At 62.6% G+C, this 222,962-nt stretch overlaps 2 protein-coding genes across 9 annotated transcripts; one reads left to right on the top strand and one right to left on the bottom strand.

Moving 5' to 3' along the window:
• The first annotated feature begins 53,377 nt into the window (after positions 1-53,377).
• On the top strand, positions 53,378-210,506 carry INPP5A (inositol polyphosphate-5-phosphatase A). 8 transcript variants are annotated; one of them, XM_070057048.1, is made up of 16 exons: positions 53,378-53,739; positions 110,025-110,066; positions 128,956-129,056; positions 132,083-132,170; positions 158,619-158,682; positions 166,777-166,880; positions 172,656-172,708; positions 174,138-174,257; positions 186,570-186,654; positions 196,349-196,444; positions 196,553-196,627; positions 202,436-202,509; positions 206,527-206,638; positions 208,918-208,986; positions 209,461-209,545; positions 209,629-210,506. In XM_070057048.1, the coding sequence occupies exons 1-15, from the start codon at positions 53,665-53,667 to the stop codon at positions 209,539-209,541; spliced, it is 1,239 nt and encodes a 412-aa protein (XP_069913149.1). In that variant the 5' UTR covers positions 53,378-53,664; the 3' UTR covers positions 209,542-209,545; positions 209,629-210,506. The 8 variants fall into 8 exon arrangements, with proteins under 8 accessions (XP_069913149.1, XP_069913147.1, XP_069913146.1 ...); XM_070057046.1 differs by having other exon boundaries at positions 53,379-53,739; positions 209,461-209,497; XM_070057051.1 differs by lacking the exon at positions 53,378-53,739 and adding an exon at positions 102,889-102,962.
• Positions 210,153-212,435, bottom strand: NKX6-2 (NK6 homeobox 2). The gene is made up of 4 exons (XM_051830607.2): positions 211,915-212,435; positions 211,672-211,844; positions 210,868-211,539; positions 210,153-210,477 (listed from the first exon to the last, which is right to left on the bottom strand). The coding sequence occupies exons 1-3, from the start codon at positions 212,318-212,320 to the stop codon at positions 211,285-211,287; spliced, it is 834 nt and encodes a 277-aa protein (XP_051686567.1). The 5' UTR covers positions 212,321-212,435; the 3' UTR covers positions 210,153-210,477; positions 210,868-211,284.
• Between the last annotated feature and the right edge of the window lie 10,527 nt (positions 212,436-222,962).

Genomic DNA, 222,962 nt, shown 5'->3' with positions numbered 1-222,962 from the left:
TCACCACCATCACCACCAGCAGTACCGTCAATATCATCTTCACCATCACCATCACCACCATCACCATCCTCATCACCATCACCATCCTCATCACCATCATCTTCTCAAACCCATCCTTGTGGTCATCCCCACTGCTATCTTTATCATCATCACCACCATTGGCACAGTCATTGCCATCACCGCCGTCACCATCGCAGCCAGCAGACTCCTGGTGTGAAGGCCTGGGGCGAGCAAGGCTGCTCCTGGCGAGGGGCCCCGAGGGACACCCAGTGGGCAGGCATGCTGAGCAGGTGTGGCTGGGCTCTGTGGACACAGGGGCTCTCAGGGTGGGGCGTGCCCTCTGGAGAGCAAGGGGTGGCTCCAGAGCAGGCCCTGAGGGGCGGGCAGCCGGTGGTGTGGCCCTGAGCCCTGCGCCAGCACTCGGAGGCAGTGCCTCCGTGGGGACGTCCAAGCAGGCGGGAGCCCCGGCTCCACCCCTGCTGTTCCGGTGCACGTGTCCCATTTTCTGCCCCGGTTGCTCCGACCTCCTGTCTCCAAGGACCACAGATGTCCCCTCCGCACTGCCTCCGTCGCTGGGGTCCAGCACACGGTAGACACCCTGTCCACCTGCCCCTGGAGCTGGGGGTCTTACGGGAAGCTGGACAGCCTGTTCAGGTCCTGGGGGAGAAGCCCGACTCAGAGAAGCAGGGACTTGAGTGTCAGCCTGGGTCCCCGGGCTCGGCTCCTTCGTGTCCCTGTCCTCCCCCACAGTGCAGCCTGGCTCCGGGCCACAGGCTGCTGGCCATGGGCATGTTGGACGTGGGCGTGCTGGCCACGGCCCTGGTGGGAGGGTCGGCTCCGCTGCCCCACCCCCACCCAGTCTCCTGAGATCACGGCTCAGGGTCCGTCCACCCCCCGTCGTGTCCAGACTTTCCTGGTGCTGCCCCTGCATCCCCTCACAGCCTGGTGGAAGAGCACGGGCCCTCCCCTCCGTGTGCTCAGGGCTTGTCCGGCTCCTCTCTGGCTCTCCTGGCCCTATCTGGCCTCTGTGGACATCTGGTCCACGCGCAGGTGCAGGGCCTTGGAAAGTGGTCCTCGGCTGGAAGCAACAGAGACTGCCCTGGACCAGGGCCCCTCCCCGCCCCGTGTGCTCCAGGACCCCTCCACGCCTCCCCTGTGCTCCAGGGCCCCTCCCTGCCCCGTGTGCTCCAGGGCCCCTCCCCGCCCCGTGTGCTCCAGGGTCCCTCCCCGCCCCGTGTGCTCCAGGGCCCCTCCCCGCCCCGTGTGCTCCAGGGCCCCTCCCCGCCCCGTGTGCTCCAGGGTCCCTCCCCGCCCCGTGTGCTCCAGGGCCCCTCCCCGCCCCGTGTGCTCCAGGGTCCCTCCCCGCCCCGTGTGCTCCAGGGTCCCCGGCCCCGTGTGCTCCAGGGCCCCTCCCCGCCCCGTGTGCTCCAGGGCCCCTCCCCGCCCCGTGTGCTCCAGGGCCCCCCCCGCCCCGTGTGCTCCAGGGCCCCTCCCTGCCCCGTGTGCTCCAGGGCCCCTCCCCGCCCCGTGTGCTCCAGGGTCCCTCCCTGCCCCGTGTGCTCCAGGGCCCCTCCCTGCCCCGTGTGCTCCAGGGCCCCTCCACGCCTCCCCTGTGCTCCAGGGCCCCTCCCCGCCCCGTGTGCTCCAGGACCCCTCCCCACCCTGTGTGCTCCAGGGCCCCTCCCTGCCCCGTGTGCTCCAGGGCCCCTCCCTGCCCCGTGTGCTCCAGGGCCCCTCCACGCCTCCCCTGTGCTCCAGGGCCCCTCCCCGCCCCGTGTGCTCCAGGACCCCTCCCTGCCCCGTGTGCTCCAGGGCCCCTCCCTGCCCCGCCCCATGTGCTCCAGGGCCCTGCCCCGTGTGCTCCAGGGTCCCCGGCCCCGTGTGCTCCAGGGCCCCCCCCACCCCGTGTGCTCCAGGGCCCCTCCCTGCCCCGTGTGCTCCAGGGCCCCTCCCTGCCCCGTGTGCTCCAGGCCCCCCCCCCCCCCCCGCAATGTGCTCCAGGCCCCGCTTTCGTCCTGGGCCCTCCCTTCCTCCAGCAGCTGCTGCCTCCTGGAAAGCACAGTCCCGGGACCAGGGCCCACGCTGGGGCCCCGCTGACCGAGTGACCGCCCGGCCCAGCTGGAGAGGGGCAGGAAGCACAGGGCCCGTCTCCTCCCCTTGTGCTGGGGGCCGCAGACTCACGGGCGCTCTGGGGGTCTGGGCTGCACCTGCCCCGTCCCGTGTCCCGGGCCCGTCCTCACCCGCGTGGGCCTCTCCGCGGGCACTGTGCTGCGTCACACCTGGGCCCACCCGCGGCCTGAGCCCAGGGTGGGCTCCAGGGGCCCATGCTGCCTGACGCCGCCGCTGTTTCCTGGGAAACCAGAGCTGCCGCCGGCCCTGTCTCCTCTTCCCCAGGGGCTGCGGCGGTGCAGCCGGGAAGGCGTGTGCGACCGCGTGGTTGGGGGGGCTGTGCGGGGCATGACTTGGGTGGGGTGGGAGGGTTCATATGGGGGTGCAGGGTCATCTGTGTGTGACTGTGAGGTCTATAGGGCTGCTGTGTCTGCGGGGGGCTGGGTGCACCTGCTCTCGCTGCCTCTGCAGCCTCCCCGCCGGCCCAGTTTCAAGGTTGCTGCGTCCTCCAACAGCACAGGGCCCCCTCCACCCACACCTGCTCCCTGCCCGTCCCCCCACGAGTCCCCACTCTGCAGGGCGGGGCGTACCCTCTTTCCTGTCCCAGCCCTTGCAGGCTCTGGGAGGGGCTCTGTGGTGTGGTCCAGGCAGACTGTGGGGAGGAGCAGCACAAGTGGGTCATGGAGGGGCCTCTGGCTGAGCTGTGGGCACATCAGGGCAGGGGGCAAGGGCCGAGCCAAGTCTCTAGGCGCATAGGGACCCCCAACCCCGCTACAGGAGCAAGACGAAGACAAAGGCCCCTCCCAGCCCCCCTCAGGCCAGTCACAGCAAGGAGGAAAGGGGGCGGCGGGAGCTGGGATGTCCCTGGGGGCTGCACCCTGCTCTGGGCTTTGGGTGGCGGCCTTGTGTCTGGTGAGGCCACAGGCTCAGACCAGCGGGAGCAGGGCCTGGGGTTCGCTCTGAGGCCCAGGACACGGCCTGCGTGGGCACCAGGGACAGGAGCTTCCACTGTCCCCGCAGCCCTTTCAGCCCCATGGCTGTCCTCAAATGCTTGGCCACCCCCGGACTGCCCACCTCAGAGGCCCCAGTGGAGGGACAGGGCTCTGCAGTCCCCCACGTCTGTGTCTCCCTCAGCGGCCTGTGGAGCCCTGGGTACGTGCCAGGTTCCAGGGACCCCCGGTCACTGCAGACCCCGTTTCTGTGTTGGATGAGCAATGCTCACACGGCACCCCAAGAACCTGCTCCCCTTTACAGTAATGCCCGATGAGACGAGCGGCCTCTGAGCTCCTGCCTGCCCAGGGCAGCCCAGCCCTGGCCCCTCACCCCGGGCAGGCCCGCGTGGGCCGTGTGGGCCCAGAGCACCCCAGGAGCCGCAGCTGCCTCTGTCGCCTGCTGGCCCCTCCCCCGAGCCTCTTGGGCAGGCAGGTGGCTCGTCGTCCAAAGTGTCCTCTGGTGCCTGGTGGCCTTGTCCAGGGCAGATGGGGATCCCCCTTCCCAGGGTGGGGTGGGGGCTGCAGCATTCAGCCTGAGTCCCCGTGCAGGGGCAGACGTGGCCCTGGCCTCTCCTGCCTGCATGCTGGGGCGTCCACCTCTGCCCCGCCTGAGTGAGTTCCTGCGCTCACGGCAGGACGCCTCAGACCACACAGGCAGACAGCACCCACGTGTGGCCCACAGTCCTGGGGCTCGGGGCCACCACGTATGGAATCCGGGGCTCTGCTCCCAAGGTGGCGCCTGCTTGCCACGCCCTCCCTGTGGCGGAAGGAGGAGGAAGGCGGGGGGGGGGGCCCAAGCTCTTCTCCCAGGACGCTGGTCCTCAGGCCAAGCCCCGCAATCTCACCCCTGCTGGGGCCCACGTCCTGACCCCAGCACACTGCGGGGGCGAGGCCGCACCGGGTGACCTGGGGCCGCCGGTGTTGGGACCAGAGCAGGGCCAGCCCTGGCCACGTCCTCGGCCATGCGGGCAGCCTGGACTCTTAGCTCTTAGCTGAGGTGACAGGTGAGTCCTTGGACTCTCAAGAGAGGAGACCGTGCTCCCTCAGGAGGGGGCGGCCAGAGAGAGGAAGCAGAGCGCCTGGGAGGTGGGGACGTGTCTCCCAGCAGCCTTTGGGCTTGAGACACACGGCCGGCTGGCCCTGGCCCGAGCTGCCCGCAGGTGCCCGCACAGCTCAGACGTGCAGCCTCCACCACCAGAGAGCCGATTCCTCAAAACGACGCTGCTACACGTGTGTTCTCCGTGCATGTATGCTACATGTGCTGTGAAGAGCTGCTGGCCGTGTGCGGGCACGGAACGCTGCGGCACGTGAGCTGCGCTTCATCCGTGACTCCGTGAGGTTCCAGAAGCGCCTCATGCAAACCAGACGTGCGTCTGTGAGTGCGCGCACCGCACACACGCTGACACACACCCAGTGCGCGTGCACACACTTCTCCACACTACACACGCACACACATATATATACTGTTTCTATGTATACACACTGTGTATCTGTACATATGTATATACATATATGTGTACATATATAGACACTGTTTCTACATGCTACACACACACACACACACACACACACTCTGTATAAAGAGAACCTTGAGTTTGTGGAAAATTCACATCACCTTTATTTCTGCTTTTTCACAAAGTTTGGAGGTCCCTCAGAAGTTTCTGCACACATACCGTCTCTGTACACACTGCGAATACACATACACACATCCTCCATATACACACGTTATACACACGTACATGGAAACTGTGTCCACCCTGCAATGTACACACATGTACACGCATGCACTCTGCACACACGGTACACACACGCATGTCCACTGTCACTATGCACACTCCCTCTACACCTACCTACACACACATGTGTCCTGTACTCACATGTATGTGCCCTAGACACTGGAGCAGACACATATGGGCTCTGGTTGCACAGACACAGGTGTGCTCTCTGTGACCGTATGGACACGCATGTGGTCTGTGTTCACACGGACAAGCGTGTGCTCGTACACTTGTGCAGACACTCCGTGCCAGGGGACCTGTGTTCCCGCTACACCAGCGCTCAGTCGGGTGTGAGTTCGGGTTGGCGAATGTCCATGATGACATTTGCCCTCATCATTGCCTGGGACTGACAGAATGAAAAATTGGTGTTGATCTGAAATTCAAATCTCACTTTCTTATCTTTGACCTTTTGTGTGCGCTGGCCCGGGCCACTCCCGGGGAACACCCAGATGGGCTGAGGGGCAGGGGCAGACTGGGGAAGCTGCCCAGCCCGGCCCCTCCTTGCCTCCTGGGACCTCCCAGGTCACCTGCGCTGGGGCGAGGGCAAGGAGATGGGGTTAGACCTCTCTGGGCATGACATGCAGCCCGACTTCAAGCCGCACCCTCAGCTCACCCCAAATTCCTTTCGGGTACAATCACACTCAGGGCATTTGGCCTGGAGTTCATGGCTGGGGCCCTGCTCTGCGCCTGACCCCTGGCCCAGGTCGGCATTGCTCCCTCCTGGTTCACACTGAGGTGCGTGGCGCCTCCTCCTGGAAGCAGGAGCACCCAGCCCACGCCCGGGGCCGCAGCCACGGGGAGCCAGCCCTCCTGCTGTCCTCGGCTCCCCTCTTCCCACGTGGAAACCGTGGCTGTGCATCGTGGGTTATTCAGGAAATGTGGGGCAAAGGGGCCTTGCCGCTGCCACCAAGGAAAGCGACACACAGGCACGCGTCTGCACGTGTGTGGGGCGCTGTCTGCACGTCTCGGCCACTTGCACTGGGACACTCACTGTACACACACGGTCACGTGTCTGCACGTGTGCGGGGCGCTGTCTGCACGTCTCGGCCGTTTGCACTGGGACATGCAGTGTACACGCACGGGCACGCGTCTGCACGTGTGCGGGGCGCTGTCTGCATGTCTCGGCCGTTTGCACTGGGACACTCACTGTACACACACGGTCACGTGTCTGCATGTGTGCGGGGCGCTGTCTGCACGTCTCGGCCACTTGCACTGGGACACTCACTGTACACACACGGTCACGTGTCTGCACGTGTGCGGGGCGCTGTCTGCACGTCTCGGCCGTTTGCACTGGGACATGCAGTGTACACGCACGGGCACGCGTCTGCACGTGTGCGGGGCGCTGTCTGCATGTCTCGGCCGTTTGCACTGGGACACTCACTGTACACACACGGTCACGTGTCTGCATGTGTGCGGGGCGCTGTCTGCACGTCTCGGCCACTTGACTGGGACATGCACTGTACACACACGGTCACGTGTCTGCACGTGTGCGGGGCGCTGTCTGCACGTCTCGGCCGTTTGCACTGGGACACTCACTGTACACACACGGTCACGTGTCTGCATGTGTGCGGGGCGCTGTCTGCACGTCTCGGCCACTTGACTGGGACATGCACTGTACACACACGGTCACGTGTCTGCACGTGTGCGGGGCGCTGTCTGCACGTCTCGGCCACTTGCACTGGGACACTCACTGTACACGCACAGTCACATGTCTGCACATGTGCGGGGCGCTGTCTGCACGTCTCGGCCACTTCTCATGCTCTGCAGGTGTTCAGAAACCACAGGGTCTGCGAGCCTGGCCGTGCCCTGGGGCGGCTGCTCATACCCAGGGCAGAGTTAGAGAGACAGAGAGATCTTCCATCTGCTGGTTCTCTCCCCACGCGGTCACCATGGCCAGGGCTGGGCTAGGAGCCAGGAGTTTCTTCCAGGCCATTAGCAGGGATCTGGATGGGAACACGAACGCCGCTGTGCCCGGCTTCCCGGGGACCCGGAGCAGCCCCAGGACGGGGTCCGGCGTGGCGGGGCCCGGCGGCCCTGAGCCTGTGGCAGAGGACACAGCAGTCAGGGAGCCGTCCTGGGGGCAGGGCCGGCCCTGGCTTGAGACGGGGGTCACAGGGCTGTGGGAGGGCCAGGCCGGAAGGGGCTGCCTGGGGAGGGGGCTCTCTCGCACACTCCTTCCTCCAGGACGCTGAGTTCTGACCCCTGTGGAGGACCTGGGTGGCCCAGGCCAGCTGGAGTCCAGGCCACCCGTGCTGGTGCTCTCCCAGCAGCGTCAGGGCCCGGGCACCCCCGGGTGAAGCCCCCTGGCCTCTGTGTGATGGATCCAGGGACCCGGCTGCCCAGGCCCCTCGGAGCTGGCCCTGGACGTGGGCCCCTCGAAGCAGAAGAGAGATTTTCTAAGAAAAATATTCACGCGGCAAGAACTCAGGTAGCACTGGAAGGCTAAGGGGAGCAGGACGGCCCCCATGCCCCGCCCCTCGTGGGGGGGGGGCTGGTGGGCGGGGCTGGAGTGGGGTGGAGAGGGAACCGGGTACACGCGCTCCTCCAGCCGGATTTCTCTCTTAGCTCACTTCCTGTCACCAAAGTGACACACGGAACCTCAGCGTGTGAGCCAGCACCCCACACCCTGGCACGCCCGGGCGTTCCCGAGGCCTGGCCGGCATGCGTGTGCGTGTGCATTCTTCACCCGGGCGAGTCCTGGCAGGGCGTGGGAAGAGGGACCCCAGCGCAGGCGGTGCGCATCGCACACCCGGGCGCGGGCAGGGCTCCGTCCGTCCTGGGCGGGGCTGGGCACGTCCACATGAAGCAGGGTTCCGGAACCTCTGAGAGGGCTCCGTGGCTTCCGGGGGCAGCCCGAGCGGAGGCTGCTACTGGGTCAGCCGCGTGTGTGTGGCAAAGCCAGGCCCTGAGCTGGGCAACCCGCCACTGCCCCTCCGTCTGCCTGGCTCGGTGCTGGGCCTGCTGGAGGCCCCCTCAGGGCGGGGGAGACCTGGGGCGAGGCCCAAACAAGAGGGTGAGGTGGGCGGGGCGGGAGGTGGGCGCTGGCATTGTCCTGCCAGGACAGGATGCTGGGGCGGGCGGCCTGGGGAGAGCCCTGGACCGGCCGTGGAGGCCTCTCAGCTCCTGCTGACCCCTGGAGCATGGGGAAGAAGTGGTCAGAGCCCAGCAGGGGCAGGGTGGGGGCAGAAGGGGAGGGGGAGGCTGGTGCCAAGGTCTCCTGGGAGCAGGGCTCTGCCGTCCATGGTGGCTCCGGGGCCCCGGGCACTGGCAGACACAGGAGACAGGGCGGAAACAAGCAGATCCACGGGTGGGGTCCCTGGGAAAGTCACCAGGGGGAGGGGCCCCACTAGAGGCTGGGGGGCTCCCTGCGGGTGCCCCTCTGAAAGGCCCGACAGATCCCAGCTCAGGGGCAAGGCTGGGGACTTGACTGACAGTGGCCCGGGAACTAGGTGGAGGCTTCTCGCCCTCACCCTGCAGAGTGGCCCCATCCGGGGGCAGGGGAGCGGCTCAGGGCGCCATCGAAGCAGGGGTCTCCCGAGGGGCATCCAGAGTGGAGCTGGCAGAGGGAGGGCTGGGCACGTGCTGACTCAGCAACCGAGAGAGAGAGAGAGAGAGAGAGAGAGAGAGAGAGAGCACGCGCGCCAGGATGTGCACGTGACCCCCGGCTGGCCAGCCGGCAGAGGAAGCCACTGGGAAGTTTGGGGGAGGAGCGCAGTGCAGAGGTGCGGGCCCCTCGCCCCGCAGCACAGCCAGGAGGGCACAGGGCTGCTCCATGGGGAGCCAGGGAGAGCTGGGTGTGGTCCTCGGAGTGGCCACTGTGGCAGCCTGGGCCCTGTAGGTGGCATGGGAGCTGTCATCAGAGCTCAGAGGTGAAAGTCCCTGTGTCCACCTCACAGGCGCCTGGGGGAGGCCGGCGGCTGCCCAGTGACCAGGCCCTGTGGCTTCTGGGTGGTCTGCAGAGCCCCGGGGCACACGCGCCCTCTGCTGGCCACTGTGCAGAAAGACAAAGCTTCTGCCTGGCTCAGGGCCCCTCCCCTGCCCCCAACGCTGCACCCGCACCCCACCCCCCCACCCCCCCGCACACACCTGTTCCGCAACACCTGCAGGGAGTCAGGTACCCACGGCCTCGGCCTCCCCAGGCTGCTCTGGACAGCGGCTCCCTCTTTGGCCTGGGAGGTGGGACTGGTGGTTTGGCAGTGCGAGGAGCTATTCCCCGCCCTGGCCCTGTCCTGGAGCCTGGACCAGACCTTGCTGGGCCTCTGCTCTGGGGGTTTGGCCACTGTCTGGGACTTTTGATAACCAGTACCCCCAGCCTGACCGCCCGCCCCAGCTGGGCAGGTGCACCCAGGACTGGTGCCCCAGGCTCATGGGACCATTGTGGTCTGGTCCGCGTGGGGCTCAGTGACCAGAGGGGTCCCAGGAAGGGCAGGAAGGCCAGGCTTCTCTAAAGCCAGGTTCAGGCCAGGCAAGAACAAACCTCTTGTGCCTCAGTTTCCCCATCTTTCCCCATGACTGGGCGGGGCATAAACTGCAGGCCCCCAAACCCTTCACAGACCTCTGAGAACTTCCCCGGGGTGCAGGGAGGGGTGAAAGCAGTGCGGTGGCGCCACCTGCTGGTGAGTATCAACATTGCACCCGGCTGGCCGCCAGGCTGGGATCCTGCACGGGAAGTGGACCTGGGCTTGGCTCCTGCTTCTTTGACAAACACAGTCACAACGCCGAGCAAGGAGCCATAAAGCCAGGTGGCACTGAGCTGCTCCACAGCATTCGCTGAGTCACGGCCAGGGAGCAAGCTCCGGGGGAGATGTCCTCCAGGCACTGTGGGCAGCCAGGGTGTGACCAGTGCAGCTCCGGTGACGGGCTGAGCTAGGCTGGCAGGGGAGGCAGCCAGCCCTGCTGCCCCGCCCGCTGCAGCTCTGTCCTGCTCTGCACTCAGAAGTGACCGCTCAGGGGCCCTTTTGTCGCCTTCATGCTGCAGACATCGGAGCCGTCACCAGCCAGAGTAGCAGACTTCAGTGTAAAGATGGCCGCTGGGCCCGGGTGCACTGGACCACAGCTGGGGCCGTGACTGCTGTGAGGCTGCTTCCTGGGTGCATCTGCCCGGCTGGGACACCAGGACTGGGGGTGCCGGATATGCAGAGGCCCCAGGGTGGTCTGGTCTAGTCCCCTGGAGCATGGGGGTCACACGTGGACCCTGGAGGCCAGGGCAGGCTGTGGCCACTCCCAGCAGCCTGGCACTACACCCTCAGACTCCCAGAGGCCCCCAGGCAGGGAGCCGCCCGGGGTCTCCTCAGTGGGGAGTGTCCTCCGAGAGCAGAGCCCGGGGCTGGGCTGGGAGGCAGGAAGGGGCAGCCATCGGAAGGAGCTGGGCGGTGCGTGGCAGCTTCTCTCCCGGGGTAGACAGAGGGGACACTGGCCCAGCAGGCGGCCGCTGCTTCAGGCCCGCTTCCCCGCTCGGCGGCACGGGGCGCACTGGGCAGAGTCTGCAGCAATGTCCCCCGCGAGTGAGGTCAGCAAGGGCCGGGGCCTAGGCAGCGCTGCAGTGTGAGGGAGGTCGAGGCTGGGGAGCCCAGGAGGCCCGCACGGCCCCGTCCGAAGCCGCGCACCTGCTGGCGCCCTGGGCCCGTGCACTTGCACCCCACCTTCTGTGGAGACCCACGCTGGACGGACAAGGCCTGTGGCCTCCATGGGAGCTCCCTCCACGCTGAGCCATGCATTCCACAGGAGCTCAGGCCAGGTGCTGCGAGGACGGAGCCACGGCGGCCACAGCAGCCTGCCCAGTGGGCACGAGGCTCCTGTGGGCAGGGAGTGGGGCACGCGCCTCTCCCATGGCCCCCACGCTGGCCTCTGGGGACCCGGCGGATGGGTGACCCAGCACAGCTGGGCAGCGCCCCCTCCCTACACCCCATAATCAGAGCCATGGCTGTGCCTGAGGAATACTCCCGCCTCCCCAAGGCCAGATGGGAGGCCTGGCTTTCCGGGGGGGCACAGCTCGGGCACCGGGACTCACGGGCTCCTTCTGGGTCCTGCTTCCTCAGCCGTGGGACCCCAGAGGGACACATCTTACCCTGCCCAGGGGACAGTTTGCCCGGCACACATCTTACCCTGGCCAAGGGGACAGTTTGCCCGGGACACATCTTACCCTGGGGTCCCAAGGGGACAGTTTGCCCGGGACCCTGCCATAAGCAGGCACCCTCGAGGATGGGACACTGGGGACGCCGGGGGCCGAGGAGGGGCCGGGGCCCTGCATTCTCCCCCCGCCCACTGACGGGGCTCCCGGGCAGCGGGGAAGGGGGCGTCCACCATGGGCAGTGGGCAGCGGGCAGCCGGGAAGGGGGCAGCCAGGGTCTCTCCTGGAGCTGCAGCCCTGCCCACGAGGCCTGACCACGGCCCCCCGGCCTCTGGGGCTCTCCTCGCCAGCTCTGGGAGCAGGTTGGTGGGCCCAGCCGTCTGCTCTCCTGTGGGCAGGGAGTGTAACCAGGCCCCTTGGGCCATCTTTCCACACCCTCGGGAAGCCCTCGAGCCGGCTGGGCAGCAGCTGCGTGGGCAGGCCGGACAGCGGCCCAGGATACGAGGGTGAGGGCCATGGGAGCACAGCGGGAGCCGTCCTGTTTCCCAGCGAGAGATGTGGGCAGTGCCCACTGTGGGGGAGCAGCTGCTGGCGGCACCCTGAGGGGCTCCCTGGGCAGTGTTGCCCCGGGGTTCGGGTGGGGCTGCCACCCTCCCATTACCACCACAGCAGCCAGTGTCCGCCTTCTCCCAGGTGCTCCGTGGTGACAGTGGCTAGACTGGAGGAGCCCTGGCCTCGGCAGGCAGGGTGGGAGCTGGTGGCCGCTGAGCACCGAGGACGACCCTGCAGGCTGCACTCTCGGGCCTGGGCACCAGAGGCTCAGGGTCCCAGGAGGCCAGGGCCGGGGCGGAAACGGGGGTGGTGACTTTCAAACCTGGCGTGAAGCCCACAGGGGTCCAGGAGGGTGCGCAGTCATGATGTCCACTGGAAACAGCGTCGGCAGTCAGGTGGGCACCTGGGGTCCCAGAGGGGCCTTCTCCAGCCCAGGGTGTGGGAGCCAGAGCCCAGCCTGCCCTGGGACCCCTGCCGCTGGGGGTGACACCTCCTGGACTCTCGCAGCATAGACAGACCCGGGCCCCTGGTGTGCGGCAGGTGCCCCCGGGGGTCTGACGGGCCCAGGGCACCCGACAACCTCAGACTCTGAGCTCTCATCCTGTCCTCTGGCTGCCGAGAGCCGCTGACCCATCAGTCATGCCTGGAGACCATCACTCAGCGAAAAGACCGCAGCGCCCCGGCTGCATTTACCCTGCCAGCCGGGCCCTGGGCCACGCCCCCAACCCCCAAAGACAGCAGCAGGTGGGGACGCTCCCAAGACCAGAGGGAGAGGGCCTGGCGCTGCCGGGCTGGCCTCTTCCATCTCAGCCACCACACCCACTTCTGCCAGCAGAGGGCGCCCCGACACGGGGGAGCAGGAGCCCCGCCCACCGGCTCCAGGCTTCCCGGGAGAGACCCTTGGCGAAGGAGACCCCGCCAGCCAGAGACGCCCTGCTGCCGCTGTGGCGCCCGAGCAGCCCTGGCCCTGCCCGAGCCACGAGCCTGCTCGTCACCATCCCCGCAGAGCCTGGGCCAGAGCCGGGTCAGGCGGCTCACAGGGGCCGTCCTCCAGTTTCTAAACCAGTTGGGTGACCGAGGGGCAACTGGTCACAGGGGGGGCCTTCCCTGGGGTCTCAGGGCCTCCTGCAGCTGTCACTGGTCCTGGTGGGCGGGGCGGGCCAGGAGGAGGCTGCAGCTTCCGCAGCCCCTAAGCAGGGGGTCCTTGTGCGGGGGAGGGGGGGCGTGGGAAACACACACGAGTGCCTCTGGGACTGCCTGGGGCCTGGCTGTTGGCCTGCTGTGGTGCGCAGCTGTGGCCGTGGTGTGGCCATGGCTATGGTGCGTCACTGTGGCCATGGCAGTGCTGTTTGCCTTCGTCTCACGGCGGGGAAGGGGGCGTGCATCTCCTCTGGCCACCCCAGCTGATGACCACAAACGTAGTTGCTTAAACATGCAAGGGCGGAAGTCCCGCTGTCAGGTAGGAAGTTAGAAACCAGCCTGTATGTGTGTATGCATCTGTGTGTGTGCACGCATGTGTGTTGTGTGTGCACGGATGTGTACATGCATGTGCGCATGTGTATCTGCATGTATGCATGTGTCCATGCATGTGTGGTTGTGTGTGTTGTTATGTGTACACATGTGTGTGCACGCATGTGTCTGTGCATGCATGTCTCTGTGTGTGCAGGCATGTGTCCGTGCACACGTGTGTGCGTGTGATATGTGTGTGCAGGCATGTGTCCGTGCATTGTGCATGCGTGTGTGCGTGTGTGTGTGACGGGAGCCCTAGGAAACCAGAGTATCTGAAGGAGCTGGGAGCTCCCCTTGGAAGCAGCCCAGGATTCTGCACTGCAAAGTCCCGCCCAGACCCTGACTGACAGGAGGTGACAGGAGGTCCCAGCCTCCCCCAGTGACAGCTCCCAGGAGCACCGCCCAGGTGACCCAGCCTGGCAACACTGGGCAGAGTCCTCACAGCCCCCCTCACGCGGTGACCGCCCCGCCGCGTGTTCCCCCCGCGACCTCACTCGCCCTCACTCCCGGGCCTGGGTGGCCGGGCGCTCAGTTCTGTCTGCAGAGGCGTCGCTGCGATGGACGCCCGCCCCGTTGAACCTTGCTACCCTGCTGGCCACTCCTCCAGGTCCCCTGAATTCTGTCCTGCTGGGAGACAAGAACCCGTCCCAGCCATCGCCGCCAACACCTGGGGCCTCACCAGAGCCTGCGGGCTGCACGGGTGTCCTCGGGCCCCTCCCTGCAGGCTGGGCTGGGGGCAGGCGTGTCCAGCTCCGGTCACCAACAGAACGACCGGCACGGGGGGGCCTTCAGCAGTGGCTGGGAGCACAGCTCTGGGCGGGGCCGGGGAGGCAGGCTCCTCCCCCCGCCTGCCCCCGCCCTGGTAACCTGGGACCACGCGGTTGCAGGCTCTCAGCCCCGCGCCCGTCAGCCCCCGCCCCGCCCAGGCCCTGCTCTGCAGAGGCTTCCCGAGGGGCAGGGAGGAGCGGCCACCCTTCATTAAGTGGTCCGGGATGCTCATCATTCCTCAGGTTTGCCCGACTGTGGAGCGGCCACAGGCTGTGGCAGGACGCACGTGGAGAGGTGTCCATCCTGGCTAGCCTGGCTCGGCCGAGCCAGCACGGAGCTGGACGGAGCAGTCTCGACTCCAGCCACACACCTCGTCCCCACCCAGCTTGTGTGGAGGTGGCCGTGGCACCAGCTGCCTGTCCCGCCGGGCTGCTTTCCCCAGGGTTGGCTCCCAAGTGGGGCTGTGGCTGTCAGGGCCCAGCAGGGCCTGTCCGCCTCCATGGAGGCTGGGGGCGCCCATGCCGGAGCGGACCCCGGTGGGAAGAGTGGTGGCTATCAGAGCCCGCCCACCAGCCCTAAGACCACTGAGACCCTCTGTAGCTGCCAGCAGCTCCAGCGACACCTGGGTCCTGGGCCCGGGCCTCATGATGGCCCAGCTCTGGCTCTGCCCACCCCAGCTAGCAGTGCCAGCCCCCTCCCAGTGCCCCCACTGCTCTCCCTCCTCCCTGGGCAGGAGCCCAGACCCAGGGTCTGTGGCTGGGGGCCCAGGGACGCAGCAGGCGCGGGCAGAGCTGTCCAGAGAGCCAGCCGGGGCCCCGCACTGGTCGCCCCGCCCGGCTCTTTCTCCAGGGGAGAAAAAATCAGGTCAGTGAGCTCTTCCCTGAGGGGAGGGAGGCAGCCTCGGAAACCGGGATGCCTCTCGGGGGCGAGGGTGGCCCCCAGGTCCGCTCTAAACTAGACAGAAGGCGGCCGGAGCCCAGGGGCGGGAGCACGTGCAGTCCCGGCGTCCCCGGCGTGAGCGGAAGGGCCGATGCGCAGGCCACACGGCCCCCACGCAAGAAATGATGGGATGGTGGGAGGAGGAGGAATGGAGGGCGAGGTAGGGTCTGGGCTCCTGCCCAGGTGAGGGGCTGGGCACCAGCGGGGGTGAGGAGACCGCGCCTGGATAGGTGAGGGGCTGGGCACCAGTAAGAGTGGTAGGCACCTGTGTAGCTGAAGGGGCACCTGCACCCTGACCCCAGCCCAAGTAGGGGAGGAACTCTGAGGACAGGACGTGGCCCCTCTCTGGCCTGTAGCCCCCCTGCCTGCCAAGGGGTCAGCACCCCTCCCCCCCCCCCCCCGCCTCATTTGTCTGGGAGAGGTTGGGCTCTGCGACCCACAAAGGCCCTGGGCTGTGGTATGTGATCACCCTTGCTGGCTGGGAATGGTGCCCCAGCCCCGGAAGCCTCCCCAGGGCCTGCTGCGCTGTGGCCCAGGTAGGGCCAGCTCCTCCCCCCGGAAGCCTCGTGTGGGCTGAGGGCGGCCTGAGTCACATCCACGCTTGGTCCAGGCACGGCTGCTCTCCAGCATCCTCCAGACACCCTCACCTGTCTGTGCACCCCGGGGTCTGCGGGGGCCGGGCAAAGCAGGCCTGAGTGGTACCGGCAGCTCTAGGGGTGCCCCACGGCCCAGTATGGGGGTGTCTGTGAATGACGCCAGACCCCAACTGGCATGGTAGTCTGGGCAGGAAGCAGAGAGACAGAGGCCCGGAGGGTGGGGTCCCCGATCCTAGAGGCCGAGCTGGACCCTGGGCCCCCGGCCCCCTACCCCTAGGCCCTCTGTGCTGGTGTTGTAGCTAGGGTCCCGGCCGGGAGGCTGCCTCCCACACCGCGCAGGCCGCGCCATCCCCAGCACCAGGCCTCCTGGAGGCAGGACGGCTGCTGAGGCCCCGGCGGTGGGAAAGGAAGTGGCTGGGCTGCGTGGAGGGCGCCCATCGGGTTTGCTTCACGGCCCGGATTCCAGCCGAGCCTGCCCCAACCCGGAAGCTTCCAGGATGTGCTGCGGCCGAGCCGGCTCCACCCCCGCAGGCCCAGCACTTGGAACTCACCCCTGCTGGCTGGGAGCGCTGAGCTCTGAGCTGAAACACCTCCCCGCCCCCAGCCACGCCGTCCCAGCCCAGGGCAGTGCGCGCAGGGGCTCAGCAGGGTCGTCCGCTGCTGTCCAGGGCTCTAGGCCTGGGCACCAGGCCTGGCCCTGGGAGGGATCTCGTGTGGATGCTGGGGAGGCGTCCACACAGATGCAGGGCTGTGGCCAAGGGCAGGGAGCTGGGCAGGTCCTGAAGGGCCCGGCTTCGACCCCTGAGGGCACCACACAGAACTGCCGGGGTGGGGGCTATTCCCCTGCCCGTGGCCTCTGTGGCCCAAGTCCCCAGGCCCCTGAAGGCCACCTGTCTCCCCTGCCTGTGAGCGAGGAGCTCACTTGCCATCCTGCATCGCTGGGGCAGACACCCACAGGAAGCGCCCCCCGCCCCACAGCCCCCCTCAGCAGCCTCCGGTCACTCAGGCAAGAGGCCCTGGGAACCAGAACGCCAGCCTCGCTTCTGCCTGGCCTGCAGAGGGAGGGAGCGGGCCCAGGCCACGCCGCCTGCTCACGAGGCTGGGCAGAGCCAGCTCGGCTCCCAGCATGCCCTGGCTATTGGACGCTGCGGTCCCAGGTGGTGACAGCAGCTGGGATGCGTCCGGCTGTCTCCACCACGTTGGTAGAGGCCGGCAGTCCTGGGAGTTCTCATGCAAAGAGGCTACTGTCCATGCCCCCCGGCGTCCTGACAGGCAGCCGGACATCCCGTGAGCCTCACCAAAGCGGCACGAGGCCAGGGCCACCATCCCCATTTTACACACGGGGAAGCTGAGGCACAAGGGACACACAGGAAGCAAGTGGCAGGGCTGGGCCACCCAGCGATCACGTGAGGGGCAGTGGCCGGCCACCCCCTCCCCAGGAGGCCCTGTCCCCGGCTGGGAGTGAGGGGGTTCAGGCCCATGCTGTGCCCTACGAAAGAACCCACTGTGCCGAAGACCCCACCCTCGCTGGGCTGTCCTGCCTGCCTGCTCCAGACGGTGGCCAAGGGTGAGCCAGACCCATGGAGCTGGGCTCAGGGGCCAGGGGCCCGGGGCAGAGCGCGTGCGCCACACTTGGCCCTGCCAGGCTCTTGGGGTCCCTCCTGGGCCCCTGTGTGCTCAGCTAAGGAGGTCAAGGTCAGCCCTTTCTCACATCCATGACCTGGACACCCCCTTTGAAATAACACATCCTGCAGGCACTCAAGAAGGTGCCCAGCCCAGCGCAGCCCGTGCAGCCGGCCGGGAGCGCAGTCCCAGGGGCGGGCAGGGCACCGGGGGCCCTGGGAAAGAGGCGGTTTCTCTAAGGGCGGGGACCAGAGGCAGCAGCAGCAGTTCACCCCCCCAGCGGCCTGCGGCGAGGCCACGTGTCCAGCTGGACGCAGAGGACAGGCAGGCTCCACCACCTGTGCCCCGCGTGGCAGGCTCAGTCCCTGATCCTCGGAGCCCACCTGAGCAGGTGGGGCGGGGCTCAGGCGGCTCCCGGCCTCTCCAGATTGAGGCCAGAAGGGGCTGTCCTATGAGACTGTGCCGGCAGATAGCTCCTCTTCCAGCCCCGCCAGGCAGCCCTGGCCCACCCCACCTGGCCAAGGCTGTGGGACCACCACTCAGCTGGGGGCTCCTTTAGGCAGAGGCAGGGCGGGGCCCATGGCAGGTGACACGCTCGGAGACGCTCGTACCCAGCACTCACCATTGCCCAAGGAACACACGGACCCTCCACCCTTGCGGAGAGGGCTGTTTGGGGGGGGGGGGAGGAGCTGCAGGTTTCTGCCACCTGAGCCCCCAGGGTGAGGGGCCGGTGCAGCTTAAAGTGGGGGCGGTCGTCAAGTGGGGGCGGTCCTCGGCAGGGAGTGGTCCTCAGCAGAGGGGCATTGGAGGTGAGCAAGGGGCTGCCCCGTGCTGGGGCTGGGCATCCCCGTCCTGGGTGCTGGGGTTTGGAGAAGCTGGGAATCGGGAGACACCTGGGGGCCTTGCCCCTCCCCCAGCCCACCCCCTCGGGCCTCACTCACTGCAGTGCCCCAGATTCCGCTTCTGGAAATAGCCTGCCATTACCAGCAAAGCCCGGAGGGCCGCCTGAACCAGGCAGACGGGGACATTGCGGTTCCCAGGCTCCCAGGGCTGCTGGGCAGATGGCAGGAATGTGAGCTCCCAGGGCTGGCCGTGGGGGCACTGGCACAGGTGACCAGGGAGGGGCCCCTGCTGGGTGCCTTGCTAAGGAACACTTTCCGTTGGCAAACAGCTGCTCTGCCCAGGGGCTGCCCAAGGAGCAAATTCCCAGGATGTGAAAGAGGGGCTGACCGCCCCTGGTGGGTGCTGGGACCCTGGCGGGGAACCCACAGACAGGGCTGAGGTACAGCGGGGGACGAGGCCCTGGGCAGCCAGCAGGGGCACAGGTGCACACCCCCTCCAGGCTGCAGAATACAGAGGTTCTCTTCAGCCCCTCGGCGACAGGAGGGATGGGAGGAGAGGGTGGGGGGAGAGGAGATGGAGGGGAGGAGGAGGAGGGGGGAGAGGAGATGGACGGGAGGAGAGGGTGGGGGGGAGGGGAGGCTGTGGTGGCCAGCATGCAGCCTCCAGGCCGAGCTCTGCACGCACATGTGTGCACATGCATGTACACACACGTACGCGTACCCTTCCTCTGCCTCTACCTCACGCCCAGCCCTGGCCCCTTCCTTTCTGAGCTCAATGGGCTCCCTCACTGTTTGTTTTCCTTTAAACTAAACATTTATCAGTGCTGTCGGAAACCGGTAAGACAGAGGAGAGCGGCAGCACCCAGCTCCAGGGCGTCAAGGCAGCCTCTCTGCTGTTTCTGGTTCCTGTGGCTGGGCGGGGCCTGGCCAAGGCGGCAGACAGGGACTTGAATCGGCGCCCCCATGGGCTGAACCCCAGCGCTCTGAGCACGCGGCTGAGCCGGGCGCCGGCCCAAGCCATGGGCGGTGTGTGAGCCGTGCATCCTCACTCAGACAAATGCGGCGATGCGGCGTTTCTCCCTTAGCAAAGCGGCCGAGTTACTTCTGCTGGGCTCACACTCCTCTGTGCTCTCACCTGGGACCGTCTAGAGAGTCTCGGAACCAGGTTAGCACTGGATGCGTAAAGGTAGCTGGGAAGTGTCCCCGCCTGCCATCAGTTCTCAATCTAGTGACTTCACAAGCATCTGTCCCTGGAAGTCTGGAACGCTCCGCCACGGACTTGTCTCCATCTGCTGCCGTCGGCCAGGACTCCTCGGACTCCTCAGGCCATTCGGTTCATCCCGTGGTTGTTCGAGTTTCAATTTGCCTTTGAGAGGATTTCTGGAAAGCACATTTTCCTAGGAGATCGCCCCTCACTGTTCGGAGGTTCAAATTCAGCGTTGTGCTTGAGTCACTGACAATTTTTTTTTTTTTTTTGACAGGCAGAGTGGACAGTGAGAGAGCGACAGAGAGAAAGGTCTTCCTTTGCCATTGGTTCACCTCCAATGGCCGCCGCGGCCGGCACATGGCGCTGATCCGAAGCCAGGAGCCAGGTGCTTCTCCTGGTCTCCCATGGGGTGCAGGGCCCGAGCACTTGGGCCATCCTCCACTGCACTCCCTGGCCACAGCAGAGAGCTGGCCTGGAAGAGGAGCAACCGGGACAGAATCCGGCGCCCCGACCGGGACTAGAACCCGGTGTGCCGGCGCCGCAGGCGGAGGATTAGCCTAGTGAGCTGCGGCGCCGGCTGAGTCACTGACAATTTTAAACCACTATGGTACTCTATAAGAATTGCTTTTGGGGGCTGGCGCTGTGGCGTAGCGGGCTAAGCCTCTGCCCGCGGTGCCAGAACCCCATGTGAGCACCAGTTCTAGTCCCGGCTGCTCCTCTTCCGATCCAGCTCTCCGCTGTGGCCTGGGAAAGCAGGTGCTTGGGCCCCTGCACCCGGAGGAAGTTCCCAGCTCCTGGCTTTGGATCGGCGCAGCTCCGGCCACTGCAGCCATCTGGGAGGTGAACGAGAGGATGGAAGGCCGCTCTGTCTGTCTCTCCCTCTCTGTCTGCAACTCTGCCTCTCGAATAAATGAATAAATAAAATATTTTAAAAGAATTGGTTTCGGCGTGTTCGGTAATTGGCAGCTGACTAGTTCCTGAGACCAGTCCCGTGTTTAGCTCCCTGCCAGTTCCCGCGACGTTTCAGAGGTCCCGACACTCCCCCCGGCCGTGTCCTCACCTGGGCCAGGCGTCCAGGCGCCCTTTGCCCCTCGCTGCGTGCGTCAGCTCTGTGGTTCCGTCCGACGTCCAGCAGCTCCTCTCTCGTCCCAAAGCTCACCCTACTCCAGCAAGCCCTCTCGCTGCCCCCTGCTCCCCGAGTCCTTTACCTTAATGTTCAATGGCAGCAGAAGGCCAGCACCTTAAAAACACTTTGTCTGCTAGGGAACCTTCTAGAAATGTGTTTCGTCTTCATCTTTATTTCTATGGTCACTTCACTGAGCCTGGCCTCTCCCGCTGGAGCTGTGTGACCCCTGTGGGCCGGACCCACCTCTGTGCCGCTGCACAGGTGGGTAAACTGAAGCAGGGCCCCACTACAGCCAGGGGTCTGCCAAGCATGGCGGAGCTCCGGGCAGGGGATCCCCACTGCTGTCTGGGCTGGCGCCCCTTCTCCCCACACCTCGGGGAGGCAGCACCGGGGGTGGGGGGGGAGGTCTCTGCACCACACGGCCCAGACACAGAGTGCAGGCACCAGCTGCCAGGCCTCAGAGAGCTAGCAGAAGGGAGCAGAGAGCTTCCTGGGGAGGTGTGCCTGGGAGCCCAGGTACGGGGGGAGCAGACTCCAGGTAACGGGGTGGGGGGGCAGAGATGAAGCCAGGCAGGCGGCGCCCTTAGACTAGGGGCCCCCAGGGCCTGAGGCTGCCGGAGCTGGAATCTTCCAGAAGGCGGTGCACTGGGGGCCACGTGGTGAGATGCTGCCTTCACCTGGAGGGAGGGTTCTCTGGGAGGCTGGAGGAGAGGCCACCAGGTAGGGAAGAATGCAGAGGCGGGGTGTGGTCGGGGTCCCGGGCTGGAGGAGGGGGCACGTGGACAGAGGATGGAAGGGAGGGGCCGGCCAGGGCCACGGGAGGGAGGCTCCGCCCACAGGGGCCCAGCAGCAGCTCTTACTCGCGAGCGCCGAGCCGGGCGAAGGTGCGCTGATGCACACTTCTGCCACCCGTAGGTCGGAGCTGGACGTGCCCGTAGGCCGGGCGGGACTGCATCTCAAGAACAGGGTGCACTCCCGGGGGCTGTGGGGGCGGGCCCCCGAGGGCTGAGAAGCCCCGGCCCTCGTCCACCCCCCACCCCAGGCCTGGGTTCCGGGACACAGCCCTGGGAGGCAGCTGTGGCGGGAAGGGACTGCTGTCTGTCTCCCGCAGCGTGGAACAGGAGCGCGAGCTCCTCCCTGCACCCCGCTCTCGGCTGCGCCACCTGCCTCGAGGGGGAGGAGCCCAGCAGTGTCCACACAAGGCGCAGGCGGCAGACGTGGGGGTGGCGGGAGCTGGCTCTGCTGCCGGCTGCCTCAGCGCACGGGCAGGAGCCGATCCAGACCCGTGGACGGACAGGTGTCAGCCTCAGCAGGTGGGCGGGGCCTTGCTCCTGCTCAGGATGGACAGGTGTCAGCCTCACCAGGTGGGCGGGGCCTCGCTCCTCCTCAGGATGGACAGGTGTCAGCCTCACCAGGTGGGCGGGGCCTCGCTCCTCCTCAGGATGGACAGGTGTCAGCCTCACCAGGTGGGCGGGGCCTCTCTCCTGCTCAGGATGGACAGGTGTCAGCCTCAGCAGGTGGGCGGGGCCTCGCTCCTCCTCAGGACAGACAGGTGTCAGCCTCACCAGGTAGGCGGGGCCTCTCTCCTCCTCAGGATAGACAGGTGTCAGCCTCACCAGGTGGGCGGGGCCTCTCTCCTCATCAGGACAGACAGGTGTCAGCCTCATCAGGTGGGCGGGGCCTCGCTCCTCCTCAGGACAGACAGGTGTCAGCCTCACCAGGTAGGCGGGGCCTCTCTCAGGATAGACAGGTGTCAGCCTCACCAGGTGGGCGGGGCCTCTCTCCTCATCAGGACAGACAGGTGTCAGCCTCATCAGGTGGGCGGGGCCTCGCTCCTCCTCAGGATGGACAGGTGTCAGCCTCACCAGGTGGGCAGGGCCTCTCTCCTCATCAGGACAGACAGGTGTCAGCCTCAGCAGGTGGGCGGGGCCTCGCTCCTCCTCAGGACGGACAGGTGTCAGCCTCACCAGGTGGGCGGGGCCTCTCTCAGGATAGACAGGTGTCAGTTTCACCAGGTGGGTAGCAAACGAGATAAAGGGACAGAAACAGAGAGGGGGGTGTGTGGACACTATTAACGTTATAACCACACTGGATTCCCCTCCTGGGAGAGAAAGCATTTATCACCATCATCGTCATCAATATTCTCACAGGCAGAAAGGGCTGGTGGGGCCCAAATCCACCTCCCCACTCAGCAGGGGCCTGGGCGTGCACAGAGCTGGGGGTGGTGGCAGGCGTGGGGGTGGGCAAGTCTGGAGCACACCCCTTTCCTGGCTCCGCCTTCACATGCGCGGCTCGTCACAGCCGGTGTCATGTCACATTCTAATGCACGTGACACCGTCAAGCTCACTCTGCGGGCTCGACTACGAGGTTGGTGGCAGCCAGTTCTGTCCAGTTTTATCAGGGACCCCAGAAGACAGCTCATCAATTTTTTTTTTTTAGCAAAATCAGCTATTATGGGATTCCAAGTTTCCATGCAACAGGCCAGCAAGTGACTATTATGGGCTGTTAGTATGTCAGGTGAGCCCTTTGCTGTCCATGGCCTCAGAGGGAGCCCCCGTCCACCGGTTCACTGCCAGGCAATCAGCCAGGACTAGGCCAGGCTGAGGCTGGGAGCCAGGAGCCTGCTCCACATGGGGGTGGAGCCCCACGACCACAGCCATCCCCCTGTCTCCCAGGGCCCACATCAGCAGGAAGCTGGCATCAGGAGCTGAGCCGGGACCTGAACCCAGGAGTTCGGGTACAGAAAGTGGCAGCCCCAGTGGTGCCTTAGCTGCTGTGCCAGACGCCGGCCATGTCCCAGCCCTCGAGGTGATGAAGTGGCTCCCATCAGCATACCAAGATGGCTTGGCTCTTTATATCCCCCTCCATCTCTACATCACTGTCACCTGTCACCTATCGTCCATCATCCATCACCCATCTATCATCTGTCTGTCGCCCATCTTCTATCCATCACCTGGTATCTATCTGGTATCCGTTATCTTTCTACCACCTGTCACCCACTACCTGTCACCTATCCATCACCTATCATCCATCATCCATCAATCATCTACCCATCATCCATCACCTATCCAACACCTATCATCTCTCATCGGTCTATAGTCTACAACCTATCATCTATGATCTATCAGTCTTCTATCTGTTTTCTGTCTCCTTCCATCACTTGTCTGTCCGTCCAGCCATCCATCACTATAATATACTCATTACTTGGTGGGGTCTGTCCACTGCAGTGATGTCCGAGTGTCCGTTTGCCCTCTCCGCCTCTGGTCAGTGAGTTCTTCATCAAGTCACCCCGACTCCATCTGTATGATCCTGGACTCCTCGCCAGCGTCCTGGGCGTCTGGGGCTCCCCTGTGTGCATCTCCTCTCCCACACCTCGTTCAGCCACTCAGGGAGCCCGGGCCTCCCTGCAGAGGGTGCATCCAGGTGACAGGGACCCCGAGGATGCTGTGTGCGTGCGTGCGGTGCTTCTGTGCCCATCTGCTTCCTGCCTTCCCCACTGAAAACCTTGGTTCTTAAGAACACGGAGGATACGGAGGCTGGAACGCCACAGGCGCTCGTCAGCTGGTTTCCGAGTCAGAGAAGCAAAAGCAACGCCGTAGTCGCCAGGATGCTCCTGCAGAGAGTTCCAGGAATTTTGCTCAAGTGTCCTTCCTGGGTCAGGGTCTGTGACCCCAGCACTGCACTGCCTGGGTCAGGGTCTGTGACCCCAGCACTGCACTGCCTGGGTCAGGGTCTCTGTGACCCCAGCACTGCCCTCCCCCCGGGTCAGGGTCTCTGTGACCCCAGCACCGCCCTCCCCCCGGGTCAGGGTCTCTGTGACCCCAGCACCGCCCTCCCCTGGGTCAGGGTCTGTGACCCAGAACCACACAACTCCTGCTGTCTTGACTGGCCGTGACTGTACATTTAAATCCTGCCCCAGTGCTCGTGGGTACCCTCCAGTTATCTGGGTCTCTGAAGCCTCAGCTCCTGGCCCATCTCCTTGTTCGCTGATTTCCCCACAACTCTAATCTTTTCTTTATTCCTTCCTGATTGTAGTGTCGCGGCTCTCCTGCCTTGTTCTTCCTGGCAGTGTCTGTGCGTGAATCCCCAGTCTGCTTGGTCTGCTCACGCTGGCATCTCTCACGCTCCGTTCCTGCCCTACGCCTGCAGCAGGTGCCCCTCCACGTCCCTGCAGGCTGTGGGGGAGGGCTGGCCTCTGGTCCACCACGGGAAGTGCTGAGCAAGCCTCATGTCTCCGAGGCTGGGGGCAGGGCATGGGGCTCATCGCCCTCCAGATCAGCCCTCAAAGTCCCTCCTCAGGGCTGGCACTGTGGCTGAGTGGGTAAAGCATCTCACTGCAGCACCATATGGGCGCTGGTTCAAGTCTGGCTGCTCTACTTCTGATCCAGCTCCCTGCTAACGCGCCTGGGAAGGCGGCAGGGCCCCTGCACCTGCATGGGAGACCCGGATGAAACTCCTGACTTCTGGCTTTGTCCTAGCCAAGTCCTGGCTGCTGTGGCTCTCTGGGGAGTGAACCAGCAAATGGAAGATCTCTCTCTCTCTCTCTCACTCTCTCTCTCTTTCTATAACTCTGACTTTCAAAATAAATAAATCTTCTTTTTAAAAAAAAAAAAGTCCCATTCGCGTGCAGGGGTGCGGGGTGGGGAGTGGGGCAGGGAAAGAAAAAAAAAAAGTCTTTTTTCCTATGCACTATCAGTATTTAAAAAAATATACATCAGTTCTCCAGAAAGGCCCCGGCTCCCAGACCAGGCCGTGTCACCCCAGGGAGAGTTCTCGCCGCTCTTTCCTCCATTGTGGTGGCCTGCCCCATCCACAGCTCTGCCTTCGTCAGGCGATGCTTGGAGCAGGTGGGGCCGGGGTGGGGCAGGGCTCCGTGCACTTCCTGTTCCCACTGGATCACGGAGAACAACCCGGAAACCCCTGGAGTCTGTGGGGGACAGAACAGGAAGCAAGTCCCAGACACCGTCCTGGCCCGGCCACAGAGGCCGCTGTGCAGCAGGGCTGGCCTAGCGGGCACCCGTGTGGCCTCAGCACCCAGGGTCCCCGAGGCCCTGAAGGGGGAGCAGATGCTGGGCCCTCGGGGGAGCTCTGCGAGCTGGTGGTGAGAGGCACCTGCCTGCTGCAGCTGCCTGCTGCAGCTGCGGGGGGCCACGGGGGCCGGGGCCGGTGGGCACCTCGCCTGGGCACCTGCTCCCTCCTCTGACCAACTCCTGGGTCACAGCTCACTGCGGCCCCCGGACACCCTCGGAATGTCCCACCGGAAAGACCTGGAGCGCTGGCACACGGGCCAGACAGGAGACAGCGGGGACAGGGCAGCTGCGGGGGAGTGACATCCTCTGCTTTCAACCCAGCTGCGTGGGACAGCTGACCTGAACCCAGCCCTGGTCGCCCAAGGCACCACACAAGCCCGGGGCTTGGACCAGCCCCAAGGGCAGGGTCACCAGCAGGCAGCGCTGGGACACAGACGGCGCCGGCTGGCTGGGAGTAGACACACCTGCCTTGGAGACTGGGGGGACAGGGACACCCTGCTGAGGGACACGCCCACCTTGGGGACAGGGCACAACTGCTGTGGGGACATTCTCATCCACAGGGGTCCTGTCGGGCTGGTCTGGCTTCTCCCAGGACTTGGATGACGCAAAGCTCACAGCCCTGGGAAGCTGTGTCTGAGACAGCACCATACACAGGCCCTGGGCCACGAAACCTGTCCCATCTGTGCCCATCTCCTCCGGGATGCAAGGCCCAGGGGCTCGGGGCATGGACAACAAGTTACCTCACTGAGGTGTGGGAGGGGGGCCAGGGCCGGGGGCTCACCACCTGTCCCCGGTTGGCACTGCTTCCCACAGGTCACCCCCGTGCACAGGGCAGGCCGAGCCTGTCACCAGATGGCTGGAGCTGCCGCAGACCCAGCCCAGCCGGCAGCTGGGATCAGGAAGCCCGCTGCAGACCTCCCGCTGCCCGTGTGAGCCCGGCCCCCCAACCAGTCCCCTGCACACACCCAGGGCCAGCACGGGACAGGCGGCCAGCCAGAGCCTGAGCATGGAGGCAACAGTGAGGGGTGGAGAGGATGGTGGGGCGTGCCCTCACCCACCACAGCCGGATCCGAGGTTTCTCCTCCCAGCCTGGGCTCTCTCAGACATCAAGGTCTGCAAGTGGCGTGGGGTGTCTGATGCCGGGGAACTGCAGGGTGCCCGTGTCCAGGGCTGTCCACCCAAAGAATGTGTGTTGGGGGGAGCAAAGGCAGGGATCGGAGGGGCCCCATAGGGGTCTCTGGGCAGAGGCAGTGTCCCCCACGCCACCACCTGGGGCTGCAGGGGAGCAGGCAGAGGTGGGGAGCCCTGGGGAGCTGTGGGAACATTTTTAAATTCGTTCCAAGGCAGGGAGGAGGTGGCGCTATTAATACAACAGCCTGTGATTATCTCATCAAACGGCTCTCAGGTGCCGGGGTCCAACATGGGGCGACCCAGTTCCCTCAATCAAAAGCTGCCCCGGATGAGCCTGGCTTTTCCTGGGCTGCCTGTCCCTTCCTGGGCCCGGGCTAAGCCTGGGTCTGTTGTGGTTGGGCCTGGGTCTTCCTGGACCACCAGGCATTAGAAAAATGTGAATTCAAACCACAAGAAGAAGCCACTGTGCATCCAGGAAGATGGCTACCAGCAAGAAGCAGAAAACGCCCAGTGCTGGGAGCAGGCAGAGAGCTGGAGCCCACTGCCCGACTCTGCCCCCCGGGGACGCGGCTCGGGCCGCCTCCGACACCCCAGGGCAGCGCAAGCCCATCCCGAATGGGCATTTGAGTACCCGTGGTCACCGTGGCCCTGTTCACAAGTGTCACCAGTGGGGGATGGGTGGACACACCGTGGATGACCCACAGGAAGTCCCCGCCCTGAATGGTCCAGCACAGGCAGCAGCACCAAGCCAGACGCAGTGGTCACCGGAAGTCCCACACCCATTGAGTCCACTTCTGTGGGGCAGAGAGAGGTCAGGGTCTGAGCACAGAAGCTCTCAGGCCAGGGGCTGGGAGGGCTGAGGTCCGAGGTGGGCGGAGCTGACGGGTGGCTGGGTGGCTGGGGGTGTGTTTCAGCCCACGTGGATTTCACCACAGATTGAGGAAAACCCTGAATGTACAGCTCATCAAAATGGAACACACAAGCCTGGTTCTTCCTTAGACTTCAAGCTCAACTTATATTCCAGGATATTCTTTTTTTTTATTAAAAAAAAGATTTATTTATTTATTTATTTGAAATAGTTACAGAGAGGCAGAGGCGGAGAGAGAGAAAGAGAGAGGTCTTCCATCGCTGGTTCACTCCCCAGGTGGCCACAACGGCTGGAGCTGTGCCGATCCGGAGTCAGGAACCAGGAGCCTCCTCCTGGTCTCCCACATGGGTGCAGGGGCCCAAGGACTTGTCCACCTTCTACTGCTTTCCCAGGCCGCAGCAGAGAGCTGGATCGGAAGTGGAACAGCTGGGACTAGAACCGGTATTGGATGCTGGCACTGCAGGCGGAGGCTTTACACGTGCACACTGCCTGCCCCATTCTCTCTCTCTCTCTCTCTCTCTCTCTCTCTCTCTCTTTTAAGAATTATTTACTTGAAAGGCACAGCGACACAGAGAAGGGACAGAGAGAGGAGATCTTCCATGTGCTGGTTCATGTCCTCCGATGGCGGCGGCGGCGGCAGCAGCAGCCGGGGCAGGGCCCATCTCTGGCCGTCGAGATATTTAAATCCCTGCCTTCGGACTCCACAGACTTCAAACACCTTTCTCCATGCAGACCGCACCGCTCATAGTCAACAGCATGCGCCCAGGCCCAGATGCGCCCCGACGCTTCGTGGGTGCGCGCTCCAGGCTCCGGAAGTGAAGAGGGAGGCCGGTGGCGCGCGGGTTCGGGGCTCAGCAGCGGACCCCGCCCAGGGACGCGAGCCTCTGGGACAAGTGCGCTGCGCGGACTCGGCCCGACCCCAGCAGGCAGCCCTGAGCGGCCTCCCCAGGGCCCGGATGGGGGCCCAGCGGGCAGGCGCGCCCCACACAGGCTTCTTGGATGTGAATCTCCACCTTGGGCCCACACAGCGCCAGGAGGAGGAGTCATCCCCGGGACGGGGCAAGCCGGAGATGGCCGGGCGGTGCCGACCGCAGGGCCCAGGATCCGGATGCGTCCTGGAAGCGGCCCCGACGTCCTCTGATCTGTGCCGGGCCGGCCCTCGCCCTGAGCCTGCGGCTTTGCGCGGTCCTAACGGCCTTTCACGCCTAGAGGGCCCGCTCTGCGCATCCCCGCCTCCAGCCCCGCACCGCCCCCAACCCCTGCACCGCCCACGCCCCGCCGCAGGGTAGGCCCCCTAGCCCCTCTGCACACGCCCCCGCCCCTCCCCTTCTCTGGCCACCCCAGGGAGCCGCGGCCCCGCCCCTGCTCCTGCGCACCCCCTCCCCCGTCCCCGCCTCCAACCCCCCACGCACGCCCCCCCCCCGCGCAGCTCCCGCGCGTGACGCCGGCCCTGTGTGCCGCTCGTGTTAGTGCCGGGGACGTGCGCGTCGGGTCCAAGCAGCCATGGAAATTTCCCACGCTATTTAGGCCAGGATGAGTCAGTGGCTAAGGAAATCTTTTTTTAGCTGCCGCTCAGAGGTCGATTCCGAGGCCCGGCCTGGATGTTTTTACAACCGAAGCGCGCGGCCCTGCGGAGATGCGCACTTGCGGCGCTGCCCCGGTCTCCCACCGCGGAAGGTTCCAGAATGCAGCCACACAGCTGGCACGTCTGGGTGCCGGGGCTGGGCCCCTGGACTCCAGGGCAGAGAGCAGAGCCGGGCCCGCAGGCCTGCTGGGGCTCCCGCCCCTGCCCCGCTCCTGCCCTCGAAGGCCTGGCCCCCGCGGTGCTGAGCCAAGCGCAGGAAGCCCAGGGCGCTGGCCGCCCAGGTGCTGGGGTAGAAAAAGGCCGGTCCTGGGCCTGTGGCTCCGCCTCAAACCGCTCAGGAAGCCCGGGCAGCCCAGGGCCCTGGGACCCTCGGGTACTGCACTCGGGGCTGCACTCCTCGGGGGTCTGCTGGGGCCTCCGAGGACTGCGCCCCACCCCCACTGCGCCTCTCTCCCCTCAGGTTACCTGGAGGCCAGGCTGCAGATTCAGATTCTGTCGCTGCCCCCCCCCTCCCGCCAGGGACTCCCAGACCCAGGAGTCTCCAGTGCCCATGGCCTCCTTCGGAGTGACCCTGACAGTGGAGGCCAGGCTGGTGGGAAAACGATGGTCTGATTGTCACCAGACTTGGGCTCCCAAGGTCAGCTGTGGTGTCAGATGGGAGACTCAGGGCTGGGGCAGCAGGTGCGTGGCAGCTTCCCCAGGGAGTGTGTGTTTGGGGAGGGAGCCCAGTGGGGCACGAGTTGAGTGCCAGTGCAGAAGGGAACCACAGGGACCAGTGGGCATCCCGGGGCCAGGACAGGGCCCGACCTCAGCCGGGAGCTTTTGCCTGGTGGAGCCAGCTGGAACCCCTGCCTGTGATGAGGGCATAGGGAGAGCAGGGGTCCCTCAGGGCTGCCTCGGAGACACCCTGCCCTCCCCCTGGGGTCCTTGGGACACTTTCTGTGGGCAGGGGAGGGCTGTTCCTGGAGGACCTGTGCTGACTGTGGCCCTGGACACCATCGAGTCCCACAGGCAGCCTGGGGCCTGCAGGTCAGCTTTCTGGTGCAGCTGTCTGGTTCCACGGACAGCTGCCACGTGGTGAGGGGCCAGCGAGCCAGCCCGCAGAGCTGCGCAGCCGTGCAGCACCTGGGTCGGCTCCCTTCTCTGCCGTGCCCTCGTCTTTCCAGAAGCAGGGAGGATGTAGGCCACGGGGACGCGTCCTTGCGTAGATTGGGGGCGCTCGTCTGAGGGCAGGGTGTTCTGAGTGTAATGAGGTCGCCCACGTCTCAATTTGGCAATGACATTAAAAAGCATCCCGGAGGAGCCCCCGCGGAGACCCTGGAGAGAGGACACTTGGCAAGGCGGGCTGCCTCGGTCCCTTTCTTCAGGCTGGGCAGGGCTCTAGCAGGTGCAGGGCTCCCGGCTGTGAGGCCAGGTTGCAGCAGGGCCCTGAGAGGGAACAGGGGGGCCTGCTCCCCGCCGAGGGTGGGGCAGACCCTGTGAGTCCTCTCGGTCACACCCCTCTCCCAGGACACACCTGCCCAGGTCATGGCCCTCGTCCACCATGCACCTGCCTAGGGAAATGTTCCCTCCTAGAAGCTCGCGGTCCACTCATCACGGACGATAGCAGCACCTGCCTCCTGGTGACACACGTGGACCTCCAGGGACCCCTCAGACTCACACCTGTTCCCAAGCCAGGCCCCAGGACCCCTTGAAACTGAGGGTGCCAGACTCCTGCTTGCCACACCTGCTCACAACTCGTGACTGCTGGGCCACACTGAGATCTGAAGCAAGGAAGCCTGGGAGGCTTTGGTGAGGTGGGGGCAGGTGCTGCCTGGGGCCCTGGACAAGCTCGGCTGCTCCCATCCGTGAACTTGGCCGGTCACGAAGACTCGGTTTCCTTGCCCGTCGCGGGGGCGTGAGTGGGACCCAGGATTCCTCCTGCCCAGTCCGTGCCTCTCTGTCAGCCTGCCTTTCCTTCCGAGCAGCCTGAGGCCTCCGGGCGGGACTTCGCAGGTGCACAGGCCCGGCCCGGCCCGGCCAGAGGCCCAGTGGAGCTCCTGAGAGGCGGCTCGGAGGCACGACAGGTCTCCTGGTGACGCTCAGCGCCAGGCTCTGAGGTCCACCTGCCAGGAACTGTCAGTGCGGGGCAGCTGGCTGCACACCACTCAGCCTGGGCGTTGTCCCAGGGGAGGCAGGCGCTGGGCGCGGTGGTCAGTACCAGCTGGGCCCAGCATTCCCCCAGCTGGTCCTGGGTCTATTTGAGTTTAGAGTTTGCTATGCAAATGAAGGGAAATCCTCCCCAGTTGACAGGAACACCAGTGATGTCCCAAGTCAGCCTGCACTGAAGCCAGGCCCCATGGTGGCTGCCAGGACAGCGGCCGCCTGGACACAGTGCTCCCCCTGGCAGAGGAAGCGGCCACGTCCTGGGTGGGCCTTTCTTCACGGAAGTGTGCACCAGACAAAAGCATGCTGGGAAGTGCTTCACATACCCACTCCCCACTGCCAGGAGCAGAGGGACCGCCGCGGGTGGCCATCTCTGCCCATCTAGGTGCTCTAGGGAGGCCGAGCACCATTCCCAGGAACAGGAGGGGCGTGCTGGGGACACTGGGGGCAGCTCACGTGAGCTCAGATCACACAGGCCAAGAGCACCAGCCACCCTGGCCCCAGGAACAAAGATGGGCAGGGGGAGGAGGCTCCAGGGGTCCACAGCCTCTCCTGGGGCTGCAGCCACACCCGGCTGGGGTGCCCCCAACTCCTCACCAGCAAAAGCTTCAGCCGCACCGAGCACCAAGAGGGTCTGGGTCCCTGTCCACTTCATCCCATGGGCAGCCAGACCGGGCTGCACACAGAACAGAAGCCACTCTGGGTCTCACACACATGGGATGGCTCTGCCCTGAGGCCAGCCACGCCCACCTTGAGGGCCCAGTTCCCGGCACCTGGTCCGGGCAGGGAGGCCCTGGGGTGGACTAGAGCTGGGAGCACAGGGGACCCGCAGTGGCCAGAGCCCGGACAAAGACGGCTGGTCCCAGCAGACTGTGCGTGTACAAGCTGTCTCTGCAACCTGGAGGCGAACCCCCTGCACCCCATCCCCCTGCCCCAGGAGCCTCTGTGTGTCTGCTCTGAGTGGGACTCTGGCCCAGGTCCGGAGTAACCCACGAAGGCTGATCCCTCTGCCTGCCCTCCTCCGAGGACCGAGGACCGGCTGTTAGCAGTGATTCCTAGATAGCATCTTAAAAAAATAGCTTCCAGGGTTGCTGGCCTGTTGACTTTTCCTCAAGCTTCTAGAAGCCACTGTGTTAATTTACATTCAGAATTTTGTATTTATTTGTTTTTATTTGAAAGACAAGCAGAGATCTTGCATCTGCTGGTTCTCTCCCAAAACGCCTGCAACATCTGGGGCTGGGTCAGGCTGAAGCCAAGACCTTGGAGCTACCTCTGGGGTCTCCCACGTGAGTGTCAGGGACCCAGGTACCTGACCACCACTGCCTCCCCGCGGGCTGCTCATCAGCAGGAAGCTGGACGGGAAGTGGAGGCGGGACTGGGACGGCGTCCCCTGTGCGGAACACCTGCCGTGTTAGTTCACATCTGTGTGAGGCAGCACTGTAGGAGCCCAGGTTAACCCCGCTCTTGTGGTAGCTATAATTTTGCTGGTTCGCATTTTCTTCCCTTTTTTTGGATTCTATTCGCTGTGGGTTTCTTTCTGCCTTCCTGTCCGCCCCCCCACCCCCAGCCCAGCAGTGGGATGGTCGATTGTTTTTCTACTTTTTCAGTTTCTGAGTTCTGAACGCTTAGTTCTGCCTTCGGGTTTGTTTTGTGGCCTGCTTCGCTACTGCTTTATTTTATTTTATTTTATTTTTTAAAAGACTTATTTTATTTATTTGAAGGGCAAAGTTACAGAGAGGCAGAGGCAGAGAGAGAGAGGTCTTCCATCTGCTGGTTCACTCCCCAGATGGCCACAATAGCTGGAGCTGTGCCAATGCAAAGCCAGGAGCCAGGAGCCTCTGCTGGGTCTCCCACGTGGGTGCAGGGGCCCAAGGACTCGAGCCATCTTCCACTGCTTTCCAGGCTAGCACAGAGAGGTGGATCGGAAGTGGAGCAGCCAGGACTCAAACCGGTGCCCATGTGGGATGCCAGCACTGCAGGCGGCAGCGGCTTCACCCAGATGCCACTGCTTTGGTCAGATGCTTCATGGGCCTTGGCGGCTGTTCAGCAATGGCGTGCAGTCTACCAGGCTGCCTCTGGGGAGAGTTGACGCCTTGCAACTTGGACAGGTGCTGTTTCCTGACCTCTGGGCTGGCAGCTTTGCCTCTTTGACAGGCATTGTGTCTGCGGGGTCTCTAAGCCACAGGGGGCCCAGTCCAGCCTAGGAGGGGGCTTGGCCTTGCCCCGGGAAGCAGTGGGTGGACACACCGCCCAGTGGGCACCGTCCAGGCACTGGCTTCCGCTGTACTTCATGGAGGTAGGAAGATGCGGTCTCCGCAGAAGCCGCTCAGTGGAACGGACAGGATTTGTGGCCTGCTGGCTGCACACTTCCTGTGACATCTGCCTGGGGCTAACCATGGCCACCCTCCTGCGCGTCTCCCACACCCAAGTCTCAGTTCTGCTGGCCGAGGTTCTGAAGACCACCCCCCTGCTCCCATCCCCCGCTTACTGCTCATCCCTCCTGCGCGGCTCCTGCTGTGCTGTCAGCCGAGCCCACGTGTGCATGGGCCCCAGAGTCCCCAGCACGCCGTCCCCACGGTCACCTGGATCTAACCAGAGGGACGATGGCACACCACTCCCCTAGGCGGGGCCACTGTGCGAGCTCCGTGCTGTGCATGGGGGTGGGGACTCACAGGGCATGCGTGGTGTGTGTGATGTGTGTGCAGTGTGTGGTGTGTGGGGAGTGTGCGGTGCATGTGTGAGGCCTGTGTGCTGTGTGTGGGTGTGCTCTGTGGTGTGTGTGGTATGAGTGCAATGTGTGTGACGTGTGTGCAGTGTGTGTGGTGCGTGTGTGGTGCGTGTGATGTGTGTGTAAGACCAGCAACTCTGTTGGGCAAGGGCAAGACATATGGGTCTGTTCTCTGTCTCTGGGTCCAGTTGGCACTGGCTCATGTCCCAGCATAGTGACAGCCATGCCTGGCACACACACACGTCTTATTCAGACACACACCTGCCCTGTGTGGCCCTTCTGTCCCCTGGGGACCTCTGTCCCAGTCCCTGTCCCAGAGGCCATGGTGTCCACACTCATGGCTGCTGGATACTCGCCCTAGCCTGGCCTGCCTGCCGATGGGTGCTGGGCCCAGCCCCCGTCTGTGCCACAGTGTCCACGGTGTGGCTGGCGTGGCACAGGGCGGCCCCTCCCATTTCACAGATTTCTGCCAGTGTCACAGAGGTCACCGTTCCTGCCGGGGCCTCACAGCCGACTGCAGGTCCCACTGGGCACAGGCGTCCAGGGCGTCAGCCAGAAGGGCGAAGGCGGAGCCTGGCCGGGCACAGATGCCGTGCAGCAAAACCGGGTCCGAGTGATTCTGAAGTCAAGGAAAACGGTGATGCTTTTGTGCCAGGAAATGGCTTCCCCTAAACCCTTTATTTCCCCTCACTTCCTTAAGGCCAGACTGAGGAGAGAGAGAGAGAGGAAGGAAGGAGCCAGATCAGCAGGCTGGTTCACGGATTCGCCGTCACCACCTCGACGGGAGCCGTGGCTCCGGGCACGGGGGCGCCACAGCGCTTGAGACAGAGAAAACAAACCGGGGCATCCCAGATGCTCTGCAGCCACCGGCCACGCCACACCACGGGCCAGGCGGGCGGACGCCAGGGTGGGGTGCAGGTGGGCCTTGTGGAGCCCTGAGCAGGGGTGGGGGCAGGCACAGCCCCTGCCCTGTGCCTGTGTCCAGAGCCCTACGGGGCTCCCAAGAAGGGGTCCCTGACGTCTTTCAAGCCGCCGCCACCAGTCCCACTGGCCGGGTCAGTTCAGACTCTGCCCGGGGCAATGCTCCCTTGCTGCTGGGGCGGGTCCCTGCTCCAGCGGAGCCCCAGCCTCTCCCCTCTGTCCTGGGCTGGCCCTGGCTGTGCGTCTCCCTCCTCCTCTCTCAACCACACAGGGCCACGGGGCTCAGGACGCTGGTCTGGGCGGTCCACACCCCTGGCTGGGGCAGGAAGGCGGCTGGCAGTGTCAGGGGACATCACTCAGAGCAGGCTGAGGAAGTTGGGTCTGTGACTGAGGCTCCCACACACGCGTGTAGACAGGCACACATCGTTCATGCACACATACACACGTGTATGTAGTGCACACACATGAAACAGCATACTCGCACATACATGCATCAATCGCGGAACCCATGTGAGCACACATGGAATGTATGTGAGTACATAGTTACATGACGGTGTCCACACACGCACAGGTGAGCACACACATGGTTCTGCCACCCCCATCCCAAAGACTCTTCCTGGGAGAGGAAGATATCCTGGGCTCAGCACAGGGGTATGCCCCTCGGCTCCTGGTTCCCGGGCCGGCTCCAGAACCAACGGTCCAGCTAGGGCACTGGGTGGTGGGGAGGGCGCGGTGAGGCCAGCTGGGGTGGGAGCCGGGAGGAGGAGAGGGCGGCTCCCAGGGTGCCTGAGGGACCCTAGCGCCCCCTTGGGCCTCAGGCAAGGCCGCTCCCTGGGAGGTGAAGGTCAGACCACATTCCTCGCCTTCACTGGAATTCTGACATCAGATTTTCCATGCTTGCATTTGTGGGAGGAGCCGGCTGGGAGCCAGGAGGGAGCTGTGTGGGGCGGGTGGGAGGAGGAGCCGCCCAGGCCGGCCCAGGCCCCCAGGGCTCCACCCCCTCCCAGGCCCTGCTGCCCAGCTTGGCTGCTGGGAGCCCCTGAGCAGCCTCGACTTTCTCACCCTGGCTCGGGCCTCAGAGTCACGGGGCTGGCTTGGAGGGTGCTAAAAATAGCCAGCAGCTCTGAGGGGCCTGCACAGGGAGTGGCGAGGCTGGCTGTGGCCCTGCTCCTGGCGACCCCAGTTTCTCAGCCCCTGGACCCCTGAGTGGACCACAACCACATGGTGGTTACACACTGTTAAAACTTGCAGAATTCGGGGCCCGTGTCGTAGTGCAGTGGGTTGAGCAGCTGCCTATAGCCCAGGGAGGCAGAGGAAGATGGCCCAAGTGCTTAGGCCCTGCCACCCATGTGGGAGACCCAGATGGAGTTCCAGGCTCCTGGCTTCTGCCAAGCCCAGCCCCAGCCATTGCAGCCATTTGGGGGGCGTGTACCAGTGGACAAAAGATCCTCCCCTATCTCCATGCTTAACTCTGCCTTTCAAATAAATCAATCATTTTTTTTTTTAAACAGCCGGCACATCCCGCTGATCCGAAGGCAGGAGCCAGGTGCTTCTCCTGGTCTCCCATGGGGTGCAGGGCTCAAGCACCTGGGCCATCCTCCACTGCACTCCCTGGCCACAGCAGAGAGCTGGCCTGGAAGAGGGGTAACCGGGACAGAATCCGGCGCCCCGACCGGGACTAGAACCTGGGGTGCTGGCGCCGCAGGCGGAGGATTAGCCTAGTGAGCTGTGGTGCCGGCCTCAATCAATATTTTTTAAAAAAGAGAGAGGCCGGCACCGCAGCTCACTAAGCTAATCCTCCGCCTAGCGGCGCCGGCACACTGGGTTCTAGTCCCGGTCGGGGTACCGGATTCTGTCCCAGTTGCCCCTCTTCCAGGCCAGCTCTCTGCTGTGGCCAGGGAGTGCAGTGGAGGATGGCCCAGGTGCTTGGGCCCTGCACCCCATGGGAGACCAGGAAAAGCACCTGGCTCCTGGCTCCTGCCATCGGATCAGCGCGGTGCGCCGGCCGCAGCGCGCCGGCCGCGGCGGCCATTGGAGGGTGAACCAACGGCAAAGGAAGACCTTTCTCTCTGTCTCTCTCTCTCACTGTCCACTCTGCCTGTCAAAAAAAAAAAAAAAAGAGAGAGAGAGAGAGAGAGAAACAAAGGTGAGGCTGGAGCCCCGAGCTGGGGCTCCTGGGGCCCTGAGAAGCAGAACCGGTGCCAGGAGGCCCCTTCCCAGGAAGTTCGTCTGTCCGGGAGGTCCCAAGGGACGCGGGACCTCGGACCCAAGCACTCTGCTTGTCCTGGGCCACCTGGGACCAGGGAGGCCTTGCTGAGCCTGATACTGACCTGGACCCTGGATGTCCCCACAAGTGGGGTTGGCAGAAGGCGGCTGTGGAGGACCGCTTGTCCCAGGGCACCACAGCCACCCCACGTCACCTGGCTGAGGGGCAGGAGCTGGGGTTGGGGTGGGCGCTGCCCTGCTCAGCCCTGACACACTGAGTGCGTCTGTGAGGACCTGGCCCTGTGGGAGCCACAGAGGAAAGAGCTGGGCAGGGCCCAGGGCGCATCCTGCTGCCCCCACCCCGGCACTTCCAGGCGCCCCTCCCGGATCCTTCCCCACTGGAAGAGGAAACCCCCCCCCCAGCCTGTTTCCTTCTGCGGAGTGATTTGTGACTGCAGGGGCTGCACGCCCGACCTGGCTGCCTCGGTTCACCGCTGCCGTGGTCTGGGGTGGGGGTGGGGGCGGGCACTCACCCTGCTGAGAACTTCCCGCCGCTGGGAGCCCTGTGCCCAGAGTGCAGCTCCTGCAGCCTGTCTTGTCCAGTGCTTGGCCCGTCCCCAGGAGGAGCCCCCATGGATGGCAGCTGGTCAAGGAGACCTGAGCCACGGACACGGTGCCTGGCAGACCCTCGGCTCACAGCCCAGGGCAGGCTGCCCGCCTGGGGATGAGTCCGGCCAAGGGCCTGAGATGCCATTACCTGAGTGGGGCAACCGCGTGCCAACGTCTGCTGACCCTCCACTGTGTGTCCAAATCTACTACGCCCGTGTTTGACTTTCCAGGAGGCTGAGGGGAGTGGAGGAGGTGACCGCTGTGCGTCCCTGCGGTGGCTGCCACAGTCCTGGCTCTGGGGAGCAGCCCCACAGCTGGCTCTGGACTCGCAGCTGCTGAGCCAAGGTGTCTCAGAGCTGCCCTCCGGATGAAGCTGGGCCCAGGACTAGTGAAGTCTCGAAGGGAGGTGGCCTCAGCTGAGCTCCTGCCTGGGCCTCAGTGCCCGGCCCCACTGGAGCGAGACATGGCCAGGCCCAATGCGTGGCCCTGCAGACAGAGGTGGGAGCAGACCGAGGAGAAGGAGGCTGGTGGCAGCAGCTCCTCTCCCAGCAGCTGGGGGCACTGCCCCGGGACCACCCTGGACACTGCTGCATGGCGGCGCTGCCTGCCCCTCTCCAGCCTGCCCCAAGCCACTCATCCCATGGCAGCAGTGGCCCAAGAAGGGGACAGGGCAGGCCCTGCATCCCCGCAGGGGACTGAGGGACCCAGCCCTGCTCTGGATCCTGTGGACAGGTGCCCAGGAGTGCCAGAGCTCTCCCCTCCCCCACTCTGGCCCCTGGGCAGGAGCTGTTGGCTTTGGTGGCTTGGGTGGGGCCACAGGGATGGGTGGTTCTGCCTAGAGATGGGACAGCGCCCCTGCCGCTCCCCACAGCCTGCTCCTGGGACATGGCCAGAGGCCAGCTGGGCAGGCCCCTCGGGAGGGGCGGGACAGCAGTGCCCGAGGGCACCTGTGTGTCTCCAGGGGAGGGAGAATGGTGGGGGCACAGCCCGGACTGGGTCTGGGAGGGGCCCAGGGATGAGCTCGTGCTGGACGGGCCCGCTGAGCCTCTGCCCACCCCCTGGGCGCGGGAACTGCGGCGGCGCGGGCCTGACGGGGCCAGGGCTCGCGTGCGCCAGGCCGAGCTGGCAGAGGCTGCACAGCCCCGCTGTGTGCAAGCAGCTGACCTGCCCGCCCAGCCCGCTGGCCAGCGCTCGGTTCCCTCCCTCCAGGAAATGGAAATGTTCCTGGAATTCTTCATGTCACAGCTGCTTTTACTTTATAAGTCTGTTCCTAAAATAGCCCAGCGGGGCCTCTGGCTTCCCTTCTCCGGGGTTAGCAACAGTCGGCGCCCTGCGCTGCCGGGAGTCGGCTGGGAAACACGGCCGGAAGCATCCCTCCCTTTTATGTAACATCGGCTTGTGGCACTTCTCGTCTGGGAGTTAAGCAAACACTGGCTTCTTCCACAAGCGTGTTCTCTTCCACAGGGACGACAAGGGTTGCTCACCAGTGAAACACGGCAAAGCACACGCTGGGGGCTCCCCGCCCTGCGCACCTGGTCTCACGACCTGCTTTGCCGCTGCTGCTGAATTCAGAGCAGGGACCGTCCCCGACAGATGGGAGCCCATCCCAGGCCCGGCACTGCCTCCCTCCCTCCAGCAGTCCCGGGAGTGTCCCCAGCCAGTGCGCATCACTGCACAGCATCTGTCCACCCGCAGTCATGCCGCTGGTGGGGGCTGGGGCTGGGGGCAACACCTGGAGCCAATCCTGCTGGCCTGAGCTGTAGTGGGGACAGCCAGAGGTGGCCCTGACCGCCAGGGGGTTGTGAGCTCCAGGCCTCCTGGGAAGGGAAGAGTGGCCAGGACCCCCTCCGACCGGCATGGTCCAGCTGTCCTGGGGAGCCCAAGTCTCCCCACCCCTGCCCCCAGATACTTCCCTGAGGACAGTGTCCTGGGAGCATCCGGTTTCTTGTCCAGAGACCAGTGGGTGGGATGGCATCTGAGGCTAGGAGGGACATCCAAGGCCTCTCTGGTGCCCCCACACCCTGGTCTCCCCAGGAGAGGAGCCCTCAGCTCCGCAGGCCCAGGTGACATGAGCTGGCCCCACCACACAGTGAGGCGCTGACCACAAGCAGCTGCTGGGTGCCAAGGCCCCTGTGTCCGCTGTGCTGGGCTGAGCAGAGCTGCCTGCCCTGGCCTCTCAGGGCTGGGCATCAGCAGAATGGTGCTTGTGGGGCTCTGCCCTCTTGGGACAGCCCAGGGCCATGTCTTGTCCCACTCCTGGGGGTGCCTCTCCACAGCTCCTAGGCCCCAGTAATGTCCCCCACCCACCAGACTCACAGGGGGCTCTTGTACTCCTGGTCCGAGGGCTCATGGGAGAGGAGAGAGCCCTTGGCCACGCTGCCCTGGGGTCGTCACCCTGCCTGCCATAGCCACCACCAGGCCACGCGTGCTGGAATGTGACTGGCAGTTCATGAAGCCTTGGGACCCAGCAGCACGAGAGGCCTGGCTGGTCCCTGACCCTGTCCTTGCCAGGCCTCCTGGTCCCTGACCCTGTCCTTGCTAGGCCTCCTGGTCCCTGACCCTGTCCTTGCCAGGCCTCCTGGTCCCTGACCCTGTCCTTGCCAGGCCTCCTGGTCCCTGACCCTGTCCTTGCCAGGCCTCCTGGTCCCTGACCCTGTCCTGCTGGGGCAGTGGGCAGCAGTGCTCTGTCTGTTCCAGGAGGCTCCTCCACTTCCGCCTCCTCCCCATCGCCTATTGGCCGAGGGCTGACCACACAGAGGTCCTCCCAGACCGTCCCAAGCCATATTTGCCTGAGCTAAACTGTGTGGCCATCTATGCTGGGTGTGGCAGAGCCCACGAGACTCCACTTCTCTGTCCCTCCCTGACCTGCTTGTCCACAGCAGCCAGGGTGACCTGGTGCCCCTGCAGGAGGGCACTGAGCCTGGCCGGCCCGAAGCAGGGACAGGCCACATGGCCCTGCTTCCTCTCCACGGCCACAACTGGCCGCAACTCCCGTCCCGCCCCTCAGCTGTGGGCAGCTGATGCTGCTGGCCAGAGCCAAGGCGGCGGTGACGGGGCAGCCGGAGGCGAAAGTGCGTAGGTGAGGCCAGCACGCCCCCTGGGTTTATTTTCACTTGCAGGGAGGTGCGTGGTTTAGGACCCGGGCACAGCGGCTGAACACCACGCAGGACGCGTTGCCGGGCAGAGGTGTTGCTTGACTCACATTTCAGAAATAAACAGCTGAATTGAGTCCATTTGTGGTTGGAAACATCCGTCACGGCTTTCCCATTCTCCGGCGCATCTTAATTCAGCTCTAAGTAGCAGGAAAATCTCCGTCTGAAGCGGTTAGCAGGAGGCCTGCCTGAGACAGGCAAGCGAACATCTAGGAAACCATTACGGGGAACAAGCCGTGAGGGAGAGGCGCACGCTGTTTGTCAATCAAACAACAGTTTGTGCGGTGGAAGACAATCTCATTCCTGGAGAAGAAGACAATCTCATTCCTGGAGAAACACAGACGGTTAAAATACACAGTGATGCATTTTCTCCCCTTTCCTTTGAAGCAGAGAGGCGAGAAGGAGAGGGAGAGAGAGATGGGGGGGAGAGGGAGAGAGAGACGGGGCGGGGGGGGAATTCCCCTGTGCTGGTTCACTCCCCAAGCGGATCAGACCAGGCTGAAGCCAGGGGCCAGGAGCTCCGTCCAGGTCTCCCACGTGGGCAGCAGGGACCCAACTACTGAGCCATCACGGCTGCCTCCCAGGGTTTACGTGGACAGGAAGCTGGAACTGGGAGCAGGGGGACCACGCCCTTGCACCCCAGTATGGGATGGGCACCCCACCCGGCGAGGCCTCGCTGAAGGGCTAAAGGTCCACCTGTAGGAATTAATTTAAGGAGAATGCATGATGGGAAACAAAAAGGAGCTGACACTGAGGGGGACAGGAACTCCCTTACGTTGGTAGAAAGCCTGCTTTTGCTATTAACATACTTCAGTTTTATAATTGAATATGCATGAGAACAGTGACCGACTGAAGAAACACACGGCGCCTTGGACGTCGTGAAGCCCTGGACGTCACCGCGCCCTGGACATCACCGTGCCCTGGACATCACTGCGCCCTGGACATCACTGTGCCCTGGACATCACCGTGCCCTGGATGTCACTGCGCCCTGGACATCACCGTGCCCTGGACATCACCGTGCCCTGGACATCACTGCGCCCTGGACATCACCGTGCCCTGGACATCACCGCGCCCTGGACATCACCGTGCCCTGGACATCACCGTGCCCTGGATGTCAAGGAGCCCTGGACGTCGCCAAGCGGTTTCTGCTTACTTGAGGAGGCGCCCGAACCACAGATTCAGGCCAGAAAGTGGAGTATTGCCTGTTCACCGCCTTCGAGATGTGAATTATCCGGGGGTTGACTAGGTGGGGGGGGGCGTCTTCCTGTCCTAGCTGCAGTTACCTTCAGAACAGCCCCGTCTCGGGGGTGAACCTGTTCCTGCCACTCACACTTGCTCAAATGAAGGCGTCAGAGCTGAGGAACAAGTCAGCGGCGAGGCAGAAGGAATCCGGGGGCGTTTCTCTTCCCGTGAACAAGACAGGTGCGGCTGGTCCCGCAGGTGCTGCCAGGGCACAGGGGTCAGGGCCCGCTCCGAGCACCTGGGGCAAAACTGGGACATCATCGTCCTCCAGTGCAGGAAAAATCATTTCTGGGATCCTAAGGAACAGCTAAGGGCTTTTCTTCCTTGTTTTTTAAACTCTGAAGAGTTAACTGTAGCATGGCAGCTTTTAAAAAAAGATTTATATATTTGAAAGGCAGAGTGGGGGCCGGCGCCGTGGCTCACTTTGTTAGCCCTCTGCCTGCGGCGCCGGCATCCCATATGGGCACCGGGTTCTGTCCCAGTTGCTCCTCTTCCAGTCCAGCTCTCGCTGTGGCCTGGGATAGCAGTGGAGAATGGTCCAAGTGCTTGGGCCCTGCACCTGCATGGGAGGCCAGGAGAAGCATCTGGATCCTGGCTTCTGATCAGCACAGTGCCAGCCATAGCAGCCATTTGGGGAGTGAACCAACAGAAGGAAGACCTTTCTCTCTGTCTCTCACTGTCCGTAACTCTACCTGTCAAATTAAAATCAAAAAGGCAGAGTGATAAAAGGAGAGAGAGAGAGAGATCTTACATGCACTGATTCAAATGGTTGCAAGATTCAGATTCAGGCCAAGCTGAGGCCAGAAGCTAGGAGCTTCTTCTGGGTCTCCCATGTGGGTGGCAGAGGCCCAAGCACTTGGGCCACCCTCCACTGCACTCCCGGGCCACAGCAGAGAGCTGGCCTGGAAGAGGGGCAACCGGGACAGATCCGGCACCCTAGAACCTGGGGTGCCGACGCCGCAGGTGGAGGATTAGCCTAGTGAGCCACGGCACTGGCGCAGCTGCTCCACTTTCAATCCAGCTCCCTGCTATGGCCTGGGAAAGCAGTGGAAGATGGTCCAATTGCTTGGGACCCTGAACCACGTGGGAGACCTGGAAGAAGCTCCTGGCTCCTGGCTTTGGATTGGCCCAGCTCCAGCCATTGAGGTTAATGGGGGACTGAACCAGCGGATGGAAGACCTTTTTGTCTATAATCCTGACTCTCAAATAAATAAATAAATAAATATTTTAAAGAGAGAGAGAGAGAGAGAGAGAGAGAGAGTCTCACATGCACTGATTCAAATGGTTGCAAGATTTGGGTTCAGGCCAAGCTAAAGCCAGAAGCTAGGAGCTTCTTCTGGGTCTCCCATGTGGGTGGCAGGGTCCCAAGCACTTGGGCCATCTTCTACTGCTTTCCCAGGCCACAGAGGGAGCTGGATTGGAAGTGGAGCAGCTGGCAGATGAACCGGCGCCCATAGGGGATGCCAGTGTGGCAGCAGCAGCTTTACCTACAATGCCAATGCTGGCTCCCTGGCAGCTGCTTTCAAAAATACATTAATTTATTTGAAAGACAGAGAGAGAGAGACATCTGCCATCCACTGTCCACTCCTAAACGCCCACAGTAGCTGGGGCTGGGCCAGGCGGAAGCCAGGAGCCTGGAACCCTTTCCAGGTCTCCTACATCGAGTGGCAGGGCCCCAGGCCCTTGGCCATCATCTGTGGACTCCCAGGCTCACCAGCAGGGAGCTGGCCCGGCAGTGGAGCTGGGGCCCCGATCGGCTCTGCTGTGGGATGTGGCTCACCCTGCGGGGCCACAGTGCCCGACCAGCAAACTGTCACTGGCTCTTGATCACCACGTTGTCATTTCTTCTGCTCTCCGTAAGGACAAAGAAAAGCGTAAGGCGGACGGCAGATTATGCGTGGGGGTCCCACCAAAGCAACACTGTGCCCGACTGACAGCAGAGAAGTCAGACTGACGTCGAATAAGCTGCCAATCAATAATCTGAAGCAGCCGAGGGAGTCTCCCCGCATGGTTTCCTTGCTCACTCATCTGCCTCTCACTGCCAGCTGGGGCTGAATCTCCATATGTGGGGTCTTCAAAAGTTCACGGATGCGGGGCCACGTGGTTTAGTGGGTTAAGCCGCTTCTGTGTCAACAGCATCTCCTGTGGGCACCAGTTCAAGCCTCGGCTGCTCCACTTCCAGCTCTCTGCTATGGCCTGAGGAAAGCAGTAGAAGATGGCCCAGTGCTCGGGCCCCTGCACCCGTGTGGGAGACCCTGATGGTGCGCCTGGCTCCTGGCTTCAGCCTGGCCCAGCTCTGGCCATTACAGCCGACACCTTCTGCCTTCGTAATCTTATGTAAGTAATCCGGCTGCCCCACGCTGTGCACCCGCTGACACGGAAGGCGTGGCCACCCAGTGAGCCTCCAGTGCTCACGTGTGTTAGTGCAGGGAGCGCCAGGCTCCTCCTCGGCAGCAAGTGCGTGTCCAGTTCACACATGGGCGTGCAGGAGAGGCCGAGCTGCAAGGCAGCACTGGGCAGGGTCAGCCTCCCCAGCAAAGTGAATGGGGGCCTGCTGCGGGCCCTACAAGAACTCCTTGGCCTGCAGGACCCCTGTCACCTGAGGATGTGGGCAGGGGAGGACCTCCCAGGTTGGTGACTGCCACCCCGGAGGCTGGGTCTCCTCTGGCCCCTACCACTAGCGAGCAGGGCACTGCTCCGGGGGCCCAGGGCCACCTCTCCTCATTCCCTGGCCCCATCGCGGGAGGTGACACAGAGGGCGGGCTGCCGGGTGTGTGCTGTGTGCCCCCTCCTCAAGGTGCCCCAGCTGAGCAGGCTTTGGGACACTCGTGTGTCTTCTCTGCGGGGCGCGGGGCCAGCATGTAGCTGCAGCACACGGGAGCATATTCTAGAACGAAGCGTGTGGCTCTGAGCACAGTCGGTTTGCCGAGGCTTTGCTGCAATTGCACTCCATGATCAGGGCTGTCGCTGTGACGTAGCAGGTTCAGCCACCACTTCATCCGAATCCCGGCTCCAGCTCCTTGGGAAAGCGCCTGGGAAGGCAGTGGGAAGTGGTTCGAGCACTCAGACCCCCGCCAGCCGCTGCCTCTGAGGACACAGCGGCCTGGTTTGGGGCGTCCCAGAGGAGGCGCACGGTCTCACCCTGCCGCGGTGGCCACGCGGTCCAGCACAATGGTCTCGAGGTTGCCCTTCCGCTCTGCCCTGGCCTCCGGGGAGCAGCCCCTGGCGCTGGCGTGGTGCTCGGGGCGTTTTCCCAGGCCTGCAGCCACGCTGGTGTGCCCTTGCCCTGGAAGGGCAGAGCCCTGTGCCCAGGTCTCAGCAGTGCTCTCAGCTGTTTCTAGAAGCTTCCCAGTGGCGGCGTGAGTGTTTGCAGCTAGTTTTGGTGTGGTGAGGCCCAGCTGACCCCAGCACCGCTTGCTGGGCGGAGAAGCCCCATTCCCACTGAATTGGCACCTTCACACGGCTCCTCCGTCCTGCCCCAGGGGTCAGTGGGCCTGCCGCACCCCAGTGTGGTCCTGTTCTGCAGCCCTAGAGTGACTTTTGGATTCCTTGTTCTTTCTCAAAACTCTTGACTAATCTAGGGCATTTGCATTTCACATATATTTTATTGATTTATTTTAAAGATTATTTATTTGAAACCCAGAATTACAGAGAAAGGAAGGGACAGAGAGATTCTTCCATCTGCTGGTTCATTCCCCAGATGGCAGCAATAGCCAGTGCTGGGCCAGGCTGAAGCCAGGAGTTTCATCCGGGTCTCCCACGTGGCTGCAGGGGCCAAGCACTTGGGCCGTCTTCTGCTGCTGTCCCAGGCCATTAGCAGGAAGCTGGATTGGGAGTGGAGCAGCCAGGACTCAAATCAACCCCTATATTGGATGCCGGCCCTGCAGGTGGCGGCTTGACCTGCTACCCCACAATGCCAGTCCCTCCACTTACATTTTATACCCCCACAAAAAAAAAAAGGAAGGGGGGGTAGGAGGAGGAGGCTGCCGGGGTTACCCCGGGCCAGGTCAGAGGTGAGCGCACAGTCTTCGACCTGGCTCTCCCCCGCCCCGACGCTTGCTCCCATCCTGCCAGCTCCGCAGCTTCCCCTGGGGCCCCCGGCTCGTCCGTCCCGAGCTGGTTTCCAGCGTCCACTTCCAGGCTGATTTGTCGGCGACCTTGTTAAATCCGCTTAGCAGACGGCGAGTCACCGCTCCCAAAGGCAGTCTCTGTTTCAGATGGATGGCTGCCTGCGTCTCTTCCGTGTCTGAGTGCACAGCCCAGGGCTGGTGCGGTGCCGGCTGGGGGCCTCGGTGCCGGCTGGGGGCCTCGGTGCCGCCCTTGCCTGGCTTCTAGGGCTTCCGCGCTGGGCTCGCTGCCGCCTCGCGCTCTCCCAGACGCTTCTTGGCCAGATTCCGGAAGCCCCTTTACTTGGTGCTTGTTGAGGTTTGTCAAGTGCCTTTTCTGCATTTATCGATCTGATCTTACTGTCTTTCTGCTTCACCTATGAAAACGAACGACCCTGGTGTTAATGAAGGTGATTTATTAACCCAGTCCTACATTTCTTGACTGAAATCCATTTGGGCTCCAGGTAGTACTCTGTTTATGTGTCCAGCAGATTTACTAATACCTCTGCAAGGGCTTTTGCTTCTGTGTTCTTAAGGGATATCGGGCTATAAATTTACTTTATGGTGTGGTCAAGATGTAGTGCTGGTAGCAGGGAACTGCAGCCTCGTGCAACGGTCGGGAAATTCACTTCCGCTCCGTGGGAGAGTCTGCACGAAGCGGCTTGCCGGTTGCCTCCTCCTGCCCGGCATGTCCCGGCTGCGCGGCCGCAGCTTCCCCTGCAGATGCGCTGACCTGCGCGGGCAGCAGCCGCGGTGCCGCCGCCCGCTTTCTTCGTGACGGAGCCGTGGCAGTTTGCGTCTTTCAGGAATGCATCCGTCTGCCTCACACGCTGGTCTCCCTGGCGGGAGCTGCCCCCAGCTCGGCACCCCTGCTCCCTGACAGGGTGTGGGGGGTCTTGCGGGCCATGTGCGCCGCTGTCCCCTGGCGCACACGCTCTTCCAGAGCTGGTGTGTCAGTCTTCCCGCTTTTCTGAGAGCTGCTTTCGTGTCTGTTCTTTCCTGTGCTGCTTGGTTTCCACCGTATGGATCTCACGCTTGGTCGGTTTGTCTCCTGTGCCAACTTCGGGCCGCGTCACCTTCTGCTGGCTTCGTGGTTTGGAGCTGCAGGGCACGGACGTCAGACTTTCTTCCTTTCGAAGATGAGCCTTGGAGCTGTGCGCTTCCAAGAACTGACCTACTCGAGCTTCGTAAATTTGATGTTTTCCTGCCCTTTATTTATATCCTTTTAAAACTATTTATTTAAAAACAGAGTTACAGAAATGCAGAGGCAGAGAGAGGGAGGTCTTCCATCCACTGGTTCACTCCCCAAATGACCACAATGGCTGAAGCTGGCCAATCTGAAGCTAGGGGCCAGGAGCTTCTTCTGGGTCTCCCACCTGGGTGCAGGGGCTCAAGCACTTGGGCCATCTCCTGCTGCTTCCCCAGGCCAGAGCAGGGAGCTGGATTGGAAGTGGAGCAGCTGGGACTCGAACCGGCACCCATGTAGGATGCTGGCACTGCAGGCGGCGGCTTTACCCGCTACGCCACAGGGCCAGCCCTTATTTATATCCTTTAACATCTGAAGTGTTGGCATCTACCCTAAGAAACATCTCCTGGGAACTGAAGACGCTTCCCGTGCAGCCGCTTCTCAGGGTGCTTCTGTAATCAGCACTGTGGAAACAGCCTGACTTGCCGGCGAGGGTGGCACCAGCTAGGTGCATCACAGTGGAGCCACCCGATGGCTGCTACCCGCAGTCAAAGCCTGGAGTCTTTGTATCCGACGCCACTCAGTCATGCTGGAGCTAACACAGAGTCAGAAGTGGGCGTGTGGCGGGATCAGATGCAGCAGGACGAAGTGCCCACAGGAAACACTGGGGCAGTGACAGCGCTTGGTCTCTTGGCGTTAAATTAGGAGGGGACGTTGCTCCTCGTCACAGCCCCGCTCCCCAGTTCTCAAAGGCACAGCAGGTTAAGCTGCTGCTGGTGATGCCAGCGCCCCGTATTTGAGTGCCGGTTCAGGTCCCGGCTGCTCCACTTCCGACCCAGCTCCCTGCTAATGCGCCTGGACACGCCCTGTGACATGCTCAGCTGGCGCCATGATGTCCCTGGAGCCGAGCAGCCCACACGGGTTGCCTGGCCGGCCCCGCTGCAGCAGGGCGGGGTCCTCCGTGCAGTCTCGCCTCGCCCTGGTGTCCGGAGTGGCACGGAGTGCAGGGGAGGCGCATAGGAAGGGGAGGCCCATAGGAGTGATGCACGGATGCACTGAACAGAGCATGGCCCCTGTGCCGCTGTGGGCTTGGAGTCCTGGCTCTGTACCCACTCCTCAGTCTCCTTCCTCCCTGCCTCCCTTCTTAAAGAGTCGTTGATTTGAAAGAGTAACAGACAGACAGACACACACACACACACACACACACATGACTTTGAATCTGCTCTTTCACTCCCCAGATGGGCACGGTAGCCCAGGCAGGGCCAGGCAGCCCAGGCCAGGGCCAGGCTGAAGATCCATCCGGGTCTCCCACGTGGGTGCAGGGGGCCAAGCCCTGGGGCCACCCTAGGCCTGTCTTCCCGGGTCAGTAGCAGGGAGCTGGGCCAGAAGCGGAGCATCCGGGACGCCCTGGCCTCTGGTGTGGGCTGCTGGCGCCATCGCAGGCAGCCGCGCCAGACTGGGCCACAGCGCTGGCTCGCCTCGGTCTTCTCAGCTGTGAGCCAGAGACCCCCGGTGTGACTGTGGTGAGGGCTACGGACGAGAGTGGGAACCCCTCCCTCGGGCTCCTGGTCCTGTGAAATGAACGAGGCAGTCCCCATGAGGGGCGGGGAGGACCCTTGCCTTCCCGACCAGCTCCAGGCAAAGCAGGGCGCAGCCATCGCATCAGTGCTGGGCGACCCCGGTCTCACTGGTCACAGGCGGCCGTGCTGAGCCAGCCCTGCAGGCCGGGGTTTTAACAGTGCGATGGGCTGACCCCAGGCGAGAGTAGGAAGCTTGGTCACTCATGCTGGACACGCCCATGGCCACGTGAGCCCAGCTGTGAGCGCTTGGCATCCGACACACGTCAGTCCACTCACTCACCGCAGGGCTGCTGCTCGGACCCAGTGCCGCCGCGGCCTTGCGGGGTGTGCACGGCCCTGCTTGTGAGCCTTCTGTTGGACAAAAATCTGGACCCAGGCTCCCTCCTGGGAGCCCGAGACCCCCGCCTCCAAGGAGGAGAGTCCGGGCCTCTGCTGCCACGCCTCCCCCTCAGACCACCCGGACTGGGTTCACCTGCCACAGGTGAGCAGGGCCTCCCCACACACCACTGTCAGTGTTTAGCAGAGGCGAGAGGGACCTGGGCCAACGCCAGCAGGAATGACACACCAGAGAGAGACCACCCTCCCCGGTGGGCTCAGTACAGTGGGGGGAGGCGAGTGCTGGGCCAGACCTGCCAGTGCCACGGTGTGGGCATGCTGGGCGAGCTCTGTGTGGGGCAGGCCATGAGGGAGACCACTGACCACGAGAGGGGACCCACGGGGTGGGCTGAGCGGCAGGAGCCTCCCTGGGCAGCTGGCCAAGCAAAGGGAGAGACACATGGACCTGAGGCCGTGGTGGACACAGGCCGGTCCCTGAGCAGGAGATGGGGATGTGCTGGGGGCAGCATAGGAGAAAGGGCTGACGGAGGATGTGTGTCCATGTTGGGGGGGTTGTGCTGTGAGACCCAAGCCGGGGACAGCACACGTGCAGAAAGGAGGGACCCAGGACCCCAGGACTCTGGGAGCACAGTGGGGGCAGGGCCAAGCAGGAGCGGCGCAGACGCCACACCGGACACGGGCTGAGACCCGGCCTGGTGACCAGGCGCCGATTCCAGGCCAGCGATCTGGAAGGCCACGACATCGCTGTGAGCAGACTTTTAGGTTTGCCGGAGGAGCAGAGGGATGGGAGGACCACGGAGCAGGGGTGCCGGGCCAAGGGGCCGGGTGCTGGCGGCAGGCCTGGGAGCCCATGTCACTCCCCGGGGCGGCAGGAGGGTGGGAGGATCCGACAGCACATCCAGGGAGCGTGGCCTCTGACAGTGGGGGCTGTGCTCAGGCAGGCACCCTGGGACCCGCGGGAGGCCAGGCCGTGACTGTGGGTGCTCTCCTCACGTTTGCTTTCCTCTGAGTGAGGTGCAGTCTCAGAGCAAGAGAGGAGCTCGGCTCACCTGCCCTGGGGCAGCTGGGCGAGTGCAGGTGCTGGGACCGGGGGTGGGGTGGGGGAAGGGCTCATGGGGGCGACGCCACCTCAGGGTGCACAGTGGGGGGCCCACTCTGCCTCCCGGTGCGCAGGAGACCATCTCCAGGGGAAACAGGGCAGTGAGTTGTGTGCGTGTTTGTGAGTGCACACACAGATTTGTGCATGTGCACACGCGTGTTTTGTGTAGGTGCATGTGTATTTGTGTATGTGCACATGTGTATTTGTATACATGCATGTGTATTCATATATGCATGTTTGTGTATGAGCACACGTGTGTATTTGTGCGTGCATGTATTTATGTGCACATGTGTATTTATGTGCACACTTATTCGTGTATGCTCACGTGTATTTGTGTACGTGCACAAGTGTGTATTTGTGTGTGCACACATGGGTTTGTACATGTGCACACGCGTGTTTTGTGTAGGTGCACGTGTGTATTTGTGTGTGCCCACGAAGGACATACATGGGATGCTGACGGAGTGTGTGTACGCGTGTGTGTGTGTGTGTGTGTGGCGTGTGCGTGGAGGGGGCGGGAGCATGGGTGGGAGGCTGTCCAGAGGCCCCGCAGATGTGAACTCTCACAGGGTGTTCTCACTGCATGCTCTCACAGCGTGTTCTCACTGCATGTTCTCACTGCGTGCTCTCACGGCGTGTTCTCACTGCGTGCTCTCACTGCATGTTCTCACTGCGTGCTCTCACGGCGTGTTCTCACTGCATGTTCTCACTGCGTGCTCTCACTGCGTGCTCTCACAGCGTGTTCTCACTGCGTGTTCTCACTGCGTGCTCTCACTGCATGTTCTCACTGCGTGCTCTCACAGCGTGTTCTCACGGCGTGTTCTCACTGCATGTTCTCACTGCGTGCTCTCACAGCGTGTTCTGTGTGTTCTCACGGCTTACTCTCACTGCATGTTCTCACTGCGTGCTCTCACGGCGTGTTCTCACTGCGTGTTCTCACTGCATGTTCTCACTGCGTGTTCTCACAGCGTGTTCTCACTGCATGTTCTCACTGCATGTTCTCACTGCGTGCTCTCACGGCGTGTTCTCACTGCGTGTTCTCACTGCGTGCTCTCACGGCGTGTTCTCACTGCGTGTTCTCACTGCGTGTTCTCACAGCGTGTTCTCACTGCGTGTTCTCACAGCGTGTTCTCACTGCATGTTCTCACTGCATGTTCTCACTGCGTGTTCTCACTGCATGTTCTCACTGCGTGCTCTCACTGCGTGTTCTCACTGCGTGTTCTCACTGCGTGTTCTCACGGCGTGTTCTCACAGCGTGCTCTCACAGCGTGTTCTCACGGCGTGCTCTCACGGCGTGCTCTCACAGCGTGCTCTCACTGCGTGTTCTCACTGCATGCTCTCACTGCGTGTTCTCACTGCGTGCTCTCACTGCGTGTTCTCACTGCGTGTTCTCACGGCGTGCTCTCACGGCGTGCTCTCACGGCGTGCTCTCACTGCGTGTTCTCACTGCGTGCTCTCACGGCGTGTTCTCACTGCGTGTTCTCACTGCGTGCTCTCACTGCGTGTTCTCACTGCGTGCTCTCACGGCGTGTTCTCACTGCGTGCTCTCACGGCGTGCTCTCACTGCGTGCTCTCACGGCGTGCTCTCACGGCGTGCTCTCACTGCATGTTCTCACTGCGTGCTCTCACGGCGTGTTCTCACTGCGTGTTCTCACTGCGTGCTCTCACTGCGTGTTCTCACAGCGTGCTCTCACGGCGTGTTCTCACTGCATGCTCTCACAGCGTGCTCTCACTGCGTGCTCTCACGGCGTGTTCTCACTGCGTGCTCTCACTGCGTGTTCTCACTGCATGCTCTCACTGCGTGTTCTCACTGCGTGTTCTCACTGCGTGTTCTCACTGCGTGCTCTCACTGCATGTTCTCACTGTGTGTTCTCACTGCATGTTCTCACTGTGTGTTCTCACTGCGTGCTCTCACAGCGTGTTCTGTGTGTTCTCACGGCTTACTCTCACTGCATGTTCTCACTGCGTGTTCTCACGGCGTGCTCTCACGGCAGTTGGTGGTGACTGGTCTCTTCTCAGCAGGATGCTGACCCGTCTGGGTCCTGTGCCCCATTAGGGCCGCGTCTGGATAAACAGTGGCGCTGGGGGAGGGCTCCAGCCTGTGTGTTTTCAGAGGGGGCACCACTCACTCCACAGCAGACACCTGCTCTCTGGGGGCCCAGCTGCCCACGGAGCCCCCACGGTCCCTCCCCACCACCCCCGGGAGGCATCACACATCTACAGAGCCCACAGGCAGACGAGGGCTGGTGGGACCCTGCACAGCTGCCCCTGCAGAACTCCCTGGTGCGGTCTGGTCCAGCCCGGTGGCCACGGGCTCTACGTGGCTCGGGCTCATTGACGTGGGTTAAAGGCCTCGAGGTGAAAAAACCTCATCAGCGCTCTTACCTACAGGTTACCTGCTAGGTGCTTTTTGTATCCATCAAGTGGAATAGACTTAGTAACTTTGTGATTGTCACTTTTTAAAAACGCAGCTCCTAGCAAATGTGGCATTTTGCAGCCTGGCTCCCAGGATCCGCCCAGTGCCCAGCAGCCACCCTGGTGGCCCGCAGACCCCCTGGAGGGCCATTCCTGCAGGTGCTGCCCGGCGGCCCCTGCCTGGCGGCCCCCTGGCTGGCTGTGCAGGGGCTCAAGGTCCCTGGCCTGGCTGGCAAAGCAGCCCTCAGCTGTGCGTGTGTGTTTCAAGTTTGTTCGTTTTCATTTTATCTGAAAGGCAGGGAGGCAGAGCTCCCAGCCCTGGCTCACTCCCCATCCGCCTGCGCCAGCTGGGGCTGGGCCGGGCTGCAGCCAGGAGCCGGGACTCCATCAGGGTCTCAGGTGTGGGTGCAGGGTCCGGGTCAGCAGGGAGCGGGGCCCGGAGCTGAGCCGGGACCCCCCCCCCCCCGCCCGCCCCGAGGACGCCTGGCGCCGCCGACCCTCGATGGCGGCAGCCTCTGCCTGGGCGAGTCCTGCTGCGCGGGGCTGAGAAATCCCACAGAAATATCTCCCGGGGAAGGCAGACGCGCACCACCCCGGGGCCGGGATGCAGGGTCCCTAGCCCCCGCAGTTGAGTCTGCCGTGTCGTCGGGCAAGCCTCCGACGGTTGACACCTGCGGGACGCGGCCCCTTTAAGAGGCGCGGTCGGAGCCGGGCCGTGACGTCACACGAGCGCGGGGGTGGAGTCTGCGCAGCGGCGGCGCGGGGGCGGAGCGCACGGGGGCCCGGCTCCTTGACTGACAGGAGGCCAACGAAGGAGCGGCCCAGGCCAGGGCCCGTCGCGCCGCGGGCCCGCCCCGCCGGCGGGCTCCGCCCCGCCCCCGCCCCGCCCCGGCCCCGCCCCCGCCAGGCCCCGCCCCGCCCGCGGCTCCGGGGCGGGCCAGGCCTCGGCCGAGTCGGCGCTGCGGGAACTTTCCCGGCGGCTCTAATGGCCGCGCGCGGGCTGCTCTGAGGCGCGGCGGCGACAGGCGGGCGCGGGGCCGCGGAGCAGCGAGCGAGGAGCGAGCGCGGGGCCGGAGCCCCGGCCAGGCCCGGCCCGAGCCGCCGCGCCCGCGATGCGCCCCGGGGCCGCCCCTCGGCGCCGCTGACGCCCGCGGCCCCGTCGAGACCCCGGCGGCCCCGAGCCCGCGGCGCCGCGCCCAGCCCAGCGCCCGCGCCGGCACCATGGCGGGGAAGGCGGCCGCGCCGGGCGCCGCGGTGCTGCTGGTCACAGCCAACGTGGGCTCGCTCTTCGACGACGTAAGTGCCGCGCCGGCCGCGACCCCCGCCCGGCGCCCCTCAGCGCGGCCGGGCCGCCCTCGCTCCCGCAGCCCGCGGGCTCGCAGCCTTGGGACCGCTGCTGCCCGGCCCGGCCCCCGGCGCCGAGCCTGGGAGCCACGCCGCAAAGCCCGAGTCCTGGCCCCGAGCCCCTGTCCCGGGCCCGCCCCTGTTCTTGGCGCTGGCCCTTTGCTCCCTGGATCCTGGACCTTCGTCGCCACACCCCAGCCTTGGCGCCTGGCCCCCGCCCCCGGCCCCCGGCCCCTGTCCTCCGGGCGCCCTCGCCTTCCCTCCTAACTTGGTGTCTCTGAGTTCCCGGCCAGGGCTCCGGGAAGCCCTGGAGCGTCTGATTTCCCAAGCGAGGGATGCTGACGGCCCGGGGCCCAGCCAGGGACCCCAGCGGTCAGAAGCGTGGGGGCCGCGGCCGGGCGCCCGCTGGAGGCTGACCTAGTTCGGGTTTCGGCTGCGGTGCCACCCTGCTGTTGGCGCTTAAACTGCCAACCCAAATAAAGCAGAATGCGGCTCCAAGTGGTCAGCTCGTTGGAGGCAAGGGGCTGATGTCACGGGTGGGCCGTGGAGCCCTGTCCGCCCCTGTCCCCCAGGTGAGCCCCGGACAGCACGCGTGGGAGGCCGCACGGGTCCTGGGAGAGTTGGTGTGGCCGCTGTCACCCGGAGGCGGGTACTGTGTCTGTGTCTTCTCGGGACTGGCTGGCGCCGGCGTGTCCAGCGCACCTGCTGCCCCTCTCAGACCTTGTGGCCGACCGTGGTTCCCACGGGGCAGCTGCTCCCGGTGCGTCTGCAGACTTGCCCTTCTATTCCAGGTCTCCCAGAACACGTCACTCAAACGCGGCCTTGTTTGGAGACCCAGACCCGAAGCTGCGGCTTCACAGCCTCAGAGATGTTGGAATTGAGCCTGGTGGGCGTCTTTGCCTCGGGGAGAGGCGTGTCGCCACGCGTGGACTCTGGGTTCTGGCGTTTCTCTGGTGTCTCAGCTGTGTGTGCACTTCCACACTTTCCCGGGTTCCCTCTGCTTTCCCGGGGCTGCCCCGTGGTCCCGCGTTCCCTCTGCTTTCCTGGGGCTGCCCCGTGGTCCCGCGTTCCCTCTGCTTTCCCGGGGCTGCCCCGTGGTCCTGCGTTCCCTCTGCTTTCCCGGGGCTGCCCCGTGGTCCCGCGTTCCCTCTGCTTTCCTGTTCTACTGCAAGGTGGCGAGGGCTCTGGTGTCCTTTTTGTGTTCTAAAGGCACATGTGTCGTGGTGACAGAACATGGGTGATTCTGCGGGGTGACCCGTCTGCCCATGTGGCACTGGGGCTGGGCCGGGGACTCCCCCTCTGGGGCCTCCTCCCTTGGTGGACGTCTGGGCTGGGGTGCCTGTGGGAGCTGGAACATGAGTGACCATGAACGCGAGTGCCTGTACTTGGCCTCGGAGGGGGTGTGGCTCTGCCTGTCAGTGCACGACCTGTGACAGACGCGGGCTGCTCCCGGCCGTGCTCGGACCTGCGAGGGAGGCTCCCTCGGCTGCTGTCACCTCCCAGGACAGAAGCCCTGCCAGTAACCGGTGCCTTTGCCAGTTCCAGGAGTCTGGTCCCAGGAGGGCGGTGTCTGACCTTGGAGCTGCGGGTGGCGGGGGATCCGAGTGTCTGCGACCTGGAGTCTCCCCAGGAGCTCCTGCTTCCCGTGAGATGTGGCCTCACTGCGCATGCGCACCCGTCCCCACTTAGTCCTCACCCTTGGGAGCCCCGGCCTGTGGTGTCCATGCCCACGCTCCGCTCCTCAGCCCCGTGGCCTTGGTCAGGGCCCTGGGCGGCCGGGCTGCATTTCTGAGCGTCCCCCTGAGGGCCTTCAGGGCTCCTCGGCCCTGTGGCCTTGCAGTGTTGCCGTGGATGTGTCCCAGCGTCCCGGTGCTCGGAGTGCTGTCCCTTACCTTCTAAAGAGGCCGGAGCCGCTACAGGAGCTGCCGGCAGTGCAGCTGGTAACACAGGCACGCACACGGTGCCGACCAGTGTGCACGAGCACACGCGTCCCGCCCTGGGCGTGAGGACGGGAGAGAACTCATTTTTCGGCAGTGTGGACGTAGTTTCGGCCTGGGTCATCTCTGGAGAGGCAGCCTCTCCCACCCTTGGAGGACTCTGTCCTGGCTGTTGACCCTCCTAAGCCTCCATGAGTGTCCCCCTGAGCAGTCGCGAGGGCCTAGGCATGGCTGGGAGCGCCTGTGGCTTTTCCAGGTGTAGCAGGCCCAGTGCCCTAGGGCCAGCTGGCTGGTCTTCATCCCCCACTCCTGCTGTCACTCACCAGGCACACACCCAAGCATCTGGCTTTTTGATGAGCTGGCTTTTTTTTTTTTTTTTTTAAGGTTTATTTATTCGAAAGGCAGTGACAGAAAGGGAGAGACTTAGAGCAATCTTCCACCTGCTGGTTCACGCCCCAAATGGCCACAATGTTTGGGGCAGGGCCAGGAATTGGATTCAGGTCTCCCTCACAGGTGTCAGGGGCCCAAGGCCGACCTCCGCTGCTCTCCCAGGCACAGTTGCAGGGAGCTGGATCAGAAGTGGAGCAGCCGGGACTATAACTGGTGCTCTGATGCAGGCTGCCGGTGTCGCGGGTGGTAGCTTAGCCCGTGGTCCCACGACGCCAGACCCGATGAGCCGGCATTGTGATGAGCAGGGCGTCTGGGTTTTGGTTCCTAGCATCTCACCAGGAGTGCACAGAGAGGGTGAAGTCCTGCACACACTGCAGAACCAGCTGCCAGCTTCCCACAGCCAAACTGCAGGGTCCTGAGGGTGCCGCCGTGCCTCTGCGTGCCCGGGGCCGGCGTCCGTCTTACTCAGCTCTTGAGCAGCCCTTCCTGCCCCCAGACCTGCGGGGGAGGGGCTGGCTGTGGACAATGCAGGTGGGCGCTGGGTGGCCTCCTCCCTCCTGCACTCCCCTCTGTCAGGGGCTGCAGTTCTCCCTGCCTGAGAACCTTCCTGTGGCTCTGGGTGTCCTGGGGCCCCTCCCTTCAGTGCTCTGTGGAGGGTGGTGTCCTCGCATCAGCCCCTGCCCGGCTTTCCGCCAGACCTCTCTCACAGGGCCCTTGTGCTGTCAGAGCCTGTTGGTTCCCAGCAGTGGTCCCCTGCGATCCCCTGTGATTCCCTGTGATCCCCTGTGGTCCCTGTGATCCCTGTGACCCCTGTGATCCCCTGTGGTCCCTGCGATCCCCTGTGGTCCCTGTGATCCCTGTGATCCCCTGCGATCCCCGTGATCCCCTGTGGTCCCTGTTATCCCTGTGATCCCCTGTGACCCCTGTGATCCCCTGTGATCCCCTGTGGTCCTTGCGATCCCTGTGATCCCCTGTGATCCCCTATGGTCCCTGTGATCCCCTGTGACCCCTGTGACCCCTGTGGTCCCTGTGATCCCTGTGATCCCCTGTGATCCCCTGTGGTCCCTATGACCCCTGTGGTCCATGCGATCCCTGTGATCCCCTGTGGTCCCTGTGGTCCCTGCGATCCCTGTGACACCTGTGATCCCCTGTGATCCCTGTGATCCCCTGTGGTCCCTGCGATCCCCTGTGGTCCCTGTGGTCCCTGTGATCCCCTGAGATCCCCGTGATCCCCTGTGGTCCCTGTTATCCCTGTGATCCCCTGTGGTCCCTGTGATCCCCTGTGGTCCTTGCGATCCCTGTGATCCCCTGTGATCCCCTGTGATCCCTGTGATCCCCTGTGATCCCCTGTGGTCCCTGTGACCCCTGTGGTCCCTGCGATCCCTGTGACCCCTGTGGTCCTTGCGATCCCTGTGACCCCTGTGACCCCTGTGGTCCCTGTGATCCCTGTGACCCCTGTGGTCCCTGCGACCCCTGTGACCCCTGTGACCCCTGTGGTCCCTGTGACCCCTGTGACCCCTGCGATCCCTGTGACCCCTGTGACCCCTGTGGTCCTTGTGACCCCTGTGACCCCTGTGATCCCTGTGACCCCTGTGATCCCTGTGACCCCTGTGACCCCTGTGGTCCCTGTGATCCCTGTGACCCCTGCGATCCCTGTGACCCCTGTGATCCCCTGTAGTCCCTGCGATCCCTGTGATCCCTGTGATCCCCTGTGGTCCCTGTGGTCCCTGTGGTCCCTGTGACCCCTGTGACCCCTGTGACCCCTGTGGTCCCTGCGATCCCTGTGACCCCTGTGGTCCCTGCAACCCCTGTGACCCCTGCGATCCCTGTGACCCCTGTGGTCCCTGTGATCCCTGCGATCCCTGTGACCCCTGTGACCCCTGTAATCCCCTGTGGTCCCTGTGATCCCCTGTGACCCCTGTGATCCCCTGTGGTCCCTGCAATCCCTGTGACCCCTGTAATCCCTGTGACCGCTGTGACCCCTGTGATCCCTGTGGTCCCCGTAATCCCCTGTGATCCCTGTGACCCCTGTGGTTCCCTGTGACCCCTGTGGGCCCCTGCAGTCCTCCCTGCTGTAGCCCCCAGGCTGTGGGTCTCTGGTTTGTGGATGTTTTACCTGGCATTCACTACTGGGATGGGATTCGCACGCCAGTCTTCACCCTAGGAGACATATGGCTCCGTGGACGTGAATTCACAGTGGGTCTGATTATCTGCACAGTCAGTTCTAGAACAGTTTATCACCTCAGAAACAAACTGTACCTGCGAGGTTAGCCCCCTCTCTGAAGCCCCTGCCCCTGGCAGCCCCTGCTGCCTTCCGTTGCTGGGGCCGGCTGCTGTGGGCTGTGTGGCCTGTTCTGTCCGGCTTCCCTCACTGACTGTGAGGCCCTCAGGTTCCTTACGTCGTCACCTGTGTCTGCCTGAGGAGGCGCCGCACTCGGTCTACCCATCAGGCGACAGCTTTGGGGACTGTCTCCATTTCTGGCTGCTGCAAGCATCCGTGTACCAGCCCTTGGGTGTGTGCCCAGCAGGGCACAACTGGTCATGGGCCAGCTGGAGCCCCTGCCGCGCTAGGCCCAGGACTCTTCGCCTCGGCCTCCTGGCTGGCAGCCTCACGGCCCTGAGCAGGTGTGCCCCCAGCTCGGGTCATGGACCCACTTCTGGCCTCGCCCAGGCGCTCGCCTGCTCTGTGTTAGGGCACCGGGGGTCTGCCTCAGGCTTGGCCTCAGTTGCAGGGTCCCGGGCTGGCTGGAGAATTGTGGTCTGCGTGTGGAGTCTGTGAGGTGGGCAGGGTTCTCTGTGGGCCTCACAGGCAGTGGCTGCAAGTCCTGGTTCCCGGGTCAGGTGCCCCTTCCTAACCCTGACAGGCGCTGTTCCTGGCTGCCTTTGGTGGTGGAATGTTGAAGCTGAGCTGGCGGCCAGCTGTGCCCACGCTGTCCGTGTCTTTCCCCTGCTGCTGTGAGGTCCCAGAGCTCGGCAGCCTTGTGAGTGGGGAGGGCACTCCTGGGTCAGGATGAATCGTGTCTCAGGTTCTGGGGAAGCACCAGAGGCCGGTCAGTGGGCATGGGAGACTATTTGCATGCGGGAGAACTCAGCCCAGTCCACCTGGGGAGTCCCGGGCTGGTAGGGTCTCATCACAAAGCTGTCCCGTGGAGGGTGGGGCTGTGTGTCCTCATCTCTGTGTGCCAGCAGCAGGTGGATCTCGGGAAGGGGGCTGGTTCAGAGGAAGAGGCCATGTGTGAACGCCGTGGGCCTGGCTGGGAAGTGGCAGGTCCAGACCCAGGCTGGCCCTAGCACAGCGCCCTTTGAGAGCCGGGTCCTCGGACCTTGACTGGGTGGGGGAAGGAGGGGGAGGGAGGTGAGGGCAGCTGCGTAGGGACCATGCCCGGTTTGCTGGAGTACAGGGCTTTCCACGGGCTGACTGAGGTGGCAGGGTTTCCTGGGAGTGGGCCTGTTCTGAACGGACTGCACCCCACGTGGTGTGACCGCCCCACCCCCGTGCCTCCTCTTCTTGGCCCTGCTAGCCACCTGCCTCCCAAGGCAGCTTGTGCACAGTTGGTGTTTTCCAAGGAGAATAATTGTGGGGGCCTCAGGGGAGGAGGGGCCAGAGAAGACAGGTGTATTCCAGAGGCACAGGCGGAAGTGACTTTGGGTTCCACCTTCTGTTGTTGCCTTCAATTAATTGGGACACTTGGGAATCACTTGTAGCGGCAGCTTGTCCCCAAGCTGTGGGACCAGGACTGAAGCCACACCCCTAGGACCACAGCCCAGGTGGTGCTGCTGTGTGGCTGGTCAGGCTCCTGTGGACCCAGCTGGCCTGCCCAGTGTCCCCTCCTGACTGGAGAGCAGATTGTACTGGAGGTGCCTGGAAACCAAGATGTGGGCAGAGTGACTCCCTAGAGAGGGCAGTACTGCCCTGGCCTCCGAGCCTCCCCTGAGCTCCCTGGAGGGCCCAGGGTCCCCAGCCTTGCTGTGTGTGCCTGGGACCCCCGTGGGCTCTGGGGGTGGCTGTGGCCCCCGTGGGCTCTGTGGTTGGCTGGGCTGTGGCTGGGCCCCTGTGGGCTCTGGGGGTGGCTGTGGCCCCCATGGGCTCTGTGGTTGGCTGGGCTGTGGCTGGGCCCCCGTGGGCTCTGGGGGTGGCTGTGGCCCCCGTGGGCTCTGTGGTTGGCTGGGCTGTGGCTGGGGCCCCTGTGGGCTCTGGGGGTGGCTGGGCTGTGGCTGGGCTCCTGTGGGCTCTGTGGTTGGCTGGGCTGTGGCTGGGCCCCCGTGGGCTCTGGGGGTGGCTGGGCTGTGGCTGGGGCTCAGTTGCACTCTTTAGAGCCTCCCTTGGGCTGTGCCACTTTCTGTGACTTTTGAGACTCTTGCCACGGTTGCTGCCTCTTCTTGGCCATAGGGGATGAGAGCCTAGGTGCTGCCCGGTTCCTCCATGTCAGTTTTAAAGGTTTGTTCTGAGGGATGGCGTGCAGGTGGGGATCCATGGGGAGAGCAGGGTGCCAGGGAGCAGACTGGGGCTCCTTGCCTGTAGGGCCTTTGGAGGTGTGGCTGTACCGTGTGTGACCTCTGGTGGTGGGCTCGCCGGCCCAGCACCCTGAGGCAGGAGTCTGGATGGCACCTGTGCTGGTCTTGGTGGACACTCACAGAGGGACGTCCCTGTGAGTGATGGGCGTGTGTGTTGGGAACACAGCAGTGTCCCTCCAGGCCCGGGAGCTGCTGGGCCTGGTTCTGTTGCTCTCTGGTGAGTAAGCTGAGAGTGTGCCCTTGGGGGCGGTGTGGGTGCAGGAGTCAGCGCCTGCTGTGTGTGTGGCCTCAGGCCGAGTCCAGTCTCCCTCATGTGTTTGTGTGTCAGTGAGGGAGGTGCACGAGGCGACGGTGGCCCGGGGCTGGCATAGCACAGACACAGGCCTCCCCTGTCCCCAGGGCCTGAGCTGCATTCAGACTGCCTGGTTGGCCGATCAGTTGGTCAGTGGGCCTGAGCTCTCGTGCCTGTGGCCAGCGGTCACTGGCCTTGTCCAGCACCGGTGTAGCTGTGGGGGGAGTCTGGTCCCTCTGCAGCTGGCCACCCTGCTGCTTCCGTGTGCTCTGCCTGCCCGCTTCCCCCTACCCCCAACCTTTGTCCACACCTGGGCTCCCCTCCCCTCCTCCCCTCCCCTCCCTGAGCACCTGCTGCCTGAGTAGGCCTTGGTTTTTCCTGATTTGGGCCCCACTGAAGCAGTCCTTGTCACCAGGAGGTGGAATTTTACTTGTCCTTGGAGGAACAGCCCAGCGCCCAGCTCAGTGTGGCACCCCCAAGGCCCACCCCCGCCCCCTGCCGACTGAGTTAGTGCCTGGCTGCAAGCTCTGGCCACGGCGTGTCTCACTGCGTCACCATGCAGTCCCCTCTGCTGCCTCCCGCTGGCTGCTCTGGGGTGGTGGTCACAGTGTCTTTCACGGGCGTGGCACAGCTGGGGAGGCCTCGAGTGACTGGGGGCTCCTGAACCCTGGTTTCCGGCCATAGATGCCTCTGTCAGGATGGAGGTGGAGGCCAGGCAGGTGTGATTAAGCCTGACGCGCAGGCAAGGCCAGCCCACGCCTCACACGGCCCCGCATGCTGACGTGGGTGCTGGCTCTGCTTGCGTCTCCAGGGTGCCCCAGGGACAAGCATGGTGAGAGCCGCCCTCGGTGGACGTGGGCAGGCCTGTGCTGCTCCTGGTGGACATGGGCAGGCCTGTGCTGCTCTCAGTGGATGTGGGCAGGCCTGTGAGCCACCCTTGGTGGACGTGGGGAGGCCTGTGCCTGCTCTTGGTGGACGTGGGCAGGCCTGTGAGCTGCCCTCGGTGGACATGGGCAGGCCTGTGCCACTCCTGGTGGATGTGGGCAGGCCTGTGCTGCTCTTGGTAGACGTGGGTAGGCCTGTGTGCCACCCTCGGTGGACGTGGGCAGGCCTGTGTGCCGCCCTCAGTGGACGTGGGCAGGCCTGTGTGCCGCCCTCGGTGGACGTGGGCAGGCCTGTGTGCCACCCTCAGTGGACGTGGACAGGCCTGTGTGCTGCTTCTGGTGGACCTGAGCAGGCCTGTGCACTGCTCTCAGTGGACATGGGCAGGCCTGTGCTGCTTCTGGTGGACGTGGGCAGGCCTGTACACTGCTCCTGGTGGACATGGGCAGGCCTGTGTGCTGCCCTCGGTGGACGTGGGCAGGCCTGTGTGCCACCCTCATTGGACCTGAGCAGGCCTGTACACTGCTCTCAGTGGACGTGGGCAGGCCTGTGCTGCTTCTGGTGGACGTGGGCAGGCCTGTGCACTGCTCCTGGTGGATGTGGGCAGGCCTGTGTGCCACCCTCAGTGGATGTGGACAGGCCTGTGTGCTGCTTCTGGTGGACCTGAGCAGGCCTGTGTGCTGCTCTCAGTGGATGTGGGCAGGCCTGTACGCTGCTCTCAGTGGACGTGGGCAGGCCTGTGCTGCTCCTGGTGGATGTGGGCAGGCCTATGGGTTTTCTCTTCATTCTGAACAGTTTTATGAGGCAGAGTTGGACTCTGTCACCCTGTGTAGAAAACACGATACTGTGCAGCTGTCGTCATGCTAAGCTTTGAGACGGCTCCCACCTGGGCCTTGGCGGCCTCAGCCCCTGGCCCTGGCCTCTCCTTGTCACTTTCTGTTCCAGAATTTTCCCTTTGCCAGTGATCCCGTAGCACAGGACCACAGAGCGTGCAGTTGCTGTGTGTCTGGCTTGTTTCACCCTCTGGGATACAATATTTCCAAGGCGTGTCAGTGTGTGCTGCCTGGGGGCCGTGTGCTGTCCACTGCGTGTGCACTGTTACTTCTCGTCGGTGTGTGCTGGGAGCTGTGTGCTGTCCACTGGTGTGTGTGTACCATTGCTTCTCATCGGTGTGTGCTGGGGGCCGTGTGTTGTCCACTGGTGTGTGTGCACTGTTGCTTCTCGTTGGTGTGTGCTGGGGGCCGTGTGCTGTCCACTGGTGTGTGTGTACCATTGCTTCTCGTTGGTGTGTGCTGGGGGCCGTGTGCTGTCCACTGGTGTGTGTGTGCACTGTTACTTCTCATCGGTGTGTGCTGGGGGCCACGTCCACTGGTGCGTGTGCACTGTTGCTTCTTGTTGGCGTGTTCTGGGGGGGCTGCGTGCTGTCCACTGGTGCGTGTGCACTGTTGGTTCTGCCATTGCTACTTGGTGTGATTTGGGGCTGCTTTGAGTGGTGGGATCCACGTGTGCGTGGAGGTGGTGTCCACTTCTGATGGGTGGTGTGTGGTTGTTTTTCCTGTCAGCTGCCCAGGGCACCCCTCAGTGGCCACTCTGTGTCACGTCGCATAGGCCCTCAGCTCTGCAGTGCGTCAGCCCGCGTGAGCAGCGAGGCACTAGCGTCCTCAGGCTCAGCCTGGGGCTCGTGACCATGTGTTTGAGTCCCCGGTCAGCAACGACTGCTGGCGTGCACCTGAAGCCAGCTTTGCACCTGCGTTTTCACAGTGGGGTCCAGAGAGGACTTAGGAGCCCGAGGTTTGCTTTTGCCTTCCAGGCCGTGGAGGAGCCACCCCTGTTTGGGAGCGGAGAGCGTCTGCCTCCCTGGGGTAGAGGCTGAGTCCAGGAGACTGGCCGTCCCCGGCTGAGCGTGGGCCCTGTGCTTGGAAGGTCCCTCCCCAAGCCTGGAAGGGCTGAGCTGGGGCCCGTTACCCGTGGCTGCATTTGCCACATGCCATGGGTTCCTGACCTGCCTGAGGCCGGAGTCCTGAGAACGAGCCTGGTGGCCGTTGCCCCAACTCAGCCCCTGCCCTGGCTACTCCCCCCACCCCCACCCCCACCCCCACCCCCGGCTGTCCGTTGGATTCCTGAGCTGCTGTCAGTGATGCCTGCCCGTGAGCCTTCATGGCTGCGGCTAGCAGCCCGCTACAGAGTGTCCCTTGGGAGGGCCTTGGTGCCATCACCCTGGGAGCCCCAGGGGTCTCTTGGTGGATGGCCTCATCCTTTTTGGGTCAGAGCCCCTGGGTGGGCTGGGAGGCTGGCACTGGTTCCAGGTTGTGGGCGTGTGGGCAGCACTGGCTGTGTCCAGTTCCCGTGGGTGTGTGTGTCACGTGGGTTCATTTGGGGTCCCTTTCAGAGGGGTCCTGCCTGTTTACCGCTACCCCCTCCACACAGCAGTAGGGACGAGTTTTGCTTTCTCTCCTGCAGCACCGTCACCGATTCTCAGATCTGTTGTAACTTCCTGTTTTGACACAACACCTTCACTGCACTGTTGCAGTCAGGCAGTGCGTGTGTGTGTGCCGTCTAGGCCGGAGGTGGAGGCCACATGGGGGGCCCGCAGTGAGCAACAGGAATGACCAGCAAGGGAACAGGAGGAGCACCCAGGGAGACAGGCTCGAGGGCCTGGGCTGTCCCCAGGGCCACATGGCGCCTCGTCCAGATATGTGGCCTTTGGGGGAACGCGCGGTGCTGTTGGGAGTTCCTGAGGGCAGGGCATGGGCCTGGGGCACCCTGTGGAACGGCTCCAGGTTTTGTTGACCAAGTGCAGGTGCAGAGGCTTCAGAGCGTCAGACCAGAGCAGCAACGAAGGGCTGGCCACTGGGGTCCGCGACGCGGCAGCGGGAGTGAGCCTGCGCGGAGGCCGTGCGGCTGCTGGTGGTGAGCAGCAGGTGGCTGTGGCCTGGAGACGGCTGCCCTGAGTGTGCCCGGGCCTGTTCCCCTGCTGTGTGGGCCGTCAGTCCCCAGGACGGCCCCAAGTCCAGTCAGCCTGATCTGCAGGCTGCCGAGCCGACCGAGCGAGCTGCTTGTGGCCTGTGTGTTTCTGTAGCTGCTGATAAGCGCTGTCCCGGAAGGGCGGAAGGGGGTTTGGGCTGGGCTGTGGGGCTGAGGAGCAGGGCTCTGGACAGCAGGGTGGGTGCTCCGAGCACCCTGGGGACGCTGAGTGCGGCCCTCCCATTTCATCGTTTTAGCACAGGAACGCTCCTGCCAGGGAGAGAGTTCAAATTTGCCGACCCTGAGAACACTGACGGTAGTGAGCGAGGCAAAAGGCACGGTGTTGAAATTCTCATCCATGCCCGCGTGGGGCCTGCGTGGTGCCCACGTGGTGCTCGCGTCGTGGCCAGCACAGGTGGGAGGGGTCAGGCTTCCGTGGCTCCGGTCACATCAGGAGTCTGTTATGGGTGAAAACAGTTTGCAGCGTTTTTGTAGAATGGACGCCCACTTCCCTGCCAAGGTTTGCTGTGACTCTGGTGGACTGGCGCTGTTCCTGGAGGCCTCGCCCCACGTCAGGGGGAACCTGGCCTGGGTGTTCCCTGCCCTGGCGTCTGCTGGGGCTGCCAGGCCCCTGACATGGAGCCTGGGCACAGGGCATGGCGGGGCGGACCTCGAGGGCTAGTCTCAGGAGGGGGCTCTGATGTCTCACTGCCTGCACCCTCCCGGAGGCGCCATGAGCCTGCACAGCATTTTGACATTCATTGCACCAAATGCACACAGCAGAGCTCGCAGACCCCCCCGCCCCCACCCCATCACAGCGTCTCCTGGTTCCAGCTGTCACAGGTCAAGTGCGGTGCTGGTTCAGGGTGCCCAGGTGCCTGTTGGGGCTGTGAGCTGGGTCCAGCGTGCCCGGACAGCTTCCGTGTGCACAGCACATACTCCCACCTCTGACAGCGCCTGCTATGTAAAGTGTGTCTGGTCAGTGTAAAGTGGTATGTGAGAATTTAATTTGCATTTATTTTCCTGGTTATTTGTAGCATTATTTTGAGGTTTAAAAAAATTTTTTTTAGGACTTTAACTTTAGAATTAGGTAGCCCTTGCAAATCTTGTGTTTCAAATCCTGGTAAGTTGTTTTGGCCATGGTGTGTGTGGAGTGGGCACTACTCGTGGCTCTCTGACTCAGGGCGGTGGGCTGAGGTCTGTGTGTGGGACTCTCATTGCCCTGTCGGGGGCACCTGGTCGTTTTTTTTCCTGCACTGGGACGCGCGTTTGGAAGTCACTGCACAGACACGTGGCCAGCCCCCTCGGGCAGAGGGAGAGTTGGGGTTCCGGGGTGGTTGTCTTCTCTAGCCCCTCCTGTCCTGGCATCACAGGTCCTCGGTGCACCTGCTGTGCCGAGACCGCCCTTTTCGCCTGCGGTGTCTGCCTGGCCAAGCAGCCTGACGGCCACGTGTGGACGAGGCATGTTTCTGGTTAGGGGCAGGGGGGCCAGGGGAGACAAGGCGCTCCTAGAGTTCACCCTGTCTGCCAGTGGGGAGAGTTCTAAAAACACTCCTCTGTGGACACCAGAGCCTGGCCCTGTCGGGTGGGGCCGTTTCTGAGTGCACGTGACTGCCCAGAACACAGGGGCACACCCACCAGCTCGGGACCCCAGTATCTCAGACTGGGTTTGTGAGGTCGTTTTGAGGGTCAGCACGCACAGGGAGAAAGGGAGACCAGAGTGTGGCTGAGGACTTCCCTGGGCTGTCAGGCATGGGTGGCGAGTGACGTGCTCTCTGCCCAAAGTGTGGGAGGGGCGGAGCTCAGGGCCACTGGGGGTCTCCTGTGTGCCCCTGCCTGCCACTTGCTTGCTGTAGATCATGAACTTCATAGCTTCTAGGAAAGGCAGCCTGGCCACAGGGAGTGGGTTTGCAAGGCCAGGAGGAGACTGGAGGGGCCTGGTGGGACGGAGCCCGCCCCCCCCCCCCCCCCCAGCTCTCTGCGGCCCTGGAGCATTCCGGGCTCCTCGTGCTGTCCCGAGGCTGCTCGCCACAGGCTCCCCCCCAGGCCCGAGCACCCCGGCCCTCACCTCGGCATTCTGCCCCCCACAGCCGCATACTCTCCTGGCTCCTTTGTAGCAGACTGGGGTCCCCGCTGGGCAGGGGGCTGCGTGTGGCTGGAGCCCTCTCGTTCCCTGGCAAGGATGGACGCGCTCCAGGAAGCCCTCTGTGAGGCTGGAACCGAGCACCGTGCGCCGAGCCTGGTGCTCTCTCAGTCTCAGTGAGACTGATGCTTCCCTTGTAGTCAGCGTGGGGCCTGGGGGCTGGAGGTCACCTCATGGGGCTGATCCCCTGACAGCTCTCGGGCGCCCGTCGGGGTCTGGCTCCTGGGCTCCCTGGAGGTCCCAGGGCCCTCAGAGATGTCGTTTGTGGGAGCTGCAGTTCCTGCACCAGCCTTGGCTGCACCTGCTACCCTTGCCTCGCCAGCTCTGACCGGGGCCAGCCAGGCCATCTCCTCGGCCCGTCCTGAGCCCAGCCCTCGCCCACGTGCTGTCCACCTCTCGCTGACCGGCTGCTCACGAGTCACTGAGCTCGCTGAGCTGGACAGGCGAGCGTCTCGCGGTCCTGAGCTGTGGCCGGGAGGCTGTGGCTGGTGTCTGCCTGGAAGGTGAGACTCCACAGCCGATGTTAATTTCTGTGCTGCCCTGTGAAAGTTTCTTTTTATTTCTATTGTGTGTGTGATGTTCACTTTCTTGATAGTGTCCTTTGAAGAACAAACTTTTTTTTTTTTAAGATATATTTATTCTATTTGAAAGGCAGAGTTACAGAGAGAGAGAAAGGTCTTCCATCCTCTGGTTCAATCCCTAAATGGCCGCAATGACTGGGCTGAGCCAGGCTAAAGCCAGGAGCCAGGAGCTTCCTTTGGGTCTCCCATGTGGGTGCAGGGCCCAAGCACTTGAGCCGTCCCTCACTGCCTTCCCAGGTGCGTTAAGCGGGAGCTGGATCAGAAGTGAACAGCCGGGAATTGAACTGGTGCCCACGTGGGATGCCAGTGGTGCGGGCGGCGATTTTCCCCGCTGTGCCACACTGTGCCCAGGAAGCACGAATGTTTTTAATTTTGATGAAGTGCGATTTTTCTTTGATTGCTTGTGCTTCAGGTATCACAGCTAAGAAATCACGGCTAATCTCGGTCACAAAGATGCACCCCTGTTCGTCCTTTTAACACATTTGTAGTTTTAGCTCCTCCCTGTGGGTCTTTGATGCGTTGCGGATTGAGTCTGCTGTGGGTGGGGCTTCCCCTCCTTTGCATGGGGAGCTGTGTTGTTCCCCCACTAAACTGTCTTTGCCCTCTTGTTGGAAGTTAATTGACCGTAAATATCGAGGCTCAAGTCTGGACTCCTGTTCCACATCGTTGATGAGCCCCCGTGCGCTCAGGCCCGTCCCGTGCAGTCTACGTCACTGGGAGGGGTCTTCTCCCGAGTCCTGGGGTGTCTGTTGGGGCTCCTCCCACTTCTGTGGGCATTTTAGGGCTGGCTTTTCACTGTCCGTCGGTGGGAGGGTTGAGTCTGACCGCCTCTGCCCTGCACGTGGTGTCTCGGAAATCGTGAGCCTCCTCTCTGATTTCTCCAGTGCTGTTTTGCAGTTTTTAGTACCAGTCTTGACCTTCTTAAATTTATCCCTAGTCTTTTTAAAAAAAAGGTTTATTTATTTTATTTGAAAGGCAGAGAGAGGTGGGGGGGGGGGATCTTCCATCCTCTGGTTCACTCCCCAAATGGCTGCAACAGCCTGAGCTGAGCCGATCCAAAGCCAGGAGCCAGGGGCTTCTTCCAGGTCTCCCACGCGGGTGCAGGGGCTCAAGGACTTGGGACATCTTCCACTGCTTTCCCAGGCCACAGCAGAGGGTTGAATCGAAAGTGGAGCAGCTGGGACTCGAACTGGCGCCCATGTGATGCGGCGCTGCAGGCGGCTTTACCCGCTGCGCCGCAGTGCTGGCCTCTCCCTAATCTTTCACGTCACGGTCTATGCAGGTTTCCCAGCTCTGTCTGCTGGGACTTCAGCTGTTACCCAGCTGCTGCCGTTGTCCCCTGGGGACCCTGTTCATTTCTGTCAGTTTGGTGGTGGTGGCGTCTCTTGCATGGCTGACTTAGTAACTGCTTCCCCTCCCTTTGTCCGTCCAGCTGCAGGTCTGTGGGTGTCTCAGAGCAGCAGCTTTTGGCTTTACTGATGTGCGCTGTTGACTTGGTGCTGAGCCGGCTGCGTCTAGAATGAAGCCAGCAGCTCCCTGAGAGCAAGGTGCTCCTGGGCCTTCACCTCATCCTGCCCGGTGTCTGGTGACCCCGCGTGGCTGGCCCTCTTCCTGAGCGCGGGCTCTGCTTTCCCGCCGCAGGCCATCGTGTGCCTGGGGCCTTGGCCTGGGGCCCTGGGGGCCTGGGGCCTGGGTCCCAGGGGCTGTGGCTTTTTGAGGCCTTTCCCCTGCATGAGCCACCCTGAGACAGCTTTCCTGGAACCCTGGGACCTGCCAAGGTGGGGCTTGACGTCCAGGTTGCTGCTGGGACAAAGGCGGGGGGATGGGGCGCTGAGCAGTCTCCACAGACACCTTCCTGCGGCACTGTGCTGGCTGCGCCCTGGAGCCTGTGCTGCCTGGTATTGGCTTCCACGCCTGGGGCAACCTCTCCCTGCAGCCAGGACTTGAAAGCATCTTCCAAAGGGCGGTGAGGAGATGCCTGTCATGAACTCGGTGCTGAGCTGCTGTGTGGAGCAGCCGCCCTCCCTGTGGGCTCAGAGAGGTGGGCCCTGGGCTAACTCGAGCTAACCAGCTTGGGGTCAGTTTACCAAAAGCCCTGTCAGGATCCAGGGTGACCGTGAGGCCTGGCTTCCTCCCACACAGGTCTGCACCTGTTCCCCTTGCCCATCCCGGCCTGCGCCCACTGCCGGGTAGACCTGCTTCCGGCCACACATGAGTCTTGCAAGTGCTTTTCTTTTCTTTTCAAGATTTATTTCTTTTACTTGAAAGTCAGAGTTACACAGAGAGAGGAGAGGCAGAGAAAGAGAGAGAGAGGTCTTCCATCCGATGGTTCACTCCCCAAATGGCCGCAATGGCTGGAGCTGTGTCGATCCAAAGCCAGGAGCCAGGAGCTTCTTCCAGGTCTCCCACATGGGTGCAGGGGCCCAAGCACTTGGGGCATCTTCTACTGCTTTCCTAGGCCACAGCAGAGAGCTGGATCGGAAGTGGAGCAGCCGGGACTTGAACTGGCGCCCACGTGGGATGCCAGCCTTCAGGCCAGGACACTAACCTGCTGCGCCACAGCGCCGGCCCTGCAGGTGCTTTTCTTGACCAGATATGCGCATGAGTGGCCTTGAGCTGAGGACGGCGCTGTGGGAGCCCTGGCCCGGGGGTTCCTGACGTGCCAGTGGCCCTGTGGGCAGCTCCCCTTTGTTGCTCATGCTGTCACCCAGAGTCTCTGCAGGTTGGGGTTGTGGTGCGGGGTCCCTTTCTGGGGGACCTGAGGCAGCACATCCCTGGGTCCAGAGCGATGTCAGATGCAGCCGTGCAGGCCTGCGGTGTGGGGCCCTCCCTGCTGTTCACCTTGAAGAGTGTCAGGAGAGGCATGGCCGCTCTCAGGGTGAGTGGGTGGCCTTGTCCAGGATGCTGGTGTGGTCACTGGCTCCTCCCAGAAGGCCATGGCCTGTCCTGTGCCCCCAAGCACGCTGGCTCTGTCTGGAGGCTTGAGCTGCAGTGCCGTAGGAAGTGAGAGTGACGTCAGTGCTCTGACTTTGTCAGGCTTCTGGGCTGGGGTGGCAGGGCCTGCCTTGCCCTCGGGTGTGGTCAGCTGAAAGACAGCTTCTGGGCTACACGTACAGTGGACAGTTCTCGTGGTGCGGCTCATGCAGAACTAAAACCCATAACAGGGTTTCCCCCAGGAGGGTCCTGGAGCCAGGCAGGTGCCCGTGAGGAAGGGCCGTGTCCGTCCCCTCCACTGCCCTGGGCCCTTGGTGCCGAGAGCCACTGATGGTGCAGCCTGCGTGCGGCCCTGGTGTCCAGGGCTCCACTCTGTGGGCAGGTGGAGGGCTGAAGGCCAGGGAGCTTGGAGAATGCCCACCCAGGGGCACCTGCCTGCAGGCTGACACGTGGGCCGCAGCTGTGCGCTCAGAGCGGGCAGCAGCCCAGTGTGTTGCCATCTGCAGGCTTGTCGGCTGCTGGCCCGTGTCCTCTGCAGGAAGGAGCGGCTGCTCCATCAGGGGCCCACCTTTCTGTCTCTGAGCTTGTCCTGGAGGCTGTCCATGGGCCTGGCTCCTGGCTGACCACACAACCCACCCACCATCTCCAGCAGTTCCGTGTGTAGACTCGGCCTTGGGGAACCTGAGGGGAAGTGTTGGCCTGGAGCTGGGTGTGAAAGGAGCTATGAGAAGGACTCCTGGGTGACCCTGGCCCAGTCTGGTCAGCTCCTGTGGTCTTGGACCTGCCCTTGTGTGTGTGGTTGGTTGCCCCTGCCCTGGGCTTCTGTCTCTCACAGTCCTTGCCTTGTGCCTGTGGCCCCGCAGGGCCAGCTGATAGTGCATCTACAGGGGCGTCTACAGGGGCTGTCCATGGCCCCCTGGCAGGCTGGCGGCTCACAGGCCCTTGTTCTTAGGCACCGCCTCCCTCACAGCACGCCCAGGCCTCATCCTTTTGGTGGTCCTCAGCCCCCTTCCACCAGGCCCGCCTGTGCTCACCGCCTCTGCTCGCTGCTCTGCCGGCCTGAGAGGTCTTCATGAGGGGCAGCTGTCAGGGCTGCTGGACTCAAGTGCTTTAGGCTATTTGCAGGGTGGGGTGCCGGCCAGCAGGGTCACAGCAGCCCCTGGCTCTCGACTGGGGGTCGTGGTCGTCTCTCACCTCCCAGCTGATGTTTTGGTGGTCACGTGAGTTCCCCAGCCTGCCAGCTGGTGTTTGTGGACTCACAGCTGCGGCAGGGCTGCTGCGGGGAGCGAGAGCCAGTGTGGTGAGGAAGAGGAAGTACCACGTGCCTGCCTGGGTGGGAGGAGGGCAGGGGTCAGGTCGGGGCAGGGGGCTGGCCTTGGCCCCTTCCGGGTGCAGGGAAGCTTGGTGTTTATGTATTGTTTGAGGGGACCCCAAGGAAGGGTGGTTGGGGCAGAGGGCCAGGTCCATGTTGGCAGCAGACTGTGGGCCTGCCGGCTCCTGTGTGTTCGCCTTGAGCAGCAGGGGCCTGGTGCCTGCACCAAGGACCTGTCCCCATGGCCAGAGGGAGGAGCACAGGCCAGCTCCCTCTCCTCTCTCTCGCCCCCTTGAGTGGCACCTGTGGCCACACCCCCTTTTTGTTAGCCACCTGCCAGGTCTGCTCTGCCTTGCTGTGGAGTGGGGGTTTCCTCCTGCGGGCCTCCAGGTGGGGGCCTTACCAGTGACAGAGATGGCAACACTTTGCGTTTTGTTAAGTAAATGCAGAGCTTCTGCAGGGAGGGAAAAGTAGCACAGCCCTGTCTTTGAAAAGATCTGGCCGGCGCTGCGGCTCACGAGGCTAATCCTCCGCCTGCGGCGCCGGCACACTGGGTTCTAGTCCCGGTCGAGGCGCCAGATTCTGTCCCGGTTGCCCCTCTTCCAGGCCAGCTCTCTGCTGTGGCCCGGGAAGGCAGTGGAAGATGGCCCAAGTGCTTGGGCCCTGCACCCCATGGGAGACCAGGAGGAAGCATCTGGCTCCTGGCTTCAGATCGGCACAGCGTGCTGGCCACAACACACCGGCTGTAGCGGCCACTTGGGGGGTGAGCCAACGGAAAAAGGAAGACCTTTCTGTCTCTCTCTCACTGTCTAACTCTGCCTGTCAAAAAAAAAGAGAAAAGATCTTAGTCACTCTGCTGAATAGCTTGAAATCAAGGAACTTTTTATCCACGCTGCTTTTGAAAAAGGACGTGAGAAGGTGTCCCTACGACACTCCGGGTCCGCCCGTCCTGTGGCTGGCTGTGGTCTCTGTGGGGACAGCTGGCCAGACACGCCCTGGGGTTTTGGAGGTGAGGACGCTGCGGCCCAGCGTCTGCAGTTCCCCATGTCCTCAGCGACCTTATTTGCTCCTGGGGGGGCTCCAGGCCCACTCCACACTGACCCCCACTGCCGGTGGCTACAGTCAGCAGAGGGAGAGTCTCCGTGGTTCACGACTGAGCCAGGAGGTGGTCTGTGGCTTCGGGCTGTGCTGCCTCTTGGACCTGGACTCAGTGATGCCGTGGTCAGTCTGGACTTCTCAGCCGGTGATGAGTGGTGCAGGTGTGGGCAGACCGTTCTCTGTGCTAGGTTAGGTGCTTCTCTGCTGGGGCTGTTGCTGTGTCCTCTCTTGGCTTTTAAAAAAGATTTATTTTATTTATTTGAAAGAGCGATAGAGGGAGAGACAGGGAGAGATCTTCCATCCACTGGGTCACTCTCCAAATGGCTGGAAAGGCCAGGTCTGGTCCAGGTGGAAACCCGGAGCCAGGATCTCCACCTGGGCTCGCACGTGGGCGGCAGGCGTCCAAGCACTTGGGCCGTCTTCTGCTGCTTTCTCAGGCCATCAGCAGGGCCCGGGTGGGACGTGGTGGCCTGACCTGCTGTGACCTGCTGTGCCACAATGCTGGCTCCCTCTCTGGCATCCCCGTGACTTTTCTTCACTGTGTCACTGTCATGGGGAAGCATGGAGGCTCCCGCATTGTCAGTGGGTTCCCGCCTTTAGTGAGGAGAGCGCAGGTGGTCCTGGGGTGGTTTGTCCTGGGTCTTTGCTGATCCTAGGCAAACAGGACTTCTGTGCCATCCTGCTTCCTGTGCGGTGTGTCTTGAAGTGAGGTGCCCCCCCCCCTTATTATTTACTTTCATCTTCGTGAAAGAACAACAGAGAGAGAGCAAGCTACTCCCTCTGCTGGTTCACTCCCCAGACGCCCTCCATAGCCAGGGCTCGGCCAGGCCAAAGCCAGGAACCAGGAACTCCATCTGGGTCTCCCACATGGGTGAGCCGTGCCCTTGAACCGTCCTCTGCTGCCTTCCCAGGTGCATCGCAGGGAGCTGGATCAGAAGAGGAGTAGCTGGGACTCTGATATGGTATACAGTGTGTCAAGTCGCAGCCTCACCAACTTACCTTTTGCCCACCGCAGAACATTCTGAATGTGTGTCCAGTAGGCTTCCAGCCCCATGGGCGCATGACCGGTGGTTCCCACGGTTGTGTGTCCACCCCAGGGTCTCTCTGGTGTGTCCGTGCGCTGTGTGCTTTGCCCAGGCTGTGGATATGGTGCTCGAATAGTTGGAAATAGTTTCTAACGATTCTCGTGGTATTTGGAACAGAAGTGTGTGTCAAGTGGATTTTAAGGGATTGAAAACTTAGGATTAAAACAGACAGCCCCCAAGTGGGGGAGGGGGTAGGGAGAAGAAGGAGGCTGTGGGGTGACCGCCAGCCCCACGGGCCTGTTGGGAGCTCCCAGGATGAGGGGGCAGTGTGTCCTGCTCTGTGTCTTGCACCCCCAAGCACAGTCAGCCAGCAAGGCTGGAACTGCTCTGCCTGTGTTCTGGAGCCAGGTGCACATGTTGCAAGAGTGATTTTAATTCCAAACCTGAAAAGACTGCCCCGAAGCTCTTCTGCGGCTGCGTTCCCCGCGCGGCCTGTGGGAGCGCTTGCTGTGCCGGGGGCATGTGCAGGGGTGGAGCTCACCAGCGGCCAGGTAGCCGGGGCTGTGTGTCCCAGACGCAGCGTTGCATCCCAGCCCAGCCTGGCGGCTGGCAGCTGTCCGGAGTTTCTGACCTGGAGCCTGTGTGTGGCTGTGACGTCAGTGTGGCTTCTGCGAAGGATCTGCTTCATTTCCTTATCAGGAGAGGAGTCGCCGGGAGCGAGTCCTGAGCCGCAGCAAGGCAGCGGGAGCGGGAGCGGCTGAGCAGAGCCAGCTGCTGGGTCTCTGGCTGGCTCACCAGCCCCGCGTTGCTGTCCTGCGCCCTCCAAGTTAATACAGTTTTTAAGACAGTAGTCTGCTCGAGTATGCTCAGATACTTCTGAACACTGTGAAATGGATTCTTTGTGGCAGAGAACTCGTGATCTGGTGGACCTCAAAGGCCCTCAAGCGCTGCCCCCCAACCCCAGGCCTAGGTGCTGTCAGGAGTGGCCACACCCACGGCCCTCTTCCAGCCTCCGCTCAGCCACAAGCACCGAGGCCAGGCAGAGGGACACGGGACGGCGGCTCAGTGGCCTGGGTTTGTGTCAGTGAAGCTGTCCCACACAGGGTTGCTGTGTGAGAATCTAAGGATGGGTCACGTTTGGGGAGCTTGGGTAACATAATTCTGTTTTCAAAAGTTGATCGTTTATCAGGACAAAAAAACCCTTATTTGGTTGTCTCCTCAGATGCTGTAAATATATCTGATAAAATTCAGCATGTTCTCTAACAAACTGAAGCAGGTAGATGCTTCTGCAATGTGTTTTAAAACTTGGGGACCAAACCGAGGTCCTGGGCCAACCTGGCTGTTCTGTGCCCCCAGGAGCCTGGCCCAGTGCAGGTGGTGGCCGGGCGAGGAGCTGGGGCACTGGGTGGGGGTGGGGGGGTTCCTTGCTGGTGGTGTCTACTGGGAGCTGTGTACACAGTGAAAGAATTTGGTAATTGAGTTTTTAAGCTTAAATGATGAGGTTTAGTGCTTCGCTCCCCTGTGTGTCCTAACAGGAAGCTGCAGACCCTGGTATGTGGCACTGTCTTGGGAGCCGTGGCACTCTGAGGGGAGAGGCGCGCTGGGCGGGGGTGTGTGGCTGGCGGGGCCGGTCACTCCTGCAGTCTGTGAACCCAGCTCCGAAGAAGCCCTGGGCATTCCTGGTGCTCAGTGGTCACTGTTCCTTCATGGTGTGGCGGGGGGGCTGGCTGTGGTCGGCAGACCCCCTTCTCCCACCGCACTCAGTCAGTGCAGGAAGGAATTTGGGGATTTGGGGACCCCAAAACCCACACAGAAACAAAAGAACCTTTCAGTTTGGAGCGGTTTCACACATGGCCCGTGTCTCCCTGTGTGGATGCTCGCGTGGCCGTGCTGCCTTTGTCCAGCTCGTAGGCTGGCGCCGACGCACCCATGCTGGGGCCAGAGCTGGGCTTTCTGGGTTGTGCTGGGTTTGCACGGCAGCCCCTTGGCTGCCCAGGGTCCCGTCCCAGGCACCTGCACACCCAGGTGCCCGCTCTCTCGGTCTCTGCTCTGGGCAGCCTCTCCCGTCCTTGGCGCCACAGGGGACTGGCCAGGGGTTCTCGGGTTGCTCCTCGTCGTAGCCCTCAGTGTTTGGGAAAGGGAGCCCAGCGGTGAGGTGCTGCCCCGGCCCACCAGGGCTCCTGATCTCCACAGGGCTCAGCGTGGGTGCCTGGAGGGGTACTTGCCAGTCTCCATTGTCCAGGGACAGCTCCTGCCCCGCCCCTCAGCCCTCTCGCCTGCTGGGAGGGGATGGGCACGTTACTGGGGATGCTTCCGTGGGGATTTCGCTCCACCCTGCGTGTTTATTTACTCGTTGTTTGCAGCAGTGGACTCGGGGAGGCTGATTTCACGCCACACTGGGTTCCAGCCCAGCGAGGTGGCTTTTTCTTGCTCGGATGTCTCTGTCATTGCTTGCCAGGACCATCCAGTGGGCTGCCTGGGCACCACACCCTGTGCAGCTGGGGCCAGGCAGTATGGTGCTGCCGCAGCCCCGTCCTGGAGGCAGCTCTGGTTCTGTGTTGCTGACGGGATGGCGTTAGACACCAGGACCTGGGTGTGGCTGTGCCCACTGCTCCTGGGGCCGTGTGCAGCCTCTTGTCAGGACCTCTTCCCAGGATGCACAGCGCGTGTCCACACTTGTACACAGGTTGGGCCCTGGCTCAGGTCACAGGAGGGTCACCCCCTGGCCCAGGTGTGTTTGCACCGGCAGGCCTCTGGGCTCTTTCTCTGAGTGCTGGCAGGTGGACTGCTCTGGAATCTGACAGGCGGATTCTGAAGTTTGCACGTGAGCAGGAGCCAGGGGAATTCTGAGAAAGAAGGAGAATGAGGAGGGCCTGCTTTCGTGGGTACTGAGACGCACCAGAAGCCGTAGGAGTTGGAATGGGCGCACAGAGTGGGTGCATGGGCTGGGCCCTGGCGTAGGGGCTGCCAGTGTGCAGCAAGGACGTGGGCCAGTGCCTCTGGACGGCGTCCGGTAGCTTCCTCGTATGACACACTGTTGTGTCCACGTCTCAGGAAGGAAAAGTGAAACTACTACCGAAGTGTAGCTGAGAGGGCCTCTTTGGTTAGAATTTGGGGATTTGGGGACCCCAAGAACCCCAAGAAATGGTGCAAATTTACAGCTGAAAATAGGTAAGAGGTAATAAGTATAAAAAAAAGGTACAAAAGAATTAAATGTGCACACACATGCTAACACATGTACACAGCACACTCATGCAAGCGTATACATGTGCAGTCTCACACATACACACGTGCTTACACATGTTCACAGTGCACATATGCACACATGCATGCTCACATGTATGTGCACACCAGGTACACCCATACAAGTACATGCACATGCACGCACACATGCACACCCACACATGTACACACAGATACTCCCACACATGCACACAGGTATGCTCACACATGCACACGTGCACACAAGGTACACTCATACATGTATATGCACATGTGCACACACAGGCACACCCACACATGTACACACAGGTACACCTATGCATGCACACAGGTATGCTCACACATGTACACACACACAGGTCCACCCATACATGCACATGCACACAGGTATGCTCACACATGTACATGCACACATGTACACAGATACACCCATGCATGCACACGTGCACACAGGTATGCTCACACATGCACACATGTACACAGGTACAGCATACATGCACACAGGTATGCTCACACGTGCACATGCACACATGTGCACACAGGTACAACATGCATGTACATGCACACATGCACGCTCACACATGCACACATGTACACAAGGTACAGCATACATGCACATGCACACAGGTATGCTCACACGTGCACATGCACACATGTGCACACAGGTACAACATGCATGTACATGCACACATGCACACTCACACATGCACACATGTACACAAGGTACAGCATACATGCACATGCACACAGGTATGCTCACACATGCACATGCACTCAGGTACACACAGGTACAGCATACATGTACATGCACACAGGTACACCCATACATGTACACGCACACGTGCACACACAGTTACACTCACACATGCACATGCACACAGGTACACCCATACACACACACGTGCACACACAGTTACACTCACATGTGCACATGCACACATGTACACACAGGTACAGCATACATGCACATGCACACAGGTATGCTCACACGTGCACATGCACACATGTGCACACAGGTACAACATACATGTACATGCACACATGCACGCTCACACATGCACACATGTACACACAGGTACAGCATACATGCACATGCACACAGGTATGCTCACACATGCACATGCACTCAGGTACACACAGGTACAGCATACATGTACATGCACACATGTATGCTCACACATGTACACGCACACAGGTACACCCATACATGTACACGCACACGTGCACACACAGTTACACTCACACATGCACATGCACACAGGTACACCCATACACACACACGTGCACACACAGTTACACTCACATGTGCACATGCACACATGTACACACAGGTACAGCATACATGCACATGCACACAGGTATGCTCACACGTGCACATGCACACATGTACACAAGGTACAGCATACATGTACATGCACACATGCATGCTCACACATGCACATGCACACAGGTCCACCCATGCATGCACATGCACACAGGTATGTTCACACGTGCACATGCACACATGTACACACAGGTACAACATACATGTACATGCACACATGTATGCTCACACATGCACATGCACACAGGTCCACCCATGCATGCACATGCACACAGGTATGTTCACACGTGCACATGCACACATGTACACACAAGTACAACATACATGTACGTGCACACATGTATGCTCACACATGCACATGCACACAGGTATGCTCACATGTGCACATGTACCTGAGTGCACAGCTTCCGAAGGAGTATCACAAAGGCTGATAATTCGTTGTTTGGTAGTTTGCCTGTTTGCCTTATCCCGCACCCTGCTCTGCACGGTGGGAGCTGCTGGACTGGACAGGCCGGGTCTCTGATCCGTGTCGGTTCGGGGATGCTCCAGGCTCTCCCACTGAGCAGAGTCCGTGTGGAAGATGCAGCCTTTACATCCATGACTTGAGGTCTCACTGACTCTGGCTTCAGTGTTTCAATACTCAATGCTTCTAATGCTTTCATTAAATTTATTATTTAATCCTCTGTAAATCTTTATCCAGAAAAGACTGCACATGAATTATCTGGCCCCACCCCCACCCCCGCCCCCGAAGGCCTGTGTGATGACGTCGTCCTCAGTGGTCACATCCTGCAGGATGGAACCACCTGCGCTGAAACGGCAGCTGTGGTTCCTGGTGCGCAGCCGGGCCCGTCTGCCCAGCCCCAGGCGCCGCCGCGACGCCGTGCGGGTTTCTGTGGGAGCTGACGGTCACGTCTGTAGTGTTTCAGAAGCTGCTCCTTGCTGCCCTGTCAGACCAGCACAGGATTAAGCTGCGGCCTTTGATGAGAACTTCTGTGGGGAGCAACTGGGAGCAACCCGGACTAGACTAAGTTACTGGAATTAAGACTTATTCTATGCATCTGCTCTCCCACAATATGGCGCTGAGAAGGGAGAAACAGCTTCTACACAGCTGCCTCCAGTTCAACCAATAAACTGTAGGACCTGCTCCTGATTGGAGGAGAGCAGCGTACTCGGCGTGTGGGTAGCAGAGTTGGGATTGGTGGAAGAGGACTATAAAGGAGGAGAGAGACAACATGCACCAGGAACATCTAAGGGGAACATCCGAATAACATCTGAGCAGCCCCCGAGAGAGCCGGCTGGCGGTGTGCCGCTCCCCCGCGGAAGTGGGGAAAGTGGCAGGGGGAACCGCCCTTCCACGGAGGTGGAAGGGACGGTAGCCAACCCGGGAAGAACCAGCAGCAAACCCGGGGAGGGCCGAGCAGACGAAAGAACAGCGCAGGGTCCTGTGTCGTTCCTCCGCGAAGAGGGGGAGCGACAAACTTCTGATTTTCCATTTTGAGTGAATTAAGAATTTTCGTGAGATACTTGAAGCTTGGTTCATGAGAACTGGATCTTAGTGCCGGAACCGCGTGAGTTTATGCATTCGTAAGGAGCGAGGTGCTAAATACACGTGGCAGAGAGAAGTGCTCCTTGGTGTATTTTTTTGAGTTATATATTTTCATCTTGTTTGAAAGGCAGAGGGACAGACAGAGGTGGTTCACTTCCCAGCTCTCTGCAACAATTGGGGCTGGACCAGAACGAAACCAGGAGCTAGGAGAGGCGCTCCATCCATGTCTCCCACGAGGGTGGCAGGGCCCAAGCAGTTGAGCCCTCGCTGCTGCCTCCCGGGGGTGTGCGCGAGCAGGACGCTGGACTGGAAGCAGAGGAGCTGGAGCTTGAGCCCAGGCCCTCTGTACGAAGTGCAGACGCCCGTGTCGGCCAGACGCCCGCTCATTGTTTTCTGCGTTCCGTTTAAATAGTGAGTGTCTGAGAAGGCTTGTGCTTAATCCTGACCATATGGTTGAATTCCTGTACTTCGCTCTTGTTTCCTCGGGTCGCCGGTTCTTGTGGTTAAGATAAGAAGGCAATTGGGGGGGGGGTGTTGGTGTTGTGGCACAGAGGGCCAAGACTCCACCTGTGACACCGGCGTCCTGTGTGGGAGTGCTGGCTGGCGCCCTGGGCACCCTGCGTCCAGTCCTGCCCGTGCGCTTGGGAAAGCACTGGAACTCAGCCAGGGCCCCGCACCCATGTGGAGATCAGGGTGGGGGGCCTGGCTGGGACCTGGCTGTTGTGGCCACTTGAGGAGTGAATCAGTGGATGGAGGATCGATCAATCTCTCCCACTCTACCTTTTTACTATTAATAATAACAATAATAATAGACGGAGACCTGGCACAGGACTCTTGCGTTGTCCTCTGTTTCCTCGTGGCGGCTGCACGTGTGCTTTGTCTGGACTGTGAGCTCCCTCGGCACCGGGTGGCCACTGGGGCTCATCTGTACTGAGCCTCCTGACCAGCCCCTTTCAGCATGGCCCTGGGAGTGGCTGGAGGGGACAGTGGAGGAGAGGCAGATGTGTGGGGGGTGCCCTGGGCCCCAGCCCTAAGTGGATGGAGGCGGATGTGTGGGGGGTGCCCTGGGCCTCAGCCCTAAGTGGATGGAGGCGGATGTGTGGGGGGTGCCCTGGGCCTCAGCCCTCAGTGGACGGAGGTGGATATGGGGGGGGGTGCCCTGGGCCTCAGCCCTCAGTGGACGGAGGTGGATGTGGGGGTGTCCTGGGCCTCAGCCCTCAGTGGATGGAGGTGGATGTGGGGGTGCCCTGGGCCTTAGCCCTTAGTGGACGGAGGTGGATATGGGGGGGTGCCCTGGGCCTCAGCCCTCAGTGGACGGAGGTGGATATGGGGGGGTATGCCCTGGGCCTCAGCCCTCAGTGGATGGAGGCGGATGTGTAGGGGGGGTGCGCCCTGGGCCTCAGCCCTCAGTGGATGAGGTGGATGTGTGTGTGTGGGGGGGTGTCCTGGGCCTCAGCCCTCAGTGGACGGAGGTGGATGTGGGGGTGCCCTGGGCCTCAGCCCTCAGTGGACGGAGGTGGATGTGGGGGTGCCCTGGGCCTCAGCCCTCAATGGACGGAGGTGGATATGGGGGGGTGCCCTGGGCCTCAGCCCTCAGTGGACGGAGGTGGATGTGGGGGTGCCCTGGGCCTCAGCCCTCAGTGGACGGAGGTGGATATGGGGGGGTACGCCCTGGGCCTCAGCCCTCAGTGGATGGAGGCGGATGTGTGTGGGGGGTGCGCCCTGGGCCTCAGCCCTCAGTGGATGAGGTGGATGTGTGTGTGGGGGGGGGTGTCCTGGGCCTCAGCCCTCAGTGGACGGAGGTGGATATGGGGGGGTGCCCTGGGCCTCTGCCCTCAGTGGACGGAGGTGGATATGGGGGAGGGGTGCCCTGGGCCTCAGCCCTCAGTGGACGGAGGTGGATGTGGGGGGGGGGGGCCCTGGGCCTCTGCCCTCAGTGGACGGCTGCTGGCCAATCGTGGTGCTGTCTCCTGCAAACTCAGAAACTGCCTTCTGCACCTGGGCTGCTGCCTCTTTATTTATTTGAAAGGGAGAGAGAGAGGAGGGAGGCAGGGTGGGAGCAGAGAGAGAATGGAGAGAGAGGTAGGAGTTTGCATGGCAAAGCAGAGGCTGGAGGCTCCATGGGAAAGGGCCTGCTCGGACCTGCCACTCTTCCTGCTGGTGTTGGGCTCAGCCCTGAGGGTCTGCCGGGGCCTGCTGTCCATTTGGTTGCAGTAGGACATCTCTGGGTTCCATCCTCAGAACCCTGAGACCCAGCCCCTGGACAGTACTCATGACCCTGCCTCTCCGCGTGGCTGCTGTGTGTGGCTCCGAGTGGACCATGGGTGATCGGAACTGCCCGCTGTGAACTCCGCAGAGTCTGCCGCTGTCACTGGACACGTCTCCTGCCAACTCTTGTCTTGTGGCCCTGGGACACGTGCTGTGCTGTCCCAAGGTGTGGATGGAAACATTGGGGCCTGGACCGCTGAGCTGCCCCAGGACAGTGCGGGGAGTACCAGGATCGACCCCACCCCAGCCCAGGGCCTTGTTAATACTGACAGGGCTGGGATCAGAGAGGGGCGGCAGGCTGACTGCTGCCCTCCGTCCCTGTCTGTGCTGCGGTCCCTGGGGAGCTGGGTTTGCAGGTCCTTTGGCTGCCATTTCCACAGCCCCCGATTGGAAGAGTCCCCAGGACTGGGGAGCATCAAGAGGCCCCAGGCCACGGTCCTCTGATCTTGCTGCTCTTGACGGCTCCATTCGGCGCTATGGATTTAGCCGAGGAAAGTTGGGACTTGGCCTGGGGGCCAGGGCTGGGGACAGCAGTACCTTGGCCCAGGCGCTCCTGGAGGCCACGTGCTCGCAGGCCAAGGGCAGCTCTGACGGAAGTTGCTGGTGGGTTTGGAGGCTGTGGCTGGGGGTCTGCTTTCTGTCTGGACTGAAGTCTTCCTCAAGACTGCGATGGAGGGGTGGTCGCTGCATCTCCTAGGGGAATCAGGGTATGTAGGGTGCTGAGGGCCAGGCCGCAGCTTGTGGTGTCCCTTGGGCACCAGTGGGAAAGGGAAGATGCAGGACACATGGGACTGCAGGGTTGAGAGGCCAGAGCCCTTGCGGGTGTGTCTGGCTCATGTGAAGTGACTTTAGTGGCGCTTGCTGCTGTTCTGGGATTTATCTGTAGCTTTCATGGTCTAGGACAAAACAAAGCAGCTTTGGCTGAGGGGAGGCACAGCCCCTGTGTGTTACCTGTATGACCCAGGTGTGTCACACAGTACCCCGCCTGTCACAGGAAGCACACAGGTGTGTCACACGGTACCCCACCTGTCAGCAGGAAGGTCACGGTGTGTGCTCAGGTATGTCACAGTCACCCCGCCTGTCAGCAGGAAGCTCACAGGTGTGTCACATGGGTCACCCTGCCTGTCAGCAGGAAGCACACAGGTGTGTCACATGGGTCACCCTGCCTGTCAGCAGGAAGCTCACAGGTGTGTCACATGGGTCACCCTGCCTGTCAGCAGGAAGCACACAGGTGTGTCACATGGGTCACCCCACCTGTCACAGGAAGCACACAGGTGTGTCACATGGGTCACCCCACCTGTCATAGGAAGCACACAGATGTGTCACATGGGTCACCCCACCTGTCAGCAGGAAGCACACAGATGTGTCACATGGGTCACCCTGCCTGTCAGCAGGAAGCACACAGGTGTGTCAGTCACCCCGCCTGTCAGCAGGAAGCACACAGGTGTGTCAGTCACCCTGCCTGTCAGCAGGAAGCACACAGGTATGTCACAGTCACCCGCCTGTCAGCAGGAAGCTCATAGATGTGTCAGTCACCCTGCCTGTCAGCAGGAAGCACACAGGTGTGTCACATGGGTCACCCCGCCTGTCAGCAGGAAGCACACAGGTGTGTCACATGGGTCACCCTGCCTGTCAGCAGGAAGCTCACAGGTGTGTCACATGGGTCACCCTCCCTGTCAGCAGGAAGCTCACAGGTGTGTCACATGGGTCACCCTGCCTGTCAGCAGGAAGCTCACAGGTGTGTCACATGGGTCACCCTGCCTGTCAGCAGGAAGCTCACAGGTGTGTCACATGGGTCACCCTGCCTGTCAGCAGGAAGCACACAGATGTGTCAGTCACCCTCCCTGTCAGCAGGAAGCTCACAGATGTGTCAGTCACCCTCCCTGTCAGCAGGAAGCACACAGGTGTGTCAGTCACCCTCCCTGTCAGCAGGAAGCTCACAGATGTGTCAGTCACCCCGCCTATCAGCAGGAAGTACACAGGTGTGTCACATGGGTCACCCCGCCTGTCAGCAGGAAGCTCACAGATGTGTCAGTCACCCTCCCTGTCAGCAGGAAGCTCACAGATGTGTCAGTCACCCTCCCTGTCAGCAGGAAGCACACAGGTGTGTCACATGGGTCACCCCGCCTGTCAGCAGCAAGCACATCGGGTCTCCTGGGCTCCGCAGGTAATTAACTGCTCCTTGCGGACCCGAGGGGCTCCGGGGCTGGAGTGAGACGTGGCTGAATTTGTTTCTCTGGTGAGGTTTTGTGGAAGCACCCTGGCGCACATGCTGCAGGAGAGCCATGGGGTGCGTTAGGCTCCGTGCACTGTGGGCTCCTGCATGGGAGGGTGTCGGGCATCTGGACTGGCATCTCTGGGATGTCCTCCTTGGCCCAGTGGCTGTCCTGGGGGCTGGGCTGTCCTGGGGAGGCTGTGGTCTGCACGGGTGACGGATTCCCAGAGGGCTGTGCTGCACGACCTCCAGGATCCCTGCCGAGTGGCTCAGGTGTGCACAGACCTGACCGTGACAGGTGGCATCTCTGGCGCCTGGAGCTGGGAGCTGTGGACACACAGTCGGAGTCTCCCAGGCCGATCTCCGTGCAGGCTCACTTCTGCGGCGTGGGTGTGTCCGGTGCTGCCTTTCTGCCGAGCAGGACTGCTGAATGTGTGTCCCGAGAGACTCTTGCACCTGCTGTCCAGGGCACCTGTTTTCCACCTGACACGTGGTCCACCTGAAACAACCGGGCGTGTGTTGCCCAGGAGCTGCAGGGCTGGCACCCCCAGCCCCAGAGCCCCGCCCCCCCCATGAGGCCAGGCACCTGCAGAGCCTGTAGGCGCCCTCATTCTGATTAAAAGTCATAGAATCAGTAACCACACCAATGTAACCACACTCACAATCAACTGGAAACTGGTGAGAGGGAAGCGGCCGCCTCCCGCCGCCACAGTGTGGGCTGTTTACTTCTGGGCTTTCCCCTGCAGTCTGTTTATTTGAAGTTCTGTAAGCAGTGTTTATGCTGCTGGGGAGGAGCCAGCGCGCTCCTGTCAGGGCCCTGAGCAGCCTCTGGCCAGCCGTGCACGAGCTGCCACGGGCAGGCCCTGGCTGTGGTGCTGGCTGAGTCCCGGGCCCTGTCCTCCCTCCGGGCCACAGCTGCTTTCTGGGAACCTGACTCCCTGCTGCCCTGTGCACCCGCCCTGCTGCCGCTGTGGAACTCTGCACGGTCCTTGTCCTGCCAGCACCCCACAGTAGGTGGGTGGTGGGAGGGGCTGTGCCCGGAGGCCAAGGGCAGTGCCCCTCCTGGATCCCAGCACAGCTCCCAGCCCTCGGCGCATCTGCCGGGGGATGGGCGGTGCAGGTGAGGCTGTGCAGGAGGTGTGGGTCCTAATGGGCGTGGCCTGGTGGGCTGGCAGGCGAGGCAGCCCTGGCCGACAGCGAGGGGGAGGAGGCTCACCTTGGCCCAGGCTGGGGCAGCTCCCGAGCCCCCTGGGTCCGCCTCGCATCTGACTCCATGCCCTGCCTGGGGCCTGAAGTGCCTGTGACACCGTCACATCCTTTCCATTCTGTCAGCTAAGGGAGCACGTGAGAACATTCTAGTTCTCGTGGGCACACGCTGGGACAGGTTCCGTACCTGGTGTTTCTCCAGCAGATGGGGCTGTCTCATCCTGCTTCTGAATTGAGCTGCCCCACGGTGGTTTCACAGCCGGACCCGGATACCCACGGGCGAGCCGGCTTCCCTTGCACAGCCAGGTGTGAATTCCCTGTGAGAGCTTGTGTTACTGCAGTGTGCGCCTGGGGTTCCAGGGGAGGGAGGGGTGTGGTGTCTCTTCAGGTTGGCCGTTTTTGCTCATCTCGGTATCCCCGGCACGGAGCTGGAGGAGGGAATGTGGCTCGGAGCAGGTCCGGAGCCCGCCCTTGTGATGAGGGCCTAGGGAGAGCACACTTTTGATGGCTTTGGAAGTGACTTTTCTGGGAAGGGATTCTGAGCTGAGACCCGGAAGATCTCTAGAGAAGGCCAGAGGTGGCCACGGCGGCCAGCGTGTGTGGGAGCTGCAGCAGGTGTCATTCTGGCTGACAGGTGGGCAGAGCCGGCTGCAGGATGCTGGACAGCGGTGTGTCCCCTTGACCCCCTCGGAGTGGTGCCTCATCCAGGAGGTCTGGTCAGGGTTTGTGTCCTTGGGGTGAACCTGCTGCCCTTGGGGCGTCCTGCAGCCAAGACCCAGAGTTCTCTTGGGTGTTTTAGTTGTGGACGTAGTTGCTAAGTGTTGACGATTTGGCCTCACTCAGAATCTGTTTTGGGAGCAGGCTCAGTTTTGAACTTGCCCTGAAAGAAGAGAAGCAGAAGTCTGGATTAAAATGTGAGACGCCGGTGCTGCCCCTTGCAGACTGCTACGGCCCCAGCAGACGGTGTCACCAGACCTTGGTGCAGCCCCGGGGACAGGTGGCTCTGGTAGCACACAGGGACGCCTTGGAGCAGGTCCTCGCTGTGAAGCCTCCTGCTGGGCCGTGGAGCCCTGAGGAGGGCAGGAGGCTTCTGGGAGTGAGGGGTGTGTTCTCCTGTGGACCCCTGAGGGCAGCCTTGGGTGTGGGGCTGCCGTGTCTTCAGACGTGGAGATCCGATTCTGTGCCCGGGAGGGCGGCCACTCTTGGACAACACAGAACCCTGCTCGGTTGTCTGGGCTGGGCTGTTCTGCCCAGGAGCTGGACATAGAGCTGTGGTGGGTGCTGCCGGCTGGACACCCGGGCACCTGCAGAGGGGGAGGGGAGAGACTGGGGTCTGTCGTTCCATCACCCACGTAGCCACTGCCCCAAGAGCTGTTCTCATCAATCCCCTGCTGCGGAGGCCCCACCAGCCCCTCAGAACGTGGCCCTGAGGTCTGGACACCAGGGCAGGCGTGTCCAGTCCATGGGGCTTGTGTCCTGGCGGTCCTGTGTGGACGCTGGGGAAGTGTCTCAGCCGGCTGCAGGATGCTGGACAGCGGTGTGTCCCCTTGACCCCCTCGGAGTGGTGCCTCATCCAGGAGGTCTGGTCAGGGTTTGTGTCCTTGGGGTGGAAACCCTCTTGCTCCTGTCCTAGCTCTCGTCTGTTCAGGTGCCCATTAGTGGGCACTTTGAGATGAACGTAGCGACCACCACGCTGGGATGCCGGGCCAGCTTAGGCTCGAGAGGACAGGGCAAGGGTCCAGGTGGAGGCAGGGCTCAGACCGGAGAGACGGTGGCTCAGACCGGAGAGATGGTGAGGGTGGGGGTTCAGATGGAGTGGGGGTTCAGATGGTGAGGGTGGGGGTTCAGATGGGGGTGGGGTTCAGATGGGGGTAGGGGTTCAGATGGTGGGGGTGAGGGTTCAATGGGGGGCAGGGGTTCAATGGGGGGTGGGGTTCAGATGAGGGGGAAATGGTTGTTCAGATGGGGGGTGGTGGTTCAGATGAGGGGGAGATGTTGGTTCAGGTTGGGGGGGATGGTTGTTCAGATGGGGGTGATGGCTTAGGTGGTAGGGGATGGTGGGTGATGGTGGTTCAGATGGTGGGGGGTGGGGGTTCAGATGAGGGGGTGGGGGTTCAGTTGGGAGGTAGGGGGTCAGATGGGGGGATGGGGGTTCAGATGGGGGTGATGGTTGTTCAGATGGGGGGGTAGGGGTTCAGGTGGGGGGTGGGGGTTCAGGTGGTGGGGGAGATGTTGGTTCAGATGTTGGTGGGGGGATGGTTGTTCAGATGGGGGGTGGTGGGGGATGGTGGGTGACGGTGGTTCAGATGGTGGGGGGTGGTGGCTCAGGTGAGGGGGAGGGTGGCCACTCAGATGGGGGACTTGGTGTGCTCCGACAGGTGGTGGGCTGGAGCCGGGGTTGGAAGCTTCTCAGCGGGGAGTGTTAGGGAGTGAAGTACCAGCCCTGACTGTGAAAATCCGCACAGACTGTGGCTCCAACCACAGACACTTTACTTCAAGCTCTGCATCTAGGAGTTGAGGTCAAGGTGCCAACATCATTGGCTTCTCCTGAGCGGCCCCCCCTTCTGCTACCCCATCCCCAGCTTGGTGGCTGCGTTCTCGCCCTGCTCACAGGGCCTCCTGGGGTGCACCTGTGTGGAGACAGTGCCCGGCCCCTTTCCCTCTGGTGAGGACAGCGATCCTCCAGTGTGTAGGCCATGTAGGACCCCACCTGACCCCACTTCCCTGCTGGTGCAGCACACAGGGGTGGGCCCTAGCATGAACCTAGGGCCCACGGTTCAGTCCATGCAGGAGGGGGCAGCCCAGGCTCGGGCCAGAGCACAGAACCCAGGGGCTGTGCTTGGACGGGACAAGGGGCAGAAGCAGTGTGGCTCAGCCCTGCCCGCTGACTCTGGCCTGTGTGTGGGGCCTCTCGGGGTCACCTGGTTGGGTAGGGCCCTGGGCTCTGTCGCTTCTCGCAGCCCCACTGGAGCCGTGGTCATTCTTGCCACATACAAACATGTCGGTAGCAGTGTCAGGACCCCTTACAATAGTGTTCATTTTCTAAGCGTTGGTGCTTTGTGGTTTACCCTGGGTCACCTGTGAGACTTAGGCTGTTTTTAAAGAGGCGCATCCTGGCTCCCCAGCGCCTTGTTTGTGGGTCGGGGCCTGGCCAGCTGCCGAGGACGGTGCTGCAGCCACAGCTCCCACTGCCACACACAGGGCCCCACAGGGCCCGCACCAGGCTCCTGGGCCAGGCCGCTGAAGAGAAGGGGACATGTCACTTCTCCAAGGTGACAGGCACAGGGCTGTGGTCATGTGGTCTGGGGGAGTCCACGAGGAGCCTGACTGCTTGGAGTCTGGATGTCCACCAGGGATTGCTCATGGCAGCGGGAACACGATTGTCCTTGCTGTCACACGCACGTGTCTGAACAGCATTGACCTGCTTGTCCTGGGGCAGGAGCCCGACTTGAGTGGGTGCCGACGGCGGTCAGGGTGGCGATGGCCAGAGCCCGCCTGAGCGCACGTCTGAGGCGCTGGGGTCGCTGCTGCTCGCGCTTCCTGCTGGCTTTGTCTGCGGGCGACGGTGATGGTCAGTTCCTGCCAGTTCGCCTCTCTGTGAAGGCACACACACACACACATGCACATACAGACACATGCAACATGCTCACACCCACACAAGCGTGTGCACACACACGTGTGCACACATAGGCACGCATATGCACACACGTGCACATGGGCTCATGCCCATGCACACATGCACACACAGGCACGCATGTGCACATGCTCACAACCCACACACGTGTACATACAGGCACACACGCACAGTGCATGCACACATGTGCACACATACTCATACTCCCATATGCGCATGCAAGGGATGCATCCACACACACGTGCACATACAGGCCCACAAACACACATGCATGCTCAGATGCTCACACTCACACATGCACACACATGTGCACACACAGCCACAATGCCCCCACATGCACACAGATGCTCGCACACACAGAATGCATATGCACACATGTGTGCACACATGTGCTCATCCATACACGTGCATACACGGGCACACATACACCAGTGCACATGTAGATGCTCACACCCACACACATGTGCACACATAGGCACCATTCCGGGCTCATGGGGGTGTGGCAGCTCTGCCCAGCTGGTGTCCCCTGATGGTGTCACTTCCATGGAGGCGTGTCACACCATCACACCGTGGTCTGCACCAAGCCCGGGAGTTGACGTCTGCATCCTGAGTGTGTGCTCCTCCAAGGACCAGCAGCCTCCAGCACTCTGTGCCATGGTCCATGGTGAGGGACCTCGGGCAAAGCTGCATGTCCCACCCTCTACACCCCACCTGCATGGGACCGTCTCGGTGGTGGCGTGTAGATGCCCCTGGTTGACTGGCTAGGCAGGTGATGGCCGTGTGACCCCAGGTTCTCCAGACACACATGCACCCAGCCCTCTCCACGTCCCTGCAGCCCCGAGCCTGAGCCTTGCCTCGTGGTCCTCCCCCACCCTCTCCATCCCTGTTCTGAGTCTCCGTCACACTCTGCCCTGGTCAGGGAGCTTTGCGTGAGGTGGCCCTGACTCAGGCCAGGTTGGGTGTGATTTGCTGGTTCGTGAAGCTGCACTGGGTGTGCTGGACCTCAGCCTGAGTTTCCTCGTGGCTGGGAGGTGGCTGGCGCCTCAGATGTGTGATGCTTCTCTTGGTATCACCGGGGTGTGGAGGGGAGGTGGCGCCAGTTTTGCGGCAGAGGTGCTGAGTGCCGTGCTGATGTGTGTCCTGCCAGCCTGTGGCGTACTGCGTGGGGTCCCTGTGGGAGTGGGCTCTGGGTGTCCCCACTCACCACCAGGGCCGAGGGGTGGGGGCTGGTGCTTGCTGGGAAGGGAGAACTCTGTGTTCCGAGTGCTGCTGGGTCTGGTCCTGCCTTGGCCCTGTGTCCCCAGCCCGCTTGCTCTGTCCTCCTGTGCCTGGGGACACCGCAAGGCTTGGAGAGGCCCTGCTGAGGGCTGCAGGATGACAGGGCGTGAGGAGGAGGAGCCGGGAGGATTTAGCAAGAGTTTATTTTACAGGGGCCTATTTTTAGACACTGGTTATTTTGGACTTGAATTTTGAGGCCTTCTGAGACTGAAGCTGCCTCAGTCACCAAGAGGCCACTCCCTCCGTCCCCATCTCCCTCTCGAGCTGTCCCCACATGGCTGAGGGCGGGGCCCTCCTCCTGAGCCCTGGGCTCCGGGGCTGTGGCAGCCGGTCCGACTGGCATTCTGTGGCTCCTCGCGGTGGGTCCTGTTTAGAAGGACGCCTGTCGTTTCCCGGGCCCTGGCCGTGCCTCGCAGAGTCTTGGGAGGTGTCTTTGAGACCTTCAACCTCATTTTATTTTTCATTCTGTTTTAAAGAGTTGTTTATTCAAAAGACAGAGCAACCAGGGGAGGTGGGAAGAGGCAGAGGGGGAGGGAGGGAGAATGAATATTTTCCATCTGATGGCTCACTCCCCAAATGGCTGTGATGGCTGGGCCGGGCCAGGCTGACACCAGGAGCCAGGAGCGTCTTCCGGGTCTCCCACGTGGGTGCAGGGCCCAAGCACTTGGACCATCTTCTACTGCTTTCCCAGGTGCATTAGCAGGGAGCTGTATTGGACGTGGAGCAGCCTGGACTCGAACCAGCCTTTCTGATAGAGGATGCCTATTCTCTGTTCTTAAAATCTTTTCCAACATTTCTTGTAAAAACTTGGGCACACTGTGGTTGAATGGGTGTTTGAGTCAACACCTGTGTGTCTGCCTGGGCTCTCCATGGATCGTTTCCACACAGCAGGGGGCTCAGAAGGGGGGGTGTGTTGGCCGGTGCCGCGGCTCACTAGGCTAATCCTCCGCCTTGCGGCGCCGGCACACCGGGTTCTAGTCCCGGTCGGGGCGCCGGATTCTGTCCCGGTTGCCCCTCTTCCAGGCCAGCCCTCTGCTGTGGCCAGGGAGTGCAGTGGAGGATGGCCCAGGTACTTGGGCCCTGCACCCCATGGGAGACCAGGAAAAGCACCTGGCTCCTGGCTCCTGCCATCGGATCAGCGCGGTGTGCCAGCCGCAGCGCGCCGGCCGCGGCGGCCATTGGAGGGTGAACCAACAGCAAAGGAAGACCTTTCTCCCTGTCTCTCTCTCTCACTGTCCACTCTGCCTGTCAAAAAAAAAAAAAAAGGAAGAAGGGGGGGGTGTGTGGAGAACAGAGCTGGGGGCCAGTCTGCTTTGGTGCAGAAGAACCGCAGACTCCACGCATGGTTTCTCGTGGGGCGTGTTTATCTGTCCCTCTTGTCTGACACGTTTCAGAGTAAATAAGAACTTAATCAGCTCCAGTAAAGTTTCTGTTTAGTTTTTTCTTTTGATACAAAATTTACGTACAGTGAAATGTACACACTGCTTAATCTTTTTTTTCCCCAAAGATTTTATTTATTTATTTGAGAGGTGGAGTAATAGACAGTGAGGGGGGAGACAGAGAGAAAGGTCTTCCTTCCGTTGGTTCTCTCCCCAGATGGCCGCTATGGCTGTAGCTGTGCCGATCCGGAGCCAGGAGCTTCTCCCAGGTCTCCCATGCGGGTGCAGGGGCCCATCTTCTACTGCTTTCCCAGGCCACTGCAGAGAGCTGGATCAGAAGAGGAGCAGCTGGGACTAGAACTGGTGCCCACATGGGATGCCGTGCCGCAGGTGGAGGATTAACCCACTGTGCCACGGAGCTGGCCCCTCACACTGCTGAATCTTTATAATGGGACTGGCGGTTTAACTGAACCTGACCCTGACCATGCCCGCGATGACCGTGCCCAAGGAATGCCACTCCCTTGCAGCCATGTGCCCATGTCCCTCAGTGTTGCAGGCCAGTCCCTGTGTGCCGGTGTTCCTGGCAAGGCTGCAGGCTCCTGGCACCTTCTGCGGGCAGCTGTGTGCCCGTGTCCCCTGGCATTGCGGGCCGGTGGGGGGGCGTCCCTGTGCGCTGGGGTTCCCCTGCAGGGCTGCAGGCTCATGGTGCATGCTTTGTGATTGTGTTGCTGACACTCGTCCCGTGTGCTGCCCTGCAGGGTGTGTGGCCGCAGTGCAAGGCCCTGGGCTCTGTGTGTCTTGGCTGTTGCGGACACAGATGATGTGAACACACATGTGACTGTGGGGACACGTGTTTGTTTTTCCAGGCAGTTCCACTGAGGCGTGGGGCTGCTGTGCCCTGTCAGGTACAGAGTGCCCTCTGCCGCTCCACCAGGGGTGTGGGAGGGTGTGGTGTCTCCGCATCGCAGATGCCAGCGTTTGGCACGTGAGGCTTTGTCCTTGGTGCCATTGCCAGGGCTAGGAGTGGCATCTTGTGGTTGTGTCTAGGCTCCCTGATGAGTGGGGATGCCACATCTGTGCAGGTGTTCATGTGTGTGCATATATGTGCATGTGCATGTATGAGTGTGCATGTTTTCATGTATGTGTGTATGCACATGTGTGCACACATCATGTGTATCTGTGTGTATGTGTGTACACGCTTGTGAATGTGTGTGCTTGTGTGCCTGTATGTGTGTGTATGCGTGTGTAGATATGTGTGTGTGTGATGTTTGGAGCTTTGGCTCACTCTGTCAGGGTGTTCCTTTGTGTCACTGTAGGAATATTCTGGTGCGTGAGGGGCACGGGCTCTGTCAGACGAGCGCTGTGCTCACGTCCAGCCTCTGACCGGCCTCTTCCTTTCCGTGGTGGTGATGTCGGCAATTCGCAGTGTTTGCTGATGCTTCTTCCAGGGTCACTTCCTGTGGCCAAAAAGTCCGCGGCTGCCGTCACAGCCACTTCCTCTGGCTCCCGCGTGCTGCTCCTCCATATTCTGCGTCTGACGTGAGCCAGCATCGGCCCAGCCATGGTGGCTGTGTTAGGCAGAGTCGGGCTGTGTCACTGTCTGTTGGTGTCACCTTTGTCGAGCGTCCGAGCGTGCACGGCTATTCCTTCCGGGTCACTGCCTCTGCCTCCTGGGCCATCGTTGTGCGGACTGTGGCCTGAGGTCACTGAGGTCTCTCTCCCTTAGTCCTGTGGGAGGCCGCCCTGGGTAGTCAGTGCCACGTGTGTGGCAGAGCCATTTGCGTTTCCACGAGAAGCTGCTGCTGCCGACAGGTGCAGCGAGGACCAGCGACGGACGCGAGGGAAAGCCGGCAGAGTGTGCGTGCTCGCGCCTGACTGTCACGTGTGTTCTCAGTAATGCTTTCTAAAGAGACGCCCTGCCCGCTGCCCTGGGTGCCCCCTCCCTGCCCACTGCCCTGGGTGCCCCCTCCCTGCCCACTGCCCTGGGTGCCCTCCCGCCCACTGCCCTGGGTGCCCCCCCTTGCCTGCTGCCCTGGGTGCCCCCCTCTCTCCCTGCCCGCCGCCCTGGGTGCCCCCTCACTCTCTCCTTGCCCACCACCCTGGGTGTCTCCCTCACTCCCTGCCTGCTGCCCTGGGTGCCCCCTCACTCTCTCCCTGCCTGCTGCCCTGGGTGTCCCCCTCACTCTCTCCCTGCCCGCTGCCCTGGGTGCCCCCCTCTCCTTGCTGGCTGCCCTGGGTGCCCCCTCACTCTCTCCTTGCCCACCACCCTGGGTGTCCCCCTCTCTCCCTGCCCGCCGCCCTGGGTGTCCCCCTCACTCTCTCCCTGCCCGCTGCCCTGGGTGCCCCCCTCTCCTTGCTGGCTGCCCTGGGTGTCCCCCTCTCTCCCTGCCCGCTGCCCTGGGTGCCCCCCTCACTCTCTCCCTGCCTGCTGCCCTGGGCAGCTGCTTGGACACAGGTGCATCAGAGTGGCTCTCACTTCACAGCGAGCTCTCTGGGAGCTGGTTTCCTTTCCTCTCTGTCTCTCTCTGAAGTGCCCTTCATCAGGCAGGGATGTCTCCTGTTTCTGTGTAGCTGGCGACTTTCACCGCGGAGGAGCGGTGAATGTTGCCAAATGCCTGTTCTGTGCCTTGAAGCCCCCGTGGCTTTCCTCTCTGACTGTTGATTGGTGAGTGATGCTGTTTCTTTGTGTTAACCAAACTGGCGTCCGTCCGTGGATGGACCCTGCCTGGCTACGCTGTTTCCTTTTCTCTTTTCTGTGTGTTTCCTCTGGGGGGAGGGGCGTAGCGCAGAGCCTTGTGGTCCATGCTGCTGCGTCCAAGCCTGCCGTGTGGCAACTTTGAGTTTTGATTCTAACCCAATGCGCTGAAGAGAGACGTTTTCTTTCATAGTGAGCAGAGGCTTGCTTTGAGGGACAACAAGATTGAAGGAACGATGATTGTTTTAGAAGCTGTATTTAAGGATAATGTGCCCCGTCTCCCGAGTGGCGGGTTCGTGGGTGTGGCTCGTGTGTGGTCCCTCTGTGGCTGTGTCCTTTTCTCCACGGGCTGGCCCTGGTAAGTGGCCCTGCGGGGAGGTGCTGCTCACTTGGGCCTGGCACGGGGGCGATAAGCTCTGCCTCTGTGCAGCCATGTCTATTTCCATCGTAAAGTTCTGCTTGTTTTAAGAATGAAGTCACTCGAGCCAAGGCCCGTGGCCGGGTGCCCTCTCTGTCTGCCCTGTCCATCATCTCTTTGTGCCCTTGGCCTGAGCGGACACCCCTGCACTCTTGGCTCAATCCTTCCAGTGCCTGGCTTTGTCTTGTCAGGGTACACGCCCTGCTGTGGTCACTCTTCCACGCCGATGGCCTGTTCTCTGTGGGGGTTGGGGGGGTTCCCATCGGTTGTAGAGGAGCAGGCTCACCTCCTGGAGCTCTGGAGTGACCGCAGAGACCCTGCTGGTCTGGAGGAGTGTCCCACCCCGTGAGGCATGCGTGGGTGGGCTTGCTGGCCAGCACGGCCACTCCCTGGTCTTTCACGGGAAGCGGCAGGGTCTCTGGGTCTCCGCTGCCTCTGGCATTGTACCCATAGCCAGGGTTTGTCAGCAGCAGATCGGGGCGGCTGCCCCAAGGGGAGACGGGCGCAGTCCTTGAGGCCACTGGCGTGGAGCAAGAGCAGGCGCCCCGCGTGCTGCCTCCCAGAAATCGGCCCAGCTTCCTCCTTGTGCCTGACTTTGTGGGACGCTTGGTGGTGTCACTTGTCACCAAGGATTGGAGGCCACCACAGACAGCCTGCCGGGAGGGTGGCCAGCAGGGACATCGCTTTCTTCCATGCTTGTCAATTTTCCGAAAATCTCGGGAGAGAGTGAGATTGACTTGTGCGTTGGACAGAGCAGAGTGCAGGCACCCTGCAAGGCAGCAGCGCCCCCGTGGGAGAAGCAGCCGGGCCCCTGCCCAGGCCCTGGCACGCTTGTGCGTTTCTATTGCACGCCCGTCTGTCTTCTAGACACCAAGCCTGAAGCTTGAATTTCGAGGTGACTCTGTCATCCGTCGGCTTCACAGAGCGTCACGATCTCACCGTCCTCTGCCCCCTGGGCTCGCGCGTCGTCCTCACCCAGTCACACCAAGTCCTGTAGCACGGTGATCGCGCGTTTTATTCAGAGTGGTGGAGCCTCGGGTGTGCTGTGACTTTGTTTCTTTGTACTTTCTTTTTTGTATAAACACATTTTAACAGTGAAACAGGACTAGGATGAAGACAACAGCGAGTACATGACGTCAGCAAAGCTGGAGGAAGGAAGGAGATGAGCCCAGGGCAGCTCGGGGCCCGAGGAGCGGACGGGAGCAGAGGCCCAGGGACGGCGGGCCTGGTGGGTGGCAGAGGAGGGTCGCGGGTGCAGCACACACCCGGCTGGCACAGCGGTCACGGCTGCCACCAGCATGGCTGAGGAGCTCCTGGAACAGCCACAAACGTGGCCTGGCAGGGAATCCGTTGTCCAGGGGCCGGGGACAAGGTCCATACCCACGCCCCGCGGTCAGCCCTTGTTCTCTGTGGTCGTGCACCTGGGCAGGCGCCTGGAGGAAGTGCAGCCCTGTGCAGCCGATCCTGTGATGCGAATGCAGAGGCCTCTCGGGTGGGAACGTGCCGTGTCCAGGGCACCGTGGGGGCCGCGTTCTAGAAGAGGCTTTCCTGTAGGCCCCTCCCCCCCCCAGCCGAGGTGTGTGGCTTTCACAGAGGTTTGTTGCGGTGTGCGGTGACTGAGCTCCTTCCTCTCCTTGTTGAATTGGAGAGGAGGGGTCTCTGAGTCCCTCGGAGGAGGCTCCGCCACCTGCCTCCCACTTCCTGTCTGGCCGGGTCCTCGCAGCTCCTTCCTGGCACAGAGCCATGGAGGTGCGCCGCGCTCGCGACTCCTCAGATGCCAGTTTTCTGCAGGGGAAGCTTCCGGCCTTGCCGCCTGGTTTCGGTCGCATCCCAGAGCCCTCATTGCTGGCTCTGTTTAGAGTGACTGGCACCTGGCAGGTTGAGGTTTGTGCCTGGGTTTATTCCTGGCATTGTCATTGGCGATGGCTCCCCCGGGGTTGCCCCATCACCCCAGCTGACCCGCGTCCCCTTCTCATATGTGGGACACTGCCTCAGGACGCTCAGGGCTCCAGTGACATCAACCAAGGTCTGCACTAAGCCCAGGTTTCCAGCCCTACTCCTGCTCAAGTCCAGCTGTGCTGACCAGGAGAACTGGACTTACCTGATGCGTGAACCTGACCATGCTCTGGGAGCTGCAGAGAACCAGGTGTGGGGGTTCAGAAAGTGGGGCTCCTGGCCCCACCCCAGAGTCTCAGGAGGATGTGAAGCCACAGGGCCCCACGTGGTGTGGCCGAGGCAGGGGCCGTGGGGTGGGCGCTCCTGCCCTGCTGCAGGGGGACCAGTGGGCTCACCCCACCATCCCTGGGGGCCCTCGCGTCCCACGGCTGCCAAGCCCCCTCCCCATCTCTGCCAGGTGCCTGGACGGCATCGGCCCCTTCTGCCTCAGGGGTCTCAGGGGGTTTGTTCCTTTTTTCACTCTGGGTTTCTGGGGGGTGTCGCTCTGGTCCTGTTGTCACCAGTGCTCCTGCCTGTGAGACACTGTGGGCAGGAACCACTGACTGGAGCCTGGCTTCCCAGGCTGCCGTGGCCAGCGCTTGGCTCCCCTCTTGGGGCCAGCGCTTCCCTCGGAGAGCTTTCCTGACTCTCTCTCTCAGTCTTTTTGCTCTTTTTTCCTATCAAGTATGTTTTATATTTTCCTTGGCTTTTTAGTTTCTTAAGATACTTGGAAGATGAACTGTTTATCTGTGATTTGTGTCAAATATTTTCAACCACTTGACGTTTATCTTTGGATTTTGCCATGTTTTTCTTGCCTTGAAGCATTTTTCTTAATCGTGTCTGTCTCCTTGCCGTCCACACAAGCGTGATAAGTGAATGGGCGTGGGGTGGGCTGTCGTCACGCCGCACTGCCTGGACGCCTGACTTGGAGCCTTGGCTCTTGCTCCTGCCTCCGGCTTCCTGCTGGGAGGCGACAGGTGGTGACTGCAGTGCCTGGGTCCCTGCACCTGTGTGGGAGACCTGGATGGTGCTCCAGGCTCCTGGCTTCAGCCTGGCCGCCACGGGTGTTTGGGGGGTGACCCAGCAGGTGGCAGATCTCTCTGTCTCTCTTGACTTTTGCATAAATACAACACATAAAAATTCACTGTGGTTGAGCTTAATTCTTTTAAGAAATGCCTGGATTTGAGCCTGAGGATCGGCGGCCGTCTCGCTGCTGACAGCCACGCCGTGGGCTCGCCTCCTCAGGTCCAGTTTGTGTCTGTCCAGGAGCGACTTGGATGCCTTCTCTGATGAAGTCTGCACCCCGAAGAGTCGATCAGGGAGTTCCTCTCGGCCGCCTCGTGTGCTCGCACGCGCCTGTTCACATGCCCCGGCACTGCCTCCCTTCCGGCCGTTTCCCTCCCCCACTCCCTGCCGCGGCGCAGGCCATGCTGGAAGCAGTGGTCATCGCTGCCATGACCCCGGCCGTGGCAGGAGAGCTGGTGCTTCCCAGGAGGAAGGGCCGGGCTCCCGGGCAAGACCTGGACAGGCGGCCTGATGCTTCCGGGGGCGCTGCAGGCGAGACGTAGTGACAGTAGATTGCCAGTCACTGCAGCCGTGCCGTCAGCACAAGCCTGTAGGAGGGTTCCTGTATTTTGAATGCAAATCAAAAGAACGTTGTGTAAACCGTCAATTAAAATGTCAGCCGTTTGCTTGAAAACATCAGTGACGCTGTATTTGGTGAGGGGAGGGACAGACCGACCAGGTGCCACACAGCAGACCAGGGATGGCGAGGCCCTGTTGGGATGAAGGGGCCCTTGCTTGGGTCCTGCTGCAGGCAGGGTGGTGGGGGCTGCGTCCTCACGTGAGGCCCAAGGAGGCAGGGTCTGAGCCTGGCTGGCAGTACGGGTTCTCATGGCTGCAGGTGTCCAGGCTGCTGCCGACGGCCAGTGAGGCAGAGCCCTGTGTGTGGCATCGCTCTCTTCCCGCGCTCTGGAGAGCTCTCAGCAGGCCTGGCCTGCCTGCCGCCCTCCCGCTCGATTCACGGAGGTCCTGGGAGAAGGTGGGCCGACGGCTGTTCACGGAGGTCGTGGGTGCAGGTGGGCCGACGGCTGTTCGCGGAGGTCGTGGGTGCAGGTGGGCCGACGGCTGTTCGCGGAGGTCGTGGGTGCAGGTGGGCCGACGGCTGTTCACGGAGGTTGTGGGTGCAGGTGGGCCGCGATGCGTTCTGAGAGCCGCGGTTCATCTCTCACTTGTGCGTGCACTGCTAGGCTGGTCCCCTTACCAGGCGTTTCCCCACGTCAAAGTGTTCTCTCCACCCTGTGCTTGCTTGTTGAGAAGTTGTTGTGTTGCATGTCCATGTCCCGGTATTGTGTGTCCGTGTCCTGGTGTGGTTGTGTTGTGTGTCCGTGTCCTGATGTGGTGGTTGTGTTGTGTGTCCATGTGCTTGTGTGATGGTTGTGTTCTGTGTCCGTGTGCTGGTGTGGTGGTTGTGTTGCATGTCCGTGTGCTGGTGTGGTTGTGTTGCGTGTCCGTGTCCTGGTGTGGTGGTTGTGTTGGGTGTCCATGTCCCGGTGTGGTAGTTGTGTTGCGTGTCTGTGTGCTGGTGTGGAGGTTGTGTTGCATGTCCATGTGCTGGTGTGGTTGTGTTGCATGTCCGTGTCCTGGTGTGGTGGTTGTGTTGCATGTCCGTGTCCTGGTGTGGTGGTTGTGTTGCATGTCCGTGTCCTGGTGTGGTGGTTGTGTTGCGTGTCCGTGTGCTGGTGTGGTAGTTGTGTTGCGTGTCCGTGTCCTGGTGTGGTGGTTGTGTTGCATGTCCGTGTCCTGGTGTGGTGGTTGTGTTGTGTGTCCATGTGCTTGTGTGATGGTTGTGTTCTGTGTCCGTGTGCTGGTGTGGTGGTTGTGTTGCATGTCCGTGTGCTGGTGTGGTTGTGTTGCGTGTCCATGTCCTGGTGTGGTGGTTGTGTTGGGTGTCCATGTCCCGGTGTGGTAGTTGTGTTGCGTGTCCGTGTGCTGGTGTGGAGGTTGTGTTACATGTCCATGTGCTGGTGTGGTTGTGTAGCATGTCCGTGTCCTGGTGTGGTGGTTGTGTTGCGTGTCCGTGTGCTGGTGTGGTAGTTGTGTTGCGTGTCCGTGTGCTGGTGTGGTTGTGTTGCATGTCTGTTTCCTGGTGTGGTGGTTGTGTTGCGTGTCCGTGTCCTGGTGTGGTGGTTGTGTTGCATGTCCGTGTCCTGGTGTGGTGGTTGTGTTGCGTGTCCGTGTGCTGGTGTGGTAGTTGTGTTGCGTGTCCGTGTGCTGGTGTGGTTGTGTTGCATGTCTGTTTCCTGGTGTGGTGGTTGTGTTGCGTGTCCGTGTGCTGGTGTGGTAGTTGTGTTGCGTGTCCGTGTGCTGGTGTGGTGGTTGTGTTGCGTGTCCGTGTCCTGGTGTGGTGGTTGTGTTGCGTGTCCGTGTCCTGGTGTGGTGGTTGTGTTGCGTGTCCGTGTGCTGGTGTGGATGTGTTGCGTGTCCGTGTGCTGGTGTGGAGGTTGTGTTGCGTGTCCATGTGCTAGTGTAGCTGACCTCACTCATTTTGTCTGGCTTCTTTCTAGGTTCCCCCCGTCTGCGTTCTCTGGCTTCTGTAGTTCGAATGGGCTGTGCCTCTGTGGGTTTTTCGCGTTTACCCCGTGTGGTCTTCTCTGGGCTTCTGCGTCAGTGGCTGAGGTCATCCATTCCGGAAGTTTCTCAGGCGTTACTCAGCTGTCTCTGCCGCTCTCGGCTGCTCCTCCTCCTGGCCCCCACTGTGCCCGTGTGTGACGTCTTTGCAGATCCTCCTTGGAGGGCCTGTCCCGTGGGTTCTCTGCGTGCTGCTGCTCTCTGCGCCCACTCTGGGGGCTTCTGAGGCCGTCTCCGTGCTGCCCCCCCCAGCCATCAAGGGCAGCCGCAGCGCCACTGCTCGCTCCCTCCTGTTCTGTCTCGGGTCCCCGTCGCTCCGCCCCGTGGTGCTGCCTTGTGGCCGCGGCCCCCTCCGGCTCGGGGCGCAGGTGACCCCGCCCCCAGGTGACAGCTGCTCGCTCTGTGCCGCACGCGGGTCTCACGGCACCACGTGCTCTCCGTCCGCCCACCGTTCCTCCTCCCTCTTGCTGGGCCTCCTGACTTCTGTTGTGAGCTGTGTGGGCGGGCCTGGGCCTCTGTGCTGCGTCCACTGTCGCCGAGGGCGTGGAGGCTCTGCGTCCCTCCGGCGCCTTCGTTTCTGCCCCCTCAGCCCCCTTGGCCACGCCCTCACCTATGCTGGGCCCTGCTGGGCTGGAGGTGGGGTGCTGGGATCTGCAGACTCCTGGAGGCTGTGTCCTCCCCAGTGCCCCTCTCTTGGCTGAGATTGAGTGGGGGGCCATGTGAGTGGGGAGCCACGTGCGCGGGGAGCCACGTGCACGGGGAGCCACGTGAGCAGGGAGCGTCTCCCCGAGAGCAGCCAAGCCATGGCCCACTCACAGTGGCTTCCTGGTTGTCTCGCTGCTGGAGGCCAGAGAACCACACGTGCCTGTGAGGTGCCAGTGGTGAGGCCCCCAGAGTGCAGGGGCCCCATAAAATTGCAGCCCAGGACCTCATTCTCCCACCGGTCTGCACCCAGACTGCGCCTTGCTCCCGTGACCTCCGTGGCCCCCGTGGCCCTGCTGTGGTTGAGCAGAACCTGGGGGCTCCCCTGGGTGGGCTAGGGTAGGATTGCTTGGCCTTGACCATCCTCTGACAGGCCACTGGCTTCCAGTTGTTGGCTGCTTTCCTGTTAAGAGGCTAGAGGTCTGTGTGGGCTGTGTGTGTCCTGGCTTCCTTGGTGCAGTGTGGTTTTGTGGGCTGGTCAGCACGGGTTGTCGCGTGTCTTTGCTAATGCTGAGCTGTCCACGTGTTCGTGGAGTAGCGTGTGTGGTTGTGTGTGGTGTGCGGACTACCAGGTGTATATGCCAACATTATGTTTGTTTAGTAACAGGAACTTTATTTTCTGTGACTGAGAGCTGTGTTGTCTAATAACGCAGCCACTAACCACATGTGCCTGCAAATCAAATAAGACTTCCCGTGATCGAGTACAAACTCGGCCAGCGCGGCCTGGCGTGTGTGCATCACCTGCCACTCACAGCAGACGATTCCTGTGCAGGTGGAAGGTCTGCCCTAGGCACTGGCTGGGCAGTGACCACTGCATGTATGCACCCCCTTGTGTGCATGTGTGTGCCTTTACATGTATGAGCATGTGTGTCTCTATGAGTGTGCACGTCTACGTGTGTGTGAATGTGCATGTCTTTGCATGTGTATGTGAATATGTGTGTATGGGTGTGTCTTTACATATGTATGAATGTGCGTGTCTTTGCATGTGCATGAGTGTGTCTTTACTGTGTGAGTGTGTGCATGTTCATGTGAGGAGTGGAACGTGAGTGCCACACGCGGTGATTGCAGGCGTGCTCCAGGTCGGGAAGGAGGAGGCGGAAGCGTGGCCTCAGACCCTGCCGTGCTAGAGTCCGCTGTCTCTCTCCCTTCTCTGCTGAGAACCCTGGGGGCAGCTTGGCAGGACACTGGGAGTCGTCACGCTCTTCCTGGGGGTCCCCCGGGCCCCCGCAGGGTCGGTGGGAGAAACCCGGGCTGGCAGGCGTGCAGATTCCAAGGTTGTTGCCCGTGAGGACTGTGCTGTCCGTTTCATTCAGGCTTTGGACTCTGCGTGTCGGTGCGTGCCCGTGCTCAGTGGTGTTCTTACGGTCTGGCAAAGCATGCCTGATGCCCCTGTCGCCACGACGGCTGTTGGAGTTCCAGGCCTCTCCGCAGGGATGGTGCCGCGGTCTCATCACCCCTGCGCCGCGGCAGCAGCTGTTCCGACCTCCCGTCTGGAGCAGCCTGACGGAAATTTGAGACGCGGTGTCGCGGTGCAGAGCTGTTTCGAGTGGGTGCCGTCAGGACTGACTCCTGGAGACAGACTGGACATTTGGGAGGAGCAAGCGTTTCCCACGTCTCGCCAGTCACAGCGTGATCGTTTTACTCTGCAAGGTCAGGAGAAGGCTCTCGGCGTCACGGGGAAGTTGGCAGGGCATCCCGGCTGCCGTGGGCCAGGCTTGTCGCAGCACAGCCAGGCCAGATGACTGTCCTCCGTGGCTGGGGAGGCCCTGGCCGGAGCTGCTCTGGGAAAAGCTCACTCACGCGTTTTCGTCCTCGCAGGGGCAGCGTGGCCTGGCAGGCTTGTTTGGACAGGATGGGTGGCTCTCAGCCGAGGGTCCTGTTTTATAAGTGCTCTGGCATGTGTGTCCTTAAACCTTCATCTCTGCATGTGGTCTTGGCAGGAGGGCATGTCTGTGTGGGCACTTGCCATGTGCATATTGCGTGCACACATGTGTTCATGTATATGTGTGTTTGCACATGCGTACACATGTGCATATTGCATTCACTGCAATGTGCATCTATACACAAGCTGCAATGTGGATCTTCGTGTGTGTGTTGCATGTACGTGTGTGCACGTGTGTTGCATGCATGTGTGTGTGTGTGTGTGTGTGTAGATGTGCATTTGCTTGCATTTGGATGTTTGAATGTGTTTTATTTTGTGGATATTTAGGACCATGAGTGCAAACCTTTCTTTTTAATATACTATGTTTTTAAAAAATACTTAAAAAATTTTATTTGAAAGGCAGAGTTAGAAAGAGAGAGTGATTATCTTCCATCTGCTGAATCACTCCCCAAGTGGGCACAACAGCCAGGGCTGGGCCAGGCCAAATCCAGGAGCCAGGAGCTTCCTCTGTGTCTCCCACATTGGAGCAGGGCCCCAAGGACTTGGGCCATCTTCTACTGCTTTCCCAGGTGCATTAGCAGGAAGCAGGATCAGAAGTGGAGCAGGTGGGATTTGAACCTGGGCCCACGTGGAACGCTAGCACCACAGGCAGCAGCCCAACCCACCACGCCCAAAGCCAAGACAAAGCCTCTCCAGCATCTCATTGTCCTGCTGTTGCGCGCCCCTTTGCCCAGCAGGTCCTGGGAGGGTGCGTTTAGGTGTGCACAGGCATTGTCTGGACTTTCCACAGGGACTGACGGCGATCTGCTGCAGGGTGGCTGGCAATGTTTTGCATTTAGTTCATTGAAGAACTGTGGTTTGCTGTTAAAGTCTTAACATTCCACAATAGTAGAATATCAGTTTAATTTCAAGAAATTCTGTGTTTTCCCATACATCTTCAGGAATGTGTTAGGTTCTGTTGGGGTGGGGATAAATTTATATGCACAGTTTTGTTTTTTCTTAAGGCTTGTGTGCCCTTGGTGGCTGGCGTGTGGCGTGTGTGACATTGGTGGCTGGCGTGTGGCGTGTGTGCCCTTGGTGGCTGGCGTGTGGCGTGTGTGCCCTTGGTGGCTGGCGTGTGGCATGTGTGACATTGGTGGCTGGCGTGTGGCGTGTGTGCCCTTGCTGTGTTCTGCAGGGAACTGGGATTTTGTTCCATCCTTGTCAGACTGGGCTTATACTGGGCTTGACACTTTTTTTTTTAAAAGATTTATTTATTTATTTGAAACACAGAGTTACAGAGAGACAGAGGCAGAGAGAGAGAGAGGTCTTCCATTTGATGCTTCACTGCCCAGATGGCTGCAACAGCCGGAGCTGCACCGATCTGAAGCCAGGAGCTCCTTCCAGGTCTCCCACACGGGTGCAGGGGCCCAAGCACTTGGGCCATCTTCCACTGCTTTCCCAGGCCACAACAGAGAGCTGGATCAGAAATGGAGCAGCCGGGACTCAAACTGGCACCCATATGGGATACTGGCACTGCAGGCGGCGACTTTACCCACTGAGCCACAGTGCCGGCCCCTAAACTTTGATTCTTAACACATTGACAGTGAAGTGTGAGGCACGGCACATAGCTGGTTGGGTGGAGCTGCCAGCAGGTTTAGAAGTGCCCTTCCCTGGCGGAGTGTGGCAACACGCACACAGTGGGCAACTGGTCTCGCACACCTGAGGTGTGTGGCTCACACGTGTAGCACTCACCACTGTCCCTCCCCAGAGTGCCTCACCTCCCGGCACTGACATCTGTCCCCACGCCCCCGCCAGCCCCTCCACCCCATTCTGCCTGTGCGTTTGGTGGCCCTGGGAGCCTCAGGCACCGTGTGGCTGGGCTGGTTCTGCTCCTGGTTTTTGAGAGCTGCTCTCTGTTCCATAGCGGCCTCCCTGCCGACGGGCACCAGACCCGGTCTCTCCTGACACTGGCAGATTTGGTTTTGTTGGTTTTGTGTGAAAGCCGCAGTCGTGGGGTGGTTTCTCGGGCTTGCACCTGCATTGGTAGTGGTGGTGATCGTCTCTCGGGTGCTGACCGGCCGTTGTGGTGCTCGCGGACAGAACGTCTGTCGGGCCTGCTTCCTGGTCAGGTTGTCGTCTGCGTTACTGAGTCGTAGGAATTTGTAGGTTGGCTACCGCTGCCTCACCACGCCATCTGCGCCCATGAGCACGCCGGTCACCGGCTGCCCTCCGTGTTCTCAGTGAGGGGCTGTACCAGACACGCCGAGAACTCAGCCTGAGTTCCTTCGCGCCTTACTGAAGAGGAGCCACTGCGTGAAGGCCTGGCTCCCCTCTCCTGGGTACCAAACATTGTCGGGAAGCATGCGTCACACCGGTGTCCCCAGGTGACGGCTGTGGTCGCCAAGGGCAGTGCTGGGGACTCCCCCGGAGAGCCGCAGTGGTCAGCGCCGCCTTCCTGCCCCGAACGGCTGAACTGCTGAGCTGGCACGGCGGGAACTTGTGACCCTGAGGTCGGTGCTCATTGGTGCCAGCGGCAGGACGGACGGGCTGTGCGGGCGGAGAGCACAGCGTCTCAGCAGTTTGATGCAGGCTTGCTCTCTGCCACGTCCTTGCACCCCTGCTGCCAGCGCTGGTCCTGACTTCCTGGGCAGGGCGCCGCCCACCGTGGGCTGTGGGTGTCCGGGCTCGCAGCCAGCCTTGTGTGTTGCTTTTGTAGGGACTGCCATCGCCTCTGCAGGCTGAGTCCTTTTGCTTCTGGTGGGTTTGTGTCCGGATCCGCCTGTCCGGTCCCTGCTCCCGCCCTGCCTTTCCCAGGAAGCACTTTGTGTTCCTCCGTGCTGCTGTTCGCGCAGGGCGGAGAAAGCGTGGCCCCTTTGTCGTGTTGCTGCCGGAGAGCCCCCGTCTGTGTTCCTCCGTGCTGCTCTGTTGGGGTTGGGAGAGCAGTGTCGTGATTTGTTCTGTCCACGTCTCCGTGCCAGATGTCTGAAGTGGCCGAGAAGTTTCATCGTCCTCTTGAGAGTCTCCTGCCAGGGCCTGGGACGCTGGGGCTGAGATGATCCTGGGGGCAGGGAGAGCCCAGGATGTCGCTTATATGGGGGTGGACTGTCCCAGAAATGCTCGGTGACCCCAGGAAACCAGACAGTGGAGCTGAGAGCAGAGGAGGTGGGGGCCCGTGTGTGGCTGTTGAGGAGCTGGAAAGAGGGTACAGAGGCCCTGGGGTCAGAGGGCAGAGGTTGTCAGCAACCCCTAGGTCTCCTGAGGATCGCTGTGCGGCAGGTCTGCGCGTGGATGGGGGTGGAGCTGGGAGCTGGGAGCTGGAGGCCGGGGTGTGGGCACCCTGATGGGAGAGGCGGCTGAGCGATGGGGACAGTGGTGGGAGGAGCTGGCTGCCGCGCTGTGGGCTCTGAGGGGCTGTGTGACGTCCAGCTGGCTCTGGCGGCAGGGTGCCATCTTCGCTGGACAGCAGCTAGAGGCCCTCAGCTGGGCACCTGGATTGCAGGGGATGAGGGCGCGGCAGTGAGGCCTGGCAGCCAGGCATAAGGCAGCCAGAGCAGCCTAGGACACGCGTCAGCAGGAGCCACGGTTGGCTGGAGAGGCCAACCGGAAACGGCCCCTGAGCTGGGCCTCCCGCTGGCCCCCTGGCGAGCAAGGCCTGTGTTCTGAACTCACGGCTTCTTGGTCAGGACTTGCGGTTCTTGCTTTACGGCCGGAGTGTGCAGGAGGATGCAGCTTTGTTTAAACTCTTCCCAGCACTGTCTGGATTTATAATTCAGCCACTCCATGGCCAGCCCCAGCAAGGGTGGTGGTGCTGACCGCCATGAGGGGCACGGAGCTGGACTTGGGGAGCACGGAACTGAGGCTGTGTCTCTGGGGTCCCTCCTTGGCAGGGGCCGCCCTCTGGGGCTAGGAGAGGCCCTGCTCTGGAGCGTGCACTGTCCCATTTCTGACCCATTCCCTCGACGGGGTGGGAGTTGAATATGAGGCCAGCTAATAAGCAGGTGGATTTTCTGGGACAAGCCAGAGCTGTGGGGGTCCCAGTCAGTGTGTGCTGCCGCTGGACGTGCATGGATCACCTTCCTCCTTCTTGGGGCTCTGTGGGTCAAGGGAGAGGCCCTGGAAACGTGTGGGCTGGGTGGGCAGAACGGGAGCTGGGGCTGCCAGGCTGCCTGGCGCACTGGGCTGAAGAGCAAGGCAGTGGCCTGTGTGCGTGCGTACGAGCACGTGTGGGCTGGGGGCCGTGCGTCGGCAAGGACCAGATTCTGAGCTCCGCGCTGGCTGTGCTGCTCAGTCAGGGCTGAGCCGGGCATGTGGCCGAGGACGCCGGCGCCTGGCAGGGCCCTGGCTGAGCAGGTGCAGCCCGCGGGCCTCTTGCTCGTCTGGTGCCTTGGGTCCCACGTCTGCTGAGTAGCGTGGCCCGTCCCCTCTCCTCATGTCCACACGCTGCAGAGGGCTGGTGTCGGCTGAGTCCTGCCGCAAGTGTGAAGCGCGGCTTGGCCGGCCCAGCTTAGCTCCCGCTCAGGGTCCTGCAGGCCTGCTGTTTCCTGCATCTGTTTCAAGGGGAGGCAGAACTCGGGTTCCTGACACCTGATTGTCCGTGTGCAGTCGGGTACGGCCTGCTCCTGCCTGCTGGCTCCAGGGCCCTATGCTGAGTCACGGGGTCTCCTGTGACCCGGGGTTGTTCCTGCAAGGTGGCAGTGTAGCCAGCAGGGACAGCCAGCTGGTGCGAGCTCGGGCGCTCCTGGGACGAGGGCTCCGAGCCAGTGCCCTGTGGAGGCTTGCTCCTGGGGGCAGCTGCAGCTCAGGTGTGAGAGGCAGAGGCAGAGGGAGAGGGAGAAAACTCTTGTCTGCTGGTTCACTCCTCAGATGCCCACAATGACCAGGGCCTGAAGCCAGGAGTGGGGAACTCAGCCCTGTGGGTGGCAGGGCCCCGAATACTCGCACCATCACTGCTGCGTCCCGGGGGTGTGTCCACAGGAGGCAGAGTCAGGAGCTGGAGCCAGGGGTCGCATCCAGGCACCCTGGTGTGGGAAGCGCGTGTCTCTCAGCACCAGGGCAGAACCACCCCGCAGCTCAGCCTGGCTCCAGCAGCCTGAGAAGGGGAGGTGCGTGGGGTTTGCCGTGGACCTCCGAGCCCTTGCCAGCTGGGCCGCACCAGCCCCAGTGAGGCTGTAGCTGCAGCACTCTCGGCGGCGGGGGGGTGTTGGCTGACGTCGGAGAGGCCTCAGGTTGGGCCGACAGGAAGCTCCGACAGGTGGAGCCCAGCTTCTCTGGAGCAGGGGCTTCCTCAACCTGGCCGCTGTCGCTGACGGTCGAGCGTTGACTCAGGGAGCCCCCTGCTGCAAGGTCACAGCGGCCTTCACGTCCCCCTGTCTGCCCGCCTGTCCTTGGCTTCCACGGTGGTCCAGCCCGGCTCGGTGGGGAAGGGGTGGCTCCTCTCACTGGCCGGGCTCCTGACTGCAGTCCATGGGCTGTTCTCTGTCTTTCCGTGATCGTGGGGTGCGAGAGGTCCTCCCTGCCCCAGCGCGGGTGTGGACAGCAGCAGTTGGGGCACAGGCAGCCTGGGCCCGGGGCAGGGAGGCCGAGCCCCCGACACAGACGTGCCTGTCTGTGGGTGCTGGGGCAGCTCCTGTGTTTGGTTCTTGTGAGTGTCTATGTGCAGCAGGTGCTGTTGGCTGTCCTGGGCAAGGGCTGCTGGGTCTGAGGAAACCCCAGGCTGGCATTTTAAGGAGGCCACAGTGGGTACCCGCTTCACATCCCCCGGGATAGTAGGGACATCTCGTCTCTGGCCCTGTGTGGCCTTGCGCTGTGGGTCTCCCGAGTTGCTGGTGGCATTGAGCATCCTGTGTGTGCTTGCAGCCTGTCCTTGGTGCTGTCCCCCGCTGCCCAGTGACCATCTCAGTGACCTGATCCGCGTGTCCATGCCATGTGCACTGCCTTCTGTGAGTCACTCAATGACCACATCAGCGGCTGTGCTCTGGCCGTCTGCTCTAGGGATAAGGGCACCGCCGTCCACGCCCACAAGTTAGCGTCCTGCCTGTCACTGTCCACCCCTACTGTGGGCCTGTCCTGCCTGCCATTGTCCACCCCTACCGTGGGCCTGTCCTGCCTGCCACTGTCCACCCCTGCTGTGGGGGCCTGTCCTGCCTGCCACTGTCCACCTCTCCGTGTGGCTGTCCCCTCCACGGTGTCCACGCTGTGTGCTTTCTTGCTCCCTGGCTCCTCTCAGGCTCCTCACACTTGGTCTCATTGGGCTGTGGTGCCCTTGTGGGAGCTGGGGGGCAGCCAGGGAGGGCAGCGGGACCTCGGCCTGTGCCCCCTCCATGATAAGCAGGGCGTTGTCAGGGCTGAGCTTTGCTCACCGGGGTCCTGACTGGGAGCTTCCTGGGGGGCATGTGTGCAGCAGCGTGGGAGTGTCTGGGTAGGACTGCCTCTGTGGCCAGCCCCTCTGCCGCCGCCCCCCTCAGTAGGACCTGCCCACACTGGAAAGCATGGCTCTGGGTCCCTTGAGGTGGCCGTGGCCCAGGAGTGGCCTCTCGCTGGGCAGGTGGTTACTTTGTGTGCTCTCTGGACCCTGGGAGACATCCAGAGTAGAGCGCAGTGGGGAAGGGGGCTGCGGGTGGGGAGGGGGCTGCGGGTGGGATCCAGTGTGCTGCCTGCCCTGGGCCAGCAGAGGTTCCCCTTGCTCCACCTCCTGTCACAGGATGAGCTGCAATGTGCCGCCCAGGGGGAGGGTCCCTCGGGGGAGTGGGGGCCCGTCCAGTCGGGGTGTCCCCTGGGGCTCCCAGGGAGGCCTCTGAGTTCTGGGGCCCTGCAGTGGTCTGACTGCCTTTTCTCTTCTTGATTTACAGCCAGAAAACCTGCAGAAGAACTGGCTTCGGGAGTTCTACCAGGTAAGCGCTGTGGGAGCCCCTTCCCAGCACTCCCTGCGGGGTCTCCCGTGCTGTTCCTCGTGACTGTGACGTCGGGTCCGGGCGTCGTCACGCGTGGCTGTGCTGAGGGGCCCCCACCCCACCCCACCCCCGCTGATCCAGGTTCAGGTGGGGTGGGGCAGCGATGGCGCTTGTCCATGTGCATTTCTGAGGGCCTGGAGGGGCCCCTGGGGGAGCGTGGCTCTGGGCAGGGACAGTGCCTGGGGGAGCCGTGGCTCTGGGCAGGGACAGTGCCTGGGGGAGCCGTGGCTCTGGGCAGGGACAGTGCCTGGGGGAGCCGTGGCTCTGGGCAGGGACAGTGCCTGGGGGAGCCGTGGCTCTGGGCAGGGACAGTGCCTGGGGGAGCCGTGGCTCTGGGCAGGGACAGTGCCTGGGGGAGCCGTGGCTCTGGGCAGGGACAGTGCCTGGGGGAGCCGTGGCTCTGGGCAGGGACAGTGCCAGGCGGGGCCTGAGGCTTCCAGGCAGTGGCCACTGCCTCCCAGGCCCTGCTGGCTGAGTGTCTCGGGTGCCGGGGACGTCACTGGGGCTGGGAAGGCGACTCCCTGCCTTCCCGCGTGTCCCGTCAGGAGGTGATGGGTGTCACGTGGTCCTGTGGCTGAGTCTGTGAGGGCCGGGGTGATGTGGTGATGGCACGAGAGGCCACCCTGCAGAGCTGCCATGCAGCAGGCCTGGTGGCTGAGCAGCCCGGCGTGCGCGGGTCCGAGGGGCCCTGTGACTGCAGGGAGGGTGGAGAGGGGAGAGTCCACCCTGCGTCTCGGTGTTTTCCTTCTGGTCCTCCTGAAAGCCAGCTGCTGCCTCTTCCCTGCTTTCATTCTGTAACCCTTCTGTCTGTGGAGGCAGGCGAGCCTCGGCGAAGCCCAGGCAGGCCGGCCGGGAGAAGCCCCAGCTGCCCTGTGACCTGCCCCTTCACGCTTCCCTCCCTGCGTCCTCACCCCACTGCACACGCATGCTCACGCACACATGCCCATCCCCTCACACCCCCACTCCCCCACACGTGCACACACATGTGTACACGCCCACTCCCCCACACATGCACACACATGCCCACACACACATGCACACACATGCCCAGCCCCACACATGCACACACACACCCCTTACACATGTGCACACACACCCCCACACATGTGCACACACACGCACACCCCATACATGCACACACATGCCCACCCCCACACATGTGCACATACACCCCCACACATGTGCACACACACACACACCCATGCACATACCCACCCCCACACATGTGCACACATACCCACCCCCTTACACATGTGTACACACACACCCCACACGTGCACACATACCCACCCCCCCACACGTGCACACATACCCACCCCTTACACATGTGCACACATACCCACCCCCTTACACATGTGCACACACACACCCCTTACACATGTGCACACACACACACACCCCACACACGTGCACGCACACGCCCACCCCCCACACCCCCCACATGTGCACACATACCCACCCCCACACATGTGCACACATACCCACCCCCCCACACGTGCACACACACACCCTCTTACACATGTGAACATCCACACACCCACCTACCCCTACACATGTGCACACACACACCCCTTACACATGTGCACACACCCACCTACCCCTACACATGTGCACACATACCCACCCCCTACACGTGCACACACACCCTCTTACACATGTGCACACACACACACCTATTCACACACACACACCCCACACACGTGCACACACATGCCCCCCCACATGCCCGCTCCCCCACACGTGCACACACACATGCCCCCCACATGCGTGTACACACATGTACACACACACAAATGCCTAGCCGCCTGCTGTGTGGGCCTGCTAGCGGTATTGGCGTTGGATGAGTAGGAAATGGGCTGTCCAGGGGTTTCCCTCTCCCAGTGCTGAGACCTGAGCGAGTGCTGCTGGCCATGTCTGCGGGTGAGGTGCACGGAGGCCAGCATCCAGTCCACCTGGGTGGTCTGGACGTGGCCTCCGTGGGACCTGTGTGCCAGAGCCGCCCATACATGGGGTGCTCTTTGGTGTCTCTGAGGGCGGCTGCACAGGGGTGGAGAGGGGTCCCTCAGTCTCTGTCCCATGTTCATGAAAGTCATGTCTGCTGGGCACTGGGCTTGATGTGGGGTGGGAGGAAGCAGGTCCCAGGGGTGTCCTTAGTGAGGTGGGGCTGGCAGGTGGCTGCTGTGAGTCTGGTGTTAGCGGACAGTCTCAGGTGAGACTTGGGTCTTACTTCCACGTCTGTTCCTGCCTAGTCTCTGGCCCACTCGGGTGGAAGCTGAGAGGAGATGCAGTGTTCCTGAGCTCTGCAGGACCAACCTTGGCTGGGGCTTGGCTTCCCAGCCGGGGCATCGCTGTGTCCCTGGCCTGAGTTACTTCCAGGGATTGGAGAGGCTTGTGCCCTTCTCCCCCACCTGCCTGGCCTTATGAGGGACCCTTGGTTGGGAGGCTCTGGGTGAGTGGCAGGTGCAGGTAGGTCTCCCAGCTGCCTCAGTTTATTTTAATTTTGGCAATAATGTCTGCAGCTTAAGGTATAGCTTTGTTTGTTGTGGTTTTGTTTTGGTTTGGTTTTTTGACAAGCAGAGTGGACAGTGAGAGAGAGAGAGACAGAGAGAAAGGTCTTCCTTTTGCCGTTGGTTCACCCTCCAATGGCCACCGCGGCCGGCGCACCGCACTGATCTGATGGCAGGAGCCAGGTGCTTCTCCTGGTCTCCCATGGGGTGCAGGGCTCAAGCACCTGGGCCATCCTCCACTGCACTCCCTGGCCACAGCAGAGAGCTGGCCTGGAAGAGGGGCAACCGGGACAGAATCCGGCGCCCCGACCGGGACTAGAACCTGGTGTGCTGGCGCCGCAAGGTGGAGGATTAGCCTAGTGAGCCACAGCGCCGGCCGGTTTTGCTTTGTTTTAAAAATTTGTTTTATTTATTTGAAAGGCAGAGTTACAGAGAGGGAGAGACAGAACTTCTGTCTGCTGGTTCACTTCTCAGGTGGCCACAGTAGTCAGGGTTGGGCCAGGCAGAAGCCAGGAGCCAGGAGCAAAGAGCTTTATCCGGGTCTCCCATGTGGGTGCAAAGGCCCAAGCACTTGGGCCATCTTCCATCTTCCAGGTGCATTGGCAGGGAGCTGGATTGGAAGTGGAGCAGCCGGGCCCTGCCTGGAGCATGGCACCGCAAGCCTCAGCAACCGGAGCTTGTGTGCCCGGTGCCTTGGTGGCCGCAGCCCACGTGCCTGGTGGCAGGGGCCAGGGACGGAAGAGAAACCAGAGCTTGCAGCCTGGGGTTCAGCTGGGGGTAGCAGAGGTGCACGGCTGCTAGGTCTGCTCTTGGTGTCCTTGGAATCCTAGCGTCCCCATCACACACTTCCTTTGTTTTCCAAAATGGCCTTGAGCACAGCCTTGGTGGGGAAGGGAGCCAGGTCCGCCCTTCCTGCTTTTCTGTGCCCTGGAGCCCATCACAGACCACTGTCTGTCCATCGGGAGAGCCGAGGAACCTCTGGGGCTCTGGACGTGGCTGTGTGCTAGGGAGTGTGGCCCAGGTGCACTGCCTGGCTCTGGCCCTGGCTTGTGCCCGTCCTGCCTGCCCCCCAACCCCAGCTCCTCACGTCAGACTCAGGGACACGTGGCCGGTGAGCCCAGAGCTCTCCCATGCTGGGAGGACTTGGGCCTGAACGAAGGAGCTGTGGTTGGAGTGCTTGTGTCCCCCATGTCCTGCCCCCAAGGGCCGGTGTTGGAGGTGACGAGGTCGACTAGAGGAGAGGCGGGAGCTGAGGTGCCCTCCCTGCACGGGGAGGGTGCAGCAGGCCTGGATCTGTGCCTGCCCCTGGGCCAGGAGTGCAGGTCTGCAGCCTGAGCCCCAAGGTGGGGATGTGTTAGGGCAGCCCAGGCTAACAACACACCAGGGACTTGGCCAGACTCACAGGGGTGGGCCGTGGCCTTCCACAGATGGGGGCAGGGATGCACGCATGTAGCCTGAGCCCCAAATCCAGGCCTGGAGCAATCCTGCCTGCCTGGAGGGCATCCCTGTCTTCCCTCTCGAGTGTGGCCACGTCACACCCTCCCCAGCAGCCCTGGACACTGGCTGTGAGCAGATGTGGCTCTGGGTGCTGGGGGCGTGGCTGCCAGGTACCGACTCCTGATGCTGCCTGTGAGGGCTGTGCCCACAGGGGCCACTGTGGGAGGTGGAGGTGCTGGGGCAGCAGGAAGCAGCACCCCTGGGCTCCCATGCTTGCTTCTTCCTGGCCCACTGAGCAAATCTCCTCTGGAACTCCTTGGTGCCTGAGGAGGCGGCCCAGGTCAGCTTGTGGTCAGAGGAGGGTGACCTGTTGTGTGGCTTCAGACACCTGGAACCTGGAGTGCACTGAGCTCTTCTCACCGAAGCACTGGGGCCTCTCGTGCGTGATGCCTGCCTTTGTGGCCACGCGGTGCTGTGGAGCTGGCCCCTTTCCCAGGCCAAAGCCCTTGCTCCAAGGGGACCTGGGATTCCAGAGGGTACAGTGGCTCAGGCCAAGCAGCTGTGAGACCGATAGGACTGGATGCACGAGGTGGGCCACTAAGTGCTGCACTTGGGCATCTGCCCTGGTGCACCGCCATCCAGCTGGGCCTGGCCTTCAGCCAGGAGGTGCACCTGGCAAGTCCTGGCTGCCCAGGGCCTCCTGGGGGCTGTGTGTGTGTGTCTTGTGAGCTTACTTGTGTGCCCATTGGCCCCAGGAGGGCAGTGGACGCCCCTTTTCTCTGTCCCTGCATCACTGGAGATGGGTCGCAGCCTTCGCTGAGATCAGGAGGCTGCCTGGCCTTGGGAGTCATGGGTGGCGTGGACGTGGCCGCCAGGGGATACAGCAGCGCCTTGTCAGTAGTGAACCAGCATCTCAGGGCCGCACAGGCGTGGTCCCTTGTCCAGGATGTGAGACAAGGGAGAGGACAGTGAGAGGAGGGGGCAGCAGTGAGCAGAACTGAACGGCTGTGGGGAGGGCTGGGGTGGCAGGGGCCGCAGTGCTGCTGTGTGGGAGCGGAGACGTGGGGCCGTGGGCCCTCCGGCGCTGGGTCGCCTCCCACTGCACACACGGTTGCCTTGGGGGAGGCGCAGCTGTTGTGCAGCTTCCAGGGGTTTGGCCGGGCCGGGCAGGCACGGCGTCTCTGGTTCAGGGATCTTGTGCTGCGGCGTGGAACAGGTCCGTGGCCCAGGGCTCCTGTCCCTGGCTCATGTCCCAGCTGGTCCCTGCCTGACCCTCCAAGTCTTGGCCGAGTTACAGAGAGGGAGATGCAGAGGCAGAGAAAGAGAGAATCTTCCATCTGCTAGTTCACTCTCCACATATCCCCAACAGCTGGGATTGGGCTGAGCTGGAGCTGGAAGCCAGGAACATAATCCAGGTCTCCACGTGGATATCAGGGACTTGAGTACTTGGGCCATCCCCACTGCCTCCCAGGGTCTGCATGAGCAGGGAGCTGGAACCTGGAGCCAGGTCTCAAACCCGGGCACTCTGCTGGGGGATCTGTGTGGTAGGATAACTGGTGCCTTAACCCCTGTGCCGAACACTTGCCCGTGGGAAAAGGGCTCAGTGGTTTACCAGAAAGGATAGCAGCAGCAAGTAACGGAAGGAAAAGTGCGCCAGGGCGCCAGCAGCACGTTTCTGCTAGAGGGGCTGAAACCCAAAGCCCCACCCCCACCCAGTGTGGACGCTGTCCACCCACCTGACCACCCCTCTGTGGTACCTGAGAACCCCGCTGCTGTCCGTGTAGCCAGCCAGCAAGCGAGTACGCAAGCACAGGGAACCTGCAGCATTTGGTGTCCCTGCCTTTGAGAAAAGCCAGGCTCGGAAATGCCTGCCTGGTGGCCCTGCGGCCCGGCCGGGCAGCGGTGGCCGGAGCGGCACAGCCCCGTGTGGGGGAGGGGCTGGGCTTTCCAGGCACCCAGGTGCCTTGGTGTTGGGAGGTGTGTGCTTCCTCCTGCAGCCTGGCTGCCTGCACCCCTCGCTCCAGGGCACTGCTCCAGTCTTGAGCCCGCCTTTTTCATTCAGCCTAGGCCTCCATAATCCTTCTAGACTCAGCCCCAGGAGCTGCATGGCTTGGGTGTCCCTGGGCCTTGGAGCCGGGGCCTCCCTGCCATCTGCCCACACCTGATGCAGCACCATGGTGCCCACGCCCAGGCCCAGTAGAGTCAGCCGTGTCAGAGTGGCTGTCAGAGTGGCTCTGGAATCTGACTGTGTCATTGCCACCACCCACCCTCCCTGGCCTTGGCAGTGACCCCCTCCTGGCCTCCTGCATCTGCTGCTGTTTCCCTACAGACTTCTTCACAGAGCAGCCTCACAGGAGCTGGGTCCTCAAGGTGACCTGGAAGGCCCTGCAGAGCCGCACCCTGCAAGTCAGCTCCTGGCTAGTGGCCTTGGCCCATGCTGGTCCCCATGATGCTGGGTCTCCCCCGGGTCCTGGCCTGGGAGACCCCCGACCTCCTCCTGGGATCCCGCCCATCGTTCTTTCTTTGATGCCTGTCCGTGTCATTTGCAGCCCCTGTTCTGTCGACCCCAGTCTCTTCCTGGCGTTCTCTGTCGCTCCGTGTCTTTCTGACCTTGGCTTCCTAACCTTATTCCACAGAGGCAAGGATTCATCCCAGCTGGCAGTCTAGACCCTGGGCTAGAGTAGGAAGCAGTCAGGAAGTAGTCACATCTTATTATTCCCAAAGTGTACCCCAAGACAAGAATGCTCGTGGCAGGAGTTCACCTGGGAGGCCAGGGGAAGACTAGCAGGGGCGTGGGCAGGCGAGACTGGGAGCAGGGATTTGTGGCCGAGGTACTAGGAAAGAGTCTGGGGTGGGTGGGCTCTGCTGCAGGGCAGGAACAGGACCCCTGGCTAGTTTGAGGCTTTGTGACCAAGGGCCAGGCCCTACTACTCTCAATTCTTTGCTTTGGCTGAGGTCAAGGGACCGCCCTGATCCAGGGCTTACACCGAGGTGCCCACTCAGCCGAGACCAGACCCAGAACAGAGTGACAGGTGCACAGTATGGGGAGTGGTGAGCTATCCACGTGGTTTTCACTTGAGGGCTAATTTATGCAGGGTGACACCTCTGTGACCTTGAAGTGCCTGTCCCAAGGTGGTACCACCTCCTCCGTTCTGCCTGTTCAGGACCCCCAGGGACTGGATTCCAGCAGGACAGGCCCTCAGCTGCCACCATGTCCCAGCTCCTGCTGCGTCATCCTTGCTACTGGGCAGCAGCTTGGTGGTCACTTGCAGATGTGGACGTCCACAAGCTGGGCTCTAAGGACCCTGGGTTTTGTTCCCTTCAAGTCCTTTCCCAGGAGAGAGCTGGCTGTTGGCCGTGTGGTGTACGTTGGGGTTATTTTTGGTTTTAGGTTGATTGATTTATATGAGAGGCAGAGTTGCAGAGAAAGGAGAGTGAGTGCTGACCCATTGGCTCACTTCGCCAGTGCAGGCTGAGGCCAGCAGCCCCAAGCCCCGTCCGGGTCCCCACCTGGGTGACAGGGGTCCAGGGACTTGGGCCGTCATCCAGTTCTTTCCCAGGTACATTAGCAGGGAGCTGGATTGAAAACAGAGCAGCAGGACTCAACCAGTGCCCCTGTGTGGGATGCTTGTGTCGTAGGTGACGGCTCCACCTGCTGCCCCACAGGATGCCGCCCACACAAAGGCTGTCCTGCCTGGTGGTTCAGGCAGGTGCGTCCAGGCCGCAGTCCCGGCCACTCATCCCTACGACCCCCCCCATCCTGTGGTCACTTAATGTCCACTCACGGAATTTAGTTGTTTAGTGCCTCTCAGCAGCGGGCAGTGGAGAAGCAGGTGTGTTAGAAATGGTTGGGCCCACGTGGGACCCCTTTCCTCCCTGTTCTTATTGTGTCCATTTTAAGATAAATTTATTGTGGCCGACATCGTGGCATAGCGGGTAAAGCTGCCACCTGCAGTGCTGGCATCCCATATGGGTGCCGGTTCTAGTCCCGGCTGCTCCACTTCCTATCCAACTCTCTGCCATGGCCTGGCAAAGCAGAAGATGGCCCAAGCCCTTGGGCTCCTGCACCCACATGGGAGACCCGGAAGAAGCTCCTGGCTCCTGGCTTCGGATTGGCACAGCTCTGGCTGTTGTGGCCAATTAGGGAGTGAACCAGCGGATGGAAGACCTCTCTCTCTCTGTCTCTGCCTCTCCTTCTCTCTCTCTGTAACTCTGACTTCCAAGTAATATGAATAAATCTCTTTAAAAAAAGATAAATTTATTGATTTGAAAGGGAGAGAGAGAGAGTGAGAGAGGTCTTCCATCTTCTGGTTTATTTCCTAAAGGTGGCACCAGCCAGGGCTGTGCCAGGAAGAAGGCAGGAGCCAGCAGCTCCATCCTGCTCTCCCACATGGGGGACAGGGACTCCAGCTCTTGGCCACCATCCATTGCCTTCCCAAACCATGAGCAGGAAGCATAGAAGCAGAGCAGTTGGGACTTGACTCTGTGCTCTGATTTGGGATGTCGGCTTAATCCTCTGCACCACAATGCTGGCCCCTAAATGAGTGTTTATTTGGGCCGGCATTTCAGGTGCTTTGTAAAGAGTTGTCACAGCTTGCCACGGGATGTTGCCAGCCCGCAAGCACCACTGCGGTGACTCCCATGGAGCGACCGTCTGCCTGCTTGAAGGCCCCTTCCTCCTGCTGGCGTCTGCCTGGTGGCATTTGGCTGGTGCTGTGTGTGGCCTGGGGCGGGAACAGTGGGAATAGAGTTGTGTCTCCCGCAGTGATGGCTTTGGGAGGTGTCCTGGTGTGGTCAGGATAGATGAGATGGTCACAGCCCCCAGCGGTCAAAGGTCTGTGGCAGAAGAGGCCATGTGCAAGCCGGGGGCACGGCCCCACCAAGGCCTGGTCTTCCAGAACTGGGAAAAATAAATGTTTGTGTTTAAGCTGCTGAACCTCTGTGAATAGCAGCCGGTGCCGACTGAGGTAGGGGAGGGCAGTTAGCCTGTGTCTTCCCAGGAGACCTGAAGGGGAGACCGAGGCTGGGAGTTAGTGCTGTCCCCCCACCTGTCTTGAAAGGGCCGGCCTCAGGTGCAGGGTGAGTGGCCGTGGAGGCCCCTGGGCACAGCACCCTGCAGAGGTGGGCACCCCAGGCCAGTGTCTCACTGTCCCCCTGCGTTCCCAGCTGCAGCCGGCCGCCCACCCAGTTCTTTACATCATGGTGGGCGAATGGATGAGGAGGAATAGCAGTAGTGAAAGCAGTGAGTCCAGTGTGGTTCTGGAGCCAGGGGTGCGGGTGGTCAGGGTGGTGGTAGGAGGGGTTGGCAGGCACGGCAAGGGCACGCCCTGCCGCCTTCCACTTCCTGCAGGAGCCGTGGCTGTCATCCCCAGCCGTGGAGGTGAAGCTGCGGTCTGGGGGACACCAGTGGGCATGGAAGGGGGCTGGGGCTGTGATGCGGGCACAGCCGTTGCGGAGGTGCCCCCGCGTGGAGGACTCCTGGAGGTCGCGGGTGTGCTCGCCCTGTCGGGAGCCTTGGTTCTTGTTTAATTCAGCAGCTGCTGGGCCGAGGTGTCTGTGTTGCTGTGTTCTGACACGCATCTTCACGCGTGCCGGTGGAGGGAAGCAGGCGCCTCCAGTGGGGACGAGGCCTTTGCTGGCTGAGTCGTCTTCCGAGAGATCCCGTGATCCCGTGTGCCCCAGGGCGCCTAGGGACACAGGCTGAGGGCTGGGGGTCAGGGGTCTCTCCTCCTCCTCCCGCTCCCTTGCTGTGCGACTCGAGGCAGCTGCCCAGCTGCTCTGGGCCTTAGCTGCCTTCTGTTAAAGTGAAGGTGCCTACGCCTGGCTCGACGGCCAAGAGCCACAGGCTTGTTGCCGCCAAGAGCGAGTGGCTTCTCTCGGGCCCAGGGTGCTGCCCCTGCCAGCAGCCACCTCTCCAGTGCTCCTGCTCCGCGCTGCCCGGCAGGTGTGCGGGAGCTCCCGGGAGGAAGCGTGGCTGACTCTATTCTCCTTCTGGATGGATGGAGGAGACTTCTGAGCTCCAGGTGATTGAAGGGACTGGAGAGGAAGAGCCCGCCACGTGTCCTGGGCGGTCAGGGTTCTTCAGGCCCCCGACGTTTCCGTGTTGTTAGATGGTGTGTTCCGTTCCCAAGAGCTCTTGCAGTTGGGAGGGGTGCTCAGGACTCCACTGGGGGTGGGTGGGTGGGGGTAGTGGGGGTGTGGGTGGGGGTAAGGGGGGTGAAGGGATGGTGGGGGATGGTGGGGTGGGGGTGGTGGTGGTGGTGAGGGGAGTGGTGGGGTGGGGGTGGGGTGGTGGTGGTGAGGGGGTGGTGGGGATGGTGAGGGTGGTGGGGGTGGTGGTGGGGATGGGGGGATGGTGGGGTGGGGGATGGTGGTGGGGATGGGGGTGGTGGTGAGGGGGTGGTGGTGGGGATGTTGGGGTGAGGGGTTGGGGGTGGTGGGGAGGGGGTGGTGGTGGGGAGGGGGTGGTGGGAGGGGGTGGGAGTGGGGGTGGTGGTGAGGGGGTGGTGGGGATGGGGGTGGTGGGGGTGGTGGGGGGTGTATTTTTGGGCTGCCCTTGGAATCAGTGTGTGGTCTACACACAGGGCACGGTGCTGCTGTGGACAGGCAGGTGTGAGGGCAGGTCTCCACTAAGGGCATGTCCAGCTCCCTCTCACCTGCAGCTGCAGCACAGCTGAGCCCCCCGCCCCGCCCCTTTCAGGGGGAGCTGAGTTGACTTGGGCTTGGTGCCCAGGGACGTGGTGACATGGGTGTGTGCAGTGCCGAGGACGGGTGACGCCTTCCAGAAGGTGTCGCAGTTACACACTGAGGCCTCCCACTTGCTGGTGGCCCTGACCCCAGCTCCCTGTTCCCGGGGGTCCCAGAGACACAGCCCCTCACTGACGGCACAGCAGCCAGAGCCCTGACGTGGTGAGCCTTTGGTGACACCGGTGTGCAAGCAGCCGTGTCATAGTCCCATCCCCCAGGAGGGCGGGACCTGCGCCACGTCCTGTGTGTGCCCTGCTGCCCGCCTGGGTCTGCTGTGCGTTCCCAGGGGCGGCGCCCGGCCCTGCACTCTGTGGTGTGGCCATGTTCCATGCTCCGTCTCACAGAGGAGAAAGCGAGACCCCAGAAGGCTGAGATGTGTTTGAGGTGGAGTCGTCGCCACAGGATGGGTCCTCTCTCATTGCGGTGCCACAGCAAGGCCTCGGTTGGTGGAGGGGAGGAGGCAGTGAGGCAGGTGCTGTGGTGGCCGGGCTGGTGGAAGCCCCTCCCTGTCCCGAGGCAGGCCCTGGAAGGACAAGGGAGACACAGAGGGACTTGGAGGTAGAGGCTGGGGTGCTGTCTGGGCTGGGCAGCCCGTCGGCTGTGGGCAGAGGAACAGGGCAGCTTGGGGTCCTTGAGAAAAGACGAGGGTGCGTGGCTGGGCCACCGGGACTCCCAGCAGCATAACTGAGAATCTGGTGTAAGTCTCAGGGGCCCTGCAGGGAGACAGGCCCAGCCGTGTCTGCTCAGGCCTGGCTGGGCCCGGGCCTGGCTTCTGGGAGGTGCTGACTTGGAGTCAGGGGTCAGGGGTCAGGGGTCGGGACTGGCCCCGTGGACGGGGCTGGTGGAGGTGGTGGGGTTGCAGCTGCTGTGATGGGGGGCAGACCAGAGCGGGGAGGGCAGCTGAGACGGGGGCTCTGTGGGAAGCCTTTGGCTAGACGCACGGGCACTGCTCCCAGGTGGGATTGCACCCCACGAGCTCTCTGTGGCTCTGTGAGAGGTTTCCAGAAGGTTCCCAAGATGTGTTGGGAGCAGCTTGAGGCTGTGGCCCTTAGCCCTGCCCCTTGGGGCGGGGAAGCGCTCTGTGAGGCCGACCGGTTTGCGTGGAGCTCCGGGGTCTAGGGAGGTTGGACCCAACCCTTATTTCTGCCTCTCCCACCATTTCTCACAAGTGGTGGCCATCCTGCTGGCTGTCTAGTGTGATTCAGACCAGTCTCCCTGGCTGTGGGCCTGGGCTGTCTCTGGCCAGCAGCTGGGTCAGTGCTGTCCAGGCCACACTGATCGGTGTGGCCTCCTTGCCTCCTGCAGGGCCCGGGGCAGCTGCGGACAGTTGCACTCACACAGCGGCCATGGCGCTGCCAGGGAGCTCGTGGCAGCCGAGGCGTCCCACGTGCCCATTGCCCGCACAGCCGGCTCGGCAGAGACTGGCACACAGGCCGTCTGTTGGGTGGCGAGGCCCCTGCAGCCCTGCAGCTGCTGCACGTGGGCCCTGTCCTGGCCGCCAGGCTGCCGCTGGCTGGGTCCGCATCCTCGTTCCTTTTTAGGTCACTCAGATGCGGCTCTCCACAGGAAGCCTAACAAGGCCTGGCCGCTGCTATTTTTAACACCGCTCTTGGCCAAGTGCGGCCAGGGCGTGCAGGGCTGGGCGCTGGCTTCCCGGAGCCCCACGCGGCAGCATGGTGGGGGTGGGGAGCTTGTCCTCGCAGCTCTGAGTGCCGGCTGGGTGCTCTTCCTGCCAAAGTACAGTTCAGGCCTCTTGGACGTGCTTTTCTGGATCCTTCTGTGGGGAGCACAGTGCAAGGAAAGAGCCCGGAGAGCCTTCTCGCCAGGTGTGGTTTTTTTTTTTTAACCTTTGGGTAGAAGCAGCCCCTTTCTTCTGCAGAATTTTGGCCAAAGAAGCGTTTGCTCTGGGCAGTGACTTTCCCCGTTGTCCCAACAGGGCGGGTGGGCGCAGCTGTCACTTGGCTGTGGAGTGCGGAACAGGAGGCTGGTGGACAGGCAGCCCCTGGCCCTGTGTCCACGGGGGTGCATTTCCCCAGGCCCACGAGGGCCGCGTCCTGTCCTGCAGAATGGCCTTTTCCTCCCAGCCTCAGCCGCCCTGGCCAGTGGCCAGCTTGTGTTGCTGCAGAGCCCGTGTCCAGGTTCCTGGGCTCCAGCGCTCCTTCCTGTGGCCAGGAAAGGCCAGTCCCAGAGCTGTGAGCCTGTCCTGCGCCTGCCCGAGAGCACTGAGCGTCACCTGGTTCCAGCGGAGGAACGGGTGCCAGGGCCTGGTGTCCACCGCAGCTGTGTCTCCTTGGCACCTGCTGCACCCAGCCTTTGCCAGAGGAGGTGACATAGAACTGGTGCTGCCTGTCTCGGCCTGGCCGTGTGCAGCCTGAGCCAGTGCCGGGCGTCTGTCGTCAGCCCTCTGGGGAGGCATGGATGCCAGCAGAGCCGGAAATGGCACAGCAAGTCAGAGCCACAGAGCATCCTGGGAAGCCGCTCTGGCACCGCCGCTGTCCCCCGTGTTCAGTGCCCTCACGGCAGCTGAGTGTGACATGTCCGGAGCTGGGAGCGCAGCCACGGTTAAGAGTCAGGTGGCCTAAGTGTGAAGTCGATGATGTGAACGTAGCCAGGTGATCGAGAGGCAGTGCCTGCCTTGCCGCTGCGCACAGTCCAGGGCCCCCTCCGTGCTCATGGTCTCGTGGTCGGCCTGACTTCGAGAACCGTGCTCCGTGTGTCTCCCCAGCATGGTGCAGGGCGTGGGCCACAGTCGGGGTGTCTGCGCCAGGGACGTGGGCGAGTGCACACCCCTGTCAGGCTCTCCCTGACCCCCCGGAGCTTGCGGTGTCTGGAGAGGGCATCCCGGTGGCGGTGCCGCCTGACGCGCTGCCCGCAGCTCCCTCCCACCCTCCCCTGGCCTGCGGGATTCTGCGCTCCATCAGTGGAGCCTCCCGCCACCCTGTATATGACCCCACAGCTGGACTCATTGCAGAGGGTCAGGAATTCCCAACAGACGTTCCAGACGTGAGCTGCTCCTGCCGCGCCGTGCCCAGTTCCCTCAGGACGCTGTCGGGCTCCGGAGTCCCAGGGCCCTGGTTGTCAGCCTCTGCCTCACCGGTGAGAAGCCAAGAGAGATACTCGGTCGGCGTGTGCCTGAGCGGGGCCTCTGTCTCCTCTGGCTCATGGAGCAGCGAGTGAGGTCAGCGGCCTTCTGTTTGCTGAGCTGCAGCCTGCGTGAGAGTGGGGAGCAGCAGAGTGCAGCCCAGGGCTGTCTCCCACCCCGCCCTCCTGGGAGCCGGCCCCCTGTCTGCAGCAGACCCTGGCAGGGCGTCTGTCCATGATGACGCCTCAGTGGTTGGCCCTGGAAGAACAAGCAGGAGCCCCCATGGCCTCACTGCTGTGCCCAGAGAGAGGAGCCCGGGACGCCCGGGTGTCGCTCCCCCTCTTCATGGAGGAACGACACTAAACCCTGGCTAGGCTTCATATCCGAGTCACGGCACCATTATGTCGCTCCCCTTCTTTGTGGAGGAACGACACAGGACCCTGCGCTGTTCTTTTGTCTGCTCGGCCCTCCCCGGGTTTGCTGCTGGTTCTTCCCGGGTTGGCTACTGTCCCTTCCACCTCCGTGGAAGGGCGGTTCCCCCTGGCCACTTTCCCCACTTCCGCAGGGGAGCGGCACACCGCCGGCCGGCTCTCTCGGGGGCTGCACAGGTGTTCCTTCAAATAGATGTTCCCCCTAGATGTTCCTGGTGCATGTTGTCTCTCTCCTCCTTTATAGTCCTCTTCCACCAATCCCAACTCTGCTACCCACACGCCGAGTACGCTGCTCTCCTCCAATCAGGAGCAGGATCAGCTCCTGCAGGTCATCACTCAAGCTGGCGAGAGGCAGCTGCGTAGAAGTTGTTACTCCCTTCTCAGCGCCATATTGTGGGAAAGCAGATGCATAGAACAAGTCCCAATTCCAGTAACTTAGTCTAGTCCGAGTTGCTCCCAGTTGCTCCCCACACCCGGGCAGTGAGGAGACATTGTTGGCTGTCTCCCCACGGTTTCCGCAGTTCGTGTTAAAATTGGCTGGTGTTTTGATAGGAATTCGGTTTTTGTGACGCATTGAGGTTTGACTGGTGTGCAGTAAGCTTCAGGGACTTAAAGGGATCTGACCTGGGTGTGCACCTGCAAAACTGTCCCGAGCCTCAGTCAGGGTAGTGACAGCTCTCTCATCCAAGGAAGGTCCTGGTGCCCCTTGGCCTCCCCTCCCCTCCCGGTCACCAAGCAGCCACTGATTGCTTTCCAATGAGTGGGCATTTTCTAGAGTTTTCTGTAGGTACACTCACATAATGATATAATTATGTGGGTTTTTTTTAAAGATTTATTTTTTATTTATTTGAAAGGCAGAGTTCAAAGAGAGACGGAGGAAGAGAGATCTGCTGGTTCACTCCCCAGATGGCTGCAATAGCCAGAGCTGGGCGAGGCTGAAGCCGGGAGCCAGGAGCTTCTTCCAGGTCTCCCACACGGGTGCAAGGGCCCAAGCACTGGGCCGTCCTCTGCTGCTTTCCCAGGCCATAGCAGGGAGCTGGATCAGAGCTGGAGCAGCTGGGACACAATAGGAGCTGCCGACGTGTAGGCAGCGGCTCTACCCGCTGTACTGCTCTGGATTTCTGATCTGGCTGCCCCTGCTCCGCTTCCGAGGGCACAGGGCGGCCTCCAGGGCTTCAGTCTCAGAATCCCTGAGGGCCTTTCTGGAGAGCGTTTGGCTGCTGGGCCGTGGCTCTGCTCGTCCTGAGCTCAGTGGGGCGGGGCCTGTGTCTCACCAAGGCCGTGGCTTGCTCTGCGGGGACCGCAGAGGTGGTGGAGTCTCTGGCCGTGCCTGTGAGGTTTCCTGTCTTGCCCTTTGTCTGTCAGTCCCTACCTAAGGCGTTTTGTATCATCAGAAACGCGCATTGTGGTTGTGCTGTCTTTGGGATTGTTCCTGAAAGTTCTCTGCCCTAGGCTGCTTCTGCGTGGTCTGTCTTTTCCTGTGCACGTGGTCCCTTCTGTGTCACAGTGTGGCTCCTACAGGCAGCATGTACTTAAGTCTTGTTTTCTTCCTTTTTTAAAAAAATGATTTACTTATTTATTTGAAAGGCAGAGCAACAGAGGGAGACGACAGGGGGAGAGAGACAGATAATGAAAATATCTTCCATCCACTGGTTCACTCCCACGTGGCCTCCACATCCAGGCCTCCCTCCCACAGGGGCGGCAGGGGTCCCTCATCCACTGTCTTCCCAGGAGACTTAGCAGGAGCTGGACGGGGTGTGGAGCAGCTGGGGCTCAGCACTGTCCTGGTTGTGCGCAGGCATCCACCCTGTTGCTCCTGCGTCCCCGCACTGTGTGGCAGGACTCCCTGGCAGCAGAAGTGGATCCTGTCTGCTGCGCGAGGCAGATGACTACTTGCAGTGTGACCATGGTGCTTATTCAACTCACTGCCACAAGTGCCTTGCGGCCGGCACGTGGCTCAGGGCAGCTCACGTGGACCATCACTGTTGACACGGCTCAGTCTCCGTCTGCCATTCCAGTTTTCAGTTTGTTCACTCCGGGTCCTGTTCCTGTGTGTCTGTCTCTACCTTTAAAAGGTGCTTTTTCTCCTTTGTAGTTTACCTGCTGGCTCCTTGCTTCTTGTGGAATATTTACGTGGCTGCTGTCACTTGATGCTTTCTAGGCCCAGGTGTTTGGCCATTCGATCAGAGCGCCGTGGCGGTGTCAGCTGCGGCTCTGGGGTGGGCGTGTGCTCCCTCTGCCCCCCCCCCCCGGCCCTGCCTGCTGCCTGCCTTTGGGAACGCAGCTTTTGGGGAACAGTCGTGCCCCTTGGTCTCTGTGGGTGCCTCTGTGCTGCCCGGCAGAGCTGAGCTCTCCCAACAGAGACCAAGTGCATGATGTGGCTGGTGGCTGTGGAAAGGAACCAGCCTGGGCTCAGGCACCAGAACCTGCTGCAGTTCTTGGTGGAGCCGCCTCCCTGTAGCTCTGGTGTTTGGAGGACACTTGGCTGGCTGTGGTCCTGTGCCCCGTGGTTCACGCCTCGTCTTGTCAAGATGAAAAATGTTGTCTCCATGGGTTCTCACTGTCCTTGCTGTGGACTCTAGACCTGGAGGGTTGGGTGGTTTTTGTGGACGAGTCCTGGAGCAGCTGTGGGTGGATTTCCCGGTGCTCGGGTGCCGCGCGGCTCCGGTGTGGGTGTGGAAGCTGTGGCTGTGGCTGTTTGAGTTCCATCTGTGGGACTGGCAGTGTAGGGTTCTCCTTGGCTTGTCTTGCGTTTTCCCTGCTCTCCTTTCTCGCGCGGTTGTCGCTGGTTTTCCTGGCGTCACCGCCCCTTGCTGAGCGCTGAGTCCCCCTCGTGGAGTCCCCCTCGTGCTCTGTAATTGCTTCTTTGTGCCTCTTTGTCCCACCCCCCCCCCACCCCCCGCCCCCGTGCTTGCAGATGCTGGCTGGGTTCAGCGGTGTTCACAGCGTGAGCTGAACTGGACTCTGCTTTGCTGCTGTTTTTCTGAGGTGGGGGAGTTTTCTTTGGTGGATTCTGAAGTTTATTCCTGAAGTGTTTTGACAGCAGCTTTGTAGCCCTGCGGCTTTGCGGCTGCAGGTGGGTGAGTTAGGATGCCTGGTCTGAGAGCGCCCCCTTCTGCCCCGTCCTGAGGTGCAGCAGCAGCCGAGCTTCTGTGTTGCGGGTCCCTCTCCCCCCTTCCCTGTCTTTCTCCTTTAATGCCCTCCAGCCTAGGCTACAACCAGGGAAGGTATGGGAGGAACGCGGGGCTCGATGCCCCGCCCAGAGGGGGCCCCCCTGGGGACAGTGCTGGGGGAGGAGGAGGCGGGCACCCTGCCTTGTTTCACTGCGGCTGCCTCTGGCCTAGCAGCGGCTGAGGTTCGAGGGGGAGCATTTCAGGGGTCATGAATGTGGATGCCTTGGGTGGGAGCTGTGTTTCGGGTCTGATGGCACAGGGGTTTTGGCCAGGACCCCTTGTGTCACGAGGGGAAGAGGGGGGGAGGGGACAAGGGCAGGAGACGCTCGGATCCGCAGACCCCAGGTGCGCATGCTGGAGGGGGCAGTGGGCAGCTGGCACGGGCAGCCCTTGAGGGGCGGTGTGCGTGTGGGCCTTTGGGCAGCTCCTCCAGCTCAGGCGCCTGCAGCCTGGTCTGCACGTGGCCGCCACCGCTGGTTCTCCTCCATTCCTGCCCTCTCCCCAGGGCACCGCTGGGCACTGCTGCCTCTCGCTGGCAGAGGCCCCCATCTGGACTCATGCAGGACAGCGGGGTCTGCAAGGGCCTGGGCCCCTCCTCCCACAGACGACGTGCTACACCCCCTGTGCTCGCCCAGCCTGCTGCTGGGCCAGACGACGAGGGGAGGGCACTGGGCAGGGCTCTCAGAGCCTCACAGGGCTCCTGTGGGAGGCCCAGGAGTCGGGGAAGCTGTTTCCACGAAGCCTGAGGGTGAAACACTTTGCTGCTGGCCTCAGAAGTGTGTGCTGTGGGGGATGTGGGACTTGGTGCGCCAGAGTGTGGGGGCGAGACCTCTAGCAGGTGGACCAGTGGCTGTGTGACCTCGGGCACTCTGCTGTGACAGGGCAGCAGAGTCACCTGAGCACGCAGCGTGTGTGCGGACAGTGCCTTGGACAGCACCAGCTCCTCATTCCCAAGTGTGTTAAAAGTGAATTTGTACAAGTGCTCACTCACACACATGCATGGTCATGTACCCACACACGCATGCGTGTGCATATACATGCTGCCGACGTGTGCCGTTGCACTCGTGCACCTACTCAAATGTGGTTGGACACGCAGGCACACGCACTCAGATGCCCAAGCAGTACACACCCACCCGTAACAGGCAGGTGCACACATACCCATAGCTGTGTGCACCCTCGTACACACGCCGACACGCACACTTGCACCTAGTGCCGGTCACTTTAATTGGAGATCCTGTCTGATCTGTGTGTGTTTGGGGAGCCTCCCTGCTCCCATGTGTGGTGCTCTTTTGTGATTGGGCTCAGTGATGGTGGGGAGGGCCCCGGAAGTTAAGCGCGGCGTGACTGGGACTCGGGTGGGCAGAGCCCGGGCTGAGGGGTGGGTCTTTGGCTGGCTGTGCTGTGGGCCCACACATTGCCTCTGCCCCTGACCCTGTCTGCTTCTCCCCACAGGTCGTGCACACCCACAGGCCTCACTTCATGGCCTTGCACTGCCAGGAGTTCGGAGGGAAGAACTACGAGGCCTCCATGTCCCACGTGGACAAGTTTGTCAAGTGAGTCTGAGTAGTGACGGTGCAGGGAGGGTCTGCGGTGGGAGTGGGGGTGTTCCCGGCGCGCCCAGGCAGGACCTGCCTGGGGCACGTGGTTTCCAGAGAGGAGGCCCAGGGCCGTGGCCGCCTCTTTCCAGTTACAGTGGCATAGCTGTGCCCTGGGGCCGGGCTGTGGGTCCCTTAGCACACGCCTGGGGTTCCGGCCCACAAGGCCTGGTGCTGCTGTATGTGTCCTGGGGGGCTGCGGTTGTCTGAGGAGGTGCAGGCTCTCTCTCACCCCCATTCTGCCTTCACTTCCCCAGCGGCCCTGGGCTGCCCCAGGTGCTGTTCTAGCAGGAGAGAGCTGGGTCCTCCCTGGGTGGCCAGGGCCTCGTCCCCTGGTGCCCTGAGGTGCTCCCCTGTGGGTCTCCATTGTCCCTCTGGCCCCTGGCCACCACCTATCTCCCACCCCTCAGCTCCTGACCACAACAGGAGTTTGTCAGAGCGAGCAGTGGATGCTGCCCGGGGCTTAGCCACCCCTGCGCTGACAGCGTCACGTGCAGGGTGACACTGGGTTTGTCTTGTGGGGTCTGCAGTGGCTGCAGCTGGGAGGTGGCCTTGCCCTGCTAAGTCTGCTCCCTTTTTGTCAGGGGCTGTGGTCAGGCATGGTTAGGGAATGAGGAGGAGGCTCCCAGCCATGGGCTGTGAGGCCTCCTGGTGGAGACAGAGAGGTGCCAGGAGGAGGAGGCGGGGACAGGCCTGGCCCGGCTGAGGCCTGCGGCTCTCTGTGGATCTCTGATGCCCGCACTGCCTATCCCCAGCCCCGCCCCACCAGCCCCTTCCTGAGGGTTGGTCTGACCCACAAGCCCCCGGGCCGGGCTGCTCTGGACGTGAGTCTGCTGGCCTGCACAGGGGTATCGGCAGCTGGCCTTGTCCAGATGCCGAGGCTGGGGGCCACCTCTAGGCTTTTATCAGGTGCAGGCCTCACGCGAAGCCACTTCTGACTGCCTGTAGGTCCCCTCCCTGCGTGTCCCAGGATGCCCTGCGTCCTGCCCCGTGCAGAAGGAGCTGACCCCTGTGCTGCCACACGAGGTGCACAGCAGGGACGAGCCGCTGCCCTCGCAGGCGGAAGCCCAGCAGATGCGTCTCTGCAGAGAAGCCCCCGCTGCGAGACCCTTGGAGGTTTTCTCGTTTGCTTCACTTTGCGTGGAGCCAGACCCTGGGTCCTCACCACTGCGCTGCCTTCCGGCACCGCGGAAAAGAAACCGCAGGCGGGGCACTGGGACGCGAGCCTGCCCGCCACTGCTGCCGGCGGCGGTGCCGGCCTTGGGCACGGGGAGTGTGGGGAGGCGGTCGAAGCACGTGCTGTCCAGGCGCTGAGCCGCCTCGCGCCGTGAACGCAGAATGCAGGTGGGAAGTGGCCGCCTTGGAGAGCCCCACAGAGTGTGGATGGCTGTCGTGGCCGGTGCACACAATGCATTCCGGCCGCATCAGCCACGTGGACATCAAAGGAGTGAAGCACGCAAGTTTAGGGGCCGGCGCAGTGGCATAGCAGGCTAAGCCTCTGCCTGCAGGGCCGGCATCCCATATGGGTGCTGGTTCGAGTCCCGGCTGCTCCACTCCCGATCCAGCTCTCTGCTGTGGCCTGGGAAAGCAGTGGAAGAGTGTGCACGTGAGAGGCCTGGAGGAAGCTTCTGGCTCCTGGCTTCAGATCGGCGCAGCTCTGGCCGTTACGGTCTATCTGTGAGTGAGCCAGCAGGTGGAAGACCTCTCTCTTTGTCTCTCTTTGTAGCTTTACCTCTCAAATAAATTTCAAACATTTTTTTAAAAAGTTTCAAATGCAGGAGAAAGTTTTCTGTGGCAGGTGGCAGAAGTGCAGCGGCAGCCTGTGAGGCTGAGTGTGGCCGAGCCGCAGCGCCGGGCGCCTGGGAGGAGGAGCGGTGCCGGGGAGGCCGAGCCCCGGCTCGCACTGTGCTGCCGCGCGCTTTCCTGCTGCCGGGCACGCGCGCGCTACCTTGTAGCTGAGGCGGCCGTGTCGCCGTGGCCGGCCTCGGCTCTCCCCGGCGGAGTGGAGCCTGGCCGGTTTCCCTCAGCCTCGGGAGCTTTCTGTGGCATTATGTCCGCACAGCCAGCTGCTGCTCACTTATCTCAGCTTTTGTGTGTCTGAGAAGGCCTTTGTCTCCGTGTGTGAAAGGTGCTTTTGTTGGCGTAGAATCCCTGCTTGTGACTCTCCCTCGCTCTGAGGGCCCCGTTCCGCCAGCTCCGCTCCGCGTTGTTCGGGCGAGAATCCGCCGTTGTGTGCGTCTTCATTTTCTGTGTATAATGTGCCTTTCTCCGCGGCCACGCGCTGTCCTCCTCGCAGCTTGATGATGTTGCCCGTTAGCTCGATTCTCTCTCCCACCTGTGGCTTCCTCACGTCCTCGGATTGCGAGGAGACTTCCCTTCTCTCTCCAAACACGGGTTTTGCCCCCCCCTGCCTGCGGAGCGCCTCGCGCTCTCCTGGGATTTGCTCCGCTTTCATCCGCATTCGGGCCCCCAGGGAGCTGTGGCAGCCGCCAGAGAGCTCTGCCTCTTCCTGCCAGGGCCACCGTCGCCGCCCGCCCTGCCCCGATGCATCTGTCTCTGTCAAACCTGAGACCCTTCCACATGTGTGCTGTGCGTGCCCCCCGTCCCTGCCAGCTGGCCGCCCGGGGGCTCTCCTGGTGGTAAGCTGTAGCCCAGAGGAGGAACTGGGGGAGGCTCAGGCCCTGAGAGGCACCCTGGGGCCTCCTCCTTCCTGGTGCTGGGTCCCCCCTCACCTCTGCCGTGGGGCCTGACTTCTCTGATGGGACCTGGAGCTCAGCGCAGTCTCCCCCTCCCGGGAGTCCTGGGAGTCTGGCGTCCCCAGGCCGTGCCGAGTAGCCTGGCCCCTGTGCTGAGAGCTCCCTGAGAGTCTCTGTGTGTGGTCAGCTGCGGTTCTCAGGCCGTGTGAAGGTGGCCTTGAACCTGGACGGCCCCGCTCGAGGTGTCTGTGTCTGGCTTTTGCTCACGCAGCCTCCTTTCCCTTGCAGAGAGCTGCTGTCCAGTGACGCGATGAAGGAGTACAACAGGGCTCGTGTCTACCTGGACGAGAACTACCAGTCCCAGGAGCACTTCACGGTGAGCTCCCTGTGCCGACGCGGAGCGCCCGGCACTGTGCGATGGAGCCCCTGGGGAGGCTGGCGCACACACCAGGCTGGGGGGGGCGGGGTGGCCAGCATACACCGAGGGCGACTCAGCTGTCCCTGTCCAGGCGCCGATCCCGGTGGAGATCAGGAAGTGAACAGCCCAGAGAGGGTCCCTTGGCCTCGGTGGCTGAGGCTGAGGAGGAGTCGGGGGCTCTGAGGCTGCCGGGGGTGGCCACGCCAGGGCAGAGGCCGCATGGCTGTGTCATTTCTAGGATGTGGAGGCAGGAGAAGGCTTGTGAGCAGAGGCGTGTCTAAGACCCACTCACGGAGGAAGCACTGTCCCCTCCGGCCTGGCAGGTGCCTCTGTCCTGCTGTCTCTCCTGCACCCATCGTCCTGGGAGGTCTGTCATGGCCAGCAGGTGGCGTGGGCAGAGATGCCGGCATGCAGGAGCTCGTCACAGATGGTGCACAGGACACATGCATTCCCCGTTCCTGCTTGGATCTGAGACTGCAACTGTTGCCCTGGGGCCACGCACACTGTCCCCCAGCACTGTCCCCTGAGCACTGTCCCCCAGCACAGTCCCCGAGCACTGACTCCCAGCACTGTCCCCCAGCACTGTCCCCCAGCACTGTCCCCTGAGCACTATCCCCCAGCACTGTCCCCCAGCACTGTCCCCTGAGCACTGTCCCCCAGCACTGTCCCTGAGCACTGTCCCCCAGCACTGTCCCCTGAGCACTATCCCCCAGCACTGTCCCCCAGCACTGTCCCTGAGCACTGTCCCCTGAGCACTGTCCCCCAGCACTGTCCCCTGAGCACTGTCCCCCAGCACTGTCCCTGAGCACTGTCCCCCAGCACTGTCCCCTGAGCACTATCCCCCAGCACTGTCCCCAGCACTGTCCCCGAGCACTGTCCCCCAGCACTGTCCCCCAGCACTGTCCCCAGCACTGTCCCCCAGCACTGTCCCCCAGCACTGTCCCCCAGCACTGTCTCCCAGCACTGTCCCCAGCACTGTCCCCCAGCACTGTCCCCCAGCACTGTCCCCGAGCACTGTCCCCCAGCACTGTCTCCCAGCCCTGTCCCCAGCACTGTCATTGTTGCCCTCATGTGTGCAGATCTTTGCTGGGGGGTCCCCTGAGTGTCTTGCTGAGAGGCACCCCCTGGGTCTTGGGCAGCGCTGGGCTGCCATGGCCACTGGGCAGCCACCCCTCCACTGAAGCCCAGTGGCCTCTGGCTGTCAGAGGCAGACCATTTTATCTTTGCAAGATTGATGGCAATGAAGCCATATTTTTAGCTGAGTCTGTTTCAAATAATAGGCCATTAATTGAAGAAGGAAATTGAAATGAATTTATCTCATCCATGCGTGCTGTCAGAGGTGTTAATAGGAGTCAGAAAACAGTGGCCTCTTCCCAGAAGGCAGTTGGACCTGAAGCCCCACCTGGTGAGCCAGTCAGCCGAGGGGCTGGGGGTGCTGCGGGGGCTTCGGCAGCGGTGGCGATGTGCAGTGCCCATCCGCACCAGGAGGTGGCGCCAGTGCAGCGTTGCGCCACCCATCTTTTCTTCAGGAGATGCTGAAAAAGCAATTTCTGTACTTAAAAAAAAAAATTGTTGGTCCACAGAAGACTTGTGTGTGGCCGTGGTGCATGCAGCAGGTTTGTTGGTTGTTCACGGAGCCGAGGCGGCGAGCCTGTCACCACCGGGCTCCGTGGGCTCCCGTCTGCCGCACGTTCCCCTGGACACTCCTGCCAGCACCGTGTGCCCCGGAAGGCCCTGTGCCCTGTCCCTGTTGCTGCCGCGGCGGTGGCAGGGGGAGGTGAGGGTGAGCACACCGCACCCCGGCCCCAGGAGTGCCCAGCCCCTCCCTCCGGGCAGGGCCACCACCCCTGCTGCCCCTGCCTGCTCCGCCCCAGGCCCGCACTCCACAGAGCACTGCCCTGCCCTGGTTCCAACAGACACCGGGTCCCCGCGAATGTGTGTGGAGCCAGTGAGACAGCCTGGAAGACAGATGTGGTGGGGCGGGCGGGGCCGGGATCCCGTGTGCGGATTGCACGTGGTGTCCTCGGCCCTCCCAGGGGAGAGAGCTGGGGTGCAGGCCTGGCACGGAGCCGACGCTCGCCAGCATCTGGGTGGGGTCCCTGGGGCCTTGCACGGTGCAGGCTCACCGGCTCGCTCAGGACAGTGAGGGAGCCCCAGGGAGTGGCCTGCTGGAAGCCCACATGGCAGCAAAGGAGGTCCTCTGTGTCCCCAGCAGAGACCCCTGGGATCTGTGTCCTTGGACGCTGGTGCTGCCCCATGTCCAGGGGAGTTGCCCGTGCTGTGCATTTGGGATCCTGGCGACGTCTACGTTGTGGTGGCCCAGCCATGACTGCCTGAGGGAGCCGAGCTGTCCAGTTCTGAGTCCTCGGCAAGTACACGCAGGGCATGACCAGGGTCCTCGCAGGGGACAGGTGTGTGTGGGACCGCAGTTCCTCAGGCTGGAATCAGGCTGGTCAGGTGCCTGGACCACTGTCCTGGGGACCCAGGAGCCCCTTCCCTTCAGGGTCCTGGCTGCATTTGCTGGGGACGTCGGTGCCCGGGGGCTCCCTTCCCGGCCGTGTTCTGGGGAAGCCAGCCCTGACTGCTCGGCTGCCCTGGCTGCTGCATCGTCCGCAGGATGTCTGCTCCTGATGGGGCATTTGGGAAGCAGCAAAGCGAGACAGGGCAGGTCGTTGTCACTCAGTGTCCTTGCGTGTGGCCCGCGCCCCCACCCTTGCATACCTGCTGTTCTCCCACCGCCAGCCACTGCTCTCTGCCCCGGAGCTGTCCTTGCCCGGCTGCTCTGCCCTTCCTTCGGCTGAGGGGCCTCCTCCTTCTGACTCTCAGGCCTGGCTGCTGCTCACTCAGGGCCTGTGTGTGCTGCGTCACAGAGCCACCCACGAGGACAGCTGTCTCTGCAGGCAGCATAGCCCACGTGTCCGGAATGCGTCGGGGTGGGGGGGGACAGCCCAGTGTGGCCTGTTTGAGCTGGTGGTTGCATCCGTGTGTGAGGATCCGGTGTTGGTAACCTGGTGCGTGCCAAGAGTGCCTGTGGCAGAAAAGTGAGCCATACGGCAACTTCCATGCCACCTGTGAGTACAAGGATGGCTCGGGGGGCTTTCCTCAGTGGTGCCAGAGGGGGCTGGGGGACCTGCGACCGGGGCCACTGGGTTAGGAGTACGTGAGGTGGGCCAGGCTCAGGGGAGGGGTCCTGTGAGGAGCTGCCCACGCCGCAGCCCAGGATCCAGTGGAGGCTCACTCTGCCTTGGCCTTGAGTTGCCCTCGGTGAGCTCCAGCCCGGGGACAGGCCGCTGGACAGTGCCCACCTGTGGCGTTGGAGACTTGGAAGCAGTGTTCCAGGGTGGTCCGGGCACCGCGCTGTGTCTCACAGCAGCCCCAGCGGCCGCCACGCCGCGATTGGCCCAGGCTGCCTCGTGGGTATCGATCAGGCCCTCCAGCAGCGCAGAAATCTTGTGTCCAATTTACCCGACCACGCGAGGAGCATAGAAAACGCATCACTTAACACCTGAAAAGCTCAGCTATCAATAGGAGGCCGTCAGGGAGCGGCTTTCCTGCCGCCAGCCTCGGAGACACTGAGCAAGGAGGACTGCAGATTTGTCCTCATCTGATCTCTCTGCCGTCTTGTCTCACGGCAGGAGTGAGCACCACACCTGAGGCCGCCGGCCCAGGGAGCCCAGACAGCGGCTGTGCTTCCTGCGGGCTCCGGCGGGGAGTGGGGGCGGGCACAGGTGGCCTGGAGTCCACACTGGCCTGCTCATCACACGCCTCCTACAGAGCTGTGGGGGGCCGTGGCCGCGGTGGGCACACGGATGTGCGGTCCACAGCCCAGCTCCAGGGCTGTGTGCCCCCAGGCCGCTCTGAGTGGTGTCCCCAGGCTGAGTCATGTCTGGGCCTGGGGTGAGTGGGGCCAGGGCACAGGGGTTCTTCTGACGAGGCACCTGAGGAGACTGGATCGAAGCAGGCCAGCCAGGCTGAGGCAGGGCCCCTGTTGGCAGGGACCATGGACCCCAGATGCCCACCGCCCAGCACAGTGGAAGGCCATGGGTGGGCCCACTGCTGCCGCCTCCTTCCTGAGCTGCACACGTACCTTACTCCCTCCAGAGCTGCCAGGAGGTGCCCAGCACCAGTGTGTCTGGGGCAGCCCCACCTCTGCTCCAGGAGTGGGCCCAGCACCAGTGTGTCTGGGCCAGCCCCTCCTCTGCGTTTGCTGCCCCAGGAGTCTTGGCCATGTGCGTGGGTGGGCATGAGACCAGAGTTCTGGGGCAGCATGCGCCCTGGTGGGGAGCACAGGTGGGCTGGTGTCCACTCTCTGCCTGGAGGAAGCCAGGGCTTGGGTGCTCAGGCCCTGCAGCAGAGCCATGTGGACCAGCTTCTTGTGGGCCCAGGGACAGCTCTGTCCATTTGGTAAACCTGGCTGTCCCTCACTCGGGGCTCCTGGCCTGGGAGCAGGACCGATGCTTGCCGGTCACCTACAGAAGGGATTTTCCTTCCCCACCCTTTGTGCTGCTGTGTGCACGGGAGGGTGTGAGCAGCCGATGGGTCCCCGCCTGGGGGTCCTGCTCTGGTCGGGGGGTGTCAGGTGTCCAGGAGCCGCCCCTGCACACAGGGCCTGCCAGCCCCAGTGGGGAGCTGCCGCAGGTGGGCGTGGCATCCTTCCCAGTGGTGGTGTTTTCCTGTTCCTGGTGGGTCACAGCTCCCAGCCCCCAGAGTCTGCTTGGAAGGCAGAGCCCGTTGCTGGGCTGGAGCCGTGGAGCCGTGGAGCCGTGGAGCCGCGGAGCCGTCTCCTGCCCTCCCCACCCACTCCTGCTGAGAGGCCGCCGCCGCCTCTGGACTCCCCACGGAAGTTTCAGGGGGGACGCACGCAGACGTGATGGAGCGTGCGGATGCTCTCTGGGCCCGCATTGGCAGTGCCCCCGCCCCCGCATTGGCAGTGCCCCCGCCCCTCTGTCTCCTGCCGCTCCCCGAGGCAGGCCTGATGAAGTGAGAGGAGCAAGATTGGTTTTCTGAGGGCAGCGGGCCCGTGGTGCCCCGCTAAATCACGGCCGTCTGCCACGCTGACGGTGATGACCTGCTCCCGCCTCGGCACCCCGGCCCCGCGGGAGCGGGTGATGTGCGGCCGGGCGGCGGTGCGGCCGCGGTGAAGGTGAAGCCGTCGTATCGATCTTTTTAGCACTGAAATATGAGCCACTTCGCTCCGCTCCCCACTGCCGCGATGTGAAAAATAATAACTCGGATCCAAATTAAAAATATTGATCTCTGGAAGGTGTTGAAAGTAAATAAACACCTCCCGAAGTTTTCAGCCCAGCCGAACGGTGGTTTTAGGCAGTAAATGTGCCGGCGTGTCAGAGCCCGGGCCCTTGATCTGTTTTTGCTTTGAATTGATTTTTCATTATTTACTTCCTAAAAGTGTTGGAATTGGGTCTCCCGCTGTGAGATCCCAGTGTTTGGGCAAATTATTTCTGTGGGGCTCATGAGGTGCTGCTAATCCACTCCCTCATTGATTGATTGATTTTTGACTCAATAAGCCTGCAGTTCTCGCTTTATTTAGGACTTCTATCATAATTTTTTATACATTTAGGCTTGACTTTTTTATTTCCCTCTAACAGATGAGCCGACACCGGCTCTCAGACAGGTGGCGAAACAGTTGCCACAGGGCTGATTTTGTTGTGGGCTCCACGCCTTCTGGAGAGGTGAGGGGTTCCGGAGCTGCGGGCAGGCCTGGGGGTCTGTGTTCCCCAGGTGCCCGGCTGCCCGGGTCTGGGAGCCGCCTGCACCGTGCAGGCTCGGGCAGTGCGAGGAGAAGCTACACACGGCGTCTGCTGAGAATTTCCCCCTTGAGGAGGCTGCTGAGACGCGCTGTACGGTGCGGCCCCAGGCCAGAGGTGCGGGTGCCAGGGACCGTGCAGGAAGAACAGAGAAACTGGGTTCATTTTATTGGAAAGTCAGAGAGACAGAGAGAGAGACAGATTTTCCCATCCACTGGCTTACGCCCCAAGTGTGTGCAATAGCTGAGGGTAGCCCAGCTTCAAGCCCAGATCTCAATCCAGGTCTCACATGTGGGTGCCAGGCACTCGACTACTTGAGCCATACCACTGCCTCCCAGGTGACGTCAGCAGGAGACTGGAATTGGAAGCAGAGGCAGGACTCGAACCCACGTATTCAATATGTGGGCCGCTGGCCTCCAGATGGTGTCTGAGCTGCTGTGCCGAATGCTTGCCCCGTGTGGGTTTCTGTGGGTGGCTAGGAAGTCAGCCGGGAAGACTTAGGAAAGTGGGCCCTGTCCAGCTGTCGCTGGCTGTGGCCGAGCCGTGCGTGTCCTATGACCCTGCAAATAGAAGTTCCCGTCTGGAATCCATGTCGCTCATGCAGGCAGGGAAGGGTTAAAATCCTGTTTCAGGGCCGGTGCTGTGGCACAGTGGGTAAAGCAGTAGCTGCTGCCTGCGACGCCGGCTGCCCACATGGGTGCCAGTTCATGTCCCGGCTGCTCCACTTCCAACCCAGCTCTCTGCTCGTCGCCTGGGAAGGCAGCGGTGATGGCCCAAGTGCTTGGGCCCTGCACCCATGAAGCTCCTGGCTCCTGGCTTCAGCCTGGCTGCCTGGCCATTGCGGCCACCTGGGGAGTGAACCAGTGGATGGAAGACCTCTCCCTCTGTGTCTCTCCTCTCTCTGTAACTCTGATTTTTAGATAAATGAGTAAATCTTTTTTAAAAATAATATTTCAGATACATACCATCTGAAAGAAAAATGATGCCCTTGGTGCTCTTTGTCGGGACGTTCTCGCCCAGAACGCCTTCTGGAGCCAGGAAGCGTGGAGGTGCAGGCAGGGAGCTCAGGCCTCCACGAGCCAGGCTCTGCCGGACGGCCTCCTCTGGCTCCCCGGGTGGAGAGCCGGTGCCCAGCCCCATCTCCTTTAGCACCCACGCAGCACACCTGTGCACTAGGCCTGGGTGCCGGCTGACGCGCTGAGTTAACCAAGGAAGGCAGCGATGAGCTCCGAGGGCACACAGGGCACTCGGGCTGTGCAGGGCTGACCGGTGGGCTCGGGCTGACTGTCCAGAGGATCGGCGTCCTCCCTGTGCACAGTGGAGACGGGAAAATCGAGGAGCAGAGGTAAAAGCTTTGGAGACACAGAGGTGAAAACCAAAAGAAAATAAGAAATTAATTGCCTCTGGGAAACAGGAGATTGAAGTGGACAGGGACTCCTGTTCCCATGACAAGCCTGTGGGACGCGCGTCTGCGTCTCAGGAGCCTTTCAAGACACAAGGCAAGGAAGCCCTCCTGGGGCGCAGCCTCTGCCTGTCCTGAGATCAGAGAAGGGGTCACTGAGGTCTGCTGTGCCCGCCGGGGTGGCTGTGGGCGCTGGGGTGGCTGTGGGCACTGTGGGCACTGTGGGCGGCTGTGGGTGCTGTGGGCCCTGGGATGGCCCTGAGCGCTGGGGCGGCTGTGGGTGCTGTGAGCCCTGGGATGGCCCTGAGCGCTGGGGTGGCTGTGGGCGGCTATGGGCCCTGGGATGGCCCTGAGCGCTGGGCGGCTGTGGGCGGCTGTGGGCGCTGGGGGTGGAGGGGGCGGAGGGGAAGTGGAGGAGGCACAGGCTGTCTGTAGCAAGGTGCAGTGAGCCCGAGGCTGGGGTACAGCCATCTTTGAGCATCAGGCAGAGGGGCCGGGGGCCGTTGCCGGGTCTGGGAGCAGAGGTGGGGTGGTGGGGGTGCAGCAGAGGTGCGTGAAGGGCCGGTGGTTGTTTAAGGCCATGGGGTTGTGTGTTTGCATCCTTGAGGTGAACACACAGAAAGGGCGAGAAACAGTGATCCACTTTGATTTATTTTTATTTTCTGGTTCGTTCTTCTCTCAGCTCAGACTAGCCAGGGAGGGGTCCCCTGCTGAGCACTGCAGGGGAACGAAGCCAGATCGGGAGGGGCAGTGCAGACGGCGCCCCTGCGGGCAGGAGGACCAGGGCTTGTGACGAGTCACTTTGTCCACGTGTTTTGGCTAGTATTTTGTCCATGTTCCTAAAATCTTGTCATGTGGCTGGTGGCTCGTGGCAGCTGTCAGTTTCTGAATGATCCTGTTAGAAGTTGAGATTTAAAAAGAGCCATTTCCCATAGTATCAAAAAATACAGAGTATTTAGGAGTAAACTCAATCAAAGATGTGCAAGACCTGCACACCAGAACCGTGGCCTCCTGCTGAGAGAAGCTGAGTAAGATCCGTGTGGGAGGAGGGAGGGCCCGTTCGTGGGTGGAGGCCTCGGGGCTGCGTATCCCCACACTGATGGGAAGGCGGAGACAGCGCTGTCCTGAAACCAGACACAGCCACGAACGGGATGCTGAAGTGGGCCCAGCGCTGGCGGCCGACAGAGGCATCCAGCAGATGGTGTGGGGACATCCGTGTGGGCATGTGCCAGCGCCATCTAGAAGTTAAACTGGGTGTGCAGGAGAGACAGACCTCTACAGGATCTACAGGAGAAAGTCTGAGTGACCTTGGGTTGCCAGGCATTCTTTAGGGGGGAAGTGTTTGGGGTGGTGGTTAAGATGCAGTTGGGACCTCTTTATTCCGTATCCTGGTGCCTGGCTTTAAATCCCAGCTCTGCGCCCAGTTCCAGCTCCCTGCTGGTGTGCACCCGATGGCAACCGTGCTGGCTCAAGTACGTGGGTCCCTGATGGCGTGCGACTGCGTTCCCGGGCCGTGGCTTTGTTCCAGCCCAGCCCTGGGTCTTTTGGTATTCGGGGAATGAGTCAGGGGATAGAAGCTGTCTTTCTGTCTGTCTGTCTGTCTCTATTCTCTCTCTCTCTCTCATCTGCTTCTCAAATTGGTTAAAGAAAAATAGGTTTTTAAAATGAGACACAAGAAAACATGAACTGTTAAAAAGAAACCATAATCGATCGGTCTTCATCGACATAAAAGCATTGCTCTTGGAGGGTAACTCACACAAGTGAGGACTCCCAGGCAGGGTTCTCGCGGCCCACGTCCAGTAGAGAACGTTTCATTTGGAGCATCACACCTAAGGACTCTCACAGCTCGGCCGTGATGGGCAAGCAGCCCAGGCCACCCGCTGTGTCCAGTGGGGGGGGGGGGGGTCGGGACAGAGGCAGAGATCTCAGCAGCCGAGGCAGAGATGTCAGGGCAGCAGGCGGGGAGAGGCAACACCGAAGTTCTTAAAAAAGAAACTTGAAAATACGGCCTCCGTGGGGTCCAGCCGTCCCCTCCTGGGCCGCGGGAGAAGCAGAAGTACAGCGCATGCAGACTGGGCGCAGGCGTCAGAGCAGCTCCGTCCAGAAGCAGCTTCTGGCTGCCAGCAGGGGCACGGAGAACGGATTAGAAACAGGAACTGGAAGGCCGGCGCCGCGGCTCACTAGGCTAATCCTCCGCCTAGCGGCGCCGGCACACCGGGTTCTAGTCCCGGTCGGGGCGCCGGATTCTGTCCCGGTTGCCCCTCTTCCAGGCCAGCCCTCTGCTGTGGCCAGGGAGTGCAGTGGAGGATGGCCCAGGTGCTTGGGCCCTGCACCCCATGGGAGACCAGGAAAAGCACCTGGCTCCTGGCTCCTGCCATCGGATCAGCGCGGTGCGCCGGCCGCGGCGGCCATTGGAGGGTGAACCAACGGCAAAGGAAGACCTTTCTCCCTGTCTCTCTCTCTCACTGTCCACTCTGCCTGTCAAAAAAAAAAAAAAAAAAAAAAAAAAAAGAAACAGGAACTGGTGCCGCCCCGCCGGTGAGCGGTGGTCAGAGCACGGTGCTGGGTGCAAGGCACCAAAGTGCATGCTGTGTGATTTTGTGCATGGAGTACTCTTAGAAGTGCAGATAGCCTAGGACAGGGCAGAAAGCAGATCCAGTCTCCTAGGGACGAGGGGCAGGGGTGGCTGGAGGGTTCTAGAGAGACGCAGGGACACTGGGAAGCCTTTCGGAGTGGCGGCCGCGACAGAGCCCTCTGGCTGCGTATTCTGAATCTGCAGTTCTGTGAGTGCTGGCCCCACAGCGCAGCACTGCAGGCGGATGGGCCGTGAGACGCCGCATGGATTAGGCGGAGAGGGAGGTATTCCCAGCGCAGCCGGACTCTGCTCCGTGGCGAGGGAGGCTCAGAGGGTGAGGGACTTTCCTTGTCTGCAGACATACGCGGTGGTATTGATGAGAAGCTGAGAGCCTTCCTTGGAGTGGGGAAGTCTGTTGACTGAGTGTAACGTTGGGCCCGCTCATAGTGGTCTTGGCGAATGTGGATGTGCTGGGCAGGCGGGGACAGGGTTCTGGTTGGTGGCTGGGCAGGTGGGTACTGTGTTCTGGTTGGCTGGGCAGGCGGGGACAGGGTTCTGGTTGGTGGCTGGGCAGGTGGGTACGGGGTTCTGGTTGCTGGGCAGGCGGGGACAGGGTTCTGGTTGGTGGCTGGCTCCTTAGTTTGGAGTTTTGTGCGGGTTACAAGTTGTTGTGTTTCCTGTGGGGATCTGCAGCCACAGGTGTTGTGCAGCACCGAGCTTCTTCCTCTGCCGTGTTCACACCTCTTGGGTCAGTCCTTGTCTGCGTCCTGTCACCCCCAGGTCCGTGTGTCCTGGAGTGAGGGCAGCCGGGGACAGGTGTGACGTTTAGCCACAGCGAGGGCACGAAGCCACGGCTCCTCATACCACATGCCTGCGGTCCGTTCCTCTGGCCCACTCCACCCAGGTGCACCTGCTGCCGCCCAGGCATGGGCAGGGCGCGGTGGTGGCCGCCCTCCCGTGACAGAAGCACCTGTCCTCATCCTGGAGTGGGAGATGAAGCTGCCATCGGCAGGCAGCCCTGGTCGGGTCCCAGCACGACTGCGAACGAGAGCTGACCTGGGAGGAGATGGAGATGCGGGACATGGACACGTCCACTCGCCATCCCCGATGGATGCGGAGAGGACACGTGTCCACTTTGCTCAAGGCTCTGCTCCTCGTCTCTGGTCCCTCCCTCACAGGCCACTCACCGTAGGCAGGAGGCCGCCCTTGGGCGGGAGGTCGGGTGTGGAGCCTCCAGGAGCCAGGCCTAGCCCCGTGACCACCGCCCTGGCCTCCCCGGGCCTCGTCCCTCCTTGGGCTCTCTGGCAGGGCTGAGGCAGGCGCCGGGGGCGGCTGATCCATCAGTGGCAGACAGGCGTGATGGAGGCCGTGTCACCGCCGCCCGGGAAGCCAGCTGCCAGGAAGTGTGCGGGGAGCAGGCTGAGAGATGGGCGGCTCTTACGGGCTGTGCCGCTCGTTAGCGTTTCCTGACAGAAAATCACTGAACCAGCGAACGTAAAGAAGTCGCCACGGTGGAGTCACAGCTCAGGGGCTCGTTCTGCCCTGGCGGTGCCGCGTGGCTGCTCCCGGCTGGCCAGGGCTCCATCCTCACTGGGGTTCCCCTGGCACCCACGGAGACGCTTCCTCCCAGCCCAGCCCAGCCCACGCTGCATGCATGCCGCGGCCACCGCTGCACCCTCCTCACCTCCGAGCGAGGCGGAAGGCTGGCTGCAGGTCCCAGCCATGTGGATGCTGGGGAAGGGACTCGGGCCACCTGCCCAGGACGGTCCTTGTGCCCGTGGGCCACCGCCCAGTGCTTTGCTACCAGACATTGCCACGGGGTCAGCTCTGCTCCGGTCTCCGGTGGTCCTGCAGATCTCTGCTCTGGGTGACGTGTGGATTTCCCGTGAGGACCCAGGTGCCCGGGAGGGGTGTGACATCTGACAGTGGGGTCTCTGCCCCATCCCTGCAACCCCTCAGACCCCTGCCAGCCCCAGAGCTGCCGACCTCTGCAAGAGTCAGTGGCTTCCGCCGCCACTCCTTCCTGTGTTCCTGCCTTGAGAACCATCTGGGACCCCATCTTGAACCTGACTGTGCGGTGAGAAAGTGGCCATGCCACGTCCCTGTAGAAGTGCTTGCTCAGGTCGACGATGTGTGTGTCCCTCAGGCCCCTGCTGTCTGAGTGCTGGGGTTATTCACACTCGGGTCATTGGTCAGTTTGTTGACCAGTGTCTGTTGACCTTTGAACTGATCTCCAGTGCCCACATGTGTGTGGCCCCGGTTCCAGGGCTGTGTCCCCCGTGGGACCAGGCACCCTCTTGCCCATACTGGGCTTCTTCCAGGGGCAGTGGGTTTTACTCAGTGTGTCACCCTGTCCCCTGCTGGGTTTCCAGGCCTGGTGCTGTGGCTATCCCTGTCTTTGCCATGATCCCCAGGAAATCTTGACACTTGAAGCAGACGTCCCTGGTTGTGAGAACAGATCACCCCAAAGAGGCAGGCCCGAGGCAGGGTCCTCGAGGGGGCCCTGGCCTCGGCTTCCGGTGCTGACACGGGGGCTTGGCCGTCATGGGTGCAGGCAGCCATTGCAGCTGTTTCTGCAGGTGCTCCCGGCGTGTGCAGGTGCATCAGGGCAGAGAAGGGGTCTTCGGGGCCACTCAGTGCCTGCGCCCACGCATCCCAGCAGGGCCAGGGCCCCCGCCCCCACCCCCTGCTGCTGCCAGGAGAGAGCGGCTGTGGGGCTGGCGGGTTTCACCGAGTCCGCCCACGCCTGTCTCATAAATGCCACTGCCGGAGCTCGGGACGGCAGACGACTCCACGGTGACCCGGGCCAGGTAGCCGCCCCGCTGGGTGGCAGTCAGGCTATATAATGAATGTTGGCTGTTCTGCCGACCGTCGTAATTATTTAAAGGGTTTTCAAACGAGAGGGCACAAATCAGATCAAGCCATTACTGTTGTGTCTCATTCGGGAGTTAAGTGTATTTTTAAAAATGTGGGCCTTGTTTAGAGTCTCCTCCCAGTTTTCATCTGTTATCACAATAATTGAGTTTGTAGCTGGAATTAAATTTATCAAATTGCGTTATCCTCTTTAGAAATTGGACAGGCGTCCTGGCAGGCGAGGCAGAAGTTAATCCTGGCCGGCGAGGCCCCGGCGGCCGCACAGCGTCCCCCGGACACCGTGTAATTTCTCCTCAATCCCTTGTGCAAATAATGACATTTGAATCGAGCATTAACAGGCTTAATTACTTTAAAATTGTCATTTTAATTTACACTGATATAGTATTGATCACACGAGCAGAGATTAAGCTGTTCAGTGGAGCGGATGATGGGGAATTAAACATTAAAGGGTCCTCCAGGGGCCACGCGCCGCCCGGCGTGAGCCGGAAGAGGGATGGCGCTTCTCGGTAATGAACTGGCGGCATGCGGGGACATGAATCCCGGGCTCCCGGAGAAGGGGAAATAATGGGGTTTGGGAGCGTTTGCAGGTTATTCATTCGCTGCCATGCACCAATTCTCCAGCGATTCCCCGGCTCACCAACATTTATTTATCTGCAGACTCGGGTGCGCAGCCCCCCTCGCCAAGTGCCTTGAACGTGGTTGGAGTGGAGCTGTTTCCGGTGTGAGCAGAAGCGTGTGCTCCCCCCTGACTTCTAGGTGGCGTCAAGGGGGGCACTGCCGTCTGGGGCCCTGGGGCTGAGGGGCCGAGGTGGGCGTCCCTCACACAGCCTGCAGCTGGCCTCAGGCTGCGTCTCTGAAACTTCCAAAGGAAACCCCGAGGTCAGGGGTCCGGGTCCCCTCTTTAGACCGCTGCTGGCAGAGCATGGCGCCGTGCCGAGCAGCGCGGGCTTCCTGTCTCCAGGCTGGGGCCCGTCCAGGTGCCGCAGCGGGGCCCTGTTCTCAAGGCGCTGGTCTGCACTCAGCGTGGTGCGTCTTCTAACCTGACTGTTCACTTCTCAGGGTTACGTAATAAAAGCTCGAGTGATTGATTTCATAGCCCAGGAGGGAGTGATGAAATTCTTGATCGCTGTCCATAACGGCTTTATTTTAGACAGTGGGCTGGAGATTTAATTAAAGCATGACCAGGGAAGTGAGGAGATGCCGATGCTTCTCCATGTGTCCGCTGCCGGCCGGGCTCGGGGCTCGGGGCTCGGGGCTCGGGATCGGGGCTCGTCACCGTCTCTGACCTTGGAGCAGCCCAGGACCCCCTGTCCTCATAGGCAGCACCAAGCCTTGGTTTCCATGGTCTTCCTGAAGCACCGCCATGTCCTGACACGCGTGTTCTCACAACTCCATGTTCTCATGTCACCATTTTCTCACGCATGTTCTGATGTTGCCAAGTTCTGATGTTACCATGTTCTCACACATCCATGTTCTCATGTCGCCATGTTCTCACGCATGTTCTGACATAGCCACGTTCTGACATAGCCATGTTCTGATGTTGCCATGTTCTGACATAGCCATGTTCTCACGCATGTTCTGACATAGCCACGTTCTTTTTTTTTTTTTTTTTTTTTTTTTTTTGACAGGCAGAGTGGACAGAGAGAGAGAGACAGAGAGAAAGGTCTTCCTTTGCCGTTGGTTCACCCTCCAATGGCCGCCGCGGCCGGCACGCTGCGGCCGGCGCACCGTGCTGATCCGATGGCAGGAGCCAGGAGCCAGGTGCTTTTCCTGGTCTCCCATGGGGTGCAGGGCCCAAGCACCTGGGCCATCCTCCACTGCATTCCCTGGCCACAGCAGAGAGCTGGCCTGGAAGAGGGGCAACCGGGACAGAATCCGGCGCCCCTACCGGGACTAGAACCCGGTGTGCCGGCGCCGCTAGGCGGAGGATTAGCCTAGTGAGCCGCGGCGCCGGCCCTCATAGCCACGTTCTGACATAGCCATGTTCTGATGTCACCATGTTCTCACGCATGTTCCGACGTCACCATGTTCTCACGCATGTTCTGACATAGCCATGTTCTGACATAGCCACGTTCTGACATAGCCACGTTCTGACATAGCCACGTTCTGACATAGCCATGTTCTGACATAGCCATGTTCTGATGTTGCCATGTTCTCACACCTCCATGTTCTGACGTCCCCATGTTCTTACATGTGTGTTCTCACATGGCCGTGTGCCCCACCACAGCTCATTGGCAGCACGTTCTGCCTGCCAGGCCTTGCTCCAGAAACTTGGCAGTCCTTTCCCTGGCTCCTAGCAGGGCAGCCCTGGGCCCCGAGAGGGCGTGTGTTGGGGCGTCTCCCACTGGGCCGTGTGCTGTGGTGTGCTGGCACAACGCTGCTCATGTTGCTCACTGGGCCAGGGGGCTGAGGAGGTGAGCGTGGCACCCACTCCCTGCGCACTCAGACTGGGAAGGCTATGCCTTCCAGTGCTTCTCTATGTGGCGAGTCGTGGTCCCCGGGGTAGCTGTGCCATGTCCCGACGGAGCCTAGCTGCCCCCAGCACCCACCCCGGGGACTCTGCCAAGTGGGCCTGCTGTTTTCGCCATTAGCTCCCTGCCCCAGCACGGCTGTCACCATGGGGAGCCCAGGATCTGCCGGCCCCCTGCCACCCTCCCATCTCCCTGTGCCTGCGGCATCATCCCAGCCCTCCCCAGCCCTGCTCTTCCCACCCAACCCATGTCTCCTTGTTGGGTCCTCTGGAATGCGGGCAGTAAATGCCGGCACCGGAAGCCTCTTCCTGGTCCTCACCAACGTCTGGCAGTCCTGTGGGCCCCTCCTGGGCCTCTGTGCAGCCTGGGGAGCCCTGTGGGTGCACCCTGGCTGGTCACCACCGCAGGACCCCGCCTGCTGAGCGGGAGGCTGTGGGCTCCATGCTCCTTGCTGCCCGCCCACTTCAGGCCACCCTGACGGTGCTTGGGTCTCCCTCTTGCTTCTCTGAACCCTGTGTCTCCCTCTCTTTTTGTCCATAGAAACCAATTTCCTGGCAGTGTGTTTTTTTTTTCTCAAGGAAAATGATAGATAGGCGTGTGGTCAGGACGGCCGTGTCAGCAGAGTGCGAGAGACGGCAGCCGATGGCCTGACAGCCGTCCTTCGCTGGGTCTCTGTCGGCTCTGATTGATAACAAGGCCATTAGCGGGAGGCGGCTCGCTGTGGTCACCTTTTCCCGTCAGGCTTGTCCGAGGTTTGGCCTCGGGAAGGAGGGAGAGAAGGGGTCCACTTGGGGAGGATTGGCAGGAAGCCCCCCACAGTTGCTCCTGGTGACCTGCCTCTGCTGCTGGGGGTGGGGTGCAGGGCACCTCGGGCAGGGCTCCCTGCTTTGAGAGGCTGGCCTGGCCCCGCCCACCGCGCAGAGGGCAGCCTTGAGGCTGTGCTCCAAGTCTCCTCTGGCCTGAGAGGGGCTCCAGGTGGTCCCAGGCACGGGAGGCTCCAGGCCTGCCGTGGCGGAGGGTCGCCTGCCCCGTGCTGTCAGTCCCCAGGGCCACAGGTGGGGAAGTCGAGGCTCAGCGGATTCGGTGACTGCTGGAAGCCTCAGGGTCGGTGGGGCGGCCGCGCTGGCTTGCAGGCGACTGTGGTGGGCGTGAGCTTCCGGTTTGCAAGCTCTAGCAAGGCTTTTTCCAGAGGTTGCGGTGTCGCGAGCCCCGAGCCGCATCTGTGGGAGAGACTGCGCTGCGCCGAGGGCCTGTGGCCTGCACGCCCGAGTTCTGTTCCTGCGCCCTCGCTGTGGCCTTGTGCGGTGGACGTGTGACAGGAGGCCGCTCTGGACGTGGAGCAGAGGTTCTGCTGATTTCACGCACTTACCCAAATGTCAGGGCTGGAAGCAGGGTCGGCACGCTGTGCCCAGGCTGGCAGGGAAGTGGCGTGGCCAGGCCCAGGGCACGGCGGAGGGTGCGCCGCTGTGGGCGCTGCTGCAGGGAGTGACTGCGGTTGCGTGGGCGGAGTTCTCCCAGTGTAATCGAAGTTTAAAAATCAATGAATGCTTTTTTGGTAGAGTTTTCTGTGCCCTGAGCTTGTCTAATGGCAGCAAGTGTTCTGTGAACAGTTTGTGTTCAGTGCTGGCTCCTTTAAAGTGCGTTTGCTTTAATGATCCCGTCTCCATAATGCACATTCCCTGCCTCTCCAGAACATTTGTGCGGGTGAAATGTAATTGAAAAGCTAATGATTTTTAGAAGACAAAAGATGGAAGTCAAAGCCTTTTTAATTATGATGCAAACTTTGCACATAATTTAATTGGCATAAAAGTTTATTGATTTATTTCTGTAATCACTTAGACATGGAAAAATATAACTCAATAACATTTCATAATTAAAACTAGTTACTATCTTAAGATCGATATTTTTCTTTGCTCATTTCAAAACTTTGAATTTGCAAACTGCTGTTGAAAAGCGGCATTCGAGCTGCACAGGAGCCCTTGGGTGACGCAGATCAGACGGTGCTGGGGGCGCCGGCCCGGAAACTCGCCCTCGCACGGCCTCGCACCTCCTGACATATGCACGAGGGCTCTATGTGTCTGTGTCATTTCTCACGGTTGCCACAGCTGGTCCTGGGCACACCATACGGATTCTGGAATGTTCTGCCTGCCCTCCACCCTCCCCAGTAAAAGCTGGGCCAGGACTTCCCGCACTTGTCCTAGCTGTTCTCTGGTGTCAGGCCGGCGTCGGCAGGGATTACCAAGGCACTGACTTAAGACAGCGGGGGCTATGTTGGTGGGGGGCGTGAGGTGAGCCCCCTTCTGAGGGCAGCACCCCAGTGACCTAAGGACCCCCACTTTCCTCTTAGCACCACCCCCTGGGGACCATGCCCCCAGCATATGAAGCCTCACAAGACCCCTTCCTCCCCCCATCACATCCAGAGCGAGCGAGCGAGCCCTGTCAGAGGGCGCATGCCCACCCTGTGGACTCCTCGTTCAGCACGTGCCGTACGCCTGCGCCGTGAGCCGGGGGTGAGACTGGCAAGGTGGCAGCAGGCAGTGCACAGCCCTGCCTGTCCTCAAGACAGTGGAGGGCGGGCCCTGTGCTGCGCCGGTAACAGGTGTCCTGGGCTGGTGGAATTGATTGTGACGCCGTGTGAGCCGTCAAGTGGCTGCCGTGAGCACGTGTGCTCCTCGCTGTCACAGTGACTTGTGCTCTGCCCTGGCCCTTCCTGGGCTGCCTAATTGGGGACGCTACAACCAGGCGCAGTGACAGGGTTCAGCACCCCGTGTCCAGCACGCGGCTTCCCTGGCGCACGCTTTATAAAATGCGCTTTAATTCAGGGGCAGAATGTCATTCGCTTTGTGAGTGGATGAACACCGCGCACAGCCAATTCAATTAGCGTCCGTGTCGGCTGCGGACAGCAGACACAATGAGGTCGGACGTGCCTGTCGAGCCGGTTGCCAGCCCGCAGGGCCTGGCGGTGAGGGCCAGAAGGGGCCACGCCGCGGTGCCGTTGTCCTGTGCTGGGCTGCTGCCGTGTGGATGAGTCGGCACGCATCTGGAGAGAGGACACCCATGACTGACGTGCTGCAGCCCTCCCGGGGTGCTGGGGCCAGGGCAGACTTCCTTGTTGGGGGCAGTGCGGCTGCACTGGGTGCTAGCAGGAGCCCACTTCAGTTATTGTTGCTTGTTCTGAAGAGCGTGGTGGTGACTGACTCACTTGTCCGTGTGCTCCATCGTGGTGAAGACGGGGGTCCCAGGGCGTCCTCCTGTGGTGTCGCTGCTCTGCCGTCCCGTGCTGCTTCTCGGGTGCACGCGAGCACTGGCCCTGTGCGCCGGGTCCGGAGCTGCTCTGCCGGCGGCCTGCGACGGGCTGTGCGCCTTGGCGTCAACCGGGAGCCCGGCCTCATGCTGGGCCTCAGAGGTGACCAGAAGCTTCCCTGCCCTTCCCGGGAGGGGCACAGGCAGCCGAGCGGGCAGCGGGGCTGGGGCTGCTCCCAGGAGAGAGGAAGTGGCTTGCGGTTCCCGTGGAGAAGCGCAGCGAGGGCTCCCCACAGAGCGGGGAGCCAGGTAGGCACGGTACAGGCAGCTTCTGGGGACGGGCCTTGGCCTGCTCTGAGCACAGCTGGAGTTTGTGAACTGAAGGGCGTGGGGCCCCTCAAGCTGCTGGAGGATCGGGGCGTGAGCGTGAGCAGTCTGAGAGACGCAGAGCGGTGGCCTCTGGGCGGAGGGAAGGCTGAGGGGACAGCAGTAGAGCAGTGCAGGGGACAGTGACCAGCAGCGAGACGATGGCAGCCTGGCCTGGCCAGGGGAGGGGAGAGAACAGGATGGACAGAGATTCCGTTGTCACCCGCAGCTCTGGGAGAAGGTGCTGGAGGGATCTGGGGACCCCCGGGGTTCCCAAGAGAAGCCACAGGGGGTAAGGGTGGCTGAGTCCTGGGTCAGGGAAGGTCTGACTTCTTAGGGACATCCCCGTGGGTCCCGGAGGCTGCCTGGACAAGGGAGGACGGGCATGTGTGCTCCAGATCGGGGTGGGGGGCAGGAGAGGGACCTGCAGGGCCCAGAGTGGATGCCGTGCGGAGTGCGGCCTCGGGGTGGGGGCGCTGTGCTGTTGGCAGGGCGGGACCCTGCAACGTGACTGATGTGTGACTAACATTGAACACTTGCACAGAATCATCCCACTGGGGCTCTGAGCAAGAAACGCAGCCAGAGACCGCGACAGCTCCGACAGTCTGCACACGGAACCCAGCAGCACACGGGCTCACGCATGACGATGGGGCTCGGGTTATGCCAGGAATGCAAGGCTGGCTTCCCGTTTTAAATATCCTCTTGTGGGTCACGACTTGAACCAGGCGCATGCCACGGATGCGCGTCACTTCCTCCTCTGGCCAGCTGCGCTCTGCACCTGTGGCCTGACCTGAGGCCAGCATCGTGCCCGGGGCACGGCCCTCACGCCTGGATTTCTCCATGCTGTCACGGCTCTGAGTAGCAGCGATCACAGGCAACCCAGAACCCTGGTCTTGTCCCTGAGCTGCAGGTCAGGAATCCAGCTGCCTGAGTGTTCCCTCTGGGGAAGCCGGCAGACCTCGCAGAAAAGGGGGTCTGTGCTGAAGCCCCCCTGCTCCGTGTCCTTCATCCCTGCTGTGCCTCTGGCCCTCTGACCACGCCCCTGCCTGTGCACCTGCGTCCAGGCAGTCAGCACATCCCAAGTTCTAGGAGGTCCCCACTCCAACCCCTGCTGGGGTCCTGGTCCTCCTCGCCCTGCCCTCCCCCAGCACGTGGCTGGCGCTCAGCTTGCAGCCGGCACGGCTCCTGCAGTGCAGCCAGCCAGAAAGCAGAAGGGAAGGGCGAGGGTGGCGGAGAAGAGGCCCGGTCGGTCATGGGCGGATGGAGAAGCTGCGGTCGCTGGAACTGACCAGACTGCTGAGCACAAGATGCAAACCAGACCCACAGCCTTGCCTCTCACTGCTGACAGACAGGTCTGAACAAGTCCCGTTTCAGAAAAGGCTTCGAGAGGGCGCCCGACATCCCCCTGGGAGAGGAGACGTGCTGTCGGGGCTGCCTGCCTCTGCAGCTCACCTGAGCGGGCTGTTGTGTAAGGTTCAGGCGAGGACAGAGAGGGCCAAAACATCAGAAATTGTGCAGGGAAACAGAAAGAGGCTCTTAGATGTATAACTGTCGCGACTCCTTAAGAAGCTGAGATAAGAATAAGTGTTGTTAGGTCAGCCCAGGAACCAGCCGGCACATGGAGGTGGGTGACGCGGAGCAGCGAGCAGTGCCAGGTTCTCCGTGTGGGGTGAGGGTGAGGGAGACGGGGCCGCACCCTGCGCCCCACGCACAAGCGAGTCCCTGTCGCAGGAGGAGCTGAGGCCAGAGAATGTCCCTGGGGCCACGGTCGGGAAGCGAGTCTGGAAGACCCCGAGGTGTTGACCCCAGAGGACAGATTTGACAGTGGTAGGGCCAGAGCAAGGTCGGTGTTTGGCGGAGGTTCCGGCACTGCTTGGGACAGACCCCTTTATCGTCCACCAGAGGACCTGGGTTCGAGACCCGGATCCTGATCCAGCTTCCTGCCAATGTGCACCTGGGGGCAGCGGCGATGGCTCAGGTAGCTGGGTCCCTGCCTCCCACGTGGGAGTCCTGGATGGAGTTGCCGACTCTGGGATTCAGTCTGGCCCAGGCCTGGCTGTTGTCTGCATTTGGAGGGTGATTCACAGGGTAGAAGGTGTCTCTCTGTCTGTCTGTCTGCCTCGCAAATAAAGCATTTAAATGAAGAGCTTTAAAATGTACTGTAGGTAACGAAGAAATGATTCTAGATTACATTTAAAAATAAAAACTCTACAAACAGAAAAAATAGAAAAATGGACTAAGGACATGAGATGAATTCATAGAAGAAGCCTACATGCCAGTAAACATAGAGATGCTTGCAAACACACAGGGACAGGAGTGAGCTGGGGAGACTGACACACACAGTGACAGGAGTGAGCTGGGGGGACTGACACACACACAGGGACAGGAGTGAGCTGGGGGGACTGACACACAGGGACAGGAGTGAGCTGGGGAGACTGACACACAGTGACAGGAGTGAGCTGGGGGGACTGACACACACAGTGACAGGAGTGAGCTGGGGGGACTGACACACACACACAGGGACAGGAGTGAGCTGGGGGGACTGACACACACAGTGACAGGAGTGAGCTGGGGGGACTGACACACACACAGGGACAGGAGTGAGCTGGGGGGACTGACACACAGGGACAGGAGTGAGCTGGGGAGACTGACACACAGTGACAGGAGTGAGCTGGGGGGACTGACACACACAGTGACAGGAGTGAGCTGGGGGGACTGACACACACACAGTGACAGGAGTGAGCTGGGGGGACTGACACACACAGGGACAGGAGTGAGCTGGGGGGACTGACACACACACAGGGACAGGAGTGAGCTGGGGAGACTGACACACAGGGACAGGAGTGAGCTGGGGGGACTGACACACACAGTGACAGGAGTGAGCTGGGGGGACTGACACACACACACAGTGACAGGAGTGAGCTGGGGGGACTGACACACACACACAGTGACAGGAGTGAGCTGGGGGGACTGACACACAGTGACAGGAGTGAGCTGGGGGGACTGACACACAGTGACAGGAGTGAGCTGGGGGGACTGACACACACAGGGACAGGAGTGAGCTGGGGGGACTGACACACACACAGGGACAGGAGTGAGCTGGGGAGACTGACACACAGGGACAGGAGTGAGCTGGGGGGACTGACACACACAGTGACAGGAGTGAGCTGGGGGGACTGACACACACACACAGTGACAGGAGTGAGCTGGGGGGACTGACACACACACACAGTGACAGGAGTGAGCTGGGGGGACTGACACACAGTGACAGGAGTGAGCTGGGGGGACTGACACACACACACAGTGACAGGAGTGAGCTGGGGGGACTGACACACACACACAGTGACAGGAGTGAGCTGGGGGGACTGACACACAGTGACAGGAGTGAGCTGGGGGGACTGACACACAGGGACAGGAGTGAGCTGGGGGGACTGACACACACACACAGGGACAGGAGTGAGCTGGGGGGACTGACACACACACACAGGGACAGGAGTAAGCTGGGGGGACTGACACACACACACAGGGACAGGAGTGAGCTGGGGGGACTGACACACACACAGGGACAGGAGTGAGCTGGGGAGACTGACACACACACACAGGGACAGGAGTGAGCTGGGGGGACTGACACACACATAGGGACAGGAGTGAGCTGGGGAGACACAGAAAACATTGGCCGTCCAAGGCAGTAGAGAGCCCAGGCACGAGCCTTCACATGTGGGCAAACGATTTTTGACAGGCGGCTTCACTGGCTGCGGCAGCGCTGGCCCCGTCCTGCCTTCTTGTGCAGGTCTGCTGAGCTGAGTGGGACAGCCATGAGCACAGCCCATGTGTACGTGCGTGTACGTGTGTGTATATGCACGTGGACATGCAGAGACCTTAGAGTACATGAAATGCATATTACGAAAGCTGCATAGATTTAAAAAGGTTTTGCACAAAAATAACTCTTTCAATCGTATTTTGGATACACTTTTGAAAAAAAATACTCATGTTAAAAGATCTTTTATTTATTAATTACGTTATTTGTTTGAAAGAAAGAGGGAAGGAGAGGAAAGTAGGAAGAGGGAGAGAGCGATCTCCCATCTGCCGGTCACTCCCCAGATACAACAGCCACGCAGCTGCAGGCAGAGCCGGGCGCCGGGCCCTGCGTCCGGGCCTCCAGGTGGGTGGCAGGGACCCCGTCCCTAGCCCCACTGCTGCCTGCCAGGTGCATGAGCAGGAAGCTGGCATTGGCTTAGAGCTGGACGCATGGTTCCAAGCATGGCTTCCCCTGCACAGACTCTCCATGAACTGGGACATCCCCTGGCCTGTATGTGTGTGCACATGCCTGCGTGTGTGTGTGTGTAGTCGTCCCTCCCGGAGTGGACCAGCTGTGACTCGTGGGAATGTAGGAGTGCAGACGCCCGTCTGTAGGTGGACAGACTGAAAGAGCGGTCAAAGCCAGCACGTCCTCGGGCGCGGCCACACAGGGTCAGGGCTCCGTCAGCCCTGTGGGGTCCCAGCGAGCAGCTCCTGTGTGGTTGCTTCTTTCTTGGTCTCTGGACCTGCATGTTCCCGGCCTGCGGCTGGTTTGGGCTTAGGAGTTTTCTGTTTCACAGGAAGGGCTGCAGGAGGCCCAGGTTCCTGCTGCGATGTGTGGTGGGAGTGACCAGCTACTGCCACCTGCTGTCTGCCTCCAGGTCGGGGAGGGCTTTCTGAGACGCTTGCTGTGCCCCCCTGGCCGGCCTCAGCCCTGGCCAGGTCGTCCCTGGAGCCTGGTGTAGGTGGCTGCCCAGGACAGAGGGCCACCCCTCCCCCACAGCAGGCACCAAGTGGCTGCCCAGTGTGCCGGCACCTGTCCTGTCCTGGCCGGTGTGAGCAGTGGCCGGCTGCCACAGTCGTGAGCCTGCGAGGTGCACTTGCTGCTCCTGTGTCAGCCTGAGTGGCATGACATGGCCCACCCCTGTCACGGGCAGACACTACACTTCCACCAACACCTCCGGCGGGGAGCCCGATCTGTGGGGGCTGGGACCCCGTGTGGACCACAGCGGCCCACCCTGGAGCACCTTGAGGTGAGCTCTGATGCCCTGGGCTCTCCGCCTCTCCGCCACGCCCACCATTGTGACAGAGGGTATATAAATATGCAAGAAGTATAGTAACTGAAGTCTGCGTCCCTACACACATCTGTGGACCTGCTCTGGGGCGAGAGGCCCGCAGGCCCCGCCCGCCACTGCCCGCTGGCTGGCACACGTGGCTCACGGGGGCCCTGGCTGTGTTGGGAGGACAGGGCGTAGGCAGAACACTTGGCTGGACCTTTGACTGGAAATGCTCGTCAGAGCTAATTACGGGTTTCCCGACAGCGCGAGTGGCAGCGCTCGGCTGCAGTGGCGTTGATTCCCGTGCGCTGGGCAGGCTTCGTGATGCTCCGTGAGCGAGGCCACGGCGGACGTGCCAGCACTGACGCTGCTCTGCTCACCATCTCGGAGTGCTTCCTCCTCTGACACTAAGGGAGTGACGTCATCCGAGAGGCGGCACTGGGGGCAGGAGCTGAGAAGTGCGGTCCCGAGGGCTGCCCGTGGCCATCGTCCCTCTTACTGACGGATGTCTACTCTGCTTTGTCGAAGCAAGGGATCTGAGCACAGCCGGCTGCGGTGTGTGACCTGGGCAAGCCCTGCCTGGACGGGCCCGGGCTGCAGCATCAGGTGCCTGCGACCCGTGGCTTCTCCACCGGCTGGCGCTCCCTCGACCTGCCTTCTGCAGGAGAGGAGGTACTGGGTGGGCGTCTGCCCACAGTCAGCCCGCCCTCTGTTCAGCCCGCCCTGTGTCTGTGGGGTTTCTTTTGTCGCCACCACCCCTGGCATGGGCTCCATTGTGTCATAGTGTGTCATTGGCCTGAGCCCTGTGCCTCGGGTGGTAGCCGTGATATGGGGTTGGGAGGCCAGCCGGTGCCTGGCTGGTGCCTTGGTCGGCGCGTGTGTGTGCACAGTGTGTGTGCACCTGCCTTAGCTGGAGCATGCAGCGATGGAAAGTGTTTGCTCCTCAGTGTGTCCCTGGTCAGTGTGGTCCCTGGTCAGTGTGTCCCTGGTCAGTGTGGTCCCTGGTCAGTGTGGTCCCTGGTCAGTGTGTCCCTGGTCAGTGTGGTCCCTGGTCGCGTGCCCCCTGCCCCAGGAGCTGCTCCTCAGTGTGACCTGTGCCACAGGTCTGCAATACCTCCTGTGGGGTGTCCTTGGGCCAGGCATGTGTAATGGGCGGCAGTGAGCGGACACTGTGTAGAGGACCCTGGCTGCTGCTGGGGGTGGGGGGCACCGAGATGGGCAGGGAGCTGCCCAGGAGGCTGGGAAGGCTGGGAGGGTTGGGCTGGGCAGGCGAGCACAGGGCGTTGCAGGCTGACTCTGTCCCACAGCACGAGGTGCGCCATGTGCAGGGTCCTGGGGCACATCCCAGAGTGGGGGGTAGGGGTGAGCACAGCCCTACCCGGGTGACTGGGGGTGACCAGCACGGACTCAATCCCTGGTGGCTGCATGGATGTGGCAGCGTGGGAGGCCGGGAGGAAACATGGAGCCCAGGAGCCGGGGAGGGGCCGTGGCAGTGCCCTGTGAAGCCAGGGCCAGGGCAGGACCGTGGGGTCTCCTGTGTCAGAACGTAGAGGAGTTGTGGGGCCTGATGACTGCAACAGAAGTTTAAAGCCCACAGCACCCAGGCCGCTGTGAGCTTCCACTCCGGAAAGTCCCCTTCTTTACCAGCTGGGCCCACCCAGAGCCCCACCTCCAGACAGCACCTTGGCCGTGCGGACTGCACCTGCTGGGGCTGGGAAACCAGTGCCTGCGTCTCTGATTCTAACACTTGATGCTGTTTCAACCTGTGGTTATAAAAAGTTCATTTTCACCCTATTTCCACATGGTGGTAGCTACAGCACGACTTGTTCACGTTGAAGTGTGGTGCCAGGTGATGGGCGGACAGAAGGCAGAGGCCAGGCCACACCACCCCCTGTGCCACTTGTACCGCACGGTGTGGAGCCAAACCTGCACTGAGGCAAAGTGCGTGTGCTCAGTGTGAGTGCGTGTGCATGTGGGTGTGCCTGTGGGTATGTGTGTGTGAGTGCGTGTGCATGTGGGTATGCGTGGTGTATGTGTGTGGGTGTGCCTATGTGTGGGGTGTGTGCGTGTCTGAGTGTACGTGTGTCTGAGTGTGCATGTGTCTGAGTGTGCATGTGTGCATGTAGGTGTGAGTGCGTGTGTGTCTCAGTGTGAGTGTGTGCATGTGGTGTGCCTGTGTGCACCTGAGTGTGTGTGAGTATACAGATGTGTAGAAGTGCACACATCTGCACATGGATGTACTTGAACCTGGATAAACACACACAAGATGGCCTCACATTTGCATCTGAGACCAGCACAGGGCCTGGTCCAGCCCCGCCTTGTGGCCAGCCTGGCCCCCAGCATGAGTGGAAGGCCAGGCGGCTCCCGGCAGGCGGGTATCTGTAGCTCAGGTCTGAGGGTGGAGGGGAGTGGTGGAGCCGGGTGCTGAGCCCTAGCCTGCCCTGGCAGAGGAAGTGCCTTCCTGGTGCGTGGCTCCTGGACCTGCGCGCCTGTGCCTGGTGTTCTCGGTGGCCTGGCCGGACGTGGCGCCATCGCAGCACTCCCTGGGCTTCTGTGGCGCTGCCTCGTTCTTGTCAAGTTTTACTCCAGAATCCACGCAGCCAGCTCCCTCACCTGATTCTCCTTTTGCCCACAGGCCCTGGGAAGCTTTTACTTTCTTCACGAGTCCCTGAAGAACATCTACCAATTCGACTTTAAAGGTGAGGCCAGACGCGTCAGGGTCTCCTGATGGACTCACTTCCGGTCCGTCCTGTCCTGTCTCCTGAGAGGGCTGGTCCCTGTGGCTTGGGTTTTACGTCCCTTCCTGGTGTCTTAACCAGGGACCTGGTAGGAAAACCTGGCTTCCCGGTGTCTGAAATGGAGACACCCGGCTGGCCCCGGCCCCGCCCCAGGTGCACAGAGGCCCAGCACGGGCCTGGCCGCAGGGGCGTGCAGAGCAGGTGTTCTGACTGAGCTCCCACCGAATGGGAGAAGGCGAGAACCAGGGTAGAAGGTTGTGTGTTCCATGAGCAGAACTGGGCGAGGGCGCGTGTCTATGGCCGTGATTGATGCGGGCCACAGGCAGCCACGTGTGTCCGTGCCTGTGACGCAGCCCCTGCTGTGAGGGTCGCACCTCTGCCTGTTGTGTACAGGTCCCCGGAGCTCCGCATGGCTCTGTCCACCGGTTCCGGCTCATTGCCTGTGCTCGCTCTGGAGACCGATGGCTCCTAGGCAGCTGAGAAGCGCTTGCGTCCGTATCGAATGCAGGATTCCAGCCGGAACCGCGATTTCTCACCTGGCCTGCTGCCCAGGGAGTCTCCCAATGCTTTTCAATACCAGCGCCTGGCTCTTCCCACCCAAGAATAGCCAGGTGGGCTGGCAGGAGATGGGCGGGGCTGTCCACTCTCGGTGGTCATTCTGTGGTGGGTGTCTCTCCCTCTCTCTCTCTCTCTCTGTGTAACTCAGACTTTCAGATAAATAAATCTATAAGGAAAAAAAAAGGCAGAATCATAGAGATAGATCTTCCATTCTTTGGTTCACTTCCCACATAGTTGATGGCCAGGCTGGGCCAGGCTGAAGCCAACAGCCTGGAATTCCATCTGGGTCTCCCACATGTGTGGCAGGGCCCAAGCACCTGGGCCATCTTCCACTGCCTTCCCAGGCCATTAGCACGGGGCTGGACTGGAAGTGGAATAGTTGGGACTCGAACCGGCACCTGTGTGGATGCCGGCACTGCTGGTGGTGTTTTACCCTGCCACTCTCCTGATCCCACGGTGCATTTCCACTGTGGCAGAACCTTGTGTGGTGACAGAGTGACAGATGCCAGGGAGCATGTACCCAACTCATGTGTCAGTGCTGACCATGGCACAGGCGTGTGGCTCCCCAGGTCTCGGGGGGTGGGGGTAGGGTTCATTGGCCTCTGCTCTTCTGTCATGAATCCAGTGGCAGGCAAAGCACCCCAGATCTGTGTAGACTTGGGAAGTAGCAGCCCAGATTGTACACAGTGTCTAGTTAGAAATGGAAGGAGTGCCAGATGTGCCAACAAAACCGGAAGAAGGGGTAAAGGAGCCAGCTTTCCCATCGCACGGGTGCCTGGCAGGGGGTGGGGGTGCTGTCCATGGGTGCCCGAGCTGAGCCGGCAGCCCCGTTGGACGAGGGCAGGGGAAGGGTGGCAGCCGCCCTCATGCAGGAGCTTCCCACATCCCAGGGACCTGCCACGGCCTCTCCCTGCGTGAACCCTGGATGCAAGACTGGGGGACGAAGCTGAGCTGAATGGAGACGAAGCCTGTAGCCCCGGGCCACCCTAGCTGCAGCAGGAGAATCTGGGTGCCGTTGCCCAGGTTCTCGCGGGAAGAAGTGAAGGAAGCTAACAGGACCTTCCTGTGCCCACCGCAGGTCTGAGAGGCAGGACCAGCTGTTGGGCCACACATGGAGGCGGGCAGGCGGGCACAGGGCCCTCAGCCTGCCCAGAGCCCTGGAAGGGAGCGGCTACACACCGGCACCTGGTGTGGCCACGCGCTGCCACTCGTGCCGGTCCTCCTCGTGCACCTCCTCCGGCATCGCCGCGGCCACCGGGGCGAGGGTGTCGCCTTCCTGTCTCACCCACAGCAAGTGTGGCCACTGAGCAGTGTGCTGGGTGGGTGCTGAGACCCAGGCCCTCCCTGCCACTCCCAGCAGCCAGGCAGTGCGGTGGAGCCCTGGACAGCCAGATGGAGACACCTCCCGGGGAGCACGGACTTGAGTCCCGGAAACAAGGGAAGCAGTGATGCCTGCGGCTGCAGAGCCCAACAGACACTGCGTGGCCCAGCCATGTGCACAGAACGCCTGCCCCTGGAGGCTCGGCGGCCTCCGTCCCTTGTCCCAGTTAGTCATGTTCTGCTGTCAACTGGAAACTCCCAGATCAGAGGTCTGTGGGGAGAAGCCAGCCTGAGAGGCAGGTGTAGACATGGTGACTGTGACCCAAACGTGGAGCCTGGGTGGCACGTGCGGGCAGGTGCCCAGCAGGAGCAGAGCTGGAGCTCGGAGACCTGCCCGCGGCAGGCGGGGTGTGGCCGATCACGGGCCAGGGGACCAGGAGAACTTCTCCAACTGCAGAGCAGAGAGAAGGGAGACCACATGAGCAGGACGGGCGTCCAGGGCTGCATGTGTAATGGTAGGGATGTGGGGAGGAGGCCCTGTGTGTGCAAGCCCTGGCTCAGTGCTTCTCAGAACTCGCGGCTGGCACCAGGATGCAGGAGCACAGAGCACAGGGCACAGGCCACTGAGCAGGGCAGGGGCCAGAGCACAGGAGACAAGGAAAGCGGGAGGGAGCAAGGTGTCGCGCGTCTCTAGGAGGCCACACAGGACGAGGGTGACAGGAAACACTCAGCTCTCAGCCCAATGCTGGGTCAGTGGCATGGCCCCCAGCAGCCCTCCCTGCAGTAAGGGCTGGAGACCTCCAGCAGGCAGGAGTGCGTGGGGGTCAGGTGGACGTCCTGTCCTCTCGCCTGTGATGGGTCCAATGGGCTGCAGCCTCACGCAGGGAGGATGGGTGACAGCAGTGTTGGGAGGGTCTGTAGGAGGATTGGAGGCCGAGCTCATCAAGCGGGGAGAGAAGATGGAGCCACGGTAAATGCATGGTGAAGTCGGAGAAGGTGGAAAAGAAGTGAAAGACAAAGAGGAATCTGGGAGAAGACGTGGGAGACGGGGCCGCCCGGGTGTGCAGAGGGCACGTGCTGGGCGCCCCCTGAGGAGCAGGTGGAGGGAGACGGAGGGCGCTGGGGAGGGCGGGCCTGACCGAGGCAGGAGAAAGCTGGAGTGGCCGGGCTCGCTCCAGAGAAGCGGACTCAGCTGGGAAGACGGGCAGTCGTCACGACACCGTCCGTGCCCAGGGAGACACAGCAACCCCGGCGAGTGGGTCCCAGACAGCCGAGCAGCGGGCACGCACAGCGAGCGGATGGTGCTGAGGGTGGCTGTGGCGGCGCAGCAGGCTAAGCTGCCCCTTGACGCCCACGTTCTGTCTCCGAGTGTCTGGTTCAGGTCCTGGCTGCACCACACTTCCTGTCCAGCTTCCTGCTGATGTGTCTGGGAGAGCAGCAGAGGATGGCCAAGTGCTTGAGTGCCCTCCACGTGGCAGACCTGGACGGGGCTCCTGGCTCCTGGCTTCAGGCTGCCCTGGCCCAGTCCTGGCTGCCGCAGGCATGTGGGAGCAGTGATGGGAGCTCTCTGTCCCGTGTTCTCTCCCCGCCCCCGTCACTCTGCCCTTCAAATGAATAAGTGTGAAATTTAAAAAAGAAAGAAGTGGAAGCTCCAGCAGGCTGAAAGGGATGCACTGGGTCCACAGCAGTGTCCGGCAGCCGGGCCTGCACGTCGTCCACCGTGCACTTCCTGAATCCAGCACTCGCCGAGACCGCGCTGCGGGCCGTAAACCCACCTTCCTTCCCAAGTGCAAAACAGGCTGTGCTCACAGCCCACGAGGGAATTGACATCAGTAAGGAGAGCGGCCGGGAGACCCGCGGTACTTGGATATTAAGCAGCATATTTCTAAATACTCGAAAGACAAAGAAGTCACCAGAGAAAGTTTTAAAAAGTATGAACTACAGAAACGAGCTGGGCATCTGGGGAGGCAGTCCCGCTGCCTCTCGGAATGCGTGTGTCCCGTGTTCAAGGGCGTGAGCTCCAGCCCCTGCTGCACTCCTGACGCCAGCTTCCTGCTCGTGCTCCGGGGAGACAGCAGGTGAGGGCTCGAGTGTTGGGCCTCTGCACCCACGTGGGAGACCCAGAATAGTCCCAGCCCCTGGCTTTGGCCTCACCTAGTACTGGCTGTTGTGGGTATTTGGGGAGTGAGCCAGCAGGTAGAATCAATCAATCTCTCTCTCTCTCTCTCTCTCTCTCTCTCCATCTTTTACATAAAGAAAGAAAAATTAATTTAAAGTATTTTAAAAAAATAAAATATAACCAAATTTTATAGGATATTAGCAAAAGCACTACTTAGGGAGAAATTTGTAGCATCATATATATATTAGAAATGTTTATATACATATATGAAGTAAACAGCCACCTAAAATCCATCCATTTTCTAAGCTTCTGAGGAAAATAGAAAAGGGAAAATTTCAAATAAGCAGAGAAAAATAATAAAAATCAGAGCAGAAATCAATAGAGTTATGACCAGAAAATCAATGAAACCAAAAGCTGGTTTTTTTGAGATCAGTAAAATGAATAAGCCTGCAACCCCAACTAGCTGAAAAGAGAGAAGGCACGAGTTTATCAATACAGAAGCGAGGGAGGGGCTATCGGTGCCGACCCCCCAGACCTGGAGGATAGCAGAGGGGCACGCCCGCCTGTGAGGCTGAGGGCTCAGGTGGGCACTGCGGGGTGGGGTGGGCTGCGCGCACTCCGACGGGAGGAGCCAGGCCCTCAGCTGCCACAAACCGGTAATCAATGGCCTGGCTCCTGCAAGCACTCAGGGACGAAGGGCCACTGTTCTCTCTGGGCTCTCCCGTAAGGTGACAGCAGACGGAAGCCCTGCCCTCCTTGTGCCAGAAGCAGACCCCCATACAGGACGGGAAAGTGCAGGTCCCTCTGAGCTCACACAGACTCTCAGCGAAAGGCCTCCAGGCTGGGTACAACCACGTGTGAGGAATTCTGCTCTGTGCCCTGTTGGGATTCACTCCAGAAATGCAGGGCTGGCTCAGCATTGGAAAATCACTTAGTGCAGCAGCCAAAGAAAACTGCACGCTCGCGCCAGCAGGGCAGGAGCTTTTCACCGAGTCCACGCCGTGCACGGCACAGACCGGCTCAGCCTGGGAAAGAACCGAGGCGGGAACCTGCAGCCGGCGTCCAGTGGTGTGAGGAAGCGGCAGCTCTCCCGCCACAGGGACCTCCCGCGCCCCAGGCCTTCTCAGGCCACTGCAGTGAAAGCAGAGGGGAGAGAAGCTGTGCAGATGGCACCGTCACACGGCAGAGTGACCCACGTGGAGACCCCGAGAGAAGCTCACCAGCAATGAGGCAAACCTGGCGCCCACTGCAGCGCGGCAAGACGGGGCACACGGGCGTTTTTTCTAAGATTTATTTATGTATTTGGAAGAGTTAGAGAGAGAAAGAGAGAGAGATCTTCCACCTGCTGTTTCACTCCCCAGATGGCTGCCAGCATCCAGGCTGAAGCCAGGAGTCGAGAGCTCCATCCTGGTCTCCGACGTGGGTGCACTTGGGCTTTCCCAGGCCAGCAGCAGGGAGCTGGATCAGAAGTGGAGCAGCCAGGACTCAAACTGGTGCTCTATGGGATGCCGACATCGCAGGCAGCAGCTTTACCCACTGTGCCACAGCGCCAGCCCCGATACAAGCTGTTGACACACACACATGACCAGTGGCTCTCATGTTTGTACATGTGTATGAACACAGCACACACAATCAGCGGCCTTCATGTATGTTTATGTATGCATATGAACAAGCAGGTGCACACACAAAGAGGAAGTCATTAGGAATGCATTGCATCTGTGAGGCCAGGACCCTGGGGCGTGTGATGGGAGAGGCTGGGTGAGGCCGCAGGTACCGGAGGCACAGACTGACTATGTGTCCCCAGATCCCTGCATTGGAATCCGCGCCCGGATGGGGAACCAGCAGGCAGGACCTCTGGAGAGCAGATCACAGTTGGTGTCCTCCGGATCGGATCACAGGCCGGAGCTGGCTGTCCCTTTTCTACCCTCACAGACATGGTTTCTCAGGGCCCCTGCCCCAGCTCAGGCAGCGTGGACAGATGGGAAGAGAGCATTGCTGGAACGTCACTCCTCCCTGCCTGACTTGGGTGCAGCACAGCCCCACTCAGGCTCCCTGGAGTCCTTGTGGGGAGCAGGTCAGAGGCAGAACCCCCAGCACCAGGGACGGGGCTGCAGAAGGGTCAGGAGCCACCCCCAGCTCAGTGAGCAGAGGCTGCGGAAGCGTTGGGAGCAGCGCCCTGGCTGGAAGGCTTGAGGGGCCTCACAGGACAGCGGGCAGCGGAAAGATTGGCATTGAGGGGTGGCAGTGGGAGGGCGATGGGGCCACAGAGCACAGGAGTTGCAGGACAGGGGGGTCCCAGGGTCCTGCAGTGGCCGATGTGTGACAGTGTGACCACACATGCAGTGAAAGTGTACCACACGGGCTGGCACTATGGCTTAGTGCACTAAACCTCTGCCGGCGGCACAGGATCCCACAAGGCCACGGGTTCAAGTCCCAGCGGCTCCACTTCCAATCTAACTCCCTGCTAACACACCTGGGAAAGCAGTGGAAAATAGGCCAAATCCTTGGGCCCCTGCACCCATTTGGGAGACCTGGAAGAAGCTCCTGGCTCCTGACTTCTTATCAGCCCAGCCAGCTCCTGCCATTGTAGCCATTTGGAGAGTGAACCAGCAGATGGAAGACTCCTCTCTCCCTTTCTCTCTCTAACTCTTTCTTATAAATAAATCTTTAAAAAGAGTTAGTAACAAAGTATCCATGTTGGTTCCTCCACTGAAGCAGAGGTACCACCTCCGTGCAGACTGCTTGTCACAGTGGGGAGGGAGAAGTGAGTGGACTTCCTGTCCTGCTGGAGGACTTCACTGCCCTTACAAGGAGAAAGGCCTCCTCACCCCACCCTGTCCTGGAACCCAAGGCCTGTGTGCCCGAGAGGTCCATGGCCCGCATCCGTGTTCCATGTCCCTTCTCTGCGTCCTGTGTCCATGTCCCTCCTCGTGCTTCTGTCGGCTCCACACTGCTCAGTAGACATCTCTGTCAAGGCCGCCCATGGCCACGGAAGGCACTGGGGCTGCGCCTGCCTCCTCCGGGATGGTTCCTGTGCTCTGGGCCGGGGCCGGGAGGCGCAGTGCGGTCGGTACAGCGCCCTGAGCCTGCTCTCCCGACCCCTGAGCTCCCCACAGGCCTGGCTGCAGCTCTGTGTTGTGGACCCCACCCTCTACCTGGGCGTGAGTGTGGCCCAGGGCCTGGCCCCAGGGTGCTTCCACTTTGCCCCCACTGCCCCTCGAGGTTCCAGCTGCCCACAGGACATAGAGTGGGCGTCATGAAACTCCAGCAGCACAGCGTGACCTCCACACCCCAACAAGCAGGGGACTGGGAGCATGGGAACTGGCAGCAGGCAGGCGCTGGACACAGGCCGTGTGGGCTGGGCCTGGCTGGGGGCAGCCCTGGAGGACAGGCCGTGTGGGCTGGGCCCTGGCTGTGGGCAGCCCTGGAGGACAGGCCGTGTGGGCTGGGCCCTGGCTGGGGGCAGCCCTGGAGGACAGGCCGTGTGGGCTGGGCCCTGGAGACCCACATGCCATCCACACACATCTTGCCAGGGGCTGGCAGTCACCTCCACCCTCCCCCACCGAGGGCCTTCCTGTGGCTGTCCCACACCTCTGCAGGCCTGGGGTGCTGTCCACACATGTCTGCTCAGGGGGCCTAGACTGAGCCGCATCTGTCGGGGGCTCCAGGGAGGTGCTGGGCAGCCACTGCCATACCAGGTCCTACAGGCTCCTGCGCTGGTCATAGCAGACCCCTCCCCAGCCGTGTTGGCTGGGTGTGAGTGGGAGGTGGATGCTATGAGTAGGTTTGCGTGAAGCCTCAGTGAGTGGTGACTCCACAACTCTCTTCAACATACTGCGGTCTGGAAAGAGGATGCCAGGCAGTTCCCCAGGTCTGCAGGCGGGGAGCGGTGGGGTGACAGTGGACGTTGCATTCCAGGCGGGGTCCCCGGGGCAGGTGGCTCAGGGTCAGCACAGTGTCAGCCCTCTTGGGGGTCCCTGACGTTCCCTGCAGGGCTGCCCTGGTGGCTGTGATGGGACGGAGCCGAGGTGCTCACCTTGTCTGTTGCTGTTCTGCAGCCAAGAAGTACAAGAAGGTGACCGGCAAAGAGATCTACTCGGACACCCTGGAGAGCACACCCATGCTGGAGAAGGAGAAGTTCCCGCAGGACTACTTCCCAGAGGTGCGTGGGGCCCCGCCTGGCCCCTGTAGCGAGCACTCGTGCAGAGGCCCCACACGGCCCCGCTTGCGCCGCAGGCCCGGGGGAGGAGCCCTGGCGCAGTCCCGCATTTGGCTGCGTCTGTCTTGCTGGATGGCATCCATTGCAGGCCTGTGTGTGCTTCAGTCGGCCTCTGCACTGCGCAGTTCTCAGAGAGCCCTGCCATCTGCTCCCTCGGGAGGGCTCCCTGCCACTCCACAAGCACGGGCTTGCCGTGAGCTTGCCGTGAGCTTGCCGTGAGCTTGCCATGAGCACGTGGGAAGTGAGGCACAGGGGCTTGCCGCCTGTTGGTGTCTGCCACCTGCTGTGCTCTTCCTGGAGCCCTGGGCTTGGTGAGCTGGTCCAGGTTGTCCCAGACCAGGGCAGGACGAGGCTTGGCTGCTCAGCGTTCCATCAGTCAGCACATCCTGTAGCCACTTCAGGCAGGAGCCGTGCCTGAAAAGACACAGGTGAATACTGTGCAGGTCACCTGTGGTGCCCTGTCCTGTGTCCATGTCCCACGTCCACGTGCCAGATGCTTGGGTGTCAGTGGGTCAGTCTGGCTGGCAGGAGAAACACCACGGTGACCACAGTACATGGGGAACGAGGGACTGCGGGGATGGGGTCCTGTCCCTTCCCCAGCGTTCTGTTTCACACACAGGACCTGGGTCATACAGCAGTCGGCAGGCGTGGAGCCCACGTGGCCTGGACTGGTGGCTGAAGCCCGTGTCCCTGCGTTGTGCCTGCTACTTGGGCAGCCGCCTGCTTCCTTTGCCAGTCGTGCACTCAGTGTGACGTGCTTTGTGGCTTGCCTGGGGTCGCACTGTGCAGCCGGTATTGCTGGAGTCCCTGTGCCTGTGTCACCAGCTGTGTGACACGGCTGTGCCGAGTGCCTTCTCTTGCCCGTTTGTCGTCAGTTCAGTCGCGGGGTTTGGGAGCTCAGGTTGCACAGCCACATGCTGTCCCTGACAGCGTCCATGTGTTGGGACAGCTCCACCCCTGCGGTGATGCAGGGCGTGGTGTCTGGGGCTTGTGGCTCAGCCCAGTCAGGCGGCCATGCGGGAGGGGCTTGGTCGCTCTGACTTCCACAAGGCCACACTTTATTAACTTGCTTTATGACCCGCGGCTAGAGTGAGGGATGGGGCTGCCCTGTCACCCCGCAGCTCATCCATCGTGCCGGGCCGAGGCCGCGGTCCCTGCACTCAGAGGTTGGAGGAGAACTGGGGGTGCGAGCCAACGTCGAGACCTTGAGGATTCCCCACACGTTGCCACCCTTGATGTCCCCTGGCAAGATCCTTGTGGTTCCCTCGGGGAAGCCATGGGCCATTCAGGGCCCCAGGCACAGCTGCCCTCTGGCCTCTGTCCACCCCAGCCTGACCCTCGCTCACCCAAAGGCCTCTCTGGGGCTGGTGCTGACTGGCACTCTCAGAGTGACCAGACACAGACTTTGGGGCTCACCTGGCAGCAACCACAGAGGGAGAATTAAGAGGAGGCCAGCAGGGCTGGTGGGGGCAGCCCTGGGCTGGTCCTAGGCAGAGGCACAGGCAGCAGTGACCCGGTGGTGGTGACCCGGTGGTGCTGCTGTCCCCGCTGCACTCTCCCCTGTGCTGTGGCAGCTCCCACCCTACCCCTGCACCAGGGCGTGGTTCCTTCCACCCAGGTTGGGAGCCAGGATACCGCCCTGTTGTGACACAGCGACAGGCCCTGCCCCCTCTCCTCAGCCTGTGTCCTGTCCTGCCGGGCTGTGATGGTCTGAAGGGACCCTGGACCCGCAGGGTCTACTGTGTCCTGGAAGAGCAGCCCCTGAGGGAGGAGGGAGCTGGGGCGTCTGGCCTGTTGCCCTCACCCCGGGATCAGGTCTGGCCACCCTCTGGGGTGTTCAAGGCACCTCGGCTCCTCCAGGCCAAAGCTTCATGCCCACAGCCCTCAGTGGTGTGGAAAGGAGGCTGGGGCATGGCTTGGTGTCCAGGGTGTGAGTGGCCCTCTCCTTCCCATGGGACAGGTGGCCCCGGCCTGAGCGCTGACCCTTCCTGCGCTCATAGACTTGGCCCAGGCGCCTGCGTCTGGGAAATCCTGGAAAAGCCCTTGGGGCACTTTGGGTGGACTCTGTCTCTCGGCGTTCGGCCCAGCTCGGCTGATGAGCAGACCCTCGTGCTGCTGGTGACCACGTGGGGCACACGCCTTTCCCCGGACGTATCTCGGGGCCATGCGTGTGCCCCAGGGTGCGTGTGGGGCGCACAGGAACCCCAAGTGTCGGTCACCCTGTGACGTCGCAGGAGGAAATCTGCTTCAATTCCCGTGAGCGTCTGGCCGTCGTCAGCGGTGTGGCACTTTCAGGTGTGTGCACACTTCACACGCGTGTGGCAGGTCGTGTGTGTGGACGGAGGGGACGGCGGGACGCCCTTCCCTGGCCCTGTGCCCGTGTGCCAACCGCTCGGCTCCACCTGAACGCTTTGGGGAGACGCCGGTCTGACACTGACTTCTGTTTCTTTGATCGCCATCACTTAGGGATAATCTGAATGTGATCGCCGCGATGGAGGCTGATGCAGTTCCAGATAATTGCGCCGCTGCGTTTAAACTAGCAGCACTCCCACTGCTGATGGATGGGCGCTCTCGGCTCCGTGCGAGTCTCAGATGATACCTGCGGGAGCAACACTCCAGATAATGGGAGGCCATTTTTAAAAAGCAGATTTGTATAGTCGATCAGGTCAAGTCATTTTTTCCCCGTGCCCGTGGTGAGAAATTGGTTGTTACCATAGATCACGGGCCTGCTGCAAGCTCTTATGAAAGATGGATTAATCCCGCTAATGCTGGGAGCAGGCGTGCACGCGAGGGCTGTGTGCCCGTCACCTCCCACAGCCACTCTTTGCTCGGTGCGATTTATGCCGCCTTTTAGGAGATGAAGCCTCCTGCGCCCGCCATCCGTCTGCCTGTGAAGGGACCCCATTAGCAGGGCCTGGGCTGGGAGTGGATGCTGGGAGGGCACATGTGGCCGCCCTCCCCGGCGTCGGCGTGCCCTGCGTCTCGGGGTGACACCTGCTGGAGTGCAGGAAGCTGGGGGCTGCAGGGCACCCCCTGGGAGCGTGGAGCCACGCTCCACGGTACTGGTTTCAGACGGTGCTCAGTGACCAGAAATTCCCAGAACGTAGGCCAGGAGGGGAAGGACCAACCAGGGACCTGAGCAGACCCTGTCCAGGCCCACTGGTCCTCTGCTTGCGTCAGCAGGGCCCCGGGCAACAGCACCCGTGGGGCCCTTGAAGCGCAGTTCTGCGACACGGTGCCGGGTCCCCACTGCACCTCCCAGACGTGTGTGTGCGTGCACCTGCATGTGTACGAGCGTGCATGCAGTGTTGTGTGGATGTGGGTGGGCATGTGTGTGTGCTGGCGTGTGCATGTATGTACTGGCCTGTGTTTGTGTGCTGGCATGCATGTGTGTGCTGGCATGTATGTGTGTTTTGTCCTGTGTTTGTGTGTTAGCATGTTTGTGCTGGCATGCATGTGTGTGCTGGCATGCATGTGTGTCTACTGGTGTGTATGTGTTGGCATATACATGTGTGTGCTGGAATGGATGTGAGTGTGCTGGAATGGATGTGTGCTGGTGTGTGCTGACATGTGTTATGTGTGCATATGTGTATGTGCTGGGGTTGTATTGGCATGTGTATGTGTCTGCTGACATGTGTGCTAGCATGTGTGTGCTGGCATGTCTGTGTGTGTGTGTGTGTGTGTGTATTTTTGGGTAGATTATTTGGCAGGCGAGCCACAGGAGTGACCGCTGACGTGGATGCTGATTCTGGGAGTGCTCAGGGCTTGGCCAGAAGAGGAGCCGGGGTGGTCAAGACAAGGGACCTGGGGAATGAAGAAGCTGCATACTGGGTGCTGGGTCCCGGGTCCGGGTCCTGGTCCTGGGTGCTGGGAGCTGGGTCCTGGTCCTGGGTGCTGGGTGCTGGGGCCCTGGGTGCTAAGTCTGGGGTCCAGGGTCCTGGGTGCTGGGTCCAGGGTCCAGGGTCCTGGGTGCTGAGTTCTGGGTCCAGGGTACTGGGTGCTGAGTCTAGGGTGCTAGGTCCAGGGTCCTGGGTCCTGGGTGCTGGGTCCACAGTATTGGGTCCAGGGTGCTGAGTACTAGGTCAGTCTTGGGTGCTGGTCCTAGGTTCTGAGTGCTGGGTCCAGGGTCCTGGGTGCTGGGTGCTGGGTCTGGGGTGCTGAGTAATGGGTGCTGGGTCTTGGGTCCTAGTCCTGGGTCCTGGGTGTGGGGTCCAGGATGCTGGGTCTGGGGTCCTGGGTGCTGGGTCTGGGTCCTGGGTGCTGGGTCCAGAGTCCGGAGTCCTGGGTCCTACTGTGCCCTGACTGGGAGGAAGTGGGGGCCCTGTCTCCTCTCTAGAGACAGGAGTATGGTTGTTAGGGGCAGTGAGAAAGCTAGGGACAGCGGCTGGGCCATGGGGCCGGCAGGGCCACTTCCCGTCCTGCCTCTCACCTGGCTGTGCTGCACGAAGCAGTGAGGTGCCCACCTCTGCGCTGCCCGGTGCCATTTCTCTGGCCTTCCACGCAGGGACCGCGCGTCATGTGGTTGTTCTCCAGCGCCTTGGTCACCCCTGCAGTACGCCCCAGCACATGGAGGCGGGGGTCTCCGCCTGCCTGCCTCTGCCGTTCTGGGAGACCCTGTGCACCGCCCCCATGCTTGCCTCCGCCTCACCCCCCGGGCTGACCTGGGAGGGCAGGTGTTCAGGGGGTGTTTGTCGGGGTAAGGAAGGGCTCCTCCCAGAGCCTCCAGGGGATTTTCAGGGCGCTCCCTGGGCTGTGTGTCTGTGCCACTTACAGTTGATTCAGGGTAAAGTGGGATGGGAAATTCAGGTTTTCAGTCACACTCATGGGGCTTGGCAGCTGTGAGCGGCCAGTGGCTGCCGTGTTGAGCTGCCTAGGCCCAGAACCCTCCCACGTCCCTCCCGTCCGCTCGGTAGCCATGTCCTGTGCTTGGCTGCCCTGCCCAGTGGGAGCAGAGCCCCTCTGCCCAGAATGCACCAGAGTGGTGCTTGCGTGACGCAGAAAGAGGACGTCAGGCCGCAGGCCCCTCCCGGGCGTGGACAGGGCCACGCCCTGCCCCTCCCTCTCTGGTCACTTCAGAGCGCAGGTGGGTGTGGCAGCAGAGCCCCTCGCGCAGGCCCTGAAGTGCAGGTGCTTCCTGGGGGCGCTCTCGTGGGAGGGCCGTCTCAGGCCACCTGGGCCGCAGAAGCACAGCGCGCTGGCTGAGTGACCGGTCGTGTTCATTTGCCATGGCTCGTTGTCTGGTGCTGGCCACCCTGTGCTCGAGAGCCGTGCCGGGCCTGCCGTGCCAAGGAGGGAGTGGAGGCCTGGGTGCTGCGCAGCCTCCCTCAGGGAACCCTGGTGGCAGCCCCGTCCCGGCGTGCTGGTGCTCAGCTCCTGTGGAGACGCGTGGGCCCACCTCGCCCCCCAGAGCAGAGCCAGGCACCGGCGCTTTATCTGCGGCATCCGGCAACCCTCCCAGCCTCCCTCCTGCCTGGGTGCTTGCCGGGCGGGGCCGTCAGGGCTGTGTGCCCGTGGAGTGGGGGTGCCTCCTGCACAGCCTCCTGGCTGCAGGCACCAGGTCCTCCCCACAGTGGTGCCCCAGAGAGAGCTCTGTGTGCAGCGCCACCGTCTGCTCCGTCCCAGAGGTGCAGAAGCGCTGGAAGTGCCGGACCTGTTCCCGGTGGACCCTGTGTGCCGCCGGCTGTGCCAGCTCATCTCTGTGTCTTGTTTATTTTTCAGTGCAAATGGTCACGAAAGGGCTTCATCCGGACGCGGTGGTGCCTCGCTGACTGGTATGTTCCCTTATGTTAGGCCACGTTTCCAGAATGTTCTCTCAGCTAAGCTTCTACCGACGGGAAGGTGTCGCCGTCCCTGAACTCGAGTCGCAGGTCTGGGCACTCAGCACCAGTTTGTCTGCCGAACCCTGTGCTCCCGCGGGCACCCACGTGGTGAGCTCCCATGAAGCTCTCATGCGTGGGCCTGGGGCTCAGCATCCCTGCAAGGGGAGGGACTCGGGAACCCCACGGTGGCAGCTTCCTGGCTGCTGGGTGGGGACCTTGTTGGAGCCCACGGTAGTGGCCTAGTGACACAGCACCCTGCACCAGTAGCTTTTTTTTTTTTTACATTTTATTTTATTTATTTGAAAGAGCCAGAGAGAGAGAGAGAGAGAGGGAGGGAGGGGGAGAGAGAGAGAGAGTGAGTGAGAATCTTCCATCTGCTGGTTCACTCCCCAAGTGGCTGCAACAGTTGTGGCTGGGCCCGGCCGAACCACGACCTCCATCTGGGTCTCTCACATGGGTGCAGGGGCCCAAGCACCTGGGCCACCTCCACGGCTTTCCCAGGGCATGAGCGGGCAGCTGCATTGGGAGAGGACTCAAACTGGCGCCTGTATGGGACGCCGGCATCCAGACAGTGGCTTTACCCACTGTGCTTTAAAGAATGATCTTTGAATGGCTTAGCCAGCTGTGGCCCAGCTGCCCCAGGCCATCCCTGATGCCTCCTGGGTCCAGAGGACTCAGTGCCACGCCCAGCCCAGGGCTGTGGCTGGAGGCCATGGCTTCTTCCCACACAGCCTCTCTTTGCTCAGGACAAGACCCTGGGAGGAAGTAAGAGAAGGGGACAGCCAGGGTCCCTGCTGACCTGTTCTGGGAGGTAGCCACCACCACTGCTGTGTGCCCCTGGTTGTAGGGACCGGCCCCAGCACAATGTGAGGGACACAGGTGGCACTGGCAAATCCGGGTGGGATGGGGGAGCGCTGAAGAGTCGGGGGGTGATGTCAAGTGTGGGTGTCCCACAGGCCCAATTCCAGCCTCACCAAGTGCACATGTGAGGGTCTTCCTTGGGACTGTGAGCTCAGAGGGAGTGGGATGGAACCCCCCAGTCCCTTTGCCCCCACTCCCACCACAGGGGTGCCGACAGCCTCACCTTTGGGAGCTGAGACCTGGGGGCCTCCTGCTCTGCCCTGGGCAGACCCTCGCTGTGGGGAGAGCCGTGGCTGGTACAAGGCCTCTCCCCTAAGGAAGTAGCTTTCCTTCAGCTGTGCACAGAAGACGTAAGCAAGGCCGTGTGTCCTGCTGCCTCGTGGGAGGCTGTGCTCTGGGAGTGTGGCTGCCCAGGGGAGAGATGGGAGGTCAGATGCCGGGGCGGGCTTGGTGGGGTTAGCTGTCAGGTGACCTGCTGGCTCCAGCCCTCAGTCACTGTGTCCTCTCTTTTTGGTTGCAGTGCCTTTGACCTGGTGAACATCCATCTTTTCCACGACGCGTCCAACCTGGTTGCCTGGGAGACGAGCCCGTCGGTGTACTCGGGCATCCGGCACAAGGCACTGGGCTATGTGCTGGACAGGTGGGTGCCCGCCGTCCACTGCTGCCTGGCCAGGCTTCTGAGAGTGGGCCCTGAGGCCGTGCTCCTGGTTGGTCACTGCTCTTCCACGTCGTATGGGGAGATAGGAAACAGCACCCTGGGGAGGCCTCAGAATTCGAGGATGGGTGCTGCAGCTTGCCAGGGTGGCCAATGCCACAGCCAGCAGCGGCTGTCCGTGGTCCCCCTGGCTGTGGGCAGTGCCTTCCCGCAGCTCCAGCCTACAGGGTGACTGCCAGAGTTGCCAGCTCAGCCTGGGCACCATACAGCAGCCCGTGAGGGCAGCTCAGCGGGGCCCCTCCTGCCTTGTCCCTGCAGCACCCTCCCCTCCCCTCCCCCCGTCCCCAAAGCACCCTCCCCTCCCCCCGTCCCCACAGCACCCTCCTCTCCCCTCCCCCTGTCCCCGCAGCACCCTCCCCTCCCCTCCCCCCGTCCCCGAAGCACCCTCCCCTCCCCCCTGTCCCCACAGCACCCTCCTCTCCCCTCCCCCTGTCCCCGCAGCACCCTCCCCTCCCCTCCCCCCATCCCCAAAGCACCCTCCCCTCCCCCCTGTCCCCACAGCACCCTCCTCTCCCCTCCCCCTGTCCCCACAGCACCCTCCTCTCCCCTCCCCCTGTCCCCACAGCACCCTCCCCTCCCCCCTGTCCCCACAGCACCCTCCCCTCCCCCCGTCCCCACAGCACCCTCCTCTCCCCTCCCCCATCCCCACAGCACCCTCCCCTCCCCTCTGTCCCCACAGCACCCTCCCCCCACTCTGTCCCCCCAGCACCCTCCCCTCCCCCCTGTCCCCACAGCACCCTCCCCTCCCCCATCCCCACAGCACCCTACCCTCCCCTCCCCCCTGTCCCCACAGCACCCTCTCCTCCCCCCGTCCCCACAGCACCCTCCCCCCACTCTGTCCCCACAGCACCCTCCTCTCCCTTCCCCTCTGTCCTCACAGCACCCTCCCCTCCCCTCCCCCGTCCCACAGCACCCTCCCCTCCCCTCCCCCATCCCACAGCACCCTCCCCTCCCCTCCCCTCTGTCCCCACAGCACCCTCCCCTCCCCTCCCCTCTGTCCCCACAGCACCCTCCTCTCCCCTCTGTCCCCGCAGCACCCTCCCCTCCCCTACTCTGTCCCCACAGCACCCTCCCCTCCCCCTGTCCCCACAGCACCCTCCCCTCCCCCTGTCCCCACAGCACCCTCCCCTCCCCTGTCCCCACAGCACCCTCCCCTCCCCCCTGTCCCCACAGCACCCTCCCCTCCCCCACTCTGTCCCCCCAGCACCCTCCTCTCCCCTCCCCCCTGTCCCCACAGCACCCTCCCCTCCCCTCCCCCCTGTCCCCACAGCACCCTCCCCTCCCCTCCCCCCTGTCCCCACAGCACCCTCCTCTCCCCTCCCCCTGTCCCCACAGCACCCTCCCCTCCCCTCTGTCCCCACAGCACCCTCCTCTCCCCTCCCCTCTGTCCCCACAGCACCCTCCCCTCCCCCCCGTCCCCACAGCACCCTCCCCTCCCTCCCGTCCCCACAGCACCCTCCCCTCCCCTCCCCTCTGTCCCCACAGCACCCTCCTCTCCCCTCCCCCTCGGTGCCACCAGCCAGGCTGTTTCCCAGGGAGGGTGTCTGGCAACCTTTGGGACCATCAGAGCCAGGGCTCCCAGCTGCCCCAACTCCTCTCACTCAGATGCTCCAAGCCCCTCCCCCCGAGTCTGTGGCATCTGATGTGACCTCTGACACCTGGGGACCCCCAGTGAGCATGTGTGTCTGGTCCTGGGCCAGGCAGGCGGACGGCGTGGCGTGGCCGCTCCTGCTCTGTCCGGGTCCCCGGCTCAGGTGACAGAATGACCACTTTGGCATGTGACAGGCGCTCACTGTGGGCATCTCCTGGGCCCCCCGCTGTCCCGACCCCTCGTGTGTGAGGAACCCTGCATTGTGCTTCTGAGTGTGCAGGGGCTCCCGCCGCCCCCCCTCCTGCACCTGGCTTCTCGGTCAGCTGCTCTGACCCAGGGCCGGCCTCCACCCACTCCCCTGCACCCTGCGCCAGCCACAGAGCACTGTAGTCAGCTCTCCTAGGGGACTCAGTTCCCGAGTGTTGGCATCAGGCCCAGCAGGAGGGCCGAGCTGCCCTCAGCCATGTGGACAGAGGCGGTCAGGGTGTGTAGGGGCCGGATCCAGAGAGGAAGAGGGGGCACAGGGTGCTCGAACTCGGGCGTCCCCCTCTGGAGGGACGTCCACAGGAAGGGGCTGTGCCTGGCACCTCTGGGTCCTTGAGGACAGGCTCGGGACCCAGGCACTGGGAGGGGCACATTCCTGCTCCAGTGAAACCCAGACCCAGGGCAGTATCCTGAGGGCCCCCAGTGTCAGGTGGGACCAAGAAGGATGGCAGCCACCCTGAGAGGCCCTGCACCCCATGTGCCTGGGAGCAGGCAGGGCCTGTCCTCACAGCACGCATGGTCGCACGCATGCATGTGTTCGTGTGTGTGTGATTGTACTGCACAGCACACGCGTGTGCTTGCTTCTGTACACATAGCTTACCGTGAGCAGTGTTATGATTGCGTTTGCATGAGTGTGAGCATTCTGTGTGACTGAAGTACATAAGGACATGTATGTGTGTGTACGTGTATTAGTTCATGTATGAGCATTGTATGCGTGTGTGTTGTATATGTGTGCATTGTGTGCATGGAGTGTGATTGTGTGTTAGCCCATGTGTCTGCCTACGTGGTCATGCATGTGGTGAGCTGTGAGAGCAGTGTGTGCCTGTGTATGAGCGTGCACACACGTGCGTGCCTGGCTGTGCTGTGTGTGGCAGGGAGCTGGGAGCTGGGCTCTGCTGCCTGTTGGTGCCACTTGAGGTGGAGCTGGAAGCGCTGGCGTCTCCACAGGTTCCTGTCGCTGCACTGCCACGTTCGCTTGTTCTCTGACTGTGGCTAAATCACCTGCTGGTGGAGCTTGAGGTTCTGTAGGGCCGGGGGCCTGGTGCCAGGGTCGGCTCGGCCCTGGTGAAGCCCGTGATAGATGATGTCATAGCAGTAGGAGTGCGTGCAGGAGGGGCCACAGGAAGCGCAGAGGCTGGGCCAGGGCCAGTGCACTCTCGTCTTGATTCGGAAGAGAAGGAGGCGCAGAGAGAGTTCCCACCTGCCGGTCCACTCTCCGGATGCCTGCAACAGCTGGGGCTGGGCCAGGCCGAAGCTGGGAGCCAGGAGCTCCACATCTGGTCTCCCACGTGGGTGACAGGAACCTAGGCACTTGAGCCTTTGCTGCTGCCTCCCAGGTGCGTGGGCAGAAGCCAGGGTCAGGACCAGAGCCAGCACTCAGACCCCCGCAGGGGTGTGGCCGTCCAAGGCGGCGTAACTGCTGCACCAAATGCTCCCCTAGACTTGCTCTTGGATCGCAACCCCCTCCCAGGAGCCAGCATGGGGCCTCCAGGAGACACCCTGATCCCCTCTGAGGGCAGTCCCCGGTGGCCTGACCCCTCCCCAGGACAGACCATGTGCCCACCAGGGCCACTGTTGCCAGTGACCCCCCCAGGAGCTAAACATCCGCACTTGGGAGAGGGACACCCTAGCACCTGCCGCCACCTGCCAGGTCCTTGCAGGGAGGCCAGGGGTGTGGGACGCAGGGTCTGGGTGCTGCTTCTCTCACTGCCGTGTGCCCAGGGCTTGGCCTCAGCCCCGCACTGGGCCCACTGCAGCCACTGCTAATGCTGCCCTGCCCATGGCCAGGATGGCACAAAACTGACCACAGTGCTCGCAGGACATTGTGTCTCAGCCAGCAGGGAGGCCCCCTCTGCCCAGGCAGCCTGGGAACAAGGCCTCGTCTGCAACATGGCAGCTCTTTGAGGCACCGGGGTTTGGGGGTCCTCCCAGATGATGGCACGGGGCGACAGCACCCGAGGGCCCTTGGATCTCATTGGCTGTGGTGAGGTCATCAGTGCTATGGCATTAACCTGTGTCATTGCCCCACACTGTGGCACCACGGCCCCCAGCAGAGCAGGCTTGGGACCCGGATGCTCTCCTGCGCCCACATTCCCACGGGCGCTTCCGCGGCGCGCCCAGCCAGCCGCAGATCCGGACCTCCGCGGCGCGGGGCTGCCGCACACAAAGGGGGGCTCTGTCGAGGGTGCACAATGGGCCGCCCTTTCAGCGGCACTGCTAACCTTTTGGCAGCCACCAGCAGACTGCATTGTGCTGTGCTGTTCGGGCAGGACAATGCCGCGCTGGCCTTTGAATGGACGCTGCCACCAACAGCGCAGCATTCACAGGGCACTGGGAACCGCGCGCGTTGTCTGCCAGCCCCGCCGAGACGCGAGGGGTCGGCAAGGAGGCTGCTGGTGGGGGAGCGATCTTTCTGTCCACTGAGGGAGCGTGTGGCACCAGAGCGAGGGCAGGGCAGCCTTGGAGCCCCACCCCGAGGACCAGGGAGAGGCCTGTGGGGAAGGCAAGAGGCACCCGCTGCGGTCTTGGCCGCTTCTGAGTCCAGACAACGTTTTAAAAACAGACAGACAAGTCAGTTCTAGCTAAACGCTTCAGGTGCGTGGACCCCAGGGCCCTGGCTGTGTGTGGTGTGGGGGCCTGCACCTGCAGGCGCGTGGCCTGGCACTCTGGGGCCCCAGCAGGGCGGAGCTTGAGGCTGACCACGTTCCTTGAGGGGGAACCTTGGGGGTCAGCTCATCCTGATCACAAGTGATGATCCTTGTCGTGCGCGCAATTTGCAAATGTTCTTGCTTTGACTCTGTAGCACACGCGGTTAAGAAAGGAGACAGACCCCTAACTGAGGAAGCACTACTGTCTCAGAGAAGTCTCTGGGCTCCATGCGCCAGGCAGGTTCCCAGGACCTGGTCCCGCACCGTCCTCCGGGGCTCAGGCCCTACCTGGACACGGCTGCGGGGGGCTCCTGCAGCCTGCAGTGGGCTTGTCACTCAGCCTCAGATGCCAGTCAGGTGACACCCGGAAGCTTCCAGAGTGGGGTGTGCTCTCGGGTTCCGCCCGGGTCGCGGGCCTCGTCTGTGGCCGGGCCAGTCCCACAGCGACGTTTCGGCATCACCACCGTGAGATCCAGGCATGAAGCAGGCCTCTGTCCCCATTGTTCTCCCACAGATGCAGTCCATTGTCGTGGTGCTGAAGTTAATTTGATCAACATTGGGACATTTAACTTTTATGTCCAGTCAAAAGAGTTGCTTCATGCTCATTTTGGGCATTCAAAGGAAATGATTGCCAGAAAAATAATTCCCCCCGGACAATTCGGAGCAATTAGTTTCCCAGGGAGAGGCCGTGTGATGCCGGCCGCCACCCAGCTCCCTTTTGTGGGCTGCGCCCGGTCATCAGTCAGCTGTCAGCAGCTCAAAGACCCTCTGGGCTGAAGGGCTCTGTGCCGGCCGTTCCCAGCGCTCGCTCGCGGTGCAGCCGGCAGAAGAAAAGCCACTGCGTCTGCAGGCGCAGGCTCCCTCACCGCAAGCCTCCCGGCGCAAGCAGGCCTCGCCCCGCGTCCTGCCTGGAGCCTGCGCTCTGGTGTGCGTGTGCACAACTGCGCGTCCACAGACCTGGAGCCCCCACGAGGCTGGCCACAGGCCAGCGACCTCTGCTGTCCTGGCCGGCTCTCAGCCTGAAGGCCCCTGCTGGGCCTGCGTTTCCTGGGCTTCCTTAGGAACGCGCCTCGTGCAGGCGGGGCAGGCGCAGCCGCAGACCCTGCCGCGGGGCTCTTTATGCCTCGTGTCCCTGGTGATCGATGACGGGGATGTCACAGATGCCTTTACTGGAGACTGGAGCAGGATGGGCAGTCCCACGTGTGGACCTGGCCATGTCCGTCACCTCCGAGGACACTGGGCTGCGTCCTGAACCCTTTTCCTTCCCACTCCTCCTGGTCCCTTCACCCCAGTGCCCAGTCCTGTGACACGTGCATGCGCGTCCCTGCACTTGCGCACGCGTAGGGGGAGCAGTGCCGTGTCTGTCCTACATGCCTGGGCACAGCTTGTGTTGCCAGGCGCAGGTATCCCTAAGTGATGGACTTGAGTCCTGTGTGCGGCCATCCTGCTGGAACTGCCCTCGGCCATTGTTTCCACTTCCTGCAGACCCCTCCCACGTGGGGGCTGTCAGACCGGCGCCGCCACACCCATGACTGACCAGCCTGGGGAAGGCGGGCGGCCTCCGTCCCCAGCACCCGTGCTCTCTGCCTTGTGGGGCCTCGCTCAGCTCCATGAGACCGTGGCCCTGGTGGCTGCTGCCTGGTGCCGTGCGCAAGGAGTGAAGTGGCCACAGGAGGCTGAGCTTCACGGTGTTGTGTTTGGAGCACAGGACGATGGCAGCAGTGAGAGGAGAGTGTTGTGCAGCCTGCAGCCAGGGTGGGCACGGGCACCTCCCGGGGCAGCAAGCTGGGCCGGGAGCCTTGGAAGAGGTGCAGGTGTCCTGCAGCGGAGCGGCCAGCACGCGGCCGGGTGGAGGCACTGAGCTCACCTCTTCTCGATTCTTCCTGATGGGGCCTCGCTGGGGAGAGAAGGGCACAGCCGCCAGTCATGCGGTGCCCTGGCTCACGGCTGTTTGCTGTCCGTGTCCCCTCGCGCCCTGCTGTGGCTTTGTTGACACTTGGCGCCTGCTCACCGCGACTTGCACGCTGAGGTCCATGTCTGGTGCTGGAGGTACTCCAGTGAGGGCTGGCACAGGCTGCTCTCTGCGGTGCCCCCGTGTGTGAGCCCGGCACCAGGATCTGCTAGCCTGCTGTGTCGGGGCCAGTGCTCACCGCTGCCCAGAGGCTCCGTCCCGAGGTTACCCTGGGACCAACGCTGCAGCAGGGGCCTCCTGGCATCCTCCTGGGACCACACTAGCTTCAAGCCTGGCCACGCGTCGTTCAGAACTGTGAGCAGCAGTTCACGGGCGAAGGGTGGGGAAAGGGGCACTTGGTGATTAGGCCTCAGTGACTGGAGACCAGCTGGCCCTGGCACCCTGTGTGCCCAAGCTGCCGCTGAGCCACCCCCAGGCGGATCCTGCGTCCCCTGCTGCCACTGGGAGGCTCCAGGGCTCAGCCTGCAGGCTGTGGTGGGGAGGGGCCTGAGTGAGCTGGCACTGGGGACTGGGCCGGGGCGGCAGCCATGGAGTGTCCCTGCCTTGTGGGCTGCGTGCGGGGTGGACAGCGCATGCCTGTGCTGAGCGGTCACCGCTAGCACGCTGCCGTCCACGCGCCCCATGCGCCTGCTACTGCCACAGGTGCTTCCCGGGGCAGAGCCACGCCCAGCCCTCCCTGCAGGGTCTGGGGTGAGCGTGTTTCAGGGGACTTAAGTTTACCATGATGAACCGTTCCATCAGGCGTCTTAAGAGAAACTTGTAAGCGATTACGTGACTCTGAGAGGCTCCGCGTGGTTTTGGTGTCTACGTCGTGCGTGTGTTTGCCACAGGCAGCTGGCCGGGGAGCGTGGCCTGCACGTGGAGGAAGCAGCTGGCTTTTGTGGGGTCCTCCCTGTCTGCAGCCTGAGCGTCCTGCTGAAGATCCAGCCTCGGTTCAGTGTGAGAAAACGGGACCGAGAGAGCCGGTGTCCTTGCTTGTCAGCCAGCTTGGAGGTGGGCCCTCTGCACCTGCTCGGGCTCAGAGGCCCCATGGGGCGCGCGGGCCCTGGGCAGCACCGCAGGCTGCCTCGCCGTCGGCCCCCTCCTGGACGTCAGCAGCCGGCTGTGGCCTGGGCGTGAGCGAGGCCCCCATTGAGGCTGCGCCGCTAATGGAACCCCCGTCCAGGCAGAAAGACACCATTTCCAGAGCCTAAAAAATTGATTTTTATGGCTCTTCTTGTAATTCTGCTTTTGAATTAGGCACATGATATTGATGTGGGCCTACTTTTTAATCATAATAGCTCCTGACAAGGTAATTAATTTTAAAACAACGCTTCTTTTTTTCTGGCCCAAATGGCACTATATTGAGATTAAAAGTGGGTGCCGCGAGGGCCCCGGGCCTGGGCACTCAGGCGATTGCCTTGCCGCTGACAGCCCCTTCATCTTGCTGCTCTGCTGTGCGACCCCTCCAACGGTGCTGGTTATTAATTGGCTCCTGCTGCGTATCAGACGGAGCAGGGCACGGGGGCACGATAAACATCACGGAGGATTCCAGTCGTGCCGGAGCGGGCAGCGCCTGATGCCATGGGGCCTGGGAGGGCGTCTCGCTGAGCGCGGGGCTGTCCAGGGCTCGCTCAGCTGTGTTAAACCTGAAGATGTAGAGTGTTTTTACTTCAGAGTGGGCTCCACCGTTTAGCCAGCCACGTGATCATCTGCTTCCCATAATCCTTGGGGTGTCGTGTGCAGGCGTCTCTCCCTGCCTGCGGAGGGTTCTGCTGGCTGGAGCCGCCACTCACAGGTGCTCAGCCGTTGGCCCACGCGGGAGAGCAGCGGCACCGTGCCTTCCGGGCAGGGTCCTCGTGCGTGAGCGTCTTTCCTCGCTCTCCCCGGCCTGTGGGCATCGCTGCCCTGCCACAGCGGCTGCAGTGTAGCCTCCTGGCCGCCCTATGACGAGCTTTTCCCAGCCCAGGGGCTGTGCGAGGAGGGAAGGAACTCTCCAGACCCCATGTCTCCGTCTCTGGGCATCTCCTGGTGTGAACAGGAGCGGTTCCCCGGGGAGACGTTGCCATGCAGACATGGACACGTGTTCAGGTTTCTGCAGTTATGTGGTCAGGGTCTGAGTGAACCTCCAGGCCCCCATGTCAGGGGAGCCGTTGCTCTGGCGTGGGGGTCAGGGGCGTGCGCTGGTGCCTGTGATGGGCAGGCGTGAACTGTCCCTCCCTCTGGGTATCCTCCCGTCGGCAGAGCCAGGCCGTGGGTTTCCTTTGAAAAACCACAGGGAGAGAAAAGAGTGAGGCATCCCCTGGGCCAGGGGCTCCCCCCGGCGATCCTGCCTCCCTGCTGGACCTGCCAGGGTTGCAGGAAGCCCTTGGGGATCATAGTCTGCACCTTGGTAGGGTCAGACCCGGGGGTGTCTGAGAGGGGACGTGCCCGGGGCACAGGGTCCTCCCTGCAGCCTTGCCCATCCGGGTGTCTGCCCAGCACCCGGCTGGAGCCCCTCGGAGGAGGGTGCCGGGCAACAGCTGTGCCTTCAGGCTCAGGCCTCCGCAGCTGCCTTGCTGTGCCAGCCTTGACCCCAGGGCTGCTTGGCCCTGAGCAGGGAAGGGCAGGATGGCCGGCCACGAGTGGGCGGGCATCTGGGGGCGCCCGGCAGCGAGAATGAGATGTGGAAAGCAGACAGGACACACACAGACTGAGCCCAGATGGGGCGTGTGGAGTCGGTGGAGCAGGCAGCTCCACAGGGGTGAGGGGGGTTCTAGGACCTGGGCTCCCCCCAGGCCCCTGTGTCCCTGCAGATCCCTGCACCCTGCCCGTGCCTGCCTCCCTGAGTGGCGGGCCCTCCACAGGAAGATTTCCCGTTAGGGCAGAGGAATAAGATGACCAACATTTATTCATTACTAGCAATATCTAAAGTGTGTCTTTTCAAATTAGTGTTTGAATTGAAAGCAAATCCAAGCGAAGAGGAAAATGGGACAGCATGTGGAGCTTGGCGAGGCGTTACAGCCCCATGTGCAAGAGGAGCGTGTGGGGCTGCGGCGACGTTCCCTGGGTGGGGCAGTGAGTGGGGGTCAGCAACGGCGCAGCTCTCCGCTCAGACACATCCTGGGGGGCAGTGACGAGGCTCAGGTGCTCGGACCCCGCCCATCTGAGGCCTGGATGGAGCTCCTGGCTCCTGGCTGCAGCTTGGTATTTGGGGAGTGAACCAGCAGATGGGAGATCTCTGTCTCTCAGATAACTTTTTAGGTATTAATTGGAATCCTATAGGGAAAGATAAAAAGGTTACAGAAAGCAGCAGATAACTCAGAAGACCTGTGCTATGGGGAGCCTCCTGCTGTGGCTCAGGCACTTTGGTGGTGTGACCCCATTTCCGTGTGTTAACCCCAGGGGAATTGAAGCCCAACCATAAAAGCTTGCACAAGGGGCCGGTGCTGTGGCCCAGGGGATTAGGGTCAAGGCCTGTGGCTGGCATCCCATATGGGCGCCAGTTCAAGTCCTGGGAGCTCCACTTCCAATCCAGCTCCCAGCTAATTTTTGCACCTGGGAAAGCAGCGGAAGATGGCCCAAGTCTCTGGGCTCCTGCACCCATGTGTGAGACCCAGAAGAAGATCCTGGCTCCTGGCTTTGACCTGGCCCAGCCCTGGCCATTGCAGCACCTTGGGGAGGGAACCAGCGAATGGAATACCTCTGTCCTTCTCAGTCTCTGTAACCATGCCTTTCGAATGAATAAATAAATCCCTAAGAAATAAAAGCTTCCAAGAGGGAGCCCCAAGGAGCGTCTGCGTTAGCGAGGGAACTGACGTGTACAAGCCAGCACCTCCCCTGACAGAGCTGCCGCGACCCCAGTGTGCATGGACAGGGACAGGCCTGGGGTCCAGAGCACAGGCCGTGAGCCTGTGAAAGAAGACACAGCGTCCGTGAGTGGAGCCCCTGTAACCCAGGGCTGCACGCAGGGCGGAGCCAGTGCCTAGATGAAACACAGCTGAATCCTTCGGGCGTGAAGGGGTGTGGCTGCTCCCCCCACCCTGTCTTGGAAGCCCCCAGAGGTGCACAGTGGACAGCGACCCTTCACGGGGCCATGCTGGGGCTTACAACTGCCTGGTTCTGACAGCCAGACGGGAGCTGTAGCGCCACCTGTGGTTTCCTTTCATCTTCAAGAGAATGGGTCCAGTTGCACAGCTGGGCAGGCCCTGGGGTGGCACCCCCATACCCCGCACCCAGCTGGTCACAGGGGGACTCCCTGATGGCCATGGGAGGGTTTTGCGGTGACCTGATTAGGAAGTGGTTCCTGATTCGTGCCTGACACCGTTGAGACGGCTTTCGCTCCCAACTCCTCAACGGGAAGGGAGCTGGAGGAAGCGCGTGCGGCCCCTGCCCCTGCGGCCGCACCAGAGCTCTGTCACTGTCCAGTGGCGGAGTCAGGAGCGTGGGCACCAAGTGTCCTTTGCCGTGTGTGCAGATTGCGTGTTCTGCCCCACACGCGCTCTGTTTCACGTGCTCATTTGCCTTGCAGTCAGAAGCAGCTGCCGTGTGGCCGTGTCTCCCGGTGGTGGGAGCCAGGCGCAGGTCTGGCTCTCCTTCCAGACCCTCTGTCTCAGGGAAGCCACTGCCGGGCCTTGCCAGTGTGCATCTTTTTCAGTGTAAAAAATCTCTGTGAAATAGATTAATATGAGTATTTGGAAAGGTCCATTTTAAGATTCATTATTTGTTTGAAAGGCAGAGAGTTCTCCAACTGCTGGTTCACTCCCAATGACCACGATGGCCAGAGCTGGGCCAATCCAAAGCCAGGAGCCAGGAGCTTTTTCCTGGTCTTCCATGTGGGTGCAGAGGCCCGAGGACTTGGGCCATCCTCCACTGCTTTCCCAGGCCACAGCAGGGAGCTACATCAGAAGAGGAACAGCCAGGATACAAACCTGCGCCCATATGGGATGCTGGTGCTGCAGGTGGTGGCTTCACCCGCTATGCCACGGTGCTGGCCCCAAGGTTCTTTTTATTATTATTATTTACTCATTTATTTGAAAGAGTTACAGAGAAAGAGGGATAGACAGAGATCTTCCATCTGCTGATTCACTCCCTAAGTGGCCATATTGGCCAGTGCTGGACCAGGCTGAAGCCAGGAGCTCCCTCTGGGTCTCCCACGTGAGTGCAGGGGCCTAAGCATTTGGGCCATTTTCTGCTTTCCAAGGCACTAGCAGGGAGCTGGATTGGAGGTGGAGCAGCTGGGACCCGAATATGGGAGGCTGGTGTCCCAGGCAGCAGCTTTATCGGCTATGCCACAGCTGGCCCCTGGAAAGGTTCTTTAAGCCAGGCGGTCGCTAGCCAGAAAACACAGGTATGTTTGCCTGCGTGTGTTTGTATGTGCACATGCATGGGCATATGCGGCCGTGTCACCGAGTCGCGTGGAGATGTCCAGTTGGGTCTGGTGAATACATATGTTGGAGGCACGTCTGCAGGCGTGGCCCTGCCTGGGGGCTCTGTGCTCCAGACAGACCCCCTCAGCTTCCATCCTGCTTCTCTGGAAGTTTCTTTCCCTGTCCAAGCGCTTCTTTCCTTGCCTTTGTCCCATACCAAGGCAGCTGTTGGCTTCTGAGTTTGGTTCCAGCACTGTCCTGGCCTGGGGTGAGGCTTGGCCCCGCGCCTCCACCTCCCGTGTGGCTGCTGAAGCGTGCTGTGGCCGTGTGGTTTCCTGCAGCAGGGAGCGTGGATGCAGGGTTTGGGGACCGGTGATGGGGTTCGTGACCTCCACGTGCACCCCCAGTGACCTCTGTCTCCTCCCTTCCTGCCAGAATCATCGACCAGCGATTCGAGAAAGTCTCCTACTTTGTCTTTGGCGATTTCAACTTCCGGCTGGATTCCAGGTCCGTGGTGGAGGTAGGTGCCGGGTGCCTGCTCGGGGCCTGGCCGCGGTCCCTCGTCCACACTCACCGGCGGCCAGGGTGTTGTCGGCCTCACGGGCTACGCTTCTGGAGGCACAGTCTCCTAACGATGAGCACAGTGAGGATGAGGTGTGTGTGGGGTCAGAGGAGGGAAGTCATGGAAAGTCCGCATGAGGGAAAACTGTGAAGTTCAAGAATTTTCTGCAGCAAAATGAAACTTCTTAGTTTTGTTTCCCCACAATTTCCGAGTGCCCCGGTGTCACGGGCTGGAGCGGGCCCTGCAGGGCCGCCTGCGCCCCACAGAGCGGGTGTGGGCAGCTGCTGACGGGCTCTGTGCACTGCGCAGAGGGCCTGCCGTCTGCAAGCTCCCTTCCATCTGACAGACTGTCGACGTCTGGTGCTCTTTGGGACTCTTGATACTGTGTTGGTTCCTGGGGCCTGGAGGGCCAGACTCGTGGAGTGGGCACTGGGGACAGAAGCTGTGTGACGCCAGGGGTCTTCAGGGGTGAAAGCGAGTCCCGGACCACGCAAGAGGGCTGCCCCCTGTCCCGGGCTGAGGCCCACAGCAGGGGCGCTGGCATCGTGACCTGGGCTCGGGGTGTCCACTGCTCCTGCTGCCCCCTCCTGGGTCTCACGTTGGCTGTGGATGCCTCAGATCCCCAGTGCGGGGGAGGAACAGAAAGGCCACGGGCGGGACCACATGCAGCAGCCATGCCCACGCCAGGCTGTGGAAGGGCAGCAGTGTGGCCGTGTCATCACGTCAACCTTCCGCCCTCCCCAGGAGTCGCCTCTACACATGGCTGAGTGGGCTTTGGCGGGAGTGAGTAATGTGCCCTGCACCAGGCGAGGCCCCGCCACACGCGTGTGCCTGGACCTGTGGCCGCACAGGTGCCTGCTGGTCGGGACGAGGGAGCACCACTGAGGTCTGAGGGTCTGGAGGCCGGGACCCTTGCGTGGGAAGGGGCCCACAGGCCTCTGCGCCGGAGGTGAGGAGCCCAGAGCTGGCCTGTCCCTGCCTGCTGCTGCCCAGGGCACACGGGCAGGGCGCCCGCCCCATTCAGAGAATGGATTTCCTCTGGTGTGCAGTCTTGTTGCTGAATCTGAGCAGGGGTACGCATGACTCTGCCCGCTCTGCCTGGAGCCCTGGGAGACCCCCGCCCTCCCCCTGGCAGATCAAAGTGTCTGGAAATTGCCGCAAAGCCCTGACGAGGTGGCGGTGTTGCCAGGAGGGACCCTGCCTTTGCTCTTGGTGTCCGGCAGCTGCTGACCTGGGTGACGCCAGGCGTCCTGGGGTCCCTGGGGAGGGGCAGTGGGCGCCCATCTGGAGAGTGCCAGGCTGTTTGAGTGGGCCTGGGTGGGCTCCTGGAGAAGAGCTGCAGCTGTCGCTTCTCAGGGACTCGGCCCCTGCCCCGTGCCCTCTGCTCCCTGGGGACAGCGGCTCCTGCCACACAGTCGCTGCAGCTCTGCTCCACGCGGACGCTGTGCCCTGGACAGGGCCAAGGGGGAGTGGACACTGAGGGGAGCGCAGCCCTGAGTGCTGCTGCTTCCTGCTGCTCTCAAGACCTCGGTTTCTCCAGGGCAGAAGCCCGGCGGTGTCCTGGGCCCGTCCCCCAGGCCAGTGGAAGGGAAAGGTGGACGCTGCCTCGGGCCGAGCCAGCCCAGCGTTGGCCGCTGTGTCCTCTTGTGGGCCTGGCCTGTGTGGGACAGTGCATGCCCCACAGGTGCCAGGACACGCAACACCCAAGGAGCCAGATTTTGAATTTGATTTCATTTTTTAAAATATTCATTTATGTTATTTGGACGGAAGAGGCCAGAAGGGAGAACGTCCTGTTCCATCCCATCTCCTGGTTCACTGCCCAACGTGTGTGACAGCCGGGAGCTCCACCCAGGCCTCCCCCGTGGGCAGCCATCGCCTGCTGCCTCCCAGGGTGCGGGTCAGCAGGAAGCTGGGCCCAGGCTCTGTGATGTGAGCCGCAAGCACCCGAGACGCCCGCCCCTCGCTGCATCTGAGCGTCCCACTGCCTGCCGCGAGGACGAGGCGGGTCCGGGTGACTGTCACCAATGCGGACGCAGAGACCTGACACTGGAGAGAGCATTCCGCCGGGCCAGCCGCCTGCCAGCCGCACGCCCTCACCCGCTCAGAACCGTGCACGGGCCCCGCCTAGCGGCTCGGTCTCCAGCCACAGCAGTCCCTCCACGTGGCCAACGCCGTGGGTTTCCCCAGGCGAGAGGAGGGGCCCAGGGCAGAGCCAGCTCCCCTGAGTGTAGCTGGCGTCTGCCCCAGCCGTGTAGTCGTCCCCGGAGGAAAAGGTTTCTCTTCGGGGCACCTGTTCGCAGGTCGCACATCACGGGACAGGAGGCCCACGCAGGTGGCACCCGCCCTGCTCAGCGGTGCTCGCGGCCCCTCCCTCACAGGCGGAGCAGAGAGTTCACCTGACAGCGGCAGGAGGAAGCATGGCAGCTGTCACTCCCACGGCATCCCGGGGTTCTGTCTGCAGGGTCCCCAGGAGACGGCGTGCCTTCATGGTCGTACGTGCCACCAAGGAAGGCCGCTGCCGCCACCTCTGGCAGTCATCTAGGTGCCTGGCCACCTGCTGACCCCGGGATGCTGCCTGCTGGTGGTGGCTGTCGCACAGGTGTTGGGTTCAGGTCTGTGGCTCCTCACGCATACGAGGAGCCTGTTGTCCGCTGGCACTTGCAGATCAGCAGGAGGGCAGTGGATAGCGTTTAACTGGACTGTGTGCTCAGTGAGTGGAAGGCGTGTGTAAGAACCACGCGTTAACTTTTGGGAGGTTTTCTTGGCCGTTTGGTTCTTTAAAGCCCACAGGTAATTAACTGTTAATAAAAACCTCCAGTTACCTGCTGCATGGTTCACTGTGTGGGCAAAGCTGACCTGGTGGTGACGTGGCAACTGCTGCTTAGTGTGGGCCTCAGTCTGCAGGCCCCCGGGTGGCTCTGCCTTCCCCGGCGGTGTCATTACTGCCGGCAGCTGTCAGTGGGAATTCCAGGGTGCGTGGAAACTGCCCACACCTGAGCCGCTGCCTCTGAGCAGCCTGCCCAGGCTGTGCCACCCAGCGTTTCTCTGTGCCCCATGTGGACAGCTCCACCGAGGGCACAGGGACCTGGTCCCAGTAGGGACGGCACATGATGCTGCCCCGCTGGCCGTGGCCGACGGCTGCCTCGGCTGGTGCCAAGCACTCACACTGCTCTATGTGCAAGAAAATCAGCTGGGGCACGCCCCCTCTTCAGGGGCCACCCCTGGGTGCCCGAACTGGCATCTGCAGACGGACTCCTGGGCCCTAAATCTGGGACGTCTGTGCCCCGGTGCGGGGGAGGTCAGACGGCAGAACCAGCTGCTAGAGGGCGGGCGGGCCGGCCAGTGTGCTCAGGGGTGGTGACCACCTCTCGAGGGTGCCCGTGAGCTCCCCCCAGCCAGGCTCCGCCTCGCTCTCGCTCTGGGTCATTGTCAGGTCAGCCCCTCCCTCCTGGCGGCCGAGGGGTCCCCCTGGCTTTCAGCAAGCACACCAGAGAGCCTCACAGCACCTCGCTGGCCCACACTGTTGGGCTGGCTGCAGGACCTGGCAAAGGTGAAGTAAATCTGTCTCCAAAATGCGGAGAGCCCAGTGAGGTGGAGCCAGGCTGTGGCGGATACACGTCACGATTGTTCATCCTGCTGGGTTGGGGGTGGGGGGCAGCCTCAGAGCCCTTGGTGCCTCCTGTGTTCAGAGGAGAAGGGCTGGGGCAGAGGGCCCCTGCGCCCCCATGCTGCAGATGCGCCCGAATGTAGGCGTGCTCGCGGAGCAGAACTGACCAGAGCGGCATCCGCGTGGAGCTGCTTAAGCGTAATTAAAACGTTTGCCGATTAAACACAGTGCCATGTGCCGCCTGACGCGCTGACGCTGCTGCCTTCAGCTCAGCTCTGCTGCCGCTGCTGGGAGGCGTGTCCTGTGCCTCGCTCGGTGCAGCCGGCAGCTGGGTGCTCAGCTGGCCACGGTGACGCAGAGTGACAGTGGTGCCAGGCACTCCCGTCTCCGCACGGCCCGGCCGCACCACACCTGCTGGCCGTCACCTCGCTGACAGCCGGGTGATGGATGTGATTCTGGAGGCTGGCGGCTGTGGCTGCATGCCAGCTGCTGATCCCTGTAAGGTACCTGCCTGGGGGCCGCTGGGCCTGTCGGGGGTGGGTCCTGGGAGGGACGCCCCAGCTGCCACGGCCGCAGACAGGCAGACTGCACGAGGGGCACCCCTTTCACACGGGCACTAAGAGGGGTCCCGGCGCTGGCTCTGCTGGCCATGGGAAGGGCCACAGGGCATACCCCAAAGGTCATGCCCCACGGGAGGCCCCAGCCCTCTGGGAGAAGTGCTGGCTGGCCTCTGTGTGCACGAGTCTCCCAGACCACAGACACTGACCCAGGCAAGGCCATGGCACAGCTGTGACAGCCGCACTGGCCCCAAGCGTTCCCTTGTCTGACACCTCCATCTCCTGTGTCTGGGCCTCGGATGGGCCAGCCGTGGTCACCCTGCGTGACTCGGGATGCTGTCAGGGTCCCAGGGTTTGTCTGGCACCATGGGCAGTTTGTGTCCAGGGCAGATGGTGGGACCATGCACACACCTCCCTGTTGAGAGCTGCCTGGGGAGGAACACAGCTTCCTGAGAGCCATTAGCAGCGGACACTCAGGGCAGACAGGCCCAGCCCAGCGTGGCACCACCGCCCCCTGGGCCCCGGCCACCCCGTTCCGCTCCCGATGTGCAGCAGAGGCTTGGCCGGGGCCTGGTGCACCGAGGAGCAGCAGAGCAGCGGCTTGGGTCGTCACGCTGCTGCCGCGTCAGTGGGCGCAAGGCTGTGTCACATGTGCTCCCTGTGGCTCGGGGCCACCGTGCGTGTGTGAGCCCAGCTGCCAGCGTGTGAGACGGGGCAGACTGATCCTGGCTCTGTGCCCCTCCCCCAGCCATGTGCACAGGGCATCCCTTCCTGTCTCTGCGCCTCCCCCCGCCCTGCCCACTTGTCCCTTGAGGGGCAGCGCACTTCTGACACTGCCCTTGTCCGTGTGTGTGTGCTGTGCACAGCCGTGTGTCACGGGAAAAGCACTGACGCATTGCCCGGAGTTAGCTCAGGATTGTGTGTGTCATGTGCCACGCCACCTGCCCTCTGACCTGTGAGCGTCCCAGTGGCCCCAGGTTCTGGTGTCTGGGGCAGGGGCCCTGGAGCCGGTGGCGCGGTGGCGGGGTGTGCATCGGTAGGTGAGCCCCGGCGTCTGTGGTTGGCAGCTGTGGAGATTCCGTTCCTGAGCACGCTCCTCGGATCCTCGTCACCAGAGCTGAGTGCGGGGTGGAGGCCGGGGGCCGACGTCTACCCTGCTTCTCTCTGCGGGGACACACAGGACCCGAGGTGCTGTTGGCAGGCAGTCTGGCGCTGGGGACTACTGCCGCCGCCCTGTGCTCCCAGGTCCCGGTGTCCCGAGGTGGCGGTGCACAGCCGAGGCCCCGTGCCCAGAACCCGCAGGCACTGCCATGGGGGCGCCGAGCGCAGGCTGAGGTGCTCGTGAGGCCTCGGCAGCAGCCACGCCCTGACAGGACAGTGGGCTCCCCAGGGGCACTGCTGGTGTCCGCGTGCGTGAACGTCACGGGTAGCTGTGTTCCCTGAGCCTAAGTGAGGGACCCAGGCCTGCAGAGCGCATCTCTGTCTCGGGCTGAGTCACGGGGCAACGGAGGAGGCTCCACGTAGCCCTTGCAGCGCTGCCAGGATTCAGCCCGAATTGCCGGGGTGAGCCGCAGACAGGGCTGCGCTAGGCGCCCGCCGCCCCGGTCGGCTTCCCAGTGAGGGTCCCTCCCTCCCCCGGGCGCCCCGGTCGGCTTCCCAGTGAGGATCCCTCCCCCGGGCGCCCCGGTCGGCTTCCCAGTGAGGATCCCTCCCCCGGGCGCCCCGGTCGGCTTCCCAGTGGGGGTCCCTCCACGGGGCGCCTGGCTCGGCTTCCCAGTGAGGATCCCTCCACCCGGCGCCCCGGTCGGCTTCCCAGTGAGGATCCCTCCACCGGGCGCCCGGCTCGGCTTTCACAGCCAGGGCCGGCTTCTCTGACACCATGGTGACTCTGGCGGGTAGAGGAGAGAGGGAACCCCAAGAGTTCAGTTAGGAGAGGAAGGAGGACAAATGCCTGGGGTCAGCAGTGAGAGGAGGGCTGGCTAGGTCACCTGTGGCCAGACAGGGCCAGCTCTGTTAGGACCTGCAAAACATGAGCTGCAGGCCTCAGTCGTGTCCCTGCTGGATAAACACTGCAGAGGCCCCTGACACCCAGAAGCAGGCGGCCCCTCAGGAAGGGACAGCTCCCACGGCAGTCGACAGCCCTGCAGCCAGTGCCGCCCCGAGTTCCTGGTTGGAGCTGACAACAGACCCTGTCTCAGCAGCCCCCAGCGGCTGTGTCCAGTGTGGGTGCGCAGAGCTCAGAGGAGCCATCCCGGGTGCATGTGCTCTGTCGTCAGGCCGTGCCCTGCGCCCGGGAGAGCAGCCGCCCACGTGGTCTAGGTGGAGCGGTGCCTCCCAGGAATCGGCCAGTGCAGCCTGAGGTTTCCTAAGTTTGCCGCTGTTGGCCTGGTCCACACCCGGGTGCAGCCTGGTTGAGCGCACGGCTGTCACGGTGCTGCATGCCAGGGCTCCCAGCATGCAACTTTGCCACCCTTCGCCGTGCTGTTCGGTGAGATAGCAGAAGCCAGGGCCCAGGCTCTTTGTGGTGCAGTCCCGTGAGGCGCACAGCACACGCGCGTGGGCAAGCAGACGGCTGGATGGGCTCACCCCTGAGTCCAGAACCCAGGAGGAACCTGGCAGTGCCGAGATTTATCACCAACAGGCACGCGGCTTCCCTCGGCCCCTTCTCAATTGTTCCTTTCGGATGGTCCGCAAGCCGGCCCCCTTTGTCCCTGATTTCACGCTACCAGAGGGTCCGCGTGTTCTCCTGCGTGGCGTTGTCAGGGGATCAAAGCTCGGGTGCAGGGTCACATTTAGAGGGATGGGCGTGGAGAATCGGGGGCAGCGTCCTCAGGACCCCCCGCCAGCGTAGCCTCAGTCCCAGCGGGGCGGACCCACAAGCGCTGCGGGCACCGCACTCTTCTGCTTTCTCGGTGTTGTGAATGGCTGCAGTGGGCGCCACCGTCCTCACCGCCATGGATCCCACTGCCTGTGAGCACCGCCCATCTGTGCCTCTCTGGAGCTGTCCTGGGAACCTCAGGTGGGCTGGGGCAGGCCTGTGCAGGGACACGCGCCAGGCTGGCCTGTGGGCGCCAACAGGTAGGTCTGTGCTGCCTCAGCCCGAGGGAACATGCCCACGCCCGGTCAACTGGGTTTGGCGCATCCGCTGTGCGTGGCGGGCAGGCTGAGTGGGCAGTGAGGCAGCCTCGTGGCTAGAGCTGCAGGCTGGACAGGACGGCCTCGAGGGGCAGCAGCAGGAGGTCCCTCGGAGCAAGCCGTTGGCTGGCTGTGGCCTCACTGTCCAAGCCGCCATGTCTGGTTTCTATTGCAGATACAGATTTGCAGGAGCTATTTTATGTGTTTTTGCTCGCTGTGCCTCTGAGCCACCGCAGACCAAAGCATCCCTTAGAACTTCCAAACCTGGTGCTTTCTGCTGAGTGCAGCCCAGGGTGAGCTGTGAAACCCACCCCTGTCTCCAGATCAGACTGGACGGGGAGCCTCCACCCGCTCTGCATGGGGCGGGGGGCAGCCTCTCCCGCAGGTGTGAGAGCAGGTGGCTCAGAGGCGCCTGCACGCACAGGGCAGTCTGGAGGTTGCAAGGCCTGGCGGGTGACACCAGACACAGTTTGCCCTTGGTGGATTCGGAATTGGTCGGGTGGAGGCCAAGGGGCAGATCCGGGGCCTGGCGGGAGCCTGGCCGCTGCTCCTGTGCACCGGGGCAGGGGCGCCTCTGCAGCCTGGCGGGGAGCAGCCCTGTCACTCACAGCACGCGGTGGTCCTGTTGCCGAGTGCCCGTGAGGCAGGTGCCAGGGCCACCCTTTGTGGGCTTCCTCCGTGAGCCCCGATACTGAAGTAAATCGTTGATGGCTTTTTAAAAATGGCATTTGGGGCATTTTTTTCTTTCAAAAGAGAAAGGTCCCTTCTGCTGCAGCTGAGCCGGAAGGGCCGGCCCTGGTGGTTTCTGCATGAGTGGTCACGACTTGGCGGGCCTGAAAGGCACAGAATGGTGGCCTGGTCACTTCTTTAAAGCTGAATGAGGCGGCTCCCTGGAGGCTGTGGGGGGCCCGGGCGTCCTGTGGGAGCCTCCACATAAAGCAGGGTTTTTAAGTTCCCAGCTGATGCCTTTGGGAGACGGAGTCCTGGGGTGGCGACAGTGCCCTCTCCCGGCCCCGCCTCCTCCCATTCACAGACGCAGCTTAAGCCCCTTAAGCGCATTTGCATCTGGATGGGGCCAGGACCTCCTTGGGACGCAGGCTGGGCTGGGCGCTCCGCGGTGTTTGGGTGCCTGTCGTAATCCCCGGGCTGTTCTAAGGCGTCCAGACTCACTTGTGACACTGAGTCCAAAAGCCACTGTGGAGGGTGCGACCCGCGACCGCTCTGGCCATGCTCTGAATGTCAATGCCCGCGTGGGGGTGGGGCTGCGTCCAGCAGACCAGGCAGGTGCCCAGAAGAGACTGCTCAGGCGCAGAGTCAATCTTGTTGTAATGCTTTTTTTTTAAATAAAAATCACTCTTCTTAAAAATCCAGGTTTGTTAAGATGTCATTCACATAAACCCTGAGTTACAGACGGCCGGCGTCAGCCCCCATGCCCAGGTGTCCAGCACCAGATCTGCCCCGTGTCTGCGCTGTCTGAGCCTTGGGCAGACAACAGGTCACAGGCTCAAGCCCTCTGCCACAGGTGCCCTCGGGTGGCTCAGAGGCCCTGGTCCCAGTGCTGCCCCTCCCCCACACTCCCTTTGTCTGATGGGTCCCTGGGGTGCCTGAGGAGTTTCCGGCTGCTCCCTGTCTTTGGGAAGTGACCCCACTGACCCTTCCCTGCCTGGTACCCAGGTTGAGACAAGAATTTCTTAAACAACTCTGAATTTAATCACTAATCACTCGTGGGCTGGGTGCATCCCTTGGTATGGCCTGGCTGCTCCCCGGCCCTCTCTGTCCTCTGCTGCCCCCTCAGTGGCTCACCCTCAGCTGCCTGGGCTGGCTGGGCACCAGCTTCAAGGTGGCCCCATGTCTGCTGCCCCCATGCTCGTGGCTTCTCGGACGGGAGCCTGAGCAGTCATTGCTCTTCTCAGGCCCCGCCCACCTGCCTCTGGGACCCTGGGCTTGGTGTCCGTGCTGTGGTCCTCACTAAAGCCCAGCCCACTGCACCTGACCCACGGGTATGGGTGCTTGCTGGCTTCCCTTCTCACTCTGCGCCTGCCCGAGACAGGCTTAGGGCAGTGGACGCTGCACCAGCCTCAGAGGACAGGCAGGGGCCCAGCGTGGTGGCCGCAGTGTCCAGCACCTCCTCGGTGCTTGCAGTCGGGGTCTGCACAGCACTTTGCAGCTCTGGGGGTGGCGGTGGGGGTGGAGCCGTGGGTTCTGTGGGCAGCAGCCGGGGGGAGGGCTGTGGGGGGCTGTGAAGCAAGACTGTGCTGCTGTCGGGGGTCAGGCGTCCATGCAGCCAGGGCCGCTGGGAAAGCCGCGGGCTCGGCCTTGGCCGCTCCTGAGGCTGGGCCTTGTCTCTCCACAGACGCTCTGCACAAAAGCCACCATGCAGACCGTCCGGGCCGCCGACACCAACGAAGTCGTGAAGCTGATATTTCGGGAGTCGGACAATGACCGGAAGGTGAGTGACGCAGGGCTGACCGCCTGGCCACACCTGACTGGACAGCAGGACGGAGGTGGGGGCTGGGCCTGCTGGCCACACCCCCCTGAGGCTGCTGTGACGTTGCAGGTGATGCTGCAGTTAGAGAAGAAGCTCTTCGACTACGTCAACCAGGAAGTCTTCCGGGACAACAACGGCACTGCGGTGAGTCCGCCGGGCCGCCAGGGCTCAGCGTCCAGGGCCGGCTGACGAGGCTGGGCTGGTGGAGCAGACCTCCGGCTGGGCTCACAGCTCGGGGTTGGGTTTGGTGGGGAGAAGCCACACGTGCACACCTGCAGCGCCTCTGCTGCTGGCCTGGCTGTGTGCGGTGTGTTCTCGTGTACATGTGTGCATGTGTTCATGCATGTGAGGACGTGTGAGTGTGCATGTGTGTGCACGTGTGTGTGGGGTTGTGTACTTGAGTGCTGTGCACACGCAGCTGCACAGGAACATTGTGTTCGTGCAACTGTGTGTGCATGACTACATAGGTCAGTTGAAGTGTGTGTGGCTCAAGTCACTCAGTAAAAGCCGTGGTCTCTGCCAGAGGCGTCCCTGGCTTAAAGAATCCACTTTCATTTATCTATTTTAAAACGTTCCTTCTCATCTGCTAGAAAGGCAGAGCACCAGAGCGAGCGGGTCAGCCCTCCGTCTGCTGATTCATCCCCACACCTGTGGCAGCCAGGGCTGAGCTGGGTTAGACTAGTGCATTGAGCTGAATCGGAAGTCGAGCAGCCAGGACTCTCGCCCCTGCTCCGTTTTCTGTTGGCCCAATATTTTATTCTCCCCCACATGCAGTGTCTTTGCAAGCATGCATTAGGTACGTGTCGCGCGCAAGTCGGAGTTCTGGTGACTGATGCTGGCAATGCATTTGCCAGCTCTTGGCTGCGAAGCCTCACTTAACAACCAGCTCCCAAGATTCCTGGAAATCAGACAGTGGGTTCTGGGTCCTTGAAGCTGCCCTGAGAAAGCAGCGAACCACCCAGGGGCTGCCATGTGTAGCAGGGGTGGGTCCTGCCCTTGGAGGCTTCCCCTAGTGACAGCTGAAGGGAGGTGATAGGGCGGGGAGAGCCCAGGCACCAGGTGGGAAGCCTGGGCTTTGTCGTGAGTTCACTGTGCATCCTGGACCCTGTCCGTGCGCCCACACTGTGCGCCCTGGACCCTGTACATGCGCCCACACCGTGCGCCCTGGACCCTGTCCGTGCACCCACACCGTGCACCCTGGACCCTGTCCATGTGCCCACACCGTGTGCCCTGGACCCTGTCCATGCGCCCACACCGTGCGCCCTGGACCCTGTCCATGTGCCCACACCGTGCGCCCTGGACCCTGTCCATGTGCCCACACCGTGCGCCCTGGGCCCTGTCCATGTGCCCACACTGCGTCCTGCGTCCCCGAGGCTGGTACCTCAGTGCTTTGTGGGGAGGTGTTCATTTCCCCTCCCAGCTGGGAGGGCTCAGGGATCAGGATGTGCAGGTGTCTAGGAGAGAGCTGGGCCCGCCTGAGTCCACACCCGGGACTGCTCCACTGTCCACCTTGTGTCCCTCGAATGTTCATAGCCCCCACCAAGGCCCTGTCTGTTACTTCATCTGCTGGCCCCAACCCTCCCTCTGCCATGTCCTTCCTCTGTTCTTGCGAGTTGCCTGTCACCACTTGTCACCTCATCACTGAGAACAGGGTTTTCTGTGGCTCCCCACCCCTCTCCCTGTGGTGTCAGGCCTGGGTCTGCCTCCCCTCCCCTTCCTGGACCCCACGGAGGCCGGCCAGGCCTCAGCGCCACGCCCTGCTATGTGTCCGTTAGGCCTGTTTTCCTGCTCTGTGGGAGCTCGCACACTGTGCGTGCACAGGCTCCACCAGCCTGTGCCTGATACCCTGCCCTCCAGTACCTGTCGCAGAGAGCTGTCTGCTCAGCCAAGTCCTGCCAGAGGACAGCTCTGTGGCTGGGTCCTGCCCTGCTTGCCTCCTGTGCAAGCAGGGTGGCAGCCTGGTCACTTTGGCCGAGTGAAGAGGACAGCAGGGAGGGGCAGGTGCACCTGTGTGGAGGGTGAGTGCCCAGGAATCCCAGCTGAGCCAGGGGAGTGGGGTCTCCAGGGACCTCGAGTAGGGCAGGAAGAAAGCAGAGGGCCCTCAGAGGAGAGCCCCTGGGAGGAAGATGCCAGCGAGGCTGAGCGGAGTGTTCTGGAGGAGCAAGGCGGGCCTGAGCCCAGGCAGGAGCGGACCCAGCGGAGGACGCACTGCTGTGCTGAGCGTGAGAAGCCCTCCCTCCCCTCACGCCTCCCCTCTGTGCTGGCTGGCTTTCTAAATAGGAGAAAATCTGAATATTCAGGAGAACCCTGCAGTGTTGAGGCCAGCAGCTGCCCTGCGCTGGAGGCTGCAGGGACACAGAGGCCGAGCCTGCGTGCCGTGGAAGTGGCTTTGCTGAGGCAGCACCGAGCACGGGTGGGCGCCGGCTGCAGCTCCCGGGTCCCGTCCGTCATGTCCGACGCGGCAGTGCCTCATCGAGGCGGCTCGTCTCATGGGTGCCCCTGGCACCTGCCCTGTTCCCCACGCGCCGAGGGGCCAGGCGCTCAGCCTGGTGCGTGTCCGAGGTGTCTCACCTCCGCAGAGGCAGGCTGCCCGCCGCAGGATGGATGTGCCTGTGCCGGCCTCGCCCAGGATCCGTGGCACCCTTCATCAACCGCCGCTCTTGTACCCGGCTGACAGAAATTTAATTCGAGCTGGCTCCTGAAAATAATTATTGTATTTTAAGAGTAGTAATCATTGGCCAGGACATGATTGAGTGTGTCCGTGCACATTGACTTTTGCTATGATTTATGGCTTTGTTTAGTCGATATCCCCATCGCCATTGTATAATTAATTGTAAGTGCGGCTGTCAGGGCGGCAGGACCGAGCGCCCTGGTGAGGATTTGCAGAGATTAAATTTCCCCCGGCGGTCGTGGGGCAGGGCCCGGGCCTTCGCCCGCGCGAGGCCTGTTGGACAGAGACGTCGGCGTGTGCGGGCGCCGCCCGCCGCAGTTGCATCGATCTCGCGCACGCCGCTTTCCCTATCAGCCGTGTCTGCACGGTCACAGAGGAGCCCGTGGAGCCGGCGGCCCTGACGGACGCTCGGCTGCCGCTTCATCACTGTCGGCCCCGGCGCTGGTCCTCACTTTGTAATCAGCAAGAATGTTTCAGATGCCTGGGAAATTGGTTATCATGTTCCTGAAGCATCTCGAAGAGATACAAATGACCAATTCAACAGAAACTCCAGGCATCGTCTCCTCTGGCACCTGACCCGCACCGCTTCCCGGAAGCTGGGAGGTCTGTCTGGGTCTCTGGGCCACTCGCCGCAGGCTGCCAGTGCAGCAGCAGCTCGGCACAGTGCCTGCCAAGTTTGCCTGCCCGGCTGCTACATTGGTGTTGCCATCCCAGGAAGGCAGAGGTGGAGTCTGGCGGTTTGTTCACTGTTGTGCCGGAGTGAGCGTGTGCTGAGCATGAGCTGAGCGTGTGCTGCATGACACTGAGTGTGCAAGCATGTCCTCGTCTTAGCATGTCTGTGACACTGGACCATGTGTGGGCCGTGCCATTTCCCTTCAGAATGGAGGGCTCTGGGGTGAGCACATGGGGACACCTCCCCCACCCCCATCTCGGCAGCTTGAAGATTCGGATTCAAATCCCTTTTACTTCGCTCACTCAAACCCGCAGCGTGGGGTGGAGGCAGGGCCGTCACACAGGAGACGGTCACTTCCAGGTGGCCGCAGCCTCGAGACACAGCTGGCTGCTGCCACTGCCCAGCACTGTGTTCCCAGGCCCCTGCCCGAGGAACTGTGGAAGGCTGGACGGCCCCTTGGGAAACAGTGCATGCCAGCCTTGTGACACCTGTTGTGACCACCAGGTTGCCTTTGGGCAGTGGGGGCAGGAGGTGGCACAGGCCGAGCCCACTAGAGCTGCTGTGGGCACAGCCTGGACCTGGCCTGCACACACCTCAGCTGCTCTGCAGCTGGGCCGGCACCATGGGTCAGTGTGCTGGGACCGGAGTGAGAGGGCTGTGGACATCCGTGCAGTGCCCCGTCCATGGCCCGGGGTCCTTCCTGGTCCCACGGAAAGCAGTGAGCCCAGCAATGAACCCAGGCCCTCACTTCAGGAGGCCCCGTGTGCCCACTCCTCCCAACTTTGGGAAGGCCAGCGCTGCCCACTGCCCACAGTGTGACAGCTGAGCCTCTGCAGAGGCATGGCAGGTGTGCCCTGGTACCTCATGGGATGACTCCATTAGGAGGTTAACGTCGGGGGTCCCCAGGCACCAGGTCAAACTGCTCACAGCAGGGCTTGCCTGGCATTCCCGGGAGTGGCCCCCGTGGTCCATGTGCTGTCTCTGGTACACAGTGGCCACATGTGCAGCCCACGGCTTCCTCCGAGGCCCGAGCCCAGCTCTCCTGCGGCCACTTCCTGGCTCACCCGGTGGCATGAGCCATCCGCCTGGAGGGCCAGGCCTGCAGACAGCAGAAACCGTGTAGTCTGGCTGCAGCCAGGCTGCCACTGGGGTCCACCTTCTGGACGTGAGGCTCGGGTAACGTACGAGGGTCAAAGTGAAGGAGTAAGGAAGAAAATCTGACTTGGGAGGTGAAATCCTGGTTGTGTGGAGGGCACTGGAGGCGTGCCCTGGCGGGCAGCGGGCGGCCACTTGGTGTGTGGCACGGCCGTGAGGCTGCAGACTGGGCAGACTGAGAGCCATGGCCATGGCTGCATGGCCCAGGTGCCCAGGGCTCGTGGACGCCTGCCCAGCACCCAAGGACGTCGAGCGGAAAATGTGTGATAGGAATATTTTAAACTGTTGAAACCACGGAAGGTGAGAGATGGAAGCAGCACACCGTGACCAGAGCAGGCTGAAGGAGGACACGGGCCTGCACCTGCCCTCTGCCCTGCACACGGAGCCCACAGAGCCCACGGAGCCCACAGCCTGCCCTGCCTCGGCTTAGTACCCGAGAAACCAGTGGGCCCGCCTTGGCGTTAGAGGGGGCTGTTCTGTCTGGAATGTTCTCATTGCGGTGCCTGTCTGTCTACGTGTATTGCACATGGGCAGGCGTGTGCGTGCACTCACGAGCAGACACGTGAGCACGCTTGTCGTGCTGACCCACGAACACAGGCGACTCTGCTCCCTCCCTGCTCCTTAGAGGAGCTGACTCCAGATAACTGCAGAAGCTGCCGGCTGGGGGTGACCCCTCCTCAGGCGGAGTAAGAGCCACCGCTCGGCACAGGAGTGTGGGCCGTGGTGGCAGCAGAGCAGGGCAGGGTTCGCTGTCTGCTCCTCCCCCAGCAGGAAGTGGATTCACACAGGCACACGCAGGACCCTGGGAGCCCAGGCCTCGGCTGCACCCCGAGGGGTCTCCTGTGCTTCGTGCCTCCCCCTCTGCCCGTGCTCTGTGGGATTGTGAGGTTTGTACAGGCAGACGTGGCTGATGGTGTCACACCTTGCTGGCACCACAGAGGTGACCACTCTGGGGGAGGCCATAGTGCTGACCCCTCCCCCAAAGTGCTCAGCTGTTGGCGGGAGTGTGGCTGGGCTCTGTGGAGTCGGGGAGGCCCTGTGGGGTGAGGGGGCAGGAAGGAACAGGACTGCGGCTGGGTCCCTGAGGGTGCGTGTGGTGGCTGCTCGGAGGCGCCCTGGGCCATCCGTGTCCCCTCTGCACACAGAAGTGAACATGTCATGCCTGAGGTCTGCCAGACTGTGTGCACGCCAGGGCTGGGATTCCTGGTCCACTCATGGCCTCCCCTCTTGCTGAGTGAGCCCCTCAGGGCGGCTGCCGAGCCTGGCGGGGCCCCTGCCTGTGTCTCCCCTGCAGCGCGGGGCAGCTGGACCTGAGAGCTGGGTGGACGCCCGTGTCTCACTGGTGACCGAGCAGCTGTAGGCAAGGCACGTGTCACGGCAAGTGCCTGAGCCATGCGTGTTGCCGGGACGTCACACAGAGGTGACTGTGTTTTCTTCTTTTTCTTGTCTTCAGCTCTTGGAATTTGACAAAGAGTTGTCTGTCTTTAAGGACAGGCTGTGTGAACTGGATATCTCGTTCCCTCCCAGGTAAGCGGCGCTGTGCCTGCCGAAGGAGCCAGGTAATGTGCCGCCGCCCTCCCCGGTCTGTCCACGGGCGTGAGCCGTGCGTGGCCACCCAGCCTCACGGTTGCCTGTCTCTAACAAGCAGTTCTGCTGTCGTCTTTCTTTGGAGTCTTGGAGTTTCTCCGACCTGCAAGGTCGGTCATGTCTGCCGCCTGGGGAGGGAGGCAGCCGTGACGTGGGCCTGGCCTCATGGCTGGGCTGGCGGAGCCGGGGCCTGAGTGGCACAGAGTGGCTGCTGCTGGGGTTGATTGATGGGTGTGGCAGGAGGGTGGGGCTCAGAGACGCCACGCCCACATCCCAGAACTGGACGTGTTCTGGGCAGCCGAGGGGGTTGCAGGTGGACTCAGCAAAGAACCCTGGAAAGCGAGTGTGCCTCGGCCACCCAGGCAGCTGGGCCCGGTAACCTGAGCCCTCGCTGGCTGGAGGCAGCACTGTGGTGGAGGGAGGTGGACTCAAAGCAGGCCCGGGACCCCTGGCCGTTGCTGGCTCTGAGGGCACACATGACCGCAAGCCGAGAGTGACCTTGGCTGACCCCCAGGGAGGAGGCCAGGCCTCAGCCCTACAGTCCCTGAGACCTAATCTGCTGGCTTCCTGGGTGGCCCAGGTGCAGACCACCCATGGCCCAGGTGGGGTGTCTTGGAGACCCTGAGCAGAGGAGTCGGCTGACCTGGCCTTGCCTGGACTCCCTGCTGACAAAGGCTGTCTCAGGTGGGGAGCCCACAGTGCCCACCCTCTGGCCACTGCATGGCTGGCGCCTGCACCCCTCGTCAGACTGTGAGGCCCCCTCCAGCGAGTGGGCACCTTTGCCAGCCATTGTCTTCTTGGCGGCTCTGTGGCCTGGATGGACTCTGTGGGCTGTGGCCAGGCCCTTCCTGTGGGGACTCAGGACAGAGGCTGAGGGTCAAGAGGGCACTCTGACCTGGGCGCCAGCCTGGGGCCTGTGCGCTGACCCGAGTCGCACCCACTTTGGTTTCACTCGGGAATGACCTTGAGCTCTCCGAGGTGCGCGTGGAGGAGGCCCTAGCCCTTTGCACCCCGGACACGGACTCGGGGCATCTGTCAGGACACCGCTTCCTCCCAGAACTTTCTGGAAGGCCTGGGACTCGGCCTGTTGGGGTGGGTCTTGCCCTGCTGGGCCCTCTGCCTTCCATGGAGGCTCCTGGCTGCCCATCCTCTGCTCATTGCCCATGGCCTGTGACAGCCGGGCCTCTGTCCCGCGGCCACACGGCTGGTCAGCACGGGCGTGGCTTGTCGTGTGTTTGCTGCTTATTCCTGAACTTGGCGGCTTGCCTCTGAGCTCGCTGTGCTGAGCGCCCTGGGGTCTCCTGCGAGAGAAGCCGTCAGAGTGGCCGCGTTCCCTGGGAGCTCTCACTTGCCAAGCTGTGCACCCTTAAATACTTACTATTCCATCTGAAATAGTAGTAAGCCCCTTATATGTTCCATAAAAGTACAATTTTTAGGAAAAAGTAGCAATTTCAGTTTGCAAGAAGAGCTCACCATGTTCCCCCCACCCCCACCCCGGGACTTCCTGGAACCGGGGTGGAGGGCGGGGCGTGAGCATGGCTGCACCGCTGGCCTCAGGTGACCAGGTGGAGCCCCTGTATCTGGGCGCTCTGGTACCGTCAGCGCATTCCCCGAAGTCTTGAGCCTGAGTTTGGTCATGGACCCCAAATCCTGCCCCAGGCCCACTCCTCCTGTCCCAGGAGTACCACCTCTGTCCCGTCCACAGCTCCCCGCCCCGCTCCCCACCCCTTGGCCCTCAGGGCTTCCTCACTGCCCCTCCCCTGGGCAGAGTCCTGCCTCAGGCTCCAGGGCTGCAGCAGGGACCCCGGGACACTGCCCTAGTTCCGTCAGAACACAGGGCAAAGGGCAAAGGGCGTCTCTGTGTGTTTCCAGGGCAGTTTTTGCCCCGAGTTCCTGAAAATGCCACCTTCCCACGAGGCCCCAAGCGTTGAATCACCTGGGAAGGCGACGGAGCCCAGGCTGGCCCCGCCACGGCAGGGAGGGGTATCGGAGGTGGCGAGCCCACCGTCCACGCTCGGGGACGCCGCAACAGAGGGGCTCAGCTGAGCAAACTGCAGAAGGTGGGGAGAAGGCAGGCGGAGCCCTGCGCTGAGCGAGCCATACCCTGGGGAGGGGAGAGACTTCTGCCCCGCCCCTGCAGGTGCATGGGGCTGGCACTGGGACCGCCTGCCCCCACGCTCCGCACAGGGCTGCTGCCGTTCGGGGGTTTCTGGTTTTAGCTTCTTGTTCGAGGGGCTGCTCGGTTTCCTCCATGAGTGTGGTGGGGAGGGACCATGTCAGAGCCCTGCCCCCACTGCCCCTTGGAAGCAGCTGTGTTGCCCTCACAGCTGTTGGCAGCGGCTACAGGCCTCATGCCCCCTGAGAAGCCGGGGCCGGGAAGGCCCTGCCCCTGCCATGAACATGGGCGGTGCTGCTGTGGCCGAGGAGGGCCAGGAGCTAGGCGGAGATGGGGCCCCCACCCTATCTCTTCCGGGGCTTTCCCAGACCCACACACTGGGGCTTTGTGCCTCCAGCGTCCCTTGGGCCTCCGGGCAGGGCCGGTTGGCCTGGCCATGGTAAACAGGCGGCCTGCAGCAAGGCCAAAGGGACCGCTGCCCACATCCTGCAGGGAGCCGGGGCAAGCACAGGTGGGCGATTGTTCCTTTATCACCACTTCCGTTAAAGATGACCATCCTCCCCCACCTGCCCGGCCTGCGCCAGATAAGTCTCCCGCATTAATCACCAGCACCCAGGCGGTGTCCGGCAGCACCTCGTGCCCGCGGGCGCAGGCGGGAGCAGGATGGCCATCCGTGTCCGGGACCCGGGGGCGCCCACTAGCTGCGGCCCTGCCATCCACTCTGGCCAGCACTCCCTTGGCACCAGGTTCTTGGCCCTGGTGAATCCCCAGGAGACTGGGTACAGCCTGCGAAGGAGGCAGCGCAGGAGCTACTGCTGCCTGGCTCCTCTCTGAGCCAGTCCTTCAAGAGCTGTGGGTGGAGGGCCTCCCACCCACTCCCAGCTTCTGCCAGCACTGGAGGGGACGTCAATGGGCTCAAGCTCTTTGGCACGCGTGGGAGTGAACCTGTCGTCACAGACGCATGTCAGTCACCTTGAGCTCTGGCCCTGGCTGTGTCCTTACGGGGGTCCCAGAGGCCTCCCTGAGGGCAGGAGAGAGACCCAGGACAGTGGGGACTCAGGACAGAGGCTCAGGGTCAAGCGGGCACTCGGACGTGGGTGCCCTGGAGGGCCAGGGCCTGGGGCTGCAGGGAGTGCACACCTGACAGGTGCCTGGAAAACCAGAGCCACGCCCCTCACGCGGAGCAGCCGGAAGCCTCCCAAAGTGCCCGCTGCTGACCTCCACGAGGAGGCGTGGCTGAGACGCTGCACCGGGCGGGCGCCCTTAGCGTCTCCCCAGAGTCAGGTCCTGTCATGGGGATTGCTTTGCTGCCTCCTCAGTGTGGGCCCAGTTGGAATGCCCCTGGGGGGAGGGGTTGCAGTTTAAACAGGACAGTGGGTGAGGGGCCTGAGGCTGTAGCCCCCCGATCCAGACTGCGTTGTGGTGCAGCAGCAGTGGACAGCGGCCCCCTCGCCTCTGGCTAGGCCACTGCTGCAGAGGGAGCGGGCAGGTCTGAGGGCCGTCGGGGCCCCAGCCCATGGCATGGGCAGCTGGGCTGTTCCTGAGTCCGGGCCTCAGTGGGTGGCGGGTGCCTGCTGTCCCAGACCCCACAGGGAGGTGAGCTGGGTGAAGGCTGAGGCCGCCGCCCCATGTGGATGCCCACTGTGCTTCAGACCATGCTCACGCAAAAACCGGCCCACACCAGGCAGAGGCAACAGGACGCTGTGCGGGAACCCGGCGGGGCAGGAACGCTTGCTTTCTCTTCTGGAAACTGCCATGTTCTCTCCCTGGGTGGCCTTCCCTCTGGGACATGGGCGTGGCTGGCACCGGGCACCCCTGACCTTCTGCCTCCCTGTCCCCAGCTACCCGTATAGCGAGGACTGTGCCCAGGGCGAGCAGTACATGAACACCCGGTGCCCCGCGTGGTGTGACCGAATCCTCATGTCCCCCTCTGCCAGGGAGCTGGTGCTGAGGGTGAGTGACAGCCGCGGGGACGCGCCGGGGAGGAAGGCGGAGCGTGGGCCGGTGGCTGGCCTGAGCCGCATCCCTGATCTCGTCCTGAGAGGAGCTGAACTCAGGTGCTGAGTCACCTCTGATGCCACAGACACACCAGCATCTGCCGAGTCACCTCTGGCAGACACCAGGGTCTCAGCTCCAGACACAGGCCGGTGGCTGTCAGTGAGATGCGGTCTCGTCTGCACTGAGGGTGCAGGGCTGGCGGTGTGGTGCAGTGGGTTAAGCCGCTGCTTGCAAGGCCAGCCTCCCGCGCTGGAGTGCCCGTTCAAGTCCTGGCTGCTCTGCTTGGGATCCAGCTTCCTGCTCGTGACTGGGAAGCAGCAGAGATGGGCCAAGTGCTTGGGCCCCTGCCATCCACAAGGGAGACTGGGATGGAGTTCCAGGCTCCTGGCTTTGGCCTGGCCCAGCCTGAGCCATTGTGGTGTGAACCAGCAGATGGGAGACTCCTCTCCCTCCCCCTTCTCTGTCACTGTGTCTTTCAAATAAATGAACAAATCTTGTAAGGATTTTAAAGGAGAGCGGAGGTCATAGGCACACTGGACAGGTCTGTCATCGTCTTAATTTGTAGCTGAGAGACCGCTCCTGCCTGCTGGTTACTCCCCGAGTGCCCACAGTCACCTGGGCTGGGCTGAAGCCTTGTGGGCAGCAGGGAGCCAAGCACTGGAGCTATTGCCTGCTGCCCTCCAGGGTCCGCGCCAGTAGGGAGCTGGGCCTCGAGCCCCCACCCTCTGCAGGGCGATGGGGCACCCTAACCCCTCTGCTGACACCCACACCGGAGTGGTCGGAGCTCCTGTGTGGGCCTGGAGTTACAGGAGCCGATGTCGCCGAGGTTCACTTCACGGGATTTTCAGATCTGCATTTTAACAAAGGACCGGATTCAAAGCGACCAGCGTCTGCCTCAGCTGTGTCAGCTCCCTCCTCAGGGGAGTGATGGCGGAGGAGGAAGTGGACTCTCCGTGCTTGCTGTCCAGAACCAGGGGTTTCTGACTGTGCCATGGGCTGATGGTCAGGAGGAGGCCGGGGGGGTGATCGGAGCCCCTCTGTCCAGCCCCCAGCCTGTGAGCCATCCTGCACGCCCCGTCCATGTCCCCTGCCTTGGCACCAGCCTGGGTCCTGACCACAGCCCTGCATGGTAGACCTGTCCCCAGGGCCTTGGAGCACAGGGGGCTCAGAGGGTTCCAGCCAGCAAGGGCAGAGCCCCACAGGCTGCCTCGCACTCCTGCTGGTCTCGACATGGCACTGTCCCTGGAGTGCCTGGGGCAGCCCGAGCCCTTCCCCCTGGCTGGGGGGACCTTGCCAGGCCAGCGGCTGAAGTCCACGGGTCTGTAGTGAGCTTGGGCGGGGGGCCCACCCCAGGAAGCCCCAGGAAAAGGCCACCGTGAGCTGTCGCTGTGACGGCCCTGCTGAATGAGGCTGGGCTCGGCCTGGGCTTGCTGGTCAGCTCTGTGGAGGCTGCGGTGCTGAGACGGGGCAGACGGCAAGCTGTGAGGGGCCAGAGGCATCGGCTGGCCGGTGCCCGAGGTCACAGGACCCGCACCCCGCACTTGCTCCCCATGGCGTCCACCCACGAGGAAGCCAGCCTTGGGGCCGAGGGTGTGGTCCTTCCATTCAGACACAGCACACACCTGGCTGCCCTGGAAGGAGGGCCCTGCCCTCACCTGGACTCTGGTGACCCCCCCGCAGGCTGCTCGCCTGTATGGTGCCGTCTGTCACGCCACCCTGGCACCTCGGGGCTCCCTCTGCTTCCTGGCTGCCCAGAGCCCTGTGACGCTTGGTGCCTCTGCTGTTCTAGATAATACAGATGGGAAGACGGGTGCCCAGTGACCCCCACCCCCACCCTGCACTCCAGACTAGAAGCCTCGGTGCCCTCCGCACCTGGGGCTCCCCGCAGCAAGCCCTGTGCCCCTGAGCCCCAAGATAAAGGCCTCTGGGGCCTGTGGCCCAGCAGGGGAGCAGAGCCGGGCCCTGATCTGAACCGGGTGGGTGAGCCACCGGTTGCTGAAAGTGGCAGTAGCCGTGGGCAGGGCAGGGCCCTGAGGCCGGAGCCCCAGCAGGGGTGGGAGGAGGCCCTGGGGGAAGCGGGACCCTTCCCTTCTCGTGGGCAGCTCTGAGCCCGGCAGGGTCCACAGGGAAGCAAGCTGCACCGGGCGGTGGAGACTGTGTCCCTGGGACCCCCCACACCCTGCTCCTTGCGACCCAGCCCCCGACACCGGCCCCTCTCTGCTTGCTTTTCCCAGTCGGAGAGTGAGGACAAAGTGGTCACCTACGACCACATCGGGCCCAGCGTCTGCATGGGAGACCACAAGGTGACGTAGCCAGGGCGGGCGGTGGGGCAGGGGCCGGGCAGGGGCCAGGCGGGGGCGGGGCTGGGGCTGCAGGCGGCGCGCATTTAACTAGATGTCAATGAAATTCCAAACTCAGGCCGCTGGGCGGGGAGGCTGAAATGACAGTCCCAGCAGAGTGGAACTCATGGTTTTACTTTTGCACAAAAGCCTGCTCACAGCCTTGGGTGGGGGGACGGCGATTCTCCAGCGCCTGGGTCGCAGGGTGGGGGTGGGCGGCGCAGGCCCCGCCCCTGGCTGGGGCATCCAAGGACCTTGCGCGGCTCAGCTTCTCCCGGGCTCGTCCCGCGCTTGGGAGTCCGTTGTCCCCGGGCCGTCGCGCACGTCACCGCCCAGCACCGCGGGGATGAGGCCGGCGCCGCCCGGGGCCGCGCGCGGGGTGGGCGTGTGGGCGGGGCCGGGGCGGGGCCGCTGACCGCCCTCTCCTCCCCGCTGCAGCCCGTGTTCCTGGCCTTTCGCTTGGCGCCCGGGGCAGGTAAACCTCGCGCACGTGTGCACAGGTGTTGTGTGGTGCAGTGACGTGGTAAATATGGCTCCTTCCTAGCGCTCGTTCCGCAGCTTTGCCCGGTGTGAGTGCGCCCGTGACCAGCTGCCCCTCCCCCACAGGCAGGAGAGGCCTCTGCGGCGCCAGGGTCCCGGGCCAGCGCTCGCTGTAGCAGACTCCGCCACGCCACCTGCCCGCCGGCGGCCCCACACTTCGCTTCAGCCTCCGGACCGTTCCGGAAAAGCCTCACATACCTCACTGTCGTGTCTGTCCCTGTGACGTTAGGTAGAAATACTGGGTTTCCAAGCCGGCCACGGTCCTGTTGCCAAAACTAGCCGACGGCGGCGTCTGGCCTTCGGTCCCACGGTCTGCACCCGGCGCGGCCGTCGGAGGAGGGGCCTCGCTCGGCTCTGCCGCCGCGCTCCAGGCGTCCGAATCTCACCGCAGCTGCTTCCGGTTTTTATATATAAATATATATAAATATATACTTTTTAAAATAATTTATAAACCTTACCAAAACTTACGCTGAATCTATTTGCAGTACGAATGCACGCGCGTCTATGGCAGGCAGGCTCCGAGCCCGGGCGCGCCGCCCCAGCGCGGCCGGGGGCTCCAGCGCCCCTGCCTTTGTTCTGTGCCACACCGAGGACTGAACGAGGAGCTCCCGTGGACTCTTGTAAGCCACGTCGTCGTGTCTTGCGTTACCGTCTCATGGTGCCCGGTATTCTACAGTAAACCGTGAGCCATGGGGGACAGGGGCCCAGTCGGCCCTGGGGAGACAGCGCCTTGTACCGATCCCACTAAAGAACACTACAGCGTCCAGACGCCCGTCTGCGTGGACAGCCACCGCCACAGCCTGCCGCGCGGTGTCCGCCGCATCTGTGTCCGCCGCTGCCGGCCGGGTCTGCGCGGTCCGGGGGGTGGGGGGGAAATGTCCGTTCCCAAGGCCTGGAGAAGCGACAGCTCAGTTCCTAAGCAATAAAATTGATCGTGGTGAAAACCTGCAGCCCGACGGCCTGCCTTTGTCCGCGTCCCTGGGGCCCCTTTGAGATGCTAAGCGGCCCCTGCCTGGGCGCGCCTCTGATCCGGAAGGCCCGGGCGCGCGATTCCCGCCTCGGCAGGGCCTGGAGCCAGCGACGCGCCCGGCGTCCGGACCGGCAACCCCGAGGCTTTGCGCACCCAGCGCGGTCTCTCCGTGGGGGCCGGGTCATCGCGCACCTCTCCTGCGAGCCCGACCCGCACGCAGTCACACGTTCTGCCCGCAAGGAACCCACAAACGCGGCGGAAGCGCGGACGCGGGGTCACCCACCCTTCCAGACCCCGCACGGGAGGGTTCCGGGCGGCGGGTGCGGGGTTCGTACCTGCTACCGCCTGCCCTGGGCCGGGCACGCCCTGCTCCGTCTCGGCGCTGTCGGCTCCGCCTCTCGCTCTCCGCGACGTGGCTGCCGCCCCGCGCGACCCCCGGGTTCGGGGTCCCGCCCGGTCTCCGCGCTGCTGCGGGCTGTGGCCGCGGGGCCGGGGAGGCCGCCGCCCGGCCGACCTGCGGAGACCCCGCGCGCGGGGGAGACTGGACCCGGGGCAGGGTATGGGCGGGCCGCCCGCGGGCGCCGGGTCCCGGGCCCGACTCGGAAGAAACACGCGGTGCAGCCTCGGGAGCCACGGCTCCGACGGGGGCGTGTTAAATAATTTATTGATCACACAAAGAGATTTCGCTCTGGCGCTCTCCGAAAACAGGAGCGGGCCGGCGCGGGCCGGGCCGGACCGTGCGCGCGGCGCCCTCACACCGCGTCCGCCGCGCCGCCGCCGCACGGGCTGACCAGCGCCAAGTTCGAGGCCTTGTGCTTCTTGAGCAACCGCGTGATCTTCTCGTCGTCCGAGTTGGGGTCCAGGGGCCGGTTGTACTCGTCGTCGTCCTCGGCGTCCGAGCCGCCCGCCTTCAGCTTCTCGGCGTCCGAGTCCTGCTGCTTCTTGGCCGAAGCCATCTCGGCCGCGTGCCGCTTGCGCCACTTGGTCCGGCGGTTCTGGAACCAGACCTGGGGGCGCCGCGGCCGGTCAGGCTGCGCCTCCGGGGCCCCCGGCCTCTGCCCGCCCCGGCCGAGCGCCGCGCGCTCAGGCGGTTCGCAGGATGCGGGCGGCGGCGCCCGACCCCGCCGGGCTGCGCTCACCTTCACCTGGCTCTCGGTCATGCCCAGCGAGTAGGCGAGCCGCGCGCGCTCTGGGCCCGCCAGGTACTTGGTCTGCTCGAAGGTCTTCTCCAGGGCGAAGATCTGCTGTCCAGAGAAGGTGGGCCGCGAGTGCTTCTTCTTCCCGTCCTTGTCCAGGCCCGCGCCGGCCGGGGCTGCGGAGGAGGCCGGTGAGCGTCCGGCGGCCCGCGCGCCTCCCGCCCGCAGCCCCGCGCGGCCACTTACCGGGGCCGGCCAGGCGCGGGTCCCTCCAGGGCGAGCCGGGCACCACGCCGGGCCAGAAGATGGGCGGCCGCCCGGGCAGCTCGGCCAGCGGCTTGGGGTAGCCGCGCGCCACGGCGGCCGCGGGCCCGAAGTAAACGCTGGCCGACGATGCGAGCCCGCTCAGGCGGGGCAGGCCGCTCAGGAGCCCGCCGCCCGCCGCGCCCACGGGCCGGCCCAGGATGTCGCTGATGCCGTGCGGGGTGCCGAGCGGCAGCTGCGCGCCCAGGCCGCCCAGCGCGGGCGCCTTGAAGCCGGCCGGACCCTGCAGCGCGTACGGGAACAGCGAAGTCTTCATCTCGGCCATGTTGTGCAGCGCGGCCAGGGGCGCGCTGCCCAGCACGAACGCGCCCGGGCGGTTAGCGTCCATGGGCGCCGCCGCCGCCGGCCCGGGCTCCCATCCGGGCCCCGCCGCCGCCCGCCGGCCCGGGAAGTTCGCGCGCGGCCCAGGCGGGCGCGGGGCGCGGGCGCCGACGGCCCCGGCGGACGGACGGCCCGACGGCCTTGCGGGCGGCGGCGGCGCGGGCTGGGAGCGGCGCGGGCTGGGGGCGGCGGCGGCGGCGGTGGGCGGGCGGGCGGGCGGCTCCGGGCCGGGTCGGAGCGGCGCCGCGCGGGACGGGCGCGCTGATAACCGCGGGGCCCCAGCGCGGCGCGCGCGCTGATTGGCTGCGGGCGCCCGCGGCTCGGCCATTGGCCAGCGCCCCGCCGGCCGCGCGCCCCCGCCGGCCGCGCACTCCATGAAGGGCCCATTAGCGCGGCGGGCGCCTTCCGGGCCGTAAATCCGCCCCTGATTTATCTCCCCCGGGACGAAATAAATCCCGGCGATGGGAGTTTAGTTAGGCAAAGGTTTTAATGGGGAATCGGGAAAAAATACGAGTACATATTTTACCGCCCGGAAGAATGCAGATTTGAGGCCACACCCGCGCTCGGCGTGCCCAGTCCGCCCCGCCGAGCACCCCGGGCTGGCGGCCACGGGCGTGCGGGCTGCAGGTGCGGGCGCGTGGAGGGGAGGGCGCGAACGGCGGCAGGGAGCCGACGGGTAGACTGCGTGGGCAGCAGGCGAGGCCTGTCCCAGGGCCGAAGGCACTGCCTCCTCCGCGGGCGCGTTCTGCTGGGCGAGGTCCAGGTCTCCCTTCCGGGGCCACCGAGGAGTAGCCGGTGCCCGGCCCGGGCCTCACCCTCCGCCGTTCTCCCGCCGGTCGCAGGTCGGCCTGCGGAGCGGGCGCGCGGCCCTGGTACCGTCCTGTGGATGAAGCCTCGGCGCTCCTGGGTGGCTTCAAGCAATGGGAAGACGCGGACCGGGCTGTCACTGACCCCGCTGCGCGCTGGAAGCCGTGGTCCGGCTGGGCGCAACCGACGTCCGCGAACGGCCGGGGCCGGGGCAGTGTGCGCCGGCCGAGCTCCCGGGCCCGAGCGGAGGTCGCCGGCAACGACTTTTCTGCGTGGGCCCGGCCGTCCGGGACGTGGTGCGGCGCAAGAAGGCGGCTCGGGCGGCTCTGACCGGGGGCCCAGCCGCCGCTCCTGCCGAGCCCCCTTGGGTCCGTTTTCGTTTTGTACTCCTGGCGGCCGGGGTTGACACCAAGAGTCTCTCCACCGGTCTGCACACGGAACGGCGCTGGGGTGCGGGCCGGGCGCGAGCGCGCGGCTCGTCCCTGCCTCGGATACGCACGGGCGCCAGGTGCAGGCGGCGGCCAGCGAGGCGCGTGGCGTCCCCGGATCGGGAAGGGGCGACCTCCGCGCGCCGGGATTTCGTTGCTGCGGCTTCTTCCTCTGGTTGCCACTCGAGGGATCCGATTGGGCGCAGTTGCCCCGCCCGTGATCCGCCTGCGCGGCTTGGCACCCGTCCGCCCGACCCAAGACCGGCCTCGGGCCCAACCGGCGCCCCACTGCCTTGAGGGAAACGCTGCTCCTGCGCGTTCCGCGGGCCGGCCACGGGAGGGCACCACGCCCGCGGTCTCGGGCCGAGGCGGTCACCGGAGTTGCAAGCTCCGGGCGGGACCGAGGGCCGCGGGGAGCCGCGAACTGTGCGCTCCCGGCCGGTATGGGTTGTTGGGAACGGGGCGGCGCCGCACACAGACAGCACCGCAGGGTCCCTGCCTGCGCTCGGTGCCCGGGCGCCTCTCGCTTCCCGCGGGGACACCCAGGACTCAGGGACCTCGAGTCGCCGCCTTGCGCCTCTGCACTCTAGGTCTGTCTGCGCCCTTGGTCCTCGCCAGGCTGCGGCCAGAGCAGACCGAGTACGCAGCTCCCTATCCGATCGGGGCCGGAGTGGGTCGGGCGGACGTGGCCCTGCTTTCCTCTGCCACGGCCTACCCCGGGGCCCTTTCTTGCCTGGTGCGCCCAGGATGCGCGGGCTCCCCCTCCGGCGCTTCGGCAAGAGTGACAGGCGTGGCGTCCCCTTGGCTGGCCCGCCCCAGGCCCTCCTGGCCGACCCTTCCCCGAGGGGCCACGGGAAAGGCGGGGAGTCCTTAGCGCAAGTCAGGAGGGGGCGCCGCACGCAGGACGTCCTCCAATGCCCCCTCCTGGCCTTGGGTGAACCTGGCCTTGGGTAAACCGTTCTTCGGGGAAGTCCTGGCGGGGACGCAGAGCGGGCGGACAGCGCGCCCCTCACCCATTCCACAGGGTTCCTATACAGCATGTGAGGGGCGCTCGGCGCGGGCCCAGCCTCCGCGGGCTCCTGCCCACCTCGAGTGGATCGCCGCGGCAACGAACCTAGGAGTGCCCGCGGGGCCCCGGAGTGTGGGGGAGCAGTTGTCCAAGCCCCGGGGTGCGGCCAGGCGGGGTAGGGAGCCGTGCGCGCTGGGGTTCTGTGCTGGAAGGGTGCGAGGCCTCCTCGGGGAGAGGAATCCGGGCGCCACTGCGGGCCGCTGGGGGGTTCCCAGTGTCCCCTTTGGGGCCGCCTCCTGCTGGGCTCGGAGCAGACGGGTGGGGCCGGAGCGGGAACCCAAAGCTGGCGAGAGTCCGCCACAGCCTCGGAAACCGCAGAGGAGGCCCACGGGTGCCCATTGTCTCTGAGGGAAGTGCCAGGAGCCACGACCCTCCTCGCCTCAGGAGCCTGGCAGATACCGCCCAGCCTGTCCCAGGGCCCGGAGAGCGGAGGGCACAGGACCTGGCCCGTCCCGCCCTCTGTCCTGGCCACCACTTCCTGGTCGCTCCGTCTGGGGTGGCCCCTGCCTGGCCCTCGCCAGTGTGGTGGGCCGGCGTTCCTGGACCAGTGAGGAGAGCAAAAGGCTGATCCTGGACCAGGCGTGTGGAGGGCTGGGGACAGGGACCCCTGCTGGTCCCTACCCCAGGGGGCGGGCACTGCCCAGAGGCCTCCCAGCTGGGCCTGGGCTACGGAGGGAGCAGGCCGTGGCATCCCCGCTCCTGTCCCGGCCACAACCGGGCGCCTTCTGTGCCCTTGCCCAGGACTGGTCCTGATGAGGCCTCGGAGGACGCGGTCACACACAGAGGGTGTGAGCATCCGCGCTTCCCCAGAAGATTCGGGGAAGGCGGTGGGCGTCTGGGGCCCCTGGGGGGGAGGGAGCCCTGAAAGTGGGGACGGAAGCAACCCCCCCCAAGCCCAGGTTGGCTATTCTGAGGCCAAGCCAGGCTGGGGCGCTGCTGGGGAGGGGCCTGCCCTGTGGGAATCCAAGGAGGACACGCCCCCCAGGGTGTCCCGCCCCTCCCAGAGAACACTCAGTGTGGGGGTGGGAGGAGGCCAGGATCTGGCCAGTGGCTGAGGTCGGTGAGCCCCGCCCATAGATCTGGTCCCGCCCACACCCCCCGGGGCTGTCAGGAAGAGAAAGGCGCCTTGTGGTGTGGACTGACTGGGTTTGTGCCTGCAGAGGAACCACTGGACCAGGTGCCGTGGTGTGGGTGTGGGTGCCGTGGTGTGGGTGCAGTGGTGTGGATGCTGTGGTGTGGGTGTGGGTGCTGTGGTGTGGGTGCAGTGGTGTGGGTGCACGTGCTGTGATGTGGGTGTGGGTGCAGTGGTGTGGGTGCCATGGTGTGGGTGTGGATGCTGTGGTGTGGGTGTGGATGCCGTGGTGTGGGTGTGGATGCTGTGGTGTGGGTGTGGGTGCTGTGGTGTGGGTGTGGGTGCCATGGTGTGGGTGTGGATGCCGTGGTGTGGGTGTGGATGCTGTGGTGTGGGTGTGGTGCTGTGATGTGGGGTGCAGTGTTTTCCTGCTGGAGCCTGGGCCGTGTGGCCTAGAGGTGCCGGCCCCTGACTGACAGGTAAGCATCCCCAGGGGGGCGTTTGTGCCCCTGGTCTGCAGCCCCCACCCTGTCACCACAGCCCAGGTCTCCCAGGTGGTGCCGCCTGGTACTCATCCCCCCTTGGGGTGCCCTCCTCCGCTCTCCACGCCCAGCTCACCCGGCACCCCCACCTGTGCCCCCGTCCCGGGCACCCACCTGAGGCCCAGGTGCGTAGGCCCTGGTCTCCAGCCCCTCCTTCCCCTCTCCCCGCTCAGGGCTCCCAGGGCCCCTGCACTGCTCTGGCCCTGCCCGGCTCACCCACACCCAGACGCTCAGGGACCTGCCAGGCCCTCCTGCTCTCCACGTGGACGGCCACAGGCTCCAAGGGGGAGTCCCCTTCCTTCTCCCCGGTGCGAGGCAGGCAGCAGCCCCTGCAGGGGCCCTGGTGGGCAGGGGTGAATCTGTGGGATGGGATGGGTGACTGACAGCCTGGAGGAGGCCGTGGTGATGGGTGACTGCTGGCCTCCAGCCTTTATCCTGGGCTGTTGGTGCTCAGCTTCCTGCTGGGGCTGCTGCCCCCAGAACACCCTGAACTGACCATGGATGACGGCCTGCTGAGCCAGCAGTGGGGTGGGTGGGGCAGGGGGCAGGAGCTGCGGCCCCACTGCAGACATACCGCCCCCGGGCCCCAGGGAGGGACGGAGCTGGAGCATCGAGGCCCTGCTGGTGCAGGAGTTGGGTCAAGGCTGCTGCTCCAGGGCTGGGACAGGACCGGCGTAGCCAGGTGGGCCTCCCAGGGGCTCCCGGCCGCAGGCTGGGCCCTGGCCCCTCAGTGTGGGTCTTTCTGGTGAGGGTCAGGCTGGTGCCGTGGGCGAGCAGGCCCAAGGCGCCCCTGCCCGGCAGCCGCAGCACCGGCCTCCCTCTGAGGCAGTCCCAGTCCCTGTCTGGCGGAGGGCAGACGCGGGCGGGGTGGGGGGCGTGCAGGTGCCTCCTGGTGGTCAGACCCCAACCCTCCAGCAGGGTGGTGGACTGCTGCTTCCAAGGTGGGTGGGCTGGGCAGCCACTCCCAGAACACAGGAAGGTTGGGCGAGGGGTGGAGCTTAGCATCTTTGTCTCCTTTTCTCTGTAAGTCTGCCATTCAAATACAGTTTTTAAAAAGTCCATTTTGTTGATGGCTTTTATTTTTAAGATTTTTATTTATTTGAGAGGCAGAATTAGACATGGAGAGAGAGAGAGAGAGAGAGAGAGAGAGAGAGAGAGGTCTTTCATCTGCTGGTTCACTCCTCAAATGGCTGCAAGGGCCAGAGCTGGGCTGATGTGAGGCCAGGAACATCTTCCGGGCCTCCCACGTGGGTGCAGGGGCCCAAGCACTTGGACCGTCTCCCACTGCTTTCCTGGGCCGTAGCAGGGAGCTGGATCGGAAGTGGAGCAGCTGGGGCTCGAACCGGCGCCCCCATGCCCACTGCACCACAACCCAGCGTGGACCTGTGCTCTTGTTATTTCTTAAGTGTAAAACATGCTCACACAACTCAGTAACCGTTAGCTTTGATTTTTTCCCAACACAAACATTAAGGCTTCAGATTAATCCTTTTACCCAGGAGTTATTCGGAAGCCTGTTTCTACAAATACTGCTCCAACTCCTGCATTCCCCGTGCCCCGTGAAGTGGGGTGCACCTGGCGGGAGGGGCGGGGTGGGAGAGGCAGGCCCTGGGAGGTCGGAGAGCGAGGGGGCTGAGTCCCTGTGGGGATGCTGGGGGCAGGGTGCAGTCCGCAGTGCGGTCCAGGCTGGGCACCACGCCGTAGGAGCCCACCTGGACATGGGCAGCATTTAAATCTGAGAGCTGAGATGACCCCAGGGTTTGCGACTGAGCTGCAGGACGGACAGAGGGGGCCTTGGGGACAGAACCTCCCTGAGCTCTTCCCAGCCAGGCAGCTCGGCACAGTCAGTGAGGAGGCCCCGGGCCCGGGGCAGAGGGCACCCTGGGTGGCCCACACGCATCTCAGCACCAAGAGCCCCAGCAAGGCGGCGCTGCCAGTGAGACCCGGAGTGCGGCTGGGCGGCGCTTGGCCAGGGAGGGCGGTGGAGGGCAGTTGCGGCCTGGGGTCTCTGCCAGGCCAGGGGCATGCGGGGCAGACTCTCGGGGGCTAGAAATGGGCTGATCTGGGCCGGCTGAAGGCAGCGGATGCAGGACTTGGACTGGGAGCCAACGGCCAGGCCGTGTGGACAGGGACCCCCATTTCTGCAGCCCCTCCCAAGGCCCCCAAAGGACAGGGAAGCCGCACTCTTGTGTGCCCCCACCCGGGGACCTCTGGTGGGTCACGTGACTGGCCTTCGCTTGGGAGCAGCTAAGGACTGGAGGTGGGTATGCCCGGCCCCTTGGGAGCCCCCTGCGGGCCCCCTGACCAGCCCTGAGGGTGTCCCACCATGGAAGAGGCGGGCTCAGCCGGTACCCCACGAACTCCATGTTGCAGAGCTGGGACCCCATTAGTGTGAGGGTCCCGTGCAGCAGCAGTGGCCTGGGGCAGAGACAAGGGACCCAGCACACAGCTGGCTGCCCACAAAGGGCACTGCGGGGCACTGGGGGCTGGCTGGTTTGGGCCCAGCAGCTTGGCCCGTGGCCTGGGCTCGTCCTGCTTCCCAAGGGCCTTGAACTTGCCACTGTCCCCCTCCCAGGTCCGCACGGGCTGTGGCCAGGTCCCTGTGCCTGTGCTGAGAGGAGGACAAGAGAGGCTGCCCAGAGGGGGTGGCGCCCCTCCCCCAGAAAGGCGCGCCCCCAGCGCAGCGTACAGAGCGCCCCGCCGGATCTGACCCCGGAGGACAGCAGCCTCAGTGCCGAGATCCGCGGCGTGTGGACACCCGGGCGGCCGCTCCCGACCTCCAGGGTGGCGGCCTTGCTCCCGGGATACCCCCGGGCTGCCCCTGGTTCTGCCCGGAGCCCGACTCAAGGCCACACCCAGGGGCAGGGGCTCCCCTCCCCCCAGCCCCTGCTCTCAGCGCCCGGGGACCTGCGGGCACGGCGGGGCTGCGGCTCAGCGGCCGCCGCCTTGGAGCGCGACGCGAACCGATGCTGCTGCAAAAATTTAAAAGGTTTTAAAAGGACATTTATTTGAAAGGCGGAGCGGCAGAGGGGGGAGGGCTTCCTCGCCCGGCCCCACCCCGTACGCCCAGCCTCCCACGGGGGGCAGGAGCCCCGCGCCCGGCCGGTCCCCGCGGCTTCCCCGGCCTCTGCAGGGGGCTGGGTGGGTGCGCAGCCCAGGGCCCACGCGCGAACCTCGCACAAGGCAGTGTGGGGGAGACCGCAGGCTGGGTCCGATTCTGAACGAGGGCTCTTCCGGGAAGCTCCGGTTTGCGCCCGCGCGTTCCTCCACGAGGCCCCGCACCCGCGCGGTCAGGATTCACTTGTGTCCCGGCGCCCGCAGCCCGCGTGAGGGGAGCACCGGCGGGGAGCTCGGGCGCGGCTCCAGCTCCACGCGCGCCCCCGCGTCCGGGCCTGAGCGTCCGTGACCCGCATGGGCGCCGCGGGCATCTCGGTCACCGCGTCCCGCGGGCAGCGTGCGGGGGCTGCCCCGCGGACGGGCGGGGGCGCCGACGCTTCGCAGGCGCGGGTGACTGGCGGCGGGGGTCGGCGCGGGGACGGGGGCGGGGCCCGACGGGGCATGGGGGGGCTGCGTTCCTCGCCGTCGGGGGCAGGGACGGAGCGGGACGCCCTCCATTCCCCGGCAGGCTCCCCGAAAGGCGGCTTTCACGCACAGCCTCGCGGGCGCCGTCGGTCACGCAGCCGCCCCCATGCCCGGTGCCGTGGCCGCCTGGCTCGGCTTCCCTTTGGACCGAGCTGCTGCGGGGCCGCGCGGGCGTCCCCGTGCGTGAGGGCTGCGGCCCCGCGGTTCTGCCCTCCTTGCCCGCGTGTTTGAGGAAGGGGCGTCCCGTGGGCCGCGGCAGGATGCTCGTTGGCGGCGGCCGGGCGCGAAGCTGCTGCCCCCGCCCCGAGCCGCGACCAGGGGAGAACGAAGCCCCACGCGCGTCGGGGACCCTGGGCGCCCCGCTCTGCAGCCCCAGCCCCGGGGTGTCCGCCTCACTGTGCAAGATGGCCGCCGAGCTCCGGAACCGAGTCCGCGCCAGCCTGCAGGCGGGAACCCAGCGCCGACCGCTCTGGCCACGGTGCTGGGGGGCGGGGAGCTGGGCCCAGGCGTTGGGGTGCCCGCTGAATGGGGAGGCTCAGCCCCAGGAGAGCGCGGTGCTGATTCCCCTCAGCCTGTCCACCAGAAGGGGGCTTGGCCCGGGGGGTCTTGTTCCAGCTGCCGGCCAGGCTGGGGTCCAGCTTCCCACGCTGCCCAGTGTGGGCCTCTTCCCCCCAGGGGCCCTCATTTGGGGGTGCTAAGAGGGGTCATCCAGGGTCGGGGCTCTCCAGAAAGAGGCCGTTGACGGCCCCCGGGGAGCCTGGCTCCTGCCAGCCAGGGCTGTGGCCGCCCCTCCCCCCCCAGGACCTGGGCTGCGGCTCCTCTGGGGTCCGGTCCCAGGCCGGGCAGGGTGTTCTCTGGGCTCAGGGCCAGAGGCTCAGCAAGGCCCCCAGGCCCTGTGCCACCCCCAGCCCAGACCAGCTCTGGAGGGGTTGGAATCGGTACGCGGGACAGCCGAGGTCGGGACGGCCCCGCTCTGTCGTGGCCGTGAGCCGGCTGCACAGCTCGGTCCAGTCATCCGTCCCTCGTCTTGAATTGTGATAAAAATGTCAAACAATTAGATTGCATTGGCCAGCGGCGGGCAGGGCCCGTCCCTGGAATCACCCTGACAGCGGGCCGGCTCCTGCTGCCATAAATCCCCCTCCCCAGGCGGCGTGGGCGGCTTGGCTGGTGGCTGGGGGGTCAGCCCAGTGGGCTGGGCTGCACACAGGAAGCCGCCGTCCTGAGGCCCGGCCGGGAGCCCGGGTTTTGTGGGTGGGGGCAGGCAGTCCCTGGGGACAGGGCAGTGTCCAGGCTGAGCTGTGTGTCCTGGGGCTCCCCCAGGCCCAGGCTGTGGCCCCCCCTTCCCCAAACTCAGCGCCCCTCCTTCCGGGGAGTCACCGCGGCCTTTTTATCTGAGGGGTGAAGACGTGTTGAGAATTGATTTCTCTGTTGAAAATGGAATAATTAACCTGCTGTTTCTCTCTTCATCATCGTCGGACGCCGGGAGGAGCAGTAATTGGATGGCGACGTCCTTTGCCGAAGTTGCCGGTTATATTTCAGAGAGATGGGATAATGATGCCGTTTAATCATTTTTACAAGATATAAAATTACTGGCTCCTCCAGGAAGATCATTAGGGAAAACAATTGTTCATAGCCATTGAAAATAGGATTTTAATGATTTAACACAGAAATTAAACTATTAGCAACCGGTGTTGGATGAGGCAACTTAATAGAAATTTATATACAAGAGTCTGGAGTGTTTCAGCTTTATTAACCGTCTGATTCCTTCTTCATCCCAGCCCACCTGGGAGGTCACGGCAGCCCGGGGTCACCGGAGAGGCCCCGCAGGAGCTCGGCCCCCTGTCCACTTCACAGGGGTGCCTCGGGAGCCCCAGGTCTGGCCCAGGCAGCCCGGCTCCCGGCCTGGGGCCCCCACTCACTCTCAGGTCCTCCTCCCTCCCTGACGTCACGGGGCCCCCTCTGTGCCCAGAGCCCCTCCCCCACCGTGGGCTGGGCTATGTCGGAGCCCAGCCTGGTGCTTGCCAGTGGCTTGGGTCAGGGTAAAGGATGCTTTGTAAAATTTATTTTCATGTTTTAAATCTGAAAGAGAGATCTTCCATCTGTTGGTTGCCTCCCCCAAATGCCTGGAAACAGCCGGGCTGGGTCAGCACCCAGCCAGGGCCCAGGAGCTCAGGTGCCGGCAGTGGGGGCCAGGGCCGTCCTTGAGCTGTCGCTGAGGCCCCAAGCTGTGCACCTGCGAGAAGCCGGACTACAGCGGAGCCAGGACTGGAGCCCAGGGACCCCAGGGGGCTTAGCCGCTGCTCCCAATGTCGCCGGCCCTTAAGGCGGCTTCCTGTGGGGGCTTCGGTCCGAAATCTGAATGAGGCCTGGTCACCGCGGTACAGAGAAGACGGGTCAGGCATGGGCTGCCGTGGGACTCGGCTGAGAGGCAGGAGGGCGTCCCCGCTGTTCCCACCGAACCCATCCTCCCCCCCTGTCCCTGAAACGCCGCCATCCCCCGTCCCGTCCCCACAACCCCGCTGTCCCCTGCCCCCTGCACCCCTACCATCCCACACCCCTGCTGCGGCCTCGCCACTCAGGCCGGGAGGGAGCGTTTTTTCGGTCCACTTTTCTGGCATTTTCCAAGTTTTCTAGAATAAAATGTAGTTAAAAATGTATTCTCCAAAGCAAAACACACAAAAAGCCACTTTTGAGACCAGAGAAGCAAAACAAAAGGGACTGGGCCAGCGGGCGTGGACGCTGACGTGGACACACGTGGACGCGGCTCCCCACGGGCGCTCAAGGAGCCGGCTTGGCCTCCAGCCCCAGGCACAGGGGCCCGAAGTGGCTGGCCCAAGGCGGCTCTCCCCACTCCCCGGGGAGCCGAGGCCGCACGGGGCACCTTTTCCTGGGGGGCTGTGCCCACCCCGAGGGCGCCGCCTCCGGTGACTGCCGATAAATCCCCACGGTCTCCCCGTGCGATTCTCAGGTTACATAAATCCCACCTGTGCCGTCTTCACGCCTGAATATATTACCGAACGCCACTTCTGCTCGGGAGCTAATTGATAAGGTGATTTGTTATGCTGCCAGGACATAACTCACCCTGGGCGCCGCGGCGGGAGGCGGCCCGCCCCGTGAAATATCGGCGCACGCTTTTATTCTCGAGCTGGGTG

The sequence above is a fragment of the Oryctolagus cuniculus genome, chromosome 15 (genome assembly GCF_964237555.1).
Source record: "Oryctolagus cuniculus chromosome 15, mOryCun1.1, whole genome shotgun sequence".
NCBI classification, from domain to species: Eukaryota; Metazoa; Chordata; class Mammalia; order Lagomorpha; family Leporidae; genus Oryctolagus; species Oryctolagus cuniculus.
This window is presented reverse-complemented; position numbering and strand designations above follow the sequence as displayed.

Excerpts from the sequence above, each read along its gene's own strand:
- INPP5A (XM_070057043.1), top strand. The coding sequence starts at position 53,665 with ATGGCGGGGAAGGCGGCCGCGCCGGGCGCCGCGGTGCTGCTGGTCACA. Across the intron at positions 186,655-196,348 it reads ATTCCAGGTCCGTGGTGGAG|ACGCTCTGCACAAAAGCCAC; the intron begins GTAGGTGCCGGG and ends GTCTCTCCACAG. Across the intron at positions 202,510-206,526 it reads GATATCTCGTTCCCTCCCAG|CTACCCGTATAGCGAGGACT; the intron begins GTAAGCGGCGCT and ends CCCTGTCCCCAG.
- NKX6-2 (XM_051830607.2), bottom strand. The coding sequence starts at position 212,320 with ATGGACGCTAACCGCCCGGGCGCGTTCGTGCTGGGCAGCGCGCCCCTG. Across the intron at positions 211,845-211,914 it reads CCCGCGCCTGGCCGGCCCCG|CCCCGGCCGGCGCGGGCCTG; the intron begins GTAAGTGGCCGC and ends CCTCCTCCGCAG. Across the intron at positions 211,540-211,671 it reads TGACCGAGAGCCAGGTGAAG|GTCTGGTTCCAGAACCGCCG; the intron begins GTGAGCGCAGCC and ends CGGCGCCCCCAG.